This window comes from Bufo gargarizans, chromosome 1, assembly GCF_014858855.1.
Source record: "Bufo gargarizans isolate SCDJY-AF-19 chromosome 1, ASM1485885v1, whole genome shotgun sequence".
Classification (NCBI taxonomy): domain Eukaryota; kingdom Metazoa; phylum Chordata; class Amphibia; order Anura; family Bufonidae; genus Bufo; species Bufo gargarizans.
The window spans coordinates 752,360,344-752,648,701 of NC_058080.1; the positions used below are offsets into that span (position 1 = coordinate 752,360,344).

The 288,358-nt window shown below is 45.8% G+C and overlaps 4 protein-coding genes across 6 annotated transcripts in view; all 4 read left to right on the forward strand.

Annotated features, from left to right (window-relative positions):
- Positions 1-2,792: 2,792 nt before the first annotated feature.
- On the forward strand, positions 2,793-29,627 carry LOC122925111 (zinc finger protein OZF-like). Of its 3 annotated transcripts, XM_044276632.1 has the most exons (6): positions 2,793-2,849; positions 18,608-18,757; positions 21,517-21,696; positions 21,780-21,903; positions 26,132-26,947; positions 28,270-29,627. In XM_044276632.1, exons 2-6 carry the CDS (start codon positions 18,680-18,682, stop codon positions 28,302-28,304), a joined length of 1,233 nt encoding a protein of 410 aa, XP_044132567.1. In that variant the 5' UTR covers positions 2,793-2,849; positions 18,608-18,679; the 3' UTR covers positions 28,305-29,627. The 3 variants fall into 3 exon arrangements, with proteins under 3 accessions (XP_044132567.1, XP_044132565.1, XP_044132566.1); XM_044276630.1 differs by having other exon boundaries at positions 26,132-29,627; XM_044276631.1 differs by lacking the exon at positions 21,517-21,696 and having other exon boundaries at positions 26,132-29,627.
- Positions 29,628-51,420: 21,793 nt separating this feature from the next.
- On the forward strand, positions 51,421-190,187 carry LOC122930643 (zinc finger protein 850-like). Its single transcript, XM_044284156.1, has 17 exons — positions 51,421-51,465; positions 57,552-57,656; positions 65,474-65,653; positions 65,737-65,860; positions 73,293-73,417; positions 73,551-73,727; positions 73,811-73,934; positions 142,083-143,308; positions 145,533-145,573; positions 145,766-145,949; positions 147,283-147,678; positions 176,855-177,034; positions 177,118-177,241; positions 181,145-181,266; positions 181,400-181,579; positions 181,663-181,786; positions 188,050-190,187. Exons 2-17 carry the CDS (start codon positions 57,579-57,581, stop codon positions 189,768-189,770), a joined length of 5,106 nt encoding a protein of 1,701 aa, XP_044140091.1. The 5' UTR covers positions 51,421-51,465; positions 57,552-57,578; the 3' UTR covers positions 189,771-190,187.
- LOC122925140 (gastrula zinc finger protein XlCGF53.1-like) lies at positions 100,892-120,841 on the forward strand. The gene is made up of 6 exons (XM_044276668.1): positions 100,892-103,524; positions 112,523-112,702; positions 112,786-112,897; positions 119,556-119,680; positions 119,811-119,990; positions 120,074-120,841. Exons 1-6 carry the CDS (start codon positions 103,447-103,449, stop codon positions 120,212-120,214), a joined length of 816 nt encoding a protein of 271 aa, XP_044132603.1. The 5' UTR covers positions 100,892-103,446; the 3' UTR covers positions 120,215-120,841.
- Positions 190,188-266,452: 76,265 nt separating the features above from the next.
- The window catches only part of LOC122925110 (gastrula zinc finger protein XlCGF26.1-like), a 213,175-nt gene continuing 191,269 nt past the window's right edge, over positions 266,453-288,358 (forward strand). The window contains exons 1-3 of the mRNA XM_044276629.1: positions 266,453-266,505; positions 287,887-288,066; positions 288,150-288,273. Coding sequence (XP_044132564.1) covers positions 288,043-288,066; positions 288,150-288,273 — 148 coding nt within the window. The 5' untranslated portion in view covers positions 266,453-266,505; positions 287,887-288,042. The remainder of the gene's footprint in view (positions 266,506-287,886; positions 288,067-288,149; positions 288,274-288,358) is intronic.

Below are 288,358 nucleotides of genomic sequence, written 5' to 3' on the forward strand. Positions count from 1 at the left end.
GCGTTTTGACGCGCGTTTGTGGCCATAGGACACTGTAGTCAATCACACAAACGCGTGTCAAACGCGCGTTTACTATTACAAAAAACGCGCATAAAAATGCGCGACAAAAACGCGCGTAAAACGCGCGTTTGCGCAACGCTCAGGTGTGAACCCAGCCTTACCCCCACTGAACAAGCAGCCGACAAACTGCTGCTCCTCTCACCATCTAAGGCCTGTTTCACACTTGCGTTGTTGGTTTCCAGTTTTAGGATCTAGACCAAAAGTGATCCATTTTGTCCCAATTCAGGCCTCTTGCACACCGTTTTTTGCGTTTCGTATACGGAACCATTAATTTCAATGGATCCGCAAAAAAAACTGAAGGTACTCCGTATGTCTTACGTTTCCATATTTCCCTTGCGTTCAAAGATAGAACATGTCCTATTATTGTCCGCATAACGGACAAGGATAGTACTGTCCTATCAGGGGCCAGCTGTGCCGTTTCGCAAAAAACGGCATGCACACGGATGTCATCTGTATTTTTTGCGGATCCATTTTTTGCGGACAACAAAATACTGAAAAAGCCATACGGTCGTGTGCAAGAGGCCTCATTGTCAATGAAGCTGATCAGGATGCATAAGTATGCATCTATTCCATTTTGGAGCGTTTTTTGACCATACACAAAACCGCTGCAAGCTGCGGTTTTGTGTCCGGTCTGAAAAACGGAACAAACTGGGTGCGGCAGCAAAATCAATGTAAGTGCCGGATCTGTTTTTATTTGTTAGCTAAAAAAAAACGGATCTGGCACCCATTGACTTGGGGCTCGTTCACATCAATGTGTAATGGCCGTTGCCGTATTGCAGACCGCATTTGCGGATCCGCAATACACGGGCACCGTTCCGTGGCCATTCCGCATCACGGATGCGGACTCATTCATTTCAATGGGTCTGCAAATCCGGAGATGTGGAACGGAAGAACGGAATGGAACACTACGGGAGCACTACGGAGTGCTTTCTAGGGTTCCGTTCTGTCCTTCCGCACCGCAAAAAGACAGAACTGCCTCTATCTTTTTTGCGGAACAGAAGGATCGCGAACCCATTCAAGTGAATGGGTCTGCGATCTCCATGTGCCTGCCCCACGGACGGTGCCCGTGCTTCACGCGTTTGTGTGAACGAGCCCTTACAATGATTTTCCTGCCAGATCTGGTTTGTTGCATTTTGATTTAATACAACCAGATCCAGCTGAAACTGATTCATCCGGATTTATTAAATGAGATGGATCCGTTTAATTCCGGTTTTGAGATACTCTGCCGGATCTCAAAACGGAATTAACGACGCAAGTGTGAAACAGGCCTAAACCCACTATTCCGCCCCCTTGTGGTCAGACCCATTATCTAATCAGACCACAGCTGTAATCGGGTACATAACTGCACCAATCCGCCATTTCTATCTGGCGCCGGGATTATTATTTTTTTTGTCAATCCGTGTGTACAATCCTCTGCTAGTGGCTGATAACAGAGAACAACAGTTATCGGGAAAACCGGCCGATAATAATGCAGCCTGAGTGACAGGAATAGGCTGGCAGTGTGAGGCCTATGGCTGATCCAATATGGCTGCATACAAGATTTTAGAAACAAGATGGAGGCATCGGCCCAGATTTACCAATCCCGGAGATGGCGTACTCTTAGTCCGTCTGTCTGGACCTGCGCCAGGGGCTCAGGCCGGAGGATAGATCTGCTGTGGGGACAGACACTTTCCGCTGACTCTATACGAAATATTGGTTAGCTTACTTTGAGACAGATTTTTACTCTAGAATTATAGAGCAATTTTGGAGTAAAATGGCGCACTTTAGGCTACTTTCACACTTGCGGCAGTGTGATCCGGCGGGCAGTTCCGTCATGACTGAAAGCATTTGTGAGACGGATCCGGATGCGGATCCGTATCACAAATGCATTGCAAGAACGGATCCGTCTCTCCGCTTGTCATGCGGACCGACGGATCCGTCTTGTATTTTTATTTTCACATTTTTACCGGTCTGCGCATGCACGGATCCGGCATTCCGGTATTTTGAATGCCGGATCCGTCACTAATACATTCCTATGGGGAAAAATGCCGGATCCGGCATTCAGGCAAGTCTTCCGTTTTTTTTCGCCGGAGATAAAACCGTAGCATGCATTTTTAGGTGTAGAAACGTTAGTAAATCTGGGCTGCGATAACTGTGGCCGGAGATGGGAAGCTCCAGGAGACTTTTACAAACACCTTCCCAGACACCCCATTTACCTATGACCATAATATGGGGTGCCTATGAGAAGATATTATTCAAAGGAACGATGGAGACATTTGGGGCCATTAATCAAACTGGTGTAAAGCAGAACTGGCTTAGTTGCCCATAGCAACCAATCAGAATCCTCCTTTCATTTTGTACAGCTCCTTTGCAAAATGAAAGGTGGGATCTGATTGGTTGCTGTGATTAACTAAGCCAGTTCTACTTTACACCAGCAGATAGAGCTGTCCTGTCATTCCAACTGTGGCCAGTGAGGTATAAAGGACAGACAGACACTCACCGTTATCGTATAGATCAGGGATCAGATACCTTCGGCACTCCAGGTGCTGTGAAACTACAACTCCCAGCATGCAAACATGCTGAACTGCTCTTCTAGCTCCCATAGTAGTGACTGGAGCATTCTGGGAGTTGTAGTTTCTGAACAGCTGGAGTGCCGGAGGTTGCTGATCCCTGGTATAGATTATTATATACAGGAATCTCCTCAGATGGCACCGCCTGACTCCGCCCACACATGTCACTGATCACATGACCATGACATCATCACAGGTCCTATAAGCACAGAACAATAGGAAGCTGCTTCACAGATGAAGGTAAGTGTGTGTTCACTAGGATCTATCTGACCCCGACTGGCCTCTATTTGGTCAATCACCTACTTACCTACACCCCTCACTATTTTTCTGCCATTTCCCCCCCCTCCCCAACTGTGAAGTGACCGATAGCAGGTGGCCTCCTCCTAGGTCAGTAGAGAGACAGGCGCCACCTTGTGGAATACAGCGCACATTACACCACATATATATATATATATATATGTATATATAACTATAAACTCCAAAACCTTAGGCCTCAGGCACACGACCGTATTTTACATGTGCCATCTGCGTTTTTTTGCGGGCAGCACCCTTTCCCATTTATTTCTATAGGGCGCATGTAGACGTCAGTGGGGCACATTTGCTAAGACCAGATTTTTTACGCCGGACTTAGTTTCCCCCTCTGCACTGCCGTAAGATGCATCTGATTTATGACAGGGTGAGAGCCTAGTCATAAATTAGGTGCATCTGTGGCAGTCCTTGCGCCTGGAGTAAAAACTTTGCCAGTCCCTGACTGGTGTAGTTTTAGGCTCCATTCACACGTCCGCAACGTGTTTTGCGGATCCACGGAGCCACGGATCTGCAAAACACGGAAAGCGGCAATGTGCGTTCCGCATTTTACGGACCGCACATTGCCGGGACTGTAGAATATGCCTTTTCTTGTCCGCAATTTTTTTCGGGAACGGAATTGCGGACCCGTAAGTGCGGGTCTGCAATTCCGTGTCCAGGCAGCACATCGTGCTGCCCCTTAGGAATGAATGGGTCCGCAATTCCGTTCCGCAAATTCCGGGCGTGTGAATGGAGCCTAAGTCTAACATTTGTGTGAGTTTCCAGGTGCAAATGTTAGTAAATTTGCCCGGGCTGGAGTTCCGGTCCCAGCACAGCCCCCACGTCGCCTCTGTCACACCCAACTGGCAGACATGGCATAAAAATGGGCGTGCGTCGAAATATTGTCGCACGTTCAGACACAAAAGGGGACTTGGGACTAGGGTTGTTTCGGGTATCGAACTTTCGATACCCAATCGATACTTTTAGCCCAGTATCAATACGATACCGGGATTCGTCTTTTATCGATACTAGGCTATGCTACTGCAGTATCAGAGAACATGATCGCGCTGCTCTCAGCAGCACAGGGAAGAAGGAAGCCGATTAAAATCATTGGTGGCAGTGGCCACAGAGTCCCCTCACCTCCTCTCATTGGTGGCAGTGGCCACAGAGTCCCCTCACCTCCTCTCATTGGTGGCAGTGTAATTGCGGGGCTCCGATCAGTTACCATGGCAGCCAGGATGCTACTGAAGCCCTGGCTGCCATGGTAATCTCCCTGCTGCTGTGTGTAAGTGAGAAGTCCTATTCACCCTAATAAAGCTCTATCAGGGTGAATAGGACAAGGGCTTACAATATCCCAGGTTCTAGCCCCTAAGGGGAAAAATAGTTTTTAAATAAACTGTAAAAAAAAAAATAATAATAAATATTAAGTATAAGTCAACCCTTTCCAAATCTTACATATAAAATATGTAAAGAATAAATAAATAAAATATTACATATCGCCACGTCTGAAAAGTCCAAACTATTAAAATATAAAAAAATATCTCCTATGCGGTGAATGCCGTAAAAGAAAAAAAAGAAAAGAAAAAATGCGCGATGCGCGATTCGCCAGTCCTATCCCCCCAAAAAATAGGACAGGACTGTTCGATTATAGGCCAGACGTTCCATAAAATGCAGAATGCACGCAACTTTTTGGGGCATTTTTTTTGCGTGGTACTTTTTTATGGTATCAAAACCGAATTAAAATTTTGGTATCGAAACAACCCTACTTGGGACTATTTTACGCCTAAAATATTTGCTAATCTCTTAATAAATGTGCCCTTGTGTGTTTTGCGGATCCATTATTCAGTTCCGCAAATTATAATAGCACTTTTTATTGATGGAAGTGGGAAAAACATGGAATGAACATAGAAAGTATCCGCATTTTACTATCCATTGTTTGTAGACTGAAATACGGGCACGGTCGTGTGCATGGGGCCTTCGATTGTCAGCTCCTTTGGTCTGGAGGCAGCGCTATTGATCCGCTCCAGGGTCTCATTCACACACACGCTATTTTTAAACATGCCTTGTGCTTCAAACGTTTTTCATGGCTGATTCCAGTGGCAGTAGGATTGCCACCCCGCCAGTAGACTACCATCCCAGAGGCTGGTAAAAGAGGGCACATAAGGGGGTATTACACTCTGTGAGGGGCATCGAGTGTCATACTGTGTGGTGGGCACATAAGGGAGCAGTATGCTGCATGGGAGGCACTTAAAGGGGTTGGGGATAACAAAGCCACACTCCCTTTTTACCATGCATACCTGTCCTGTATTTTTTTGCTGGAAAAGTTGAGAACCCTAAGTTCAGTTATTGCAATGATATGATTGAAGGCATGGATGAAACAAGAATGTATGTCACGTGACCACTGCTGCCGATGATGGTCTAGAGTGGTCAGGAGCCAATCATAGTGACATCACTATTACGGTCAAGGATTGGCTGTTATGGCATCAACTTGAGCTGTAGGCCTGATGCACAGTTAAACTATAGATGTGATGTAGCAGAGCTAAGGCTCAATGTAGCATTTAACTGAAGACTGGAGTAGTGGAGTAGGCATCCAGTGTTCTGGAGTGGAAGTAACTACAATGATCACCATCACCCAAGTCGAGTTTAAATAACCCAGTGGGAGGACATCATCGGTGCACAATGGGTTGCCGCTGGGATGTGAAGGAGAAGAGACGATGGGAGCGAGGCAACACAATGCTGGATCCAGGATAGGTGAGTAACATTTAGGAGCCCTCACAGAAGAGCCTGAGAAGAGCGAAAGTTTGGGTTAAAACTTCTTAAGAAGAATAGAAGCATTAATGTACTTTTGGGAAACCCATCTTCTGTCTTCAACATGCCTTCTTGCAATCCAGATTTTGGTTAATTTCAGTTCAACTCCTGAACAGAGACAGGAGACGGCTTGACTTCAATTTGTTGAGGACCACTGGATAGAGAGAGACATAGGAATTGTTAGGAATCTTGAGAGGAAAAGATAACTTCAAGCAGAAGGTGACTGTGTTTATTTGTTCAAGCACCTTAAAGGAACTGATGAATCACGGGGAAAGTTTGTTGTAGGCAGCTGTGAGATGGATGTTTTTTGTAGAGAGACAATTTTTATTTCCTGGAGATACATTGAGAAAGGACTCCTATGCTCATCAGCACTCTTCTTAGCTTGTCCACAGCTCTGGACAGATTTGTTTGAACTTTGATCCAGATGTCTCAGAGAAACCTTCTCAACTTCTGAAAGCCATGCTTTTGTCCATAGATCATATAGAGTGGAGATTTTTCACTAACTTGCTACGGGCGAGTTCAGGCCAAGAAAGAAGATCAGGCCAATTGTCTTAGTGGGAAAATATGAAGATATTGCTCTATGGATTGGTTGATTCTGTTATCTTGGCTATTACTTTGTAGATGATAAGCAGATTAGAAGTCTAGTAAAATATTCAGCATCTTTTTTGTAGCGCTCAGAGACAAATTGAACTCCTTGGTCAAAAACTACAGTGCTGCCCATAATTATTCATACCCCTGGCAAATTTTGACTTAAAGTTACTTTTATTCAACCAGCAAGTAATTTTTTGACGGGAAATTACATAGGTGTCTCCCAAAAGATAATAAAACGATGTACAAGAGGCATTATTGTGGGAAAAAAACATTTCTCAGCTTTTATTTACATTAAAGCAAAAAAATACAAGATGTTCCGCACTGTGAAAAATCTCAGAGGACTTGGTCGGAAGCCAAAAGTGGCACCTGTGCTGGGGAGACGGATAGTTAGAGAGGTGAAAAAGAATCCGAGGATCACGACCAAGGCCATCCTGGTGAATCTGGGCTCTGCTGGTGGCAATGTCTCAAGGCAGACAATCCAACGGACACTGCACAATGCAGACCAAGGAGGATGCCACTTCTCCAGATAAGGCACACAAAAGCTTGCTTGGCCTTTGCAAAAGCTCATCTGGACAAAGAAGACTTCTGGTCCTCTGTGTTATGGTCAGATGAAACAAAAATGTAATTGGTCACAATAATGTTTACTTCATTTGGCGTAAAAAAGGAGAAGCCTTCAACCCAAAGAACACCATCCCCACTGTCAAACATGGTGGTGGGAACCTAATCCTTTGGGGGTGTTTTTCAGCCAATGGACCAGGGAACCTAATCACAGTAAACGGCACCATGAAAAAAAGAGCAATACATGAGGATTCTCACCTACAACATCAGGCAGTCTGCAGAGAAACTTGGCCTTGGGCATCAGTGGACATTTCAGAATGACAATGACCCAAAACACAGCAAAAGTGGTGAAGAAATGGTTAGCAGACAACAACATTAACGTTTTGGAGTGGCCCAGTCAGAGTCCAGACTTGAATCCAATTGAGAATCTGCGGAGGGAGCTAAAGATCAGGGTGATGGCAAGAAGACCCTCCAACCTGAAACATTTGGAGCTCATTGCTAAAGATGAATGGGCAAAAATAACTGTGGAGACATGCAAAAAGCTGGTCTGCAATTATAGGAAGCGTTTGATTGCAGTAACCCTATAACGTAACCCTATAACGGAATTCCATAATGCAAATGCGAACCCGCCCTTACCTGTGAGATCTGTTAAGGGTGGAAACAACTGGGAGTAATCTGGCTAAACTATTGGTAGTAATTGGCAAAGCCAAGAAATATCTGGAGCGCTGTACAGGTTGTGGTCAGTTTGGAATTGCTTACAACGTTCCAGGATCCATCTGTAATACTCCAAAAGAAATAATATATCTTAGAAATGGCAACTCCTGGCATTCAAATAGGTATTTCTCAGTTTGGCGTACAGGACATTTCCACAGAATAAGCATAGCACTGAGCACACATGGGGTGTCAACTAGGTACACAAATATATACCGGTTTACCATAGTCTGTCTTGGAAGATTTCATTTGCAAAGTGCTGGCATACTGCATGTGCGTTGTAAAGACCGAAATGCAACACCAGATATTTGTATTGACCCCCCTGAGTGTTGAATGCTGTCTTCCAGCCACCCCCCTCCTTAAAGGGGTTTTCCAGTTTGCATTAGGATCCTTTAAAATTATGATTTATGAAGGTAGCTGGAATTTTGTATTGTATTTTTTTTTACCTTCATTGCTCCTATCCTCCATTATGGGCGGTGGTCTTATGACCATGTCCATACAGCTCTTTCTTATTTCCTGTGATGTTATGATGTCCATGGGCGGGGCAGTTATAGGGGAGGGTCTATGTAATTAGTTGGAAGGAGGAGCTACAAACTTGCTGGGTGTGTTGGTAGAGCTGTGGCAGAGAAAGGAGACGTGCATCATGGGATTGGTGGGATACAGAAATAGGAAGTGCTACATACTGTATGGAAACAAACCAGAGGGATTTATTTTCATGGTGAAAACAGGTCAGGAGAGTCCAATTTGAAAAAAAAAGCACGCGGAAGTTGTACATGAGGTAAGCAACTAAACACCATAGTAATCCCAGAAAACTCGTTTAATAATGAATCATATTCTACACCCCACAGAGAACTAATTTGGTGTAGGCATCCATAATCTGGTAAAGAGTTCAAAATTAAGGGGCAGTAGGTAGCGAATTTTGAAACCATTCGCAGTGGTGATTTTAAGCAGTATCTGAAGGAGCAGTAATAGAATAGTCACCTACTGGTTTTTGAAGGGTCCATAAAATTTTCTGCAGCTACGAAATGCTTGGCCAGAGATATTGAGAGTGTGCTGTCCTCCTCATATTTATTCATACACTGTATTAGTAATTCTTCTTTCACCATGTTGTTTCTATGTATTGTTCTTTGCTGCCATCTGCTGGCCAGAAATGCATGCTGCACGCCTCTGCTCTTATTATTAAAGTTTTCCTTTTTTTTTTATTACTGGGCGTGGTTTTGAGCTGCCTCAGTCGATGTCACTTCCTGCAGCCATTTTTCAGTGCTGCATAGCTGTGTGACTGGATATCCAAACACTTTGGGCTTGTGAAGGCATCAGTTTTTGACCAGCAGTTAGGGTACTTTCACACTAGCGGTTTTCTTTTCCGGCATAGAGTTCCGTCCTAGGGGCTCTTTACCGGAAAAAAACTGATCAGTTTTATCCCCATGCATTCTAAATGGAAACATCTACAGGACAGCATCGATACCACTACTACATTACAGTGTTGTATTATCGTATGTCGCTGTTTGGATCAAATAAACCCACGTTGATTGCATTGCCGTGTCTACGTTTGGATCCATCTAACCCGAGCATCTGCCGGTCCGGTCTACTCCACTGCTTGGATACGAAGGTAGCAAAGTGACACAGTCATTATCAGTTATACCTTCATTCGCCTCCATGTGGGGACAGAACAGTCAAAAACTGCCTTAAAGTCTATACCCCGGCTGCAGATTCCCTCAGAGTCCAGTACCACACTCATGAATCTCCCTAGCAGCAAGCCCACTTGCTGCAAATCTGCCCGTGCATGTCCAACAAGCCTAAAGGGAAGCACTGCGCATCCGCAGTATCTATACTCTCTCCTGGAAGTCCTCCACAACTCGCCAAGCCATTTTCTACGTCCTATATTAAAGGGGTATTCCCATCTTAGACAATGGACGCTAGAATATGCCCCCATTGTCTGATAGGTGCGCTAATCCCCGCCTCTCCCATAGAAGTGAATGGTAGCGTGCTGTGCATGCGCGGCCCATGCTACCATTCATTTCTATAGGGCAGACGGCAATAGCCGAGCCAGCGCTCAGCTATTTTCAGCGGCCCCATAGAAATGAATGGAGGGCAGCTGCGCATGCGCAGTGTGCTCTTCTTCACTTTCAGGGCTCCATTCTTGATTAAGGTGCGGGTCCCAGTGGTGGGACCTGGACCTATAAGACAATGGGGGCATATCCTAGCAATATGCCCCCATTGTCTGAGATGAGAAAACCTCTTTAATCTTTGCTCACACAATAGAAGAACTATTAATGCACGCGGGGTCCCCCTCAAACCAAAACCCCGCAATTCATTCAAAACACCTTAGGAACCTCGTCAGGGTGCCTCATCGGAGCCGCGCTGCAATTTTCAACCCCCAATTCCCCAATTCAAACGTTTTTCTTAAAGAGACAGCGCACCTTAAATCAAAATGGCCGAAAAGGACCTTGCATAGTTCCCCAGTGATGAAATAAAGCAAATGCAACTTGATACTGATCATTATGAAGAGCAGAAAGCAGAACCAACACTTCCAGCAGACCAAGTCATGCAACCAAGGATAAAGATCACGGAAAACTATCACACCAGGAAAGATGAACTATGCGACAACTTGGAAGAGCTATGGGAACGAGTTTCCTCCCTCATATCAGGACTTAAAAGTTGCCGTCGGGCGGCTGAACACAACTCATGAAAGATACAAGAGACTGTCCGCAAGGTATATAACCTTTCTAAAATACTCTAATATCTATGAAGCCCTGTCAGAATTGCTGGATGTTAAAGATAAAATGGAACTCTGCATCTCTCATTTGCATGAAACTAAATTACACAGATCAAATTCATCTAAACATTCCTCTCTCAGTCATACAGATCATCGTGCTCAAGAAGCTTAACCTTAAGCGACAGATTACTAGAGGCCCGCATAAACATAGTGCAATCCAAAGCGAGACGTTCCTTTGCAGAGGCCAAGAGGGCAGAAGCAGAGGCACAGGCTAAAAGGGCAGAGGCAGAGGCCAAGAGGGCAGAAGCTGAGGCAGAAGCCAAGAGGGCAGAAGCAGAGGCTCGAATAAAGATTCTTGAATCGGAGATGGAAGAGGAAATTGCGTTAGCTAAAGTAAGACTACTTGAGCAAGCATTGAGCCAAGGTCTTGATCCAGTCTGCTTGATCGCACCAGCGACTATGTACTGAAACCGTTATCTGCACCACCCCCAGTTTGCAGTACTATTCAAGCCGACAACACTGAAACCTCCAAGTCGGCTCTACCTGCGGTGCCAGTGACATCCACAGCACCCCAGCAATCTAATAACCGTTGCCCGGATGTGCCCTCTCAAGGACAGTTATTACAGCAAGATGGCTATCAGGTGTTTCCTGGCCTACCTCCACAGCTCAAGCAGCAGTCATCAGAATTTACAGAGGCTAAACCACAGCTCAACCCTGCAGCAACATCATTCAACCCAGAAGCATCTCACCCTTCCACGCCACGCAGCCTATACACCCCAGGGGCATCACAAGTTGTCATGGCAACAAGCAGTGAGAAATCAGATATTTCTGAGTTTGCCAGGTGTATGGTGAGCAGAGAGCTAATTAACACCAATCTCTCAAAATTTGATGACCGTGCGGAGAGCTACAGAGCTTGGAAGGCAACCTTTAAAGCCGCTATTGCTAACCTTAGCCTAACTGCAGAGCAGGAGCTCAACCTCTTGATCAAATGGCTGGGCCCAGGCTCCACAAATCGTATCAAGAGCCTTAGAACTGTCTACTTGGGACAAGCAGAAGCAGGTCTTGCTGCCACCTGGCAGAAACTAAATTGTACCTTTGATAGTGCAGAAGCAATAAAGAAGGCCCTATTCAAGAGACTGCAGAACGTCCCAAAGATCAATCTCAAAGATGTCCATAAGCTTCAGGATGTAAGTGATCTGCTCATGGAACTGGAGCTTGCCAAAAGAGACCCTCGTCTGTCCGGGCTGTGCTACCTAGATATAGCCAATGGAGTGAACCCAATTGTAGTGAAGCTACCATACAGTCTGCAAGAAAAGTGGGCGGTATCAGTCTTAAGGTACAAAAGAGCGCATGACATCACCTTTCCCCCATTTGTTCATTTCTGTAGGTTCATCGATGGACAGTCCCAGATGAGGAATGACCCCAGCCTCGACTTCCTGGAGTTCAACACTACAGCTTCAGTGACATCACCATCAAGGTATGAAAGTGTCATACATAAACACAGAGATTTTAAGAGCAGCGTGAGTGTTAGAAAGACTAACCTACCATCACCTGCAGTACCCACGGGTAAACAGTACACTACCTCATCAGGAGACAAGTCCTTCAATCGTGAATGTCCCATTCATAAAAAAACACATTCAATGAACAAATGCAGAGGGTTTAGATCCAAAACCATACAGGAGCGCAATAAAGTCCTCACCGAGCTTGGGGTATGTTTCAGATGCTGCGCTTCATTGGAGCACATGGCTAAGGACTGTAAATCCGTCATTAAGTGTGAGGAGTGTCATAGTGAAAGACATGCCTCAGCTATGCACTCAATTCCACTCGCCAGAGATTCACCGGCCGCCGTCACTACCAGTCCTGCTCCAAGTCATGGCAGGGAGCCCCAGAATCACGCTAACACAGCCACCACTGTTTCCTGCTCATGCTTGGACGTATGTGGGGAGGGCCAGAGTGAGAAATGTTGTGCCCGAATATGCCTAATCAAGGTCTACCCAGCGGGACTACCAGAAAAGGCAGTAAAAATGTCATCGATGACCAAAGCAACCAGTCCCTAGGAGCTAAATCTTTGAAGCCTTTGGAATAAAGGGACAATCAGAACCCTACATCTTAAACACCTACTCGGCCGTATATAGACTAGTGGCAGGAGGGCACAAGGATTCATCGCTTCTCCTGTCAGCGGGGATACAGAAATACCCCTACTGACGCTAATCGAATGCGATCAAATATCCAACCATAAGGATAAGAGTCCTACCCCAGAAGCTGCATTTCACTAACCACATCTAAGGCACCTAGCCAACGTTATCACACCTATGGACAAAAACCCAAAGATCCTACTCCTGCTCGGCAGAGACAATCTAAGGGTACACAAGGTGCGTCAACAGTGTAATGGTCCCGACAATGTGCCATACGCCCAGAGACTGGACTTGGGATGGGTAGTCATAAGAAATGTATGCCTGGATCAACCAACAATCGACTCCTTCAAAACATATGTGTGTGGAGATGGACACACAACTTGAATTAAGCCGTGTCCTCATCACTATGAGGTGAAAGAGAAGTCTCCAGACCTCATACAACCTCCTGCCATCATTCCTCCCCTGTCACGGCTGAGGATGGGGAAAATCCTCAGCCGTGCGATGCCAGAAGATGTTTGGTCGCTGCAAGGCCAGGACAGGAATCAGGGAGCAGGTCATCTCCTATCAATCCCTAATTCTGACCCTGTCTCCTAGCCGTATGAGCCGACCATGATGGTAGGAGGGCTCATACTCCGGAACCTAATATTCCTACTAGCCCTCAGGGTGGCCCTGGACTCTGAGCAGGGTAAGACTACCTGTTCCTCCTAGATACGGACGAACAGGAGTCTCACTGGCCAAGCTATAAAGAAAGGGGGACATAAACATGAACAGCCTATGGATATGGCAGGAGGGTGAAAAGCACTTCCACACCTAACTGCCACAGACACACTGACTGGATCCCGTGCTCAACAAGCTGGTGTCCACATCCAAACCTAAATGGACACAGCACACACACATCAACACACAGGGACCCAGATCCACAGGTGCATTAAACATAAAAGAGAAAACAACATCAACTAAACATCATGTATAACATTTACTTATGACCACAAGGGTGGCCCTCACTGGCAGATGGTATATAACCAGGAGACTGACTCCAGCTTACCATGGCTGAAGTACCCCCCAGACTTCTGATCTCAGCAGAAGCTAAATAGCCAGTGGCCACACCCACACAGACACACACTGGAGAGGGAAAGGTAGCCACTTAAAGGGGAAGTGCACACATACATAAACCTCGCGCACAACAAACAGGGAAACTGCACACATACATAAACCCCGTGCACACCAAACAGACACAAGGCACACCTACAAAGACAGGTTGCCAGGTGCAACCGCATGCACTTATAGCAAGCTGCCTAGCACCAGCTCAGGCTGCTATGCTGCCACATAAATTATGTTGCCAGCGTCAACCACAGGTGAGGCAACATACTACAGCCCTCACCTGTGATTGACAAAGAGACCAGACCGCAGGCAACTGCATGCGGTTACAAGAGTCACGACCATGGTTGTGACATCCCCTCTTTGCCGACAACTTGGGGAGATCAGTCTTTCACACAACCAAGGACAAGGATAAAGTAGCCTTGTCAGTAGAGGACAGAATTTGTCAAGATAATGGACAGTGAGTTCTTTAAAGACGAAACCAATCACTGGGTTTCTCCATTACCCTTCTGAGCTACCAGGGTGAGATTCCCAGACTATCGGGAGCAAGCTCTGTCTAGATTTAACTCTCTTCAGCGTACCATGAACAGCAAGCCTGAAATAATAGAACACATCATCGCCTTTATGGATAAAATATTCCGTAACAACCATGCAGAACCAGCTCCATCCTTAAGGAAGAACGACGAGTGCTGGTACTTGCCTTCATTTGGAGTGTATCATCCACAGAAACCTAATCAAATTAGGGTTGTTTTTGACTCAAGCGCCAAACATCAAGGTGTATCTCTTAATGATGTCCTTCTCACAGGTCCTAATCTGACGAGTAACCTAATTGGAGTGCTGATGAGGTTCAGGAAAGAGCTTGTTGCCATCACTGTTGACATTGAACAGATGTTCCACTGTTTCGTAGTCAGAGAGGACCACCGGAATTTCCTCAGGTTTTTGTGGTACAAGAACAGTGACACCAACGCAGAGATGGTGGAGTATGAGGGTACACGTATTTGGAAACAGCGCTTCACCTGCCATGGCAACTTACGGCTTTCGGACAACTGCGTTAGAGGGAGAATTCAACGTAGAATGAAAGCGCTCGTACAACAAAACAGCAGAAAGCCCTTTTGCCAACTTAAATCCAATTATTGACAGTTTTGGCTTGCTCAGAGTTGGTGGTCATTTGAATCAAGCCCCCCTAGGAGTTGCAGAACAAAATCCTCTCGTTATGAACACCAGGGCAGGCAAATCACTGAGGTCAAGTTACGGTCTGCAGGCCTTTGGGTTATAAGTATGAAAAAACGTGTGGCCCAAGTACTCCATGATTGTGTTCACTGTCGCAAAGCCAGAAGAAAACAACTACATCAACAAATGGCTGACTTGCCTGCGGATAGACTATGTACAGAGCTGCCTTTCACCTACATTGGCCTAGACGTCTGTGGGCCATGGATGGTGTCCGCAGTAAGTGTTTGGGCTGTACTATTTATTTGCATAAGTGTGCGAGCTGTTCACATAGAGGTGATAGAATCCATGGACACATCCAGCCTTATTAATGCCTTAAGACATTTCTTTGCAATCAGAGGACCAGAGAAACAGTTGAGGTCTGACCGTGGAAGCAACTTCATTGGAGCCTGTAGAGAACTGAACATCGACACGAAACCCATTCAAGATCAGTTGGCGGAAAAGGGTTGCACCTGGATTTTCAATCCTCCTCATAGTTCCCACATCAGGGGCTTCTGGGAGAGAATGATCGGGATCTCACGCAACATCTTGAATTCTATGTTGATGGATGTAAACTCTTCAAGACTCATAAGACTCTAGTGATTCTCGCTGACGTATCGGCCATAAGCAATTCAAGACCCCTTGTGCCAGTGTCTATGGATCCTGAAACACCAGCCATACTGACTCTGGCTATTCTACTTACCCAAAAAAAACTAGAATTTGCTAATACCTAGTGGAAAGTTTACTCATGCGAATATCTACCAAAAACACTGGAAATGTGTACAATACCTAGCGAATTATTTGTGGAAAGGTGGAAAAATGAGTATCTCAATATTCTTCAAGAAGAAGATGGCAACACCACAAACCAAACTTCAAAAAAGGAGACCTCGTGTTGATGAAAGAGCAACAAACCAAAAGGATTGACTGGCCTATTGGACTAATTACAAAGGTTTTTCCTAGCAAGGATGGCAAGGTCCGGAAGGTGGAGTTGAAGATCTTCATGAAGGGCGAGCTTAAAACGATCGCAAGGCCAATTATTGACTCCTTTTGATATTACCTATCGAGAATGGCCCTGCCGGGTGAACAGGACCGAACTTGAACTTCGTGAATCTCCTCCATTCCAAGTCAGAAAACTGACTGCATTGTTATGTTTATTGTATTCTAACATGTTCTTTGTTACAGGTTTGTTCTATATTTTATGGACATTTGTCATAGTGAAATCCCCAAAGAGAATTTCAGACGGGGAGTGTGCTGTTCTCCTCATATTTATTCATACACTGTATTGGTGATTCTTCTTTCACCGTGTTGTTTCTATGTATTGTTCTTTGCTGCCATCTGCCTTAGTCTATGTCACTTCCTGCAGCCATTTTTCAGTGCTGCATAGCTGTGTGACCGGATAGCCAAACACTATGGGCTTGTGAAGGTATCAGTTTTTGACCAGAAGTTAGCCTCAGGAAAAACATCTACAGTACAGCATCAATACCACTACTACATTACAGTATTGTATCATTGTATGTCGCTGTTTGGATCAAATAAACCCACGTTGATTGCATTGCCATGTCTATGTTTGGATCCATCTAACTTGAGCATCTGCCGGTCCGGTCTACTCCACTGCTTGGATACGAAGGTGGGAAAGTCACACAGTCATTATCAGTTATACCTTCATTCACCTTCATGTGGGGATAGAACAGAGAGACCTGAAGAAGAGAAAAATAGTTGGTGGAGGATAGTGTTAGACCGAAGATGATCCCTCCATTCTTACCTGGGACCTAGAGTTTCCTGCTTCACTCGGTGTCTTGGACAGTCTACACCTACACAGGAATGATTCTTTTTTTCACAGTAAAGACGGAAACCTTCTGAGAGAAGATAGCCTATTTTGGTGGAAGATAAGGGGGTATGACCGAGTTGTGCTTCACTGGCCTCTTAGAAGTAGTATGAGCCTGTGGTAACTGGAAATGTTGATCCTTCTCTTTAGACAGTTCCCTTGCAAATCCACCTTGGTTTCAAGAAAGAACATTTTATTAAAGGAAGTAGAAAGATTACACCTGGCTATCTCGATAGGCCACTGTAGAAAGAAGCCAGCAGGCCTCATTATTCCAAGCAAGTTCAGAGACAAGGGTGTGAAACTGAGTGGCATAGGTGCATGGAAGCTCACCCTTGTCTTAAACATAGGAAGGAGTAAGCCGCAGAATGAACATGACAAGGACCTTCAAATATCCTGTGAAAGGCTGCAAGGAAAGATGCCAAAGAACACATGAAGAAGTCATCCCGTCCCAATAGGAGTGCTTCCCAGGCCAATGCTTCTTCAGAGGGCAGAGAAAATATACACTCAACAATGACAGACACAGATTTCAGGGGTTAAAATCCAAACCACTTTTATTTTCAACACAAGACATTCAAGTTCATTAGTCACTTTCAAACATCCACATGTATGTGACATAAACAAAATAAATAACTTTGTCCTTCTGGGAGCTAACTATACATGTCACCTCACCTGGGTACTCCAAATCCAGTACAGGGGGATCTGGCTTTGCCCAGCCACCACGATTTTTGTAGCTTTCAGGCTCGGACATTAAATGAGCATTTCAGCCATGTATAATAGGCCCTGCATTTACACCTGGGATTATGACAGGCAATGGTAGATGTTATACTGGAGTGGGAGGGAATGACAGGTCACTCTACCAACCTACCCACCATTCTATAAAAATTCAAGCCCCTAATACACAAGAAAAGTGACTTTGCAAACTACACTTTGCTGAAGAAACCCATCTTTCCTGGATTCTTTTTACCTCACCCATCTGAGTATTCTGGGTAAGATATACACCCCTCCAGTACTCTACTAGCCACCACGTTACATACAATAAAATACTTTTGACCTATCAGAGTAGAATTGCTGAGGCAACAGCTCAAGGTGCAAAGTACATTGGTTGATGAAACCCTGCCAAGCTTTTGAGCTCCCATTGAACCGAGCAATTGTTGGCAGATGGGTTGAGGTTCCTCATCTGGTGGATTGAGGCATGGAAAAGGGTTGTGGTTCATGATGCATGGTAGTGGGAATTTCTACAGAAAGGTTCTTTAGCATCCTTATGCGCTGAGAGGTCATGCACACCTTGGACTACCTCCTGTTGACATGAGGCAAGTTGAGCCAGTTGTTCAGCAAACTCATTGAGATCAAATCATAGTGGAGTGAATGCCACTGCACCTTTGGGATCCTATTCTAATGTTATGTTCTCACCTTGTGAGGTGGATTCTCTAGGCCCCTTATCCAGAATAGCACGTCTTGAAGCAGAGAGGATATACTGAAGTAGCAGACAAGGGGGACTGGAGTAGCAGAGCTGGAGAAATAAATTTGCAGAGCTGGCAACCCAGTGTAACAGAGCTATAGGCCCTAGACAGCATAGTTGAACTGTAAGTTGATGTAGCAGAGTTGAACTGAAGGCTGATGCAGAATCGAACAGAAGATGTTGCAAAGTTAACTGAAGACTGAAGTAGCAGAGGTGTGCTCGGGCACAAGTATCTAGACCAAAAAATCAGGAGTTTAAATATTCTGGCAGGATGATGTCATCAGTGCATGTTGTGGCAACCTGACACACAGGAAAAGACAAGTTGCCTGCAGGCAAGGAACGAGGCAGAGCATGGCGCTGGATCCAGGACAGTTGAGTAACATTGACTACAGCAGTCATGTGAAGGAACAACATCTTTATTCTCAAACATTGAGGAACTGCCTCGACAAACTGTTCACCTTATGTTCTCATCCATACAAAGATGAGAGAATACAACATCAACACTGTAATATCTCCTCAGATGTTTCCAATTAATATATTCTTTAAATGTATTTTTACATGATATTTTATGTGATTTTAAAATGGTTTTCTCCTCTTTCTATTCAGATTCCCAGAATATAGAACTGTCTATTGACAACTTCTATGTAAAAGTATTTACTACTAATTCAGCCTTCGAGAATGGATGGGGACAGAGACAAGATGACAGAGAGGATATTCAATCTCACCCTAGAGATACTCTTCCAACTTACTGGAGAGGTGAGAGATTCTGATGATGTCACATTACATCATTCTTATCTATGGTAATAACAGATGATATGACCGGAGAGGTGGGAGATTCTGATGATGTCACATTATATCATTCTTATCTATGGTAATAACAGATGATATGACCGGAGAGGTGGGAGATTCTGATGATGTCACATTACACCATTGTTATCTATAGTAATAACAGATGATATGACCGGAGAGGTGGGAGATTCTGATGATATCACATTAGATCATTCTTATCTATGGTAATAACAGGTGATTTGACTGGAGAGGTGAGAGACTCTGATGATGTCACATTACATCATTCTTATCTATAGTAATAACAGATGATATGACCGGAGAGTTGGGAGATTCTGATGATGTCACATTAGATCATTCTTATCTATGGTAATAACAGGTGATATGACTGGAGAGGTGAGAGATTCTGATGATGTCACATTACATCATTCTTATCTATGGTAATAACAGATGATATGACTGGAGAGGTGAGAGGTTCTGATGATGTCACATTGCATCATTCTTATCTATGGTAATAACAGATGATATGACTGGAGAGGTGAGAGGTTCTGATGATGTCACATTGCATCATTCTTATCTATGGTAATAACAGATGATATGACTGGAGAGGTAAGAGATTCTGATGATGTCACATAACACCATTCTTATCTATGGTAATAACAGATGATATGACTGAAGAGGTGAGAGACTCTGATGATGTCACATTGTATCATTCTTATCTATGGTAATAACAGGTGATATGACTGGAGAGGTGAGAGATTGTGATGATGTCACATTAGATCATTCGTATCTATGGTAATAACAGATGATATGACTGGAGAGATTCTGATGATGTCACATTACATTATTCTTATCTATGGTAATAACAGATGATATGACTGGAGAAGTGAGAGATTGTGATGATGTCACATTAGATCATTTGTGTCTATGGTAATAACAGATGATATAACTGGAGAGGTAAGAGGTTCTGATGATGTCACATTACATCATTCTTATCTATGGTAATAACATGATATGACTGGAGAGGTGAGAGATTGTGATGATGTCACATTAGATCATTCGTGTCTATGGTAATAACAGATGATATGACTGGAGAGGTAAGAGATTCTGATGATGTCACATTACATCATTCTTATCTATGGTAATAACAGATGATATGACTGGAGAGGTGAGAGATTCTGATGATGTCACATTACATCATTCTTATCTATGGTAATAACAGATGATATGACTGGAGAGGTGATGGACGCTGGAAATGTCTTTAGTCACATTTACAGGACCTTGAAAAAGCATTCATACCCCTTAGAACGTTTCTACCTTTTTTCGCTTTACACCCACAACTTTAAAGATATTTTGGGGGATTTTATGTGATAGACCAACACAAAGTAGCAAGTGTGTGAAGTGAAAAGCAAATGATACCTGGTTTTCAAAGTGTTTAATAAATTAAAATGTAGAAAGTGTGGTGTGCATTTGTATTCAGCCCCCCTGAGTCAATACTTTGTAGGACCACCTTTCGCTGCAATTACAGCTTTAAGTCTTTTGGGTGATGTCTCTACCAGCTTTGCACATTGAAAGGGCTGAAATATTTGTCCATTCTTCTTTGTAAATAGCTCACACTCATTGGATGGAGAGTGTCTGTGAACAGCAATTTTCAAGTCTTTCCGCAGATTCTTAATGAGATTTAGGTCTGAACTGTGAGTGGGCCATTCTATCATATGAATATGATTTGATCTATACCCTTCCATTGTAGCTCTGGCTGTATGTTTAGGGTCGTTGTCCTGCTGCAAGGTGAACCTCCGCTCAAGTCTTTTGCAGCCTCTACCAGGTTTCCCTGCCCTGTATTTAGCGCCATCTATCTTCCTATCAACTCTGACCAGTGTGTTCAGGGTGAGGTGCAGTTTTTCACCACACATAGCGTTCTGCATCTAGTCAAAAAACTTTTGTCTCATGTGACCAGAGCACCTTCTTCCACATGTTTGCTGTGTCCTCTACATGGCTTTCTACTTGCCACTCTTCCATAAAGGCTAGATTTGTGGAGTACACGACTAATAGTTGTCCTGTGGACAAATTATCCCACCTGACTGTAGATCTCTGCAGCTCCTCCAGAGTGACCATGACCCTCTTGGCTGCTTCTATGATTAGTACTCTCCTTGTCTGGGCTGTCAGTTTATGTGGATGCCCATGTCTTGGTAGGTTTGTAGTTGTGCCATACTACTTTTATTTTCATATGATGGATTGAACAGTGCTCCGTGAGATGTTCAGAGCTTGGGATATTTTTTTTATAACCTAACCCTGCTTTACACTTCTCTACAACTTTATCCCTGACCTGTCTGGTGTGTTCCTTGGTTTTTATGTAGCTGTTTGATCACTAATGTTCTCTAAAAAAACTCTGAGGCCTTCACAGAACAGCTGTAATTATACTGAGAATACATTACACACAGGTAGTCTCTACTTACTAATTAGGTGACTTCTGAAGGCAATTAGTCATACTGGTTTTTATTTAATGGTATCAGAGGATAGGTGGCTCAATACAAATGCACGCCAGATTTGTATGGAAAAAAAAAACTAGTATTTTCTTTTCACTTCACACATACTTGTTACTTTGCGTTGGTCTATCACATAAAAACATTTAAGTTTGTGGGTGTAACGTGAATTTTTTTTAAAAAAGTTCAAAGGGGTATGAATACGTTTTCAAGGTGCTGTGTATTAATCTGTCTTCCCATAAACAGGATTACACAGTGGTGAAGAAGATCTCTAATGAGAACTGTCAGGCCCCTGTGTCTAAAGGATGGGGAATAACCCTGAGCCCAATCACAGGGCCTCCACCTCACTCTCTGATACATAAGGAAATCAATGACCAGAAGATCCTAGAACTTACCCACAAGATGATTGAGCTGCTGACTGGAGAGGTGACACTGCTGGCAATGCTGGGACATTATACAGTAACAGCACTGGAGGGGTCTGGGTGATGACAGTGTCATTGTGTTGTCAGGTTCCTATAAGGTGTCAGGATGTCACTGTCTATTTCTCCATGGAGGAGTGGGAGTATTTAGAAGGACACAAGGATACTTACAAGGAAGTCATGATGGAGGACCACCAGCCCCTCACATCATCAGGTAATGGAAATAAATATCATTCAACTCTTTAAAGATTGATTTCTCTGTGAGTGGCAAATGTTTGTGAACTTTTTCTTTCAGTATCTTATGTAACCTCCTTGTGCAGCAATAACTGCAACTAAATGTTTCTGGTAAATATTGCTTAGTCCTGCATGTCAGCTTGGAGGAATTTAATCTCATTCCTCCATGCAAAACAGCTTCAACCCTGTTATGTTGGTGGGTTTCCTTCCATGAACAACTCACTTCAGGTCCTGCGACTTGGTCATTGCAAAGCTTTAACTTTATTGTTCTTTAACTGTTCTTTGGTAGAATGACTTGTGTTCTTAGTGTTGCTTTTTCGTGTGAACCACATTTTCTTGACATTTAGCTCATGGACAGATGTCCTGAAATTTTACTCTAGAATTTGCCAATATAATTCGGAATTCATTGTTCCATATACTATAGCAAGCCATCCTGGCCTAGATGTAGCCAAACAAGCCCAAACCATGATACTACCACCACTGTGTTTCACAGATTGGATGGGGTTTTTATGCTGCAATGTCGTTTTTTACTTTCTCCAAACTTAACCCTTTAAACCTATTTTGGTTTCATCCGTCCTTAAAACTTTATTCCAATAACCTTCAGGCTTGTCCAGGTGACCTTTGGCTGTAGACAGGCAGCAATGTTCTATTTGGAGGGCAAAAGCTTTCTCCTTGCCATTCTACCATGCATACCATTGATGTTTAGTGCCCAAGGTTTTTATGCTGGAATGTAGTGTTTTCCTTTCTCCAAACATAACCCTTTAAACCTATTTTGGTTTCATCCATCCTTAAAACTTTATTCCAATAGCCTTCAGGCTTGTCCAGGTGACTTTTGGCTGCAGACAGGCAGCAATGTTCTATTTGTAGGGCAAAAGCTTTCTCCTTGCAATGCTGTCATGTACACCATTGTTGTTCAGTGTTCTTATGATGGTGGACTCATGGACATTAATGTTAGCTAATGTAAGAAAAGTTTTTAGTTGCTTAGAGGTTACCTTAGGTTCCCTTATGACCTCACAGACTACAACACTCCTTGTTCTTGACATGATCTTTGATGGTTGACCACTTCTGGGGAGGGTAATAGTGGTCTTCAACTTCCACCATTTGTACACAATGAGTCTGACTGTGGATTGGTGGACTCAAAACTCTTTAGAGATGGTTTTGTAACCTTTTCCATCCTGATGAGCATCAACAACTCCTCGTCTGAGGGTGGCTCTGCACTGGAGCCTAGACTCTAAAAGACCCTAGAAGCTCATATGATAAGAAAAACAAGGATAGCCTGTAATAATTCCTATATTCTAGTAGTTCTGTCTTACCCATAATACACCGAGAGTTCTGCTGCTTATTTGAGTGTGGCAGCTATTCAGCTCGAGATTTCACCTTTTGTGTGTGGCTTAAAGGCTATGTACACTTTGAGGGCATTTCTTAAATTATTGCATTGTACTCATTTTGAGCTAAAAATCTTTTTTTAATTTGGTCTTTATTAAAAATGTTGAACCACTGTCTTTGTGCAGCCGTGAGATTCTCTAGTAGCAGAATTAGAATTTTCACTCTGTTCTGTCAGGCAGCTCAGCTGACGGCTCCTTATCTCTGCTCCCTAACCTCCTAAACACTCATTATAGCTCAATTTTTATCATACGGGTAAGAATATGGCTTAAATAAGTGTTTATAACCATTTAGTAATTTAAAGATCAGGTTTATTAGATGACCAGCTCAAAGTGAATGTAAAATGTATGAATCTCACAGCTAGAAAAACAGATAACCATTTGTGACAGAACGGCTTAAATTTTTTTCAATAAAGACCAATTGAAAAAAAGATTTTTAGCCCAAAATTGGTAAAATGCAACCATAACATATTGCTCCCAGAAGTATACATAGCCTTTAAATAGGTGCTCACCAAAAAGAGTGCTGGAGCTCTTTCTGGTGAGTGAGCGCTCAAGTATTTTCGGCACTCCCATAGCGGTGAATACAGAATGGTGGCGTTTGTGTAGTGCACTCTCCTTTACTTCGGGCCCCTTCGGGGATAGATGTAGATCTCAGGGGTGGGACCCGCACATATCTGACTTTGATGGCATATACTAGCCATATGCAATCAATGTTTGAGATGAGATAACCACTTTAAAATGCAGACGAATGTGACCTCTTCTGTATATTTCAGTCCCTAATACATTCCCCTGTGCCCTTATAATTATAATAGTAACCACAATTAGTTACTTACAGTATCATATCTTACCAGATCTGCTCCTACAGTTAGTTAGTGTTTTAATAGCTACATGCATTTCCCATGTAATAACGATTCTGGAGCATCTATTCTTATGTCTCTATGATGTGCCATTCCTCTGTTATTTCTACTAGAAGTTTTGAATGACTTGCTATTAGCTTTCAGTAAGGGTACAGAGGGGAGGTAACAAGTTGGGGGTGTGTACCTGCACAGTCTGACTCTATCCAATCAGTGCTCCCATTTTCAGACTGTGCAGGTACACCCCCCCAACTAGTTACCTCCCATCTGTACCCTTAGTGCAGACAGCTAGCAATTATTCATAACTTCTAGTAGAAATAATAGAGGAATGGGACAACATACAGATATAAGAATAGAGGCTCCAGAATTGTTAGTACGCGGGGAATGCATTAAGCTACTAAAACAGACAGTCAGGAGTGGTGAAAGGTCCTCTTTAAGGTCTACTGTTTAGATTGTAATCTGCTTTGCCATCATATCATCATGTCGGAAGAGCCTTTTACACAGGGCGATAATTGCCATCACAAAAACTGCCCAGCTTGTTTGTTAATCACATTTTTTATGGTGTTGGTTGGCAGTAAAAGTAAATCGAAATGTTTAAACAGCCTTGCCACTTGTGAACTGTATGAGGGAGAACAAATGATCGCACAAATGTCTGAATTTAAGTATAAAAAAAGAAAGATTTTTCTAACATATATCTGAAATTCAGAGGTGTAGCTAGGGGTTAAGCATGGGGAGGGCAAAACACATCTGAGTAGGCCCCCAACTCAGTGGGCCACTCTATATACATGTTTACAACTGCAGTGACGCATCCTATGTTAGTGTTGATGGGGACACAGCCGGGAGCTGCAGAGTCGGCAGCAGAACGATGGAGCCAGAACCCAACAGCGGGGACCAGGTAAGTATGATCACCATCTGGGGTCTGAGAAAAACTGGTGAGAAGTGAACAGACCCTTTAAGGCTGTTTCTGGAATGGAGCTGCTCCTGGTAGGTCCTCCCTGCAGCACCTCCACTTTAGATAATCTACTAGTGAGTTTGCTAGAATTGAGTTTCTGGAGGTAAGATCTGCCAGCAGCAACTCAAGTCTAGACAGTTGAGTAGCGAGGTTGCTAGAATGGAGGAGCTGCCGGGAGCAATTACATTCTAGAAACTTCATTGCTGAAATGACTAGATTGGAGTTGCTTGGAGGAGTTGCTCATTCTAGTGGACTCCCTACAGAAGAGGCTCCAGCCCCCCACCAACATACAGTCCCGTGTAAATACCATCCCTCCCCTCCCTTCAGCCCACTATAACATACAAGCCCCATGTAAATAACATCACCCCCCCTCCATATACACCACTAACCTGCTACTATCCAATCCTCAATCTTCACCACAATGTACACTGTTTCTTCCTCTAATCTGGGAAGCCCCGCCCATTAGTTCACATGACTCAGCCTCTTCCTGTGACATCATGCATACCAGGAAGTCCATTCAACCTAGAAATTTTCTGTATCTATCCTGCCACCAGGTTTCAAAGGACTTGACAGCAGGTGGCCTATTGTTAGAAGCAAGGCTGACAGCATGTATAGTGCAGCGAGAGCACTGGGCCACGGTCGACCCTGCTACGATGTCATGATGTTTAAAGTGAAAAGTGCCGCCATCCCACAGCATGGTGGAGACAATTAGCCCACCTATCTGTGTCCTTGTTGGGGCCACCCTCTTCAATGGGCTCAGAGCAGCCACCCCCTTGCCCACCCTTTAGCTACACCTCCAATGAAAGTAAATACTGTAAGCATCTTTAGACATATTAAATTGTTGATTGTGCTTGTTATGGGCAATTTATTTGCCTATGTAAGAGAACCTTAAGTCAGATGATTGAATTTTGTTACACACGCCTCAATTTCTATTAAAATTTTTATATAGTAATGTTATATCAAAATAGTTTTTTAGACGAAATTATTCAAAAAAAATTAAATCAGTTTTATTGTTGACAGATGACTTTACTAACGACTCAGAGGAACATCTGATACCTTCAGATTTTAAAGCAGAAGATTTTGGTATTACACAAGATACATATGAAGAGTGTGCCATCTTCTCAGATGTACCCTCAGACCTTCACAGCAAAGATCCATCATCTGATCTCCTTCCTTCTGACTCATCACAGACTGTAAAGCAAAACACAAGTCACAGAAGGGGTTTTCTACGTCAAGGTGCTCACAGAAAAAAGAAGACATATTTATGTTTAGAATGCGGCAAATGTTTTAAAGGAAAATCAGAACTTGTTAAACATCAGAGAATTCACACAGGAGAGAAGCCATTTTCATGTTTAATATGTGGAAAATGTTTCACTCAGAAACCAACTCTTGTTGTACATCAGAGAACCCACACAGGAGAGAGGACATTTTCATGTTCACAATGTGGCAAATGTTTTACCCGGAAATCAACTCTTGTTGTACATCAAAGAACTCACACAGGGGTGAAGCCATTCTCATGTTTAGAATGTGGCAAACGCTTTAACCAAAAATCCGATCTTGTTAAACATCAGAGAATTCACACAGGGGAAAAGCCATTTCCATGTTTACAATGTGGGAAATGCTTTAACCAAAAAGCAGATCTTGTAGAACATCAAAAATATCACACAGGGCAGAAACCATTTTCATGTTCAGAATGTGGAAAAAGTTATAAAGCTAAATCATCTTTGGTTGCACATAAGAGAATTCACACAGGGGAGAAGCCATTTTCATGTTCAGAATGTGGCAAAAGTTTTCCACAGAAACCAACTCTTGTTGTACATCAAAGAAGTCACACAGGTGAGAAGACAATTTCATGTAAAGAGTGTGGCAAATGTTTTACCCGGAAATCAACTCTTGTGGTACATCAAAGAAGTCACACAGGGGAGAAGCCCTTTAAATGTTTAGAATGTGGGAAATGTTTCAACCAAAAATCTGATCTTGTTAAGCACCACAGAATTCACACAGGGGAGAAGCCATTTTCATGTTCGGAATGTGGGAAATGTTTTAACCAAAAAGCAGATCTTGTTAAGCATCAGAGAATTCACACAGGAGAGAAGCCATTTTCATGTTTAGAATGTGGGAAATGCTTTAAACAAAAATCAGATCTTATTAAGCATAAGAGAACTCATACAGGGGAGAAGCCATTTTCGTGCTTAGTATGTGGAAAATGTTTTAATCAAAAATCAGACCTTGTTAAACATCAGAGAATTCACACAGGGGAGAAGCCATTTTCATGTTCAGAATGTGGGAAACGGTTTAACCTCAACTCGAATCTTGTTAAACATCAGAGAATTCACACATATCATTCAAGAGAATGGGAAAGCAACTTAGAGCACTAAAAGACCATTCAGAAATGCATGCAATCAACAGTAAATGTCTGGTGTTCAAAAAGCAAATAGAACCCAGATATATCAACCAGGTGCAGAGAGTATTTCACTGTAATATATCTGTGTCTCCATATTTATTGTTACTGAACAATAAAACATGTTTGCTTCTGTGCTTGTGTTTTGCCCTAGTTGAAAGGGAGCCACTAGGAATCTTGTATATAAGTAGTTAGGGGTAAACTTCACCATGTATGTCAGAGTTTGTGGAATGTTTTACGACATTTAGGAAAATTATCCTTATTATATGAACCACATTAGACCACTGAGCCTGGCAAGGGTGTGATTGATTACATCCCACAATTAGAAGCCTTTGCAGCATATAAAGTGTTTGACAGAGAGAGCAGACTTTGCTTGTCTGCCCATCCACATCCTGGCAGGTGCTGAAGGTGTTCGGTGGCACCCAGAGTGTAATACAGTCTCCCGGGTCTGCCAGAGGCATGGCCTAATGGTCTGCCTGTCAGTTTTAGATTGACAGGCAATAATGTTATGTTATACTGCAGCAGCTGTGGACGCAGGCCACCAATATAACAGTAGCCCCCCTTTGAATCCTTTCTTCTTTAGTCCAGACACCAGAATTTTTTTCAGCAGAACAGGAGTATCAATTTTCTCAAAGGGCTTCCAAGACCTGTCCTCCAGACCAAAATCCTTTCTAATCCACTACAAAGAAGGTTTTACCTCTAATCGTCTTAATGTCTAGAATAATCTTAACTTTATATAAATTTTCTATGCCAACAGGAGAAGAAGCATCAACTGAACCTCTGGAGTACTGATTAAAGATAGCTGGTTTGAGAAGTGTAAGAGAAATATCTCTTTTAGGTCTGTAGAACAACCTTTTCATCTAGTGAAACGGGGAGCCAACTTGAACATGGGTACCTTGAGTTTTATGTTTTTTGAGGAAAGCCAGATGTTGTCTCCGGAAGAAAACTGAGGTAGAACCCTGTGCTTCCAGTCAGCAAACCTCTTCATGCGAGCAGAGGGCTGTAGAAGAGAGGCTTTAGTTTCTTGCCAGATCTGAGTTGTTGACGGAAAAGTCAGATTTGACGGCAGCAAAGAAGATAACAGAAGATAGTTACAGTGAGAGGAATCCATAATTCGTGACCATACACAATGAAAAGGAAAGTCTTACCAGTAGATTCACTGGGATGTTACTGTAAGAAAATTTCATGCAAGGAAGCAAAAAAGCCCAATTGTCATGATGTGCAGTATTGTAGTGTCTCAAATAATTGACCAGAACTTGATTGATTTGTTCCACCTGTCTGCGGATGGTAAGCAGAAGAAAAGTCCAATTTAATGTCGAGTAGTTTACAGATAGCTCTACACAGGGGAGAATAATGGCCTATGGGCCCTGGTGCAAGAGTTCAGCTTGGCCCCCTTCCCTCAGTGCTTTGTAGCAGGGAACAGGAGTGCACCTAGCCTTTTTGTTGCCTGAGACAAAAATTTAAAAGGCACCCCCATTTCAAATTCTCAATCTAAACTCATCCCCCAGCCCTACTGATAAAGAGATACTTAGAAAACATTACATACAGCTCTACAAAACAAACAGGGTCAGATAGCACTACATACCTCTTACATCCAGTGACATCTCCTCTGATGTACATATTCTCTTTCCTCATCTTCTCCTTTCAGACCAGACCACCATGATGATTTCTTTCAGCCATCTCTTGTATCTGCAGTTTGACATCTTAGTTTTCTACTTTTCCATCATCCTCCTACCTTCCTGAACACCCCATCCTGCCACCCCGATACTGTGCCCACATTACTCCCCAGTACTACACTGCAGAAATAGTTCATCTGAAAATACTAGTACCACACAGATAGTGCCCCCTTCAATAATTATTGCCACACAGTACCCTAAAAAATAACTGCACCCAGCAAATAGTGTCCCTGACACTAATAGTTCTGTAAACATAGGGCCAGATTTATCATTAGCTAAAGTCAAATTTATGGCGTGAAAAAGTTGCAATATTTTGCGCAATCGGTAAAACTGCGCAAAAATTAGCGCTATGCTTGCGTTTTCTGAAAGTGGGCGTGTTTTCTTATGTAAATCAATCTCTAGACAGATTTACTATTGCGACAATTCAAAAAAGTCACAAAAAATTGCGCAATTTCACTCCAGTGTGGACCATGCTTATGTCGCTTTATACACTCACCTAAAGAATTATTAGGAACACCATACTAATACGGTGTTGGACCCCTTTTGCCTTCAGAACTGCCTTAATTGTACGTGGCATTGATTCAACAAGGTGCTGATAGCATTCTTTAGAAATGTTGGCCCATTTTGATAGGATAGCATCTTGCAGTTGATGGAGATTTGAGGGATGCATATCCAGGGCACGAAGCTCCCGTTCCACCACATCCCAAAGATGCTCTATTGGGTTGAGATCTGGTGACTTTGGTGGCCATTTTAGTACAGTGAACTCATTGTCATGTTCAAGAAACCAATTTGAAATGATTCGAGCTTTGTGACATGGTGCATTATCCTGCTGGAAGTAGCCATCAGAGGATGGGTACATGGTGGTCATGAAGGGACGGACATGGTCAGAAACAATGCTCAGGTAGCCTGTGGCATTTAAACGATGGCCAATTGGCACTAAGGGGCCTAAAGTGTGCCCAGAAAACATCCCCCACACCATTACACCACCACCACCAGCCTGCACAGTGGTAACAAGGCATGATGGATACATGTTCTCATTCTGTTTACACCAAATTTGGACTCTACCATTTGAATGTCTCATCAGACCAGGCAACATTTTTCCAGTCTTCAACAGTCCAATTTTGGTGAGCTTGTGCAAATTGTAGACTCTTTTTCCTATTTGTAGTGGAGATGAGTGGTACCCGGTGGGGTCTTCTGATGTTTTAGCTCATCTGCCTCAAGGTTGTGCGTGTTGTGGCTTCACAAATGCTTTGCTGCAGACCTCGGTTGTAACGAGTGGTTATTTCAGTCAATGTTGCTCTTCTATCAGCTTGAATCAGTCGGCCCATTCTCCTCTGACCTCTAGCATCAACAAGGCATTTTCGCCCACAGGACTGCCGCATACTGGATGTTTTTTCCTTTTCACACCATTCTTTGTAAACCCTAGAAATGGTTGTGCGTGAAAATCCCAGTAACTGAGCAGATTGTGAAATACTCAGACCGGCCCGTCTGGCACCAACAACCGTGCCACGCTCAAAATTGCTTAAATCACCTTTCTTTCCCATTCTGACATTCAGTTTGGAGTTCAGGAGATTGTCTTGACCAGGACCACAACCCTACATGCATTGAAGCAACTGCCATGGGATTGGTTGACTAGATAATCGTATTAATGAGAAATAGAACAGGTGTTCCTAATAATTCTTTAGGTGAGTGTATATATGTCCTGCGCTTATTACATTGGCATCAAACAGAAGACTCTTTTTACCTTTAAAAATGTTGAATTTTATTCAAAATGTTCAACAAAATAAATTTATTTGTTTTCATTATTTTACTTAAATTAATAATGTTTTATTAATGTATTTATGGTTAAATATATTGTAAAGTATAACTTTTTAAGTTTTTTTAAAATGCACATTTTTTTTGTTTCATAAAAATAAAATATATTCCAAAATCTTATTTTTAGTTTGGCATTTAAAAAAAAAAAAGAAGTATTTTCTGTAAATGTTACTAAATTGAAATATACTGACAATTACTGTTGTGCTTTAGTGTGAGTCATTACAATATGTGAAGTGGATGGAAAACCAAATAATTACCCGCTGCAAAATGTGAATATTTAAATAGTTTATTTTTTTAAAACAAAAACAACATAAAAAACAACATTCTCTGTAATGTTTACATGGTAACCACTGTAATTTCAGTGGTGAGCTGTGGAATGTAAAGGGCCTTGCTCCTTCTTATGCACCTGAACAGACATCAGCGTACCTTAGAATTGAATGAGGAAACCACATTATTTTTTATGTAATGACTCATCTCTCCACAATAACTGCAGATTTAAAGGGGTTATCCAGTATCTACAACAGCCAACAGCCTCCCATGTGCTGGGCCCTTTAGTGGAAGTCTAATTACCCTACTCCCCTCGGCGCTCCTGGTTCCGCTGCTGCTGCTTCTCCCAGTACACAGATGAAAATGGGGGGAGCAGCCAATGGCAGGTGGGGACGTGGACGAGCCTCCCTAGCATCACGGGTGACGCTACAGAAGCTACTTCGCCTGCCATTGGCTGCTCCACCCCAACACTAGTATTTTTATCCGTGTACTGGGAGAAGCAGCAGGAGCGCCACAGGGAACAGGGTAAGTATATTCCCACTCAGGTGCCCAGCACATATGGGGGGAGCTGTTGTAGATACTGGATAACCCCTTTAAACATTTAAATCAGAATAATTCAATTATATGGATATATCCAGTGAAATTAGCATCTATTTTAAAGTGTTTGACATAGACAATGGGGGCATATCGTAGCTAGGATATACCGCTGGCACCCACACCTATAACCCGAAAGGAGCCCTGAAAGTAAAGGAGGACGCACTGTGCATGCGTAGCCGCACTCTATTTCTTTTCTATGGGGCCGAACGCTGGCTCGGCTATTTCCGCTGGCCCCACAGAAATGAATGGGAGCGGGGGACGTGCATGCGCGGTGCGATCCCTTTTACTTCTATGAGGAGCCGAGTGGGTGTTGGCGGGGCCGGAGTCCTCCATCGACCACCTTGTGCGCCGTTCTGGATATAGGTGCGTGTCGTTCTGGATATAGGTGCAGTGGGACCCATACCTATAAGACAATGGGGGCATATCCTAGCTTAGATATGCCCCCATTGTCCTTGAAGACAATTGTCTACTATCAAAGGAGTGACACATTGCTTTGTCTGTAAAATACGGGGATTATCTTAGTCTTCCAAGTTAAGGATGCTAATTGTATTTATAAGTGACCATTCACATGACTGCATCAGGTTAAAAGGTTTTTATTTTAAATATCTAAAAACAAAAGTATGTGTTTGATACCAATTTTTAATAAAGTAACAAGAGATCAATTATAGATTTGCTAACAATTGTAAAAGAAAGGGTAGCTTTATTAAAATGGATAAAAAGAAAACTTTCGTTGTTGCCCATATAAATCAATCAGATTCCACCTTTTAGTTTCTAAAGGAGATTAGAAAATCGAAAGGTGGAATCTGATTGGTTGCTATGGTCAACTGAGACATTCTTCTTTTACATCTGTTTTGATAAATATACCCTTATAAAAAAAAAATCTAAATAATAAAAGGTACATATATGTAGTTATACAAATAAGTAATGTTATTATATATACATCAGTTTAAAAGTCTTACTTGAGCAAGGCCCGGTACTGTTAAAAGTGCTTCAGGCATCTGCTTTTGCGTTTGTGAACGGTCATATTTTCCCGTTGCAAAAACCAGCAGTAGTCCCCCATCATGTTGGGATTCCAGCGGCCTTGATACCTGCTCTCCATTGTAGAAATATCTTTATGGAACTGCTCTCCATGTTCGTCACTTACATGTCCCAAATTGGGTGGGAAAAAGTCAAGATGGGAGTGTAAGAAATGCACTTTCAATGACATTCGGCAGCCAAGTTGTTCATATGCTGTAAGCATGTTGTCTACTAATTCAGCATAGTCTGCAGCTCGTCTGTTCCCAAGGAAGTTCTGCACTACGAGCACAAATGCATCCCAAGCTGCAAGACGCACTCGCAGTGTCAGATTCTTGCACTGATCATAAGTAGTGTATTTGCCACATATGTAGCAGAAATTGTCTGGATCGTTAACTCATTTGCGTTCATCCATCTTAAGTTTCAAAACTGATAGCACTATAACAGATTACTTTATCAAAATCTATCCAGCTTGCCTTATATACTTACTGCTGACATCAGCCTGAGTGCGTCCGGACAGGTCTGAACAGGTCCATTAGAATATCTCCAATATAATGCATTAATATTATAACTGAATAGGCTTTGCATGTAACTTAAAATCTAGACATGTCAGGCAAATTCCGAGTTCATATTCGGAATCAGCGCGCTCATTTTAGTATAAATCACGTTTTTCTCTCAGTAGCAAAATCATTGTTGCGCGGTGTAATAATTACTATCTATTTAACCTTATTTTTATGATACAATCAACTCCTGCTTTCTGATTCTTGCCTGTCTCATGTGACCAAATATCAGAATTTGCATTAGACACAGCATCATATAAGTGGATATATTTTATTCAAGGTGATATCCAAAAACTGAAAGGCTTCCCCTACTGCCTGGGCCCTTAAAGGGGTTGTCTCACTTCAGTAAGGCCTCTTTCACACTTGCGTTGTCCGGATCCGGCGTGTACTCCACTTGCCGGAATTACACGCCGGATCCGGAAAAACGCAAGTGAACTGAAAGCATTTGAAGACGGATCCGTCTTCAAAATGCGTTTAGTGTTACTATGGCAGCCAGGACGCTATTAAAGTCCTGGTTGCCATAGTAGTAGTGGGGAGCAGTATACTTACAGTCCGTGCTGCTCCCGGGGCGCTCCAGAATGACGTCAGAGCGCCCCATGCGCATGCGATCACGTCATCCATGCGCGTGGGGCGCCCTGACGTCACTCTGGAGCGCCCCGGGAGCCGCATGGACGGTAAGTATACTGCTCCCCACTACACTTTACCATGGCTGCCAGGACTTTAGCGTCCCGGCAGCCATGGTAACCATTCATAAAAAGCTAAACGTCGGATCCGGCAATGCGCCGAAACGACGTTTAGCTTAAGGCCGGATCCGGATCAATGCCTTTCAATGGGCATTAATTCCGGATCCGGCCTTGCGGCAAGTGTTCAGGATTTTTGGCCGGAGCAAAAAGCGCAGCATGCTGCGGTATTTTCTCCGGCCAAAAAACGTTCCGGTCCTGAACTGAAGACATCCTGATGCATCCTGAACGGATTTCTCTCCATTCAGAATGCATTAGGATAAAACTGATCAGGATTCTTCCGGCATAGAGCCCCGACGACGGAACTCTATGCCGGAAGAAAAGAACGCAGGTGTGAAAGAGCCCTAAGTAGCATTTTTTTATTTTTTTTATAATTGTATATTTATTAAAGAGTGAAGAAATGACAAAGCATATCCACAACAGATCTATGCACATTAGTACAAAGTATGAGGTATAACATGTGAAGCACCGAATTCACAGTAACTTAGGCAGTAATAACATTCAGTAATATTCTACAACAGAAAGAGGAATGTCAAGCATTAATATGACAATAAAGTGCACAGAAGAAAAATAAACTGTGTCTGTCTTTAATTAGTCCATTATAGGACAACTGAATAACAACGAAACAAGACAAACGACAAGAACAAAGACACAAAAGGGAGGAGGGGGGATACACTATTCTCAACAGCTCTCTAAGGATGTCTCGTAGCCCAGTAAACGTCCCAGGGATCCCATATGGCATTGAAGAGAGCAATTTTGTCCTGAAACATAGCTGTGGAGTATTCCAGGGTTCGGACTTCCGTCACCCTAGCATACAAATCAGAAACCCCTGGTGGTTCGGGGCTTTTCCAACATCAAGGTATTAGACAACGGGCTGCTGTAAGTATCATTAGTAGCAACTTAAGTGAGTGTTTTTTAACTTGACGAGGTACCACATTGAGCAGGAAGGACATAGGGTCAGGCTGGATCTCCACTGCAAAATTGTCACTTAGAAGGGCGCCCACTCCAGTCCAGTAGGGGCGTATCTTGGGACAGTCCCAATAGATATGAGGCAGTGTACCCCTATGTAACCCGCACCTCCAGCACTCACTCTGAACTACCGGATTCATTCTATGAAGGAGGTCAGGAGTGTGGTACCAATGCATCCAGTAAGTGGCATTTATCATGTAGAGAATGTTAATACAAGCCACTTACTAATATAATGTTATTATCCAAATTGCTTCCTTTGCTGCCTGGATTTATTTTTCTGTCACATTATACACTGCTCTTTTCCATGGTTACAGACCACCCTGTAATCCATCAGTGGTGGTCTTGCTTGCACAATATAGGAAAAAGCACATGTAAATGACTTCATGATGTGTGTAATTTGTTGATCAGATAATCGTTCTCATTACAAGCTTGAAATTAAATGGGATGATAAACTTCTCTATTGTATTACATGAGAAGAAGATAACAGATTATCAAACGGACCTAATATATTAAATCTGAAACTTTTTTTAAAAACAAAGTAACTGTGTAATTCACATAATTTAAAACATAAATTTACAAACTTTTAAGTTTGTAAAATGCTTTTTTTTTTTTTTACTAAATCAACAATGTGTATCTTCAAATCATTTATGGGATCCATTACAGATTTAAATTGCTCCTGAAAAAGTTGAGCCAGCTTCTGATGTTCATTTTTTATTTTTTTTTCAAACATAGCAATGATGTTGGCCAAATCACTATCGTTAGTAACTGTAGGCTGCTTTTCTATCTCAACAGGTTCCAAATTTAGAGTAATAATATCTTCAGGGTTATATTCCGATTCCTATTTAAAAAAATAAAATAAAAAATTAGTCTAATATAGAATTATATAAAATCAAACCTCAAATGACATTTTACTTTACCTGTAATTGATCATCTCCTTAATTTGATTTCTTTTTAACTGTATGTATTTTTCGACCAGTGTTTCCATCTATATTTGAAAATATGTTATTATTAGAAACAAAAAACAAATAAATATATATATATATATATATATATATATATATATATATATATATATATATATTTATTGTAAGAAGGTACCTGGAATCATCGTGAATTTGAAGGTATGTGTCACCGAGGTTCCAGGTCTCGGTGAAGTAAGAGCCGGTATTTTATGTGTCAGCAGCAGCTATTGCTAAGTGACACCGTGAGATTTAGCATGGTTGTCATAGCTGATCTGGGACGGCTCTTACTGGGAGTAGTCAAAGTGCTGGGTGGGTGACTACTCCCCATGTTTCAGGCCGGGTTTTGCCAGGCATAATAACCAGCCAGCACTGCCAGGTGTGGTGGATTTTCCACCCTCTGACAGTGGAGCTCAGGAGTCTGTGTGCTGTGAACTGAGAGCTATTCTGGGATTTGAGGTTTGAGCCGGGCTGGAGGACTCAGGCCCTTCTAAAGGCGAACAGGCCGCTTATGGACTTGATATGGCTGAACTGCTAACAGGGTGTGAATTAACACCCAGGAGAAAAAGTGACTTTTATTGTTTATGGACTTTCCTTGTGTGTGAACAAACACCAAGCCACCTGCGTTTTGTGATAAACCTTATCTGCATTTTGTTATACACCAATGTGTGAATGAACACCGCTGTTTGATTCAAGAACTGTGTACTTTGCCTCTGTACTGCATCCCCCAGTCCTAACTACCAGAGCGAATCCCCACAATAAATATATATATATATACAGTACAGACCAAAAGTTTGGACACACCTTCTCATTCAAAGAGTTTTCTTTATTTTCATGACTATGAAAATTGTAGATTCACACTGAAGGCATCAAAACTATGAATTAACACATGTGGAATTATATACATAACAAAAAAGTGTGAAACAACTGAAAATATGTCATATTCTAGGTTCTTCAAAGTAGACACCTTTTGCTTTGATTACTGCTTTGCACACTCTTGGCATTCTCTTGATGAGCTTCAAGAGGTAGTCACCTGAAATGGTCTTCCAACAGTCTTGAAGGAGTTCCCAGAGATGCTTAGCACTTGTTGGCCCTTTTGCCTTCACTCTGAGGTCCAGCTCACTCCAAACCATCTCGATTGGGTTCAGGTCCGGTGACTATGGAGGCCAGGTCATCTGGCGCAGCACCCCATCACTCTTTCATGGTCAAATAGCCCTTACACAGCCTGGAGGTGTGTTTGGGGTCATTGTCCTGTTGAAAAATAAATGATGGTCCAACTAAACGCAAACCGGATGGAATAGCATGCCGCTGCAAGATGCTGTGGTCACCAGCAAAGCACCCCCACACCATCACACCTCCTCCTCCATGCTTCACGGTGGGAACCAGGCATGTAGAGTCCATCCGTTCACCTTTTCTGCGTCGCACAAAGACGCGGTGGTTGGAACCAAAGATCTCAAATTTGCACTCATCAGACCAAAGCACAGATTTCCACTGGTCTAATGTCCATTCCTTGTGTACTTTAGCCCAAACAAGTCTCTTCTGCTTGTTGCCTGTCCTTAGCAGTGGTTTCCTAGCAGATATTCTACCATGAAGGCCTGATTCACACAGTCTCCTCTTAACAGTTGTTCTAGAGATGTGTCTGCTGCTAGAACTCTGTGTGGCATTGACCTGGTCTCTAATCTGAGCTGCTGTTAACCTGCGATTTCTGAGGCTGGTGACTCGGATGAACTTATCCTCCGCAGCAGAGGTGACTCTTGGTATTCCTTTCCTGGGGCGGTCCGCATGTGAGCCAGTTTCTTTGTAGCGCTTGATGGTTTTTGTGACTGCACTTGGGGACACTTTCAAAGTTTTCCCAATTTTTCGGACTGACTGACTTTCATTTCTTAAAGTAATTATGGCCACTCGTTTTTCTTTACTTAGCTGCTTTTTTCTTGCCATAATACAAATTCTAACAGTCTATTCAGTAGGACTATCAGCTGTGTATCCACCTGACTTCTCCACAACGCAACTGATGGTCCCAACCCCATTTATAAGGCAAGAAATCCCACTTATTAAACCTGACAGGGCACACCTGTGAAGTGAAAACCATTTCAGGTGACTACCTCTTGAAGCTCATCAAGAGAATGCCAAGAGTGTGCAAAGCAGTAATCAAAGCAAAAGGTGGCTACTTTGAAGAACCTAGAATATGAGATATTTTCAGTTGTTTCACACTTTTTTGTTATGTATATAATTCCACATGTGTTAATTCATAGTTTTGATGCCTTCAGTGTGAATCTACAAATTTTCATAGTCATGAAAATAAAGAAAACTATTTGAATGAGAAGGTGTGTCCAAACTTTTGGTCTGTACTGTATATAACAGTGTTACAAGATATTTTATGTTATTTATTAATTTATCTATTTCCAGTTTTTGAAAAGCTTTTAGGGAAAAGCCTGCCGGATCTGTGGTACTACTTTTCCTACAAGCCACCTGAAGTCCGATCCTGCACCATTCACAATAATGCGGGTGGTCCACTGGTATATCCGCAGCACAGCAAACATGCCAAAAGGCGGCAGGAATAAAACTACTGGATGCTGCCTTTTTTGTTCAGCCACCTCTCGCCATGTTTGCTGTGCTGAAGCCATACCTATGAGCGATCTCCCACTATAGTGAATGGGGAAGGAGCATACTTCCGGTGGCACTGTGGACTTGCAGCTGCAGGGATCAAGAAGGCTGTTCTCCTGTTGGAAAAGAAAACCTGAAAATGATACCACAAGTATTAAGGCTACTTTCACACTGGTGTTTTGGTTTCCGTTTGTGAGATTCGTTCAGGGCTCTCACACGCGGTCCAAAACGGATCAGTTTTGCCCTTAATGCATTCTGAATGGATAAGGATCCGCTCAGAATGCATGTTTGGCTCTGTTCCGCCTCCATTCGCGAGAACTTGAGCTCCTTATCCCTGGCTAAGAGAAGGGCGCTCTGATTGGATGCGCTCACAGCCAGGGAGAAGATAACTACTCCAAGGGAAAATACAAGTCTCCGCCTAGTATAACTGGGTCGCCTCATAATTTAATGAGCTAAAATATACGGGGCCAAAAGCGGATGAATGGGCGGGGGGGGGTCTTTAGAAGAGAAAAAAGTGCCATGGCATCAGTGGGTGGGCCGCCCTATGAGGTAGGATAATAATTAGACTAGAGCTAGCCTGATGAGGTCCTCTTTAAAAAGAGGAACAATGAGATCCAAATTTGAAGAATGTGGTGTACTGTGTTCTCTTGAAAATGACTCTTGAGAAACACAGAGATTTTTAGAGGTTCTTTTGTAAGATTGGTAACATCATATACACTGGAAGTAGATGGACTTGAACTACCTGTTCTTGGATTTAATGGAGACTTACAATTTTGTTCTATTATGTTAGACATTTTAGAAACTTCTCTAAAAATACCATGAAGTGCAACATTCAAATCTGATCTTATATTTTGCAATGACATTGCTATGTCTCTTTGTGTCTGAAAGAGATCATTATAAAACGTTTGTGTGGCATTCATATACCGTATTTTTCGCCCTATAAGACACACCGGCCCATAAGACGCACCTAGGTTCTTTAGAAGGAAAATAAGAAGAAAAAAAAAATTTAACCAAAAGGTGTGCTTTTGGTGGGCTTTGAACTGATGGTAGCCTGTGAATGACACTATTATGGGGGTCTGTGGATGGCACTGTTATGGGGGTCTGTGGATGGCACTGTTATGGGGGTCTGTGGATGGCACTGTTATGGGGGTCTGTATGGGGGTCTGTGGATGGCACTGTTATGGGGGTCTGTGAATGGCACTGTTATGGGGGTCTGTGGATGGCACTGTTATGGGGGTCTGTGGATGGCACTGTTATGGGGGTCTGTGGATGGCACTGTTATGGGGGTCTGTGGATGGCACTGTTATGGGGGTCTGTGGATGGCACTGTTATGGGGGTCTGTGGATGGCACTGTTATGGGGGTCTGTGGATGGCACTGTTATGGGGGCATCTGTGGATGGCATGATACTGCTATGGGGGGGGATCTGTGGATGACAGATAAATAGCATCTTATGCTATTTGACATCCACAGATCCCCCCCATAACAGTGTCAGCCACTGTGAATGACCCCCAATACAGGGGGTGGGGGCTGGCATCTACACTAGTTTTTAAAATGGCAGCGGGGGCCCAGTGCAGTCATTGTATTCTATTGCACCGGGCCCCGCTCACTGTACTAATGGTATCTACTGGAACTGCAGGCAGGCAATGTTTAACTATAAATATGTTCGATCCAGCAGCCTGTACTTACGATCATAGCAGGCAGGAGGCTGGGCATTGGCAGCGTAACTTCCTACGTCACGTGCCTGCGCCGCCTGCTTCATTCATAAAGTGGGCGGAGCAGGCACGTGACGTAGGAAGTTACGCTGCCAGTGCCCGCCCGCCCAGCCTCCTGCCTGCTATGATCGTAAGTACAGGCGGCTGGATCGAACATATTTATAGTTAAACATTGCCTGCCTGCAGTTCCAGTAGATACCTTCTTTTTCCTTCAGATTTGTCTGGTAACGTATTTTCAAGTGAATCTATATTTTCTAATTCTTCTAAATCAGGTAATGATCTAGAATTGTTTGCAGGTGGATTACTTTGGCTGGAAGATGCTGGTATTTCTTGAGATGAATCAGTATTTAAATGCCTGCATTGATGAGGACCATCATTTTGTTGAAGAAATTTGGCAAAAAGATCTGTCATCAAAGATGGGTCCATGTTTGCCATGTTCTCTTAGGTACAACTGATAATAAAGTAAATCTTGCAAATTTTCAGTCAGAAACCTATAAACATGCGACTTTTTATCTGTAACATATGCAAACGTTCGACTATTTAACTGCGACTATTTAATAGAACGTGCAACTTTTTCGTAAAGGACCATTAATAAATCTGACTTAGCCAAAAGTGACTTTGGACATATGTAAAAGTGGAGCAAGAAACAGGGCCGGTGCAAGGATTTTTGCCAACACAAGCGAAGCTACATTTTGGAGCCCCCTCCCCCTCCCCAGAAGTTGAACTCTATGGTTCAGTTGACCCACTGTTGTCCGTTTGTTGCAGCCGTAATACAGACGCTAAAATGCTCCAATAGTTCGGCCATGTGAAAGCAGAGAGGTTTTCATGTGTTATGTAAATCTGGCTTGAAAATAAGCAAGATAAAAGGCACAATTAAAAAACAAACAAACCAAAATCAATGTAAAGAACCATAAGAAAGCAAATAGCGCACGCACACAACCGCCATTTTCTGACCCCATTCCATGGGGCTGAATTTTTGCAACTGTTCTGCAAATTACAGAGCAAGTCCTATTCTTGTTCATACTTTCAGACGATAACAGCCCTTGCAATTGATGGGTGTGAGAAAAATACAGAACGCATGCAGAAGGACCCCCCATCCCCCTCGCAGCTCACCTGGTCCCGTCTACAGCAGCTGGCTTCTCCTCTGTGTGGTCATTGTATCTTCTCTCTGCTTCAGACAATCGCTGGTTTGAGGACCGTATTTTTCGCCCTATAAGACGCACCTAGGATTTAGAGCAGGATAATAAGATCTTTTTTTTTTTCCATTACACCTCAGGTCAGACCAGCAATCAGACCCCCAATGTTGATCAGACCCCCAATGCCTCAGATCAGACCCCCATGTCAGACATCAGCCCCCATCCATCAGCGCCCCATGTCAGCCATCATGCCCCCATGTCAGCCATTAGCCCCCTATGTCACATTTCTTCCCCCCATGTCACATCTCTCCCCCTCCATGTAAACTTTCTCCCCCTCCATGTCACATTTCCAAATTTCACCCCCTCAATGTCAAATCACCTATGTCACATCAGCCCTCCATGTCACATTTCACCCCCTCAGTGTCACATTTCTCCCCCTCCATCCATGTCACATTTTTCCTCCTCCAAACCATGTCACATCACCCCCTTCGTGTCACATCATGATCACATCATTACCCCCTATTGTGTCACATCCCCCCCCCCCCCATGGCACATCATCCCCCCCCCGGGCCAGCCCTGGCCCCATCCCCATGTCACAAACTACAGACATTGTCCCTCCTCCCATCATGTCACGGTCACCCTCCCCCCCCCTCCATTTATGATTGTTGTTTGTGTAATAATTTCTTTAAAACACATTGATGCCGTGCACTCTGGCGCTAGTGCGCTCATCAGTGATCACCTACCCACCTGTCCTGCTGCTACGGCAATCTGGTTGTGTGTGAGTCAGACTCACAGACACAGTCAGCTCCAGTCCCTGCTGCCACCCGCCGTGCCACTCGCCAGTCACCCCCCCGGCCTGACCCTGTGTCCGTGTTGCCGGGCCCGTGCCACTCTGTGAGTGAGGGCCGGGGCCGCACGGCACACGCAGGCTGGGGCGGGCGGGCGTCCGGTGCTCTGTGACTGGCGAGTGGCACGGCGGGTGACAGCAGGGACTGGAGCTGACTGTGTCTGTGAGTCTGACTCACACACAGCCAGATTGCAGTAGCAGCAGGACAGGTGGGTAGGTGATCACTGATGAGCGCACTAGCGCCAGAGTGCACGGCATCAATGTGTTTTAAAGAAATTATTACACAAACAACAATCATAAATGGAGGGGGGGGATGGTGACCATGATGGGAGGGGGGACAATGTCTGTAGTCTGACATGGGGATGGGGCCAAGGCCGGCCGGGGGGGATGATGTGCCATGGGTGGGGAGAAATGTGACACAATAGGGGGTAATGTGATCATGATGCGACACGAAAGGGGTGATGTGACAAGGTTTGGAGTAGGAGAAATGTGACATGGATAGAGGGGGAGAAATGTGACATTGAGGGGGTGAAATGTGGAAATGTGACATGAAGGGGGAGAAATGTGACATGGGGGTGATGTGACACAGGGGATTATGTAAAAAGCATGGTGAGAAATGTGACATGGAGGAGGGGAAATGTGACATGGAGGGGGAGAAATGTGACATGGGGGCTGATGGCTGACATGGGGGCATGATGGCTTACGTGGGGCGGTTAATGGCTGACCTGGGGGCATGATGGCTGACATGAGGGGCATGATGGCTGACATGAGGGGCATGATGGCTGACATGAGGGGCATGATGGCTGACATGAGGGGCATGAAGGCTGACATGAGGGGCATGATGGCTGACATGAGGGGCATGATGGCTGACATGAGGGGCATGATGGCTGACATGAGGGGCATGATGGCTGACATGAGGGGCATGATGGCTGACATGGGGGTCTGATATGAGGTATTGGGGGGTCTGATCTGAGGACTGATTAACATTGGGGGTCTGATTGCTGGTCTGACCTGAGGTGTAATGGTAAATATTTTTTTCTTATTATCCTCTAAATCCTAGGTGCGTCTTAGAGGGCGAAAAATACGGTGCTCAAACCAGCAAGTGTCTGAAGCAGAGAGAAGATACCAGGACCACACAGAGGAGAAGCCAGCTGCTCCTCAGTCAGACTAAACTCCCTCCTCCGTCAGCCCAAACTCCATCAGTCCTCTTCCCTCAGATCAAACTCCCTCCTCCGTCAGCCAAAACTCCCTCCTCCGTCAGCCAAAACTCCCTCCTCCGTCAGCCAAAACTCCCTCCTCCGTCAGCCAAAACTCCCTCCTCCGTCAGCCAAAACTCCCTCCTCCGTCAGCCAAAACTCCCTCCTCCGTCAGCCAAAACTCCCTCCTCCGTCAGCCAAAACTCCCTCCTCCGTCAGCCAAAACTCCCTCCTCCGTCAGCCAAAACTCCCTCCTCCGTCAGCCAAAACTCCCTCCTCCGTCAGCCAAAACTCCCTCCTCCGTCAGCCAAAACTCCCTCCTCCGTCAGCCAAAACTCCCTCCTCCGTCAGCCAAAACTCCCTCCTCCGTCAGCCCAAACTCCCTCCTCCGTCAGCCCAAACTCCCTCCTCCGTCAGCCCAAACTCCCTCCTCCGTCAGCCCAAACTCCATCAGTCCTCTTCCCTCAGACCAAACTCCCTCCTCCGTCAGCCCAAACTCTATCAGTCCTCTTCCCTCAGACCAAACTCCCTCTTCCGTCAGCCAAAACTCCCTCCTCCGTCAGCCAAAACTCCCTCCTCCGTCAGCCAAAACTCCCTCCTCCTTCAGACGTCAGCCAAAAATCCCTCCCCCCTAACTCAAAACTCCCTTGTCCCTCAGACGTCAGTCAAAAAATACCTCCTCCATCAGCCGTCGGGGGTCAGACATCAGGTGTCCGTCCTCAGCCTAAACTCCATCAGCCGTAGTAATAGAATGTAAAATATGTTTACAGCAAGCGCTGGCACCACAGACCATTGTCTTCATACATTATATATATATATTATGGACACTAATACCAGGCACCAGTACTGGATACAAGTTTCCTTGGTGTATAATGGAGGCACGCCGTGTTCAGCTGCTGACATACACGGGCTGAGGGATGACAACTGATGTCTGACCCCTGACGGCTGAGAGCTGACACCTGAAGGCTGATGGAGTTTAGGCTGAGGGCAGATGGAGGAGGTATTTTTTGACTGATGTCTGAGGGACAAGGGAGTTTTGGATGAGGGAGGAGGGAGTGTTGGCTGACGTCTGAGGTAGGAGGGAGTTAGGGCTGACGGAGGAGTGAGTTTAGCCTGACGGAGGAGGGAGTTTGGTCTGAGGGAGTTGTGGATGATGTCTGAGGATGTCCTAATATGTATGCCGTACAGGTGAGTTGTGAGGGGGGGGCCTTCTGCGTGCGTTCTGTATTTTTCTCACACCCATCAATTGCAAGGGCTGTTATCGTCTAAAAGTATGAACAAGAATAGGACTTGCTTTGTAATTTGCAGAACAGTTGCAAAAATTCAGCCCCATAGAAATGAATGGGTCAGTAAATGGCGGTTGTGTGCACGCGCTATTTGCCTTCTTATAGTTCTTTACATGGATTTTGGTTTGTTTCTTTTTTAATTGTGCCTTTATCTTGCTCTTTTTTAAGCCATATTTACATAACACATGAAAACCTCTCTGCTTTCACATGGCCGAACTATTGGAGCATTTTAGCGTCTGTATTAATGCTGCAACAAACGGACTACAATAGATCAACTGAACCATAGAGTTCAACTTCTGGGGGGGGGGGGGGGGGTGGCCAAAATGTAGCTTTGCTTGTGTTTGCAAAAATCCTTGCCCTGAATATACAAACCGGATTCCAAAAAAGTTGGGACACTATACAAATCGTGAATAAAAACTGAATGCAATGATGTGGAGGTGCCAACTTCTAATATTTTATTCAGAATAGAACATAAATAACGGAACAAAAGTTTAAACTGAGAAAATGTACCATTTTAAGGGAAAAATATGTTGAATCAGAATTTCATGGTGTCAACAAATCCCCAAAAAGTTGGGACAAGGCCATTTTCACCACTGTTTGGCATCTCCCCTTCTTCTTACAACACTCAACAGACGTCTGGGGACCGAGGAGACCAGTTTCTCCAGTTTAGAAATAGGAATGCTCTCCCATTCTTGTCTAATACAGGCCTCTAACTGTTCAATCGTCTTGGGCCTTCTTTGTTGCACCTTCCTCTTTATGATGCACCAAATGTTCTCTATAGGTGAAAGATCTGGACTGCAGACTGGCCATTTCAGTACCCGGATCCTTCTCCTACGCAGCCATGATGTTGTGATTGATGCAGAATGTGGTCTGGCATTATCTTGTTGAAAAATGCAGGGTCTTCCCTGAAAGAGATGACGTCTGGATGGAGCAGATATTGTTCTAGAACCTGAATATATTTTTCTGCATTGATGGTGCCTTTCCAGACATGCAAGCTGCCCATGCCACACGCACTCATGCAACCCCATACCATCAGAGATGCAGGCTTCTGAACTGAGTGTTGATAACAACTTGGGTTGTCCTTGTCCTCTTTGGTCCGGATGACATGGCGTCCCAGATTTCCAAAAATAACTTTGAATCGTGACTCGTCTGACTACAGAACAGTCTTCCATTTTGCCACACTCCATTTTAAATTATCCCTGGCCCAGTGAAAACGCCTGAGCTTGTGGATCTTGCTTAGAAATGGCTTCTTCTTTGCACTGTAGAGTTTCAGCTGGCAACGGCGGATGGCACGGTGGATTGTGTTCACTGACAATGGTTTCTGGAAGTATTCCTGAGCCCATTCTGTGATTTCCTTTACAGTAGCATTCCTGTTTGTGGTGCAGTGTTGTTTAAGGGCCCGGAGATCACGGGCACCCAGTATGGTTTTACCGCCTTGACCCTTACGCACAGAGATTGTTCCAGATTCTCTGAATCTTCGGATGATGTTATGCACAGTTGATGATGATAGATGCAAAGTCTTTGCAATTTTTCGCTGGGTAACACCTTTCTGATATTGCTCCACTATCTTTCTGCGCAACATTGTGGGAATTGGTGATCCTCTACCCATCTTGGCTTCTGAGAGACACTGCCGCTCTGAGAAGCTCTTTTTATACCCAATCATGTTGCCAATTGACCTATTTGGTGTTAATTGGTCTTCCAGCTCTTCGTTATGCTCAAATTTACTTTTTCCAGCCTCTTATTGCTACTTGTCCCAACTTTTTGGGGATTTGTTGACACCGTGAAAATTTGAATCAACGTATTTTTCCTTTAAAATGATACATTTACTCGGATTAAACGTTTGATCTGTCATCTACGTTCTATTACAAATAAAATATTGACATTTGCCATCTCCACATCATTGCATTCAGTTTTTATTCACAATTTGTTTAGTGTCCCAACTTTTTTGGAATCCAGTTTGTATATTGACACTCAAGTTTACTAAGTGACTATTATTCTTAGGCCACTTTCACACTAGCGTTTCTATTTTCCGGTATTGAGATCCGTCATAGGGTCTCAATACCAGAAAAAAACTCTTCCGTTTTGTCCTCATTCATTGTCAATGGGGACAAAACATAACTGAACAAAACGGAGCGCTCCAAAATGCATTCTGTTCTCATACCGGAGAGCAAACTGCAGAATGCTGCGTCCTGGGATCCGGAGCAAAACTGATCCGTCATGACCCACAATATAAGTCAATGGGGACCGGTTTTCTCTGATACAATAGAAAACGGATCCGTCCCCCATTGACTTTCAATGGTGATCATGACGGATCCGTCTTGGCTATGTTAAAGATAATACAACCGGATCCGTTCATAACGGATGCAGATGGTTGTATCATCAGTAACGGAAGAGTTTTTGCTGAGCCCTGCCCGATCCAGCAAAAACGCTAGTGTGAAAGTAGCCTTAGACTTTAACTCTTGGGAGGCATGGGTAAGCCTTGACCGCCTGTTACATTACTCCTGTATAGACAAAACATGAAAGCTTTACTATAAAGTACAGTTGCAAGAAAAAGTATGTGAACCCTTTGGAATGATATGGATTTCTGCACAAATTGGTCATAAAATGTGATCTGATCTTCATCGAAGTCACAACAATAGACAATCACAGTCTGCTTAACTAATAACACACAAAGAATTACATGTTACCATGTTTTTATTGAACACACCATGTAAGCATTCACAGTGCAGGTGGAAAAAGTATGTGAACCCTTGGATTTAATAACTGGTTGAACCTCCTTTGGCAGCAATAACTTCAACCAAACGTTTCCTGTAGTTGCAGATCAGACGTGCACAACGGTCAGGAGTAATTCTTGGCCATTCCTCTTTACAGAACTGTTTCAGGTCAGCAATATTCTTGGGATGTCTGGTGTGAATCGCTTTCTTGAGGTCCTGCCACAGCATCTCAATCGGTTGAGGTCACGACTCTGACTGGGCCACTCCAGAAGGCGTATTTTCTTCTGTTTAAGCCATTTACTTCTATGCTTTGGGTCGTTGTCCTGTTGCAACACCCATCTTCTGTTGAGCTTCAGCTGGTGGACAGATGGCCTTAAGTTCTCCTGCAAAATGTCTTGATAAACTTGGGAATTCATTTTTCCTTCGATGATAGCAATCCGTCCAGGCCCTGATGCAGCAAAGCAGCCCCAAACCATGATGCCCCCACCACCATACTTCACAGTTGGGATGAGGTTTTGATGTTAGTGTGCTGTGCCTCTTTTTCTCCACACATAGTGTTGTGTGTTTCTTCCAAACAACTCAACTTTGGTTTTATCTGTCCACAGAATATTTTGCCAGTACTGCTGTGGAACATCCAGGTGCTCTTGTGCAAACTGTAAACGTGCAGCAATGTTTTTTTTGGACAGCAGTGGCTTCCTCTGTGGTATCCTCCCATGAAATTCATTCTTGTTTAGTGTTTTACATATCGTAGATTCGCTAACAGGGATGTTAGCATATGCCAGAGACTTTTGTAAGTCTTTAGCTGACACTCTAGGATTCTTCCTCACCTCATTGAGCAGTCTGCGCTGTGCTCTTGCAGTCATCTTTACATGACGGCCACTCCTAGGGAGAGTAGCAGCAGTGCTGAACTTTCTCCATTTATAGACAATTTGTCTTACCGTGGACTGATGAACAGCAAGGCTTTTGGAGATACTTTTATAACCCTTTCCAGCTTTATGCAAGTCAACAATTCTTAATCGTAGGTCTTCTGAGAGCTCTTTTGTGCGAGGCATCATTCACATCAGGCAATGCTTCTTGTGAAAAGCAAACCCAGAACTGGTGTGTGTTTTCTATAGGGCAGGGCAGCTGTAACCAACACCTCCAATCTCATCTAATTGATTGGACTCCAGTTGGCTGACACCTCACTCCAATTAGCTCTTGGAGAGGTCATTAGTCTAGGGGTTCACATACTTTTTCCACCTGCACTGTGAGTGTTTACATGGTGTGTTCAATATAAACATGGTAACATGTAATTCTTTGTGTGTTATTAGTTTCAGCAGATTGTGATTGTCTATTGTTGTGACTTAGATGAAGATCAGATCACATTTTATGACTAATTTGTACAGAAATCCATATAATTCCAAAGGGTTCACATACTTTTTCTTGCAACTGTAACTTAAAGGGAACCTGTCACCAGGATTTTGTGTATAGAGCTGAGGACATGGGCTGCTAGAAGGCCGCTAGCACATCCGCAATACCCAGCCCCCGTAGCTCTGTGTGCTTTTATTGTGTAAAAAAAACGATTTGATACATATGAAAATTACCCTGAGAGAAGTCCTGTCTCTGATGAGTCCAGCGTGAAGGAGCCCAGCACCGCCCCGCATCCTCAGAATCTCATCCTTGCTCCCCGAGGTCAGAAAGCTAGAGCGCCGTAATATCGCGATGCGCGAGCTGGCATATGCGCAGTGTCGTCATGGTGTTCCTTCCCGATGCTGGCATCAGCCTCAGGGAACGAACTGCGCATGAGCTAGCTCGCGCATCGCGAGATTACGGATCTCTAAATCTGATCCTTATCCAGTCCAAAACCATTACCAATATGTCCGTCCTCAGCAGATCTATTTCTAGCCAATGTTTAAAGAGGACCTTTCACCTGTAAAAACAATGTGAACTAAGTATACAGACATGTAGAGCGGCGCCCGGGGATCTCACTGCACTTACTATTATTCCCGGGCGCCGCTCCGTTCTCCCCTCCGGTATCTTCGCTCTCTAAGTTATAGTAGGCGGAGTCTGCCCTTGTCCTGTGGGCGTCTCCTTCTCCTAGGCTGCAGCGCTGGCCAATCGCAGTGCAGAGCTCACAGCCTGGGAGAAGGAGACGCCCACAGGACAAGGGCAGACTCCACCTACTATAACTTACAGAGCGAAGATACCGGAGGGCCTAACGGGAGAATGGAGCGGCGCCCGGGGATGATAGTAAGTGCAGTGAGATCCCCGGGCGCCGCTCTACATGTCAGCATACTTAGTTCACATTGTTTTTACAGGTGAAAGGTCCTCTTTAACCCTCTTATATCTTCTCTGTTGATGAGATCCGGAATGTCCTGCTCAGTCTGACCGGTTTAGACATTTCTAAATCTCTTAGTTCATTTAAGAAATCCATTGACTGCAGAAGTTAATCACAGTTAAAGCTCATCTGGTTCTGAATATCTTTACCTTTGGTCTCTAGACTGGAATCTACCTTAGAAATCTGACCTTGTTTCATCTGTGGATCCTGCTCTGGAGGGACATCGCTCCAAAGTCATTAATCACCCGGGTCTTTATGAGGCCACCAACCTGATAACCCAATGTATACGGTGCAGAGCTGTGCGTGTAATGTATACGGTGCAGAGCTGTGCGTGTAATGTATACGGTGCAGAGCTGTGTGTGTAATGTATACGGTGCAGGGCTGTGTGTATAATGTATACGGTGCAGAGCTGTGTGTATAATGTATACGGTGCAGAGCTGTGTGTGTAATGTATATGGTGCAGAGCTGTGTGTGTGTAATGTATACGGTGCAGAGCTGTGTGTGTGTAATGTATACGGTGCAGAGCTGTGTGTGTAATGTATATTGTGCAGAGCTGTGTGTGTAATGTATATTGTGCAGAGCTGTGTGTGTAATGTATATTGTGCAGAGCTGTGTGTGTAATGTATACGGTGCAGAGCTGTGTGTGTAATGTATATTGTGCAGAGCTGTGTGTGTAATGTATATTGTGCGGAGCTGTGTGTGTAATGTATATTGTGCAGAGCTGTGTGTGTAATGTATACGGTGCAGAGCTGTGTGTGTAATGTATACAGTGCGGAGCTGTGTGTGTAATGTATACAGTGCGGAGCTGTGTGTGTAATGTATACGGTGCAGAGCTGTGTGTGTAATGTATACAGTGCGGAGCTGTGTGTGTAATGTATACGGTGCAGAGCCGTGTGTGTAATGTATATTGTGCAGAGCCGTGCGTGTAATGTATACGGTGCAGAGCCGTGCGTGTAATGTATACGGTGCAGAGCCGTGCGTGTAATGTATACGGTGCAGAGCTGTGTGTGTAATGTATACGGTGCAGAGCTGTGTGTGTAATGTATACGGTGCAGAGCCGTGTGTGTAATGTATACGGTGCAGAGCCGTGTGTGTAATGTATACGGTGCAGAGCAGTGTGTGTAATGTATATTGTGCAGAGCTGTGTGTGTAATGTATACGGTGCAGAGCTGTGTGTATTATTTCGCTGTACGTCACTCTACCAGCTGTGAAGCTACAATTCACATTCAGCTTTGCTGCGGTATTTTCTTGTCCTCCTGTGAATCCTCTCCAGAAATCCATGACCTCCTCACACACACAACTGCTCTGATCTCCACAGCCTGCAGCCTGGCCCCGCCCACATGCGTCACTGATCACATGACCGTGACATCATCACAGGTCCTTCAGCTCACTAAAATGTACTATTTATCTCCCTCCAAAGGGAATCTGAACAGCAGCACCTAGTCATGTGACTCATGACTCCTCCCACACATGTGACTGATCACATGAATATGACATCATCACAGGCCTTTGGAAGAGGCAGACGTCTGCTCTACAGGTGGAGGTAAGTGTGTGGCTGCCAGGATCTGTGTGATATAGGGCAAATATTTATGACCAGTCCTTGGGGACTCCACCACCTGTTTACTGGGAGGGGGCGTGGCTTTACATGAGGCGTTACTTGGCACCAATGGTTCAATGGGATTTTGGATTTTGCTCCTTTTCTTTAACCCCTTTGTGGCCGACCTATTTTGCGCCTTACTGACTAAGAGAATTTATTTTTCTCCTTCCAGGAGCCATAGCTTTTTATTGTTCTGTCTATGTAGTTGTACAGGGGCTTGTTTTTTGCAGGACAAGTTGTAGTTTTTACTGGTTTAACTTTTATTAACTCTTTCTGGAAGGGGTTGGGAAAAAACTGCAATACTGCCACTGAGTTTTTACCTGATAAATGTCACGGCGTTCATTTGTTACTGGGGCCGGACGGCATTCATGTAGCCTCCGGTAACGATGGATCCGCAGAGCTTGGGCACGCCGTTCCCTGCTAGAGCAGCCTGCCGGATCTCACGCGCTAGAAAATAGCCAGAGGGAAGCAACAGGATTTAGGGCTCATTCACATGACCATATGTGTTTTTGCAATCCACAAAATACGGATACCGGCTGCGTGCATTCCGCATTTTGCTTATTGGATCGTCTTTCTCCGGTGTAGAAATGCCTACTGCCCACAAGTACGGACTAGAATAGGACATCTTCTATTCTTTTTTTTGCAGGGCCACGGAATGGAAGTGCGGATGTGGACAGCACACGGTGTGTTGTCCGCCTCTTTTGCAGCCACATTGAAATGAATGGACCTGCATCTGTTCCGCAATATACGGTTGTGTAAATATGCCCTCAGACTGACTCAGCATCAGCCTGGGCCCCCAAAGTTACCATTAGCACTGCTTGTTTTATTTGGAGCACCATCTATCCCAAGGTAACACGATTCAGCATGCTCCAGGAGAACCACCTATATAGATACATGTGCAACTCAACTCTCACCTGGCAAAGTCGCTGCCATACCACTTAGTGGATTCCACTTCCCTTAGGATATCTAGCCATTATTTCTGCCAGGGCTACTACTACAACAAGTAGCGGAAGCAGCAGACAATACAGCTGAATATGATGGACCAGTTTTTTCAAGTGCTGCCACACACCTCAGGAAACTGAAGCACACGCCTAAACAATTATGTTCAGTTATACCTGGACTATGCCCTTTTTCCAGCACATACCCTGAGACCGGACTCCCTTATAGACTTCTGGGTCAGCACATGGGACCATAAATCCATCACAAAAATGTGGCTGATGCCACCAAACAGATTCAATTGCTGACAGTGGGGCCTGGCTATTTATTACGGGACCAATGATGCCACTGCTGCTGTCGGCCTGTCCATCATGTCCCATTCAGCTCTGCTGCTGCCACTACTACTACTACCCCTACACAGCCACACATTTCCTTTTCTTTTAGGTTCCATACTGTACTGCTCAAAAGAGAGCATTTTTTTTCAAGATCATTGCCATTGCTTCTTCACTTTACCAGAACTTGGGAACAGTCACTGGCACATGTATTTGTGGCAGTAGGATTGGTATGTGTGTGTGTGTATATTGTGAGGCAGAGACAGACCTAATATTTGAAGAGAGAAGATATGTTTCTCCTAGAATGGTGCAGAAAGCTATTAGAGGAGATGTATGGTATGATTTGCTGTGTTTTCGCCACAATCACCAGGCCTGAGGTAAGGCCAGATGCGATAATCACTTGGGGATAAAGCAGTCCTCAGAGCATGAGAGGAGGAGTTAGGCCCCAGGGAACAGACCTGCAGAGGGCATGTGTGGTCCCAGCCAGAAGGCCACAAGGCTGAGGAAGCCTGAGTTTGGGGGGACCTAGCAACGCCTGAAGAAGAGAGGTGTCGCACGGTCAGAGTCAGGAGGACTGCTGGAACATATCCCTCCAAGTTATTTCGCTGCTTCCACCAGAAGGACTGGTGGGTTGCACTGGTCACAGCTGAATACCTGTCAAGGTGCGGTGTGGGTGGTAAACTCCACACCGAAGGAACAAACAACTTCCCCCGGAGGACAAGAATCCAGTGCATCTCCCTGGGCCCCCAAAACCTCTGGAGTTTAAATAGAGGAGTTGGAATGACCACTAAGCTACACCTGAGACAAGAGGTGTGGTCATAACCAGCAACAACACAGAAACAAGTGAAACCAAAGAGGCTGTCAGATCACATCACGTGCAACCAGTCTCTTAGATCTGTGAACACTGACCTAGAGGGGAGTTAGAGAGACCTCTGTATAGTGAGCGCCTAGCCGGTGTAACAGTCGCGTACACACACACAGGGGGGAGGGAAGTGACCACTGCGCTCCACCCTTACCCCTGGCCCTGCCTACTTGCCTCGCGAGTCCTAATGACAGGGGACAACTGGACTGCAATCCCTAGCTTGGACTAAGTGCAGGGATGACAGACAGACAAACAGAACGTGAACGGACCGAGTCAATACCAGGAAAGCTACAAAGTACAAATGGAGCAAGCAGAGAATTGTCCGGAGTAGCCAGGGTCATAAATACCAGGAGAGTAGTGAAGTACCAAGGAGTCAGCAGAGGATCGTCAGGAGGAGGCCGGGGTCAGAATACCAGGAGAGCAGCAAAGTACACAAGGAGCAAGCAGAGGATCGTCAGGAATTCAGCAGGAGGTAAGTACGCCAGGAAAGACAAAATCACAGGAGGAACCTAAATTAACAGGCAACCTGTGGCCAGCGGGCTGCCTGTATTTATAGTGGGGAGTGAGGGTCATGTGACGTAGCCAGCGTCACATGACCGACAGACAAACCAGTCGAGCACCGAGTAATCAGCTCGGCGCTCAAGGCAGACTTAGGAGCAGGGAACCTCCCAGCTAGCAAAGCCGCCCTGGGAACGAGGTCAAACACAGATCCTCGCTCCCGAAGCTAAGCAGCAGGTCTGCGGCTGATGGGAGACCGAGTGCACCTTCGGAACCCCATTACAGCCGGGCAAGGTTTTATTGTTTTGTGTTGATGTAACACATTATGAGGTGAAGCTGCGACTTCATGAACCGAGTGATGCCAAACTTGGAAGTGTGATGTGCTGTGTGACAAATAAAGCACCGTTTGAGCTTGAAAACCCCCTGTTTGATGTGAAGTCTGTCATTGCCGACCCCTGAGAGAGAGCGATCCCTTACAATATATATACAGTACAGACCAAAAGTTTGGACTCACCTTCTCATTCAAAGAGTTTTCTTTATTTTCATGACTGAAAATTGTAGATTCACACTGAAGGCATCAAAACTATGAATTAACACATGTGGAATTATATACATAACAAAAACGTGTGAAACAACTGAAAATATGTCATATTCTAGGTTCTTCAAAGTAGCCACCTTTTGATTACTGCTTTGCACACTCTTGGCATTCTCTTGATGAGCTTCAAGAGGTAGTCACCTGAAATGGTCTTCACTTCACAGGTGTGTCCTGTCAGGATTATTAAGTGGGATTTCTTGCCTTATAAATGGGGTTGGGACCATCAGTTGCGTTGTGGAGAAGTCAGGTGAATACACAGCTGATAGTCCTACTGAATAGACTGTTAGCTGCTTTTTTTTCTTGCCACAATACAAAGTCTAAGTAAAGAAAAACGAGTGGCCATCATTACTTTAAGAAATGAAGGTCGGTCAGTCAGTCCGAAAAATTGGGAAAACTTTGAAAGTGTCCCCAAGTGCAGTCACAAAAACCATCAAGCGCTACAAAGAAACTGGCTCACATGCGGACCGCCCCAGGAAAGGAAGACCAAGAGTCGCCTCTGCTGCGGAGGATAAGTTCATCCGAGTCACCAGCCTCAGAAATCGCAGGTTACCAGCAGCTCAGATTAGAGACCAGGTCAATGCCACACAGAGTTCTAGCAGCAGACACATCTCTAGAACAACTGTTAAGAGGAGACTGTGTGAATCAGGCCTTCATGGTAGAATATCTGCAGGGAAACCACTGCTAAGGACAGGCAACAAGCAGAAGAGACTTGTTGGGCTAAAGAGCACAAGGAATGGACATTAGACCAGTGGAAATCTGTGCTTTGGTCTGATGAGTCCAAATTTGAGATTTTTGGTTCCAACCACCGTGTCTTTGTGCGACGCAGAAAAGGTGAACGGATGGACTCTACATGCCTGGCTCCCACCGTGAAGCATGGAGGAGGAGGTGTGATGGTGTGGGGGGGCTTTGCTGGTGACACTGTTGGGGATTTATTCAAAATTGAAGGCATACTGAACCAGCATGGCTACCACAGCATCTTGCAGCGGCATGCTATTCCACCCGGTTTGCGTTTAGTTGGACCATCATTTATTTTTCAACAGGACAATGACCCCAAACACACCTCCAGGCTGTGTAAGGGCTATTTGACCATGAAGGAGAGTGATGGGGTGCTGCGCCAGATGACCTGGCCTCCACAGTCACCGGACCTGAACCCAATCGAGATGGTTTGGGGTGAGCTGGACCGCAGAGTGAAGGCAAAAGGGCCAACAAGTGCTAAGCATCTTTGGGAACTCCTTCAAGACTGTTGGAAGACCATTTCAGGTGACTACCTCTTGAAGCTCATCAAGAGAATGCCAAGAGTGTTCAAAGCAGTAATCAAAGCAAAAGGTGGCTACTTTGAAGAACCTAGAATATGACATATTTTCAGTTGTTTCACACTTTTTTGTTATGTATATAATTCCACATGTGTTAATTCATAGTTTTGCTACTCCCCAAAAAAGGATAATTTTTGGATGGCTTGTTCAAAGAAAGCCGTTGTCTCTTCCAATCCCACCGCATGTGTATAAGAACTGCCCCCCCCAAAAGCATAATGTTTGCGCAATCTTTCAGTTTTAAAAAGCATAAATCCAAGTCGGATAGGAAGTACACAGATGATGAACCTCAAGATAGGACCTATCCGATCATCTATTTCAGATTGGTGGAGGTCTGACTCTCGGCACCCCCGTCAGCTGTTTGAATGGGCTGCCAGAGCTGCATTCTCTAGTGTATTCTTGCGACTGCGCCTCACCACCACTACAACGTAGACGGCACGCTGATAAACATTGAAAAGGACACAGTGCTTGCATGAGTGCCATGGTCCCTTCAAACAGCAGAACAGGGGAATTGCGGAAAGTCAGACCCCCATTGATTCTATATTGATGACTTCTCCTGAGGATAGGTCGTCTATATCGTGAAACCAGAATGCCCATTTAAAGAGCTTGATATGGGATTGGATGCTGTCCTAGGAGACCCTACAATGTCATACATTACTTTTCCGGTGGAATCTTAGCACTTTTCATATTAGTTGAATTTATTTTGTATTTGTACTCAAATCAAATCTGCCTCGTGATTTCTTCAAATCGGACAACAGGTCCTCGAGCATCTGCCCATGCTGAGAGATCACGTACAGCCCGGACGACCTTCTATTGAAATGAAACAAGTTGATCTACTTGTTCGGCTAGCTTGTTGAGACCAAATAGTAGTGCTATGGAGGAAGCTGCATCTTTGGGATCCATGTCTAGGGCTAGAGAAGCAGAGTTGGGTGATCAATATAAAAGAACTGTAGCAGAGCCGAAGGCCTGATGCAGCAGAGTTGAACTGCAGACTGATGTGAGAGAATTAGGCTGAAGACTGGAGTAGCAGAGGAGTCGGCCGGTGTGCTGGGACCGGAGTAACTACCCTGAATAATCAGGTGTTGTGCTGTCACTCCAGCCGAATATGGGGTCATGTCGTGGTAGGGTGATGCCATTGATGTGCACCGCGACAACCTGATGCATAGGAGAAGCCGGCAAGAAGAAGGGGGAGAGGCAGCGCAAGTCACAGGATCCAGTACAGGTGAGTAACAATGGCTACAGCTTGTCACAGTCATGTGAAGATGCCACATCCTTTCACACTTTGTTGCATTGTCAGACTATTCCCCTCATAGCCCAATCCATACAGACAGAGAAAATACAACATCTGCTCTATAATAACTCCTCACATATTTCCCCTTTCACTATCTTTAGTAGTTGTGTTTTTTGTGGTATCGTATCTGGTTATAACATTGTTTCCTCCTCTTTCCATCCAGGTTCCTGCAATATAAAGTAATATATTGATATTTTCTCTTTATCAGAGAATTTCCCTGACTGACCCATAAAGGATGGATAGGGACAAAGACAAGATGGTTGAGAGGGTATTACATCTCACCCTAGAGATACTCTGCCAACTTACAGGAGAGGTGAGAGATTCTGATGATGTCACATTACATCATTCTCAACTACACTGACGAGCAAAACGGTAACTATGTTTTGAACTTTTGACTTTCAGGCTCCATATCTCACCATCCACTACAGCTTTCAATATCAGACTATCATTTCTCATCCGTATCATTGGGGGACACAGGCTTGACCATATGTATAGCTGTTGCCACTAGGAGGTGGACACTAAGCACAAATGTGTGAGCTCCTCCCTTCAGCTATACCCTTCATACAGGGACTAAGTTAAATCAGTTTTAGCTTAGTGTCTGTAGGAGGCAGACCTCCCTGCTTTGCAGGTCTGCTAATTTTTTTCCTTTTTTTTTGATTCTTCTTTTTTTTCTTTTCTTCTAGCTGGATTTCAGGCAGTCCTAGCTGCCTGCACTCCCACCCAGGAGACGGGAGACCGGGGAGTCCCCAAGCCCGCTGCTCCTCTCGGTCCCCAGAAGTCAAGGAGGACCAGAGGTTCCTAAAGCCTCTGCATCTCACCAGCCTTCCAATCACCACCGCCGCCCACTGAAAAGTCCCCTCTGTTTCCAGTGTAGCGACCTTCCCCCAAGGGGCTGCAAACCGAAGGTGGTGATCCGGCTGGAGCCAGGGCCGCAAAAGACGCCAGACGCGTGAGTATTTCTGGCCCCCAAAGTACTCCCCTCCTTTCTCCTACCTCCCCTTCGTAGGTTACCTTTAGTGATTTCCCCCACGGAGGCCTTGTCTCCTCCATGCGTCTTTCGCCTGTCGGGAGTGGGGGGCGCTGGAGAAGCCTCCGGTGCGCAATGCCCCCTATCCCAGGGGCTCTTTTTCCTTCTCGTCATTTCTAGTCTTGTGCTCCACCAGGGCCGCAGCTAATTGAATCCCCGACTTCTCTGCGGCCTACTCCCGCATCTACTCCCGGCCGGCATCTCCGTTTGGCCGGGGCTTTAGCGATAGCACTGTTATCCAGCAAGCGGTGGGCTGAGGCCTCTTTAGCAGGGACGGCAGAAGAGTCGGGCCTGCGCTTCCCTTCAGTTTCGCCGGGGACGACTCCATTTTGGGGGCGGGGCATGAAGTTCTCCCCATCCTTCAGCTGTATCCTAGGGCAAATCTTGGCACCTTTTTCTGCCTCCGCCCACATCCTCCGGACAAGCTTCTTTGAGGGACACAGGCCAGGTAAGCTCTATCTCCCCTTCCTACAGGTTTAACCTACCCCCCTCATGCTCATTCCTGTCGCTACAGGGTTCTCATTATGTCCGAGCCCAGGCCCCAAAGCAGGCGGTCACTTCGGTGCGCCATTTTGCTTGTGCCTCTTCTCGCTCAAAATTTCCATCCGGTCAGTTAAATCCCCTTTGCTCTTCGTGCTCTACTCTGCTCCTGACCCAGTCGCCCCCTACTGCCCAGCCTATGGTAGAGCCGGAGTGGGCGCACTCCCGGTCAAGGATGGTACAGGATGTCTCCCATACCAACAAAGCCATTGTGGAAATACTGGGGCATTTGTCCCCAATGCTGCCCTGTGACCAGTCCGACTGGTCCTGGGGCTCATTCCCTTTATGGCCATCCCGCTAAAAGGGCCATACCATCCTCCCCCAAAAGGGTGTCTGCGTCTCCCGTTTCCTCTGCCTCTCCGCCACCTCCCAGAGAGACTCACTCCGTTGTGTCCTCCGTGGAAGAGGCATGTTCTGAGTAGAGGTTTTCAGATGAGGATTTTGTCTCTACTGAGGGTCAGTCTTCAAAGCTGTCCTCCATGGTGGACAATCTCATTACAGTGGTTATAGAGACCTTACAGGTTGAGGACCCCGCACCCTCATCGGCTAGCTTGGGTTTTTGCTTTAGGAGGTCCCGTCGCTCGCCCAAATGTTTCCCAAACCAAGGAGTGGAATTTTCCTGATAGACGTTTTGTCTTGGCAAAACGCTTAGATGTCCTTTTATCCATTTCCGGAGGGTTTGACTAAGGCTCCTTTCACACTAGCGTTCGTCGGTCCGCTCGTGAGCTCCGTTTGAAGGAGCTCACGAGCGGACCCGAACGCCTCCGTCCAGCCCTGATGCAGTCTGAATGGAGCGGATCCGCTCAGACTGCATCAGTCTGGCGGCGTTCAGCCTCCGCTCCGCTCGCCTCCGCGCGGCCAGGCGGACAGCTGAACGCTGCTTGCAGCGTTCAGCTGTCCGCCTGGCCATGCGGAGGCGAGCGGATCCGTTCAGACTTACAATGTAAGTCAATGGGAACGGATCCGCTTGAAGATGACACCATATGGCTCAATCTTCAAGCGGATCCGTCCCCCTTTGACTTTACATTGAAAGTCTGGACGGATCCGCTCAGGCATCTTGCGCACTTAGAAATTTTTCTAAGTTATTAATGCAGACGGATCCGTACTGAACGGAGCCTCCGTCTGCATTAATATGATCGGATCCGTTCAGAACGGATCCGATCAAGCGCAAGTGTGAAAGTAGCCTAAGAAGTGTTCGTCCTCACCTCTAGTTGACCCACCAGTATCCCGCTTGGCAAAACATACCACTTTGCCGATGGCGGATGGGGCTTCTTTCTCTGATATCAGCAATAAAAAATTGGATTCTTTGGCAAAATCTTCCTTTGAAGCAGTGGGCACAGCACTGCGACCGGTTTTTGCCTCTACATGGGTGAGCAAAGCTATGGGTGGTTGGGCAAATAATTTACGTCCGGGTCTCTCCTCGGGGGAACTTTCCGATATTGCCCTGAAGCATTCCCATGCCAGTGCATATATTTGTGAAGCCTCTCTGGACGCGGCCAGGCTTATGGAACGCTCGTCAGCCCTTTTGGTGGCTATTCGCCGCACCATATGGCTCCGTCCCGATTTCTTCGCTCGTCTCCACCGACCTCTGCCGCAAATTCCTTTTTTCAGGCTATTCACACACTTCTGCGGCAGGGAGTAATTGTCCCGGTTCCTGCGCAAGACCGTTTTCGCGGGTTCTACTCCAAAAAGGACGGGACGTTCTGTTCCGTTCTGGACCTCCAGGCACTCAACCACTTCCTTTTGGCTCCATCGCTTCCGGAGGGAGTCCCTGAGATTGGTCGTTGCGTCCATGGAACCGGGGAAGTACCTGTCCTCGATAGACATCAAGGACACTTATCTTCATGTTTCCATCTGCGTCAGTCATCAAAAATGTAGGTGGTTCGCAGTGGGTCCCTTCCACTACCGGTTTGTGGCCCTCCGGTTTGGCCTGGCCACAGCTCCCAGAATCTTTACGAAGGTTCTGGCAGCGGTCATGGCCCTGCTCCATGCCAGGGGTTTAGTGGCAATCCCTTACTTTGTCAAGCTCTGACACATGAGCCTTAAAAGAGAACAGCAAGGAGGGAACCTACTGATGGGTAGCAGCCAGTAAACAAGGCACCAAGGATACTTCAACAAAAATAGTCAGGTAAATCCCAGTTGAGGCAGGAAGCCAGATAGAAAAGGCCAGGAAGGTATCTATGGAGCTTGATAGGTCTCACCAAGAGGTGGAATAACTCCGCACTGAGCCAGGGCTCTGATCAGGTTTATATAGCCAGAGGGTGTGTGTGTCCGCCCCTGGTCTCCAAGGTGACCAGGAAGCTTCCTCTCCTGTAGCCCAATAGCAGGTGAAGGCGTTTGTGTGTGTGTGTGTGTGTGTGTGGGCTGGGAAACCTCCTCCAGCAAGGTCCACAGCTGAGGACTAAATGAGCACATTAGTGGCTGGGACGCCTGTGGATCTGCCAGGCTGATGGGAGGTTCGCACCCTACGCCGTACCCTCTGACCCCAGGGAATAATGACATCCCTGTCTTCCTGACATACTTAGACGATATGCTGATAAAGGGTCCGTCATTCCAAGGAACGGCAGACAGCCTGCGCATAGTCCTGGACACCCTAGAACGCTTTGGATGGATCCAGAACCGCCAGAAGTGATGTCTTTATCCATCTCAGCGGCTAACCTTTCTGGGCATGTTACTCGACACCTTTTAGGCCAATATACTCTTGCCCCCGGAGAAGCTGTGCACTCTGTCTTCAGATTCTCCCCTTTGTGCTGCCTCATCCTCTTCCCATTCATCACTGCATGCGGGCTCAGGGTCACATGGTCTCTGCCTACGAAGCAATTCCCAATGCTCCGTTCCATACCAGGACTCAGCGAGCCATTCTAACCAATTGGGACCGTTCCCCAGCCTCCCTGGATCGGCCCATACATCTCTCTGCCCCGACCCGCCGAGCCCTCAGGTGGTGGTTGGTTTCACCGATGCTGACGTTGGGCCGCTCTCTCCTTCCTCTCCGTTGGATGGTGCTGACAACAGACGCAAGCCTCCGGGGTTGCAGGGGAGTGTTGGGAAATCTATCCTCCCCAATCAACATTCTGGAATTGAGAGCGGTTCGTCTCTCTCTGCTGCACTGGGCCGACCATCTCCGGGGACGTCCGGTTCGAGTTCAGTCAGACAACTCCACGGCTTTAGCATACCTCAATCACCAGGGCAGCACCCGGAGCCCGGCAGCTATGGCGGAAACTGCTCTGATTGTCAACTGGGCAGATAGACCTATTCAGGCGCTGTTGGCAGATCACATCCTCAGCGTCAACAACTGGATGGCCGACTTCCTTAGCCGGGAGCGTCTCGATCCTGGTGAATGGGCTCTTCACCCGCAAGTTTTTCTAGCTGTCTGTGAGCGATGGGGTCAGCTGGACGTGGATCTCGTGGCCTCACGCTTCAACCACAAGGTCGAGAACTTTGTTGCGTGGTCCAGGGATCCTATGGCACTGCGTGCAACGCCCTAGTGATTCTGTGGAGTCAGTTCACGTTTCCTTACATGTTCCCTCCTCTTCCTCTCATTCCGCGTCTCCCCCGGAAGATCAGGCCTGAAGGTCTGCCCATCATTCTTGTGTCCCCCCCCCCCCCCCCCCCCCCTCGCCGACAAACCCTGGCGTCTTCCTCTTTGGGAGGACCTCTTGTCGCAAAGACCGATCTTCCACCCTAATTTATGGTCGCTACATTTAACGGCATGGCTGTTAAAGCCTCCGTACTAAGGGCACTGGGTTTCTCGGAGGCTGTTGTCCAGACCGTGATTCCTGCCAGAAAGCCGTTGTGTTTTCGAATCTACCAGCAGACCTACAAGTCCTACTTTAGTTGGTGAGAGCGTCACTAGCTGTCTCCCATTTGTTTTCTCGTTGCCGCGACTCTTGTCTTTCCTGCAGTCGGGCATGGACCTTTCTGCAGGGGGTTGCGCATGCTGCGCCCCCTTTCCGTCCTCCGTTGAATCCTTGGGATCTTAACCAAGTGCTAAGCGCTCTCCAGTCTTCACCGTTTGAGCCTTTTCAGCAGGCGTCACTCCGCTTCCTGTCCTACAAGGTGGCCTTTTTGGTGGCAATCACTTCCATCTGTAGGTTGTTGGAACTCGTGGCTCTTTCCTGATCCTCCTTCAGGACAAAGTAGTCCTTCGCCCTGTTCAGTCCTTTCTTCCGAAGGTAGTATCTGCATTCCATCTCAATGAAGAGATCATTCTCCCTTCATTTTGTCCTGACCCGTCTTATCCTTGTGAGCAGTCGCTCCACACTCTAAAACTTCCATTTCCCGATGGATTTGTTTGGCCATTGTGGAAGTGTACCATGTCAGTGACTGGGCCTCACCCTTCCGGGTTACTGCTCATTCTGCTCGGGCAGTGGTGGCCTCTTGGGCAGTGCATCATGGGGCTTCTGCCCTTCAGGTGTGCACGGGCAACAGCTCTGGTAGACATTCCTGCAGTCAGCATGCCAATTGCACGCTCCCTCAAACGTTGCGACATCTGTGGCATTGTGCTGTGTGATCAAACTGCACATTTCAGAGTGGTCTTTTATTGTGGGAAGTGTAAGGCACACCTGTGCAATATTCATGCTGTCTAATCAGCACCTTGATATGCCACACCTGTGAGGTGGAATGGATTATCTTGGCAAAGGAGAAGTGCTCACTAACACAGATTTAGACAGATTTGTGAACAATATTTGAGAGTAATGGGTCTTTTGTGTATGTAGAAAATGTTTCAGGTCTTTGAGTTCAGCTCATGCAAAATGGGAGCAAAACCGAAAGTGTTGCGTTTATATTTTTGTTCAGTGTAGTTTGGTTTTCCTGTTTTTGTCTTGCTTGTCCTACTGTCCTACTGATTTAGCTTAGTCCCTGTAGGAAGGGTATAGCTTAAGGGAAGAGCTCACACCTTTTGTGCTTAGTGTCTGCCTCCTAGTGGCAACAGCTATACCCATGGTCAGGTCTGTATCCCCCAATGAACTGAAGAGAAACAGATTTTACGGTAAGTACAAAAATCTAGTTTATAGACAATCATCTTGGCTGTCTCTTACATATATTGGACTTGCAGCTATTTAGCATATGATTAGTTCTGCACATTCTTGTCATGTAACTGCATTGTTACTGATGCTCCTAAAATTCTAAATTCTATTTTTTTGTATTTTGTTAGTATTTTGTAAATCTAAATTTGGCTTTCACACTGCCTGAATCCTTCTGGGCATGCTCTCGATCAGATTCAAGCATGTCTCGACTGAAATCTGTTCACAGGTCTCTTCTTCATGTTCCCAATGTTGGTGCATACTTGGGTATTAATATAGCTTTTTCTTCAACTCTACTCACAAGTGGTCGATGGGGTTGAGGTTTAGGGACGGTGTGGGCCAATCGAGCACCTCTACTTCATTGTCATTGAACCATTTCTTCGCCAATCTCAACATATGCTTCTGGTCGTTGTTCTGCTGCAACACTATGTCGTCCTTTTCATACCCATAGTACTCGAGTGTACAAAGTAACTCATCTTGTAGGATACTCAAATATATCTCAGCATTGAGACCACCATCCTGGTCAGGTATCCAACCCGTTTGGCTGTGAAACAGCCCCATACCATCAGGCTTCCTCCACCGAACTTGACATTTCCTTCAATTTCTCGATCCATTAGCCCCTTTTCCGTTGTTACTTCTAGACCCATTTGCACTCATCAGAGCCCAGTCTATTGACTTTCGTCTCATCACTCCAAATCACCCGTTTCCAATCTTCTACTGTCCACTGTTTGTACTTTTTTTGGAAACTAAAGCCGATGCTTCTTAGGACGATATCGAAGTGGAGGCTTCTTCACCTTTTTTCAGGCCACCATTCCAGACTTGTGTAATGCATGTCGCATGGTGCTTTGCATGGACGTCTGTTTTCTCACTATTACAAAGCACATGAGCCGCCTCCACTGCCGTGTTTGTTGCACTAGAACTGATAGACCTTGTGATCAGCTGGCTGGATATTTTTCTTGAACGTCCACCTCTTGGGTTTGGAATGGATGGACGGACTACATTTCGGATTCTTCCATCTGTCATGGCACTCACATGATGCAGCTTGGCAATTTTGTTGGTTGAGATACCTATATAGATGAGCTGGATGATGCTGTTTCTCTTCTTGTGAAATCTTCATGACTGGTCCTGGATTCAGACCAGTGACCTTTTCACTTGGGAATCAACCTAATAACACGCTGAGCTAATGTGAGGACAGGTTATAATTTGTAGTAAACAAGAAGAAAAGGATTGTTCCACCACCAGGAGAAAAAACGTTAACAATGCAGTTACATGAAAAGAATCTGCAGAACTAATCATAGGATAAATAGTTGCAAGTCCATTTTATGTATGAGATAGCCAAGATGATTGTCTCTAAAATAATAGGAGTCTCACGTCCGAAGCTGTAGTGGATGGTGAGACATGGATCCTGAAAGTCAAAAGTTCAAAACATTGTTACCCTTTTGCTCATCGGTGTATGGTAATAACAGACGGACATGGCTGTAGAGGTGATGGACTCTGGAAATGTCAGTAATGATATTTATTGCTGTGTCTCTCCATATCTAGGATTACACAGTGGTGAAGATGACCTCTAGCAAGCGCTGTCAGGCTCCTGTGTCTAAAGGATGGGGAAGAACCCTGAGCCTAAGCACAGGGCCTCCACCTCACCCCCTGATACATGAGGAGATCAATGAACAGAAGATCCTAGAACTCGTCCACAAGATGATTGAGCTGCTGACTGGAGAGGTGACGCTGCTGGGAATGCTGGGACATTATACAGTAACAGTACTGGAGGGGTCTGGGTGATGACGATGTCATTGTGTTGTCAGGTTCCTATAAGGTGTCAGGATGTCACTGTCTATTTCTCCATGGAGGAGTGGGAGTATGTAGAAGGACACAAAGATACATACAAGGAAGTCATGATGGATAATCACCAGCTTCTCACATCACCAGGTAATGGAAATAAATATCATTCAACTCTTTAAAGATTGATTTCTCTGTGAGTGGCAAAAGTTTGTGAATCTATACAAGGACATCATGATGAAGAACCACCAGCCCCTCAAGTCACCAGGTAATAGACAGGACTAAATACATCCTTCTTTTACTGCCTTCCTAACCAAGCCTAATTTTCAAATCTGACACGTGTCACTTTATGTGGTAATAACTTTGGAATGCTATTACTTATCCGAGCCTTTCTGAGATTTTTTTTTTTTTTTTTGTGACACATTGTACATCATGTTAATGGTAAATTTGAGTCAATTAAAAATCCCAAATGTTCTTAAAATTTTGAAAAATTAACTATTTTCTAAATGTTAATCTTTCTGCTTTTAAGACCGATTTGATACCTCTTAACATACTTATTAATATTCCCCATATGTCTACTTTATGTTGTCATAATCTTGGTAAAGTTATTTTATTCTTTTTAGGACGTTAGAAAGTTTAGAACTTTAGAAGCAATTTTTTTAATTTTCAAGAAAAAAAAAATATTTAAGGACCAATTCAGTCACTTTGTGGGGCTTACATAATAGAAACCACCAATAAATTACGCTGTTTTAGAAACTATACCCCTCAAACTATTCGATTTTAGAAATGTTATTAACTCCACAGTAATTAAAGCAAAATCGAGGTAAAATTAAATCATTTCCCTGTTTTTACAGATTTTCAATTTGAATCAATTTTTTTCCTGTAAAACTTCAAAGGTTAACGACAAAACAAACTGCAATATTTATTACCCTGATTCTGCAGTTTGCAGAAACACCCCATATGTGGCCGTATACCGCTGTATGGGCACATGGCATTGCTCAGAAGGCATGGAGCGCCATATAGTTTTTGGAGGGCAGATTTTGCTGGAATGATCTTTAGGCTCCATGTTGCATTTGAAGAGACCCTGAGGTACCCCCAAAAAGTGACCAGATTTTGGAAACTACACTGCCCAAGGAATTTCAAAATGGGTGAGCACTTTGACCCAACAAGAATTTCATAGAAATTTTAAGACTTGGCTGTGACAATGAAAAATATGTATATTTTTTCTTTTTTACAAGAAAATTGTACTTTAGGCCCAGACTTCCTTTTTCTCAAGGGATAACAGGAGAATTTGCTTCCCATTTTCTCTTGAATACAGTAACACCCCATTTGTGGCTGTAAGCTGCTTTTTGGGGATACGCCAGAGCTCAGAAGGGGAGGAGCGGCATCTGGATTTTTCTAGCATGGAATTTGCCGAAATGGTTTTTAAGAGCCATAACTTTTTTTTTTTTTTTTATGACTGAGTTGTGTGAGGGCTTATTTTTTACAGGACAAGCTGTCGTTTTTTTATTCGCACCATTTTGGAGTACATTTGGCTTTCTGATCGCTTTTTATCACATTTTGGGAGGTAAGATGGGCAGAAATTGAAATTCTGTCTGTTTTTATTTTTTATGAGGTTCGCCATGTGGTATATATGATGATAACTTTATTCTGTAGGTTGATGTGATAATTTTATAGAGCCGGTTGTTGCGGAGGCGGCAATACAAAATATGTATTTTTTTTTTTTTTGTTTTACACAGTAAGAGCATTCGTGGTGGAAAAAATCATGTTTTTGTATTGCCATTTTCTTAGAGCCATATTTTATTTTTATTTTTCTGGCTATGGTCTTATGTGAGGGCTATGGTGGGCCCTGCTGTCACTGATGGCAGGCCCCCCTCCCGGTCATCAGCTGCACACTTAGAACACTTAGTGCACAGCTGCGCTCTCTTAGGCTGGGTTCAGACCTGAGCGTCCTGACCTGAGCGCTGTGTATGCGCGATTCTCCGGCGTCTCACATACGCGGCTCCGGTAGTATGCGAACGCCCATTGTCGCGCGTTCCCGGAAGTCTATGTACGGGAACGCGAGACAAGACGCCCCAAAGAAGCTCCTGTACTTCTTGGGGCATCGGGCGTTTTACAGTACGCGCTGTAAAACGCTCAGGTGAGAACCATTCCCATAGGGAATCATTGGTTCTTGCCTGTTGAGCGTTTTACAGTGCGTAGGAACGCGCTGTAAAATGCTCAGGTGTGAACCCAGCCTTAATGAACGTTCTAAAACGTTCAGAGAGAAATCCTGACCCCCCCCCCCTCCCAGGAAGTTTATAGTCTATGGGAGGTCAGGAAGTAGTCAATTTTCTGTATGGATAGATTGAATTCACTCACTGAGGGATATTTATCAAGACTGGCGTATCTGACAGTGCTGGGTGTGATGCCATTTTCACTGCCTGGTCTTGTCAATCAAAGTGCAGAGGGCGCAGCAGTTGCAGAGAGAGCTGAGCCCCTAAGTGTAAAGGCAACGCTCCCGTTGCTCCTAGAGGCTTATTTGCATTTATTAAAACATTATTTATCTCAGCAATGCGGGCACATATGGACATGGGACCAACACAGATGTCTTCAGCTGCCAAGCGCACATGTAACAGGTCAGCCAGTGTCATGGGTACAAACCTGCCCTTTAACAGTGAAATACAACTCCATATTTATTTTCGCAAACATCTGTCTGATGCAAGTGAATAGATCTGTCATTGCTGATAGTAGGCACTGGCTATCACTGGACCAAAGATGCCACTGCTGCTGTCTACCTATTCATCGTGTCCCATACTGTACTACTATTGCTGCTCCTGCTACTAACCCTATGCAGTTGCACATCTTCTGCCTTGTCAGGTTCCATACTATGCTGCTGACTCTGCAGCTACTACTACCCCTACTGCCAGTACTACTACCCCTACAAGTCACATATCTCCTTTCTTATCCGTTAAGTTCCATACTGTACTGCTGCCCCTGCTACTAACCCTGTGTAGTCACACATACCCTTTCTTATCCATCAGGTTCCAAACTCTACTGCTGACGCTGTAGCCACTACTACCCCTGCTGCCACCACTATTACCCCTACACAGTCACACATCTCATTTTGTTATTCATCAGATAACATATTGTACTGCTACTAATACCATGCAATTGCACATCTCCTGCCTTGCCTGTCAGGTTCCATGCTGTACCGCTGATGCTGCAGCTATTACTGCCGCTACTACTACCCCTACACATTATCCATCAGGTTCCACACTATTCTGCCTTCCCAGTTGCTGCTCCCAAAAAAAGGAGAATTTTCTTCATGGCTTTGTAAAAACGAAAGCCATTGCTTCATTACTTTCCCAGAATTCAGGCACAATGTCACCGGCACATGTATCTGTGGAGGTAGAACTGGTAGAGACTGATATATATTTTCTGTCTCTTTCGTATTACTTGTGCTGTCTTGTGGCTCTGTCCTAAGAAACACTGCCTGAAGAACGTATTTTAAAGAAAATAATAAAGTATTTATTAACATCTGGTTAAAACGGGAAATAACTGTACATCACTTTCGTTGAAAGTCAGGCTCCAGACTAAAGTAATGTAGTACAGGGAATTAAATACACCCACGACATATAGTCTGGACTAAATCCTAATCCTGCTGGCACGTTTGTACTAATAATTGCTGGAGAAGGAGTCCGGACACGGTTCTTATATTTGAACCCGGCACAGGTGCGTTCATTAGCAGTCCTACCTAGCCTAAACAGCAGAGCAGCTGATAGTGAATCAAAGGTTGTAGGCCCTGTTACGAGTGGCAACAATGTTGTCTTCCAGTCTCATAGCCTATTGGTATGTGAAATGCATCACACACCCTATCAGGGCATTCCAACATGAAGCATCCACACAATATTAGGTAATTCTAAAGACGCTCACTCAGCTGCCTACATCTGCCTACCCATTCATGCAAGACAGCACTGGGTCTCAGTATCGGACCGCATTCACTTTACCAGGTCAGCTGGTGCGCTGCCTGACACTTAGGACAAGGCTCCATAGGCAGGGTGCTTACTAAGTGGAGATCACCGGCTCAACGCGTTTCAACGTGACATGGTCTGCCCCGTATCATCAGGAGCAAAAGTCTCTCAGTAAAGTTAGCCTGTAGAGAAAAGAGTGCCCCACACTTTTGCGTGTCAAGGCTCCGGCGCTATGATGGCCGTACGCGGCCGCACGAACGCCGAAAGGATAACAGACAGACCCCGCCTATAGGGGAGGTGTGTGCTAGTACTCCCGCGAATCATGGTAAGGCGCGTCATTTGACATCCGCCCCTTGACCCGCCCAGCACCCTGGTGATCACACACACCTCCTCATTATTAGCGCAACATACGCTACTGTATTGGGGGAACCGAAAATCGCGGCTCATATATCATATAAGCGTCTCGTTCCAATGTGGGTATAATAGAGGACCTGTGCAGGTGACAGATTAGTATCCATCTACATCAAATCTAGAATCATTACATAACAGGCACAAACCAGCAATGTGTAAATATCTCCGCCGCGTATGGATCTATTGATCAAAACAATCCCTTGAACCCGCAAAACATCGGGATTGCCGTCATGTGCTTCACGTACATGACGTGACACAGTTGTGTCCCGTGAATTGCGAATATCTGATAGGTGTTCACCTATTCTCCTCCTAAGCTCACGTTTGGTCTTACCTACATACTGTAGGCCACATTTGCAGGTGAATGAATTTTTACTACCTAAGTTCCCTGTCCTTGCTACATTCTATAGTCTGCCCAAGTTACACAAACAAGGTCCTCAATTGAAGGGTAGACCCATTGTTTCGGGCATTGGCAGCCTCACTGCAAATATTAGTACATACGTGGATACCATCCTGCGTCCATTTGTAGTGAGTCTGCCATCCTATGCCTGTGATACCATGGATGTGTTACAGCGATTGGATGGTATCTATTGTGATGAGGGAGTATGGTTGGCAAGCCTGGATGTAGGAGGCCCTGTACACCTCTATACCCCATGAATTGGGATGTGAGGCTGTAGGGACCTTCCTCCAACAGAGAGGTGAACATTGTCGTCACCATAATACCTTCATCATGCAACTCTTGAATTTTATTCTGACACAAAACATCTTCCTCGTTGACCAACGCATCTACCACCAGCTCAGGGGGGTTGCGATGGTCAGTCCTTGTGCCCCGACGTTCGCAAACCTCTACCTGGGCTGGTGGGAGAAGGAGGTGGTGTTTTCTGACATGATGGAACAATATACATCTTGTATCCAACTATGGATTAGATATATAGATGACGTGCTGATACTATGGAATGGCACCAGAACTAGCTTCACGCACTTTGTGGAAACCCTGAATACTAACCAATTAGGCCTATTTTTTACATCTGAAATGCAAGAGAGCCAGATTACCTTCTTGGATCTTACTATCTTAATAGGTAGGGACAGGAGAATCACCACCAAACTATTCAGAAAACAGACTTCCACCAATAGTCTCCTGCATTGGGAGAGTGGACATCCCCTGGCCTTGAGAAGTTGCATTCCGAAAGGACAGTACCTCAGGGCCAGAAGGAACTGTTCTGAGCTAGGTGAATTCAAGGCAGCGGCCTCTGATCTGAGATCTAGATTTAAAAATCGAGGGTATCCACAGCATACTCTGAAAAAGGCATACCATCATGCCATGAGTGCGAATCGGAGTGAACTATTGGTCCCAAAAAGTAGGACAAATATTGATTCCACCCCTCGTATTTTAGCTACCCTTGATAAGGCCCATTGACAGGTACGTGAGATTTTGCAGAATCATTGGTCTATTCTCCAGTCTGATCCAGACATTGGGTCATCTATACCTGATCGTCCATCTGTCATGTATCGACGTGGCTCCAATTTACACGATCGACTGGTGCACAGCCTCTATACACGTCCTACGCCCGGAACATGGCTCAGAAATACAGTGAAAGGCACCTTCCCCTGTGGTTCTTGTATTATATACAAGCACGTCATGAAAGGAGATTCCTTCACCAGTTTCTCGACTGGGGATAGATATAATATCCGTTCCTTCATTAGATGTACCTCAGTGGGTCTGGTGTACCTGATCACCTGCAAATGTGGCCTACAGTATGTAGGTAAGACCAAACGTGAGCTTAGGAGGAGAATAGGTGAACACCTATCAGATATCCGCAATTCACGGGACACAACTGTGTCACGTCATGTACGTGAAGCACATGACGGCAATCCCGATGTTTTGCGGGTTCAAGGGATTGTTTTGATCAATAGATCCATACGCGGCGGAGATATTGACACATTGCTGGTTTGTGTCTGTTATGTAATGGTTCTAGATTTGATGTAGATGGATACTGATCTGTCACCTGCACAGGTCCTCTATTATACCCACATTGGAACGAGGCGTATATGATATGAGCCGCGATTTTCGGTTCCCCCAATACAGTAGCGTATGTTGCGCAATAATGAGGAGGTGTGTGTGGTCACCAGGGTGCTGGGCTGGTCAAGGGACGGATGTCAGATGAAGCGCCATACCATGATTTGCTTGAGTACTAGCACACACCTCCCCTATAGGCTGTTATCCTTTCGGCGTTTGTGCGGCCGCGTACGGCCATCATAGCGCCGGAGCCTTGACACGCAAAAGTGTGGGGCACTCTTTTCTCTACAGGCTACATACTTTTGACTATATGTCATGTAGTGGGTGTATTTAATTCCCTGTACTACATTACTTTAGTCTGGAGTCTGAAAGTCACGAAAGTGATGTACAGTTATTTCCCGTTTTAACCAGATGTTAATAAATACTTTATTATTTTATTTTAAATACGTTCAGGCAGTGTGACACAAATATATATAGTGACCGTACTAATTAGTATCCTTATCGTGTAAGAACGTACGTCCTAAGAAACCCTAAATTTTCATACACATCTTTTCAGGGGAATCTAGCCACTGATTTATTCAAATCAGACCCGAAACAAATGTCACCAGGTTTGTTCACTCTACAGTAGTTCCTGTTGAACCGAGCAGGCAGTGGCATGTAGACAGGCTGTGGACCATGATGCTGCTTAAGTAGGTATTTGAGCATCCATCCGTGCTGAGATGTCAGGTACAGTCTGGAGCACCTATCATTGCAATGAAGCAAGTTACTTTTCCACTTGGTCGTTGAGATCAAATGGTAGTGCTATGGATGCCGCTGCCTTATTAGGATCCATGGCCTGATTATTCTGTTATGTTCTAACGAGGAGGATCCGCTAAACTACTTATCCACGGAGTACGGATAGATGGTGCTACTTCAGCAGAGCTGGAGTACTACAGAAGTAGAGCTGGAAGACCATTATAAAAGAACTGGCGACTTGGTGTAGCAGAGCTGTAGAACTGATGCGGCAGAGTTGAACTGCAAACCGAGAGTTAGGCTGGAGAATGGAGTAGTAGAGAAGGCGGCCGGTGTGCTGGGACCGGAGAAACCGACCTGAATAATCATGTAAATCTCCCGGTGGGATGACACATTATCTCTTTAAATATTTTTCATGGTATCTTATGTGGTTTTAACATATTTTTTTTTTTTTCCTCCTGTTTTCATTCAGGTTCCTGCAATATAAAACCATCTATTCACCTTACTGACCTATCAAGAATGGATGGGGACAGAGACAAGATGGCAGAGAGGATAATAAATCTCACCCTAGAGATACTCTTCCAATTTACCGGAGAGGTGAGAGATTCTGATGATGTCACATTATATCATTCTTATCTATGGTAATAACAGATGGACATGGCTGTAGAGGTGATGGACTCTGCAAACGTCAGTAGTAGTGATATTTATTGCTGTGTCTCCCCATATCCAGGATTACACAGTGGTGAAGAAGACCTCTAGTCAGCGCTGTCAGGCTCCTGTGTCTAAAGGATGGGGAAGAACCCGGAGCTCAATCACAAGGCCTCCACCTCACCCCCTGATACATGAGGAAATCAAACAGAAGATCCTAGATCTCATCCACAAGATGATGGAGCTGCTGACTGGAGAGGTGACACTGCTGGGAATGCTGGGACATTATACAGTAACCGCACTGGAGGGGTCTGGGTGATGACTGTGTCATTGTGTTGTCAGGTTCCTATAAGGTGTCAGGATGTCACTGTCTATTTCTCCATGGAGGAGTGGGAGTATGTAGAAGGACACAAGGATCTGTACAAGGAGGTCAGAATGAAGAATCAAAAGCCCCTCACATCACCAGGTAATAGACAGGAGTGAATACATTTGTTCTTTAATTTTCATGTAGGTAAAATTTTATTAATTCACTGTATGTGTCTCCTATAGACATTAAAGGGGTTGGCCACCCTAAGTATCAAAAATCCAAAGTGCCCCAGACATCAGTCAATACTATGAAGTATTAATATCTAAAGCTAAATGTACTGGCTATATATAATTTTTCTAACCTGTTCCCCGTGACACACTTCCCTGGAGGAGCGAGCGGTACCGGGAAATGTTTTTTTACAGTAAAAATAAATCTATGAAGTTATTACATGAAGTCACGCGAGACTTCGCAAAGTAATAACTTCGGCTCATCTTAACCAATACATCCTAATACCGTACGGAGTGCTCGCCCTATGCAGAATTGGACCCAGAGCAGGAGAGGAGGGGGCATGGTGGGAGGGGAGGGGGAGCGTGGTGAGAGCAGGATGGGAGGGGAGGGGGAGCGTGGTGAGAGCAGGATGGGAGGGGAGGGGGGCGTGGTGAAAGCGGGAGGGGAGGGGGCATGGTGAGAGCGGAAGAGGAGGGGGCGTGGTGAGAGCGGGAGGGGCGTGGTGAAAGCGGGACAGGAGGGGGCGTGCGGAGGGGCGTGGGTAGGATGGGAGGGGGCGTGGCGAGGGCAGGATGGGAGGGGGCGTGGCGAGGGCAGGACAGGAGGGGCGTGGCTGCCAAAAGCAGGGAAACCAGGCAGATCGGCTTAAAGGGATTCTGTCATGAGAAATTGGTCCTATAAGCTAAACATATGGCGATGTCCCTTGTAAAACACTGAATCCTAAAGTGAGTTTATCTAATCCCCCTGTGGCTCTATATTCATTAAAAAGAGGTTTATATCACCTGCCAATCACTTCAAAATGTGTCCAAGGGGACGTCTCATGGTGAAAGGTGCCCGGCTGCATCCATCTCGTTTAGGTGCCCAGCGCCGCCTTCAATGCTGAAATCGCCGCCCTCCCTTTCTTTCGATCCACCTACCTCAGTTCAACGCTGCCTCTCGTACGTCCGCTCGACTCAGCCAGATCCCGCGCGTGGGCACTAGGTATAACCTGATGCGCCCGTGCGGACTACTGGTAGCGGCCTCGTATAGCGAAGTGCGCATGCGTTGGCCAGCGCACTTCGCTCGAACCTCCACTGACTGCCCTAGTACAGTCTGTAATAGGGCAGTCAGTGGAGGTTCGAGCGAAGTGCGCCGGCCGGCGCATGCGCACTTCGCTAAAAGAGGCTGCTGCCAGTAGTCTGCACGGGCGCATCAGGTTATACCTAGTGCGCACACGCGGGATCTGGCTGAATCGAGCGGACGTACGAGAGGCGGCGTTGAACTGAGGCGGATCGAAAGAAAAGGAGGGCGGCGATTTCAGCATTGAAGGCGGCGCTGGGCACCTAAAAGAGATGGATGCAGCCGGGCACCTTTCACCATGAGACGTCCCCTTGGACACATTTCGAAGTGATTGGCAGGTGATATAAACCTCTTTTTAATGAATATAGAGCCACAGGGGCATTTAATAAACTCACTTTAGGATTCAGTGTTTTACAAGGGACATCGTCATATGTTTAGCTTATAGGACCAATTTCTCATGACAGAATCCCTTTAAGAAGATCTATTAGTAAGTGTCATATTTCCCTACTTTCTTTACAGTTTTAATAAGTGCTAACAGAGTGGCTAACCCCTTTTAAGATTTATGGTAGTGTAAAGTATTATTCCTCTGAGGTGGCCATATGTAAACCAGCCATGGATCCTGTTCTTGTGGCACTGGGCTATGAGAACCTAGTTACACCACATAAATGAGTTAATTGTTAGCATTCACCATATGTCATAAATGTTCTCATGGGGTTCTAGAGTATTTCTTCTCTAGATCCTCAAATGAAAGAAGGCCTGAAGAAGAGAAAAATGTGGTTGGTGCTCTTAAAGCCATTCACCCGCTGCTAAGTAGGAGGAGGACAATTATTTGGACCCGGAAGGAAAGCCGTAATATTCCAAATAGATTGGAGAGCTTGCTAGAATGATGCTTCAAATGACTTGGAGATGATGGCTACAATGCTGGAGGGACCCACAGGAGGTTGATAGATAAGGGCGTTATAAGACGTTTTTGAAGGAGGCGTAGAAAGTATGTGGGAAGAGTAATAGGTAGGTTACGAATCAGGTAAAGAAGTTTGTGGAGTATTTAAATTTTTGTGACCAGCTAGACATAAGGTTAGTGATAGAATGCGATATGGGTGGCTCCTTGTGGTTGCAAAAAAGTCTATATATAGGGGAGTAATACGAAGCCGTAGACAGTCTAGGTTCTTTGTGGACCGTTGGAATGAGTAAGAGGAACACAGGACAGTCAGCATTTTCCTGTATAGAGACTTTAAGGGCATATGGTTTGGAGTCATTGGTGATGAGGCCTGAGATTTCATGGAAAGTTCTTAGTATAGGGAGGAGGTTGAGCGAGAGTTAGCAGTATGTCCTCTGCAAACAGAGTTTATGGGTAAGACCTGCTCCTGCAGCATCTTTAATGCTGGGCAGGCCCTGATGGCTGCTACTAATATTGTTAGGGCAGAAAGGATAGGGGAAATGGCAATGGCTGATATCATAGGATATCGCATCCGGGCTGTGGGTGTTGTAAAGGGCCGAAATCTATCCAAAAAAGGTAACATAAAATCCCCCATTGTGAAGAGAAAAAGGTCAAATAGTCCTAAAATAAGGAGTCGCACCTCACTGATGTGAAGAAGAGGAACAAGGAGGGCAGTTTTTGTGTAGATGGTAGGAGAACTACTCTTCAGATGTTGTCGCTAGCCTGCCTATGGGAATAAATCCTGTTTGATCTTTATGGATGAGGGAGCTAAGGAATTAATTGAGACGAGTGGCCAGGATTTTCTCAGTTTGATATCGATACTCAGGAGTGAGATGGCTCATCTTTGTTGAGTTTGGGAATCATGGCTATATGGGCTGATGTTTAAGTGCGGTGTAGAGAAGTACCAGATTTTATGGCATTAAAGACATAAACACCAACTGATGAAATGAAGGTGGGGATAAACTCCTCAGGAGTTGTACGTTGTTTAGCACCATTAGATTATTTCATGCCTGTGACAACCACCCGCCAATCCCGTTGTACTATGCCGCAGTTGCCATACAGGTCTCATCCACTAGAGACTTCCACTGTGAGCACAGTAGACGTTTGAGATTGGTTGGTGGGCCCATACATGATACAATCGGTAAAATGAAATGATTGATTTCACGCTGGGAATCAAATTAATTTGCTGCCATCACTCTTTGTATTGAATCGGGGAGAAGAGACCCCGGCTAGCTAATCCTAAAGGGAAGAAATGGTTATTTGCAACCTAGCTAACTAATTAATAATGTATAAAAATAAGACAAATGGGGTAGAATGTCACTTCTGAGGACAGAGTTCTTGGCATAGACCAGATAATCAGGTAACAAGGGCAAAACTGGAACAATTAAATTGTTCGCTTTATTTTAAAAACTATTCACAAAACTATACATTAAAGCTGACAGATAAATATACCGGCCAGTTTAACAGATTGGTTGGATAGAAATAGGTAAGAGATGGAAAGGAGTAGAATGTCTGTAAGTTCAGAATTACCATGTTAGTGTCCAGTAAAAGATAAAGTCTGCAAGGAATAATCCAAGATGGCGGTGTCCAGCGGGCGGGCGTGATGTTAATCGACTTCAGATGGTAGGTGAAGGACCAGGACTTGAGTGGGTCACTGTGTTTTACCCACTCTGTAGCTGGGAGTGGCTATGACATGTACAAGCAGGGCCGGCTCCAGGATCATGTGGGCCCTTGGGCGATAAAGTCTCAGTGGGCCCCCTTACACAGTGATAACTCTCTGAGTACAGATAATACAGTAGATAGCACCTGCAGTCCTATGTAACAGCATACATAACAAAGTCATGGCTATCTGAGTACAGAAAATGTAGTAGTGTTACCTGCAGTCCTATGTAAAACCACAGATAACACTAGTGTAGATCTGTAGATCATGTGGTAGTGTTACCTGCGTCCTTAGTGTGCCTCCCTGTGCCTCTACCACAGACTCCATGCTGGAGGTGCTGTCTCCTCTTCCATCTTCATCTTGCCCCGCACAGAATGTCCTGATGCAGCTGCGTCAAGACAAAGGGAACACTGTGGGCATGGTGATGGTGACACACACACGGGGACAGACACACACACGGGGACAGACACACACACGGGGACACACACACACGGGGACAAGGACACACACACACACACACGGGGACAGACACACACACACACACGGGGACAGACACACACACACACGGGGACAGACACACACACACACGGGGACAGACACACACACACACACACGGGGACAGACACACACACACACGGGGACAGACACACACACACGGGGACAGACAGACTGACACACACACACGGGGACAGACAGACTGACACACAGGGACAGACAGACAGACTGACACACAGGGACAGACTGACACACACACAGAGACAGACTGACACACACAGGGACAGACAGACTGACACACACACAGGGACAGACTGACACACACACAGGGACAGACAGACTGACACACACACAGAGACAGACTGACACACACACAGGGACAGACAGACTGACACACACACAGGGACAGACTGACACACAGGGACAGACAGACTGACACACACACACACACACACACAGGGACAGACTGACACACACACACAGGGACAGACTGACACACACACACACAGGGACAGACAGACTGACACACACACACAGACAGACTGACACACACACACAGGGACAGACTGACACACACACACACACACAGGGACAGACTGACTGACACACACACAGACAGACAGAAACACATGGCCCTCATAATACACCTGGATCTGTATGTTAAACCCCCTTAATTGCACCAGATTCCACTCCACTTGAACCCCACTGCCCCTGAGTGCTGCCCCCTCATATATGAGCTGCATATGCTTCCCCCTCATGAAGTTCTGGTTCTCCAGCAGCACATCCTACCTCACTCTGCATCTTCTTGCAGGCACACACAGCCCCTCCTCCTTCCACAAGCTGCTGCTGCCGTAAGGGTTTGTCATGTGACTATGAAGGAGCATGTGACCAGTGATGTCACAGACCTCCTTCTAGCAACTACATTCTAGCATAGGATCGATCTACCGATACTCCATCTACCCTGTTATGAGTTCTGGGGCCGCTTACCCCAGCAGTGCACATGGCGAAAATTGTCTGTATTGCTGGGGTAAGCTGCCCTAGAATTCAAAACAGACAGGATACAGCTGCAGGAGCGAGCAGGCACAGTGGGCCCCCCCAGGAGCAGGGGGCCCCGGCACTTGCCCGGATTTGCCGGGTGGTGGCGCCGGCCCTGTGTACAAGCCCAGCCTTGTGTAATTGGAAGAGGGGCAGTTCTTGCCCTGAGAGGGAGAAAATCTGGCAGAATCTGGGCTTTGCAAGTTTCTCCATACCCGTAGGTCAAATTAAGAAATAAAGTCCATATTTATAATCGGGACAATTTTACGCATCATCAGATACAAAATATGACGAAGATAATACAAGGTGCCTGAGAACCTTATATCTCAGTGCGGGAATTTCCAATTGACTTGTGAATTTCCTGGAAGGAAAGAGATTGTTCATTTCGTATTTTCCGAACCCAGGAGATCTGAAGGAAATATGGGAAAAATATGAAGTCTATGGATTGGAGGTGACCTGTCACAGATGGTGTTGCAGAAAGCTGGAACCTATAAATAAACATCCGACTGGCTTGATCCCAAACTAAGGAGCATATGGGTGAGCCCTATAAAACCCCTAGAGCTCTCCCTGACTGCTATGCCCATGCAAAGGTCTTTATGGTAGACAGTTGCATGTCCACGTACCTCATACTATGTGACATCTGAAAACCCTATAATAGTGAGGGGACACGACCACCGGCTCCCTGCACTTAATATGGACGGAGTCAGGGTCACCTAGAATCAAGCCAGCAAGGAAACACAAATAAAGGAAACAGACTTATCTGAGGAAGCAGCCTCCAGCAGTGAACACAATCCAGAAAGAAGTATAAACCGCAAAGTGAGGCAGTATGGGAGGGAATATAAAGGGAGACAATTAGTGTAAATAGTTGACAGCTGGGAGAAGGAAAGGAGATGACAAAGTGAAACCAAAACAAAGAACTTCATGCAGGTAGAGAAGAACATCTAACAGACCTTCTCACAGAAGTGGCGGTGACATGACCTTAATGTCATCTTCCTTCTTGTACCAACCAGCTGTGTGATAAGTATCTGTCCTTCTCTTTTAAAGGTCTGACTATGAAAACTCATGCTGTGTTGGGGCTGCTCAGACTAGAGAGAAGGCCCGTTTATGAGGTTTTGTCATGATGATATCAGATTGATGGGTGTATAACCTGACAGGGGGTCAGTAGGAATCTTTGGCCAGGGTTTGCTAATTAACCTCTGCTCTGTGAGCTGTAACGGAAAGTTTTAACTCTTTGTGCGCAAGAGAGGGCTCTGGGGATTCTGTGATTTTAGAACATGATGCATTTGCAGTTTCTTCGTATTGCCGAGATTGCAAAGCGTCACACCTTCCCCCTTTGGAGGATTGGGGAAGGAGTGGTCAGCAAGACTGGGACTGAAGCACTCCCCACTCGCTATTTGGGTTCGTTACAGCGGGAAAGCCCGTCAGCATTCTGATAGCGACTTCCTGGGTTATGCTGGATCGTGAAATTGTACTGTTGGAGCGTTAAGCTCCAACGGAGGAGTTTTCCATTGGTACCAGCCGTACGTTTCAGCCAGCTGAGGGGGTTGTGGTCTGTGACGACCGTGAAGGATCGTCTGTATAGGTACGACTGTAACTTCTGTAGGGCCCACACAATCGCTAGGCACTCTTTCTCTGTCGTGGAGTACGCAGCTTCCCGTGGAAGTAGCTTCCTGCTCATGTAGGGGAGAGGATGCTCATTTCCGGTTGCGTCCACCTGACTAAGTACAGCTCCCAGACCATGGTCTGAGGCGTCAGTTTGTACGATGAACTGACGGGAGAAGTCGGGAGCTTGTAGGACAGGAGCGCTAGCCAGCGCTTCCTTCAAGGCCGAAACGCCTCTTCTAGTTCTAGGTTCCACGTGACCTTGTTGGGTTGTTTTTTACCCGTTGCATCGGTCAGTGGTTTAGCCAGAGTACTATAGGATGGAACAAACTTTTTATAGTATCCTGCCTTTCCCAGAAAAGCCTGTATCTGTTTTTTGGTGGTAGGCTGCGGCCATGCCACAATGGCATCGACATTCCCTATCTGAGGTTTCAGGGTCTGGCTGCCTACTCTGTGTCCAAGGAACTGAACCTCTGTCATGGCAATCTGACAATTGTTGGGCTTAACGGTCAGATTGGCAGCGGATAGTCTTCCCAATACCTGTGACAAATGGTCAAGGTGATCTTCCCGGGTTGGACCTTGCGTTCCTTCCAGCAGTTCATTTATTGCCCGCTGAAAGGTGGTGGGCGCATTCTTCATCCCAAAGGGCATACGAGTAAACTCATAGAGGCCAAAAGGGGTGATGAATGCAAACTTCGTTCTCGCCTGTGGCGCAAGTGGAATCTGCCAGTACCCACGACTCAAGTCCATGATTGTCAGATAGCTGGCAGACGCCAGCTGATCCAGCAATTCATCAATTCGAGGCATGGAATACGCATCGGTTGTGGTAATGACATTCAGTCTTCGATAGTCGACACAGAGCCGGGTTGTCTGGTCCTTTTTGGGAACTAAAACAACCGGAGCGGCCCATGGGCTAGCGGATTTCTGGATGACTCCTAACTGCAGCATTTCCTCAATTTCTCGCTTGATCTCAGCCTGCACTACGGGCAAGGTGTGATAGGGGCCCTGCCGTAAGGACTTGTGGGTCCCTGTGTTAACTCGGTGAACTGCTAGGTTGGTTTGGCCAGGAAGTCCTGAGAATGTGGCGCTGTGCGCACTCAGGATTGCATTGAGCTGAAGTTGCTGGGGGTACGAGAGGTGGGGGTTGATGTTCCAATCCTCTGCCACGTCTCGTAGCTCTGTTAGCAGGTCTATTAGTGGATCTGGTTCTAGCTGGCTGCACACTGCCAACACATACTGCTCTCTCTCCTCATGTGCTTTTAACATGTTCACGCGGAACAGTTTCTGTCACTTACCTCCCAGACTCACTAGGTAAGTGACTGGGTTCACCTGTTTCAGAATGGTGTATGGCCCTTCCCAGATGGCCTGCAATTTGTTCTGCCTAACAGGGAGTAGGGCGAATACCTTCTGACCTGCTTGGTATGACCAGTCTCTGGGGTGTTGGTCATACCAGGCCTTTTGCTTGGCCTGTGCCTTTGAGAGGTTTCTCATCATCATGGCCATAAGGGACTCCATCTTTTCCCGAAACTTTAGCACATATTCAACCACGGAGACTTCTGAGGGGTCCCCTTTTTCCCTCCCATGTCTCCCGAATCAGTTTTAAGGGCCCTCAGACGTCTCGTCCATATCTGAGTTTAAAGGGCGAGAACCCAGTGGTCTCCTGCAGCACTTCTCTGTAAGCGAACAGGGGAAGTGCGGCACGCTCCCAGTCCTTCCCCTGCGATTTCTTTAGGGTTGCAATGCCTCATCAACATAATGACATACAATGAAGCTTTTAAGTTGCATTGTTAAAGGGGTTGTTTGGTCTTGCAGCCAACAACCTCTTTGGTCCAGTCCTGTGACCCTGAACCCTCTGAATATAAAAAAAAAAAACCTCACCTGTCCGTGGTTTTGCCTCTGCTTTGTTCCCAAATGCTTCCAGTCCCCACAGGACCAGGAAGCATCTGGGTCCCATGACTGCTGTAATGACAGGCATCAGCACTCCCATTGGCTTGATCAGTACTTAACAGGATGTACCATTCAAGCCAATGTTTGTGGCCTGTGATTGGCCACTGCGGTATTACGGGAACCAGCCACTTCCTGGTCCTACAGGGACCAAAGCGTCCGGGAACAGAGCAGTGGCGGTATGTTCAGGGGCACAGGTCTGGACCAAAAGGGTTGTTGCCTCCAAGGCCGAACAACCCCTTTAAAGTGCGCACCTCCAATGGACAAATACCTGCCTCACCTGTACATTAACATGCATTGTGCAGGGGCAAATAAAAAAGTGTAGGGAAAGAAGACTACGAGAGAAGGAGAGAGAAAAAAAATAAGTAAAGAAGTAAACATGTTGCATAGATATAGTCTAGTGCAAAAATGCTAAAGAAAGTAACCGGTACCATCTGGAGTGAGTTCTTTAGGGAAAACGTTTCCTGAAACAATGGAGAAAGAGAAAAAAGAAAAGAAACATCAAGATTAAATTCTTAATCAAAGCAGATACAAAACATGTTCCAGCTGAGGAAGTAACAGTTGGTCAGCAAAGGTAGTGATGTGGGACAAGATGTCACAACACGGTGTGTCCGTCAAAAACTTGCGCTTCAGCCTGGTTACGTTGGAATAGATGATGCTCTGTTGGAGCGATGCTGTCATGGCTTTTAGGAGGTGACCTCGGTTCGGACAGGGCAGGGTCCAGGTTTTCCAGGCTGAGGAGGCGTTTTGGGTTCAATCAGGAGGTCTGCTCGCTTAGTTTTTCTAGAGGAAGAAATCCTAATTTCTCCACAGTAGTGAACATTATGGTTCTTCCACCATGATTAAAGCTTAGTTCAAAGGGATAGCCCCAGACATACAGGATGGTAGCTTTTCTCAATCCCTCCAAGGTTTTTGCAGAGTAATGGGGGCTAAATCAGTGTAGATCTGGTAGCGATGCCTTGAAAATGAAAGGCCACCCTTTTCACACCCTGCTTTCATGATCACTTCCTTGGTACGGGAGAAATTCATCTTCACAACAGTGTCGTGAGGTTTGCCATTATGTTTGTGAGGGCCCAATGAATGAGTGAGCCAATCCATCTTAAGCCTATCCACTGGAATGGAGGGGCTAATTCCTGGAACAGGAATAGTCATGGCATGAGGTCTTCCATCATTTTCAGCAACCCACGAATGTGCATGTTACTCCTGTATCTTCTAATTTTAAAGAGGACCTGTCACTTCTCCTGACATGCCTGTTTTAATAGCTACATTAATACCCCATGCAATAACAATTCTGGAGCATCTATTTCTATGGCGCTATGTTGTGCCATTCTTCTCTTATTTTTACTAGAAGTTATGAATGAATTGCTAGCAGACACTATCCAGCCAGTGCTGATATTGTCAGAATGTGCAAGGACATCCTCCCCCCCTTAACTGGTTAACACCCATCTGTACTCTTACTGAAGACTGCTAACAATTTATTCATAGCTTCTAATACAAATAAAAAAGAATTGCACAACATAGAGACATAAGAATAGATGCTCCAGAATTGTCATCTGTCATTTTACCAAGAGAGAGAGATGAGAGGCACACTGGAATCATGATTCTATGAAAATACTGGCATCAACACAGAAGTGATAAACTGCAAGGTAACAGCCTGGAGGCCTAACATCATCATCTAATTGCCATTGTTCTGAGGTCTTCTGTTAGGTTGTGATTAGGGTTGAGCGAACCCGAACTTTTCGGGTACCCGGACACGAACCCGGACTTTTTCACTGAAGTCCGGCTTTAGTGTTCGGGTGATTTTATTATTTTCCATTATAACATGGTTATAACGGAAAATAATAGCATTCTTAAGACAGAATGCTTAATAAAATGGCCATTGAGGGGTTAAAAAACAAAAACTCACCTCATCCACTTGATCACACAGGTCTTCTTTCTTCAGAACCTGCAAAAGCCCCTGCGATGACGTCACCTCGCTCACCGCGTGGTGATGTCATTGCAGGTTCTAAAGAAAGAAGACCTGCGCAATCAAGGCTGTGCGATCAAGTGGATGAGGGGAGTTTTTTAAATTATTTTTAACCCCCCAATGGCCATTTTATTTTCGGTATTAAGAATGCTATTATTTTCCGTTATAACCATGTTATAACGGAAAATAATAAAGTGAAGTTCGGGTCCCCATAAACCTTTACAGGTTTTGGGTCAAGTTTGAGTCCCGAACCTGAAGTTTGGCCGAACCCGAACTTCCACAGGTTCGCTCATCCCTAGTTGTGATCTGTTTTGCCACCAGTGTCTAAAGGGCCTTTTACACAGGGTAATAATTGTCCAAAAGATCAATCACAATCGGTGCCCAGCTGTTTCGCTATTGATCCTCGTTTTATTGTGAATTCAAAGATTTAAGACTAAATAGGCTTTGACAGGCTAAGTGATTTAAATACTAAGTGTGATTCAATGTATATAGACACAGAGAAACAACGCTTACATTGTAAAAAAGTTAAGGAAAACAAAAAACAGAATCACTCTAAGGCCTCTTGCCCACAAACGTAAGGGTTCCGTGCCCGTGCTGCGGACCGCAAACTTTAATGGGGTCCGTGATCCGTCCGATTCGCAAAAAGATAGAACTTGCTCTATCTTTTTGCGGTGCAGAGGCATGGAACTGAACCCCAGGGAAGCACTCCGTAGTGCTTCCGTGGGGTTCCGTTCCGTGCTTCCGTTCCACACCGCCTCTCCGGATTTGCGAACCCATTCAAGTGAATGGGTCCGCATCCGTGATGCGGAATGCACACGGCTGTTGACCCGTGTATTGCGGAACCGCCGCATGGTCACGGAGCCCTTACGTTCGTGGGCAAGAGGCCTAACTTGTCGTTCAAACCAGTGAGCACATGAACAACGCCCGAGGTGATACAATAGGTGTAGTGACAGAAATCCCTCTTCACATGATGTCTCCAGGAGCTTGAAGCTGTTTGTTAATGCACAAAGGTATATAAAGGTAAACCCCTCCACCGAAGGATGTCCAGTGTGCAGAACGTGTGTCCCCGAGGTAATCACTCGGGAATGCAGTTTTATAGCACAATGGTGGTCTGGTATATGCTGACTAGGTAAACGGAGTAACTACATTCAAGGTAGAGCGCTACATTAAAAGACTAATATAACACTAATATAAGACTAATATAATAAGTACTTTATAATACCTCACAAAATACTTATTACTTTACATTTCCCATATGTCTACTTTATGTTGGCACCATTTTGTAGATGTAATTTTATTTTTTTAAGACATTAGATGGCTTAGAATTTTACCATCGGAACGCTGCGGCCCGATGGGGAAGGGAGCGCCCTCCCTCTGTTAACCCGTGAAGCATCAGGCCGCTGCCATGGCACAACAGCGGCTCGATGGGAGAGGGAGGGAGCTCCCTTCCTCTGTTAACCCCTTTGATACAGTGGTCCCTATGGACCGCAGCATGGAAGGGGTTAAACGGCTGCCATCGGTGCCAACACCAATGTCTGCCATTTCAAGCTCAGTCATCCTGAAAAAGATCGGGGCGGGGAAAAGGCGGGATGGGGATCAGCAGCGCTGCCATCAGCCATCGCAAAATGGGGGAGGGGTGTCATATATACATTTTGAAAAGGTTCTAATCAGTCCATAACTTTGGGGATCAGAACCTTTCAGCCGGCCTTAGGATCGTCTGATTGGCTAGTCTGTACAGACTAGCCAATCTAAGCGATTTCCGGGCCGGGGACTGCCCTCATTGGTCCCGGGCCAGATAGCTGAGATCCCTGGCTGAATGTAAAGCCGGGGTCTCGGCGCTGTCACCACGTCTTCAGACATGATGACAGTTTAGTGCCATGACAAGTATACTCGTCATGGAGCACTAACTAGCAGTGCTCCATGACGAGTATACACGTCATATAGCACTAAGGGGTTAAGTACTTTGTAATTTATATGGATATTATTATTTATATAAAAATCTTAGAAATTTATGAATCTTATTTTTTATTTTTATTTTTTTTTGTTTTTGTTTTTTACAAATAAAAAGTTTCATTTTTTGCAGATGTCTGTCCCGGGAGCTCAGATCACAGTATCGCACAAGACACATTTAAAGAGCATGCCAATGTTAAGCTGAATAAAGATCATAAAAGGATTAAATGTCAAAGCAATTACAAAAGGAATGAGTCACATTCATGTTCAGAATGTGACAGATGTTTCAGCTGTAAATCAAGTCTTGAATTGCATCAGAGAAATCACACAGGGGAGAAGCCATTTTCATGCTCAGAATGTGATAAAAGTTACATTGTTAAATCACAACTTATTTTACATCAGAGGATTCACACAGACGAGAGGCCATTTTCATGTTCAGAATGTGATAAATCTTTTACCCTCAAGCAGCGTCTTGTTAAACATCAACTAACTCACACAGGGGAGAAGCCATTTTTATGTTCAGAATGTGGCAAACGATTTCCTCAAAAATCAGAACTTGTTGACCACCTGAGGAGAATTCACACAGGAAATAAGCCATTTTGTTGTTCAGAATGTGGAAGATCTTTTACCCGGAAATCAGAACTTGGAAAACATCAGAGAATTCACACAGGGGAGAAGCCATATTCATGTTCAGAATGTGAGAAATGTTATGGGACTCGCTTAAGTCTTGTTATCCATCAGAGAACTCACACAGGGGAGAAGCCATTTTCATGCTCAGAATGTGATAAAAGTTACAGGGTTAAATCGCATCTTATTGCACATCAGAGGACTCACACAGACGAGAGGCCATTTTCATGTTCAGAATGTGATAAATCTTTTACCCTCAAGCAGCGTCTTGTTAAACATCAACTATCTCACACAGGGGAGAAGCCATTTTCATGTACAGAATGTGGGAGATGTTTTAGCCGGAAAGCACATCTAGTTAGACATCAGAGAATTCACACAGGGGAGAAGCCATTTTCATGTTCAGAATGTGGGAAAAGTTTTAACCGTAAATCAACTCTTGTTACACATCAGACCATTCACGTAGGGAAGCCATTTTTATGTACTGTATGTGGAAAGAGTTTTGGCCAAAAATCAGAGCTTACTGTACATCAAAAAATTCACACAGGAGAAACATTTTCATGTCTAGAATGTGGAAAGGTTTTTAGGAAAAATTCAATTCTTAAGGCACATGAAAGAATGCACACAGGAGAAGCATTTTCATGTTCAGAATGTGGGAAATGTTTTAAGCAAAAATGTGAACTTGTTAGCCATCAGAGAATTCACACAGGGGCAAAACCATTTTCGTGTTCGGAATGTGGCAAATGCTATAAACGAAAATCACAAGTTGTTGAACATCAAAAAATTCACACAGGAGAGAAGCCATTTTCTTGTTCAGAATGTGGGAAATGTTTTGTCCTGAAATCAAAACTTAATAGACATCAGAAAATTCATCTACAAATCATTTCTTCTTAATCAGCAAAAAACCCATAGAGGGAAGTAGCTACTTTCTATTTTTAATGTGTTTTCTTGACTCATAATACGGGAAAAAATGCAGCACTCAAGAAGTACAGATGTAGCAAGAAGCAGTGTGGTGCACTATGCTGTTATTGTAGCGCCTACACTATGTACAGTTGAAAGAAAAAGTATGTGAACCCTTTGGAATGATATGGATTTCTGCACAAATTGGTCATAAAATGTGATCTGATCTTCATCTAAGTCATAACAATAGACAATCACAGTCTGCTTAAACTAATAACACGCTAATAATTAAATGTTACCATGTTTTTATTAAACACTCCATGTAAACATTCACAGTGCAGGTGGAAAAAGTATGTGAACCCCTAGACTAATGACATCTCCAAGAGCTAATTGGAGTGAGGTGTCAGCCAACTGGAGTCCAATCAATTAGATGAGATTGGAGGTGTTGGTTATAGCTGCCCTGTCCTATAAAAAAACCACACCAGTTCTGGGTTTGCTTTTCACAAGAAACATTGCCTGATGTGAATGATGCCTCGCACAAAAGAGCTCTCAGAAGACCTACGATTAAGAATTGTTGACTTGCCTAAAGCTGGAAAGGGTTATAAAAGTATCTCCAAAAGCCTTGCTGTTCATCAGTCCACGGTAAGACAAATTGTCTATAAATGGAAAAAGTTCAGCACTGCTGCTACTCTCCCTAGGAGTGGCCGTCCTGTAAAGATGACTACAAGAGCACAGCGTAGACTGCTCAATGAGGTGACGAAGAATCCTAGAGTGTCAGCTAAAGACTTACAAAAGTCTCTGGCATATGCTAACATCCCTGTTACCAAATCTACGATACGTAAAACACTAAACAAGAATGGATTTCATGGGAGGATACCACAGAGGAAGCCACTGCTGTCCAAAAAACACATTGCTGCACGTTTACAGTTTGCACAAGAGCACCTGGATGTTCCACAGCAGTACTGGCAAAATATTCTGTGGACAGATAAAACCAAAGTTGAGTTTTTTGGAAGAAACACACAACACTATGTGTGGAAAAAAAGAGGCACAGCACACCAACATCAAAACCTCATCCCAACTGTGAAGTATGGTGGTGGGGGAATCATGGTTTGGGGCTGCTTTGCTGCGTCAGGGCCTGGACGGATTGCTATCATCGAAGGAAAAATTAATTCCCACGTTTTTCAAGACATTTTGCAGGAGAACTTAAGGCCATCTGTCCACCAGCTGAAGTGCAACAGAAGATGGGTGTTGCAACAGGACAACGACCCAAAGCATAGAAGTAAATCAACAACAGAATGGCTTAAACAGAAGAAAATACGCCTTCTGGAGTGGCCCAGTCAGAGTCCTGACCTCAACCCGATTGAGATGCTGTGGCATGACCTCAAGAAAGCGATTCACACCAGACATCCCAAGAATATTGCTGAACTGAAGCAGTTCTGTAAAGAGGATCGGTCAAGAATTACTCCTGACCGTTGTGCACGTCTGATCTGCAACTACAGGAAACGTTTGGTTGAAGTTATTGCTGCCAAAGGAGGTTCAACCAGTTATTAAATCCAAGGGTTCACATACTTTTTCCACCTGCACTGTGAATGCTTACATGGTGTGTTCAATAAAAACATGGTAACATTTAATTCTTTGTGTGTTATTAGTTTAAACAGACTGTGATTGTCTATTGTTGGGGAATCAACAAGGTAAAAGAGGAGAGAATATTTAAAAGAAGAAAAACTGCTACAAGAGGACACAGTTTTAAATTAGAGGGGCAAAGGTTTAAAAGTAATATCAGGAAGTATTACTTTACTGAGAGAGTAGTGGATGCATGGAATAGCCTTCCTGCAGAAGTGGTAGCTGCAAATACAGTGAACGAGTTTAAGCATGCATGGGATAGGCATAAGGCCATCCTTCATATAAGATAGGGCCAGGGGCTATCCATAGTACTTAGTATATTGGGCAGACTAGATGGGCCAAATGGTTCTTATCTGCCGACACATTCTGTGTTTCTATTGTTGTGACTTAGATGAAGATCAGATCACATTTCATGACCAATTTGTGCAGAAATCCATATCATTCCAAAGGGTTCACATACTTTTTCTTACACTATGTATATAGCACAACGTTCGTTTACATTGCATTAGAGGCACCGCACTATGCAAATAGCACAACGCACCCCGAAGTGGAACGAACATACAATTAATACCTGCTCCATCTATAAAGTCACATAACGCTAAATGATGGTTAAGAAATGTATGCAATCACCAATAGACATCTGTTATCCAAAAAGGAAATGGAACCTAGATAACACACAGTATTTTTACAGTAATCTGTATTACTGCATCTCACAACTTGTTACCGATCATTAATAAACCTTTGCTTTTAGAATGGACATGTTTGTGTTTTGGCCTACTGTACTGTTATACTAGAGATATTCAGATATTGCCTCTGCACGTACTGAGTTGAGGGAGAGATGGTAGAGCATACATGGTGAAAAACAAAGAGATGGAGCTCAAAGGGTAAAAAAGCGTAATGAAAGTATTCCCGGGAAGGGAGGGGGATGACTGTAGCTCAACTTTTCATGTTGTACAAGTTTAGGCACAACACTAATGTGAGTCTTTTGGTGGCTGGATGGCGATCGATGCTGCTGATGTCCTATCTGCCACTGAGGTATGGTGCCAACCATAAAGAGGAGAATTTGGAATAGAAGGTTGCAGGCATGGTATGGTGACCCATCTTGAAGGCATGGAACGGATTCACCCATGATTGGACGTCTTAGGGCAGAAATAACGACCAAGCTGGGGATATCAGAGGAGATAGGTCGGCGCTGCAGTTTGTACATGGTCCGCTCATCCAGGGAAGGCGTCCCACTAGTATATAGTGAAGAAGGACCGGCACTCACTTTCTTGATGATATGAAGAAACTTTTATTCAAAGTATAATACCATCATTAGTGAATAGTTTCGGCTCAAGCCTGAGCCTTTTTCAAACTGCAGTTGTTGTTTTACTTCTAAGACAATTGTTTGCGACAGGCAAAAGCTTTTTTTTGGTTCCTGCTAAGTCAACTTCCGAAATCCAACTGTTTGTGGGTGTTCCTGTGTAGTAAGTAGTTTTTTGGCCTTATTCATCATAGCAGATGAGAACAAGTCCTAACTGCCCTCCACTCCTGACCTGCCACAGCTGGTGTAAATGTGATAGTTTACCTGTGCTAAATTTTACAAGTGCTGTGTGTCACTTTCATAAATTTGACTCTCAGACCATTACTTTTAGGCCTCATGCACACGACCGTTGTGTGCATCCGTGGCCGTTGTGCCGTTTTCAGTTTTTTTTCGCGGACCCATTGACTTTCAATGGGTCCGTGGAAAAATCGGAAAATGCACCGTTTTGCAGCCGAGGCCGTGATCCGTGTATACTGTCCGTCAAAAAAATATGACCTGTCCTATTTTTTTGACGGACAACGGTTCACGGACCCATTAAAGTCAATGGGTCCGTGAAAGAACACGGATGCACACAAGATTGGCATCCGTGTCCGTGATCCGTGGCCGTAGGTTACTTTCATACAGACGGATCCGAAGATCCGTCTGCATAAAAGCTTTTTCAGATCTAAGTTTTCACTTTGTGAAAACTCATATCCGACAGTATATTCTAACACAGAGGCGTTCCCATGGTGATGGGGACGCTTCTAGTTAGAATACACTACAAACTGTGTACAAGACTGCCCCCTGCTGTCTGGCAGCACCCGATCTCTTACAGGGGGCCGTGATCAGCACAATTAACCCCTTCAGGTGCGGTACCTATCATATCCCCCTGTAAGAGATCAGGGCTGCCAGGCAGCAGGGGGCAGACCCCCCCCTCCCCAGTTTGAATATCATTGGTGGCCAGTGCGGCCCCCCCCCTCCCTCTATTGTAATAATAGCTTGGTGGCCAGTGTGCGCCCCCCATCGGGCCCCCCCCCCTTCCTCCCTCTATTGTAATAAATCGTTGGTGGCACAGTGTGCGCCCCCCATCGGGCCCCCCCTCCCTCCCTCTATTGTAATAAATCGTTGGTGGCACAGTGTGCGCCCCCCATCGGCCCCCCTCCCTATATAGCAGTAACAACATTGGTGGCCAGTGTGCGGCCTCCCATCTCCCCCCCCCCCCCCCGATCATTGGTGGCAGCGGAGTTCCGATCGGAGTCCCAGTTTAATCGCTGGGGCTCCGATCGGTAACCATGGCAACTAGGACGCTACTGCAGTCCTGGTTGCCATGGTTACTTAGCAATAGTACAATAGTAGAAGATTCATAGTTACCTGCTTGCTGCTGCGATGTTCGTGTCCGTCCGGGAGCTCCACCTACTGGTAAGTGACAGGTCTGTGCGGCGCATTGCTAAATGAATTGTCACTTACCAGTAGGAGGAGCTCCCGGCCGGTCACAGACATCGCAGCAGCCAGCAGGTAAGTATGAATCTTCTACTATTGTACTATTGCTAAGTAACCATGGCAACCAGGGCTGCAGTAGCTTCCTGGTTGCCATGGTTACCGATCGGAGCCCCAGCGATTAAACTGGGACTCCGATCGGAACTCCGCTGCCACCAATGATGGGGGGGGGGGGAGATGGGAGGCCGCACACTGGCCACCAATGTTGTTACTGCTATAGAGGGAGGGGGGGCCGATGGGGGGTGCACACTGTGCCACCAACGATTTATTACAATAGAGGGAGGAAGGGGGGGCCCGATGGGGGGCGCACACTGTGCCACCAACGATTTATTACACTAGAGGGAGGAAGGGGGACCCGATGGGGGGTGCACACTGTGCCACCAATGATTTATTACACTAGAGGGAGGAAGGGGGGGCCCGATGGGGGCCGCACTGGCCACCAATGATATTCAAACTGGGGAGGGGGGGTCTGCCCCCTGCTGCCTGGCAGTCCCTGATCTCTTACAGGGGGATATAATAGTACAATTAACCCCTTCAGGTGCGGCACCTGAGGAGTTAATTGTGCTGATCACGGCCCCCTGTAAGAGATCGGGTGCTGCCAGGCAGCAGGGGGCAGTCATGTACACAGTTTGTAGTATATTCTAACCTGAGGCGTCCCCATCACCATGGGAACGCCTCTGTGTTAGAATATACTGTCGGATCTGAGTTTCACGAAGTAGCTCATATCCGACAGTATATTCTAACATAGAGGCGTTCCCATGGTGAAGGGGACGCTTCAAGTTAAAATATACCATCGGATTGGAGAAAACTCCAATCCGATGGTATAAAAGAACTCCAGACTTTACATTGAAAGTCAATGGGGACGGATCCGTTTGAAATGGCACCATATTGTGTCAACGTCAAACGGATCCGTCCCCATTGACTTGCATTGTAATTCAGGACGGATCTGTTTGGCTCCGCACGGCCAGACGGACACCAAAACGACTTTTTTTTTTCATGTCCGTGGATCCTCCAAAAATCAAGGAAGACCCATGGACGAAAAAACAGTCACGGATAACGGACCTACGGACCCCGTTTTTGCGGACCGTGAAAAAAATACTGTCGTGTGCATGAGGCCTTACACAAATAGACAAAATTGAAGAAAAACTTCAAATTGTGCCCTGCCATAGCCTAAGCAAATCGTCACAAATTGACCCAAATATTTGCTGGGGCATTGCAGAGCCAAAAAGGCATCACAAGGTATTAATAACCTCTGTCTTTAATTAACCCCCCTTAAAGGGGTTGTTCAGAAATACCCAAATTGTAAGTGATCCCTGCAGCCGGCCTCTTCTTCTGAAACATTCCTACCTACCTGCTCCCCATCACTCCAGTCCTGTGCACTGGCCTCTGCATGTCCATCGTACAATCCTCAGCTTGTTTACTGCCTCCCAAGAATGAGTATGGCTACCTGCTCCGATGCAGCCAACGCTGAGGTGCCTCTTGTGAACACAACACTGCTGAAGCTAGTTATTGGCTACACCAGAGCAGGTGACCATGCCGAGGAGGAAGTAACACGCCTTGGACTAGAAGATGGACACATGGGAGCCAACATACACCATCAGAGTGACGAGGAGCAGGTAAGTATGAATCTTTAAATAGCGGAGGCAGGCTGTGGGCATCAGGACAACAGAGCAGAAGCTGAGGACACTACACAGCTACATAGGAAGCTTGTAGCTCAGTACGTGCTTCATTCAGAAGCACACAGATCAGTTCTTCTCTGTAATAACTTCCTTAGGCTACATGCACATGACCGTTGTGTATTTTGCAGTCCGCAAATTGCGGATCAGCAAAACACGGATGGCATCTGTGCGCGTTCTGCAATTTGCGGAACGGCATGGACAGCCGTTAATTTAACTGCCAAGACAAGAATAGGACAGGTTATACACGGAGTGCATGTTTTGTGGCCCCATTGAAGTGAATGGGTCCGCATCAAAGCCCCAAAAACTGCGTCTCGGATGCGGACCTAAAACAACGTTTGTGTGCATGAGGTCTTATCCTGGAGCTGCTTCTGAGTGACTGTGAGACAGTTAGGAAGGAGACTTTCCTCATCTTTCTGTGTGCAGTGGATGGCAGCTAATCTCCACCCACCATGTTTGAGAGCGCTGCAAACCAGATATTCAGCAAGAACCGAGGAAAACGGCTAAAAAATGCCAGATACAAGTGATATAATGGCCTGAAATGGGGTCATTTGTCATGTACACGTGTATATGGTGCAGAGCTGTGTGTGTAATGTATACGGTGCAGAGCTGTGTGTGTAATGTATATGGTGCAGAGCTGTGTGTGTAATGTATACGGTGCAGAGCTGTGTGTGTAATGTATACAGTGCAGAGCTGTGTGTAATGTATACGGTGCAGCCGTGTGTGTAATGTATACGGTGCAGAGCTGTGTGTGTAATGTATACGGTGCAGAGCTGTGTGTGTAATGTATACGGTGCAGAGCTGTGTGTGTAATGTATACGGTGCAGAGCTGCGTGTAATGTATACGGTGCAGAGCTGTGTGTAATATATACGGTGCAGAGCTGTGTGTGTAATGTATACGGTGCAGAGCTGTGTGTGTAATGTATACGGTGCAGAGCTGTGTGTGTAATCTATACGGTGCAGAGCCGTGTGTGTAATGTATACGGTGCAGAGCTGTGTGTGTAATGTATACGGTGCAGAGCTGTGTGTGTCATGTATACGGTGCAGAGCTGTGTGTGTCATGTATACTGTGCAGAGCTGTGTGTGTAATGTATACGGTGCAGAGCCGTGTGTGTAGTGTATACGGTGCAGGGCTGTGTGTGTAATGTATACGGTGCGGAGCTGTGTGTGTAGTGTATACGGTGCAGAGCCGTGTGTGTAGTGTATACGGTGCAGAGCCGTGTGTGTAATGTATACGGTGAAGAGCTGTGTGTGTAATGTACACGGTGCAGAGCTGTGTGTGTAATGTATACGGTGCAGAGCTGTGCGTGTAATGTATACGGTGCAGAGCTGTGCGTGTAATGTATACGGTGCAGAGCTGTGTGTGTAATGTGTACGGTGCAGAGCTGCTTGTGTAATGTGTACGGTGCAGGGCTGCGTGTGTAATGTGTACGGTGCAGAGCTGTGTGTAATGTGTACGGTGCAGAGCTGTGTGTAATGTATACGGTGCAGAGCCGTGTGTGTAATGTATACGGTGCAGAGCCGTGTGTGTAATGTATACGGTGCAGAGCCGTGTGTGTAATGTATACGGTGCAGAGCCGTGTGTGTAATGTATACGGTGCAGAGCCGTGTGTGTAATGTATACGGTGCAGGGCTGTGTGTGTAATGTATACGGTGCAGAGCTGCGTGTAATGTATACGGTGCAGGGCTGCGTGTAATGTATACGGTGCAGAGCTGCGTGTAATATATACGGTGCAGAGCTGTGTGTGTAATGTATACGGTGCAGAGCTGTGTGTGTAATGTATACGGTGCAGGGCTGTGTGTGTAATGTATACGGTGCAGAGCTGTGTGTGTAATGTATACCGTGCAGGGCTGTGTGTGTAATGTATACGGTGCAGAGCTGTGCGTGTAATGTATACGGTGCAGAGCTGTGCGTGTAATGTATACGGTGCAGAGCTGTGCGTGTAATGTATACGGTGCAGAGCTGTGCGTGTAATGTATACGGTGCAGAGCTGTGCGTGTAATGTATACGCTGCAGAGCTGTGCGTGTAATGTATACTGTGCAGAGCTGTGTAATGTATGTATACGGTGCAGAGCTGTGTGTGTAATGTATACGGTGCAGGGCTGTGTGTAATGTATACTGTGCAGAGCTGTGTGTGTAATGTATACGGTGCAGAGCTGTGTGTGTAATGTATACGGTGCAGGGCTGTGTGTAATGTATACGGGGCAGAGCCGTGTGTGTAATGTATACGGTGCAGAGCCGTGTGTGTAATGTATACGGTGCAGAGCCGTGTGTGTAATGTATACGGTGCAGAGCCGTGTGTGTAATGTATACGGTGCAGAGCCGTGTGTGTAATGTATACGGTGCAGAGCCGTGTGTGTAATGTATACGGTGCAGAGCCGTGCGTGTAATGTATACGGTGCAGGGCCGTGCGTGTAATGTATACGGTGCAGGGCCGTGCGTGTAATGTATACGGTGCAGGGCCGTGCGTGTAATGTATACGGTGCAGGGCCGTGCGTGTAATGTATACGGGGCAGAGCCGTGCGTGTAATGTATACGGGGCAGAGCCGTGCGTGTAATGTATACGGTGCAGGGCTGTGCGTGTAATGTATACGGTGCAGGGCTGTGTGTGTAATGTATACGGTGCAGGGCTGTGTGTGTAATGTATACGGTGCAGGGCCGTGCGTGTAATGTATACGGTGCAGGGCCGTGCGTGTAATGTATACGGTGCAGGGCCGTGCGTGTAATGTATACGGTGCAGAGCCGTGCGTGTAATGTATACGGTGCAGAGCCGTGCGTGTAATGTATACGGTGCAGGGCCGTGCGTGTAATGTATACGGTGCAGGGCTGTGCGTGTAATGTATACGGTGCAGGGCTGTGCGTGTAATGTATACGGTGCAGGGCTGTGCGTGTAATGTATACGGTGCAGGGCTGTGTGTGTAATGTATACGGTGCAGAGCCGTGTGTGTAATGTATACGGTGCAGAGCCGTGCGTGTAATGTATACGGTGCAGAGCCGTGCGTGTAATGTATACGGTGCAGGGCCGTGCGTGTAATGTATACGGTGCAGGGCCGTGTGTGTAATGTATACGGTGCAGAGCCGTGTGTGTAATGTATACGGTGCAGAGCCGTGCGTGTAATGTATACGGGGCAGAGCCGTGTGTGTAATGTATACGGTGCAGGGCTGTGTGTGTAATGTATACGGTGCAGAGCTGTGTGTAATGTATACAGTGTAGGACTGTGTGTGTAATGTATGAGAACTGCACTGATCTCCACAGACTGCACAGCCTGTAGCCTGACCCCGCCCACTTGCGTCACTGATCACATGACAGTGACATCATCACAGGTCCTTCAGCTCAAAAACATTTACTATGTATCTATCTTCAAGGTGTATCAGAACAGCAGCACCTAGTCATGTGATTCCTGACTCCTCCCGCACATGTGACTGATCACATGACTATGACATCATCACAGGCCTTTGGAAGAGGCAGACGGCTGCTCTACAGGTGGAGGTAAGTGTGTGGCTGCCAGGATCTGTGTGATATAGGGCAAATATTTATGACCAGTCCTTGGGGTCTCCACCAGCTGTGTACTGGGAGGGGGCGTGGCTTTACATGAGGCGTTACTTGGCACCAATGGTTCAATTGGAGTTTGCTCCTTTTCTTTAACCCCTTAGTGGCTGACCTATTTTGGGCCTTACTGACTAAGAGATTTTATTTTTCCCCTTCCAAGAGCCATAGCTTTTTATTTTTCTGTCTATGTAGTTGTACAGGGGCTCGTTTTTTGCAGGACAAGTTGTAGTTTTTACTGGTTTAATTTTTATTAACTCTTTCTGGGAGGGGGGTGGGAAAAAACAGCAATACTGCCACTGAGTTTTTTCATGATAAATGTCACGGCGTTCATTTGTTACTGGGGCCGGACGGCATTCATGTGGCCTCCGGTAACGATGGATCCGCAGAGCTTGGGCACGCCGTTCCCTGCTAGAGCAGCCTGCCGGATTTCACGCGCTAGAAAATAGCCAGAGGGAAGCAACAAGATTTAGGGCTCATTCACATGACCATATGTGTTTTTTCAATACACAAAATACGGATACCGGCTGCGTGCATTCCGCATTTTGCTTATTGGATCGTCTTTCTCCGGTGTGGAAATACCTACTGCCCACAGGTACGGACTAGAATAGGACATCTTCTATCTTTTTTTTGCAGGGCCACGGAATGGAAGTGCGGATGTGGACAGCACACGGAAGCAGCAGACAATACAGCTGAATATGATGGACCATTTTTTTCAAGTGCTGCCACACACCTCAGGAAACTGATACACACCCCTAAAGCCTCTTGCACACGACCGTTTTTCGGGTCCGCATCTGAGCCGCAGTTTTTGCTGCTCGGGTGCAGACCCATTCACTTCAATGGGGCCGCAAAAGATGCCGACAGCACTCCGTGTGCTGTCCGCATCCGTTGCTCCGTTCCGAGGCCCAGCAGTCTGTTTTGCGGACAAGAATAGGCATGTCTACAATGGGCCACCCGTTCCGCAAATTGCGGAAGGCACACGGACGGCTTCTCGTTTTTTTTTTTGCGGAGCCGCGTTTTGCGGTCCGCAAAAAAGCAGCAAGGTCGTGTGCATGAGGCCAAACAATCATGTTCAGTTATACCTGGACTCTGCCCTTTTCCCAGCACATACCCTGAGCCCTGACTCCCTTATTGACTTCTGGGTCAGCAGATGGGACCAGTGGCAGGAACTAGCCCAGTCTGCCGTTGGTGTACTGTCTTGTCCCACCTCCGATGTTCTTTTAGACAAGGTAATTGGAGTGACAGATGGTGTCGTCAGACCAAAGTGGACACAATTGTCCTCCACAGTCATGGAAACTACTGCATTCCTGGAAATGATTCCATCACAAAAATGTGGCTGATGCCACCGAACAGATTCAATTGCTGACATTGGGGCCTGGCTATTTATCACTGGACCAATGATGCCACTGCTGCTGTCGGCCTGTCCATTATGTCCCATTCAGCTCTGCTGCTGCCACTGCTGCCACTACTACTACCCCTAAACAGCCACATATTTCCTTTTCTGTCAGGTTCTATACTGTACTGCTCAAAAAAGGGAGATTTTTTTTTTCAAGGCCATTGCTTCTTCACTTTACCAGAACTCGGGCACACGTTCACTGGCACATGTATTTGTGGCAGTAGGATTGGTGTGTTTGTATATTGTGAGGCAGTGACAGGCCTCATATATGAAGAAGGAAGATATGTGTCTCCTAGAATGGTGCAGAAACCTATTAGAGAAGATGTATGGTATGATTTGCTGTGTTTTCGCCACGATCACCAGGCCTGAGGTAAGGCCAGGTGCGATAATCACTTGGGGATAAAGCAGTCCTCATAGCATGAGAGGAGGCGTTAGGCCCCAGGGAACAGACCTGCAGATGGCCTGTGTGGTCCCAGCCACAAGGCTGAGGAAGCCTGAGTTTGGGGGGACCTAGCAACGCCTGAAGAAGAGAGGTGTCGCACGGTCAGAGTCAGGAGGACTGCCGGACCATATCCCTACAAGGTATTTCGCTGCTTCCACCAGGAGGACTGGGGGGGTTGCACTGGTCACAGCTGAATAGCTGTCAAGGTGCGGTGTGGGTGGTAAACTCCACACCGAACACAGAAGGAACAAACAACTTCCCCAGAGAGCAAGAATCCGGTGCATCTCCCTGGGCTTTCAACACCTCTGCCTCAAGGTTGGGATATTGGGCGGATATGACTACCCCTTTAGACAATATCTGACCAGGATCTTCCGAATCACCCCCCCACCCCCAGGAAAGCTACGCAACAAAGCATCAGCCTTGACATTCTTAACCCCAGGGCAATAGGTGACAATGAAATTAAATCTGGTTAAAAACAACGACCATCTGTTCTGCCTTGGGTTAATTCGTTTAACCGACTCCAGGTAAGCCAGATTTTTGTGGTCAGTAAGCACAGTAATAGGATGAATTGCTCCTTCCAACCAATGACGCCATTCCTCAAAAGCCAACTTATTGGCCAACAAATCTCTATTACCCACATCATAATTCCTTTCTGCAGCCGAGAGTTTCTTAGAGAAGAATGCACATTTATTAGATGAAGGACGCTGCGACAAGACTGCTCCTACCCCTACCTCAGATACGTCAACTTCCACAATGAATGGCTGTGACCCATCCGGTTGCACCAGTATAGGAGCAGAAGCAAAGCATTCCTTCACCGCAGAAAAATCTTGTAATGCCGCATCAGACCAGACTGAAACATCCAAACCTTTTCTAGTCATGTCCGTTAAAGGTTTAACCACAGTCGAATAGTTCAAAATGGATTTACGGTAGTAGTTGGTGAACCCCAAAAACTGCATAAGCGTTTTCAGATTTTCGGGTCGATCCCAGTCCAATATAGCACGGACCTTCTCTGGATCCATACGAAAACCTGAAGACGAGAGTAGGTAACCCAGGAATTGCACTTCCTGACCTGCAAATACACACTTCTCCATCTTGGCATACAATTTATTCTCTCATAGGATCTGTAACTCCTGTCTCGCGTGATCCTGATGAGTCTCCATGTCTGGAGAATAAACTAGTATGTCATCCAGATAAACAACAACAAACCTCCCCACCAGATGATGAAAGATATCATTAACAAAATGCTGGAAAACTGCAGGAGCATTAGGTAACCCAAACGGCATGACCAGACTCTCAAAATGACCCTCTGGGGTATTAAACGCCGTCTTCCATTCATCCCCTTCCTTGATCCAGACCATATTATATGCCCCCCTTGGAGAACACCAATCTTGTTAAACAAGTCACAAATCAAAGGAAGGGGATACGGATCACGGACCTTAAACCGATTGAGCTCATGGAAGTCCAGACACGGCCTAAGAGTTCCATCTTTCTTCTTTACAAAGAAAAACCCTGCTTCCACTGAGGACTTGGAAGGTCTAATATGTCCCTTAGCCAAACTCTCGGCAATATACTCTCGCATGGCCGCTCTTTCGGGTTCAGAAAGGTTATATAACCTAGATTTGGGCAACTTCGCTCCGGGAATTTGATTGATAGGACAATCATATTCCCGTCGTAGGGGTAAACCCTGGCAACCACTCTCAGAAAATACATCAGAATAATCTGAAATGAAAGGGGGAACAGCTTTAGAGGTCAAGACAGAAAGAGATGTATTAAGACAGTTGTCCATGCAATAATCACTCCAATCGAAAATCTGTCTCGCTTGCCAGTCACTGGTAGGATTATGTTTGCTTAACCAAGGTAAACCCAGAAACAACGGAGTAGGCAGACCCTCTAGCACAAAACACGAAATGGATTCCTGATGAAAATCACCCACTCTTAAACACTGAAATATTTTTCTCCAATGCACTTGTCGTCAACCCATGCAAACGGATGAACTGACCATCAACTAGGTTAACCCCTGCCCCACTGTTAATAAACACCTCAATTCCCACCGTTTTAAACTCTAGCGCCACCTCGGCAAATAGGAAAAATCGAGTACTACCATAAAATGACAAACGTAAGTTCTCAGACTCCCCACCCACACCATCAAGAGTAATCTGGGAATTCAAATTTTTTTTTTGTTTGTTTTCAGCTTGACGTTGAATGTAAAGACAAACTAACAAAATGTCCCCTTTTTCCACAGAAAAAACATACTCCTTTCTTATGACTAAAATTCTTGCAAACAGGCCCAGGGGTCGCTCCCCCTGATTGCATAGGTTCATCGCCACACATAAACTCAGGAGTCTCTTCACCCAATGTGTCAGAGGAAGCCGCCACGTTATACGATGGTTCGTCCTGAGAGTGAGGGACCTTAGATCATCATAGATAAGATGTAGAGCTTTGAAAAATTCATCTCCCTACCGGAGGGACTGTGACCCGGTCGGTAGAGAAAAAGCCCAAGACTGAGCATCAACTTTAAGCAACGACATGATAATACCCACTCTATGACTCTCACCCCCAGATGAGAGTGGATGTAACTTAAAGTACAATTTACACGACTCTCTGAACCGAATGACATTATCGCTTCCCCCCCCTAAAATCTGTCCGGAATTGCAACCTTAGGTTCAGCGCAGGCCTGGCAACTACTACCGGCACCAGCAGCCTGTGATCCCTGGATCTGTGTGTGGAGGTCAGCTTCCTCTATAGACGGACCCTGCAATTGTCTAGCCAGTGCAGCGATTAGATCCATAGCCTCACTGACACAAACAAAAAATGACGGTTATTGGCGGTTGATAATGTCACAGTGCGGTGTGGGTGGTAAACTCCACACCGAACACAGGAGGGAATGGAAAAGGTACTAGGTCTGGAAACTAGGGAAAGGGGAAACTACAATGTCATACATGACTTTTCCGGTGGAATCTTAGCACTTTTCATATGAGTTGAATTTATTTGTACTTGAATCAAATCTGCCTCGTGATTTCTTCAAATCGGTCCTTGAGCATCTGCCCGTACTGAGAGATCACGTACAGCCCGGACGACCTTCTATTGAAATGAAACAAGTTGATCTACTTGTTCGGCTAGCTTGTTGAGACCAAATAGTAGTGCTATGGATGCCGCTGCATCTTTGGGATCCGTGTCTAGGGCTAGAGAAGCAGAGTTGGGTAATCAATATAAAAGAACTGTAGCAGAGCCGAAGGCCTGATGCAGCAGAGTTGAACTGCAGACTGATGTGAGAGAGTTAGGCTGAAGACTGCAGTAGCAGAGGAGTCGGACGGTGTGCTGGGACCGGAGTAACTACCCTGAATAATCAGGTGTTGTGCTGTCACTCCAGCCGAATATGGGGGCATGTCGTGGTAGGGTGATGCCATTAATGTGCACCGCGACAACCTGATGCATAGGAGAAGCCGGCAAGAAGAAGGGGGAGAGGCAGCGCAAGTCGCAGGATCCGGTACAGGGGAGTAACAATGGCTACAGCGTGTCACAGTCATGTGAAGATGCCACATCCTTTTACACTTTGTTGCAGATAAACTGCATTGTCAGACTATTCCCCTCATAGTCCAATCCATACAGCAGAGAAAATACAACATCTGCTCTATAATAACTCCTCACATATTTCCCCTTTCACTATCTTTAGTAGTTGTGTTTTTTGTGGTATCGTATCTGGTTATAACATTGTTTCCTCCTCTTTCCATTCAGGTTCCTGCAATATAAAGTAATATATTGATATTTTCTCTTTATCAGAGAATTTTCCTGACTGACCCATAAAGGATGAAGAGGGACAAAGACAAGATGGTTGAGAGGGTATTACATCTCACCCTAGAGATACTCTGCCAACTTACTGGAGAGGTGAGAGATTCTGATGATGTCACATTACACCATTCTCATCTACACTGACGAGCAAAAGGGTAACTATGTTTTGAACTTTTGACTTTCAGGCTCCATATCTCACCATCCACTACAGCTTTCAATATCAGACTATCATTTCTTATCCATATCATTGGGGGACACAGGCTTGACCATATGTATAGGTGTTGCCACTAGGAGGCGGACACTAAGCACAAAGGTGGGAGCTCCTCCCTTCAGCTATACCCTTCCGACAGGGACTAAGTTAAATTAGTTTAGCTTAGTGTCTGTAGGAGGCAGACCTCCCTGCTTTGCAGGTCTGCCATTTTTTTTTCCTTTTTTTTATTTATTTATTTTTTTCTAGCGGGATTTTAGGCAGTCCTAGCTGCCTGCACTCCCACCAGGAGACGGGAGACCAGGGGGTCCCCAAGCCCGCTGTTCCTCCCTAAAGCCTCTGCATCCCACCAGCCTTCGGATCACCATGGCCGCCCACTACAAGTCCCCTCAGTTTCCAGTGTCGCGGCCCTCTCCAAGGGGCCGCAAACCAAACGTGGTGATCCGGCTGGAACCATGGGGGCAGAAGACGCCTTACGGGTGATTATTTCTGGCCCCCAAAGTGCTCCCCTCCTTTCTCCTCCCTCCACTTCTCAGGTTACCTTTAGTAATTTCCCCCACGGAGGCCTTGTCTCCTCCATGTGTCATTCTCCTGTTGGGAGTGGGGGCTGGAAGGCGCTGGAGAATCTGACGGTGCGCAATGCCCCCTATCCCAGGGGCTCTTTCTCCTTCTCATCGTTTCCGGTCCTGTGCTCCACCGGGGCGCGGCTAATTGAGGCTCCGGCTTCCCGCATGTTCTTGTCTCCCGGCCGGCATCCGCGTTTGGGCGGAGCTTTAGCTCCGTTATCCTGCAAGCGGGAGGTGGAGGCCTCTTTAGCAGGGACGGCAGAAGAGTCGGGCCTGCGCTTCCCTTCAGTTTTGCTGGGGACGACTCCATTTTGGGGGCGGAGCATGAAGTTCTCCCCCTCCTTCAGCTGTATCCTGGGGTGAATCTTGGTGCCTTTTTCTGCCTCCGCCCACATCCTCGGGGGGACAAGCTTCATTGAGAGACACAGGCTGGGTAAGCTCTATCTCCCCTTCCTACAGGGTTTAACCTACCCCCCTCATGCTCATTTCTGTCGCTACAGGGTTCTCATGTCTGAGCCCAGGCCCCAAAGCAGGCGGTCACTTCGGTGCCCCATTTTGCTTGTGCCTCTTATCGCTCAAAATTTCCATCTGGTCAGTTAGGTCCCCTCTGCTCTTCATGCTCTGCTCCACCACCAAGTGGCTCTGCCCCTGACTCAGTCGCCCCTTCTGCCCAGTCTATGGTAGAGCCAGAGTGGGCACGCTCCCTGTCAAGGATGGTACAGGACGTTTCCCATACCAACAAAGCCGTTGTGCAAATACTAGGGCGTTTGTCCGCAAGGCCGTCCTCTGACCAGTCCGACTCTAGGGATCCTGGAACTCATTCCCTTCGCGGCCATCTCGCTAAACGGGCCAGACCATCCTACCCCGAAAAGGGTGTCTGCGTCTCCTCTTTCCTCTGCCTCTCCGCCACCTCCCAGAGAGACTCACTCTGACGTGTCCTCCGTGGTTTATGCATGTTCTGAGGAGAGGTTTTCAGATGAGGATTTTGAATCTCCTGAGGGTCAGTCGTCAAAGCTGTCCTCCATGGTGGACAATCTCATTACAGCGGTTATAGAGACCTTACATGTTAAGGGACCCCACACCCTCATCGGCCAGCTTGGGTTTTTCCTTTAGGAGGTCCCGTCGCTCGCCCAAATGTTTCCCCAGCCACCAGGATTTTGATTCCTCCCTTTCCAAGGAGTGGAATTTTCATGATAGATGTTTTGTCTTGGTAAAACGCTTAAAAGTCCTTTTATCCATTTCCTGAGGATTTGACTAAAAAGTAGTTGTCCTCACCTATAGTTGACTTGCCAGTATCCCGCTTGGCAAAACATACCACTTTCACACACTTCTGTGGCAGGAAGTAATTGTCCCGGTTCCTGCGCAAGACCGTTTTTGCGGGTTCTACTCCAAAAAGGACGGGACGTTCTGTTCCGTTCTGGACCTCCAGGCACTCAACCACTTCCTTTGACTCCGTAGCTTCCGGATGGAGTCCCTGAGATAGCTCGTTGCGTCCATGGAACCGGGGGAGTACCTGTCCTCGATAGACATCAAGGACGCTTATCTTTATGTTTCCATCTGCGTCAGTCATCAAAAATTTCTCTGGTTCTCCCTTTCGTCCTGGCCACAGCTCCCAGAGTCTTTACGAAGGTTCTGGCGGCGGTCATGGCCCTGCTCCATGCCAGGGGTATAGTGGCGATCCCTTGCTTAGACGATATGCTGATAAAGGATCCATCATTCCGGGGAACGGCGGACAGCCTGCGCATAGTCCTGGACACCCTTGAACGCTTTGGACGGATCCTGAACCGCCAGAAGTGAGGTCTTTATCCATCTCAGCGGCTAACCTTTCTGGGTATGTTACTTGACACCTTTCACACCAATGTACTCTTGCCCCCGGAGAAGCTATCCACTCTACGTCTTCAGATTCTCCCTTTTTTGCTACCCCGTCCTCTTCCCATTCATCACTGGATGCGGGCTCAGGGTCACATGGTCTCTGCCTACGAAGCAATTCCCTATGCTCAGTTCCATACCAGGACTCAGCGAGCCATTCTTGCCAATTGGGACCGTTCCTCAGCCTCCCTGGATCAGCCCATATGTCTCTCTGCCTCGACCCTCCGAGCCCTCAGGTGGTGGTTTGTTTCCCAGATGCTGACGCCGGGCCGCTCTATCCTTCCTCTCCGTTGGACAGTGCTGACAACTGACGCAAGCCTCCGGAGTTACGGGGGAGTGTTGGGAAATCTATCCGTTCAAGGTGGGTGGTTACGCGAGGAGCGCTCCCTCCCAATTAACATTCTGGAATTGAGAGCGATTCATCTCTCTCGGCTGCATTTGGCCGACCATCTCCGGGGACGTCCGGTTCGAGCTCAGTCCGACAACTCCACGGCTTTGGCGTACCCAGGGGCGTAGCGTGGGGGGGGGCCGGAAGGGCCGTTGCCCCGGGCGCCAAATTGCAGGGGGCGCCAGGGAGGCGAAATTTCAATGAGGGCTACGGGAGCCCATAGGCAGTAGAGCAATGCAGGACTTGGTCACGATAACCTCACTGTGACCTCCTGCGTCGGGTCTCGCGTGATGACGCGGCGCAGGAAGGCACAGTGAGGCGTTCGTGACCGCCTGCGCCGGGACGCCACAAGCGGTGATGAAGCGCAATTTTTGGCTTGCCCCGGGTGCTGGCAACCCACGCTACGCCACTGGGCGTACCTCAAATAACCAGGGCAGCACCCGGATGCCTGGCAGCCATGGTGGAAACAGCTCTGATTGTCAACTGGGCAGAGAGACATGTTCAGGCGCTGTCGGCAATTCACATACCCAGCGTCGACAACTGAATCGCCGACTTCCTCAGCGCCTCGATCCCGGTTAATAGCCTCTTCACCCGCAAGTTTTTCTAGCCATCTGTGAGCGATTGGGTCGGCCGGACGTGAATCTCGTGGCCTCCCGCTTCAACCACAAGGTCGAGAACTTTGTGCGGTCCAGGGATCCCATGGCCCTGGCGTGCAACGCCCTAGTGATTCTGTGGAGTCAGTTCATGTTTCCTTACATGTTCCCTCCTCTTCCTCTCATTCTGCGTCTCCTCCGGAAGATCAGGTCCGAAGGTCTGCCCATCATTCTCCTGGCCCCCAATTTGCCACGCCGGGTGTGGCACGCATCTCTAGTCACCATTCTTGCCGACAAACCCTGGCGTCTTCCTCTTCGGTAGGACGACGCCAGTCGCAGGGACCGATCTTTGAGGGTCACTACATTTAACGGCATGGCTGTTGAAGCCGCCATACTAAGGGCTGGGGGTTTCTTGGATGCTGTTGTCCAGACCATGATTCCTGCCAGAAAGCTGTTGTCTTCCCGAATCTACCACCGGACCTGGAAGTCCTACTTTAGTTGGTGCGAGAGTCACTAGCTGTCTCCCATTCGTTTCTCGTTGCCGCGACTCTTGTCTTTCCTGCAGTCGGTCATGGACCTTTCTGCAGGAGGTTGGGCATGCTGCGCCCCCTTTCCGTCATCCGTTGAATCCTTGGGATCTTAATCTAGTGCTCAGTGCTCTCCAGTCTTCACCGTTTGAGCCTTTGCAGCAGGTGTCATTTTGCTTCCTGTCCTACAAGGTGGCCTTTTTGGCGGCAATCGCTTCTATCCGTAGGTTCGTCGGAACTCGTGGCTCTTTCCTGATCCTCCTTCAGGACAAAGTAGTCCTTCGCCCTGTTCAGTCCTTTCTTCCGAAGGTTGTGTCGTCATTCCATCTCAATGAAGAAATCCTTCTCCCTTAATTTTGTCCTGACCCGTCTTATCCTAGTGAGCAGTCACTCCACACTCTAAAACTTCAATTTCCCGATGGATTCGTTTGGCCATGGTGGAAGTGTACCGTGTCAGTGACCAGGCCCCGCCCTTCCGTGTTACTGCTCATTCTGCTCGGGCAGTAGTGGCCTCTTGGGCAGTGCATCATGGTGCTTCAGCCCTTCAGGTATGCAAGGCGGCTAGCTGGTCATCTTTGCACACCTTTTCCAAATTTTACAGAGTACACACCTTTTCGTCTTCTGACACTTCTCTGGGGCGTAGAGTTTTGCAGACGGCCGTTCTGTGGCCGGAGGGTTCTTGTTTATGCCCACCCTTGGGACTGCTCTGCAACATCCCATTGTCAAGCCTGTGTCCCCCTAATGATACGAATGAGAAAACTAGATTTTTGTACTTACCGTAAACTCAGTTTTTCTTCCGTTCATTGGGGGACACAGCTCCCACCCGTTCTCTAGTTTACGGACCTTTTCTGGACTCCGTGGTTCAGGGTTTGTACATGCACTGAACAAAAATATAAATGCAACACTTTCGGTTTTGCTCCCTTTTTGCATGAGCTGAACCCAAAGATCTGAAACATTTTCTACATACACAAAAGACCCATTACTCTCAAATATTGTTCACAAATCTGTCTAAATCTGTGTTAGTGAGCACTTCTCCTTTGCCGACATAATCCATCCCACCTCACAGGTGTGGTATATCAAGGTGCTGATTAGACAGCATGAATATTGCACAGGTGTGCCTTACACTGCCCACAATAAAAGTCCACTCTGAAATGTGCAGTTTCATCACACAGCACAATGCCACAGATGTCGCAACATTTGAGGGAGCGTGCAATTGGCATGCTGACTGCAGGAATGTCTACCAGAGCTGTTTCCCGTGCAATGAACGTTCATTTCTTTACCATAAGCCATCTCCAAAGGCGTTTTAGAGAATTTGGCAGTACATCCAACCGGCCTCACAATCGCAGACCACGTGTAACCACACCTGCCCAGAACCTCCACATCTAGCATGTTCACCTCCATGATTGTCATGAGACCAGCCACTCGGACAGCTGCAGCAACAATCTGTTTGCACTTACACAGAATTTCTGCACAAACTGTAACTATTTCAGGGAAGCTCATCTGCATGCTCGTCGTCCTCATCGGCGTCTGGACCAGACTGCAGTTTGTCATCGTAACCGACTTGAGTGGGCAAATGCTCACATTCCATGGCGTCTGGTACATTGGAAAGGCGTTCTGTTCACGGATGAGTCCCGGTTTTCACTGTTCAGAGCAGATGACAGACAGCGTGTGTGGCGCCGTGTGGGTGATCAACGTTGTGGATCGAGTGGCCCATGGTGGCGGTGGGGTTATGGTATGGGCAGGCATATGTTATGGACAACGAACACAGGTGCATTTTATTGATGGCATTTTGAATGCACAGAGATACCGTGACAAGATCCTGAGGCCCATTGTTGTGCCAGTTCATCCACCACCATCACCTCATGTTGCAGCATGATAATGCACGGCCCAATATTGCGAGGATCTGTACACCATTCCTGGAAGCTGAAAACATCCCAGCTCTTGCATGGCCCGCATACTCACCAGACATGTCGCCCATTGAGCATGTTTGGGATGCTCTAGATCAGCGTATACGACAGCGTGTTCCATTTCCTGCCAATATTCTGCAACTTCGCACAGCTATTGAAGAGGAGTGGACCAACATTCCACAGGCCACAATCAACAACCTGATCAACTCTATGCGAGAGAGATGTGTTGCAATGCGTGAGGTAAATGGTGGCCACACCAGACACTGATGCAAAACTGTGCACATTTCAGAGTGTTCTTTTATTGTGGGCAGTCTAAGGCACACCTGTGCAATATTCATACTGTCTAATCAGCACCTTGATATGCCACACCTGTGAGGTGGGATGGATTATGTCGGCAAAGGAGAAGTGCTCACTAACACAGATTTACAGATTTGTGAACAATATTTGAGAGTAATGGGTCTTTTGTGTATGTAGAAAATGCTTTCAGATCTTTGGGTTCAGCTAATGCAAAATGGGAGCAAAACCAAAAGTGTTGCTTTTATATTTTTGTTCAGTGTAGTTTGGCTTTCCTGTTTTTGTCTTGCTTCTCCTACTGGTTTTGCACTAACTGAGCTTAGTCCCTGTAGGAAGGGTATAGCTGATGGGAAGAGCTCACACCTTTTGTGCTTACTGTCCGCCTTCTAGTGGCAACAGCTATACCCATGGTCAAGTCTGTACCCCCCAATGAACGGAAGAGAAACAGATTTTACGATAAGTACAATACATTGCATACATACATTGGACTTGCAGCTATTTAGCATATGATTTAGTTCAGCAGATTCTTGTCATGTAACTGCATTGTTACTGTTGCTCCTAAAATTCTAAATTTTAGTTTTTAGTATTTTGTTAGTTTTTTGTAAATCCAAATTTGGCTTTCATGCTCTCGATCAGATTCAAGCATGTTTCGACTGAAATCTGTTCACAGGTCTCTTCTAAACTTTCCCAATGTTGGTGCATACTGGTCGACTCCCTTGGGTATTGATATAGCTTTTTCTTCAACTGTACCCACAAGTGTTCGATTGGGATGAGGTCTGGGGACTGTGGGGGCCAATCCAGCACCTCCTACTTCATTGTCATTGAACCATTTCTTTGCCAATCTCAACGTATGCTTCTGGTCGTTGTCCTGCTGGAACACTATGTCATCCTTTTCATACCCATAGTACTCGAGTGTACAAAGTAACTCATCTTGTAGGATATTGAAATATAGCTCAGCATTGAGATCACCATCCATTCTGGTCAAGTATCCAACCCCTTTGGCTGTGAAACAGCCCCATATCATCAGGCTTCCTCCACCGAACTTGACATTTCCTTCAATTTCTTGATCCGTTAGCCCCTTTTCCATTGTTTCTTCCAGACCCATTTGCACCCATCAAAGCCAAGTCTATTGACTTTCGTCTCATTACTCCAAATCACCCGTTTCTAATCTTCTACTGTCCACTGGTTGTACTTTTTTGCAAACTAAAGCCGATGCTTCTTAGGACGATATTGAAGTCGAGGCTTCTTCACCTTTTTTCAGGCCACCATTTCAGACTTGTGTAATGCATGGTGCTTTGCATGGACGTCTGTGATCTCACTATTACGAAGCACATGAGCCACCTCCACTGCCGTGTTTGTTGCACTAGCGCTGATAGACCTTGTGATCAGCCGGCTTGTTGACTCCGATATTTTTCTTGGACATCCACCTCTTGGCTTTGGAATGGATGGACGGACTTCATTTTGGATTCTTCCAGCTATCATGGCGCTCACATGATGCAGTTTGGCAATTTTCTTGGTTGAGATACAGCTATCGATGAGCTGGATGATGCTGTTTCTCTTTTCTTGTGAAATCTTCTTCATGGCTGCTCCTGGATTCAGACCAGTGACCTTTCACTTGGGAATCAACCTAATAACACACTGAGCAATCTTGGAATATGAGGACAGGTTGTAATTTGTAGTATACAAGAGAAAAGGATTGTTCCACCACCAGGAGAAAAACAGTAACAATGCAGTTACATGAGAAGAATCTGCAGAACTAATCATAGAATAAATAGTTGCAAGTCCAATTTTATGTATAAGATAGCCAAGATGATTATCTATACAATAATAGGAGTCTCACGTCCGAAGCTGTAGTGGATGGTGAGACATGGAGCCTGAAAGTCAAAAGTTCAAAACATTGTTACCCTTTTGCTCATCAGTGTATAGTAATAACAGATGGACATTTAGCATACACAGGTTACAAAGCATAAAAGTCAAATAATCACCCAGATATAATACTGGGTATTGTAACAAAACCTCCGCAAGAACCCACTAAGTATACAATGAATACACCAACATAAGGAAAACTGAGACTAAACAGGGTATAAATCAAAAATCTATTTTATTAAATACACAATGTAACATAAGTAAAAAGAGACATGATACATCAAATATAAAGTGCGGTCTACCCCTGAGGAGATATTGTCAAAATTCATATATAAGGGAAGAAGACTGATTCTTATTCATATATTATGATTGTAAAGTCCACCAACATGAAAGAGTATTGAAGTGCAAGTGCTTATATCATGACTGTCGGAGTAGCTGACTACATCACATGAATTTATATATGAAAAAGCCTAAATACAAAATGGTTAGCATAGTAATGTTATTAAAGTGCATGTGCAAAATATAATTAAATTATTCCCTCATATAAACAACATCCAAGTATCACATACCCATTGTAGGGAGATCCACCTCAGGAGAGCCGCACACTCCGACGTGTGTTTAGATGAATCAGTCTTCTTCCCTTATATATGGATTTTGACATCATCTCCTCAGGGGTAGACCACACTTTATATTTGATGTATCATGTCTCTTTTTACTTATGTTACATTGTGTATTTAATAAAAAATATTTTTGATTTATAACCTGTTTAGTCTCAGTTTTTCTTTATGTTGCTGTAACAGATGGACGTGGCTGTAGAGGTGATGGACTCTGGAAATGTCAGTAGTGATATTTATTACTGTGTCTCCCTATATCCAGGATTACACAGTAGTGAAGAAGATCTCTAGTGAACGCTGTCAGGATCCTGTATCTGAAGGATGGGGAAGAACCCGGAGCCCAATCACGGGGCCTCCGCCTCACTCCATGATACATGAGGAGATCAATGACCAGAAGATCCTAGAACTCACCCACACAATGGTGAAGCTTCTAACTGGAGAGGTGACACTGCTGGGAATGATGGGAATTTCTCCAGTAACAGCACTGGAGGGGTCTGGGTGATGATGGTTTCATTGTGTTGTCAGGTTCCTATAAGGTGTCAGGATGTCACTGTCTATTTCTCCATGGAGGAGTGGGAGTATGTAGAAGGACACCAGGATCTGTACAAGGAGACCATGATGCCCCTCACAACACCAGGTAATAGACAGGACTAAATACATCCTTCTTTTACTGCCTTCCTAACCAAGCCTAATTTTGCAAATATGACTTGTCACTTTATGTTGTAATAACTTTTTTTTTAAGGACTTTGTGGGGCTTACATAATTATTATTATTATTTATTATTTAAGCGCCATTCATTCCATAGCGCTGTACATATGATAAGCGGTGCACATACATAACAGACAATTGTACTAATCATAAACAAGATGAGTTGCAAACTGGTACAGAAGGAGAGAGGGCCCTGCCCGTGAGGGCTTACAATCTACATGGTATGGGAGAAGGACACAGTAGGTGCGGGTTGAGTTGGTCATGGCGGTATAGAGGCAGCAGGGTCATTGGTTGTAGGCTTGTCTGAAGAGGTGGGTTTTCAGGTTTCTTTTGTAGGATTCCACTGTAGGTGAGAGTCTGATATGTTGGGGTAGCGAGTTCCAGAGTATGGGGGATGCACGGGAGAAATCTTGGAGTCGATTGTGGGAAGAGGCGATAAGAGGAGAGGAGAGAAGGAGGTCTTGTGAGGATCGGAGAGTGCGTGTGGGGATGTATCGGGAAAGTAGCTCAGAGATGTAGGGAGGGGACAGGTTATGGACGGCCTTGTATGTGTTTGTCAGTACTTTGAAGTGGATTCGTTGGGCAATGGGGAGCCAGTGAAGGGATTGGCAGAGGGGAGAGGCAGAGGAGTAATAAGGTGAGAGGTGGATTAGTCGGGCAGCGGAGTTGAGGATAGATTGGAGGGGTGCGAGGGTGCTAGATGGAAGGCCACAGAGGAGAATGTTGCAGTAGTCTAGGCGGGAGATAATGAGGGCATGTACGAGCATTTTCGCAGATTCAAAGTTAAGGAAAGCACGGATGCGGGAGATGTTTTTGAGTTGGAGGCGGCAGGTGGTGGAAAGGGCTTGGATGTGCGGTCGGAAGGAAAGGGCAGAATCTAAGGTCACTCCAAGGCAGCGGGCTTTTTTGACTGGGGATAATGTGCAGCCATTGATCGTGATAGATAGGTCTGTTGGGGGGGTTGAACAAGATGGGGGAAAGATTATGAATTCTGTCTTATCCATGTTAAGTTTAAGAAAGCGAGAGGCGAAGAAGGATGATATAGAAGATAGACATTGTGGGATTCTTGATAGTAAGGTGGTGATGTCTGGACCAGAAAGGTAGATTTGTGTGTCATCAGCATAGGAGTGATACTGAAAGCCATGGGACTCTATGAGCTGTCCCAGGCCAAAAGTGTAGATTGAGAAGAGCAGGGGTCCTAGGACAGAGCCTTGCGGGACACCAACAGAGAGGGCATGAGACGAGGAGGTGGTGCGGGAGTGGGAGACGCTAAACGTCCGGTCTGTGAGGTATGATGTGATCCAGGAGAGAGCCAGGTCAGTGATGCCAAGAGATGAGAGAGTTTGCAACAGAAGGGTGTGGTCAACAGTGTCGAAGGCAGAGGACAGGTCAAGGAGAAGGAGGACAGAGTATTGTTTCTTGGTTTTGGCTGTCAGTAGGTCATTGGTGACTTTGGTAAGGGCAGTCTCGGTCGAGTGGTGGGTTCGGAAGCCGGATTGTAGGCGGTCAAAGAGGGAGCAAGAGGAGAGGTGGGAGGACAGTTCAGAATGGACATGTTGTTCAAGTAGCTTTGAGGCATACGGAAGAAGTGATATGGGGCGATAACTGGACAAGGAAGATGGGTCAAGTGAAGGCTTTTTGAGGATGGGTGTAATGGTAGCATGTTTAAAAGCAGAGGGGAAGACACCAGAGTTTAGTGATAGATTGAAGAGATGAGTTAGGGCTGGGATAAACACTGGGGTGAGGTTAGGGATGAGGTGGGATGGGATCGGGTCAAGTGCACAGGTGGTGAGATGTGATCTGGAGAGTAGAGTGGAGAGTTTTTCTTCTGTAATGGTGGAGAAGCGGGTTTTAGGGGGAGAGGACCGAGCAGTGTGTAGAGGGTCTGTGGGGACTGTGTAGTAAAGCTTTCTCTGATGTGGACTATCTTTTGTTTGAAATATTTGGCAAAGTCCTCAGCTGAGAAGAGAGGAGAGGGTGGGGGCGCTGGGGGGCGGAGAAGGGAGTTAAAAGTGCTAAAAAGTTGTTTAGGGCTGTGTGACAGGGAAGATATGAGAGATGAGAAGTAGGCCTGTTTTGCATCAGCGAGTGAGGATTTGAATATGAGGAGGGATTGCTTGTATGCGGTGAAATGATCTTTAGAATGGGATTTCTTCCATTGCCGCTCAGCAGCCCTGGAAGCTTGTCTGAGTTTCTTGGTCAGGTTGGTGTGCCAGGGTTGTCTGTTGATTTTCCGGATTTTGTTATGTGTGAGGGGGGCAACAGTGTCCAGAGCTGTACTTATTGTGGTGTTGTATAGGGTGGTAGCAGCTTCTGGGTCTTGGAGGCAACAGATGGTAGAGAGTGGGAGAAGAGAGTCAGAAAGCAAGCGAAGGTCGAGATGTTTAAGGTTCCTGCGGGGGTGTGCTGGTGTGTGGACCGGGGGGGCTACAGAAGAGACCAGTGAAGAGAAGGTGAGTAGATTGTGGTCGGATAGGGGGAGAGGCGAGTTAGAAAGGTTAGATAGGGAGCAAAAGCGGGTAAAGATCAGATCCAGAGTGTGACCATCTCTGTGGGTGGGAGCTGAGGACCACTGTGATAGGCCGAAGGAGGAAGAGAGCGACAGGAGTTTAGAGGCGGCCGAGTGGCAGGTGTCAATAGGGATGTTGAAGTCACCCATGATGATAGTGGGGATGTCGGCAGAAAGAAAGTGTAGTAGCCAGGTGTTGAAGTGGTCAAGAAAGATGGTTGCTGGGCCTGGAGGGCGGTAAATGACAGCTACTTGAAGGTTGGAGGGAGAGTAGATGCGAACAGAGTGTACTTCAAATGAGGTGAGCGTAATGGAGGGTGGCAGTGGAGTTGGGCTGTAGGAGCAGGTGTCTGATAGGAGAATACCAACTCCTCCACCATGTTTGCAGCCGGGGCGGGGGGTGTGAGTGAATTGAAATCCACTATAAGAGAGTGCAGCAGGGGAGGAGGTGTCTGAGGGTGTCAGCCATGTTTCTGTGAGACCCAGAAAGGAAAGGTTTTGAGAGATAAACAGTTCGTGAATGTACGACAGTTTGTTACGGACAGAGCGCGCGTTCCATAATGCTCCTGCAAGAGGAGCCAAAGGGGCAGGGGTCAGAGGAATGGTAATTAGGTTTAAGGGGTTGCATGAATTTGTAGAAAGAGATTTGTAGTGGTACATGGAGGTGATGGTGGGGATTTGCTGAGGGGGTCCTGGATTTGGAGAGATATCACCAGCAGTAAGGAGAAGCAGAGAAAGTGTTAATAGGTGAGAATAAGAGAGGGCATGAGGTGTCTGTGTGTGTTTTGGAAGGAAGTGTTTTATGTTTGCAAACAGGTTTTTGCAAGCGATCAGATGAGAAGGTAAGATGGACGAAGAGATGAATAGTTCCTTGCTGGGTGAATGGATGTGGGGGTATTTCAGGAGGTTGTGGAAAAGTAGGAGGAGTAAGAGGAAAAAGTTAAACATTGTTTGCATTGACTATGTCTAATTACCTGTGGTCCCCTTCTGGTATAATTCAGACTGTGCACTTAAGGAGTTGCACTTGAGAGATGTTGCATGTGGAAAGACCAAGGTCTGGAAGACCATGGATCTTAGATTTATACCACTCAGTGATCAATCAGGTGTGACCAAAAGGGGAGGGGGCTACATATGGACTAATCAAGGGAGGACCAGATACAGGGGTGAAGTAGTGTAAACAAATACTCAATAAATCCAGCAGGAAAAGAGACATTAATAGTTCAATGCGAACATACCAGGGTTTAGAAGGAGAGATGAGAGGGGGTGGACAATATCAGACTGGGAAAGCTGGGTGTAGCAGTAAGCTTCAATGCGAACATACCTGGAGATGAGAGATGAGAGAATTGGGTGATGGTCAGTAAGCAGTGATGACAAAGTGGAATATCCATAATATTACATTCTGGTATAATTCAGACTGTGCACTTAAGGAGTTGCACTTGAGAGATGTCATTTAGGAATATAATAAATCTCATCTATCTCTCATATCCATCTATCTATTATCTATCTATCTCATATCTATCTATCTATCTATCTATCTATCTATTATCTATCTATCTCATATCTATCTATCTATCTATCTATCTATTATCTATCTATCTCATATCAAATCAAATACATAATAGAAACCATCAATAAATTACCCTGTTTTAGAAACTACACCCCTCAAACTGTCGGAATATTTATGTTGTCTCCAATTAACAGTCTATATTATTTATGTAAATAAATTAGAATCTGTAATCTATTATCGTAAATATCAAGCTAAAACGAGCTCGTGATTTGTGCTAAGCTAGACGACAAAAAGAAGGTGGTGGTAAATCAAAATATATATTTATTAAATAGCAATAATACGAAGCAAAATTTTAAGAAAGTCAAAATAATCTAGAGTATATATATCCACTACTATGCCTTATTATGACAATACCCTTCAATGATATTTTAAATCAATTTGATACCTGATTTCTCTCAACCGACAAATGTCTGATTAAATGCAAATGTGGTCTATTTCAGATTTCCTCTTTTATTGATACAAATATATATACATAATTAACCATACCGGCCTAGAACTGAATTCAGTTCTTTGGAGAATATACCGTGTTTCCAACAGTACATATAAATCTCCCTGAATCGGATCAAGTTTTAGGATGATTCTGCAGGTACACCCCAATCTTATTCCAAAACGGATACTATACACAAAGTATGGTTAACTGAAAATGTGTATATAATATACACATATATACATTATCCTTATATACTATACCCAAAATGTCAGCTACCAGAAATGAGTTTCAATGATTCTAAGATGGCTGCCTCCAATGGCTGAAAAGGTGGTCAAGTGGCTGGATTCGATGGATCAAGATGTCTTCAGGTTTCAAGATGTTTTCTTCAAGATGACCATCCCAAGCTGATTCAAGAAGATGATCCCTCTGTCAGCCCATACCATCTTTTTATCCAATCTAAAATGGGACTGGTCTAGTTTAATCAACAACTAGTGACATCACTTTATAACTAATGGGACCTCCCCTAGTGATTTCACAATTTAAACCTTCATTTTATCCTAACATGAGGTGGCACTAAGGCTCCATATAAACGTCTTTGGCAATTATAGCTATTTCCTGTATATATTCTTATTAATTTGAAGAAGGGATAAACTTTAACTAAGGTTTCATACAGACCTTGAAGAGACCGGAAAGAGACAATGAAGTTAATCCTTTGTAAAACATCTAGTCTCTTTCTAAATCTCTGACTAAACCTAATTCATTCCAAACACACAATACAACACTCGTGGTCATTGTTTGTGTGTCCACATTTCTCCATTCAAGAAATCTTCAGGGAAAGAGATTATTAACTTACACTTTTCTCTGGGAGACATTCTGAAATTACATACGAATTTCTACTTCCATTCTAACCTTAAAATAAATATATCTATAATTACCACACGCTTAGTTATATAAAACACACATATTTAAATCGATTATATAAAAATCAAAATCCACTCATACATTGAATATTTTAAAAACCCCAAAGAAAATTAGTCTCTTTCTATCCATTTCAACTAACCTAAAACCCACACATTTCTACTTCAGTGTCTTATCTGGGTAAATACATTTTATTAGACCTGTCTACATTTCTTCTCACACAAGAGCAGACTATGGAAACCCTCCTAAATTTTATAAACAAAAGTCTTTACACAAGTCTAATCTCAAGTTAATGATTCTAAGTTCACAAGGGTTTGAACTTATATTACCCTCTTGAATAAGACAAAATCAGACCAAAATGGCTTCTCTTAATGTTCCTATTCATATACCTGTATAGGCCTTATATGATGGACTCTTCTTTTTTTTTTTATACTCAAAAGTTCTGACAAAACTATTCAAAATTGATTTTAGAAATGTTATTAACTCTTAAGGTATTCCACAGGAATTAAAGCAAATTAAAAAATTAAAGTAAATTAAAAAATTTCCCTGTTTTTTACAGATTTTCAATTTGAATACATTTTTTCCTGTAAAACTTCAAAGGTTAACAACAAAACAAACTGCAATTTTTATTACCCTGCAGAAACGCCCCATATGTGGCCGTATACCGCTGTATGGGCACACGGCATTGCTCGGAAGGCATGGAGCGCCATATAGTTTTTGGAGGGCAGATTTTGCTGGAATGATCTTTAGGCACCATGTTGCATTTGAAGAGACCCTGAGGTACCCCCACAGTGAAAACCCCCCAAAAAGTGACCACATTTTGGAAACTACACTGCCCAAGGAATTTCTAAGGGGTGTAGTGAGCCCTTTGACCCAACAAGAATTTCATAACATTTTTAAAACTTGGCTGTGACAATGGAAAAATTTAATTTTTTTTAATTTTTTACAAGAAAATGGTACTTTAGGCCCAGACTTTCTTTTTCTCAAGGGATAACTAGGAGAATTTGCTTCCCATTTTCTCTTGAATACAGTAACACCCCATTTGTGGCTGTAAGCTGCTATTTGGGGATACGCCAGGGCTCAGAAGGGGAGGAGCGGCATCTGGATTTTCTAGCTTGGAATTTTCTTGTGGTTTTAACATTTTTCATCCTGTTTTCATTCAGGTTCCTGCAATATAAAACCATCTATTCACCTTACTGACCTATCAAGAATGGATGGGGACAGAGACAAGATGGCAGAGAAAATATTACATCTCACCCTAGAGATACTCTTCCAATTTACTGGAGAGGTGAGAGATTCTGATGATGTCACATTACACCATTCTTATCTATGGTAATAACAGATGGACATGGCTGTAGAGGTGACGGACTCTGGAAATGTCAGTAGTGATATTTATTACTGTGTCTCCCCATATCCAGGATTACACAGTGGTGAAGAAGATCTCTAGTGAGCGCTGTCAGGCTCCTGTGTCTGAAGGATGGGGAAGAACCCTGAGCCCAATCACAGGGCCTCCACCTCACTCCCTGATACATGAGGAGATCATTGCACAGAAGATCCTAGAACTCATCCACAAGATGGTGGAGCTGCTGACTGGAGAGGTGACACTACTGGGAATGCTGGGACATTATACAGTAACGGCACTGGAGGGGTCGGGGTGATGACTGTGTCATTGTGTTGTCAGGTTCCTATAAGGTGTCAGGATGTCACTGTCTATTTCTCCATGGAGGAGTGGGAGTATGTAGAAGGACACAAGGATCTGTACAAGGAGGTCAGAATGAAGAATCAAAAGCCCCGCACATCACCAGGTAATAGACGCAAATAAATACATTTGTTCTTTAATTTACATGTCTGTAAAAATTGAATTAATTCACTGTATGTGTCTCCTATAGACATTAAAGGGGTTGGACAAAGTACCCCAGACAATAGCCAATACTATGAAGTATTAATATCTAAAGCTAAATGTACTGGCTATATATCATTTTTCTAACCTGTTTTCCGTGACTCACTTCCCCGGAGGAGCGAGCGGTACCGGGAAATGTTTTTTTTTACAGTAAAAATGAATCTATGAAGTATTACACAAAGTCGCGCGAGACTTTGCGAAGTTTTAACTTTGGCTTATCTGAGCCAATACATCCTAATACCGTACGGAGCGCTCCCTACAGTATTGGACCAAAGTTTTTTGCGATTCGACTTTGGATGTTTTATCCGAAGTTGATTCGCTCATCTCTAATAGCAATAGTAGAAACGCCCCAGTCCCAGCAGTAAAGAGAGGTCACTACCCGTCCCACACGGTACCCTGTTTATAAATTTGCTGTGGGTCTCAGTTATTGCTAGTTGTGCCACTGGATGTAAGCCATGAACAGAAAGTACAGAGGGGGAGATTTATAATTTCCATTGTTTCTGAAAAGTGGCGTTAAAAACTTGCAAACTACAGTATGTGTCTGTGACTTTTTAACTGCGCCTTAAAAAAAAAAAAAAAAAAAAGAGCGTGACAATGGCATGGGGGTATCACATCAATATACACAGTGTACAGGGGGTCCCAGATCTCTATATACAGTGGTGGGGGGTCACACATTAGTATATACAGTGTACAGAGGGTCACACATCAGTATACACAGTGTACAGGGGGTCACACGTCAGTATATACAGTGTACAGGGGGTCACACATCAGTATATACAGTGTACAGGGGGTCACACATCAGTATATACAGTGTACAGGGGGTCACACATCAGTATACACAGTGTACAGGGGGTCACACGTCAGTATATACAGTGTACAGGGGGTCACACGTCAGTATATACAGTGTACAGGGGGTCACACATCAGTATATACAGTGTACAGGGGGTCACACATCAGTATATACAGTGGTGGGGGGTCACACGTCAGTATATACAGTGTACAGTGGGTCACACATCAGTATATACAGTGGTGGGGGGTCACACATCAGTATATACAGTGTACAGGGGGTCACACGTCAGTATATTCAGTGTACAGGGGGTCACACGTCAGTATATACAGTGTACAGGGGGTCACACGTCAGTATATACAGTGTACAGGGGGTCACACGTCAGTATATACAGTGTACAGGGGGTCACACGTCAGTATATACAGTGTCCAGGGGGTCACACGTCAGTATATACAGTGTCCAGGGGGTCACACGTCAGTATATACAGTGTCCAGGGGGTCACACGTCAGTATATACAGTGTCCAGGGGGTCACACGTCAGTATATACAGTGTCCAGGGGGTCACACGTCAGTATATACAGTGTCCAGGGGGTCACACGTCAGTATATACAGTGTCCAGGGGGTCACACGTCAGTATATACAGTGTCCAGGGGGTCACACGTCAGTATATACAGTGTACAGGGGGTCACACGTCAGTATATACAGTGTACAGGGGGTCACACGTCAGTATATACAGTGTACAGGGGGTGCTGCTGCTATCACTGACCTCGGCCATACTGACAGCTCAGAAGGGGTTAAAGCTCCTGCACTGTTGGTATGGCTGGAATAAACCTATCTGTGATAAGAACACAGAGCAGAGGGGCCACAAACAGGACAGACACTTGGATTCCTCACAGTTTGTGGACCTCAGCACCTTCCTGGCTCTGCTACATACAGCAGGATCCTCTCAGTACAGGAGATACAGAGGGGCAGAGCCTGCAGTCAGCGAGCTCCTATCAGCCATCACAGCTTCCCCTCAGTCTCCTTTCCTCCTGCAAAAGTTTCTTTATTTCTGCTTAGAAGAATCTTCCTGCTAAGCCCATCCAGCCCTGCACAGCCAGGAGAGGCAGAGGGCACCTCTGATACAAGCAGGGTGCTTCTAGGACCCAGACAGCAGCACTCCTTCAGGCATGGACGAGGTAGCTCCTCCATGGCACGTGCAGGGATGGACGAGGGAGGCAGCTGCGAGGGCAGGACGGGAGGGGGCGTGGTGAGAGCAGGACAGGAGGGGGCGTGGTGAGAGCAGGAGAGGAGGGGGGGCGTGGCGAGAGGAGGGGGGCGTGGTGAGAGCAGGATGGGAGGGGGGGCCGTGGTGAGAGCAGAATGGACGAGGGAGGCAGCTGCGAGGGCAGGACGGGAGATGGGCGTGGTGAGAGCAGGAGAGGAGGGGGGCGTGGTGAGAGGAGGGGGTGTGGTGAGAGCAGGACGGGAGGGGGCGTGGTGAGGGCAGGACAGGAGGGGGGGCGTGGTGAGGGCAGGACGGGAGGGTGGGCGTGGTGAGGGCAGGACAGGAGGGGGGCGTGGTGAGGGCAGGACAGGAGGGGGAGTGGCGAGGGCAGGACAGGAGGGGCGTGGTGAGAGCAGAACAGGAGGGGCGTGGTGAGAGCAGGAGAGGAGGGGGGCGTGGCGAGAGGAGGGGGTGTGGTGAGAGCAGGACGGGAGGGGGCGTGGTGAGGGCAGGACAGGAGGGGGGGCGTGGTGAGGGCAGGACGGGAGGGTGGGCGTGGTGAGGGCATGACGGGAGGGTGGGCGTGGTGAGGGCATGACGGGAGGGGGGGCGTGGTGAGGGCATGACGGGAGGGGGGGCGTGGTGAGGGCATGACAGGAGGGGGGGCGTGGTGAGGGCATGACAGGAGGGGGGGCGTGGTGAGGGCATGACAGGAGGGGGGGCGTGGTGAGGGCATGACAGGAGGGGGGGCGTGGTGAGGGCAGGACAGGAGGGGCGTGGTGAGAGCAGGACAGGAGGGGCGTGGTGAGAGCAGGACAGGAGGGGCGTGGTGAGAGGTATTATTCCAAATAGATTGGAGAGCTTGCTAGAATGATGCTTCAAAGGACTTAGGGATGATGGCTAAAATGCTGGAGGGACCCACAAGAAGTTGATAGATAAGGCGTTATAAGACGTTTTTGAAGGAGGCGTAGAAAGTATGTGGGAAGAGTAATAGGTAGGTTACGAGTCAGGTAAAGAAGTTTGTGGAGTATGTAAATTTTTGTGACCAGCTAGACATAAGGTTAGTGATAGAATGCGATATGGGTGGCTCCTTGTGGTTGCAAAAAGGTCTATATATAGGGGAGTAATACAAAGCCTTAGACAGTCTAGGTTCTTTGTGGACCATTGAAATGAGTAAGAGGAACACAGGACAGTCAGCATTTTCCTGTATAGAGATTTTAAGGGCATATGGTTTGGAGTCGTTGGTGACGAGGCCTGAGATTTCATGGAAAGTTCTTAGTATAGAGAGGAGGTTGAGCGAGAGTTAGCAGTATGTCCTCTGCAAACAGAGTTTATGGGTAAGACCTGCTCCTGCAGCATCTTTAATGCTGGGCAGGCCCTGATGGCTGCTACTAATATTGTTCGAGCAAAAAGAATAGGGGAAATGGCAATGACTGATGATATAGGATATCGCATCCGGGCTGTGGGTGTTGTAAAGGGCAGAAATCCATCCCAAAAAGTTATCATAAAATCCACATTTGTGAAGAGAAAAAGTTAAATAGTCCCAAGATAAGGAGTCACACGAGATATGTCAAGGAGAGGAACAAGGAGGGCAGTTTTTGTGTAGATGCTAGGAGAACTACTCTTCAGATGTTGTCACTAGCCTGCCTATGGGAATAAATCCTGTTTGATCTTTATGGATGAGGGAGCTAAGGAATGAATTGAGACGAGTGGCCAGGATTTTCTCAGTTTGATATCGATACTCGGGAGTGAGATGGCTCATCTTTGAGTTTGGGAATCATGGCTATATGGGCTGATGTTGAAGTGCGGTGTAGAGGAGTACCAGATTTTATGGCATTAAAGACATAAACACCAACTGATGAAATGAAGGTGGGGATAAACTCCTCAGGAGCTGTACGTTGTTTAGCACCATTAGATTACTTCATGCCTCATCAACATATTGACATGCAATGAATCTGTTAAGTTGCATTGTTAAAGGGGTTGTTGCAGTCAACAACCTCCTTGGTCCAGTCCGATGACCCTAAACCCTCTGAATATATTTAAAAAAAAACTCACCCGTCCGTGGTCCTGCCACTGCTTTGTTCCCAAATGCTTCCAGTCCCCACAGGACCAGGAAGTACTGTATCTGGGTCCCATAACTGCTGCAGCCAATGACAGGCATCAGCACTCACATCGACTTGATCAGTGCTTAACAGGATGTACCATTCAAGATAATGTTTGTGGCCTGTGATTGGCCACTGTGGTGTCACTTCCTGGTCCTACCGGGATTGGAAGCGTCCGGGAACAGAGCAGCAGCGGTATGTTCAGGGGCACAGGTCTTGACTAAAAAGGTTGTCGCCTCCAAGGCCGAACAACCCCTTTAACCACTTCAGCCCCGCTAGGTGAAACCCCCTTCATGACCAGAGCACTTTTTACACTTCGGCACTACACTCCTTTCACCGTTTATCGCTCGGTCATGCAACTTACCACCGAAATGAATTTTACCTCCTTTTCTTCTCACTAATGGAGCTTTCATTTGGTGGTATTTTATTGCTGCTGACATTTTTTACTTTTTTTGTTATTAATCAAAATGTAACGATTTTTTTGCTAAAAAATGACATTTTTCACTTTCAGCTGTAAAGTTTTGAAAAAAAAACGACATCCATATATAAATTTTTCGCCAAATTTATTGTTCTACATGTCTTTGATAAAAAAAAAATGTTTGGGCAAAAAAAAAATGGTTTGGGTAAAAGTTATAGCGTTTACAAACTATGGTACAAAAATGTGAATTTCCGCTTTTTGAAGCAGCTCTGACTTTCTGAGCACCTGTCATGATTCCTGAGGTTCTACAATGCCCAAACAGTAGAAAACCCCCACAAATGACCCCATTTCGGAAAGTAGACACCCTAAGGTATTCGCTGATGGGCATAGTAAGTTCATAGAACTTTTTATTTTTTGTCACAAGTTAGCGGAAAATGATGATGATTTTATTTTTTTTATTTTTTCTTACAAAGTCTCATATTCCACTAACTTGCGACAAAAAATAAAAAATTCTAGGAACTCACCATGCCCCTCACAGAATACCTTGGGGTGTCTTCTTTCCAAAATGGGGTCACTTGTGGGGTAGTTATACTGCCCTGGCAATTTAGGGGCCCAAATGTGTGAGAAGAACTTTGCAATCAAAATGTGTAAAAAATGACCGGTGAAATCCAAAAGGTGCACTTTGGAATATGTGCCCCTTTGCCCACCTTGGCATCAAAAAAGTGTCACACATCTGGTATCGCCGTACTCAGGAGAAGTTGGGGAATGTGTTTTGGGGTGTCATTTTACATATACCCATGCTGGGTGAGAGAAATATCTTGGCAAAAGACAACTTTTCCCATTTTTTTATACAAAGTTGGCATTTGACCAAGATATTTTTCTCACCCAGCATGGGTATATGTAAAATGACACCCCAAAACACATTGCCCAACTTCTCCTGAGTACGGCGATACCAGATGTGTCACACTTTTTTGCTGCCAAGGTGGGCAAAGGGGCACATATTCCAAACTGCACCTTTCGGATTTCACCGGTCATTTTTTACACATTTTGATTGCAAACTACTTCTCACACATTTGGGCCCCTAAATTGCCAGGGCAGTATAACTACCCCACAAGTGACCCCATTTTGGAAAGAAGACACCCTAAGGTATTCCGTGAGGGGCATGGCGAGTTCCTAGAATTTTTTATTTTTTGTCGCATATACACTCCCTGATCACCCGCCTGTCATTGATCACCCCCCTGTAAGGCTCCATTCAGACGTCCGTATGCTTTTTGCGGATCCGATCCATGTATCCGTGGATCCGTAAAAATCATACGGACGTCTGAACGGAGCCTGACAGGGGGGGTGATCAATGACAGGGGGGTGATCAGGGAGTTTATATGGGGTGATCATGGGTTTATAAGGGGTTAATAAGTGACGGGGGGGGGGGGTGTAGTGTAGTGTGGTGTTTGGTGCGACTGTACTGACCTACCTGAGTCCTCTGGTGGTCGATCCTAACAAAAGGGACCACCAGAGGACCAGGTAGGAGGTATATTAGACGCTGTTATGAAAACAGCGTCTAATATACCTGTTAGGGGTTAAAAAATTCGGATCTCCAGCCTGCCAGCGAGCGATCGCCGCTGGCAGGCTGGAGATCCACTCGCTTACCTTCCGTTCCTGTAAGCGCGCGCGCCTGTGTGCGCGCGTTCACAGGAAATCCCGGCCCTCGCGAGATGACGCGTATATGCGTGACTCTGCGCAGGGCTGCCACCTCCGGACCGCACATCTGCGTTAGGCGGTTCGGAGGTGGTTAAAGTGCGCACCACCAATGGACAAATACCTGCCTCACCAGTACATTAACATGCATTGTGCAGGGGCAAATAAAAAAGTGTAAGGAAAGAAAGAGAAAAAAGGAGAGAAGACTACGAGAAAAGGAGAGAAAAAAAAATAAGTAAAGAAGTAAACATGTTGCATAGATATAGTCTAGTGCAAAAATGTATATAAAAGAATAGACCATTATCTAAAGAAAGTAACAGGTACCATCTGGAGTGAGTTCCCTGAAACAATGGAGAAAGAAAAAAGAAAATAAACATCAAGATTAAATTCTTAATCAAAGCAGATACAAAACATGTTCCAGCTGAGGAAGTAACAGTTGGTCAACAAAGGTAGTGATGTGGGGAAAGATGTCACAACACGGCGTGTCCGTCAAAAACTTGTGCTTCAGCCTGGTTACGTTGGAATAGATGATGCTATGTTGGAGCGATGCTGTTATGGCTTTTAGGAGGTGACCTCGGTTCGGATAGGGCAGGGTCCAGGTTTTCCAGGCTGAGGAGGCGTTTTGGGTTCAATCAGGAGGTCTGCTCGCTTAGTTTTTCTAGAGGAAGAAATCCTAATTTCTCCACAGTAGTGAACATTATGGTTCTTCCACCATGATTAAAGCTTAGTTCAAAGGGATAGCCCCAGACATACAGGATGGTAGCTTTTCTCAATCCCTCCAAGGTTTTTGCAGAGTAATGGGAGCTAAATCAGTGTAGATCTGGTAGCGATGCCTTGAAAGGCAAGGCCACCCTTTTCACACCCTGCTTTTATGATCACTTCCTTGGTACGGGAGAAATTCATCTTTACAACAGTGTCGTGAGGTTTGCCATTATGTTTGTGAGGGCCCAATGAACGAGGGAGCCAATCCGTCTTAAGCCTATCCACTGGAATGGAGGGGCTAATTCCTGGAACAGGAATAGTCCTGGCCTGAGGTCTTCCATCATTTCCAGCAACCCACGAATGTGCATGTTACTCCTGCATCTTCTAATTTAATAGAAGACCTGTCACTTCTCCTGACATGCCTGTTTTAATAGCTACTTTAATACCCCATGCAATAACCCCAACTGGTTAACACCCCTCTGTACCCTTACTAAACACTGCTAGTAATTCATTTATAACTTCTAGTACAAATAATAAAAGAATTGCACAACATAGAGACATAAGAATAGATGCTTCAGAATTGTCATCTGTCATTTTACCAAGAAAGAGAGATGAGAGGCACACTGGAATCATGATTCTATGAAAATACTGGCATCAACACAGAAGTGATAAACTGCAAGGTAACAGCCTGGAGGCCTAACATCATCATCTAATTGCCATTGTTCTGAGGCCTTCTGTTAGGTTGTAATTAGGGATGAGCGGATTCGTACTGAACTTTGCGAATTCAGGTACCCGGAACCGAACCCGGACTTTTTCACTGAAGTTCGGGTGATTTTATTATTTTCCGTTAAAACATGGTTATAACGGAAAATAATAGCATTCTTAAGACAGAATGCTAAATAAAATGGCCATTGAGGGGTTAAAAAAATTAATAAAAAATCACCTCATCCACTTGATCGCGCAGGTCTTCTTTCTTCAGAACTTGCAAAAGCACCTGCGATGACGTCAGCTCGCTCACCACGTGGTGAGCACGGTGACGTCACCACAGGTCCTGCTGAATGAAGATAGAAGTTCTATCTTCATTCAGCAAGACCTGCGGTGACGTCATCGCAGGTCCTTTTGCAGGTTCTGAAGAAAGAAGACCTGCGCGATCAAGGCTGTGCGATCAAGTGGATGAGGTGAGTTTTTTTATTATTTTTAACCCAATAGTCATTATATTTAGCATTCTGTATTAAAGGGGTTGTCCGGGATTAGGGACCATTGTTTAATAGCATTGCACATACACCCACGTTACATACACCCATGTCCTACCTTTTGAGCATGTTTCCAAGTACCCTTTTTATCCCAAACCTTTCTGGCAGGAAGTAACTGATTCCTTTCAGTCAGTGACGTACCGGGTCCCTTGCAGGGGAGGAAAGCTTCCTCTTCCTGCTCAGTGAGCCCGGTGACGTCACTGACAGTCTAATTAGTTATGCAAAAGTCTGGGAGGGGCAGTAACTCTCCAGGCCAAGATTGTGCTAAGCTCCGCCCCTCCAGTCCGGTGACGTCACCGGGCGCCGACAAGGGACCAATCAGAGTAGTCCCTTGCCGGCATTCAGTTGCAGTCAGAGTCTAATGTAATTCAAGTAAGTCCCCCCTCGATCCGTCCGCTCCTGCTGGTGTCGCATCCATGTGGTTGCGACATGTGTAAAATGCTCCCCCAATGCACTCCTATATATTACAAATGCCGATCGCCCAACCCCTGCCCCCCCCCCCCTCGATCTGTCCGCTCCTTGTGGAGCTGATATTTATTACTGATGGCAGCAGAAAGCTGTGACAGTGTGACAGCTAACGCTAACACCCTGCTGGTGTCGCAACCACATGGATGCGACATGTGTAAAATGCTCCCCCAACCGCCCCCCCCCCCCCCCCCCCCGATCCGTCCGCTAATTGTGGAAGCTGATATTTATTACAGAGAGCTGTGCGCTGTGCTGAGAGCTGTGCTGACAAATGCCGATTGATCAGCCGGCCCCCCCGACCCCCCCCTCCACCCCCCGCCCGATCCATTCGCTAATTGTGGAAGCTGATATTTATTACAGAGAGCTGTGCGCTGTGCGGAGAGCTGTGCTGACAAATGCCGATTGATCAGCCGGCCCCCCCCCCCCCCCTCCTCGATCCGTCCGCTCCTTGATTGGTAATGGCAGCAGAGAGCGTTAGCTGTAACTATTACAGGTAACACTCTGCTGCTCTGCTGGTGCCGCATCCATGTGAAGCTCCTCTCTACCATCGCGCCCCGGTAGCGGCGCGATCGTTGCCATGGCAACCGGACGCCTAACAAAGGCGTCCTGGTTGCTATGGACCTAAGGCTAATCAGACCCGGGTCTGATTAGCCTTAGTGCAAAAGTAGCACTGACAATACAGTGCATTGAAATAGATGACTATTGCAATGCACTTTATTAAAGTGAAAGTATATTAAAAAAGGTAATGAAAAAAAAGTAAAAGTGACAGTAAAAAAAAGTGAAACTGAAAAAAAAGGGAACGTGCATACAAATTCAAACTGTAACAAATAAATTTGAATTAAAAATAAAAATTGTCTTTTATCCGTTCATTTATTCCTTAAAAAAATTAAATGAATAAAAAAAAAACAAAAAAAAAAAAAACATTATTTGGTATTGCCTTGTCCGTAACAACCGGCCCCATAAGGCTACTTTCACACTAGCGTTCGATCGGATCCGTTCTGAACGGATCCGCTCATAATAATGCAGACGGAGGCTCCGTTCAGAACGGATCCGCCTGCATTATTTTTAGCATATAAAAGCTAAGTGTGAAAATAGCCTCGGACGGATCCGTCCAGACTTTCAATGTAAAGTCAATGGGGGACGGATCCGCTTGAAGATTGAGCCATAGTGTGGCATCTTCAAACGGATCCGTCCCCATTGACTTAGGCTACTTTCCCACTAGCGTTCGGGCGGATCCGTTCTGAACGGATCCGCCCATAATAATGCAGATGGAGGCTCCGTTCAGAACGGATCCGTCTGCATTATTTTTAGCATAGAACAGCTAAGTGCGAAAATAGCCTCGTACGGATCCGTCCAGACTTTCAATGTAAAGTCAATGGGGGACGGATCCGCATGAAGATTGAGCCACATTGTGGCATCTTCAAACGGATCCGTCCCCATTGACTTACATTGTAAGTCTGCACGGATCCGCACGCCTCCGCACGGCCAGGCGGACACCCGAACGCTGCAAGCAGCGTTCAGCTGTCCGCCTGTCCGTGCGGAGGCGAGCAGAGGCTGAACGCCGCCAGACTGATGCAGTCTGAGCGGATCCGCTCCATTCAGACTGCATCAGGGCTGGACGGCTGCGTTCGGGTCCGCTCGTGAGCTCCTTCAAACGGAGCTCACGAGCGGACCAGCGAACGCTAGTGTGAAAGCAGCCTTAATATATCACATTGCACACCATGTCCGAAAAACACCTTAAAAAATATCATAAAAACAGTTAAAAAAAAAAAAAAGGCTTTTTTTTTCTTACCTAACATCACATAAAGTGCTTCAACAAGCGTTCAAAAAGGCGCATGTCCCCCAAAATAGTACTAATTAAACCGTCACCTCAACCCGCAAAAAATTAATACTCTTTCACACTAGCGTTCGATCGGATCTGTTCTGAACGGATCCGATCATATTAATGCAGACGGAGGCTCCGTTCAGAACGGATCCGTCTGCATTAAATTGGCAAAAAAAAGCTAAGTGTGAAAATAGCCTGAGCGGATCCGTCCAGACTTTTACATTGAAAGTCAATGGGGGACGGATCCGCTTGAAGATTGAGCCATATTGTGGCATCTTCAAACGGATCCGTCCCCATTGACTTACATTGAAAGTCTGGACGGATCCGCACGCCTCCGCACGGCCAGGCGGACACCCGAACGCTGCAAGCAGCGTTCAGCTGTCCGCCTGTCCGTGCGGAGGCGAGCGGAGCGGAGGCTGAACGCCGCCAGACTGATGCAGTCTGAGCGGATCCGCCTCCATTCAGACTGCATCAGGGCTGGACGGCTGCGTTCGGGTCCGCTCGTGAGCCCCTTCAAACGGAGCTCATGAGCGGAAACCCGAACGCAAGTGTGAAAGGAGCCTTACATTGTAAGTCTGGACGGATCCGCACGCCTCCGCACGGCCAGACGGACACCCGAACGCTGCAAGCAGCGTTCAGGTATCCGCCTGCTGAGCGGAGCGGAGGCTGAACGCCGCCAGACTGATGCAATCTGAGCGGATCCGCATCCATTCAGACTGCATCAGGGCTGGACGGAAGCGTTCGGGTCCGCTTGTGAGCCCCTTCAAACGGAGCTCACGAGCGGACAGCCGAACGCTAGTGTGAAAGTAGCCACAATCGGTCCAAAAATTAAAAATCGGTGGCTCTCAGACTATGGACACACTAAAACAATATTTTATTGTTTCAAAGCTGCTATAATTCTGTAAGGCTGGTTTAACACAGGCGTTGCGGATTAGGTCCGGATGCGTTCAGAGTGCGTTTAGTGAAACTCGCACTATTTTGCAAGCAAGTTCAGTCAGTTTTGTCTGAGATTGCGTTTAGTTGTTCAGTTTTTTCCGCGCGAGTGCAATGCGTTTTGATGCGTTTTCCACCCGCGTGATAAAAAACTGAATCTTTACAAACAACATCTCTTAGCAACCATCAGTGAAAAACGCATCGCATCCGCACTTGCTTGCGGATGCAATGCATTTTTCACGCAGCCCCATTTACTTCTATGGGGCCAGGGCTGCGTGAAAAACGCAAAATATAGAGCATGCTGCGATTTTCACACAACGCAGAAATGGTGCAGGAAAACCAACGCCCATGTACACAGACCCAGTGAAATGAATGGGTCAGGATTCAGTGCGGGTGCTATGCGTTCACGTCACGCATTGCACCCGTGCGGAAAACTCGCTCGTGTGAAAGGGACCTAAAGCTCTCAGTCATGTTTAGGGATCTATATGGGAGCGTGGCCCTTATAGTGTGACGCTGTCAGCGATGTTTAGGGATAGATGTGGGAGTGTGGCCCTTATAGTGTGACGCTGTCAGCGATGTTTATGGATAGATGTGGGAGCGTGGCCTTTATAGTTTGTTGCAGTCTGCTATCCCTACAGTGGCGCACCTACAGGGGGGGTCCAGTGGGTCTGGATGTTATGCGGGCATTTGTGGCAGCGGTGGGGGGTAGTAGGAGATGAGCGCTTCCATTGTGGAAGCGCTCACTCCATATCTAATCCATCTGTATCGCTGTCCTTAGGACAGCGATACAGATGCCTGTGCTGCGGCAGGGGAGGGAGAGGTGAGTCCCTCCCCTGTTCTTCTGATAGGCCACAAGCACTAATGCCTGCAGCCTATCAGAGGCCGGCTCAGGCGGTGCGAAGACGTCATCATCGCGCCGCCTGAGCCGGGCAGCACACAGCAGGGACACAGTCCGGAAGAGGCCTGCATCGCATCGCTGCTGATGGAGGTAAGTATCAGTGTATTTTTTATTTTTTTTTGGGAGGGGGGAGCTGGCACTATGGGGGCACTAAAGGGGAGAACGGCACTATGGGGCATCTGGTGGTATTTTTATTTTTGGGTGGCACTTCTTACTGGCACATTATGGGGGGGGAACCATGTGGGAGAGGAGCACTATGGGGGCTCTAAAGGGGCTTATTTATTTTTTTACACGTTATGGGGGGCACTATAGGGGAGAACGGCACTATGGGGCATATGGTCGCACTATAGGGGCATTATTTGGGGGCACTATGGGGAAGAGGGGGTTCTAAAGGGACCTTTTTTCTTATTGGCACATAGGGGCATTATGGCATCTGGTGGCACTAAGGGGGCATTTTTTACTGTTACATTATGGGAGGCACTATAGGGGAGGGCGGCACTATGGAGGAGTGGAGCACTATTGGGGCATATGGTGGCACTTTGAAGGGGCATTTTTTACTGGCACATTATGGGGCGGATCCGTTCAGACTTTACATTGAAAGTCAATGGGGGATGGATCCGCTTGAAGATTGAGCCATATGGTGTCATCTTCAAGCGGATTCGTCCCCATTGACTTACATTGTAAGTCGGAACGGATCCGCTCGCCTCCGCACGGCCAGGCTGCTTGCAGCGTTCAGGTGTCCGCTCACTGAGCGGAGCGGAGGCTGAGCGCTGGCAGGCGGATGCATTCTCAGTGGATCCGCCTCCACTGAGAATGCATTAGGGCCAGACGGCTGCGTTCAGGGCCGCTCGTGAGCCCCTTCAAACGGAGCTCACGAGCGGACACCTGAACGCAGGTGTGAAAGGAGCCTTAGGCCTCTTTCACATCATTTTTCTCAGCAATGCGGGCACATATGAACATGGGACCAACAGAGATGTCTACAGCTGCCAAGCGCTCATGTAGGGCTCTTTCACAATTGTGTTGTGTGGATCCGGCGTGCACTTACGTCGCCGGAAATGCCCGCCGGATCTGTCACAGCGCAAGACAACTGAAAGCATTTGAAGACTGATCAGTCTTCAAAATGCTTTCAGTGTTACTATGGCAGCCAGGACGCTATTAAAGTCCTGGTTGCCATAGTATGTAGTGTGGAGCGGGGGAGCGGTATACTTACAGTCCGTGCGGGTCCTGGGGCGCTCCACAATGACATCAGAGCACCCCACTTGCATGGATCACGTGATCCATGCTCATGGGGCTCTCTGACGTCATTGTGGAGCGCCCCGGGACTCGGGAGCCGCACGGACGGCAAGTATACTTGTCCCCTGCCTCCCCACTACACTTTACCATGGCAGCCGGGACTTTAGTGTCCTGGCTACCATGGTAACCATTCATAAAAGGTAAACGTCGGGTCCGGATTAATGCTCTTCAATGGACATTAATTCCGGATCCGGCGTTATGTCATGTCTCCCGGATTTTTGGACGGAGACAAATCTGCAGCATGATACGGTTTTGTCAACGTCCAAAAAACGTTCACATACTAAACGGAAGCCATCCTGATGCATCCTGAAGGGATTTCTCTCCATTCAGAATGCATGGGGATAATCCTGATCAGTATCTTTCCGTCCTGGAGCCCAGAGGACGGAACTCTCGGATGGAAAGCAAAAACGCCAGTGTGTAAGAGCCCTAAGTCAATGAGGACGAATCTCTTTTTTATGACAATCTGGCACCATAGAAAATGGATCCATCTCCCATTGACTTTTAATGGTGTTCAAGATGGATCCATATTGGCTAAGGTAAAGATAATACAAACTGATCTATTCTGAGTGGATGCAGCAGTTTGTATTATCGGTGTGGATCCATCCATGATGGATCCACACCAAACGTGAGCGTGAAAATAGCCTTACTGTGTAGCAGAGCAAAACTATTGAAATTGTAAAACATTAGCAATGCTAAGATATATTACTAATAATTGGTTATTGTAATGATGAATGTACACACACAACTAAAAATGATCTACCATTGTGGAAAGATGGAGCTGCTCCCTGTTAGTTCACTGTCTGCAAACACTGAGCACAAGACATGTGCAAGAGCCAGAGCAAGGAGGAGTTTATGGGGGAGGAATATGAAAGAGGGGGGGGTGGATCTATGGAGGAGGCTGAATATGTATGAGGGGGGTGGATCTATGGAGGAGGCTGAATATGTATGAGGGGGGCGGGTGCAGGGAGGTGATCTTACACTGTAGAAACCAGGAGCTGCTGAGCTGCACTGAGAGCCACAATGCACTGCAGCAGGAAGTGATGGCATACATAAACAGATATGTACACAGTCTGCTGGGGACTGTAGGAGCCATGCAGCAGTGCAAAAGCTACCTAAAAACATCTTAGGAAGATAGATTTGGCTACTAACAGTGAGTAAGCAGTTTAAAAAAAAAAATTTTGATCCCGGACAACCCCTTTAAGAATGCTATTATATTCCGTTATAACGGAAAATAATAAAAGTGAAGTTCGGGTCCCCATTAACTTTTAATGGGGTCCAGGTTCGGGTCCCGAAACCGAACTTTGACCTGAAGTTTGGCCGAACCCGAACCTCCACGGGTTCGCTCATCACTAGTTGTGATCTGTTTTGCCACCAGTGTCTAAAGGGCCTTTTACACAGGGTAATAATTGTCCAAAAGATCAATCACAATCATTGCCCAGCTGTTTTGCTATTGATCATTGTTTTAAACAGAATCACTCTAAGGCCTCTTGCCCACGAACGTAAGGGTTCTGTGCCCGTGCTACGGATTGCAAACTTGAATGGGGTCCGTGATCCGTCCGTTCTGCAAAAAGATAGAGCAAGTTCTATCTTTTTGCGGTGCAGAGGCATGGAACGGAACCCCAGGGAAGCACTCCGTAGTGCTTCCGTGGGGTTCCGTTCCATGCTTCCGTTCCTCACTGCATCTCTAGATTTGCGGACCTATTCAAGTAAATGGGTCCGCATCCGTGACGTGGAATTCATACGCTGGTGACCCATGTATTGCGGAACCGCCGTATGCGGTCCGCAGCATGGCCACGGAGCCCTTACGTTCGTGGGCAAGAGGCCTAACTTGTTCAAACCAGTGAGCACATGAACAACGCCTGTGGTGAAACAATAGGTGTAGTAAAAAGACATCCCTCTTCTCATGATGTCTCCATCAGCTTGAAGCTGTTTGTTAATGCACAATGGTTTATACCTTTCATCAACCCCTCCACCCAAGGATGTCCAGTGTGCAGAACGTGTGTCCTTGAGGTAATCACTCAGGAATGCAGTTTTATAGCACAATGGTGGTCTTGTACATGCTGACTAGGTAAACTGAGTAACTACATTCAAGGTAGAGCGCTACATTAAAAGACTAATATAATAAGTATAATATAAGACTATAATATAAGACTAATATAATAAGTACTTTATAATACCTCCCAAAATACTTATTACTTTACATTTCCCATATGTCTACTTTATGTTGGCACCATTTTGTAGATGTAATTTTATTTTTTTAAGACATTAGATGGCTTAGAATTTTACCATCAGGACGCTGCTCCCTCCCTCTGTTAACCCGTCAAGCATCAGGCCGCTGCCACGGCACAACAGCGGCTCGATGGGAGAGGGAGCTCCCTTCCTCTGTTAACCCCTTCCATACAGTGGCATGGAAGGGGTTAAACGGCTGACATCGGTGCCAACACCAATGTCGGCCATTTCAAGCTCAGTCATCCTGAAAAAGATCGGGGCTGGGGAAGGGCGGGATGGGTATCAGTAGTGCTGTCGTCAGCCATCGCAAAATTGGAAGGGGGGGGCTATATATACATTTTAGAAGGTTCTGATTAGTCCATGACTGTGGGGAAAAACACAGAAATAGTGGCAAATCTGGGGGAGCTGCTCAACCCCTAACACTGTAGCGTGTTTTTCATTGGGGGAGCAGCCCCACCGCATGTGGACCGCAGCAAACGACTATCCCCAGCAAAAAATATTTTGCATACGGTGGAGGATGTCGGCGCGGTCCACATGCACCACAAAGGCATCCTACACAAAATGGAGCATTGTGCGGATGAAAATATAATCATAAATCACAGAAAAAATGCACCACACGGATATGCCACTGACTATACTGGCTAGTCTTAAATGCAGATATTAAAAGCTGAGACTTTTGCCAATATATTCCTGTCAGGAAGATATCGGAGCCCCAAGCACCACGTCACGGTTCTCAGCATGGCAAGGGGTCCTACCACTACGCTACCTATGGTGTGAACAAGGTCTGAAGGTGATGTAATCCAGCTCACAGCCAAGCTTCCACACAACCGCCTAGCAGGACAACTAGTGCAATGCGAACAAAGCCAGACTGTAAGCCACACCCATATCAGACCATGTAATGGAGGCTACCAGGTGCAAAGAGTGTTTGAATGCCAGGTGAAGGCACATACACTACATGTAAAACAAGACAAAAACACAGAAATAGTGGCAAATCTGGGGGAGCTGCTCAACCCCTAACACTGTAGCGTGTTTTTCATTGGGGGAGCAGCCCCACCGCATGTGGACCGCAGCAAACGACTATCCCCAGCAAAAAATATTTTGCATACGGTGGAGGATGTCGGCGCGGTCCACATGCACCACAAAGGCATCCTACACAAAACGGAGCATTGTGCGGATGAAAATATAATCATAAATCACAGAAAAAATGCACCACACGGATATGCCACTGACTATACTGGCTAGTCATAAATGCAGATATTAAAAGCTGAGACTTTTGCCAATATATTCATGACTGTGGGGACCAGAACCTTTCAGCCGGCCTTAGGACTGTCTGATTGGCTAGTCTGTACACACTAGCCAATCAGAGCGATCCCCGGGGCCCGGGTTCGCCCTCATTGGTCCCGGGGTAGATAGCTGAGATCCCTGGCTGAATGTAAAGCCGGCGTCTTGAGACATGGTGACAGTTTAGTGCCATGACAAGTATACTCGTCATGGAGCACTAACTAGCAGCGCTCCATGACTAGTATACACGTCATATAGCACTAAGGGGTTAAGTGCTTTGTAATTTATATGTTGTAATTGCTCTCACCGAGCAAGCACTCTTTGGGGTAGATGAGGGGAAGGGTGACAGAGAGGAGGCTGAGGAAAGTGAGGTAGTTAGCTGGGTAACAGTTAAAAAGCGGGGTAGAGGGAAGAGTGCCAGGGAGGCTAGCCCTGATCTTACACACCCCAACAAGTTTGCACGTTTGGCAGATGAGGGGGATGTCAGTTCAGGGACGGCACTGCCGCAGCCAGACACTTCCTCTGCCAGTCAGGGGATTGTCAGCTCCAGTAAGCAGGGGACCAGGAGAGCAGGGCAGGCCAGACAGGTGCTGGTAGTGGGAGACTCCATTATTAGGAGTACAGATAGGGCGATCTGTCACAAAGACCGTGATCGCCGAACAGTGTGCTGTCTTCCTGGCTCTAGAGTTCGACACATCGCGGATCGGGTTGACAGATTACTGGGAGGGGCTGGAGAAGATCCAGCGGTCATGGTCCATATCGGAACCAATGATTTCAGGGACTTAGGTCAAAAGCTTAGGGCAAGGACCTCAAAGGTAGTATTTTCCGAAATACTGCCTGTACCACAAGCCACACAAGAAAGGCAGCAGGAGATTAGGGAGATTAACAAGTGGCTCAAGAACTGGTGTAGGAAGGAGGGGTTTGGGTTACTGGAGAACTGGGCCGACTTCTCTGTCGGCTACAGGCTCTATCGTAGGGACGGGCTGCACCTCAATGGGGAAGGGGCAGCTGTGTTGGGGAGAAAGATGGCTAGAAGGTTGGAGGAGTGTTTAAAGGGAACCTGTCATGTGGATATTTGATTATAATATAACTAATTATATACAATCATTAACTACTAAAAAGTACCTTAGATGTATTCACTTACTGGTGTGACAGATGGTTACCTCGTAATATACACAAAAAGATGCCAGATGCCGCATGCTAATGAGCTGATTTGAGTCCAGCGTGATGTCATTGAGTCAAGCGTTTATTTAATTCAGAGATATAGCCACTCCCCTGCCCACCTGCTGCTGATTCATATGGAAAATAACTGTCATTCAGCAGCAGGTGGGCGGAGAGAGTCAGGAGCTCATGACTATTCAGGACTCATCATTATGAGCTGGAGCTTTTTAATACAAGATATTGGCAGATTGACTGGGTCAATTAAAGAAAGTGACCCAGCATTTTGCTAAGAGAATCAGTCACTTATTTATGTTGCCCATAGTTAGGACACCATAAAACTGGTGACAGGTTCCCTTTAAACTAGGGACGGCAGGAGGGAAATTACATTATAGGATGGAAAGATAGTGCAGATAGAGAACGGGGGCAAGGTAGTGGGACTGGCGGAGGAATGGAAGGAGGGACTAGAACAGTTCAGAAGGCAAGGTGTAGGGTAAAAAATATACATAAACCTCTCAAATGTATGTATACTAATGCCAGAAGCCTGACTAATAAAACTGGGGAGCTGGAATTAGTGATGTGTGAGGAGAACTATGACATAGTGGGAATAACGGAGACATGGCTGGATGATAGCTATGACTGGGCAGTTAATGTACAGAGTTACAGTCATTTTCAAAAGGATCGTCAAAACCGGAGAGGGGGAGGGGTCTGCCTTTATGTAAAGTCCTGTCTAAAGCCTACACTCCGGGAAGATATAAGTGAGGGACATGAACATGTGGAGTCACTGTGGGTAGAGATACATGGAGCTAAAAACAATAATACATTTCTAATACTATAAACCACCTAATATACCAGAGTCCAAAGAAAATCTACTACTAAACGAGATAGACAAGGCGGCAAATCATAATGAGGTGGTTATTATGGGGGACTTCAACTACCCAGATATAGACTGGGAAACTGAAAGCTGTACATCTCATAAAGGAAACAGGTTCTTGGCAATAACCAAAGACAATTACCTTTCCCAACTGGTTCAGGACCCGACTAGAGGGACGGCCATACTGGACTTAGTATTAACCAATAGACCTGACAGAACAACAGACGTGCAGGTTGGGGGACACCTGGGAAATAGTGACCATAAAGTAATAACCTTCTAATTATCATTCAAAAAAGCGTTTATACAGGGAGGAACAAAAATACCAAACTTCAAAAAAGCTAAATTTAGCCAACTAAGAGAGGCCATAGGCCGAACTAACTGGAACAAAGTCCTCAAAAATAAAAATACAGCCACAAAATGGGATATCTTTAAAAGCATCCTATAATCTCAGATGTACGGTACATAACGTATGGGAATAAAAGGTTAAGGAACAAAAAGAAACTAATGTGGATAAATAGAACTGTAAAGAAAGCAATAGATGACAAAAAGAAAGCATATAAATCACTAAAATAGGAGGGTAGTGACGGAAGCACTGAAAAACTATAAGGAAAAAAATAGAACATGTAAAAAATCAAATAAAAGCGGCCAAACTAGAGACTGAGATATTAATTGCCAAAGAGAGTAAAACTAACCCTAAAATGTTCTTCAATTATATAAATGTTAAAAAGTGTATAAATCTGAAGGTGTCGGCCCTTTAAAGAGTAATGAGGGGGGAGTCGCAGAGAGCGACGAGGAGAAAGCAAAGCTGTTAAATATTTTTTTCTCCAATGTATTCACTGAGGAAAATAAACTGTCAGATGAAATGCTGAATGTAAAAATAAATTCCCCATTAAAAGTGTCCTGTCTGACCCAGGAAGAAGTACAACAGCGACTTAAAAAGATTAAAATAGACAAATTGAAAGGACCGGATGGCAAACACCCCCGTATCCTAAGGGAATTAAATAATGTCATAGCCAGACCCTTATTTCTGATCTTTGCGGACTCTATACTGACAGGATTGGCGCATAGCAAATGTGGTGCAAATATTCAAAAAGGGTCCAAAAACAGAGCCTGGAAACTATAGGCCGGTAAGTTTAACATCTGTTGTGGGTAAACTGTTTGAAGGTTTTCTAAAAGATGCTATCTTAGAGCATCTCAACGGAAATAAGCAAATAATGCCTTATCAGCATGGCTTCATGAGGGATCGGTCATGCCAAACTAATTTAATCCCTTTCTATGAGGAGGTAGGTTCTGGACTTAGCGGCATATCAATGGATGTCGTATATCTAGACTTCTCCAAAGCTTTTGACACTGTACCACATTAAAGGTTAGTATATAAAATGAGAATGCTTGGACTGGGAGAAAATGTCTGTATGTGGGTAAGTAACTGGCTTAGTGATAGAAAACAGAGGGTGGTTATTAACGGTACACACTCAGATTGGGTCACTGTCACTAGTGGAGTACCTCAGGGGTCAGTATTAGGCCCTATTCTCTTCAATATATTTATTAATGATCTTGTAGAAGGCTTGCATAGTAAAATATAAATTTTCGCAGATGACACTAAACTGTGTAAAGTAATTAACACTTAAGAGGACAGTATACTACTACAGAGGAATCTGGATAGATTGGAGGCTTGGGCAGAGAAGTGGCAGATGAGGTTTAACACTGACAAATGTAAGGTTATGCACATGGGAAGGAATAATGCAAGTCACCCATACATACTAAATGGTAAGACACTCGGTAACACTGACATGGAAAAGGATCTAGGAATTTTAATAAACAACAAACTAAGCTGCAAAAACCAGTGTCAGGCAGCTGCTGCCAAGGCCAATAAGATAATGGGTTGCATCAGAAGGGGCATAGATGCCCGTGATAAGAACATAGTCCTACCACTTTACAAATCACTTGTCAGACCACACATGGAGTACTGTGTACAGTTCTGGGCTCCTGTGAACAAGACACATAGCAGAGCTGGCAGACGGTCCAGAGGAGGGCAACTACAGTACCCTACAAGATTATCAAAATTAGGGTTATTCACTTTAGAAAAAAGACGACTGAGGGGAGATCTAATTACTATGTATAAATATATCAGGAGTCAGTACAGAGATCTATCCCATCATCTATTTATCCCCAGGACTGTGACAAGGGGACATCCTCTGCGTCTCGAGGAAAGAAGGTTTGTACACAAACATAGAAGAGGATTCTTTACGGTAAGAGCAGTGAGACTATGGAGCTCTCTCTGCCTGAGGAGGTGGTGATGGGTGAGTACAATAAAGGAATTCAAGAGGGGCCTGGATGTATTTCTGGAGTGTAATAATATTACAGGCTATAGCTACTAGAGAGGGGTCATTGATCCAGGGAGTCATTCTGATTGCCTGATTGGAGTCTGGAAGAAATTTTTTATTCCCCTAAAGTGGGAAAAATTGGCTTCTATTTCAGTTTTTTTTTCTTCCTCTGGATCAACTTGCAGGATGACAGGCCGAACTGGATGGACAAATGTCTTTTTTTGGCCTTATGTACTATGTAACTATGTATATGGATATTATTATTTATATAAAAATCTTATAAATTATGAATCTCATTTTCAAGGTTTCATTTTTTTTTTACAAATAAAAAGTTTCATTGTTTGCAGATGTCTGTTCCGGGAGCTCAGATCACAGTATCGCACAAGACACATTTATAGAGCACGCCAATGTTGAGCAGAATAAAGATCATAAAATAATTAAATGTCAAAGCAATTACAAAAGGAATAAGTCATATTCATGTTCAGAATGTGACAAATGTTTTAGCCGTAAATCAAGTCTTGAATTGCATCAAAGAAATCACACAGGGGAGAAGCCATTTTCATGCTCAGAATGTGATAAAAGTTACACTGTTAAATCGCAACTTATTGTACATCAGAGGACTCACACAGACGAGAGGCCATTTTCATGTTCAGAATGTGGCAAATGCTTTACTCAGAAATCGGAACTTATTGACCACTTGAGGAGAATTCACACAGGAAATAAGCCATTTTGTTGTTCAGAATGTGGAAGATCTTTTACCCGGAAATCAGAACTTCGGAAACATCAGAGAATTCACACAGGGGAGAAGCCATATTCATGTTCTGAATGTGAGAAATGTTATGGGACTCGCTTAAGTCTTGTTATCCATCAGAGAACTCACACAGGGGAGAAGCCATTTTCATGCTCAGAATGTGATAAAAGTTACAGGGTTAAATCGCATCTTATTGCACATCAGAGGACTCACACAGATGAGAGGCCATTTTCATGTTCAGAATGTGATAAATCTTTTACCATCAAGCAGTGTCTTGTTAAACATCAACTAACTCACACAGGGGAGAAGCCATTTTCATGTGCAGAATGTGGGAGATGTTTTAGTCGGAAAACACATCTAGTTAGACATCAGATAACTCACACAGGGGAGAAGCCATTTTCATGTTCAGAGTGTGGGAAAAGTTTTAACAGTAAATCAACTCTTGTTACACATCAGACCATTCACGTAGAGAAGCCATTTTTATGTACTGTATGTGGAAAGAGTTTTGGCCAAAAGTCAGAGCTTAGTGTACATCAAAAAATTCACACAGGAGAAACCTTTTCATGTCCAGAATGTGGAAAGTTTTTTAGGAAATATTCAACTCTTAAGGCACATGAAAGAATGCACACAGGAGAAGCATTTTCATGTTCAGAATGTGGGAAATGTTTTAAGCAAAAAGGTGAACTTGTTAGACATCAGAGAATTCACACAGGGAAAAACCATTTTCGTGTTCGGAATGTGGCAAATGCTATAAACAAAAATCACACGTTGTTGAACATCAAAAAATTCACACAGGAGAGAAGCCATTTTCTTGTTCAGAATGTGGGAAATGTTTTGTCCTGAAATCAAAACTTAATAGACATCAGAAAATTCATCTACAAATCATTTCTTCTTAATCCTCAAAAAACTCGTAGAGGGAAGTAGCTACTTTCTATTTTTAATGTGTTTTCTTGACTCATCATACAGGAAAAATGCAACACTCAAGAAGTACAGATGTAGCAAGAAGCAGTGTGGTGCACTATGCTGTTATTGTAGCGCCTACACTATGTATATAGCACAACGCTCATTTACATTGCATTAGAGCCACCGCACTATGCAAATAGCACAACACACCCCGAAGTGGAACGAACATACAATTAATACCTGCTACATCTATAAAGTCATATAACACTAATGATGGTTAAGAAATGTATGCAATGACCGATAGACATCTGTTATCCAAAAAGTAAATGGAACCTAGATAACACACAGTATTTTTACAGTAATCTGTATTACTGCATCTCACAACTTGTTACCGATCATTAATAAACCTTTGCTTTTTGTGTTTTGGCCTACTGTACTGTTCTACTAGAGATATTCAGATATTGCCTCGGCACGTACTGAGTTGAGGGACAGATGGTAGAGCATACATGGCGAAAAACAAAGAGATGGAGCTCAAAGGGTAAAAAAGCGTAATGAAAGTATTCCCGGGAAGGGAGGGGGATGACTGTAGCTCAACGTTTCATGTTGTGCAAGTTTAGGCACAACACTAATTGAGGCTTTTGGTGGCTGGATGGCGGTCGATGCTGCTGATCTCCTTTCTCCCACTCAGGTGTGGTGCCAACCATAAAGAGGAGAATTTGGAATAGAAGCTTGCAGGCATGGTATGGTGACCCATCTTGAAGGCATGGAACGGATTCACCCATGATTGGACGTCTTAGGGCACAAATAACGACCAAGCTGGGGATATCAGAGGAGATAGATCGGCACTGCAGTTTGTACATGGTCCACTCATCCAGGGAAGGCGTCCCACTAGTATATAGTGAAGAAGGACCAGCACTCAGTTTCTTGATGATATGAAGAAACTTTTATTAAAAGTATAATAGCATCATTAGTGAATAGTTTCGGCTCAAGCCTGAGCCTTTTTCAAACTGCAGTTGTTGTTTTACTTCTAAGACAATTGTTTGCGACAGGCAAAAGCTTTTTTTTGGTTCCTGCTAAGTCAACTTCCGAAATCCAACTGTTTGTGGGTGTTCCTGTGTAGTAAGTTGTTTTTTGGCCTTATTCATCATAGCAGATGAGAACAAGTCCTAACTGCCCTCCACTCCTGACCTGCCACAGCTGGTGTCGAAATGTGATAGTTTACCTGTGCTAAATTTTACAAGTGCTGTGTGTCACTTTCATAAATTTGACCCTCAGACCATTAGGCTGGGTTCACACGGGCGAGATTTCTGCGTGGGTGCAATGCGTGAGGTGAACGCATTGCACCCGCACTGAATCCGGACCCATTCATCTCTATGTCGCTGTGCACATGAGCGGTGATTTTGACGCATCACTTGTGCGTTGCGTGAAAATCGCAGCATGCTCTATATTGTGCGTTTTTCATGTAACGCAGGCCCCATAGAAGTGAATGGGGCTACGTGAAAGTCGCAAGCATCCGCGAGCAAGTGCGGATGCGGTGCGATTTTCACGCATTGTTGCTAAGATGAAAGTCTATTTACTGTATTTTTTTCCCTTATAACATGGTTATAAGGCCGGTCTCCTGTTCTTTCTTCAGGACCTGACAAAGGACCTGTGGTGACATCACTGTGCTCATCACATGATCCATCACCATGCTGATGGACCATGTGATGAGCTCAGTGACGTTTTATTTTTTATTGCTATTATTTTCCCTTATAACATGGAAAATAATTACATCTACACAACCTTGAACCCAAACCTGAACTTCAGTGAAGAAGTTAGGGTCTGGGTACCACATTCAGTTTTTTATCACGCGTGTGCAAAACTTATTGCACCAGCGTGATAAAAACTGAACAACGGAACGCAATCACAGTCAAAACTGACTGAAATTGCGTACCTACTCGCGCGGGTTCGCCGCAATGCACCCGGGATGCATCCTGAGCCAAAACGTGACGCCCGTGTGAACTCAGCCTTACTTTTACACAAATGGACAAAATTGAAAATACACTTTAAATTGTGCCCTGTTGATAAATCAGGGCCATAGCCTAAGCAAAGCATCACAAATTGACCCAAATATTCTCTGAACACATCATTCCTAAAATCCTAGAAAACAGCTGGGGCATTGCAGAGCCAAAAAGGCATCACAAGGTATTAATAATCTCTGTCTTTAATTAACCCCGCTTAAAGGGGTTGTTCAGGAATACCCAAATTGTAAGTGATCCCTGCAGCCGGCCTCTTCTTCTGAAACATTCCTACTTACCTACTCCCCATCACTCCAGTCCTGTGCACTGGCCTCTGCATGTCCATCGTACAATCCTCAGCTTGTTACTGCCTCCCAAGAATGAGTATGGTTACCTGCTCCGATGCAGCCAACGCTGAGGTGCCTCTTGTGAACACAACGCTGCTGAAGCTAGTTATTGGCTACACCAGAGCAGGTGACCATGCCGAGGAGGAAGTAACACGCCTTGGACTGGAAGATGGACACATGGGAGCCAACATACACCATCAGAATGACGAGGAGCAGGTAAGTATGAATCTTTAAATAGCGGAGGCAGGCTGTGGGCATCAGGACAACAGAGCAGAAGCTGAGGAGACTACACAGCTACAAGGGAAGTATTTAGCTCAGTACGTACTTCATTCAGAAACACACAGGTCAGTTCTTCTCTGTAATAACTTCCTTAGGCTACATGCACAGCGGTCCGCAAAACACAGATGGCATCCGTGTGCGTTCCGCAATTTGCGGAACGGCACGGACAGCTGTTAATTTAACTGCCAAGACAAGAATAGGACAGGTTATATATTATTTGCGGTCCACGGAACGGAGCAACGAATGCGGACAGCACACGGAGTGCTGTCCGCATCTTTTGCGGCCCCATTGAAGTGAATGGGTCCGCATCCAAGCCCCAAAAACTGTGTCTCGGATGCGGACCAAAACAATGGTCGTGTGTCATGACCCGGGTTGTATTCGAACCGGGGATCTTCCTGGTCTCTTAAACCATAGCCTTACCTGTTGTGCTACAGAAGAGATCTAGACTTTGGGAATGTCCTTACTGTGTTCAACACTACATCATACTCTCTAGCTCCACCTGCTGCCAGCTGTGGACAATTCTCAATCTGGACAGCCTTTAAATAGGAAGTGAGGTCATCACTCAGTGCCCGTTTATTTGGATTTCTTCCCTGGGTGTTTTGACTTCAGTGATCTTCCTTGCATTGAACTCCTGCCTGATATCCCGACTATTCTACTGCCTGCTGATTTTGTACCTTGCCGCCAGATCGTGAATGACCTTAGCCTGCCTGACTCTTCTCCGGATTTTGATTCTGAACTATTCGCCTGACGACGCTTTGCCTGGATCTCAAGCACACTATTTCCACTTCGGACACTACCTTTTACAGGTACCTTATATAATAAACGGGCCACAATGGCAGTGGACCCTGCTGAAATTGTTAAGGCGATTACACGTCAGGGACAATTGATCGGAGCTCATGAACAGCATCTTGCTTCCCTGGACGCCAAGTTAGATGAACTTTGCACCATGCTCAAATCTTGTTTGCCTGGTTCCTCTGCAACGGTTCAGACTCCGGATCCTACTCCTACTACGGTCCAACCCGCCTCTTCTGTACCACCAAAACTTCCCTTGCCTGACAAGTTTGGTGGCGATACTGAGGACTGCAGAGGCTTTTTAAATGTTTTCCGTTTGCATTTCCGCAACAACCCTGCAACTTTTAGCACTTCGTCTGCCAAAGTGACTTTTGTAATTTCCTTGTTAAAGGGGAAGGCCCTGGCCTGGGTCTCTCCTTATTTGGAACGCAACGATCCTGTACTCCAAGATGCTGAAAAATTTCTGGCCTCTCTCCAGATTGTATTTGACAAGCCAGGTAGAGTTTCTGCAGCTGAGTACTCCCTCTTGGACATACAACAAGACACCAGATCTGTGGCACAGTATGCTATTGAGTTCCATACCCTTGCTGCTGAAACAAATTGGGACTCAAGGGCATTACGTGCAGCCTTCCGAAAAGGTCTTACGGATCGCATCAAGGACGAATTAGTCTATAAGGATCTCCCAGAAGACCTTGAGAAATTCATAGAGCTGTGTGTTCGTCTGGATGTCCGGTACCATGAAAGATGCCAAGAGAGACTTAGAACCCGCAAGTTTCCTAGGCCAGCTTACCGTTTGGCCCCTAACTTCCAAGCACCACCTCAGCCAGAACCTGAAACCTCTGTTGAACCCCAGACACCTGTGGAACCCATGGAGGTGAGCCGTCTCCACCTAACTGAGTCAGAGAAACAAAGGAGGCGTTCATTGGGCCTGTGCCTGTACTGCGGACTTAAAGGACATTTAGTATCTGTCTGCCCCTCCCGTCCAGTAAAAGGCAGGGTCTAACCAGTGTTGGAGGAGCTGGCTTAGACCTTACAGGTAGATCCTCCAACACCAAGATTACTGTTCCGGCTACTATCCATTTATCTTCTAAGCTTGTTTTCTGTGAGGCTTTTGTGGATTCCGGAGCGGCGGGTATATTCTTGGACTACACTTTTGCAAGAAAGAACAACATCCCGTTTGTTCCTAAGTCTAGACCCCTGAACATTACCACCCTGAATGGACAGCCCTTGGGAGATGGTATTGTGAAATTCGAGACTACGACAATCACCCTGCAGGTAGGCCTCCTCCACAAAGAGGAAGTTGTCCTGTCTCTTATTGATTCTCCGCTTCTGCCTATCATCCTTGGTTACCCATGGTTACAACTTCACAACCCCTCTTTTGATTGGGAAAATGGAGAACTAACCTCCTGGGGATCGTCCTGTCGCCTTCGCTGTTTGTCTCAACCCAAAAGACTTTCTGCTTGCATGTTGGCTCCTGTGACTATCCCACCTACCTTGCCTTGTGAATACCATGACTTTGCAGACGTATTTTGCAAACAAAAGGCAGAGGTGTTACCCCCACATCGTCCTTTTGACTGTACAATTAAATTGATTCCCGGAGCACCTCTTCCCAAAGGAAAGACCTACCCCCTGTCTCTGCCCGAACAAAAATCTATGGAGGAATACGTAAGAGACAACTTGGAAAGAGGTTTTATCCGACCCTCTTCTTCTCCAGTAGGAGCAGGTTTCTTCTTCATTGAAAAGAAAGATGGGGGCCTTCGACCATGCATAGACTATCGGGGGTTAAATCAAATCACCATAAAGGACTCCTACCCTTTGCCACTCATTCTTGAACTATTTGATCTACTTAAGGGGGCTGTTATATTCTCCAAGCTAGACCTACGAGGGGCTTATAACCTGATTCGAATTAATGAGGGGGACGAGTGGAAGACAGCATTCAACACTCGTAATGGACACTTTGAATATTTGGTCATGCCATTTGGCTTGTGTAACGCACCTGCTGTCTTTCAACGTTTCATGAATGAAATTTTTCATGATTTCAGCAACCGTTTTGTGATCATCTACTTGGACGACATTTTAATCTTTTCCAAGACTCTTCCAGAGCACATCTCGCATGTGAAACAGGTATTACAACGGCTTAGAGAAAACCATCTTTATGCAAAAATCGAGAAATGCAGTTTCCATCAAAGCTGTATTCCTTTCCTTGGGTACATCATAAGTGCTGACGGTTTCCAAATGGACCCTCAAAAACTTTCCGCTGTCTTGCAATGGCCCCAACCGACCACTTTAAGAGGACTCCAAAGCTTTTTAGGATTTGCAAATTACTACAGACGCTTCATTAAGAGTTTTGCCTCCATTGCGGCACCCCTTACTGCCATGACTAAGAAGGGTACAAATTGCAAGGCGTGGTCTTCAGAAGCAAAATCAGCTTTCCAGCGATTAAAGGACATGTTCAGTAAAGCTCCAATTCTTCTGCATCCAAATCCTGACCTCCAGTACACTGTTGAGGTTGATGCCTCTGAGGTTGGAGCAGGTGCCGTACTCTCCCAGAGACAGCCAAAGTCTGGTAGAATCCATCCAGTAGCTTTTTTCTCTAGAAAGTTTTCTCCGGCAGAGATGAATTATGATGTTGGGAATCGAGAACTACTGGCCATCAAATTGGCATTGTCTGAATGGCGACATCTTCTGGAAGGGGCTTCCAAACCTTTTACTATCCTCACTGACCATAAAAACCTACTGTATCTTCAGACTGCTAGACGTCTGAACTCACGTCAGGCTCGATGGGCTCTGTTTTTCTCCCGTTTTAATTTTGTCCTTTCTTACGTTCCAGGACATAGAAACAAAAAAGCCGACGCTCTTTCCAGACAGTTCGCTTCCTCTGAAGAAGATCAACCAGCCGAGCAGTATATAATCCCACCTCACAAAATTGTCGCACAGATCTCTACGGCCCTTTCCCAACAACTACAAGAAACCCAGAATCGTGTTCCCCAGGGCTTGAAGATACCACCAGGTCGCCTGTACGTAGCCCCTAGTCTCAGAAAACCTATACTCCTCTGGGCACATGATGGCGTGTTATCCGGTCATCCTGGTGTCACCATCACTCTTAAGACCTTGCAGCGTCATGTCTGGTGGCCTCGTATGAAAAAGGATGTTACTGACTATGTGGCTGCCTGCCCAACTTGTGCTGCTAATAAAGTACCCCGCACATTACCTGCTGGACTGTTACATCCACTTCCGGCACCTCGCCAGCCTTGGACCCATTTGACCTTGGACTTCATTGTAGACTTACCCAAGTCCGAGGGCATGACTGCTATATGGGTCACAGTGGATCGCTTTTCCAAAATGTCTCATTTTGTGCCGATTCCGGGATTACCTACAGCGAAAGCACTGTCCACTCTTTTCCTTTCCCATATTGTAAGACATCATGGCATACCTACCAATATCATCTCAGACCGCGGATCCCAGTTCGTTTCCCGATTCTGGAGAGCGTTCTGCAAGAAACTGGGAGTAACGCTCTCACTCTCTACCTCACATCACCCTCAAACTGATGGTCAAACCGAACGCATGAACCAGACCCTAGAAACCTACCTTCGACATTATGTCAATGCCTTACACTCCAACTGGTCTGAGTATTTGCCTTTAGCTGAGTTCGCCCTAAATTCCCGTTGGCACAGTGCTCTTCATACCACACCATTCTACGCAGCCCTAGGCTATCACCCTAAGACTTTTCCCCTACTCCAGCCTTCTTCTGGTGTACCAGCAGCAGATCAGCGGGTGAAAAATATTCTACTACATTGGAAGAAGATTCGTTTATTACTACGGAAGTCAGCAGGCAAGTACAGGCTTTTTTCCAACAGACGAAGACGCCATATACCTCCATATGTGGTGGGGGACAGAGTTTGGCTATCAACCAAGTATGTGAGACTGAAACAACCTTCTACCAAATTGGGCCCTCGATTCATCGGTCCTTACAGGATCATTGCTCGAGTTGGACCAGTTTCCTATCGCTTAAGATTACCTTCTTCTCTCCGGATACATCCCGTCTTCCACGTTTCACTCCTCAAAAAAGCTATTTTCAACCGCTACTCCAGATCACAACAACTACCTCCTCCTGTTCTTGTTGATGGACAAAATGAGTTTGAAGTCTCCAAGATTCTTGATTCCAGAAGACAGGGCCGTGGCCTTCGGTATCTGGTTCATTGGAAGGGGTATCCTGTCACAGACCGCTCCTGGGTTCCAGCCAAAGATCTGCATGCCCCTTCTCTTATACGAGACTTCCATACCTCGTTTCCCACTAAGCCCCGCTAGGCCCCCGGAGGGGTCCATTGGGGAGGGGGCCCTGTCATGACCCGGGTTGTATTCGAACCGGGGATCTTCCTGGTCTCTTAAACCATAGCCTTACCTGTTGTGCTACAGAAGAGATCTAGACTTTGGGAATGTCCTTACTGTGTTCAACACTACATCATACTCTCTAGCTCCACCTGCTGCCAGCTGTGGACAATTCTCAATCTGGACAGCCTTTAAATAGGAAGTGAGGTCATCACTCAGTGCCCGTTTATTTGGATTTCTTCCCTGGGTGTTTTGACTTCAGTGATCTTCCTTGCATTGAACTCCTGCCTGATATCCCGACTATTCTACTGCCTGCTGATTTTGTACCTTGCCGCCAGATCGTGAATGACCTTAGCCTGCCTGACTCTTCTCCGGATTTTGATTCTGAACTATTCGCCTGACGACGCTTTGCCTGGATCTCAAGCACACTATTTCCACTTCGGACACTACCTTTTACAGGTACCTTACATCGTGTGCATGAGGTCTTATCCTGGAGCTGCTTCTGAGTGACTGTGAGACAGTTAGGAAGGAGACTTTCCTCAACTTTCTGTGTGCAGTGGATGGCAGCTAATCTCCACCCACCATGTTTGAGAGCACTGCAAACCAGATATTCAGCAAGAACCGAGGAAAACGGCAAAAAAATGATGGATACAAGTGATATAATGGCCTGAAATGGGGTTATTTGTCATGTACACATGTATATGGTGCAGATCTGTGTGTGTAATGTATACGGTGCAGAGCTGTGCGTAATGTACAGTCGTGGCCAAAAGTTTTGAGAATGACACAAATATTAGTTTTCACAAAGTTTGCTGCTAAACTGCTTTTAGATCTTTGTTTCAGTTGTTTCTGTGATGTGGTGAAATATAATTACACGCACTTTATACGTTTCAAAGGCTTTTATCGACAATTACTTGACATTTATGCAAAGAGTCAGTATTTGCAGTGTTGGCCCTTCTTTTTCAGGACCTCTGCAATTCGACTGGGCATGCTCTCAATCAGCTTCTGGGCCAATTCCTGACTGATAGCAACCCATTCTTTCATAATCACTTCTTGGAGTTGGTCAGAATTAGTGGGTTTTTGTTTGTCCACCCGCCTCTTGAGGATTGACCACAAGTTCTCAATGGGATTAAGATCTGGGGAGTTTCCAGGCCATGGACCCAAAATGTCAATGTTTTGGTCCCCGAGCCACTTAGCTATCACTTTTGCCTTATGGCACGGTGCTCCATCGTTCTGGAAAATGCATTGTTCTTGACCAAACTGTTGTTGGATTGTTGGAAGAAGCTGCTGTTGGAGGGTGTTTTGGTACCATTCTTTATTCATGGCTGTGTTTTTGGGCAAAATTGTGAGTGAGCCCACTCCCTTGGACGAGAAGCAACCCCACACATGAATGGTCTCAGGATGCTTTACTGTTGGCATGACACAGGACTGATGGTAGCGCTCGCCTTTTCTTCTCCGGACAAGCCTTTTTCCTGATGCCCCAAACAATCGGAAAGAGGCTTCATTGGAGAATATGACTTTGCCCCAGTCCTCAGCAGTCCATTCACCATATTTTCTGCAGAAGATCAATCTGTCCCTGATGTTTTTTTTGGAGAGAAGTGGCTTCTTTGCTGCCCTTCTTGACACCAGGCCATCTTCCAAAAGTCTTCGCCTCACTGTGCGTGCAGATGCGCTCACACCTGCCTGCTGCCATTCCTGAGCAAGCTCTGCACTGGTGGCACTCCGATCCCACAGCTGAATCCTCTTTAGGAGACGATCCTGTCGCTTGCTGGACTTTTTTGGACGCCCTGAAGCCTTTCTAAGGCTCTTTCACACTTGCGTTGTCCGGATCCGTCGTGTACTCCACTTGCCGGAATTACACGCCGGATCCGGAAAAACGTAAGTGAACTGAAAGCATTTGAAGACGGATCCGTCTTCAAAATGTGTTCAGTGTTACTATGGCAGCCAGGACGCTATTAAAGTCCTGGTTGCCATAGTAGTAGTGGGGAGCGGGGGAGCAGCATACTTACCGTCCGTGCGGCTCCCGGGGCGCTCCAGAATGACGTCAGAGCGCCCCATGCGCATGGATGACGTGCCATGTGATCACGTCATACATGCGCGTGGGGCGCCCTGACGTCACTCGGGAGCCGCACGGACGGTAAGTATGCTGCTCCCCCGCTCCACACTACACTTTACCATGGCTGCCAGGACTTTAGCGTCCCGGCAGCCATGGTAACCATTCAGAAAAAGCTAAACGTCGGATCCGGTAATGCGCCGAAACGACGTTTAGCTTAAGGCCGGATTAATGCCTTTCAATGGGCATTCATTCCGGATCTGGCCTTGCGGCAAGTGTTCAGGATTTTTGGCCGGAGCAAAAAGCGCAGCATGCTGCAGTATTTTCTCCGGCCAAAAAACGTTCCGGTCCGGAACTGAAGACATCCTGATGCATCCTGAACGGATTTCTCTCCATTCAGAATGCATTAGGATAAAACTGATCAGGATTCTTCCGGCATAGAGCCCCGACGACGGAACTGTATGCCGGAAGACAAGAACGCAGGTGTGAAAGGGCCCTTAATAAGAATTGAACCTCTTTCCTTAAAGTTATTGATGATCCTATAAATTGTTGATTGAGGTGCAATCTTAGTAGCAGAGCTGTGTGTGTAATGTATACGGTGCAGAGCCGTGTGTGTAATGTATACGGTGCAGAGCCGTGTGTGTAATGTATACGGTGCAGAGCCGTGTGTGTAATGTATACGGTGCAGAGCCGTGTGTGTAATGTATACGGTGCAGAGCCGTGTGTGTAATGTATACGGTGCAGAGCCGTGTGTGTAATGTATACGGTGCAGAGCCGTGTGTGTAATGTATACGGTGCAGAGCTGTGTGTAATGTATACGGTGCAGAGCTGTGTGTGTAATGTATACGGTGCAGGGCCGTGCGTGTAATGTATACGGTGCAGGGCTGTGTGTATTATTTCGCTGTACGTCACTCTACCAGCTGTGAAGCTACAATTCACATTCAGCTTTGCTGCGGTATTTTCTTGTCCTCCTGTGAATCCTCCAGAAATCCATGACCTCCTCACACACAGAACTGATCTGATCTCCACAGACTGCACAGCCTGCAGCCTGGCCCCGCCCACATGCGTCACTGATCACATGACCGTGACATCATCACAGGTCCTTCAGCTCACTAAAATGTACTATTTATCTCCCTCCAAAGGGAATCTGAACAGCAGCACCTAGTCATGTGATTCCTGACTCCTCCCACACATGTGACTGATCACATGACTATGACATCACAGGCCTTTGGAAGAGGCAGACGGCTGCTCTACAGGTGGAGGTAAGTGTGTGGCTGCCAGGATCTGTGTGATATAGGGCAAATATTTATGACCAGCTGTTTACTGGGAGGGGGCGTGGCTTTACATGAGGCGTTACTTGACACCAATGGGATTTTGCTCCTGTTCTTTAACCCCTTAGTGGCTGACCTATTTTGGGTCTTACTGACTAAGGGTCCATTCACACGTCCGTAAATGTTCTGCGGATCCGCAAAACACAGACATCCTGCAATTTGCGGACCACACATCGCCGGTGTAACGTTACATTACCCTACTTCGTGAGATTTCCCTACCCCCTAACTTCCTGTCGCCCCGGAAATGACGTGTTGAGGCGTTCCTTAGTTTTGACGATCTGCGCAAAAGGACAGTTTAGGGAAAATCTCACTGCGGAGTTCAGCAGCACAGCGGAACACTGCGCATGCGGCGGAGAGCCGAAGTAGGGAAATATTACGGCCCAGTGCACAAGCGCCGAGGGTAGTATAAATATCCATTTCGCAAGCGCTGCTAACCCTTTGCTGGAGCTATTAGCAGCGCTTGTGAAATGGATATTTATACTACCCTCGGCGCTTGCGCACTGGGACGTAATGCCCCCACACTGCGCAGGCGCGGAGATCGGATGGATTTTCAGGAGTTAACCGCGCTTGCGTGATGGGCCGTAATATTTCCCTAATTCGGCTCTCCGGCGCATGCGCAGTGTCCCTGCTGTGCTGCTGAACTCCGCAGTGAGATTTTCCCTAAACTGTCCTTTTGCGCATATCGTCAAAACTAAGGAACGCCTCCACACGTCATTTCCGGGGCGACAGGAAGTTAGGAGGTAGGGAAATCTCAGGAAGTAGGGTAATGTAACGTTACACTGGCACTATTGCGGACAAGAATAGGATATGTTCTATTTTTTTTGCGGAAATGGAAGTGCGGATCCGCAAATGCAGACTGCACATTCTGGCCCCATTAAAAATTAATGGGTCTGCACCCGTTCCGTGAAATTGCGGAACGGATGTGGACGTGTGAATGGACCCTAAGAGAATTTATTTTTCTCCTTCCAAGAGCCATAGCTTTTTATTGTTCTGTCTATGTAGCTGTACAGGGGCTTGTTTTTTGCAGGACAAGTTGTAGTTTTTACTGGTTTAACTTTTATTAACTCTTTCTGGGAGGGGGATGGGAAAAAACAGCAATACTGCCACTGAGTTTTTACATGATAAATGTCACGGCGTTCATTTGTTACTGGGGCCGGACGGCATTCATGTAGCCTCCGGTAACGATGGATCCGCAGAGCTTGGGCACGCCGTTCCCTGCTAGAGCAGCCTGCCGGATCTTACGCACTAGAAAATAGCCAGAGGGAAGCAACAGGATTTAGGGCTCATTCACATGACCATATGTGTTTTTTCAATCCACAAAATACGGATCCTGGCTGCGTGCATTCCGCATTTTGCTTATCGGATTGTCTTTCTCCGGTGTAGAAATGCCTATTGCCCACGGGTACGGACTAAAATAGGACATCTTCTATCTTTATCAGGGCGCTTTGCGGACAAGAATAGGCATTTATATTTCTGGCGCCCGTTCTGTTCCGCAAATTGCGGAAGGCAACACTGGCGGCTTCCGTTTTTTGCGGACCGCGAAAAATGAGACGGTCGTGTGCATGAGGCCTTAGGCTAAAAAAAATGATAAATTCCCTACCTTGTACTCTTATCAGGCAAAGAACAGAAAGGGAGACAATTATTGTATTACGCTCTGTACGCAGTCTGCCGCAGCTTTCCATCCATGTCCCTGACCAGGAGGCCCCTCTCCAATCTCTAAGTCACCGCTGCACTGCCTCTGCCAGGGCTACTACTACAACAAGTAGCGGAAGCAGCAGACAATACAGCTGAATAGGATGGACCAGTTTTTTCAAGTGCTGCCACACACCTCAGGAAACTGATGCACCCCCCTAAACAACCATGTTCAGTTATACCTGGACTCTGCCCTTGTTCCAGCACATACCCTGAGCCCTGACTCCCTTATAGACTTCTGGGTAAGCAGATGGGACCAGTGGCAGGAACTAGCCCAGTCTGCCGTTGGTGTACGGTCTTGTCCCACCTCCGATGTTCTGTTAGACAAGGTAAACGGAGTGGCAGATGGTGTCATCAGATCAAAGTGGACACGTTTGTCCTCCACAGTCATGGAAACCACTGTATTCCTGGAAATGATTCCATCACAAAAATGTGGCTGATGCCACCAAACAGATTCAATTGCTGACAGTGGGGCCTGGCTATTTATCACTAGACCAATGATGCCACTGCTGCTGTCGGCCTGTCCATCATGTCCCATTCAGCTCTGCTGCTGCCACTACTGCTACCCCTACACAGCCACACATTTCCTTTTCTGTCAGGTTTTATACTGTACTGCTCAAAAAAGGGAGAATTTTTTTTTCAAGGCCGTTGCCAATTCTTCTTTAGTTTACCAGAACTCGGGCACACGGTCACTGGCACATGTAATTGTGACAGTAGGATTGGTGTGTGTGTATATTGTGAGGCAGTGACAGGCCTCCTATATAAAGAGGGAAGATATGTGTCTCCTAGAATGTTGCAGAAACCTATTAGAGGAGATGTATAGTATGATTTGCTGTGTTTTCGCCACGATCACCAGGCCTGAGGTAAGGCCAGGTGCGATAATCACTTGGGCATAAAGCAATCCTCAGAGTGTGAGAGGGGGAGTTAGGCCCCAGGGAACAGACCTGCAGAGGGCCTGTGTGGTCCCAGCCAGGAGGGCTGGGGGGGCCATAAGGCTGAGAAAGGCTGAGTTTGGGGGGACCTAGCAACGCCTGAAGAGGAGGTGTCGCACGGTCAGAGTCAGGAGGACTGCCGCACCATATCCCTCCAAGTTATTTCGCTGCTTCCACCGGAAGGACTGGTGGGTTGCACTGGTCACAGCTGAATACCTGTAAAGGTGCGGTGTGGGTGGTAAACTCCACACCGAACACAGAAGGAACAAACAACTTCCCCAGAGGGCAAGAATCCGGTGCATCTACCTGGGGTTTCAACACCTTTGCCTCAAGTTCAGGATATAAGGCGAATATAACTGCCCCTTCAGAAAATATCGGACCAGAATCTTCCGAATCCCCCCTCCCCAGGAAAGCTACGCGACAAAGCATCAGCCTTGACATAAAATCTGGTAAAAAAAACAACGACCATCTGGCCTACCTTGGGTTAATTCGTTTAGCCGACTCCAGGTAAGCCAGATTTTTGTGATCAGTAATAGGATGAATTGCTCCTTCCAACCAATGACGCCGTTCCTCAAAAGCCAACTTAATGGCCAGCAACTCTCTATTGCCTACGTCATAATTCCTTTCTGCAGCCAAGAGTTTCTTAGAGAAGAATGCACATTTCCTAGATGAAGGACGCTGCGACAAGACTGCTCCTACCCCTACCTCGGATGCGTCAACTTCCACAATGAATGGCTGTGACACATTCGTTTGCACCAGTATAGGAGCAGAAGCAAAAGATTCCTTCACCGCAGAAAAATCTTGTAATGCCGCATCAGACCAGACATGCAAACCTTTCCTAGTCATGTCCATTAAAGGTTTAACCACAGTCAAGTAGTTCAAAATGAATTTACGGTAGTAGTTGGTGAATCCCAAAAACTGCATAAGCGCTTTCAGATTTTCGGGTCGATCGCAGTCCAACACAGCACGGACCTTCTCTGGATCCATACGAAAACCTGAAGATGAGAGTAGGTAACCTAGGAATTGCACTTCCTGACCTGCAAATACACACTTCTCCATCTTAGCATACAATTTATTCTCTCTTAGGATCTGTAACACCTGTCTCACATGATACTGATGAGTCTCCATATCTGGAGAATAAATTAGTATGTCATCCAGATACACAACAACAAACCTCCCTACCAGATGATGAAAGATATCATTAACAAAATGCTGGAAAACTGCAGGAGCATTAGTTAACCCAAACAGCATGACCAAGTTCTCAAAATGACCCTCTGGGGTATTAAACACTGTCTTTTATTCATCCCTTTCCTTGATCCTGACCAGATTATATGCCCCCCCTTAGGTCCAACTTGGAGAACACCTTGGCACCAACAATCTGGTTAAACAAGTCAGAAATCAAAGGAAAGGGGAACGGATCATGGACCGTAAACCGATTGAGCTCACGGAAGTTCAGACATGGCCTAAGAGTTCCATCTTTCTTTGTAAAAAAAAAAAAACCCTGCTGCCACTGAGGACTTGGAAGGTCTAATATGTCCCTTAGCCAAACTGTCGGCAATATACTCTCGCATGGCCGCTCTTTCGGGTTTAGAAAGGTTATATAACCTAGTTTTGGGCAACTTCGCTCTGGGAATAAAATTGATAAGACAATCATATTACTGGTGTGGGGGTAAATCCTGGCAACCACTCTCAGAATGTACATCAGAAATATCGGAAATGAAAGGGGGGACAGCTTTAAAGGTCAAGACAGAAAGAGATGTATTAGGACAGTTGTCCATGCAATAATCACTCCAATCGAGAATCTGTCTCGCTTGCTAGTCAATGGTAAGGTTAATTTTGCTCAACCATATTAAACCCAGAACCAACGGAGCAGGCAGACCCTCCAGCACAAAACACGAAATGGATTCCTGATGAAAATTACCCACTCTTAAACACCGAAATATTTTCTCTAATGCACTTGTCAACCCATGCAAATGGGCGAACTGACCATTAACTAGGTTAACCCCTGCCTCACTGTCAATAAACACCTCAATTCCCACCGTTTTGGACTCTAGCGCCACCTCGGTAGATAGGAGAAATCGGGTACTACCAGTAAATTACAAAAGTGAGTTCTGACTCCCCACCCACACCACCAAGAGTAAAATGGGAATTAAAAGTTTTTTTTTGTTTTCACCTTGACGCTAAACGTAAGGATAAACATTAACAAACTGTCCCCTTTTTACACAGAAAAAACATACTCCCTTCTTATGAGTAAAACTCTTGCAAGCAGGCCCAGGAGTCTCTCCACCTAAGTTGTCAGAGGAAGCCGCCACCTTATATGATGGTTCGTCCTGAGAGTGAAGGACCTTAGATCTCTCTCTCTCAGGCGTCTATCCATACGAACAGCGAGGGACATAGCCGCTTCCAATGACTCAGGATTTTTCGTGAAAGGCCAATGCGTCCTTTAGCCTCTTGGATAATCCCTGATAGAATTAGCTACGGCGAGCTGGATAATTCCACTCCGTATCCATAGCCCATCTCCTAAATTCAGAGCAATAGCTCTCCACAGAACTCCCTCCCTGCTGTAAACCATGTAACTAGGTCTCAGCCAGGGAGATCCGATCCTGGTCATCGTATATAAGACGTAGAGCTCTGAAATCTTAATCTACTGACCGGAGGGACTGTGATCCGGTCGGTAGAGAAAAAGCCCAAGACTGAGCTTCCCCTTTAAGCAACAACATAATACCCACTCTTTGACTCTCATCCCCAGATGAAAAGTGGACGTAACCTAAAGTACAATTTACACGACTCGCTGAACCGAATGAAATTATCGGCGGTTGATAATGTCATGGAGCGGTGTCGGTGGTAAACTGCACACCAAACACAGGAGGGAAGGGAAAAGGTACTAGGCCTGGAAACTAGGGAAAGGGGAAAGGTCACCACCTAGTGAATCCCTAAACCGAGCCCTGACTACTCAGTATGAACAGACCTCGATGGTAGTAATGTTCATACTCGGGAACCTAGAACCCTATCTGACCCTAAATGGCTCTGGAAATAGTGTTAGGACAAAAGATGACCTGTTCCTTCAGACTCCCTCAGGCCTAATACCAAAAGATAGGGGAATACAACAAACAAGAAATAGAAAAAAGACATTTAACTCCGAAGTAAGCGGACGAGCAGGAACTCAGTGGAGAACCAAACACCAGCACTTCCAGAACCAGAAAGGAGCTATCAACTGCATAGCATGATGGGTGAGACCAGACTAAATAGAGGAGTTGGAATGACCACTAAGCTACACCTGAGACAAGAGGTGTGGTCATAACCAGCAACAACACAGAAACAAGTGAAACCAAAGAGGCTGTCAGATCACATCACGTGCAACCAGTCTCTTAAATCTTCTGACCCCTGTCTCAGGAGAGACTGTGACAATACCACAGTGTGAACACTGACCTAGAGGTGAGTTAGGGAGACCTCTGTATAGTGAGCGACTAGCCAGGGCAAGGGTTTATTGTTTTGTGTTGATGTAACACATTATGCAGTGAAGCTGCGACTTCATGTAACGAGTGATGCCAAACTTGGAAGTGTGATGTGCTGTGTGACAAATAAAGCACTGTTTGAGCTTGAAAACCCCCTGTTTGATGTGAAGTCTGTCATTGCCGACCCCTGAGAGAGAGAGAGAGATCTATATATACATATATAAAAAAAGTCGTCACCAAAAATATTTCATTGGACCGCCTTTAGCTTTGATTACGGGACGCATTCGCCGTGGCATTGTTTCGATAAGCTTCTGTAATGTCACAATATTTATTTCCATCCAGTGTTGCATTAATTTTTCACCAAGATCTTGCATTGATGATGGCAGAGTCTGACTGCTGCGCAAAGCCTTCTCCGGCACATCCCAAAGATTCTCAATGGGGTTAAGGTCTGGACTGTGTGGTGGCCAATCCATGGGTAACAATGATGTCTCATGCTCCCTGAACCACTCTTTCACAATTTGAGCCCGATGAATCCTGGCATTATTATCTTGGAATAAGCCCGTGCCATCAGGGAAGAAAAAATCCATTGATGGAATAACCTGGTCATTCAGTATGTTCAGGTAGTCAGCTGACTTCATTCTTGGAGCACATACTGTTGCTGAACCTAGACCTGACCACCTAGAGCAACCCCAGATCATAGCACTGCCCCCACAGGCTGGTACAGTAGGCACTAGGCATGATGGGTGCATCACTTCATCTGCCTCTCTTCTTACCCTGATGCGCCCATCACTCTGGAACAGGGTAAATCTGGACTCATCAGACCACATGACTTCTTCTATTGCTCCAGAGTCCAATCTTTATGCTTCCTAGCAAATTGAAGCCTTTTTTTTCTGGTTTGTGGTTTTCTTACGGCTACACAGCTGTTCAGTCCCAATCCCTTGAGTTCCCTTCGCATTGTGCGTGTGGAAATGCTCTTACTTTCACTATTAAACATAGCCCTAAGTTCTACTGTTGTTTTTCTTCGATTTGATTTCACCAAACGTTTAAGTGATCACGATCATTTAGGATTTCTTTCCCACCACATTTTTTTTCTCAAATACGATGGGTTCCCACTATCCTTCCAGTTTTTTTTGTAAATTAACGTTTTATTAGGGTTTTTCCAGAATAATCAAATCAACATTGAACAGCGTCAACAACAAGAATAATACCAGTGGTGCAGTACAGAAAATAGGCAGAAGAGATCATTTTCAAATACATAAACTGAACAAAAAGGCAAATATATAATCATATAACTACAGACATCCAAACGAACACAAAGAAAAAAGACAATAGACATAGAAGACAAACGAGACAGCGGGGGAGGAAAGGAGGGTGGGGGGCTACAGCATGGCGAGGAGGGCCTAAACCCTGGTGTCTCGAAAAAAGGATGGCCCCAGGTCTTCACGAACCAGGACGTATCTGAGGGCGTTACACTGATGAGGTCTTCCAACTAGGGTTGTTGCAGGTATCGAAATTTCGATACCCAATCGATACTTTTGTCCCGGTATCGATACGATACCGGGATTTCCATTTTTCCGATATTGGGCTGCGCAGCCTAGTATCTCTGAACATGACCACACTGCTCTCGGCGCGCTCATGTTCTCTCAGCAGCACAGGGGAGAAGGAAGCTGTCCTCCTTCCCCCCTATGCTCCCGCTGCCACCAATGAGAAGAGAGGGGTGGAGGAGTGGCGGGCGCACTGTGCCACAAATGATACAACTTTTCCTACACAGAGCGGCGCTCAGCGATGTCCCAGCACTTACAATTATTCCTGGGCGCCGCTCTGTTCGCCTGCTGTGCCCCTATACTGTCTCCTCTCTTGCTCCATATGCTAATTACTATCGTAGCAATGGGGAGGAGACATCAGCTTCTCTAGTGGGCGTTCCTTCTCATTGCGCTGCAATTGGACAGCGCTACAGCCAGGGAGAAGAAACGCCCACTAGAGAAGCTAATGTCTCCTCCCCATCGCTCCGATAGTAAAGAGCATATGGAGCAGGAGTCGGTAACGGGGGCACAGAAGGTGAACGGAGCGGCACCCAGGAATAATAGTAAGTGCAGGGACATCTCTGGACACCGCTATGTGTAGCCTAATACTTAAAGTCTGGACCCAGGAAAAGTAGTCTTTAACACATAATAATACAGGAGGCAGGTGCCGGCAGCAGAATCGCATTGCCGGCACCCAGCCCCTGACAGGGAGCTGCGATCAGCGGCAGTTAACCCCTCAGGTGCGGCACCTGAGGGGTTAACTGCTGCTGATCTGCCAGTACCCACCTCCTGTATTAAGGGGTAATTATCATTCGTGGCGCAGTGCGCCCTCCCCCCCCCCCTCTCAACCCCCCCACCCCAATAAAATCATTGGTGGCACAGTGCGCCGACCCCTCTTAACCCCCCCAGTATTAAAATCATTGGTGGCAGTGGCCACAGGGTCCGCTCCCCCTCATTGGTGGTGCAGTGGCAGCTTCTGATTGGAGCCCCAGTTGTGTAATCCTGGAGCTTTGATCGGTTACCATGGCAGCCAGGATGCTACTGAAGCCCTGGCTGCCATGGTAACATCCCTGATGCTGTGTGCACAGAGCACAGAGCAGCAGGGACAGTGTGAAGTCCTATTCACCCTGATAGAGATCTATCAGGGTGAATAGGACAAGGGATGAAAAAAATCCCAGGTTCTAGCCCCTAAGGGGGGAAATAGTTATTAAAAAAAAAGTTATAAAAACCCCCACCAAAATATTAAGTATGAATCACCCCCTTTCCCAATTTCACATATAAAATGTATGAATAATAAACATATTACATATCGCCACGTCAGAAAAGTCCAAACTATTAAAATAAATCTATGCGGTGAATGCCGGAACAGAAAAAATAAATGTATTTCAATTGAGATTTTTTATAAGCTGGGGCATTCAGAATGCTATAAAACAGCAAAAAGGTCTCTGGGGAGTTCTTCATGGGGACCCCGGTGACCTCAGTGATCGTTTTGTGGACAAAGTCCCAGAAAGGGCGCAGCACACTACACTGCCACCAGACATGGAGCATTGTGCCCTCCTCCGTAAGACCTCTCCAGCAATGATCCGATACTGTCGGGAACCATCGGTGGAGCAGCATCGGCACTCTATACCACCTAGAGACAATTTTATAACTCGTTTCTTGAGCTTTGGTAGAAATCGTGGATTTGTGAGACAACAAGAAACATTTGAGCAGGGGTATACTGCCTCCCTAAGACATGTTCCCATGCCTGGCAAAACGGAGGAGGGCACAAGGACCGCCGGTGTACAAGCAGCTTGTAAACAGAAGATACAGGACGTAGGACCGCAGAGGTTGCGGGATAAATTATGAGTCTTGGCCAAAAGGAGTGGAAACTACAAAGCTGTAAAAACTGAAAAGAGCCATGGGCGGAGGGGTCGGAGTGTCCAGTATATGAGATAGGGGCTTCAATGCAGAACCTCAAAGGACATGACAGAACCGGAGTGGGCGGCTCCGCGTGCCCATAAGGAAGGGTTCAATCGACCAGGCCGGGGAAAAGTTGGGATGGTCAGTTATCGGCAATAAAGGGCCTTTTAGGGTCGATTAATGACGCTGTTTGGTTTATGGAAGACAGAATCAAAATGGTCTGGTGTGCTGTAAAAGATAGATGTGAATGCGAGGGGCATGGTAGTCCCACTAACCAGCGTGGTAGTACAATCGGGTAGGCCCACCCCCATTTTCCTTAGGACGTGTCAAAACTTCCCATTTTAACTGTGGTCTGCCGGGTGCCCAAACAAACTGTGTGAAACACTGACGCAGTTGTGACCAGAATGTGGAGGGAATACGGAGGGTAATCGTCTGCAATAAGTAAAGCAGTTTAGGCAACAGGTTCATTTTCAGAATACTAATCCTACCAAACCAGGAAAAATCACGTCCGCACCAGCCATCTAGATCTTTTTGAAAACGCTGAAGGAGGGGAGTAAAATTCAACGAAAAAAGCCGCAAGAGGTCAGAGGTGATTCTCGTGCCGAGAAGTTATCCCAGCGGAGGGCCAAACAAAACGGAAGGAGCCCTTAAAGAGGACCTTTTCACCGATTATGACAATGTGAACTAAGTATACAGACATGGAGAGCGTCGCCCGGGGATCTCACTCCACTTACTATTATCCCCGGGCGCCGCTCCGTTCTCCCGCTATGCCCTCCGGTATCTTCGCTCACCAAGTTATCAAGGCAGAGATTTCAGTCACTAAGTTATGGTAGGGTTCGGACCACGCGTATCATAAATAGACGGTATACAAACATTTTTTTTTCTCCTTTTTAGAAAGGTACCGAGGTCTGCAGATGTCCTATTTGTGGATATCCTGCAACTTGTAAAAAATTGTAATAGTGTAAATCCGTATGGTTGTGCTATCCTGCAATGCGCAGATTGTACTTACACGGCACTCCTTCTTTTGGTTTAAAAATTTCTGTGGATACAAGTGGCTCCTACCATAGTGAAGCTCCTGGTAGGAGCCACTTGTATCCCCAATTTCTTTTGGTTAAAAAATTTCTGTGAATACTAGCAGACTCATCTGGTGTGTACTGGAATTAAGTCCGTGGTTGAACTCTGTGCGCTGGCGTGTGAACGTGGACCTTCGCTGCGAAGAATAAAACAAGCCGCGGAGGATACCTTTGATACGCCTGTTGTTGGTGCAGTGCCGTGTAAGTACAATCTGCGCATTGCAGGATAGCACAACCATACGGATTTACACTATTACAATTTTTTACAAGTTGCAGGATATCCACAAATAGGACATCTGCAGACCTCGGTACCTTTCTAAAAAGGAGAAGAAAAAAACTGTTTGTATACCGTCTATTTATGATACACGCGGTCCGAACGCTATATATAAATTCCATGAAAGTCTGATCAACCCCACAACACTCCTCGGAACTGCAGCAGAATCTTTTGCGGACTGGTGATTAAATATCTTTCTTTTTTTACTAAGTTATGGTAGGCGGAGTCTGCCCTTGTTCTGCTGTAGTGCTGGCCAATCGCATTGCAGAGCTCACAGCCTGGGAGAAAATAACCTCCCAGGCTGTGAGCTCTGCGCTGCGATTGGCCAGTACTACAGCAGAACAAGGGCAGACTCCGCCTACCATAACTTTGTGACCGAAGATACCGGATTATTGTCATAATCGGTGAAAGGTCCTCTTTAAGGGAGGAAGCCAGGGCTTCCGGCAGAGTGACATTCAAAGCCTCAGACTTGGACATGTTAATTTTAAAATTTGTCTTAACACCAAAGTCAGAGATCTTTGAGCAAGGAGGGCAAGGAAACACGGGGGTTAGTAATATAAAGGAGGAGATCATCTGCATATGCCGCACATTTGTGTTCCCGTTAGCCTATCCTAATCCCTGAGATGTCTGGGTTGGCTCAGATAGAGGCAAGAAGTTGTTCCATAACTAGAACGTACAGGAGGGGAGACAGAGGGCAACCCTGCCACGTCCTGTTGTGAATCGGGAAGGAGGAGGAAAGGGTTCCATTAATCTTAACCCGGGCTGTAGGGTGCTGATATAGAGACAGAACCTTAGACAGAAACATCGGGCCTACACCAATATGGGATAAGGCAGCCTGGATGGCTGGCCACGATATCCTGTCAAAAGCCTTCTCGGCATCTAAGAACAGGATCATAAGGGGAGTGTTTTTCAATTTGGCATAATGGATAATATCAAGGGTCCTAAGGGTGTTATCCCAGGCCTCCCTACCCGGCACAAATCCAACCTGATTATTGCAAATTAAAGAAGGCAAATGAACATTCAATCTATTCGCCAGCAATTTGGCAAAGATCTTAAGATCTACGTTTAAAAGAGAGGACGATAACTGGCACATAGGTGCAGGTCCTTACCCGGTTTTGGGATGACAGTAATATGGGCCTCTGTGGACTGCGTCGGGAAGGGAAGCGTAGGAGACACCACGTTGAAGACCGACAACAGGACCGGGGACAGATCTGTGGAAAAGGTTTTATAAAAACGGGCAGTAAACCCGTCAGAGCCAGGGCTCTTGCTACCAGGTAGGGTCTTGAGCACTAACTGAAGTTCAGCGTCCGTAAATGGGGCCTCTAGACTGGATGAGTCAGTGTCTGACAGTTTAGGGAGCAAATCGGAGGAGTTAGAAGGGATGACCGTCTGCTCTACTGGGGAGATTATAGAGTTGCAAATAAAAGGTGTGGAAAGTGGCAGCTATGTCCGGGGTGGTGTGTACCATGCGATCTCGAGCCGTTTTGAAGGCGGGAATATGGGAAGCAGCCATCTTCCCCCCGGAGAGCTCTTGCCAACATATGACCACTCTTGTTCCCAAACTCGTAGAATTTACTCCTGCTAATTTGCAGTGTGGTCATCTCAGAGCAGACCTGGGCGAACTCCTTTTTTTACATTCTTGTAAAATATCAGCTGCGAAGCCTTAGACGGCAGGGAGCATAGCAGGTTGCATAGATCCGCCATAGTGGGCGGCTGAGAATCCTCGTCCAACGACAGAGCAGAGGCGGGAGGCGTCCGAAAGGGCTGAGGAGATCCCTGCGGGTCCGCAATGGCAGTGGCAGCTGAGGCACGCGGGTTAAGAGGCAACTCCGCCATGGCGCGAGTGGAACCCATCCCATGAGGAGTCCGTAGACCAGTGCGGTGACGCCGCCAAAGATGGTTCAGGGGAGTGAGAGGGAGGGCAGAATGGGTCCCGTGGAGAATGTCGCACCTGAGCCGCTTCAGAGTACGGGGACAATGTGTCCCAAAGATCAGGGTGCGGCAAAGCTGGGCTGGAGGGTACACCCGAAAATAGAGAAGGCGCCCAGGAAGGAGTCTGATGGGTGGATGAGGTACAGGCCCCGGAGGGCCGTATGGAAAGTTCTGTGGCAGGGCAAAATGGGGATGCAGAAGGTCTGAGAGCCCCAATATCCGGACTGGTCACATGAGGAGGAGACTGGGACTGCCGTTGTGGAAGAGGGGCCCCTCCATTACTGACCTGGGTGAGGGCAGGCCGCGGTGACAGCTGCGCCGCCTGGAGAGGCTCCCTCCATGGAAGTTCTGTAGGTCCAGAGCCGGGGTCCGGGCCGGTATCTTCTGTGCCTGAAGATATTGCTGCAGGTCCTGGTATGGAGCCTAGGAGCGGCTCAGAGGCTGACCGGGATCGGGTGCAGCAGTGTGGAGGATCAAGCAGGCCGGAGGCCACTGAGGAGACTGCAGCCAGGCGCTGTATGGTAGAATCGGCGCCATCTTGCAGGCGCATGTCTCGCACTTTCAGGCTGGTACTCAGCACGGCGGGCTGTTTAGCAAATAGCCGAGGAAAGTCACCCTGGGAGGATGGCAGGGGAGCCACAGACCTGGCTCTGCTCTTTTTGAGAGTTTTCCCCATGTGGAACGAGTGGCTGGCACTGAGGAATACCGGGGTAGCAGAGGCACTCACTCCGCACATGTCCTCACTCCTGCATGGCTGGACACGCCCCCCCATCCTTCCAGTTTTTAATAATGCGTTGGACAGTTCTTAGCCCAATTTTAGTAGTTTCTGCAAGTCTCCTAAGAGTACTTTCACACTAGCGTGTTTTTTTTTTCCGGCACCGAGTTCCGTTAAAAGGGCTCAATGCCATGCATTCTGAATGGAGAGCATTTAGTCTTCAGTCTTTTTGACTGATCAGGCAAAAGATAAAACCGCAGCATACTACGGTTTTATCTCCGGCCCAAAAAACTGAAGACTTGCCTGAATGCCATTTTTTTTTTCCAGGAATGTATTCGTGCCGGCAGACCAAAAAGCATGCGCAGACTAAAAAAAGCTGGAAAAAATAAATGCCGGATCCGTTTTGCCAGATGACACCAGAAAGACGGATCCGGCATTTCAATGCATTTTTCTGACTGATCAGGATCCTGATCAGTCTTACAAATGCCATCAGTTGGCATACGTTTTGCCGGATCCGGCAGGCAGTTCCGGCGTTGGAACTGCTTGCCGGATCACTCTGCCGCAAGTTTGAAAGTAGCCTTAGATGTTTTCTCTGCTTGATGCATGCCAATGATTTGACCCTTCTAAAACAGACTAACATCTTTTCCACGACCACGAGATGTGTCTTTCCACATGGTTGTTTAAGAAATGAGAAGCAACTCATCGCACCAGTTGGGGTTAAATAACTTGTTGCAGCTGAAAGATAATCGCCCATGCAGTAATTATCCAATAGGAGACTGTGACATTGCAAGGGGTTTTGTTTGGGAAGGCGGCTGGACTGATTTCCAGCCAGGTGAGATCAAATACCGGACCTGAGTTTAAGTGCCGGTCCGGGTTTTGGCAGCACCTAGCTGTCCTTTAAATAGGCAGCTGGGCTCAGAATCAAGGTCTCTGTTTTGGGATCTGAGGCCTAGTGCCGTGCTAGAGGGCTGAGAGCCGCATGCAGGGAAACAGGCCCCCTAAAGCCAGTTGGGGACAGCTGAAAAAACCTGCTAACAAGGTGACTGTTTTGTGCTTTGGACTTTCCTCCTGTGTGAATAAACACTGAAGTTTTGTTTTACAAACTGTTTCTTTTGCCTCTGTTCTGCGTCTGCTTACATTGCCTACCAGAGCGTAATATATATATTACATTTTTCTTTTCTTTTTTTCTTTAACCAAAACTTTGCTACTCCCAAAAAAGGATCATTTTTGGATCGATTGTTCAAAGAAAGCCGTTGCCTCTTCCAGTCCCACCGCATGTGTATAAACACTGGCAAAGAACTGCCCCCCTCAAAAACATAATGTTTGCACTGTTTTTAAGTTTTAAAAAGCATAAATCCAAGTCGGATAGGGAGTACACAGACAGTGAACCTCAAGATAGGACCTATCCGATCATCTTTTTCAGATTGGTGGAGGTCTGACGTCTGCTGTTTAAAGGGGCTGCCAGAGCTGCATTCTCTAGTGTTTCCTGCAACTGCGCCGCACCACCACTACAACGTAGACGGCACGCTGATAAACATTGAAAAGGACCCAGTGCTTGCATCAGGGGAATTGCGGAAAGTCAGACTCCCGCCGATTCTATATTGATGACTTCTCCTGGGGATAGGTCATCGATATCGTGAAACCAGAATGCCCATTGAAAGAGCTTGATATGGGGTTGGATGCCGTCCTAGGAGACCCTACAATGTCATACATGACTTTTCCGGTGGAATCTTAGCACTTTTCATATGAGTTGAATTTATTTGTACTCGAATCAAATCTGCCTCGTGATTTCTTCAAATTATACAACAGGTCCTTGAGCATCCGCCCGTACTGAGAGATCACGTACAGCCCGGACGACCTTCTATTGAAATTAAACAAGTTAATCTACTTGTTCGGCTAGCTTGTTGAGACCAAATAGTAGTGCTATGGATGCCGCTGCATCTTTGGTATCCATGTCTAGGGCCTACGGCTCTGCTACAGTTCTTGTATATTGAACTGCAGACTGATGTGAGAGAGTTAGGCTGAAGACTGCAGTAGCAGAGGAGTCGGCCGGTGTGCTGGGACCGGAGTAACTACCCTGAATAATCAGGTGTTGTGCTGTCACTCCAGCCGAATATGGGGGCATGTCGGGTGGGGTGATGCCATTGATGTGCACCGCGACAACCTGATGCATAGGAGAAGCCGGCAAGAAGAAGGGGGAGAGGCAGCGCAAGTCGCAGGATCCAGTACAGGTGAGTAACAATGGCTACAGCGTGTCACAGTCATGTGAAGATGCCACATCCTTTCACACTTTGTTGCATTGTCAGACTATTCCCCTCATAGCCCAATCCATACAGACAGAGAAAATACAACATCTGCTCTATAATAACTCCTCACATATTTCCCCTTTCACTATCTTTAGTAGTTGTGTTTTTCGTGGTATCGTATCTGGTTTTAACATTGTTTCCTCCTCTTTCCATTCAGGTTCCTGCAATATAAAGTAATATATTGATATTTTCTCTTTATCAGAGAATTTCCCTGACTGACCCATAAAGGATGAATAGGGACAAAGACAAGATGGTTGAGAGGGTATTACATCTCACCCTAGAGATACTCTGCCAACTTACAGGAGAGGTGAGAGATTCTGATGATGTCACATTACATCATTCTTAACTACACTGACGAGCAAAACGGTAACTATGTTTTGAACTTTTGACTTTCAGGCTCCATATCTCACCATCCACTACAGCTTTCAATATCAGACTATCATTTCTCATCCGTATCCTTGGGGGACACAGGCTTGACCATATGTATAGCTGCTGCCACTAGGAGGTGGACACTAAGCACAAATGTGTGAGCTCCTCCCTTCAGCCTATACCCTTCATACAGGGACTAAGTTAAATCAGTTTTAGCTTAGTGTCTGTAGGAGGCAGACCTCCCTGCTTTGCAAATCTGCAATTTTTTTATCCTTTTTTTTTTTATTTTTTTTCTGATAGCGAGATTTCAGGCAGTCCTAGCTGCCTGCACTTCCACCCAGGATACGGGAGACCAGGAGGTCTCCCAGCACGCTGCTCCTTCCCGGTCTCCAGAAGTCAAGGAGGACCAGAGGTTCCTAAAGCCTCTGCATCCCGCTAGACTTCGGATCACCACGGCCGCCCGCTACAAGTCCCCTCTGTTTTCAGTGTAGCGGCCCTCTCCAAGGGGCCGCAAACCGAAGGTGATGATCCGGCTGGAGCCAGGAGGGCAGGAGATGCCGGATGCGTGAGTACTTCTGGCCCCCAAAGTGCTCCCCTCCTTTCTCCTCCCTCCCCTTCTCAGGTTACCTTTAGAGATTTCCCCCACGGAGGCCTTGTCCCCTCCATGCGTCTTTCTCCTGTCGGGAGTGGGGGGCGCTGGAGAAGCCTCCAGTGCGCAATGCTTTCTATCCCAGGGGCCCTTTCTCCTTCTCGTCGTTTCCGGTACTGTGCTCCACTGAGGCCCCGGCTTCTCTGCCGCCTACTCCCACATCGGCTCCCCGCGGGTCCTTCTCTCCCGTCCAGCATCTCCGTTCGACCGGGGCTTTAGCGATAGCTCTGTTATCCTGCAAGCGGGGGTGCGGAGGCCTTTTTAGCAGGGACGGCAGAAGAGTCGGGCCTGCGCTTCCCTTCAGTTTCGCCAGGGAAGACTCCATTTTGGGGGCGGGACATGAAGTTCTCCCCGATCCACCTCCTTCAGCTGTATCCTGGGGCGAATCTTGGCACCTTTTTCTGCCTCCGCCCACATCCTGGGGGGACTCTGGCAAGGCACTTCTGGACAAGCTTCATTGAGGGACACAAGCCGGGTAAGCTCTATCTCCCCTTCCTACAGGGTTTAACCTACCCCCCTCATGTTCATTCCTGTTGCTACAGGGTTCTCATTATGTCCGAGCCCAGCCCCCAAAGCAGGCGGTCACTTTGGTGCGCCATTTTACTTGTGCCTCTTGTCGCTCAAAATTTCCATTCGGTCAGTTAGATCCCCTCTGCTCTTCGTGCTATGCTGACCGCTAAGTGGCTCTGCCCCTGACCCAGTCGCCCCTACTGCCCAGCTATGGTAGAGCCGGAGTGGGCATGCTCCCTGTTAAGGATGGTACAGGACGTCTTCCATACTAACAAAGCCATTGTGGAAATATTGGGGCGTTTGTCTGCAAGGCCGTCCTCTGACCAGTTAGACTCTAGGGATCTTGGGGCGCATTCCCTTCTCGGCCATCCCGCTAAACGGGCCAGACCATCCTTCCCCAAAAGGGTGTCTGCGTCTCCCGTTTCCTCTTCCTCTCCGCCACATTTCAGAGAGACTCACTCCGACATGTCCTCCACAGAAGAGGCATGTTCTGAGGAGAGGTTTTCAGATGAGGATTTTGTCTCTTCTAAGGGTCAGTCCTCAAAGCTGTCCTCCATGCTGGACAATCTCATTACAGTGGTTATAAAGACCTTACAGGTTGAAGACCCTGCACCCTCATCGGCCGGCTTGGGTTTTTCCTTTAGGAGGTCCCGTCGCTCGCCCAAATGTTTCCCCAACCACCAGGATTTTGATTCCTCCCTTTCCAAGGAGTGGAATTTTCCTGATAGACGTTTTGTCTTGGCAAAACGCTTAGACGTCCTTTATCCATTTCCAGAGGATTTGACTAAGAAGTGGTCGTCCTCACCTATAGTTGACCGCCAGTATCCCGCTTGTCAAAACATACCACTTTGCTGACGGCGGATGGGGCTTCTTTCTCTATCGGGGATAAAAAAATGTTAATCTTTGGCAAAATCTTCCTTTGAAACAGTGGGCACAGCACTGCGACTGGTTTTTGCCTATACATGGGTGAGCAAAGCTGTGGGTGATTGGGCAAATAATTCACGTTAGGGTCTCTCCTTGGGGGTCCCCTCGGGGGAACTTTCCGATATTGCCCTGAAGCATTCCCATGCCAGTGCGTATATTTGTGAAGCCTCTCTGGACGCGGCCAGGCTTATGGCACGCTCATCAGCCCTTTTGGTGGCTATTTGCCGTAGCCTATGGCTCCGTCCCGATTTTTTTCGCTCGTCTCCTCCGACCTGTCCCTCTGCCGTAAATTCCTTTTTTCAGGCTATCCACACACTTCTGCGGCAGGGAGTAATTGTCTTGGTTCCTGCGCAAGACTGTTTTCCCGGGTTCTACTCCAAAAAGGACAGGATGTTCTGTTTCGTTCTGGACCTCCAGGCACTCAACCGCTTCCTTTTGGCTCAGTGGTTTCCGGATGGAGTCCCTGAGATCGGTCGTTGCAGTCCATGGAACTGGGAGAGTACCTGTCCTTGATAGACAACAAGGACACTTATCTTTATGTTTCCATCTGCGTCAGTCATTAAAAATTTCTCCGGTTCACAGTGGGTCCCTTCCACTACCAGTTTGTGGCCCTCCCGTTTGGCCTGGCACAGCTCACATAGTCTTTACGAAGGTTCTGGCGGTGGTCATGGCCCTGCTCCATGCCAGGGGTATAGTGGCGATCCCTTACTTAGACGATATGCTGATATAGGGTCCATCATTCTCGGGAACGGTGGACAGCCTGAGCATAGTCCTGGACACCCTGGAATGCTCTGCATGGATCCTGAACCGCCAGAAGTGATGTCTTTATCCATCTCAGCGGCTAACCTTTCTGTGCATGTTACTCGACACCTTTCAGGCCAATGTACTCTTGCCCCCTGAGAAGCTATGCACTCTCCGTCTTCAGATTCTCCCCTTTTTGCTGCCCCGTCCTCTTCCCATTCATCACTGCATGCGGGCTCATGGTCACATGCTCTCTGCCTACGAAGCAATTCCTTATGCTCAATTCCATACCAGGACTCAGCGAGCCATTCTAACCAATTGGGACCGTTCCCTAGCCTCCCTGGATCGGCCCATACGTCTCTCTGCCCCGACCCGCCGAGCCCTCAGGTGGTGGTTGGTTTCCCCGATGCTGACGTCTAGCTGCTCTTTCCTTCCTCTCCGTTGGACGGTGCTGACAACGGACGCAAGCCTCTGGGGTTGCGGGGGAGTGTTGGGAAATCTATCTGTTCAAGGTGTGTGGTCATGCGAGGAGCGCTCCCTGCCAATCAACATTCTGGAATTGAGAGTGATTCCTCTCTCTCTGCTGCATTGGGCCGACCATCTCCGGGGACGTCCGGTTCGAGTTCAGTCCAACAACTCCCCGGCTGTGGTGTACCTCATTCACCAGGGCAGCACCCAGAGCCCGGCAGCCATGACGGAAACAGCTCTGATTGTCAACTGGGCAGAGAGACATGTTCAGGCGCTGTCAGCAGTTTACATCCCCAGCATCGACAACTGGATCGCCGACTTCCTCAGCCGGGATTGTCTCGATCCCGGTGAATGGGCTCTTCACCCGCAAGTTTTTCTAGCCATCTGTGAGTGATGGGGTCGGCCGGACATGGATCTCATGGCCTCCAGCTTCAACCACAAGGTCGAGAACTTCGTTGCGCAGTCCAGGAATCCCATGGCCCTGGCGTGCAACGCCCTAGTGATACTGCTTTTGCACTAACTGATTTATCTTAGTCCCTGTAGGAAGGGTATAGCTGAAGGGAAGAGCTCACACCTTTGTGCTTACTGTCCGCCTCCTAGTGGAAATATACCTATATACCTATACCTAATATACCTATGGTCAGGTCTGTATCCCCCAATGAACGGAAGAGAAACAGTTTACGATAAGTACAAAAATCTAGTTTTTATAGACAATCATCTTGGCTATCTCATACATACATACATACATAGGACTTGCAGCTATTTAGCATATGATTAGTTCTGCGGATTCTTGTCATGTAACTGCATTGTTACTGTTGCTCCTAAAATTCAAAATTTTTAGTTTTTTGTAAATCCAAATTTGGCTTTCACACTACCTGAATCCTTCTGCCCATGCTCTCGATCAGATTCAAGCATGTCTCGACTGAAATCTGTTCACAGGTCTCTTCTACACATTCCCAATGTTGATGCATACTGGTCGACTCACTGGGTATTAATATAGCTTTTTCTTCAACTCTACTCACAAGTGTTCGATGGGGTTGAGGTCTGAGGACTGTGGGGGCCAATCCAGCACCTGTACTTTATTGTCATTGAACCATTTCTTCGCCAATCTCAACGTATGCTTCTGGTCATTGTCCTGCTGGAACACTATGTTGTCCTTTTCATACCCATAGTACTTGAGTGTACAAAGTAACTCATCTTGTAGGATACTCAAATATAGCTCAGCATTGAGACCACCATCCATCCTGGTCAAATATTCAACCCCTTTGGCTGTGAAACAACCCCATATCATCAGGCTTCCTCCACCGAACTTGACATTTCCTTAAATTTCTCGATCCGTTAGCCACTTTTCCATTGTTTCTTCCAGACCCATTTGCACCCATCAGAGCCCAGTCTATTGACTTTCGTCTCATCACTCCAAATCACCTGTTTCTAATCTTCTACTGTCCACTGTTTGTACTTTTTTTGCAAACCAAAGCCGATGCTCTTAGGACGATATTGATGTCGAGGCTTCTTCACCTTTTTTCAGGCCACCATTCCAGACTTGTGTAATGCATGTTGCATGATGCTTTGCATGGACGTCTGTGATCTCACTAGTTACGAAGCACATGAGCCGTCTCCACTGCCGTGTTTGTTGCACTAGAACTGATAGACATTGTAATGAGCCAGCTTGTTGACTACGATATTTTTCTTGAACGTCCACCTCTTGGCTTTGGAATGGATGGACAGATTTAATTTTGGATTCTTCCAGCTATCATGGCCCTCACATGATGCAGTTTGGCCATTTTCTTGGTTGAGATACCGCTATCGATGAGCTGGATGATGCTGTTTCTCTTTTCTTGTGAAATCTTCTTCATGGCTGCTCCTGGATTCAGACCAGTGACCTTTCACTTGAGAAACAGCCTAATAACACACTGAGCAATCGGGGAATAGTGAGGACAGGTTGTAATTTGTAGTATACAAGAGAAAAGGATTGTTCCACCACCAGGAGAAAAACAGTAACAATGCAGTTACATGAGAAGAATCTGCAGTACTAATCATAGGATAAATTGTTGCAAGTCCATTTTATGTATGAGATAGCCAAGATGATTGTCTATAAAATAATAGAAGTCTCACATCCGAAGCTGTAGTGGATGGTGAGACATGGAGCCTGAAAGTCAAAAGTTCAAACCATTGTTACCCTTTTGCTTATCAGTGTATAGTAATAACAGATGGACATTTAGCATACACAGGTTACAAAGCATAAAAGTCAAATAATCACCCAGATATAATAAGTAAAAAGAGACATGATACATCAAATATAAAGTGCGGTCTACCCCTGAGGAGATATTGTCAAAATTCATATATAAGGGAAGAAGACTGATTCATATGAATACATGATTGTAAAGTCCACCAACATAAGAGTATTGAAGTGCAAGTGCTTATATCATGGCTGTCGGAGTAGCTGACTACATCACATGAATTTATATATGAAAAATCCTGAATACAAAATGGTTAGCATAGTAATGTTATTAAAGTGCATGTGCAAAACATAATTAAATTATTCCCTCATATAAATATAACATCCAAGTATCACATACCCATTGTAGGGAGATCCACCTCAGGAGAGCCGCACACTCCGACGTGTGTTTATATGAATCAGTCTTCTTCCCTTATATATGGATTTTGACATCATCTCCTCAGGGGTAGACCGCACTTTATATTTGATGTATCATGTCTCTTTTTACTTTGTGTATTTAATAAAATATATTTTCGATTTATAACCTGTTTAGACTCAGTTTTTCTTTGTTGGTGTAACAGTTGGACATGGCTGTAGAGGTGATGGACTCTGGAAATGTCAGTAGTGATATTTATTGCTGTGTCTTCCCATATCCAGGATTACACAGTGGTGAAGAAGACCTCTAGTGAGCGCTGTCAGGGTCCTGTGTCTGAAGGATGGGGAAGAACCCTGAGCCCAATCATGGGGCCTCCACCTCACTCCCTGATACATGAGGAGATCAATGAACAGAAGATCCTAGAACTCATCCACAAGATGATTGAGCTGCTGACTGGAGAGGTGACACTGCTGGGAATGCTGGGACATTATACAGTAACAGCACTGGAGGGGTCTGGGTGATGACTGTATCGTTGTGTTGTCAGGTTCCTATAAGGTGTCAGGATGTCACTGTCTATTTCTCCATGGAGGAGTGGGAGTATGTAGAAGGACACAAGGATCTGTACAAGGAGGCCATGATGAAGCAGCACCAGCCCCTCACAACACCAGGTAATAGACAGGACTAAATACATCCTTCTTTTACTGCTTTCCTAACCAAGCCTAATTTTGCAAATATGACGTGTCACTTTATGTGGTAATAACTTTTGAATGCTGTTACTAATCCGAGACGTTCTTTAGATAATCTAAAAACCCCAAAGAAAATTAGAGTCTCTTTCTATCCATTTCAACTAACCTAAAACCCACACATTTCTACTTCAGTGTCTTATCTGGGTAAATACATTTTATTAGAGCTGTCTACATTTCTTCTCACACAAGAGCAGACTATGGAAACCCTCCTAAATTTTATAAACAAAAGTCTTTACACAAGTCTAATCTCGAGTTAATGATTCTAAGTTCACAAGGGTTTGAACTTATATTACCCTTGAATAAGACAAAATCAGACCAAAATGGCTTCTCTTAATGTTCCTATTCATTTACCTGTATAGGCCTCATATGTGGCCATATACCGCTGTATGGGCACACGGCATTGCTCAGAAGGCATGGAGCGCCATTTAGTTTTTGGAGGGCAGATTTTGCTGGAATGATCTTTAGGCACCATGTTGCATTTGAAGAGACCCGGAGGTACCCCCACAGTGAAAACCCCCAAAAAGTCACCACATTTTGGAAACTACACTGCCCAAGGAATTTCTAAGGAGTGTAGTGATGTCACACCGGTGACACAGGTTTTAGAAGGTCTGAAAGATTATCTGCACGTTAGTGATCTGACAGCCTCTTTTGGTTTTGGTTTCACTTTGTCTGTGTGTTGCTTGTATGTCCACACCTCCTGTTCAGGTGTGGATCATGTGACCTTTACCTCCCCCTATTTAGTCTGACTTTACCATCACTCCTTGCTCTGAATAGCTTCATTTGGTTTTGGAAGAGCTGGAGTGTAGTTCTTGTTGAAGTCCTGATCGTCCATCATCCATCATCCTTTGAGGTTAAGTGTTCTGCTTGTTGTGTTTTGTATTCCCCCCCATTTGTTGCTTACTAGGCCTCAGCGAGACGCTGGTTCCTTCACCAGGGAAGGAGCGGGTTGTCTCTGCCCTGTCATTACCTTTAGGGCATTCGAGGGCCACCAGGGTTTTCTAGGTTCCTGTGTATGGGCATCTCTACCATCAAGAGGTGCCCATACTGATAGGAGTTAGGGCCAGGAGCAGGGTTTTATAGGTGGTGACCCTTTTCCTTCCCTAGCGGTGAGGCCTAGTGTCTTTTCCCTTCCTTCTTGTTGTCTTTTGGTGTTCTCCCCTACTACATCCGTGACAAGTGAGCCCTTTGACCCAACAAGAATTTCATAAAATTTTTAACCTTTGGCTGTGACAATGGAATTTTTTATTTATTTTTTTTCGTTTTTACAAGAAAATGGTACTTTAGGCCCAGACTTTCTTTTTCTCAAGGGATAACAGGAGAATTTGCTTCCCATTTTCTCTTGAATACAGTAACACCCCATTTGTGGCTGTAAGCTGCTTTTTGGGGATACGCCAGGGCTTTGAAAGGGAGGAGCGCCATCTGGATTTTCTAGCATGGAATTTGCCGAAATGGTTTTTAAAAGCCATAACTTTTTAGTATTTTTTTATGACTGAGTTGTGTGAGGGCTTATTTTTTACAGGACAAGCTGTAGTTTTTTATTCGCACCATTTTGGAGTACATTTTGGCTTTCTGATCACTTTTTATCTCATTTTGGGAGGTGAGATGGACAGAAATTGAAATTCTGTCTGTTATTTTTATTTTTTATGAAGTTCACCATGTGGTATATATGAAGATAATTTTATAGAGCCGGTCGTTACAGAAGCGGCAATACAAAATATGTCTATTTTTTTTTGTTTTACACAGTAAGAGCATTTGTGAGGAACAAAATAATATTTTTGTATTGCCATTTTCTTAGAGCCATATTTTTTATATTTTTTTGGCTATGGTCTTATGTAAGGGCTCTTTTTTTGCAGGATGAGGTGATGTTTCGGTTGGTACCATTTTGGGGTACATACGACTTTTTGATCGCTTGATATTATTATGTTTTGGGAGGTGAGGTGACTAAAAGCGTTCACCTGATGGGATGGATCATGTTATATTTTTATAGAGCTGATCATTATGGACACGGTGATACTAAATATCTTTTTTTTTTCTTTCTATTTTTAACAATTTTTTTAATGACTTAATTGGGGAAAAGGGCTATTCTTTTTTTTTTTTTAAATGTGAAACTTTTATTGTTTTATTTTTATAAAACACTTTTTTTTATATACTTTTTGGCCCCCATAAAGTCATATAAGACCTCTAGGGGACATTTAACATCACATTTTCTTTTCTTTTTTACACTATTGATTTCTCCTATAACTGGGTATGATATAGTAGCCCCAGTTACAGGGGGAATACAACCCCCAGAGAGGCTGTGCAGTGGTATGATATGCTGTAAAGCCTCACTGCAGACCTGGCAGCTCCTGCAGTCTCCCGACCCGGAGGTCAAATGAACGGGAAGCAACATCACGCTTGCAATCTGTGTATACAGCAATAAAGAAGGCAGCGACACTGAGGACCCTTCCCTCCCTGCTGTAGCCACTACTACCCCTACACAGTCACACATCTCCTTTGTTATTCATCACGTAACATATTGTACTGCTACTAATACCATGCAATTGTACATCTCCTGCCTTGTCTGTCAGATTCCATACTGTACCGCTGATGCTGCAGCTATAACTGCCCCTATTTCCGCTACTATTACCCCTACACAGTCACACATCTCCTTTATCTGTCAGGTTCCATACTGTACTGTTACTATCTGCTGCTAACCCTGTGCAATTGCACATCTCCTGCCTTGCCTGTCAGATTCCATACTGTACCGCTGATGCTGCAGCTACAACTGCCCCTGTTGCCGCTACTATTACCCCTACACAGTCACACATCTCCTTTATCTGTCAGGTTCCATACTGTACTGTTACTGTCTGCTGCTAACCCTGTGCAATTGCACATCTCCTGCCTTGCCTGTTAGGTTCCATGCTGTACCGCTACTACTAGCCCTACACATTAGCCATCAGGTTCCACACTCACTATTCTGCCGTCACAGCTGCGGCTCCCAAAAAAAGGAGAATTTTTCTCATGGCTTTGTAAAAATCAAAGCCATTGCTTCATTACTTTCCCAGAATTCAGGCACACTGTCACCGGCACATGTATCTGTGGAGGTAGAACTGGTAGAGACTGATATATATTTTCTATGTCTCTTTCATATTACTTGTGCTGTCTTGTGGCTCTGTCCTAAGAAACCCTAAAATTTCATACACATGTTTTCAGGGGAATCTAGGCACTGATTTGTTCAAATCAGACCCGAAACAAATGTTGCCAGGTTTGTTCGTCCTGTTGAACCGAGCAGGCAGTGGCATGTAGACAGGCTGTGGACCATGATGCTGCTTAAGTAGGTATTTGAGCATCCATCCGTGCTGAGATGTCAGGTACAGTCTGGAGCACCTATCGTTGCAATGAAGCAAGTTACTTTTCCACTTGGTCGTTGAGATTAAATGGTAGTGCTATGGATGCCGCTGCCTCTTTAGGATCCATGGCCTGATTATTCTGTTATGTTCTAACGAGGAGGATCCGCTAAACTACTTATCCACAGAGTACGGATAGATGGTGCTACTTCAGCAGAGCTGGAGTACTACAGAAGTAGAGCTGGAAGACCATTATAAAAGAACTGGCGACTTGGTGTAGCAGAGCTGTAGAACTGATGCGGCAGAGTTGAACTGCAAACCGTTGTAAGAGATTTAGGCTGGAGAATGGAGTAGTAGAGAAGGCGGCCGGTGTGCTGGGACCGGAGTAACCGACCTGAATAATCGTGTAAATCTCCCGGTGGGATGACACATTATCTCTTTGAATATTTTTCATGGTATCTTATGTGGTTTTAACATTTTTCCTCCTGTTTTAATTCAGGTTCCTGCAATAGAAAATCATTTATTCACCTTACTGACCTATCAAGAATGGATGGGGACAGAGACAAGATGGAGAGGATAATAAATCTCACCCTAGAGATACTCTTCCAACTTACTGGGGAGGTGAGAGATTCTGATGATGTCACATTACATCATTCTTATCTATGGTAATAACAGATGGACATGGCTGTAGAGGTGACGGACTCTGCAAATGTCAGTAGTAGTGATATTTATTGCTGTGTCTTCCCATATCCAGGATTACACAGTAGTGAAGAAGACCTCTAGTGAGCGCTGTCAGGCTCCTAAGTCTGAAGGATGGGAAAGAACCCTGAGCCCAATCACGGGGTCTCCACCTCACCCCCTGATACATGAGGAAATCAATGTACAGAAGATCCTAGAACTCACCCACAAGATGGTGGAGCTGCTGACTGGAGAGGTGACACTGCTGGGAATGCTGGGAATTTCTCCAGTAACAGCACTGGAGGGGTCTGGGTGATGACGGTGTCATTGTGTTGTCAGGTTCCTATAAGGTGTCAGGATGTCGCTGTCTATTTCTCCATGGAGGAGTGGGAGTATGTAGAAGGACACAAGGATCTGTACAAGGAGGTCAGAATGAAGAATCAAAAGCCCCGCACATCACCAGGTAATAGACAGGAGTGAATACATTTGTTCTTTAATTTTCATGTAGGTAAAAATTGAATTCACTGTATGTGTCTCCTATAGACATTAAAGGGGTTGGACACCCTAAGTATCAAAAATCCAAAGTGCCCCAGACATCAGTCAATACTATGAAGTATTAATATCTAAAGCTAAATGTACTGGCTATATATAATTTTTCTAACCTGTTCCCCATGACACACTTCCCTGGAGGAGCGAGCGGTACCGGGAAATGGTTTTTTACAGTAAAAATGAATCTATGAAGTATTACATGAAGTCACGCGAGACTTCGCGAAGTAATAACTTCGGCTTATCTGAGCCAATACATCCTAATACCGTACGGAGCGCTCGCGCCCTACAGTATTGCACCAAAGTCTAATAGCAATAGTAGAAACGCCCCAGTCCCAGCAGTAAGCTGTACAGACATAGCAATAGAAGGAACGCCCCAGTCCCAGCAGTAAGCTGTACAGACATAGTAATAGAAGGAACGCCCCAGTCCCAGCAGTAAAGAGAGGTCACTACCCGTCCCACACATATGTTTCTGGGGGGGAGGGGGGGCGGTTTGGTACCCTGTTCATAAATTTGCTGTGGGTCTCATGTAAGCCATGAACAGAAAGAATAGAGGGGGAGATTTATAATTTGTCTTGTTTCTGAAAAGTGGCATTAAAAACTTGCAAACTACGGTATGTGTTTGTGATTTTTTAACTGCACCTTTAAAAAAAAAAAAAAAAAAAAAAAAGAGCGAGAAAATGGCAAGATCTCTATATACAGTGTACAGGGGGGGTCACACGTCAGTATATACAGTGTACAGGGGGTCACACATCAGTATATACAGTGTACAAGGGGTCACAGATCTCTATATACAGTGTACAGGGGGTCACACATCAGTATATACAGTGTACAGGGGGTCACACATCAGTATATACAGTGTACAGGGGGTCACACATCAGTATATACAGTGTACAGAGGGTCACAGATCTCTATATACAGTGGGGGGTCACACATCAGTATATACAGTGTACAGGGGGTCACACATCAGTATAATACAGTGTACAGGGGGTCACACATCAGTATATACAGTGTACAGGAGGGGAGGGGGCGTGGCGAGGGCAGGACAGGAGGGGGCATGGTGAGGGCAGGACAGGAGGGGGCATAGTGAGGGCAGGACAGGAGGGGGCGTGGCGAGGGCAGGAAGGGCCGTGGCGAGGGCAGGACGGGAAGGGGCGTTGCGAGGGCAGGACGGGAAGGGGCGTTGCGAGGGCAGGACGGGAAGGGGCGTTGCGAGGGCAGGGCAGGGGCGTAGTGATGGCGAGAGGGGGCGTGGCGAGGGCAGGACAGGAGGGGCGTGGCTGCCAATAGCAGGGAAGCCAGGCAGATTGGCTTAAGATCTATTAGTAAGTGTCATATTTCCCTACTTTTTTACAGTTTTAATAAGTGCTAACAGAGTAGCCAACCTCTTTAAGAGCTATGGTAGTGTAAAGTATTATTCCTCTGAGGTGGCCATATGTAAACCAGCCATGGATCCTGTTCTTGTGGCACTGGGCTATGAGAACCTAGTTATACCACATAAATTAGTTAATTGTTAGCATTCACCATATGTCATAAATGTTCTCATGGGGTTCCAGAGTATTTCTTCTTTAGATCCTCAAATGAAAGAAGGCCTGAAGAAGAGAAAAATGTGGTTAGTCTTCTCAAAGCCATTCACCCGCTGCTAAGTAGAAGGACAATTATTTAGACCCGGAAGGAAAGCCGTATTATTCCAAATAGATTGGAGAGCTTGCTAGAATGATGCTTCAAATGACTTGGGGATGATGGCTAAAATGCTGGAGGGACCCACAGGAGGTTGATAGATAAGGGCGTTATAAGACGTTTTTGAAGGAGGTCGTAGAAAGTATGTGGGAACAGTAATAGGTAGGTTGCGAATCAGGTAAAGAAGTTTGTGGAGTATGTACATTTTTGTGACCAGCTAGACATAAGGTTAGTGATAGAATGCGATATGGGTGGCTCCTTGTGGTTGCAAAAAGTAATCGAGTAATACGAAGCCGTAGACAGTCTAGGTTCTTTGTGGACCATTGGAATGAGTAAGAGGAACACAGGATAGTCAGCATTTTCCTGTATAGAGACTTTAAGGGCATATGGTTTGGAGTCGTTGGTGACGAGGCCTGAGATTTCATGGAAAGTTCTTAGTATAGAGAGGAGGTTGAGCGAGTGTTAGCAGTATGTCCTCTGCAAACGGAGTTTATGGGTAAGACCTGCTCCTGCAGCATCTTTAATGGTGATGGCTGCTCCTGATGGCTGCTACTAATATTGTTCGGGCAAAAAGAATAGGGGAAATGGCAATGACTGATATAATAAGATGTGGATCAGAACCTTTCAGCCGGCCTTAGGACTGTCTGATTGGCTAATCTGTACACACTAGCCAATCAGAGCGATCCCCGGGGCCCGGGACCGCCCTCATTGGTCCCGGGGTAGATAGCTGAGATCCCTGGCTGAATGTAAAGCCGGGGTCTCGGCGCTGTCACCACGTCTTCAGACATGATGACAGTTTAGTGCCATGACAAGTATACTCGTCATGGAGCACTAACTAGCAGTGCTCCATGATGAGTATACACGTCATATAGCACTAAGGGGTTAAGTAATTTGTAATTTATATGTTGTAATTGCTCTCACCGAGCAAGCATTCTTTGGGGTAGATGAGGGGGAGGGTGACAGAGAGGAGGCTGAGGAAAGTGAGGTAGCTAGCTGGGTATCAGTTAGAAAGCGGGGTAGAGGAAAGAGTGCCAGGGAGGCTAGCCCTGATCTGACACACCCCAACAAGTTTGCACGTTTGGCAGATGAGGGGGGTGTCAGTTCAGGGACGGCACTGCTGCAGCCGGACACTTCCTCTGCAAGTCAGGGGAATGTCAGCTCCAGTAAGCATGGAACCAGGAGAGCAGGGCAATGCAGACAGGTGCTGGTAGTGGGAGACTCCATTATTAGGAGTACAGATAGGGCGATCTGTCACAAAGACCGTGATCGCCGAACAGTGTGCTGTCTTCCTGGCTCTAGAGTTCGACACATCGCGGATCGGGTTGACAGATTACTGGGAGGGGCTGGAGAAGATCCAGAGATCATGGTCCATATCGGAACCAATGACAAAGTTAGAGGTAGGTGGAGAGTCCTTAAAAATGATTTCAGGGACTTAGGTCAAAAGCTTAGAGCAAGGACCTCAAAGGTAGTATTTTCCGAAATACTGCCTGTACCACGAGCCACACAAGAAAGGCAGCGGGAGATTAGGGAGATTAACAAGTGGCTCAAGAACTGGTGTAGGAAGGAGGGGTTGGGGTTCCTGCAGAACTGGGCCGACTTGTCTGTCGGCTACAGGCTCTATCGTAGGGACGGGCTGCACCTCAATGGGGAAGGGGCAGCTGTGTTGGGGAGGAAGAGGGCTAGAAGGTTGGAGGAGTGTTTAAAGGGAACCTGTCATGTGGATATTTGATTATAATTTAACTAATTATATACAATCATTAACTACTAAAAAGTGCCTTAGATGTATTCACTTACTGGTGTGACAGATTTTTACCTCATAATATACACAAAAAGATGCCGCATGCTAATGAGCTGATTTGAGTGCAGCGTGATGTCATTGAGTCCAGCGTTTATTTAATTCAGAGCTATAGCCACTCCCCTGCCCACCTGCTGCTGATTCATATGGAAAATAACTGTCATTCAGCAGCAGTTGGGCGGGAAGAGTCAGGAGCTCATGACTATTCAGGACTCATCATTATGAGCTGGAGCTTTTTAATACAAGATGTTGGCAGATTGACTGGGTCAATTAAAGAAAGTGACCCAGCATTTTGCTAAAAGAATCAGTCACTTATTTATGTTGCCCTTAGTTAGGACACCATAAAACTGGTGACAGGTTCCCTTTAAACTAGGGACGGCGGGAGGGAAATTACATTATAGGATGGAAAGACAGTGCAGAGAGAGACCGGGGCAAGGTTGTGGGACTGGTGGAGGAATGGAAGGAAGGACTAGAACAGTTCAGAAGGAAAGGTGTAGGGTAAAAAATATACATAAGCCTCTCAAATTCATGTATACTAATGCCAGAAGCCTGACTAATAAAACTGGGGAGCTGGAATTAGTGATGTGTGAGGAGAACTATGACATAGTGGGAATAACGGAGACATGGCTGGATGATAGCTATGACTGGGCAGTTAATGTACAGGGTTACAGTCATTTTCGAAAGGATCGTCAAAACCGGAGAGGGGGAGGGGTCTGCCTTTATGTAAAGTCCTGTCTAAAGCCCACACTCCGGGAAGATATCAGTGAGGGACATGAACATGTGGAGTCACTGTGGGTAGAGATCCATGGAGCTAAAAACAATAATAAATTATCAATAGGAGTTTACTATAAACCACCTAATATACCAGATAAAATGCTGAATGTAAAAATAAATTCCCCATTAAAAGTGTCCTGTCTGACCCAGGAAGAAGTACAACAGCGACTTAAAAAGATTAAAATAGACAAAACGCCAGGGCCGGATGGCATACACCCCCGTATCCTAAGGGAATTAAATAATGTCATAGCCAGACCCTTATTTCTGATATTTGCGGACTCTATACTGACAGGGAATGTTCCGCAGGATTGGCATATAGCAAATGTGGTGCCAATATTCAAAAAGGGTCCAAAAACAGAGCCTGGAAACTATAGGCCGGTAAGTTTAACATCTGTTGTGGGTAAACAGTTTGAAGGTTTTCTAAGAGATGCTATCTTAGAGCATCTTAACGGAAATAAGCAAATAACGCCATATCAGCATGGCTTCATGAGGGATTGGTTATGCCAAACTAATTTAATCAGTTTCTATGAGGAGGTAAGTTCTGGACTTAGCGGCATATCAATGGATGTCGTATATCTGGACTTCTCCAAAGCATTTGACACTGTACCACGTAAAAGGTTAGTATATAAGCTATATATGCTCGGACTGGGAGAAAACGTCTGTATGTGGGTAAGTAACTGGCTGAGTGATAGAAAACAGAGGGTGGTTATTAGTGGTACACACTCAGATTGGGTCACTGTCACTAGTGGGGTACCTCAGGGGTCAGTATTGGGCCCTATTCTCTTCAATATATTTATTAATGATCTTGTAGAAGGCTTGCATAGTAAAATATCAATTTTCGCAGATGACACTAAACTGTGTAAAGTAATTAACACTGAAGAGGACAGTATACTACTACAGAGGGATCTGGATAGATTGGAGGCTTGGGCAGATAAGTGGCAGATGAGGTTTAACACTGACAAATGTAAGGTTATGCACATAGGAAGGAATAATGCAAGTCACCCGTACATACTAAATGGTAAAACACTCGGTAACACTGACATGGAAAAGGATCTAGGAATTTTAATAAACAGCAAACTAAGCTGCTAAAAACTGTGTTAGGCAGCTGCTGCCAAGGCCAATAAGATAATGGGTTGCATCAAAAGGGGCATAGATGCCTGTGATAAGAACATAGTCCTACCACTTTACAAATCACTAGTCAGACCACACATGGAGTACTGTGTACAGTTCTGGGCTCCTGTGAACAAGGCAGACATAGCAGAGCTGGAGAGGGTTCAGAGGAGGGCAACTACAGTACCCTACAAGATTATCAAAATTAGGGTTATTCACTTTAGAAAAAAGATGACTGAGGGGAGATCTAATTACTGTGTATAAATATATCAGGGGTCAGTACAGAGATCTATCCCATCATCTATTTATCCCCAGGACTGTGACGAGGGGACATCCTCTGCGTCTGGAGGAAAGAAGGTTTGTACACAAAAATAGAAGAGGATTCTTTACGGTAAGAGCAGTGAGACTATGGAACTCTCTGCCTGAGGAGGTGGTGATGGTGAGTACAATAAAGGAATTCAAGAGGGGCCTGGATGTATTTCTGGAGTATAATAATATTACAGGCTATAGCTACTAGAGAGGGGTCGTTGATCCAGGCAGTCATTCTGATTGCCTGATTGGAGTCTGGAAGGAATTTTATATTCTCCTAAAGTGGGAAAAATTGGCTTCTATTTCTGTGTTTTTTTATTTTTTTTGCCTTCCTCTGGATCAACTTGCAGGATGACAGGCCGAACTGTATGGACAAATGTCTTTTTTTGGCCTTATGTACTATGTAACTATGTATATGGATATTATTATTTATATAAAAATCCTATAAATTATGAATCTCATTTTCAAGGTTTCATTTTTTTTTTACAAATAAAAAGTTTCATTGTTTGCAGATGTCTGTTCCGGGAGCTCAGATCAAAGTATCGCACAAGACACATTTAAAGAGCATGCCAATGTTAAGCAGAATAAAGATCATAAAATAATTAAATGTCAAAGCAATTACAAAAAGAATAAGTCATATTCATGTTCAGAATGTGACAGATGTTTTAGCCGTAAATCAAGTCTTGAATTGCATCAGAGAAATCACACAGGGGAGAAGCCATTTTCATGCTCAGAATGTGATAAAAGTTACACTGTTAAATCGCAACTTATTGTACATCAGAGGACTCACACAGACGAGAGGCCATTTTCATGTTCAGAATGTGGCAAATGCTTTACTCAGAAATCGGAACTTATTGACCACTTGAGGAGAATTCACACAGGAAATAAGCCATTTTGTTGTTCAGAATGTGGAAGATCTTTTACCCGGAAATCAGAACTTCGAAAACATCAGAGAATTCACACAGGGGAGAAGCCATATTCATGTTCAGAATGTGAGAAATGTTATGGGACTCGCTTAAGTCTTGTTATCCATCAGAGAACTCACACAGGGGAGAAGCCATTTTCATGCTCAGAATGTGATAAAAGTTACAGGGTTAAATCACATCTCATTGCACATCAGAGGACTCACACAGACGAGAGGCCATTTTCATGTTCAGAATGTGATAAATCTTTTACCCTCAAGCAGCGTCTTGTTAAACATCAACGAACTCACACAGGGGAGAAGGCATTTTTATGTTCAGAATGTGGCAAACGTTTTACTCAGAAATCAGAACTTATTGACCACCTGAGAATTCACACAGGAAATAAGCCATTTTGTTGTTCAGAATGTGGAAGATCTTTTACCCGGAAATCAGATCTTCGGAAACATCAGAGAATTCACACAGGGGAGAAGCCATATTCATGTTCAGAATGTGAGAAATGTTATGGGACTCGCTTAAGTCTTGTTATCCATCTGAGAACTCACACAGGGGAGAAGCCATTTTCATGCTCAGAATGTGATAAAAGTTACAGGGTTAAATCGCATCTTATTGCACATCAGAGGACTCACACAGACGAGAGGCCATTTTCATGTTCAGAATGTGATAAATCTTTTACCATCAAGCAGTGTCTTGTTAAACATCAACTAACTCACACAGGGGAGAAACCATTTTCATGTGCAGAATGTGGGAGATGTTTTAGTCGGAAAACACATCTAGTTAGACATCAGATAACTCACACAGGGGAGAAGCCATTTTCATGTTCAGAATGTGGAAAAAGTTTTAACAGTAAATCAACTCTTGTTACACATCAGACCATTCACGTAGAGAAGCCATTTTTATGTACTGTATGTGGAAGGAGTTTTGGCCAAAAGTCAGAGCTTAGTCTACATCAAAAAATTCACACAGGAGAAACATTTTCATGTCCAGAATGTGGAAAGGTTTTTAGGAAATATTCAACTCTTAAGGCACATGAAAGAATGCACACAGGAGAAGCATTTTCATGTTCAGAATGTGGGAAATGTTTTAAGCAAAAAGGTGAACTTGTTAGCCATCAGAGAAGTCACACAGGGGAAAAACCATTTTCGTGTTCGGAATGTGGCAAATGCTATAAACAAAAATCACACGTTGTTGAACATCAAAAGATTCACACGGGAGAGAAGCCATTTTCTTGTTCAGAATGTGGGAAATGTTTTGTCCTGAAATCAAAACTTAATAGACATCAGAAAATTCATCTACAAATCATTTCTTCTTAATCCTCAAAAAACTTGTAGAGGGAAGTAGCTACTTTCTATTTTTAATGTGTTTTCTTGACTCATCATACGGGAAAAATGCAACACTCAAGAAGTACAGATGTAGCAAGAAGCAGTGTGGTGCACTATGCTGTTATTGTAGCGCCTACACGATGTATATAGCACAATGCTCTTTTACATTGCATTAGAGGCACCGCACTATGCAAATAGCACAACGCACCCCGAAGTGGAACGAACATACAATTAATACCTGCTACATCTAAAAAGTCATATAACACTAATGATGGTTAAGAAATGTATGCAATCACCAATAGACATCTGTTATCCAAAAAGGAAATGGAACCTAGATAACACACAGAGTATTTTTACAGTAATCTGTATTACTGCATCTCACAACTTGTTACCGATCATTAATAAACCTTTGCTTTTAGAAATGGACATTTTTGTGTTTTGGCCTACTGTACTGTTATACTAGAGATATTCAGATATTGCCCCGGCACGTACTGAGTTGAGGGAGAGATGGTAGAGCATACATGGTGAAAAACAAAGAGATGGAGCTCAAAGGGTAAAAAAGCGTAATGAAAGTATTCCCGGGAAGGGAGGGGGATGACTCTAGCTCAACGTTTCATGTTGTGCAAGTTTAGGCACAACACTAATGTGAGGCTTTTGGTGGCTGGATGGCGATCGATGCTGCTGATGTCCTATCTGCCACTGAGGTATGGTGCCAACCATAAAGAGGAGAATTTGGAATAGAAGGTTGCAGGCATGGTATGGTGACCCATCTTGAAGGCATGGAATGGATTCACCCATGATTGGACGTCTTAGGGCACAAATAACGACCAAGCTGGGGATATCAGAGGAGATGGGTCGGCGCTGCAGTTTGTACATGGTCTGCGCATCTAGGGAAGGCGTCCCACTAGTATATAGTGAAGAAGGACCAGCACTCACTTTCTTAATGATACGAAGAAACTTTTATTCAAAGTATAATAGCATCATTAGTGAATAGTTTTGGCTCAAGCCTGAGCCTTTTTCAAACTGCAGTTGTTGTTTTACTTCTAAGACAATTGTTTGCGACAGGCAAAAGCTTTTTTTTTGGTTCCTGCTAAGTCAACTTCCGAAATCCAACTGTTTGTGGGTGTTCCTGTGTAGTAAGTTGTTTTTTGGCCTTATTCATCATAGCAGATGAGAACAAGTCCTAACTGCCCTCCACTCCTGACCTGCCACAGCTGGTGTCGAAATGTGATAGTTTACCTGTGCTAAATTTTACAAGTGCTGTGTGTCACTTTCATAAATTTGACTCTTAGACCATTAGGCTAGGTTCACACGGGCGAGATTTCCGCGCGGGTGCAATGCGTGAGGTGAACGCATTGCACCCGCACTGAATCCGGACCCATCATCTCTATGTCGCTGTGCGCACATGAGCAGTGATTTTCACGCATCACTTGTGCATTGCGTGAAAATCGCAGCATGCTCTATATTGTGCGTTTTTCATTCAACGCAGGCCCCATAGAAGTGAATGGGGCTCCGTGAAAGTCGCAAGCATCCGCGAGCAAGTGCGGATGCGGTACGATTTTCACGCATTGTTGCTAAGATGAAAGTCTATTCACTGTATTATTTTCCCTTTAATACAGAATGCTTAGTAGAAGGTCAATTGAGGGTCGTGTATCTGCCGGTCTCCTGTTCTTTCTTCAGGACCTGTCAAAGGACCTGTGGTGACATCACTGTGCTCATCATATGATCCATCACCATGGTGATGGACCATGTGATGAGCTCAGTGACGTTTTATTTTTTATTGCTATTATTTTCCCTTATAACATGGAAAATAATTACATCTACACAACCTTGAACCCAAACCTGAACTTCAGTGAAGAAGTTAGGGTCTGGGTACCACATTCAGTTTTTTATCACGCGTGTGCAAAACGCATTGCACCCGCGTGATAAAAACTGAACAACTGCACGCAATCGCAATCAAAACTGACTGAAATTGCGTACCTACTCACGCGGGTTTGCCGCAATGCACCCGGGATGCATTCTGAGCCAAAACGTGACGCCCGTGTGAACCCAGCCTTACTTTTACACAAATGGACAAAATACACTTTAAATTGTGCCCTGTTGATAAATCAGGGCCATAGCCTAAGCAAACCATTGCAAATATACTCAAATATTCTCTGAACACATCATTCCTAAAAATCCTAGAAAACAGCTGGGGCATTGCAGAGCCAAAAAGGCATCACAAGGTATTAATAACCTCTGTCTTTAATGAACCCCCTTAAAGGGGTTGTTCAGGAATACCCAAGTTGTAAGTGATCCCTGCAGCCGGCCTCTTCTTCTGAAACATTCCTACTTACCTGCTCCCCATCACTCCAGTCCTGTGCACTGGCCTCTGCATGTCCATCGTACAATCCTCAGCTTGTTTACTGCCTCCCAAGAATGAGTATGGTTACCTGCTCCGATGCAGCCAATCTCCGGCTTCAACGCTGAGGTGCCTCTTGTGAACACAACGCTGCTGAAGCTAGTTATTGGCTACACCAGAGCAGGTGACCATGCCGAGGAGGAAGTAACACGCCTTGGACTGGAAGATGGACACATGGGAGCCAACATACACCATCAGAATGACGAGGAGCAGGTAAGTATGAATCTTTAAATAGCAGAGGCAGGCTGTGGGCATCAGGACAACAGAGCGGAAGCTGAGGAGACTACACAGCTACATAGGAAGCTTGTAGCTCAGTACGTGCTTCATTCAGAAGCACACAGGTCAGTTCTTCCCTGTAATAACTTCCTTAGGCTACATGCACATGACCGTTGTGTATTTTGAGGTCCGCAAAACACAGATAGCATCCGTGTGCGTTCCGCAATTTGCGGAACGGCACGGACAGCTGTTAATTTAACTGCCAAGAGAAGTATAGGACAGGTTATATATTATTTGCGGTCCACGGAACGGAGCAACGAATGCGGACAGCACACTGAGTGCTGTCCGCATCTTTTGCGGCCCCATTGAAGTGAATGGGTCCGCATCAAAGCCCCAAAAACTGCATCTCGGATGCGGACCAAAACAACGGTCGTGTGCATGAGGTCTTATCCTGGAGCTGCTTCTGAGTGACTGTGAGACAGTTAGGAAGGAGACTTTCCTCAACTTTCTGTGTGCAGTGGATGGCAGCTAATCTCCACCCACCATGTTTGAGAGCACTGCAAACCAGATATTCAGCAAAAACCGAGGAAAACTGCTAAAAAATGCCAGATACAAGTGATATAATGGCCTGAAATGGGGTTATTTGTCATGTACACATGTATATGGTGCAGATCTGTGTGTGTAATGTACAGTTGTGGCCAAAAGTTTTGAGAATGACACAATTATTAGTTTTCACTAAGTTTGCTGCTAAACTGCTTTTAGGTCTTTGTTTCAGTTGTTTCTGTGATGTAGTGAAATATAATTACACGCACTTCATACGTTTCAAAGGCTTTTATCGACCATTACTTGACATTTATGCAAAGAGTCAGTATTTGCAGTGTTGGCCCTTCTTTTTCAAGACCTCTGCAATTCGACTGGGCATGCTCTCAATCAACTTCTGGGCCAATTCCTGACTGATAGCAACCCATTCTTTCATAATCACTTCTTGGAGTTTGTCAGAATTAGTAGGTTTTTGTTTGTCCGCCCGCCTCTTGAGGATTGACCACAAGTTCTCAATGGGATTAAGATCTGGGGACTTTCCAGGCCATAGACCCAAAATGTCAATGTTTTGGTCCCCGAGCCACTTAGTTATCACTTTTGCCTTATGGCACGGTGCTCCATCGTGCTGGAAAATGCATTGTTCTTCACCAAACTGTTCTTGGATTGTTGGAAGAAGTTGCTGTTGGAGGGTGTTTTGGTGCCATTCTTTATTCATGGCTGTGTTTTTGGGCAAAATTGTGAGTGAGCCCACTCCCTTGGATGAGAAGCAACCCCACACATGAATGGTCTCAGGATGCTTTACTGTTGGCATGACACAGGACTGATGGTAGCGCTCACCTTTTCTTCTCCGGACAAGCCTTTTTCCTGATGCCCCAAACAATCGGAAAGAGGTTTCATCGGAGAATATGACTTTGCCCCAGTCCTCAGCAGTCCATTCACCATATTTTCTGCAGAAGATCAATCTGTCCCTGATGTTTTTTTTGGAGAGAAGTGGCTTCTTTGCTGCCCTTCTTGACACCAGGCCATCTTCCAAAAGTCTTCACCTCACTGTGCGTGCAGATGCGCTCACACCTGCCTGCTGCCATTCCTGAGCAAGCTCTGCACTGGTGGCACTCCGACCCCGCAGCTGAATCCTCTTTAGGAGACGATCCTGGCGCTTGCTGGACTTTCTTGGACGCCCTGAAGCCTTCTTAACAAGAATTGAACCTTTTTCCTTGAAGTTCTTGATGATCCTATAAATTGTTGATTGAGGTGCAATCTTAGTAGCAGAGCTGTGTGTGTAATGTATACGGTGCAGGGATGTGCGTGTAATGTATACGGTGCAGGGCTGTGCGTGTAATGTATACGGTGCAGAGCTGTGTGTGTAATGTATACGGTGCAGAGCCGTGTGTGTAATGTATACGGTGCAGGGCTGTGCGTGTAATGTATACGGTGCAGGGATGTGCGTGTAATGTATACGGTGCAGAGCTGTGTGTGTAATGTATACGGTGCAGGGATGTGCGTGTAATGTATACGGTGCAGGGATGTGCGTGTAATGTATACGGTGCAGAGCCGTGTGTGTAATGTATACGGTGCAGAGCTGTGCGTGTAATGTGTACGGTGCAGGGCTGTGTGTGTAATGTATACGGTGCAGAGCCGTGTGTGTAATGTATACGGTGCAGAGCTGTGTGTGTAATGTATACGGTGCAGAGCTGTGTGTGTAATGTATACAGTGCAGGGCTGTGCGTGTAATGTATACGGTGCAGAGCTGTGTGTGTAATGTATACGGTGCAGAGCTGTGTGTGTAATGTATATGGTGCAGAGCTGTGTGTAATGTATACGGTGCAGAGCTGTGTGTGTGTAATGTATACGGTACAGAGATGTGCGTGTAATGTATACGGTGCAGAGCTGTGTGTGTAATGTATACGGTGCAGGGATGTGCGTGTAATGTATACGGTTCAGAGCTGTGTGTGTAATGTATATGGTGCAGAGCTGTGTGTAATGTATACGGTGCAGAGCTGTGTGTGTGTAATGTATACGGTACAGGGCCGTGTGTGTAATGTATACGGTGCAGAGCTGTGTGTGTAATGTATACGGTGCAGAGCTGTGTGTGTAATGTATATGGTGCAGAGCTGTGTGTAATGTATACGGTGCAGAGCTGTGTGTGTAATGTATACGGTGCAGAGTTGTGTGTGTAATGTATACGGTGCAGAGCCGCGTGTGTAATGTATACGTTGCAGAGCCGCGTGTGTAATGTATACGTTGCAGAGCCGCGCGTGTAATGTATACGGTGCAGAGCCGCGCGTGTAATGTATACGGTGCAGAGCCGCGCGTGTAATGTATACGGTGCAGAGCCGGGTGTGTAATGTATACGGTGCAGGGCTGTGTGTATTATTTTGTTGTACGTCACTCTACCAGCTGTGACGCTACAATTCACATTCAGCTTCTTGTCCTCCTGTGAATCCTCTCTAGAAATCCATGACCTCCTCACACACACAGAACTGCACTGATCTCCACAGACTGCACAGCCTGCAGCCTGGCCCCGCCCACATGCATCACTGATCACATGACAGTGACATCATCACAGGTCCTTCAGCTCACTAAAATGTACTATTTATCGCCCTCCAAAGGGTATACTGAACAGCAGCACCTAGTCATGTGATTCCTGACTCCTCCCACACATGTGACTGATCACATGACTATGACATCATCACAGGCCTTTGGAAGAGGAAGACGGCTGCTCTACAGGTGGAGGTAAGTGTGTGGTTGCCAGGATCTGTGTGATATAGGGCAAATATTTATGACCAGTCCTTGGGGACTCCACCAGCCGTGTACTGGGAGGGGGCATGGCTTTTCATGAGCGTTACTTGACACCAATGGGATTTTGGGTTTTGCTCCTGTTCTTTAACCTCTTAGTGGCCGACCTATTTTGGGCCTTACTGACTAAGGGTCCATTCACACGTCCGTAAATGTTCTGCGGATCTGCAAAACACAGACACTGGCAATGTGCATCCTGCAATTTGCGGACCACACATCGCCGGTGTAGCGTTACATTACCCTACTTCGTGAGATTTCCCTACCTCCTAACTTCCTGTCGCACCGGGAATGACGTGTGGAGGCGTTCCTTAGTTTTGACGATCTGCACAAAAGAACAGTTTAGGGAAAATCTCACTGCGGAGTTCAGCAGCACAGCGGGACACTGCGCATGCGCCGGAGAGCCAAAGTAGTGAAATATTACGGCCCAGTGCACAAGCGCCGAGGGTAGTATAAATATCCATTTCGCTGGAGCTATTAGCAGCGCTTGCAAAATAGATATTTATACTACCCTCGGCGCTTGTGCACTGGGACGTAATGTCCCCACACTGCGCAGGCGCGGAGATCGTATGGATTTTCAGGAGTTAACTGCGCTTGCGCAATGGGCCGTAATATTTCCCTACTTCGGCTCTCCGGCGCATGCGCAGTGTCCCGGTGTGCTGCTAAATTTCGCAGTGAGATTTTCCCTAACCTTTTCCCTTTTGCGCATGCGCAGATCGTCAAAACTAAGGAACGCCTTCACAAGTCATTTCCGGTGCGACAGGAAGTTAGGAGGTTGGGAAATCTCACGAAGTAGGGTAATGTAACGTTACACTGGCACTATTGCGGACAAGAATAGGATATGTTCTATTTTTTTTGCGGAAATGGAAGTGCGGATCCGCAAATGCGGACTGCACATTCTGGCCCCATTGAAAATTAATGGGTCTGCACCCGTTCCGCGAAATTGAGGAACGGATGTGGACGTGTGAATGGACCCTAAGAGAATTTATTTTTCTCCTTCCAAGAGCCATAGCTTTTTTAGTTTTCTGTCTATGTAGCTGTACAGGGGCTTGTTTTTTGCAGGACAAGTTGTAGTTTTTACTGGTTTAACTTTTATTAACTCTTTCTGGAAGGGGGATGGGAAAAAACAGCAATACTGCCACTGAGTTTTTACCTGATAAATGTCACGGCGTTTATTTGTTACTGGGGCCGGACGGCATTCATGTAGCCTCCGGTAACGATGGATCCACAGAGCTTGGGCACGCCGTTCCCTGCTAGAGCAGCCTGCCGGATCTCACGCGCTAGAAAATAGCCAGAGGGAAGCAACAAGATTTAGGGCTCATTCACATGACCATATGTGTTTTTTCAATCCACAAATGGATACCGGCTGCGTGCATTCCCCATTTTGCTTATCGGATTGTCTTTCTCCGGTGTAGAAATGCCTATTGCCCACAGGTACGGAGTAAAATAGGACATCCTCTATCTTTTATCAGGGCGCTTTGCGGACAAGAATAGGCATTTATATTGCCGGCGCCCGGCACATTTCCTAGATGAAGGACGCTGCGACAAGACTGCTCCTACCCCTACCTTGGATGCGTCAACTTCCACAATGAATGGCTGTGACATATCCGGTTGCACCAGTATAGGAGCAGAAGCAAAACATTCCTTCACCGCAGAAAAATCTTGTAAGGCCGCATCAGACCAGACATGCAAACCTTTCCTAGTCATGTCCATTAAAGGTTTAACCACAGTCGAGTAGTTCAAAATGAATTTACGGTAGTAGTTGGTGAATCCCAAAAACTGCATAAGCGCTTTCAGATTTTCGGGTCGATCGCAGTCCAACACAGCACGGACCTTCTCTGGATCCATACGAAAACCTGAAGATGAGAGCAGGTAACCCAGAAATTGCACTTCCTGAACTGCAAATACACACTCCTCCATCTTAGCATACAATTTATTCTCTCTTAGGATCTGTAACACCTGTCTCACATGATCCTGATGAGTCTCCATATCTGGAGAATAAATTAGTATGTCATCCAGATACACAACGACAAACCTCCCCACCAGATGATGAAAGATATCATTAACAAAATGCTGGAAAACTGCAGGAGCATTAGTTAACCCAAACAGCATGACCACGTTCTCAAAATGACCCTCTGGGGTATTAAACACAGTCTTTTATTCATCCCCTTCCTTGATCCTGACCAGATTATGCCCCCCTTAGGTCCAACTTGGAGAACACCTTGGCACCAACAATCTGGTTAAACAAGTCAGAAATCAAAGGAAAGGGGTACGGATCATGGACCGTAAACCGATTGAGCTCATGGAAGTTCAGACATGGCCTAAGAGTTCCATCTTTCTTTGTAAAAAAAAAAAAAACTGCTGCCGCTGAGGACTTGGAAGGTCTAATATGTCCCATAGCCAAACTGTCGGCAATATACTCTCGCATAGCCGCTCTTTGGGGTTCAGAAAGGTTATATAACCTAGATTTGGGCAACTTCGCTCTGGGAATAAAATTGATAGGACAATCATATTCCCGGTGTGGGGGTAAACCCTGGCAACCACTCTCAGAAAAATCGGAAATGAAAGGGGGGACAGCTTTAAAGGTCAAGACAGAAAGAGATGTATTAAGACAGTTGTCCATGCAATAATCACTCCAATCGAGAATCTGTCTCGCTTGCTAGTCAATGGTAAGGTTATGTTTGCTCAACCATGATAAACCCAGAACCAACGGAGCAGGCAGACCCTCCAGCACAAAACACGAAATGGATTCCTGATGAAAATGACCCACTCTTAACCACCGAAATATTTTTCTCTAATGCACTTGTTGTCAACCCATGCAAATGGACGAACTGACCATTAACTAGGTTAACCCCTGCCTCACTGTCAATAAACACCTCAATTCCCACCGTTTTGGACTCTAGCGCCACCTCGGTAGATAGGAAAAATCGGGTACTACCAGTAAATGACAAAAGTGAGTTCTGACTCCCCACCCACACCATCAAGAGTAAAATGTGAATTAAAAGGTTTTTTTTGTTTTCACCTTGACGCTGAACGTAAGGATAAACATTAACAAACTGTCCCCTTTTTACACAGAAAAAACATACTCCCTTCTTATGAGTAAAACTCTTGCAAGCAGGCCCAGGAGTCTCTCCACCTAAGTTGTCAGAGGAAGCCGCCACGTTATATGATGGTTCGTCCTGAGAGTGAAGGACCTTAGATCTCTCTCTCAGGCGTCTATCCATACGAACAGCGAGGGACATAGCCGCTTCCAATGACTCAGGATTTTCGTGAAAGGCCAATGCGTCCTTTAGCCTCTCGGATAATCCCTGATAGAATTAGCTACGGCGAGCTGGATAATTCCACCCCGTATCCATAGCCCATCTCCTAAATTCAGAGCAATAGATCTCAGCAGAACGCCCTCCCTGCTGTAAACCATGTAACTAGGTCTTAGCCAGGGAGATCCGATCCTGGTCATCGTATATAAGATGTAGAGCTCTGAAATCTTCATCTACTGACCGAAGGGACTGTGATCCGGTCGGTAGAGAAAAAGCCCAAGACCGAGCATCCCCTTTAAGCAACAACATAATACCCACTCTTTGACTCTCATCCCCAGATGAAAGTGGACGTAACCTAAAGTACAATTTACACTACTCTCTGAACCGAATGAAATTATTGGCGGTTGATAATGTCATGGAGCGGTGTCAGTGGTAAACTGCACACCAAACACAGGAGGGAAGGGAAAAGGTACTAGGCCTGGAAACTAGGGAAAGGTCACCACCTAGTGAATCCCTAAACCGAGCCCTGACTACTCAGTATGAACAGACCTCGATGATACTAATGTTTATACTCAGGAACCTAGAACCCTATCTGACCCTAAATGGCTCTGGAAATAGTGTTAGGACAAAAGATGACCTGTTCCTTCAGACTCCCTCAGGCCTAATACCAAAAGATAGGGGAATACAACAAACAAGAAATAGGAAAAAGACATTTAACTCTGAAGTACGCGGACGAGCAGGAACTCGGTGGAGAACCAAACACCAGCACTTCCAGAACCAGAAAGGCGCTATCAACCGCATAGCATGATGGGTGAGACCAGACTAAATAGAGGAGTTGGAATGACCACTTAAGCTACACCTGAGACAAGAGGTGTGGTCATAACCAGCAACAACACAGAAACAAGTGAAACCAAAGAGGCTGTCAGATCACATCACGTGCAACCAGTCTTAGATCAGTGTTTCCCAACCAGTGTGCCTCCAGCTGTTGCAAAACTACAACTCCCAGCATGCCCGCACAACCAAAGGCTGTCCGGGCATGCTGGGAGTTTTAGTTTTGCAACAGCTGGAGGCACACTGGTTGGGAAACACTGTCTTAGATCTTCTGACCCCTGTCTCAGGAGAGACTGTGACAATACCACAGTGTGAACACTGACCTAGAGGTGAGTTAGGGAGACCTCTGTATAGTGAGCGCCTAGCCGGGCAAGGGTTTATTGTTTTGTGTTGATGTAACACATTATGAGGGGAAGCTGCGACTTCATGTACCGAGTGATGCCAAACTTGGAAGTGTGATGTGCTGTGGGACAAATAAAGCACTGTTTGAGCTTAAAACCCCCTGTTTGATGTGAAGTCTGTCATTGCCGACCCCTGAGAGAGAGCGATCTATATATACATATATAAAAAAAGTCGCCACCAAAAATATTTAATTGGACCGCCTTTAGCTTTGATTACGGCACGCATTCACTGTGGCATTGTTTCGATAAGCTTCTGCAATGTCACAATATTTATTTCCATCCAGTGTTGTATTAATTTTTCACCAAGATCTTGCGTTGATGATGGTAGAGTCTGACTGCTGCGCAAAGCCTTCTCCAGCACATCCCAAAGATTCTCAATGGGGTTAAGGTCTGGACTCTGTGGTGGCCAATCCATGGGTGAAAATGATGTCTCATGCTCCCTGAACCACTCTTTCACAATTTGAGCCCGATGAATCCTGGCATTGTCATCTTGGAATATGCCCGTGCCATCAGGGAAGAACAAATCCATTGATGGAATAACCTGGTCATTCAGTATGTTCAGGTAGTCAGCTGACCTCATTCTTGGAGCATATACTGTTGCTGAACCTAGACCTGACCACCTGCAGCAACCCCAGATCATAGCACTGCCCCCACAGGCATGTACAGCATGATGGGTGCATCACTTCATCTGCCTCTCTTCTTTCCCTCATGCGCCCATCACTCTGGAACAGGGTAAATCTGGACTCATCAGACCACATCACCTTCTTCCATTGCTCCAGAGTCCAATCTTTATGCTTCCTAGCAAATTGAAGCCTTTTTTTCTGGTTTGTGGTTTTCTTACGGCTACACAGCTGTTCAGTCCCAATCTCCTGAGTTCCCTTTGCATTGTGCGTGTGGAAATGCTCTTACTTTCACTATTAAACATAGCCCTGAGTTCTACTGTTGTTTTTCTTCGATTTGATTTCACCAAACGTTTAAGTGATCACGATCATTTAGGATTTTTTTCCCGCCACATTTTTTTTCTCAAATACAATGGGTTCCCACTATCCTTCTAGTTTTTTTTGTAAATTAACGTTTTATTAGGGTTTTTCCAGAATAATCAAATCAACATTGAACAGCGTCAACAACAAGAATAGAACCAGTGGTGCAGTACAGAAAATAGGCATAAAAGTTTATTTTCAATTACATAAACTGAACAAAAAGGCAAATGTATAATCGTATAACTAACAGACATCCAGATGAACACAAAGAAAAAGACAATAGACATAGAAGACAAACGAGACAGCGGGAGAGGGGGAGGAAAGAAGGGTGGGGGGGGCTACAGCATGGCGAGGAGGGCCTAAACCCTGGTGTCTCGAAACAAGGATGGCCCCAGGTCTTCACGAACCGGGACGTATCTGAGGGCGTTACACTGATAAGGTCTTCCAACTAGGGTTGTTGCAGGTATCGAAATTTCGATACCCAATCTATACTTTTGTCCCGGTATTGATACAATACCAGGATTTCAATTTTTCCGATATTGGGCTGCGCTGCTGCGCAGTCTAGTATCTCTGAACATGACCACACTGCTCTCAGCGCGCTCATGTTCTCTCAGCAGCACAGGGGAGAAGGAAGCTGTCCTCCTTCCCCCCCCCCTCCCTGTGCTGCCGCTGACACCAATGAGAAGGGGCGGGCGCACTGTGCCACCAATGATACAACTTTTCCTACACAGAGCGGCGCTCAGCGATTTCCCAGCACTTTCCATTATTCCTGGGCGCCGCTCCGTTCGCCTGCTGTGCCCCATTACTGTCTCCTCTCCTGCTCCATATGCTAATTACTATCAGAGCAATGGGGAGAAGACATCAGTTTCTCTAGTGGGCGTTCCTTCTCCCTGCGCTGCGACTGGACAGCGGTACAGCCAGGGAGAAGAAACGCCCACTAGAGAAGCTGATGTCTCCTTCCCATCGCTCCGATAGTAAAAAGCATATGGAGCAGGAGACGGTAACGGGGGCACAGAAGGCGAACGGAGCGGCGCCCAGGAATAATAGTAAGTGCAGGGACATCTCTGGACGCCGCTCTGTGTAGCCTAATACTTAAAGTCTGGACCCAGGAAAAGTAGTTTTTAACACATAATAATACAGGAGGCAGGTGCCGGCAGCAGAATCGCATTGCCGGCACCCTGCCCCTGACAGGGAGCTGCGATCAGCGGCAGTTAACCCCTCAGGTGCGGCACCTGAGGGGTTAACTGCTGCTGATCTGCCAGTACCCGCCTCCTGTATTAAGGGGTAATTATCATTGGTGGCGCAGTGCGCCCTCCCCCCCACCCCAATAAAATCATTGGTGGCACAGTGCGCCGACCCCTCTCAACCCCCCCAGTATTAAAATCATTGGTGGCAGTGGCCACAGGGTCCGCTCCCCCTCATTGGTGGTGCTGTGGCAGCTTCTGATTGGAGCCCCAGCTGTGTAATCCTGGAGCTTTGATCGGTACCATGGCAGCCAGGATGCTACTGAAGCCCTGGCTGCCATGGTAACATCCCTGATGCTGTGTGCACAGAGCAGCAGGGACAGTGTGAAGTCCTATTCGCCCTGATAGAGATCTATCAGGGTGAATAGGACAAGGGATGAAAAAAATCCCAGGTTCTAGCCCCTAAAGGGGAAATAGTTATAAAAAAAAAAAGTATAAAAAAAAAGTAAAAAAACCCCCACCAAAATATTAAGTATGAATCACCCCCTTTCCCAATTTCACATATAAAATGTATGAATAATAAACATATTACATATCGCCACATCAGAAAAGTCCAAACTATTAAAATATTTTTAAAAAATCTATGCGGTGAACGCCGGAACAGAAAAAATAAATGTATTTCAATAGAGATTTCTTATAAGCTGGGGCATTCAGAATGCTATAAAACAGCAAAAAGGTCTCTGGGGAGTTCTGCATGGGGACCCCGGGGACCTCAGTGATCGTTTTGTGGACAAAGTCCCAGAAAGGGCGCAGCACACTACACTGTGACCAGACATGGAGCATTGTGCCCTCCTCCGTAAGACATCTCCAGCAACGATCCGATACTGTCGGGAACCATCGGTGGAGCAGCATCGGCACTCTATACCACCTAGAGACAATTTTATAACTCGTTTCTTGAGCTTTGGTAGAAATCGTGGATTTGTGAGACAACAAGAAACATTTGTTCCATTGAGCAGGGGTATACTGCCTGCCTAAGTCATGTTCCCATGCCTGGCAAAACAGAGGAGGGCACAAGGACCGCCGGTGTATAAGCAGCTTGTAAACAGAAGATACAGGACGTAGGACCGCAGAGGTTGGGGGATAAATTATGAGTCTTGGCCAAAAGGAGTGGAAACGACGAAGCTGTAAAAACTCAAAAGAGCCATGGGCGGAGGGGTCGGATTGTCCAGTATATGAGATAGGGGCTTCAATACAGAACCGGAGTGGGCGGCTCCGCGTGCCCATAAGGAAGGGTTCAGTCGACCGGGCCGGGGAAAAGTTAGGATGGTCAGTTATCGGCAATAAAGGGCCTTTAGGGTCGATTAATGACGCCGTTTGTTTTATGGAAGACAGAATCAAAATGGTCTGGTGTGCTGTAAAAGATAGATGTGAATGCGAGGGGCATGGTAGTCCCGCCAACCATGGGAGGGCAGTAATTGAGCCAGGGGCAGAGTCCCGGGCAGCATGAACCCAAGCCTTAGACGTGTCCGTGCGAATCATGTCCAGTAACCGCGCATACGCAGTAGCGTGGTAGTACAATCGGGTAGGCCCACCCCCATTTTCCTTAGGACGTGTCAAAACTTCCAATTTTTACTGTGGTCTGCCGGGTGCCCAAACAAACTGTGTGAAACACTGACGCAGTTGTGACCAGAATGTGGAGGGAATACGGAGGGGAATCGTCTGCAATAAGTAAAGCAGTTTAGGCAACAGGTTCATTTTCAGAATACTAATCCTACCAAACCAGGAAAAATCATGTCCACGCCAGCCATCTAGATCTTTTTGAAACCGCTGAAGGAGGGGAGTAAAATTCAACTAAAAAAGCCGCAAGAGGTCAGAGGTGATTCTCGTGCCGAGAAGTTATCCCAGTGGAGGGCCAAATAAAAGGGAAGGAGCCCTTAAAGAGGACCTTTCACCGATTAGGACAATGTGAACTAAGTATACAGACATGGAGAGCGGCGCCCGGGGATCTCACTGCACTTACTATTATCCCTGGGCGCCGCTCCGTTCTCCCGCTATGCCCTCCGGTATCTTCGCTCACCAAGTTATAGTAGGCGGAGATTTCAGTCACTAAGTTATGGTAGGCGGAGTCTGCCCTTGTTCTGCTGTAGCGCTGGCCAATCGCAGAGCAGAGCTCACAGCCTGGGAGGTTATTTTCTCCCAGGCTGTGAGCTCTGCACTGCGATTGGCCAGCGCTACAGCAGAACAAGGGCAGACTCCGCCTACCATAACTTTGTGACCGAAGATACCGGATTATTGTCATAATCGGTGAAAGGTCCTCTTTAAGGGAGGAAGCCAGGGCTTCCAGCAGAGTGACATTCAAAGCCTCAGACTTGGACATGTTCATTTTAAAATTTGTTTTAACACCAAAGTCAGAGATCTTTGAGCAAGGAGGGCAAGGAAACACGGGGGTTAGTAATATAAAGGAGGAGATCATCGGCATATGCCGCACATTTGTGTTCCCGTGAGCCTATCCTAATCCCTGAGATGTCTGGGTTGGCTCAGATAGAGGCAAGAAGTTGTTCCATAACTAGAACGTACAGGAGGGGAGACAGAGGGCAACCCTGCCACGTCCTGTTGTGAATCGGGAAGGAGGAGGAAAGGGTGCAATTAATCTTAACCCGGGCTGTAGGGCGCTGATATAGAGACAGAACCTTAGACAGAAACATCGGGCCTACACCAATATGGGATAAGGCAGCCTGGATGGCTGGCCACGATATCCTGTCAAAAGCCTTCTCGGCATCTAAGGACAGGATCATAAGGGGAGTCTTTTTCAATTTGGCATAATGGATAATATCAAGGGTCCTAAGGGTGTTATCCCGAGCCTCTCTGCCCGGCACAAATCCGACCTGATTATTGCAAACTAAAGAAGGCAAATGAACATTCAATCTATTCGCCAGCAATTTGGCAAAGATCTTAAGATCTACGTTTAAAAGAGAGGACGATAACTGGTACTTACCCGGTTTTGGGATGACAGTAATATGGGCCTCTGTGGACTGCGCCGGGAAGGGAAGCCTAGGAGACACCACGTTGAAGACCGACAACAGGACCAGGGACAGATCTGTGGAAAAGGTTTTATAAAAACGGGCAGTAAACCCGTCAGAGCCAGGGCTCTTGCCACCAGGTAGGGTCTTGAGCACTAACTGAAGATCAGCGTCTGTAAATGGGGCCTCTAGACTGGATGAGTCAGTGTCTGACAGTTTAGGGAGCAAATCGGAGGAGTTAGAAGGGATGACCGTCTGCTGTACTGGGGTGTGGGGGAGATTAGAGAGTTGCGAATAAAAGGTGTGGAAAGTGGCAGCTATGTCCGGGGTGGTGTGTACCATGCGATCTCGAGCCGTTTTGATGGCGGGAATATGGGAAGCAGCCATCTTCCCCCGGAGAGCTCTCGCCAACATATGACCACTCTTGTTCCCAAACTCTTAGAATTTACTCCTGCAAATTTGCAGCATACGTCTTTAATACAATTCCAAAAGGTGCTTAGCCTCCATGAGTGCATTCTGGAGGTCACGCAGGTTTTGCAGAGAGAGTGCTCACTTGTGGTCAAGTTCCAGCGAGGAGACCCTTTGCAATGCAAGTTTAAGGGAATGGGCTTTCTCTTTTTTGAGGCGGGAACCGTGTCTGATAAGAACACCCCGAAGGACACATTTCATAGCCTCCCACTGCACAGGAAGTGGGGTGGGATCGTCTCTATGGTCCACTAAGAAATGTTTTATGCTATCGGTGAGGTCAGCAACACAGACTGCGTCAAGAAGAAGGGACTCATTAAGGCGCCAAGTCCACTCCTGTTTGGCCAAAAAGGGGAGGGTCAGGAAGCAATACACCGGAGCGTGGTCGGACCACAAAATTTTACAAACATGCATGGCGGTCAGCCAGGACAAGGCCGGTTGTGGGAGAAGGATATAATTAATACGACTATAAGAGTCGTTAGGAGCAGAATAATAGGTATAGTCCCTGTCTGCCGGATGCTAGAGACGCCAGGGGTCTCTCAGCTGCAACTGAAGCAGGGCACTTTGACTTTTTTTATGGTGGAATAAGGGGGTGATGCACGGCCTGCAGAATTATCAAGGGTTGGATCAAGGGTCAGATTACGGTCCCCACACAGAACTAAAGTCCGACGCATCACTGGAGCTATTTTGTCCAGCAGATCCTCCACAAAAGAGGCCTGATTCTGATTGGGGGCATATACATTAAGGAAGGTGAATTCCCTACCCCCTATGAGCAGCATAAGAGCTAAATACCGGGCATCCGGGTCGACCGTACAGTCCAGCACCTGGTGAGGTAAAGACCGATGGATCGCTATGGCGACTCCCTTCGTCTTATTAACCGGGTTATTCGCAAAGTGCCAAGTCGTGTAGTGTCGATGACGGATGGTCGGGGCATGACCCACCTTAAAATGTGTTTCCTGGAAACAAACAACCTGTACCTGCTGACGGTGAAAGTGGTGAAGCAACTGGGCTCTTTTCTCTGGTGTGTTAAAGCCCCTCACGTTGAAGGATGTGATCTTCAAGGATGCAATACCTGCAGGGAGAGGGAAAAACACCAAGGAAGGGGAGGCAAACAATTGACAAAAGACGAGGAGAAACCAAAAGGGAAAGGAACAGGAAACAAAGGGAAAAGGAAAGCAGAAATGGGAATAGAGTGACCAAAGGGTCAAAAGAGGCTATCACTTGGGACCAGGCGCCCCAAGGGAGAGTCTCCGGGTCTTCGGGAGAAGCGTCAACCAGACAGGAGCTACTCGTTACGACCCCGGTAGGTATGAGAAAAACAGAGAAAAAACACAGAATACAACAGCGCCAGCCACAGAATGTTCAAGAAACATCTAAAAAGGGGCAGGCAGAAAACAGAGAAGGGTAAACAGATTCCCCATTAGAGGGAGAGAGATACTAGAATATAGTAACAATCAGCATCCCAAAGAAGGGTCACAGCAAACCCCTCAGGTAGCAGAAAGAGACGGAGAGCTGCGTTTCGGCCCATTCGCACGGGTATGTTGTCCCCCCCGCTGGGTCAAAGGAGAAGCATTGGTCATGCCCCCCAACTGGTGGTGAACGGGGTCGTCCCGGCGGTCCTGGAGCATATGGAAGGATGGATGGCCAGGGACCCAGGTCCACATGAGGTAAGTTCAACTGCTGAAGAAAATGAGGAAGGTCCGACGGGTCTCGGAGGGTAGCTTGTTGTCTCTTTGGGCCCGCGAGGAGAGCAAAGGGGAAACCCCAACGGTAAGGAATGCCACGGTCCTTATGGAGGGACAGAAGTGGACGGAGAGCGGCTCGTTGGCGCCAAGGTGTGGCGAGAAATATTTTGCAGCAGAATGAAAGGAGTGCCCTCGTAGGACAAGGACGACTACTGCCTCGCTTTCAGTAGGATCTGTTCTTTCATGGAGTAGAAGTGAACTCTGCAAATAATCCCTTGGCTTTGAAGGATCCTGATTAGGAGGGCGTAGCGCCATATGAGCCCGGTTAATTTCAATGTTGGCGCTAGGTGGGCGCCCCAAGAGTCTGTTGAAGATCTTCACCAGGGTGAGCATAAGGGACGCTAGCGATACAGATTCCGGGAGGCCACGGATTTGCAAGTTATTGCGACGGTTCATGTTTTCAACATCATCCAAATGATGGTGCAGGATGTGCAATTGAGTATCATAAGATGGCATTTTCTCAGCCAGCGACTGCACAGTAGCTGATAAGGAGACATGGTCCTGTTGAAGAGAGTCCACTCGGACACCCAGTGTGGTCATCTCAGAGCGGACCTGGGCGAACTCCTCCTTTTTTTACATTCTTATAAAATATCAGCTGCAAAGCTGGAGAGATCCGCCTTAGACGGCAGGGAGCATAGCAGGTTGCATAGATCCGCCATAGTGGGCGGCTGAGAATCCTCGTCCAACGACAGAGCAGAGGCGGGAGGCGTCCGAAAGGGCTGAGGAGATCCCTGCGGGTCCGCAATGGCAGCTGAGGCACGCGGGTTAAAAGAGGCAACTCCGCCATGGCGCGAGTGGAACCCATCCCATGAGGAGTCCGTAGACCAGTGCGGTGACGCGGCCAAAGATGGTTCAGGGGAGTGAGATGGAGGGCAGAATGGGTCCCGCGGAGTATGTCGCACCTGAGCCGCTTCAGGGTACGGGGACAATGTGTCCCAAAGATCAGGGTGCGGCAAAGCTGGGCTGGAGGGTACACCCGAAAATAGAGAAGGCGCCCAGGAAGGGGTCTGGGCGGATGAGGTACAGGCCCCGGAGGGCCGTATGGAAAGTTCTGTGGCAGGGCAAAATGGGGATGCAGAAGGTCTGAGAGCCCCAATATCCAGACTGGTCACATGAGGAGGAGACTGGGACTGCCGTTGTGGAAGAGGGGTCCCTCCATTACTGACCTGGGTGAGGGCAGGCCGCGGTGACAGCTGCGCCGCCTGGAGAGGTTCCCGCCATGGAAGTTCTGTAGGTCCAGAGCCGGGGTCCGGACCGGTATCTTCTGTGCCTGAAGATATTGCTGCAGGTCCTGGTATGGAGCCTAGGAGCGGCTCAGAGGCCGACCAGGATCGGGTGCAGCAGTGTGGAGGATCAAGCAGGCCGGAGGCCACTGAGGAGACTGCAGCCAGGCGCTGTATGGGAGAATCGGCGCCATCTTGCAGGCGCATGTCTCGCACTTTCAGGCTGGTACTCAGCGCGGCGTGCTGTTTAGCAAATAGCCGAGGAAAGTCACCCTGGGAGGATGGCAGGGGAGCCACAGACCTGGCTCTGCTCTTTTTGAGAGTTTTCCCCATGTGGAACGAGTGGCTGGCACTGAGGAATACCGGGGTAGCAGAGGCACTCACTCGGCACATGTCCTTACTCCTGCATGGCTGGACACGCCCCCTATCCTTCCAGTTTTTAATAATGCGTTGGACAGTTCTTAGCCCAATTTTAGTAATTTCTGCAATCTCCTAAGAGTTTCCTGCAACTGCGCCGCACCACCACTACAATGTAGACGGCACACTGATAAACATTGAAAAGGACACAGTGCTTGCATCAGGGGAATTGCGGAAAGTCAGACTCCCGCTCATTCTATATTGATGACTTCTCCTGGGGATAGGTCATCGATATTGTGAAACCAGAATGCCCATTTAAAGAGCTTGATATGGGGTTGGATGCCGTCCTAGGAGACCCTACAATGTCATACGTGACTTTTCCAATGGAATCTTAGCACTTTTCATATTAGTTGAATTTATTTGTACTCAAATCAAATCTGCCTCGTGATTTCCTCAAATTATACAACAGGTCCTTGAGCATCTGCCCGTACTGAGAGATCACGTACAGCCCGGATGACCTTCTATTGAAATGAAACAAGTTAATCTACTTGTTCGGCTAGCTTGTTGAGACCAAATAGTAGTGCTATGGATGCCGCTGCATCTTTGGGATCCATGTCTAGGGCCTACGGCTCTGCTACAGTTCTTGTATATTGAACTGCAGACTGATGTGAGAGAGTTAGGCTGAAGACTGGAGTAGCAGAGGAGTCGGCCGGTGTGCTGGGACCGGAGTAACTACCCTGAATAATCAGGTGTTGTGCTGTCACTCCAGCAGAATATGGGGGCATGTCGTGGTGGGGTGATGCCATTAATGTGCACCGGGACAACCTGATGCATAGGAGAAGCCGGCAAGAAGAAGGGGGAGAGGCAGCGCAAGTCACAGGATCCAGTACAGGTGAGTAACAATGGCTACAGCGTGTCACAGTCATGTGAAGATGCCACATTCTTTTACACTTTGTTGCATTGTCAGACTATTCCCCTCATAGCCCAATCCATACAGACAGAGAAAATACAACATCTGCTCTATAATAACTCCTCACATATTTCCCCTTTCACTATCTTTAGTAGTTGTGTTTTTTGTGATATCGTATCTGGTTTTAACATTGTTTCCTCCTCTTTCCATTCAGGTTCCTGCAATATAAAGTAATATATTGATATTTTCTCTTTATCAGAGAATTTCCCTGACTGACCCATAAAGGATGAATAGGGAAAAAGACAACATGGTTGAGAGGGTATTACATCTCACCCTAGAGATACTCTGCCAACTTACAGGAGAGGTGAGAGATTCTGATGATGTCACATTACATCATTCTCAACTACACTGACGAGCAAAAGGGTAACTATGTTTTGAACTTTTGACTTTCAGGCTCCATATCTCACCATCCACTACAGCTTTCAATATCAGACTACTATCATTTCTCATCCGTATCATTGGGGGACACAGACTTGACCATATGTATAGCTGTTGCCACTAGGAGGTGGACACTAAGCACAAATGTGTGAGCTCCTCCCTTCAGCTATACCCTTCCTACAGGGACTAAGTTAAATCAGTTTTAGCTTAGTGTCTGTAGGAGGCAGACCTCCCTGCTTTGCAAATCTGCAATTTTTTAACCTTTTTTTTTTTTCTTTTCTTCTAGCGGGATTTCAGGCAGTCCTAGCTGCCTGCACTTCCACCCAGGAGACGAGAGACCAGGAGGTCTCCCAGCACGCTGCTCCTTCCCCGTCTCCAGAAGTCAAGGAGGACCAGAGGTTCCTAAAGCCTCTGCATCCCGCTAGACTTCGGATCACTACGGCCGCCCACTACAAGTCCCCTCTGTTTTCAGTGTAGCGGCCCTCTCCAAGGGGCCGCAAACCGAAGGTGATGATCCGGCTGGAGCCAGGGGGGCAGAAGACGCCGGATGCGTGAGTACTTCTGGCCCCCAAAGTTCTCCCCTCCTTTCTCCTCCCTCCCCTTCTCAGGTTACCTTTAGTGATTTCCCCCACGGAGGCCTTGTCCCCTCCATGCGTCTTTCTCCTGTCGGGAGTGGGGGGCGCTGGAGAAGCCTCTGGTGCGCAATGCTTTCTATCCCAGGGGCCCTTTCGCCTTCTCGTCGTTTCCGGTACTGTGCTCCACCGGGGCCCCGGCTAATTGAGGCCCCGGATTCTCTGCGGGTCCTTCTCTCCCGTCCAGCATCTCAGTTCGACCGGGGCTTTAGCGATAGCTCCGTTATCCTGCAAGCGAGGGTGCGGAGGCCTCTTTAGCAGGGACGGCAGAAGAGTCGGGCCTGCGCTTCCCTTCAGTTTCGCCAGGGAAGACTCCATTTTGGGGGCGGGACATGAAGTTCTCCCCGATCCACCTCCTTCAGCTGTATCCTGGTGCGAATCTTGGCACCTTTTTCTGCCTCCGCCCACATCCTCGGGGGGACTCTGGCAAGGCACTTCCGGACAAGCTTCATTGAGGGACACAAGCCGGGTAAGCTCTATCTCCCCTTCCTACAGGGTTTAACCTACCCCCCTCATGTTCATTCCTGTTGCTACAGGGTTCTCATTATGTCCGAGCCCAGCCCCCAAAGCAGGCGTTCACTTTGGTGCGCCATTTTACTTGTGCCTCTTGTCGCTCAAAATTTCCATTCGGTCAGTTAGATCCCCTCTGCTCTTCGTGCTGTCCTCACCTATAGTTGACCTGCCAGTATCCCGCTTGTCAAAACATACCACTTTGCTGACGGCGGATGGGGCTTCTTTCTCTATCGGGGATAAAAAATTGGAATCTTTGGCAAAATCTTCCTTTGAAGCAGTGGGCACAGCACCGCGACTGGTTTTTGCCTATACATGGGTGAGCAAAGCTGTGGGTGATTGGGCAAATAATTCACGTCAGGGTCTCTCCTTGGGGGTCCCCTCGGGGGAACTTTCCGATATTGCCCTCAAGCATTCCCATGCCAGTGCGTATATTTGTGAAGCCTCTCTGGACGCGGCCAGGCTTATGGCACGCTCATCAGCCCTTTTGGTGGCTATTTGCCATAGCCTATAGCTCTGTCCCGATTTTTTTCGCTCGTCTCCTCCGACCTGTTCCTCTCCCGTAAATTCCTTTTTTCAGGCTATTCACACACTTCTGCGGCAGGGAGTAATTGTCCCGGTTCCTGCGCAAGACTGTTTTCCCGGGTTCTACTCCAAAAAGGACAGGACGTTCTGTTCCTTTCTGGACCTCCAGGCACTCAACCGCTTCCTTTTGGTTCAGTGGTTTCCGGATGGAGTCCCTGAGATCGGTCGTTGCGTCCATGGAACTGGGACAGTACCTGTCCTTGATAGACAACAAGGACACTTATCTTCATGTTTCCATCTGCGTCAGTCATTAAAAATGTCTCCGGTTCGCAGTGGGTCCCTTCCACTACCAGTTTGTGGCCCTCCCGTTTGGCCTGGCACAGCTCCCAGAGTCTTAACGAAGGTTCTGGCGGCGGTCATGGCCCTGCTCCATGCCAGGGGTATAGTGGCAATCCCTTACTTAGACGATATGCTGATAAAGGGTCCATCATTCTCGGGAATGGTGGACAGCCTGAGCATAGTCCTGGACACCCTGGAATGCTTTGGATGGATCCTGAACCGAAGTGATGTCTTTATCCATCTCAGCGGCTAACCTTTCTGTGCATGTTACTCAACACCTTTCAGGCCAATGTACTCTTTCCCCCAGAGAAGCTATCCACTCTCCGTCTTCAGATTCTCCCCTTTTTGCTGCCCTGTCCTCTTCCCATTCATCACTGCATGCGGGCTCAGGGTCACATGGTCTCTGTCACGGCTGTAAGTGCGCAACAAGAGCCTACACAGTGAATAGCAACTGACCGGACCCAAACTAGGGAGGATAAAGGGGGACCCCTGTCAGACCCTAAAAGCTCTCCCTAAGCTGCTATGCACATATCCAGATGGTGGATCGAGACATGCCCGCGAACCTAAGGCTGATGACCACTGAAACCCCTACAATAGTGAAAGGGGCACGGCCACCGGTGCCCTGCTCAGTATATGGACGGAACCGGGGTCGCCTCGGATCCAGTCAGCAAAGAAACAGAAACACACAATGTCTGAACACTTAACTGAAGGAGCTGCAGCTGCAGTGAAAGCAGATCCAAAGTCAGCAGACAATATCCGAAGTACTTGCTTCAGCAGAACACAGATCCAGTGAAAAGATATCACACAGGTAAAGATACTCAAGCGAGAGATACAGCTCAAATGAAAAGTATAATCCGCACCTCTACAAAGGAGGAGGGGTGATTTAAAGGCAGCGAAATCAAACACAGGAGGGACAGCTGAGAGGAAGGAAACAGAAAGTAAAGACCTCATCACAGGGGCGGAGAAACAGGGCAGAGGGAACTCCTCCAAGCTCTAGTAGTGACATCATCACAGGGGTGGAGAAACAGAGCTGTGAGAACGTCTCAAAGCTCTGGTAGTGACAGCCTCTGCCTACGAAGCAATTCCTTATGCTCAATTCCATACCAGGACTCAGCGAGACATTCTAACCAATTGGGACCGTTCCCTAGCCTCCCTGGATCGGCCCATACGTCTCTCTGCCCCGACCCGCCGAGCCCTCAGGTGGTGGTTGGTTTCCCCGATGCTGACGTCTGGCCGCTCTTTCCTTCCTCTCCGTTGGACGGTGCTGACAACGGACGCAAGCCTCTGGTGTTGCGGGGGAGTGTTCGGAATCTGTTTAAGGTGTATGGTCATGCGAGGAGCGCTCCCTGCCAATCAACATTCTGGAATTGAGAGCGATTCCTCTCTCTCTGCTGCATTGGGCCGACCATCTCCGGGGACGTCCGGTTCGAGTTCAGTCCAACAACTCCACGGCTGTGGCGTACCTCAATCACCAGGGCAGCACCCGGAGCCCTGCAGCCATGGCGGAAACAGCTCTGATTGTCAACTGGGCAGAGAGACATGTTCAGGCGCTGTCAGTAGTTTACATCCCCAGCGTCGACAACTGGATCGCCAACTTCCTCAGCCGGGATTGTCTCGATCCTGGTGAATGGGCTCTTCACCCGCAAGTTTTTCTAGCCATCTGTGAGCGATGGGGTCGGCCGGATGTGGATCTCATGGCCTCCTGCTTCAACCACAAGGTCGAGAACTTCGTTGCGCGGTCCAGGAATCCCATGCGACGCCCTAGTGATTCCGTGGAGTCAGTTCACGTTTCCTTACATGTTCCTCTTCTTCTCATTCCGCGTCTCCCCCGGAAGATCAGGTATGAAGGTCTGCCCATCATTCTTGTGGCCCCCGATTGTTCATGCCAAGTGTGGCACGCATCTCTAGTCACCCTCCTCACCGACAAACCCTGGCGTCTTCCTCTTCGGGAGGACCTCTTGTCGCAGGGGCCGATCTTCCACCCTAATTTAGGGTCGCTACATTTAACGACATGGCTGATGAAGCCGTTGTACTAAAGGCTTGGGGTTTCTCGGATGCTGTTGTCCAGACCATGATTCCTGCCAGAAAGCCGTTGTCTTCCTGAATCTACCACCGAACCTGGAGGTCCTACTTTAGTTGGTGCGAGCGTCACCAGCTGTCTCCTATTCGTCTCTCGTTGCCACTACTCTTATCTGAAGTCGGGCATGGACCTTTCTGCAGAAGTTTGCGCATACTGCACCCCCTTTCCGTCCTTTGTTGAATCCTTGGGATCTTAATCTAGTGCTCAGCGCTCTCCAGTCTTCACCGTTTGAGCCTTTGCAGCAGGTGTCATTTTGCTTCCTGTCCTACAAGGTGGCCTTTTTGGTGGCAATCCTTTCCATCCATAGGTTGTCGGAACTCGTGGCTCTTTCCTGATCCTCCTTCAGGACAAAGTAGTCCTTCGCCCTGTTCAGTCCTTTCTTCCGAAGGTTGTGTCGGCAATCCATCTCAATGAAGATCTAATTCTCCCTTCATTTTGTCCTGACCCTTCTTATCCTCGTGAGCAGTTGCTCCACACTCTAAAACTTCCATTTCCCGATGGATTCGTTTGGCCATTGTGGCAGTGTACAGCGTCAGTGATCAGGCCCCACCCTTCCGGGTTACTGCTCATTCTGCTCTGGCAGTGGTGGCCTCTTGGGCAATGCATCATGGGGCTTCGGCCCTTCAGGTATGCAAGGCGGCTACCTTTTCATCTTTGCACACCTTTTCCAAATTTGACTGACCCTCAGGAGAGACAAAATCCTCATCTGAAAACCTCTCGTTAGAACATGCCTCTTCCACGGAGGACATGTCGGAGTGAGTCTCTCTGGGAGGTGACGGAGAGGCAGAGCAAATGTTAGACGCAGACACCCTTTTGTGGGAGGATGGTCTGGTCCGTTTAGCGGGATGGCCGCTAGGGAAATGAGCCCCAGGATCCCTAAAGTCGAACTGGTCAGAGGACGGCCTTGCGGACAAACGCCCCAATATTTCCACAATGGCTTTGTTGGTATGGGAGCTGTCGTCCTGTACCATTCTTGACAGGGAGCATGCCCACTCCGGCTCTACCATAGGCTGGGCAGTAGGGGCGACTATGTCAGGGGCAGAGCCACTTGGCGGTGAGCAGTGCGCGAAGAGCAGAGGGGATCTAACTGACCGAATGGAAATTTTGAGCGACAAGAGGCACAAGCTAAATGGCGCACCAAAGTGACCGCCTGCTTTTGGGCCTGGGGTCTGGGACTCTTTCCTGATCCTCCTTCAGGACAAAGTAGTCCTTTGCCCTGTTCAGTCCTCTCTTCCGAAGGTTGTGTTGGCATTCCATCTCAATGAAGAGATCATTCTCCCTTCATTTTGTCCTGATCCGTCTTATCCTCGTGAGCAGTCGCTCCACCCTCTAAAACTTCCATTTCCCGATGGGTTTGTTTGGACATTGTGGCAGTGTACCGTGTCAGTGACTGGGCCCCACCCTTCCGGGTACTGCTCATTCTGCTCGGGCAGTGGGGGCCTCTTGAGCAGTGCATCATGGGGCTTTGGCCCTTCAGGTTTTCAAGACTGCTACCTGGTCATCTTTGCACACCTTTTGCAAATTTTACAGCGTACACACCTTTGCATCTTCTGACACTTCTCTGGGGCGTATAGTTTTGCAGATGGCCTTTCTCTGGCCGGAGGGTTCTTGTTTGCTCTGCAACATCCCATGGTCAAGCCTGTGTCCCCTAATGATACGGATGAGAAAACAACTAGATTTTTGTAAAATCCTTTTTTCTTCCGTTAATTGGGGGACACCTGTTCCTAGTTTACGGGCCTTTTCACAAAAGACCCATTACACTAATATATTGTTCACAAATCTGTCTAAATCTGTGTTAGTGAGCACTTCTCCTTTGCTGAGATAATCCATCCCACCTCACAGGTGTGGCATATCAAGGTGCTCATTAGACAACATGAATATTGCACAGGTGTGCCTTACACTTCCCACAATAAAAGGCCACTCTGAAATGTGCAGTTTGATCACAAAGCACAATGCCACAGATGTCGCAACGTTTGAGGGAGCTTGCAATTGGCATGGTGACTGCAGAAATGTCTACCAGAGCTGTTGCCCGTGCAATTAATGTTTATTTCTCTACCATAAGCGGTCTCCAAAGGCATTTCAGAGAATTTGGCAGTACATCCAACCGGCCTCACAACCGCAGACCACGTGTAACCACACCAGCCCAGGACCTCCACTTCCAACATGTTCATCTCCATGATCGTCTGAGATCAGCCACCCGGACAGCTGCAGCAACAATCGGTTTGCATAACCAAAGAATTTCTGAACAAACTGTCAGAAACCGTCTCAGGGAAGCTTATCTGCATGCTCGTCGTCCTCATCGGGGTCTAGACCTAACTGCAGTTTGTCATCGTAACCGACTTGAGTGGGCAAATGCTCACATTCGATGGCGTCTGGGACGTTGGAGAGGTGTTCTGTTCACGGATGAGTCACGTTTTTCACTGTTCTGAGCAGATGGCAGACAGTGTGTGTGGCGTTGTGTGGGTGAGCGGTTTGCTGACGTTAACGTTGTGGATTGAGTGGCCCATGGTGGCGGTGGGGTTATGGTATTGGCAGGCGTATGTTATGGACAACGAACACAGGTGCATTTTATTGATGGCATTTAGAATGCACAGAGATACCGTGACGAGATCCTGAGGCCCATTGTTGTGCCATTCATCCACCACCTCATGTTGCAGCATGATAATGCACGGCCTCATATTTTAAGGATCTGTACACAATTCCTGGAAGCTGAAAACATCCCAGTTCTTGCATACTCACTGGACATGTCACCCAGCATGTTTGGGATGCTCTGGATCGGCACCTTAATATGCCACAGCCACACCTGTGAGGTGGGATGGATTATATCGGCAAAGGAGAAGTGCTCACTAACACAGATTTAGACAGATTTGTGAACAATATTTGAGAGTAATTGGTCTTTTGTGTATGTAGAAAATGTTTCAGATATTTGATTTCAGCTCATGCAAAATGGGAGCAAAACCAAAAGTGTTGTGTTTATATTATTGTTCAGTGTAGTTTGGTTTCCTGTTTTTGTCTTGCTTCTCCTACTGCTTTTGCACTAACTGATTTAGGAAGGGTAGGAAGGGTAGGAAGGGTATAGCTGTGTCACCGCCAGACATCTGAGAAGCTCTGACAGACGTTCTTCAGAACCTCCTGCTTGAGGTTCTTTTGTTTTGCTTTCGTTTTGTCATCTCGTTTCCCTCTCTCAGCTGTCATCCAGTTGCACTGATGATACTCCCTATATATCTCCTCCCCATACTGCCTCACCTTGCGGTTTATACAACTTCCTGGAGTGTGTACATGCTGGATGCTACAACTGATGCTTCTACAGATAAGTCTGTTCATTTATTTGTGTTTTCCTGTTTGCTTGATCCTAGGTGACCCTGACTCCCTCCGTATTAAGTGTAGGGAGCCGGTGGTCGTGTCCCCTCACTATTATAGGGTGTTCAGGTGTCATACAGTCGAGGCACGAGGGCATGCAATTTTCTATCATAGAGATCTTTGCATGGGCTGAGAAGACAGGGAGAGTTTCAGGGCTTAAATAGGGGTCACCCTTTTGTTCCTTAGTTTCGGATCAAGCCAGTCGGATCCTTATTTGTAACTTCTTGTTTTCTGTTACACCATCTGTGACAAGCTGAAGGGAAGAGCTCACACCTTTGTGCTTACTGTCCGCCTCCTAGTGGAAACAGCTATACCCATGGTCAAGTCTGTACCCCCCAATGAACGGAAGAGAAACCGATTTTACGATAAGAACAAAAATCTAGTTTTTATAGACAATCATCTTGCTATCTAATACATACATTGGACTTGCAGCTATTTAGCATATGATTAGTTCTGCGAATTCTTGTCATGTAACTGCATTGTTACTGTTGCTCCTAAAATTCTAAATTAAAATTTTTAGTTTTTTGTAAATCCAAATTTGGCTTTCACACTACCTGAATCCTTCTGCCCATGCTCTCGATCAGATTCAAGCATGTCTCGACTGAAATCTGTTCACAGGTCTCTTCTACACATTCCCAATGTTGGTGCATACTGGTTGACTCACTGGGTATTAATATAGCTTTTTCTTCAACTCTACTCACAAGTGTTCGATGGGGTTGAGGTCTGAGGACTGTGGGGGCCAATCCAGCACCTCTACTTTATTGTCATTGAACCATTTCTTCGCCAATCTCAACGTATGCTTCTGGTCATTGTCCTGCTGGAACACTACGTTATCCTTTTCATACCCATAGTACTCGAGTGTACAAAGTAACTCATCTTGTAGGATACTCAAATATAGCTCAGCATTGAGACCACCATCCATCCTGGTCAAATATTCAACCCCTTTGGCTGTGAAACAACCCCATATCATCAGGCTTCCTCCACCGAACTTGACATTTCCTTAAATTTCTCGATCCGTTAGCCACTTTTCCATTGTTTCTTCCAGACCCATTTGCACCCATCAGAGCCCAGTCTATTGACTTTCGTCTCATCACTCCAAATCACCCGTTTCTAATCTTCTACTGTCCACTGTTTGTACTTTTTTTGCAAACTAAAGCCGATGCTCTTAGGACGATATTGAAGTTGAGGCTTCTTCACCTTTTTTCAGGGCACCATTCCAGACTTGTGTAATGCATGTTGCATGATGCTTTGCATGGACGTCTGTGATCTCACTGTTACGAAGCACATGAGCCGTCTCCACTGCCGTGTTTGTTGCACTAGAACTGATAGACATTGTAATGAGCCAGCTTGTTGACTACGATATTTTTCTTGAACGTCCACCTCTTGGCTTTGGAATGGATGGACAGATTTCATTTTGGATTCTTCCTGCTATCGTGGCCCTCACATGATGCAGTTTGGCCATTTTCTTGGTTGAGATACCGCTATCTATGAGCTGGATAATGCTGTTTCTCTTTTCTTGTGAAATCTTCTTCATGGCTGCTCCTGGATTCAGACCAGTGACCTTTCACTTGAGAAACAACCTAATAACACACTGAGCAATCTTGGAATATGAGGACAGGTTGTAATTTGTAGTATACAAGAGAAAAGGATTGTTCCACTACCAGGAGAAAAACAGTAACAATGCAGTTACATGAGAAGAATCTGCAGAACTAATCATAGAATAAATAGTTGCAAGTCCATTTTATGTATGAGATAGCCAAGATGATTGTCTATAAAATAATAGGAGTCTCACGTCCGAAGCTGTAGTGGATGGTGAGACATGGAGCCTGAAAGTCAAAAGTTCAATTTATTTTTTACCCTTTTGCTTATCAGTGTATAGTAATAACAGATGGACATTTAGCATACACAGGTTACAAAGCATAAAAGTCAAATAATCACCCAGATATAATAAGCAAAAAGAGACATGATACATCAAATATAAAGTGCGGTCTACCCCTGAGGAGATATTGTCAAAATTCATATATAAGGGAAGAAGATTGATTCATATGAATACATGATTGTAAAGTCCACCAACATGATAAGAGTATTGAAGTGCAAGTGCTTATATCATGGCGGAGTAGCTGACTACATCACATGAATTTATATGAAAAATCCTGAATACAAAATGGTTAACATAGTAATGTTATTAAAGTGCATGTGCAAAATGTAATTAAATTATTCCCTCATATAAATATAACATCCAAGTATCACATACCCATTGTAGGGAGATCCACCTCAGGAGAGCCGCACACTCCGACGTGTATTTATATCAATCAGTCTTCTTCCCTTATATTGTCACGACTGTGACTGATCCAGACAGGTCTGGGAGGAGAAGGTCGCAGCGACTTGCTACTCGCGATAGCTTGTGAGTTTGCTCCGTGGTTCAGGGTATGTCATCCGGGTTTTGCCTTGTGAACCTTTTTGTCCTGACTGGGAGTTTGTAGGCATCCTTCTCAGGTGAGTCCTGTCTGCCACTCCCAGCTACTATATTAGTTTCAGTTTCACTTGCAGTCATTGCCAGATATAGTCCTTACTTCCAGTGCTATTGTGGCCTTTGAAGGAGATCGTTTAACGGTATTGCTGTGGAGCTCTTGTCTGGCGTGGACTGTCGTTTGGGATCACCTTCTCTGCTCGTGACTGGATAAGTCTATTTATGTTATAGATTGTTTGTTTGTTGCTGTCTTCCCCTGTTGTTCTCCTAGACCTGAGTGATGGTGACTAGTGCTCCCATCTGCCTTTCCCCAGTCTAGTCTTGTTAGGGTGACTGAGGGTTTAGGCATCCTGCTCGCCGCACGGGTTCACACCCCATCTAGGGTATCAGGGCAGACAGGTGCCAGCTTAGGGTTAGTCAGGGGTGACCGTTCTATTTCCCATCCGTAGATAAGGGTCCCCCTTCCCCTCCGTCTGGTGCGACACGACTGCTGCTGGGATAGCGGTCGTGACATATATGTGAATTTTGACATCATCTTCTCAGGGGCAGACCGCACTTTATATTTGATGTATCATGTCTCTTTTTACTTATGTTACATTGTGTATTTAATAAAATATATTTTCGATTTATAACCTGTTTAGACTCAGTTTTTCTTTGTTGGTGTAACAGATGGACATGGCTGTAGAGGTGACGGACTCTGGAAATGTGAATAGTGATATTTATTGCTGTGTCTTCCCATATCCAGGATTACACAGTGGTGAAGAAGATCTCTAGTGAGCGCTGTCAGGCTCCTGTGTCTGAAGGATGGGGAAGAACCCTGAGCCCAATCATGGGGCCTCCACCTCACTCCCTGATACATGAGGAGATCATTGCACAGAAGATCCTAGAACTCATCCACAAGATGATGGAGCTGCTGACTGGAGAGGTGACACTGCTGGGAATGCTGAGACATTATACAGTAACCGCACTGGAGGGGTCTGGGTGATGATGGTGTCATTGTGTTGTCAGGTTCCTATAAGGTGTCAGGATGTCACTGTCTATTTCTCCATGGAGGAGTGGGAGTATGTAGAAGGACACCAGGATCTGTACAAGGAGACCATGATGCCCCTCACAACACCAGGTAATAGACAGGACTAAATACATCCTTCTTTTACTGCTTTCCTAACCAAGCCTAATTTTGCAAATATGACGTGTCACTTTATGTGGCAATAACTTTTGAATGCTGTTACTAATCCGAGACGTTCTTTAGATAATCTAAAAACCCCAAAGAAAATTAGAGTCTCTTTCTATCCATTTCAACTAACCTAAAACCCACACATTTCTACTTCAATGTCTTATCTGGGTAAATACATTTTATTAGACCTGTCTACATTTTTTCTCACACGAGCAGACTATGGAAACCCTCTTAGGTTTTATAAACAAAAGTCTTTACACAAGTTTAATCTCGAGTTAATGATTCTAAGTTCACAAGGGTTTGAACTTATATTACCTTTGAATAAGACAAAATCAGACCAAAATGGCTTCTCTTAATGTTCCTATTCATATACCTGTATAGGCCTTATATGATGGACTCTTATATTAATACTTGAAATTTCTGACAAAACTATTCAAAATCGATTTTTAGAAATGTTATTAACTCTTATGGTATTTCACAGGAATTAATGCAAAAGCGAGGAAAAATTAAAGTTTCCCTGTTTTTACAGATTTTCAATTTGAATACATTTTTTCCTGTAAAACTTCAAAGGTTAAAACAAAACAAACTGCAATTTATATTACCCTGCAGAAACACCCCATATGTGGCCGTATACCGCTGTATGGGCACATGACATTTCTCAGAAGGCATGGAGCGCCATATAGTTTTTGGAGGGCAGATTTTGCTGAAATGATCTTTAGGCACCATGTTGCATTTGAAAAGACCCTGAGGTACCCCCACAGTGAAAACCCCCAAAAAGTGACCACATTTTGGAAACTACACTGCCCAAGGAATTTCTAAGGGGTGTAGTGATGTCACACCGGTGACAGGTTTTAGAAGGTCTGAAAAATTATCTGCACATTAGTGATCTGACAGCCTCTTTTGGTTTTGGTTTAACTTTGTCTGTGTGTTGCTTGTATGTCCACACCTCCTGTTCAGGTGTGGATCATGTGACCTTTACCTCCCCCTATTTAGTCTGACTTTACCATCACTCCTTGCTCTGGATAGCTTCATTTGGTTTTGGAAGAGCTGGAGTGTGGTTCTTGTTGAAGTCCTGATCGTCCATCATCCTTTAAAGTTCAGTGTTCTGCTTGTTGTGTTTTGTATCCCCCCCTTCGCTGGTTCCTTCACCAGGGAAGGAGCGGGTTGTCTCTGCCCTGTCATTACCTTTAGGGCATTCGAGAGCCACCAGGGTTTTCTAGGTTCCTGTGTATGGGCATCTCTACCATTGAGAGGTGCCCATACGGATAGGAGTTAGGGCCAGGAGCAGGGTTTTATAGGTGGTGACCCTTTTCCTTCCCTAGCGGTGAGGCCTAGTGTCTTTTCCCTTCCTTCTTGTTGTCTTTTGGTGTTCTCCCCTACTACATCCGTGACAAGTGAGCCCTTTGACCCAACAAGAATTTCATAAAATTTTTAACCCTTGGCTGTGACAATGGAAATTTTTTTTTTCTTTTTTACAAGAAAATGGTACTTTAGGCCCAGACTTTCTTTTTCTCAAGGGATAACAGGAGAAATTGCTTCCCATTTTCTCTTGAATACAGTAACAACCCATTTGTGGCTGTAAGCTGCTTTTTGGGGATACGCCAGGGCTTTGAAAGGGAGGAGCGCCATCTGGATTTTCTAGCATCGAATTTGCCGAAATGGTTTTTAAAAGCCATAACTTTTTTGTATTTTTTATGTTGTGTGAGGGCTTATTTTTTACAGGACAATCTGTAGTTTTCTATTCGGACCATTTTGGCTTTCTGATCACTTTTTATCTCATTTTGGGAGGTGAGATGGACAGAAATTGAAATTCTGTCTGTTATTTTTATTTTTTATGAAGTTCACCATGTGGTATATATGAAGATAACTTTATTCCGTAGGTTGATGTGATAATTTTATAGAGCCGGTCGTTACAGAAACGGCAATACAAAATACCGTATTTTTCGCCCTATAGGACGCACCGGCCCATAAGACGCACCTAGGTTTTTGGGGAGGAAAATAAGAAAAAAAAATTTTTTTACCAAAAGGTGTGCTGTGTGTTTGGTGGGTTTGGAACTAATGGTGGTCTGTGGATGGCACTATTACTGGGGATCTGTGGATGACTGACACTGTTATGGTGGGGGATCTGTGGATGACGGACACTGTTATGGGGGAGATCTGTGGATGATGGACACTGTTATGGGGGAGATCTGTGGATGACGGACACTGTTATGGGGGAGATCTGTGGATGACGGACACTGTTATGGGGGAGATCTGTGGATGACGGACACTGTTATGGGGGAGATCTGTGGATGACGGACACTGTTATGGGGGAGATCTGTGGATGACGGACACTGTTATGGGGGGGATCTGTGGATGACGGACACTGTTATGGGGGGGATCTGTGGATGATGGACACTGTTATGGGGGAGATCTGTCGTTGACGGACACTGTTATGGGGGAGATCTGTCGTTGACGGTCACTGTTATGGGGGGGATCTGTGAATTACGGTCACTGTTATGGGGGGGGGGGATCTGTGGCTTGCACTGTTACAGGGGGGGGGGATCTGTGGCTGGCACTGTTACAGGGGGGGATCTGTGGCTGGCACTGTTACAGGGGGGGGATCTGTGGCTGGCACTGTTACAGGGGGGGGGTTCTGTGGCTGGCACTGTTACAGGGGGGGGGATCTGTGGCTGGCACTGTTGTATATGTGCCATCCACAGACCCCCAGCCCATAACAGTGCCATCCACAGACCCTCCCAGCCCATAACTGTGACATCCACAGATCGCCGCCGCAGACCCCCCCCCCCCCTCCGCCGCCGCAACCATACAAATATAAGATGTGATATTCAATTAATAATTATCAAACATGCCCCCTCACTGTCTCCTATTACTACCTTACATCCTAATCGCTGCTGTTTTCAGGCCGGTCGGGCGGCCGGCGCGTCTCACTGACGTCACTTGCCTGCGCCGCCTGCTTCATTCATAAAGTAGGCGGCGCAGGCACGTGACAAGAGTTACGCTGCCGCCCGCCCGGCCTGCATGAATTCAACAGCAAGGATTGGGATGTAAGGTAGTAATAGGAGTGAGGGGGCATGTTTGATAATTATTAATTGAATATGACATTGTATATTAGTATACCAGAGCGGCGGGGCGGTGCTATACTACACTGACTGCACCGCCCCGCCGCTATTGCCAGCCCCCAGACCCTCCTCCCAGTCCCTCCCCGAGTCCCCGCTCTGCTCATACATCGCTGCCAGCGATGTAAAACTGCAAGCATTCGCCCCATTTTGGGGGAAGAAAAAGTGCGTCTTATGGGACGAAAAATACGGTATGTCTATTTTTTTTTTTTCTTTATATCATTTATATCATTTTTATTGAAGTAGATAGACAATATCCAGTTAATACATTGTATGACATTGCATGCAAATAAGTTATCTATATGCGTCGTTACAGATTTACATTTTCTGGTGCGTTACAGCAATAATGCATTTCAACATAAAATGTAAAATCCTCATTTCACAATTGTCACATTTTTTTCGTACTGCGTATATCTGCATTGCAAATTTCATTGTGGACACATGTCTATCTATTTTTATTTTTTTTCCCCTATTTATCCCTTACCCACAATTCAAAAAGGAAACCCCAACTATCCCTCCCCCCTCCCTCCCCCTTCCCTTCCAGGTCTGCTATATATACCTACCTCTCTTCTAATGTGCTAAGTATTAAGTTACCCACTCCTTATTAATCTACCTGCATCTATCCAAGATTATTCATTAACCTTCTTTTCAAATACCACTCTGAGCCTGTGAATGGTTGCATAGTTTCCAACATCTCAGTGTTACTTAGGGCAACTTTTATGAACGGTTCCCATCTGCTAAAGAAGACACTAACCCACTTTCCCTTGAGTTGTTCTGCTTCCGCTCTCTCAAGCAGGAAACATGCCTTTGTTTGTGTGAAAACTTCATCCATTGAGGGTGTTGTAGGCTGAAGCCAATTCTTGAAGAGACATCTTTTAGCTGCCAGCAACAGTAAGTGCACCAATGGGGTTACTTTTTGCCCCTCGGGAGCCTTCTGGAACATCAAGAGCTCCTCCACCATCGGGACTTCCACTTTTAGGTGTTTCTTAATTTGGAGAATGACCCTTGCCCAAAACTTCTTAGTCTCCGTACAGGACCATACACCATGGTATAGGTCTGTACCGATTTCGTGACATTTTGGACACTTAGTGATCCTGTCCATTTGGGACACCCGGGGGGCAAAACGAAAACCATAGATAGCTTTATGTATCATCCTAAAATACGTCTCCCTCCATCCCTCATTTGGTGTAATTTTCCTGACTGTCTCCCATCCCTTTAGAATGATTTGCTTTATGTCCACTACTGGGAATTCCTTTCTCCATTGTGAGAAGATGCCTTCAGCCACTAGCCTCTGCTTCATATCCCTTAGGCCTCCGTATAGCTCCGAGAGTGATTTTTTCCTAAGTCCTTGTCCTATAAGTAGGTCAAAGTCTTTTAGTCCCAGGTTAGATTCCTGACCCTCTTAGTTAAAAAGTCTTTAACTTGCGAAAACGCTAGTGGGTGTTGGTTACGTAGCGTGGGGAATCTCGTAATGAATTCTTCATGTTTGAGGTACCTCCCAGCCTGCGTATCCCATAGATCCCTAATTTTACCTATCCCCAAGTCCTTCCATTTCTGAAAGTGTTTAGTATCACTCCCTGCTGGGAATTCTGGGTGGCCCCACAAGCTCATGTGTTTAGATAAATTGAAAGGCATTGAAAACATTTTGCGAATTGCTTTCCAGCTCGCAACTGTATCTTTGATCAAGAAACTTCCTTTAATCTCAACTGGCATAGCCCATAAATTTAGTGTGCATCAAAGCTGTCAGTGACCAAGGTGTCACCAATTGCTCCTCCAGCTTGGTGTTGGTGTAAAAGTGTGTACCAAATACCCAGTCCAAGCTATGTCTTAGGAGGCCAGCTAGGTTGTATGCTCTTATGTCCGGAAAATTTACCCCCTCTAAACTTTTTGGTAATTGTAATTTCGCCAGCGAGATTCGGCACCTCCTCCCTCTCCAAAGGAATGATCTAAATGCTTTTTCCAGGGCTGCTATGTCTTTGTGCTTTAGTAAAATGGGGATTGTTTGAATGGGATAAAGGAGCTGGGCTATACACATCATTTTTAATAGTTGGCATCTCCCCCCCAGGGACAGGGGAAGAGATGACCATCTCCCTATATCCGCTAGGATTCTTTTGATCAGTGGCGGGTAGTTTAATGAGTATAAAGATTCAGGAGTTTTTCCTACGTGAATACCCAGCTATCTGTAGGGGAAACCCTAGTGCCCTTGACTGGGCCTTTTTTGCTCGGGGTCCTATGAACAGTAATTCTGACTTATCTGTGTTGACCTTGAATCCCGAGAACGAGCCAAACGACTCCAACAGTTTTAACAAATGCCCTATGTGTCATGACCCGGGTTGTATTCGAACCAGGATCTTCCTGGTCTCTTAAACCATAGCCTTACCTGTTGTGCTACAGAAGAGATCTAGACTTTGGGAATGTCCTTACTGTGTTCAACACTACATCATACTCTCTAGCTCCACCTGCTGCCAGCTGTGGACAATTCTCAATCTGGACAGCCTTTAAATAGGAAGTGAGGTCATCACTCAGTGCCCGTTTATTTGGATTTCTTCCCTGGGTGTTTTGACTTCAGTGATCTTCCTTGTATTGAACTCCTGCCTGATATCCCGACTATTCTACAGCCTGCTGATTTTGTACCTTGCCGCCAGATCGTGAATGACCTTAGCCTGCCTGACTCTTCTCCGGATTTTGATTCTGAACTATTCGCCTGACGACGCTTTGCCTGGATCTCAAGCACACTATTTCCACTTCGGACACTACCTTTTACAGGTACCTTACATAATAAACGGGCCACAATGGCAGTGGACCCTGCTGAGATTGTTAAGGCGATTACACGTCAGGGACAATTGATCGGAGCTCATGAACAGCATCTTGCTTCCCTGGACGCCAAGTTAGATGAACTTTGCACCATGCTCAAATCTTGTTTGCCTGGTTCCTCTGCAACGGTTCAGACTCCGGATCCTACTCCTACTACGGTCCAACCCGCCTCTTCTGTACCACCAAAACTTCCCCTGCCTGACAAGTTTGGTGGTGATACTGAGGACTGCAGAGGCTTTTTAAATGTTTGCCGTTTGCATTTCCGCAACAACCCTGCAACTTTTAGCACTTCGTCTGCCAAAGTGACTTTTGTAATTTCCTTGTTAAAGGGGAAGGCCCTGGCCTGGGTCTCTCCTTATTTGGAACGCAACGATCCTGTACTCCAAGATGCTGAAAAATTTCTGGCCTCTCTCCAGATTGTATTTGACAAGCCAGGTAGAGTTTCTGCAGCTGAGTACTCCCTCTTGGACATACAACAAGACACCAGATCTGTGACACAGTATGCTATTGAGTTCCGTACCCTTGCTGCTGAAACAAATTGGGACTCAAGGGCATTACGTGCAGCCTTCCGAAAAGGTCTTACGGATCGCATCAAGGACGAATTAGTCTATAAGGATCTCCCAGAAGACCTTGAGAAATTCATAGAGCTGTGTGTTCGTCTGGATGTCCGGTACCATGAAAGGTGCCAAGAGAGACTTAGAACCCGCAAGTTTCCTAGGCCAGCTTACCGTTTGGCCCCTAACTTCCAAGCACCACCTCAGCCAGAACCTGAAACCTCTGTTGAACCCCAGACACCTGCGGAACCCATGGAGGTGAGCCGTCTCCACCTAACTGAGTCAGAGAAACAAAGGAGGCGTTCATTGGGCCTGTGCCTGTACTGCGGACTTAAAGGACATTTAGTATCTGTCTGCCCCTCCCGTCCAGTAAAAGGCAGGGTCTAACCAGTGTTGGAGGAGCTGGCTTAGACCTTACAGGTAAATCCTCCAAGACCAAGATTACTGTTCCGGCTACTATCCATTTATCTTCTAAGCTTGTTTTCTGTGAGGCTTTTGTGGATTCCGGAGCGGCGGGTATATTCTTGGACTACACTTTTGCAAGAAAGAACAACATCCCGTTTGTTCCTAAGTCTAGACCCCTGAACATTACCACCCTGAATGGACAGCCCTTGGGAGATGGTATTGTGAAATTCGAGACTACGACAATCACCCTGCAGGTAGGCCTCCTCCACAAAGAGGAAGTTGTCTTGTCTCTTATTGATTCTCCGCTTCTGCCTATCATCCTTGGTTACCCATGGTTACAACTTCACAACCCCTCTTTTGATTGGGAAAATGGAGAACTAACCTCCTGGGGATCGTCCTGTCGCCTTCGCTGTTTGTCTCAACCCAAAAGACTTTCTGCTTGCATGTTGGCTCCTGTGACTATCCCACCTACCTTGCCTCGTGAATACCATGACTTTGCAGACGTATTTTGCAAACAAAAGGCAGAGGTGTTACCCCCACATCGTCCTTTTGACTGTACAATTAAATTGATTCCCGGAGCACCTCTTCCCAAAGGAAAGACCTACCCCCTGTCTCTGCCCGAACAAAACTCTATGGAGGAATACGTAAGAGACAACTTGGAAAGAGGTTTTATCCGACCCTCTTCTTCTCCAGTAGGAGCAGGTTTCTTCTTCGTTGAAAAGAAAGATGGGGGCCTTCGACCATGCATAGACTATCGGGGGTTAAATCAAATCACCGTAAAGGACTCCTACCCTTTGCCACTCATTCTTGAACTATTTGATCTACTTAAGGGGGCTGTTATATTCTCCAAGCTAGACCTACGAGGGGCTTATAACCTGATTCGAATTAATGAGGGGGACGAGTGGAAGACAGCATTCAACACTCGTAATGGACACTTTGAATATTTGGTCATGCCATTTGGCTTGTGTAACGCACCTGCTGTCTTTCAACGTTTCATGAATGAAATTTTTCATGATTTCAGCAACCGTTTTGTGATCATCTACTTGGACGACATTTTAATCTTTTCCAAGACTCTTCTAGAGCACATCTCGCATGTGAAACAGGTATTACAACGGCTTAGAGAAAACCATCTTTATGCAAAAATCGAGAAGTGCAGTTTCCATCAAAGCTGTATTCCTTTCCTTGGGTACATCATAAGTGCTGACGGTTTCCAAATGGACCCTCAAAAACTTTCCGCTGTCTTGCAATGGCCCCAACCGACCACTTTAAGAGGACTCCAAAGCTTTTTAGGATTTGCAAATTACTACAGACGCTTCATTAAGAGTTTTGCCTCCATTGCGGCACCCCTTACTGCCATGACTAAGAAGGGTACAAATTGCAAGGCGTGGTCTTCAGAAGCAAAATCAGCTTTCCAGCGATTAAAGGACATGTTCAGTAAAGCTCCAATTCTTCTGCATCCAAATCCTGACCTCCAGTACACTGTTGAGGTTGATGCCTCTGAGGTTGGAGCAGGTGCCGTACTCTCCCAGAGACAGCCAAAGTCTGGTAGAATCCATCCAGTAGCTTTTTTCTCTAGAAAGTTTTCTCCGGCAGAGATGAATTATGATGTTGGGAATCGAGAACTACTGGCCATCAAATTGGCATTGTCTGAATGGCGACATCTTCTGGAAGGGGCTTCCAAACCTTTTACTATCCTCACTGACCATAAAAACCTACTGTATCTTCAGACTGCTAGACGTCTGAACTCACGTCAGGCTCGATGGGCTCTGTTTTTCTCCCGTTTTAATTTTGTCCTTTCTTACGTTCCAGGACATAGAAACAAAAAAGCCGATGCTCTTTCCAGACAGTTTCGCTTCCTCTGAAGAAGATCAACCAGCCGAGCAGTATATAATCCCACCTCACAAAATTGTCGCACAGATCTCTACGGCCCTTTCCCAACAACTACAAGAAACCCAGAATCGTGTTCCCCAGGGCTTGAAGATACCACCAGGTCGCCTGTACGTAGCCCCTAGTCTCAGAAAACCTATACTCCTCTGGGCACATGATGGCGTGTTATCCGGTCATCCTGGTGTCACCATCACTCTTAAGACCTTGCAGCGTCATGTCTGGTGGCCTCGTATGAAAAAGGATGTTACTGACTATGTGGCTGCCTGCCCAACTTGTGCTGCTAATAAAGTACCCCGCACATTACCTGCTGGACTGTTACATCCACTTCCGGCACCTCGCCAGCCTTGGACCCATTTGACCATGGACTTCATTGTAGACTTACCCAAGTCCGAGGGCATGACTGCTATATGGGTCACAGTGGATCGCTTTTCCAAAATGTCTCATTTTGTGCCGATTCCGGGATTACCTACAGCGAAAGCACTGTCCACTCTTTTCCTTTCCCATATTGTAAGACATCATGGCATACCTACCAATATCATCTCAGACCGCGGATCCCAGTTCGTTTCCCGATTCTGGAGAGCGTTCTGCAAGAAACTGGGAGTAACGCTCTCACTCTCTACCTCACATCACCCTCAAACTGATGGTCAAACCGAACGCATGAACCAGACCCTAGAAACCTACCTTCGACATTATGTCAATGCCTTACACTCCAACTGGTCTGAGTATTTGCCTTTAGCTGAGTTCGCCCTAAATTCCCGTTGGCACAGTGCTCTTCATACCACACCATTCTACGCAGCCCTAGGCTATCACCCTCAGACTTTTCCCCTACTCCAGCCTTCTTCTGGTGTACCAGCAGCAGATCAGCGGGTGAAAAATATTCTACTACATTGGAAGAAGATTCGTTTATTACTACGGAAGTCAGCAGGCAAGTACAGGTTTTTTTCCAACAGACGAAGACGCCATATACCTCCATATGTGGTGGGGGACAGAGTTTGGCTATCAACCAAGTATGTGAGACTGAAACAACCTTCTACCAAATTGGGCCCTCGATTCATCGGTCCTTACAGGATCATTGCTCGAGTTGGACCAGTTTCCTATCGCTTAAGATTACCTTCTTCTCTCCGGATACATCCCGTCTTCCACGTTTCACTCCTCAAAAAAGCTATTTTCAACCGCTACTCCAGATCACAACAACTACCTCCTCCTGTTCTTGTTGATGGACAAAATGAGTTTGAAGTCTCCAAGATTCTTGATTCCAGAAGACAGGGCCGTGGCCTTCGGTATCTGGTTCATTGGAAGGGGTATCCTGTCACAGACCGCTCCTGGGTTCCAGCCAAAGATCTGCATGCACCTTCTCTTATACGAGACTTCCATACCTCGTTTCCCACTAAGCCCCGCTAGGCCCCCGGAGGGGTCCATTGGGGAGGGGGCCCTGTCATGACCCGGGTTGTATTCGAACCAGGATCTTCCTGGTCTCTTAAAGCCATAGCCTTACCTGTTGTGCTACAGAAGAGATCTAGACTTTGGGAATGTCCTTACTGTGTTCAACACTACATCATACTCTCTAGCTCCACCTGCTGCCAGCTGTGGACAATTCTCAATCTGGACAGCCTTTAAATAGGAAGTGAGGTCATCACTCAGTGCCCGTTTATTTGGATTTCTTCCCTGGGTGTTTTGACTTCAGTGATCTTCCTTGTATTGAACTCCTGCCTGATATCCCGACTATTCTACAGCCTGCTGATTTTGTACCTTGCCGCCAGATCGTGAATGACCTTAGCCTGCCTGACTCTTCTCCGGATTTTGATTCTGAACTATTCGCCTGACGACGCTTTGCCTGGATCTCAAGCACACTATTTCCACTTCGGACACTACCTTTTACAGGTACCTTACACTATGTCCCTATGTGGCTTTTCCAAAAACACTAAGAGGTCATCAGCAAATAACGCATGCTTAATCACCATTTTCCCGGGCTTGCCAATTTTGATCCCCTCCAATTTATTATCTCTCTCAATTCGTCTAGACAATGGCTCCAGTGCCAGGTTGAAAAGGAGCGGGGAGAGTGGGCATCCCTGTCTCGTGCCCTTGCCTAAATGTATGGGACTAGATAAGAATCCCGGAGTAGCCACTCTAGCCTGAGGGTTAGAATATATTCCCTTCAGGAAACTCCTGAACGGTCCCTCGAAGCCCATTCTGTCCAGCACCTCCCCCATCCATCCCCAGTCCACATTGTCAAACGCTTTCTCTGCATCTATGGATATGATGGCTGGGAATGAATGGGAGGATGGCCTGAGTTTTACGTCATCCAGCGCCAGCAAAACTTTTCTTATATTCATTACTGCTGATCTGCCCTGAACAAAGCCCACCTGGGCAGGTGAGATCAGCCTAGGTAGCAACCCCGAGAGTCTATCCGCTAATATCTTAGAGATGATTTTAAGATCGACGTTGATGAGGGAAATCGGGCGGTATGAGGCTGGGCTTAGGGGGTCTCTCCCAGGCTTCGGAAGAACCTTAATGTGCGCTGTGTTAGTGTCGGTATTGGGTTTCCCTTCATATAACCTGAGTACATCTGAGAGAGGGTCGGCGCTATATCCTGGGCTATAATTTTATAAAATTCCCCACTGTATCCATCAGGTCCCGGCGCTTTCTCTAGGGGTAGATTTTTTATATAGGAGACTACCATTTCTGCGGAGATTGGGGCATTTAACATTTCTCTGTCTTCCGCCGATAACTTGGGCAACTGAACTCCATTTAACCACTTCCTGCCCCCTTGGCTCTGAGACGGGTTTGTCGCATATAAGTCTGTGTAGAAATCTTCCAAAATTTTATTGATCTCCCCCGGGTGTGAGGTTACTATCCCGTTTTTCCCCTTTAGGGAGTGAATTGTAGAGACCATTCTTTGCCCCTTTGCTAGCCTCGCTAATAATCCACCTGCCTTGTTGCCATAGCGGTATAGGTGAGCCTCCCATCTAGTTGTTGCAAAGCTATCCCATTTTTCAAGCCAAGCCTCATATTCTGTTTTGGCACTCTGCCATAGTACTCGAGAATCATTTGTGGGCATGGCTTGAAAAAGGGTGTAGGCGTTTCTGAGTTTACTACTCAGCTGACTTAACATCTCCTTTATCTTCCTACGCTTGCCAAACATGTATGCCATGATTGGCCCCCGAATTACTGCTTTCCCCGCATCCCAGAGTATTTGATGATTGTCTATGTCCCTGTTTTCTTGCTCATACTCTAACCACCAGCCTCTCAGGAAGTTGGTAAATTCCTCATTTTTATATAATGCGGTTGGGAACCGCCATAGGAAGTCAGTTCCTCGGGGGGTCTCCCTCCTCAAGCTGACAGATACTGGGGAATGGTCCGATAATATCATGTCCTCTATGTGGGGGTCTGAGAAGTGTCTCGATTCTAATTTATCACATAGTATATAGTCTAGTCGCGACCACGATTGGTGGGCATGCGAATTCTCGACCCTCAGGATTTCGGGTCCTCCACAAATCCACCATACCTGCGTCGTCTATAAATTGCGCTAGCCTAACATCAGCTGATCCTTTTTTCCCCTCCCTTCCTTGGGCCCCTTCTTCTGTCTTCCCTCTCGTCTAGTACCGCATTCATATCCCCCGCTACTATTTTCAGACTCGTTGGTTCGGCAGAAACGTCTCTGGTGAGCGTACTGAAAAAAAGTCGATCATACTCATTTGGCCCGTAAACATTAAAGATACTGATAGCTTTCTCCCCATCTGTAAGATTTAACCTGGAGACTCTACCCCGCTGGTCGTGTGTGTGACCTGTCACTTTGTATGGCAGTCCCTTCTTTAACAGCGTCAGCACTCCTGCCTTCTTGCCTAGAGCCCCTGAACCGAATACCTCCCCTACCCATGACTTTTTCATTCTTCCTAATTCTTCTACTGGGAGATGGGTTTCTTGCAAAAGGGCAATATCGGCTCCCATTTTTTTTAGATGCTTCAGTATCATCCTACGTTTTTTCAGAGACCGCAGCCCCTTGACATTCCAGGAGACAATTTTGATATGGCTATCCATTAGAATCTCTGCTCTTGATTAAATGTCCCTGCAGACCTGTGGTACTGAACTGGTGCCCTCCCTCCCCCCCCCCCCCCTCCCTTATGTAGAACTACCATCACCAGATGGTTTACCAATGGAACACCCCAGGGTAAACTGTACCCCTTAACTATCCATTGTTTTAAACCTTTCAATAACATTCAAGTTTAGGCTTCACTTTTTTCCAACAATAGAGAAGAAACTCCTTTGTTTCCCAATTCCTTCCGACCTAGATACCTGTGTACATTGAGCATACATCAACAGAAATACGAAAGAACAGTGTTAACATAAACCACCTTTGCCAGTAAAATGCTCTTTTCCCCTCCATCTACTGTAACTTTCCTGATTAATGGCATGGCATATTACTGAAAATAATAGTCCCGGCATTGGCTACAATAGTGTATATCAACGTGACTCAGCAATGTCCATCCATTATGTTAGAAATTCAAATGCGACTGAATACTGTGGTATACTTATCAGTGGCGACAGTCAATCAGTACGCGATCGCTTCTTCCCGAGGTGATTTCCTCACCGATCCGGATCCATACCAGGATTGATCCCTGTTTTCTCGTGGGGATGCTTGATCCTTGGCGTCATAGGTGATTGCTGGCACCCCTCGTCGTTTTGTCAGCACCCCTTGAAGTGCATTTTCCGCCTCCTCCGGATCCGTGTATGTCTCCATCTTGTTATTAGGAAAAAATACCCTCAGCGTTGCAGGATAAAGCAGGGAGAATCTTGTTTGATTCTTGAACAATGCGGAGCATAACGGAGCAAAGGCCCTTTGTCTTTTGGACACTTCCGCCGAGAAATCTCCAAAGATTAGTACCCTGTGGCCCCTTATTTCAATGGCCCTGCCAGCTTGTTTAAACGCTCTTAATATGGCCGCTTTGTCCGCATAATTCAGGTACTTGGCGATTACTTGGCGTGACCTGGCTTTGGCTTTTTAAGTGTTCGCGGTTTTGGCGCTTCTCTCCATCTCCTGCTGTGGGTTATATGAGCCAACCCTATGTGCCCTCTCGACCTTGCAGCTGGTCTCTATGCCCAACGCCTCCGGTATTTCTCTGGCGCATATAGTTTCTAAGTCCTTCGCCATTACCGCTTCAGGGAGACCTACTATCCGCAAATTGCTCCTGCGGGAGCGGTTTTCAAGGTTATCTACTTTGTCCCATAATCTGGCATTCTCCCGTAAGGCCTTCTTGAGTTGTTTGCGTACCTCCTCATAGTCACCCTCCATCTCTGCCATTCTCGCCTCCAACGTCTCCATTCGCGAGTCGTGCTGCGCGACCTCCGCTTTCAGCTCATTACAGGAGACCACCACTGTAGATGCTAAAGCTTCCTGCAGGTCAGGTAGGATTCGTGTCGCCACCTCTATCGCCAGGAATTTGTAGTTAATGACTAGCTTCTCCTCGCGGGCAGTAGTGAGAGCACCTGCATCTTCTCTCTGCTCCGATTGTGACATCTCCGGAGTTTCCTCTTCTGGTGCCTGCGCCATATTGGCATCAGTTGGCGCCTTTCCAGGCTTCGCTGTAGTTTTTTTCGATTTGCTCCCCATTTGCTCCACGTACCGGTCCATCGACCGGATCAGCATTTAAGCAGACACTCGCTCTCCCACTCCGTGCCGCATTCTTTGAACGTTTGCAAGGGATTTATGTGGTAATCGGTGTCTTCTGGTACGGAGCTCTTAGTTCGCGCTTCTCACCATGTTGGCGCCGGAACCGGAAGCCAAAATATGTCTATTTTTTTAGTTTTACACAGTTAGAGCATTTGTGGGGAAAAAAATAATGCTTTTGTATTGCCATTTTCTTAGAGCCATATTTTTTATATTTTTTGGCTATGTTCTTGTGTGAGGGCTCTTTTTTTTTGCAGGATGAGGTGATGTTTCTATTGGTACCATTTTGGGGTACATACGACTTTTTGATCGCTTGATATTATTTTTTTTTGGGAGGAGAGGTGACTAAAAAATTGCTTTTTTGGCATAATATATTTATGTATTTTTTTTACAGCGTTCACCTGATGGGATGGATCATGTTATATTTTTATAGAGCCGATCATTATGGACACGGTGATACTAAATATCATTTTTTTTTTTTCTATTTTTAACAATTTTTTTATGACTTAATTGGGGAAAAGGGCTATTCTTTTTTTTACATGTGAAACTTTTATTGTTTTACTTTTATAAAACGCTTTTTTATATATATACTTTTTGTCCCCCATAAAGTCATATAAAACCTCTGGGGGACATTTAACATCACTTTTTTTTTTTTTTTTACAATTTCTTTTTTTTGATTTCTCCTATAACTGGGTATGACATAGTAGCCCCAGTTACAGGGGGAATACAACCCCCCAGAGAGGCTGTGCAGTGGTATGATATGCTGTAAAGCCTCACTGCAGACCTGGCAGCTCCTGTAGTCTCCCGACCCCGGCGGTCAAATAAACGGGAAGCAACATCATGCTTGCAGTCTGTGTATACAGCAATAAAGAAGGCAGCGACACTGAGGACCCTTCCCTCCCTGCTGACGCTGTAGCCACTACTACCCCTGCTGCCACCACTATTAACCCTACACAGTCACACATCTCCTTTGTTATTCATCAGGTAACATATTGTACTGCTACTAATACCATGCAATTGTACATCTCCTGCCTTGTCTGTCAGATTCCATACTGTACCGCTGATGCTGCAGCTACAACTGCCCCTATTTCCGCTACTATTACCCCTACACAGTCACACATCTCCTTTATCTGTCAGGTTCCATACTGTACTGTTACTATCTGCTGCTAACCCTGTGCAATTGCACATCTCCTGCCTTGCCTGTCAGGTTCCATGCTGTACCGCTGATGCTGCAGCTATTACTGCCGCTACTACTAGCCCTACACATTATCCATCAGGTTCCACACTCACTATTCTGCCGTCGCAGCTGCTGCTCCCAAAAAAAGGAGAATTTTTCTCATGGCTTTGTAAAAATAAAAGCCATTGCTTCATTACTTTCCCAGAATTCAGGCACACTGTCACCGGCACATGTATCTGTGGAGGTAGAACTGGTAGAGACTGATATATATTTTCTACGTCTCTTTCATATTACTTGTGCTGTCTTGTGGCTCTGTCCTAAGAAACCCTAAAATTTCATACACATGTTTTCAGGGGAATCTAGGCACTGATTTATTAAAATCAGACCCGAAACAAATGTTGCCAGGTTTGTTCGTCCTGTTGAACCGAGCAGGCAGTGGCATGTAGACAGGCTGTGGACCATGATGCTGCTTAAGTAGGTATTTGAGCATCCATCTGTGCTGAGATGTCAGGTACAGTCTGGAACACCTATCGTTGCAATGAAGCAAGTTACTTTTCCACTTGGTCGTTGAGATTAAATGGTAGTGCTATGGATGCTGCTGCCTTATTAGGATCCATGGCCTGATTATTCTGTTATGTTCTAACGAGGAGGATCCGCTAAACTACTTATCCACAGAGTACGGATAGGTGGTGCTACTTCAGCAGAGCTGGAGTACTACAGAAGTAGAGCTGGGTGACCATTATAAAAGAATTGGCAACTTGGTGTAGCAGAGCTATAGAACTGATGCGGCAGAGTTGAACTGCAAACCGAGAGTTAGGCTGGAGACTGGAGGAGTAGAGAAGGCGGCCGGTGTGCTGGGACCGGAGAAACCGACCTGAATAATCGTGTAATTCTCCCAGTGGGATCACATTTTCTCTTTAAATATTTTTCATGGTATCTTATGTGGTTTTAACATTTTTCCTCCTGTTTTAATTCAGGTTCCTGCAATAGAAAACCATTTATTCACCTTACTGACCTATCAAGAATGGATGGGGACAGAGACAAGATGGGAAAGAAAATATTACATCTCACCCTAGAGATACTCTTCCAATTTACTGGGGAGGTGAGAGATTCTGATGATGTCACATTACATCATTCTTATCTATGGTAATAACAGATGGACATGGCTGTAGAGGTGACGGACTCTGCAAATGTCAGTAGTGATATTTATTACTGTGTCTTCCCATATCCAGGATTACACAGTGGTGAAGAAGATCTCTAGCGAGCGCTGTCAGGCTCCTGAGTCTGAAGGATGGGGAAGAACCCGGAGCCCAATCACAGGGCCTCCACCTCACCCCCTGATACATGAGGAAATCAATGTACAGAAGATCCTAGAACTCACCCACAAGATGGTGGAGCTGCTGACTGGAGAGGTGACGCTGCTGGGAATGCTGGGAAATTCTCCAGTAACAGCACTGGAGGGGTCTGGGTGATGATGGTGTCATTGTGTTGTCAGGTTTCTATAAGGTGTCAGGATGTCACTGTCTATTTCTCCATGGAGGAGTGGGAGTATGTAGAAGGACACAAGGATCTGTACAAGGAGGTCAGAATGAAGAATCAAAAGCCCCTCACATCACCAGGTAATAGACAGGACTAAATACATTTGTTCTTTAATTTACATGTCGGTAAAAATTGAATTAATTCACTGTATGTGTCTCCTATAGACATTAAAGGGGTTGGACACCCTAAGTATCAAAAATCCAAAGTGCCCCAGACAATAGCCAATACTATGAAGTATTAATATCTAAAGCTAAATGTACTGGCTATATATAATGTTTCTAACCTGTTCCCCATGACACTTCCCTGGAGCAGCGAGCAGTACCGGGAAATGTTTTTTTACAGTAAAAATGAATCTATGAAGTATTACATGAAGTCACGCGAGACTTTGCAAAGTAATAACTTCGGCTTATCTGAGCCAATACATCCTAATACCCTACGGAGCGCTCGCGCTCTACAGTATTGCACCGAAGTCTAATAGCAATAGAAGGAACGCCCCAGTCCCAGCAGTAAGCTGTACAGACATAGCAATAGAAGGAACGCCCCAGTCCCAGCAGTAAGCTGTACAGACATAGTAATAGAAGGAACGCCCCAGTCCCAGCAGTAAAGAGAGGTCACTACCCGTCCCACACATATGTTTCTGGGGGGGGGGCAGTTTGGTACCCTGTTCATAAATTTGCTGTGGGTCTCATGTAAGCCATGAACAGAAAGAATAGAGGGGGAGATTTATAATTTGTCTTGTTTCTGAAAAGTGGCATTAAAAACTTGCAAACTACGGTATGTGTTTGTGATTTTTTAACTGCACCTTTAAAAAAAAAAAAAAAAAGAGCGTGAAAATGCCAAGATCTCTATATACAGTGTACAGGGGGTCACAGATCTCTATATACAGTGGGGGGTCAGACATCAGTATATACAGTGTACAGGGGGTCACACATCAGTATATACAGTGTACAGGGGGTCACACATCAGTGTGTACAGGGGGTCACACACCAGTATATACAGTGTACAGGGGGTCACACACCAGTATATACAGTGTACAGGGGGTCACACACCAGTATATACAGTGGGGGGGGGGTCACACATCAGTATATACAGTGTACAGGGGGTCACACATCAGTGTGTACAGGAGGGGAGGGGGCGTGGCGAGGGCAGGACAGGAGGGGGCTGGTGAGGGCAGGACAGGAGGGGGCGAGCCGAGGGCAGGACAAGAGGGGGGCGAGGGCAGGGTGGGAGGGGGCGTGGTGAGGGTAGGACGGGAAGGGGCGTGGTGAGGGCAGGACGGGAAGGGGTGTTGCGAGGGCAGGACGGGAAGGGGTGTTGCGAGGGAAGGGGCGTTGCGAGGGCAGGATGGGAAGGGGCGTTGCGAGGGCAGGGCGGGAGGGGGCGTGGTGATGGCGAGAGGGGGCGTGGCGAGGGCAGGACAGGAGGGGCGTGGCTGCCAATAGCAGGGAAGCCAGGCAGATCGGCTTAAGATCTATTAGTAAGTGTCATATTTCCCTACTTTTTACAGTTTTAATAAGTGCTAACAGAGTAGCCAACCTCTTTAAGATTTATGGTACTGTAAAGTATTATTCCTCTGAGGTGGCCATATGTAAACCAGCCATGGATCCTGTTCTTGTGGCACTGGGCTATGAGAACCTAGTTACACCACATAAATGAGTTAATTGTTAGCATTCACCATATGTCATAAATGTTCTCATGGGGTTCCAGAGTATTTCTTCTTTAGATCCTCAAATGAAAGAAGGCCTGAAGAAGAGAAAAATGTGGTTAGTCTTCTCAAAGCCATTCACCCGCTGCTAAGTAGAAGGACAATTATTTAGACCCGGAAGGAAAGCCGTATTATTCCAAATAGATTGGAGAGCTTGCTAGAATGATGCTTCAAATGACTTAGGGATGATGGCTAAAATGCTGGAGGGACCCACAGGAGGTTGATAGATAAGGGCGTTATAAGACATTTTTGAAGGAGGTCGTAGAAAGTATGTGGGAACAGTAATAGGTAGGTTGCGAATCAGGTAAAGAAGTTTGTGGAGTATGTACATTTTTGTGACCAGCTAGACATAAGGTTAGTGATAGAATGCGATATGGGTGGCTCCTTGTGGTTGCAAAAAGTAATCGAGTAATACGAAGCCGTAGACAGTCTAGGTTCTTTGTGGACCATTGGAATGAGTAAGAGGAACACAGGACAGTCAGCATTTTCCTGTATAGAGATTTTAAGAGCATATGGTTTGGAGTCGTTGGTGACGAGGCCTGAGATTTCATGGAAAGTTCTTAGTATAGGGAGGAGGTTGAGCGAGTGTTAGCAGTATGTCCTCTGCAAACAGAGTTTATGGGTAAGACCTGCTCCTGCAGCATCTTTAATGCTGGGCAGGCCCTGATGGCTGCTACTAATATTGTTCGGGCAAAAAGAATAGGGGAAATGGCAATGGCTGATATCATAAGATATCGCATCCGGGCTGTGGGTGTTGTAAAGAGAGGAAATCCATCCCAAAAAGTTATCATAAAATCCACATTTGTGAAGAGAAAAAGTCAAATAGTCCCAAGATAAGGAGTCACACGAGATATGTCAAGGAGAGGAACAAGGAGGGCAGTTTTTGTGTAGATGCTAGGAGAACTACTCTTCAGATGTTGTCACTAGCCTGCCTATGGGAATAAATCCTGTTTGATCTTTATGGATGAGAGAGCTAAGGAATGAATTGAGACGAGTGGCCAGGATTTTCTCAGTTTGATATCGATACTCAGGAGTGAGATGGCTCATCTTTGTTGAGTTTGGGAATCATGGCTATATGGGCTGATGTTGAAGTGCGGTGTAGAGAAGTACCAGATTTTATGGCATTAAAGACATAAACACCAACTGATGAAATGAAGGTGGGGATAAACTCCTCAGGAGCTGTACGTTGTTTAGCACCATTAGATTTCATGCCTCATCAAGATAACAACATGCAATGAAGCTGTTAAGTTGCATTGTTAAAGGGGTTGTTTAGTCTTGCAGTCAACAACCTCCTTGGTCCAGCCCGATGACCCTAAACCCTCTGAATATATATAAAAAAAAAAAACTTACCCGTCCGTCGTCCTGCCACTGCTTTGTTCCCAAATGCTTCCAGTCCCCACAGGACCAGGAAGTACCGTATCCAGGTCCCATAACTGCTGCAGCCAATGGAGAAAGAAAAAAGAAAATAAACATTAAGATAAAATTCTTAATCAATGCAGATACAAAACATGTTCCAGCTGAGGCAGTAACAGTTGGTCAACAAAGGTTATGTGGGGAAAGATGTCACAACACTGTGTGTCCGTCAAAAACTTACGATTCAGCCTTGTTAAGTTGGAATAGATGATGCTCTGTTGGAGCGATGCTGTCATGGCTTTTAGAAGGTGACCTCGGTTCGGACAGGGCAGGGTCCAGGTTTTCCAGGCTGAGGAGGCGTTTTGGGTTCAATCAGGAGGTCTGCTCGCTTAGTTTTTCTAGAGGAAGAAATCCTAATTTCTCCACAGTAGTGAACATTATGGTTCTTCTACCATGATTAAAGCTTAGTTCAAAGGGATAGCCCCAGACATACAGGATGGTAGCTTTTCTCAATCCCTCCAAGGTTTTTGCAGAGTAATGGGGGCTAAAGCAGTGTAGATCTGGTAGCGATGCCTTGAAAGGCAAGGCCACCCTTTTCACACCCTGCTTTTATGATCACTTCCTTGGTACGGGAGAAATTCATCTTCACAACAGTGTTGTGAGGTTTGCCATTATGTTTGTGAGGGCCCAATGAATGAGTGAGCCAATCCATCTTAAGCCTATCCACTGGAATGGAGGGGCTAATTCCTGGAACAGGAATAGTCATGGCATGAGGTCTTCCATCATTTCCAGCAACCCACGAATGTGCATGTTACTCCTGCATCTTCTAATTTAATAGAAGACCTGTCACTTCTCCTGACATGCCTGTTTTAATAGCTACATTAATTCTCCATGCAATAATTCTGGAGCATCTATTTTTATGGTGCTATGTTGGACCATTCTTCTCTGTTCTTCTTCTGATATTGTCAGAATGTGCAAGGACATCCTCCCCCCAACTGGTTTATAACTTCTAGTACAAATATTAAAAGAATTGCACAACATAGAGACATGAGAATAGATGTTTCAGAATTGTCATATGTCATTTTACCAAGAGAGAGAGATGAGAGGCACACTGGAATCATGATTCTATGAAAATACTGGCATCAACACAGAAGTGATAAACTGCAAGGTAACAGCCTGGAGGCCTAACATCATCATCTAATTGCCATTGTTCTGAGGTCTTCTGTTAGGTTGTGATTAGGGTTGAGTGAACCTGAACTGCAAAGTTCGGGTTAGTACTGAACTTTGCGAATTCAGGTACCCGTAACTGAACCCGGACTTTTTCACTGAAGTTCGGGTGATTTTATTATTTTACGTTAAAACCTGGTTATAACGGAAAATAATAGCATTCTTAAGACAGAATGCTAAATAAAATGACCATTAAGAGGTTAAAAAAATAAATAAAAAATCACCTTATCCACTTGATCGCGCAGGTCTTCTTTCTTCAGAACCTGCAAAAGCACCTGCGATGACGTCACCTCGCTCACCACGTGGTGAAGTCATCGCAGGTCTTTTTGCAGGTTCTGAAGAAAGAAGACCTGCGCGATCAAGTGGATGAGGTGAGTTTATTTTATTTTATTATTTTTAACCCCCCAATGGCCATTATATTTAACATTCTGTATTAAGAATGCTATTATATTCCGTTATAACGGAAAATAATAAAAGTGAAGTTCGGGTCCCCATTAACTTTATTGGGGTCCAGGTTCGGGTCCCGAAACCGAACTTTGACCTGAAGTTTGGGCGAACCCGAACTTCCACGGGTTCGCTCATCCCTAGTTGTGATCTGTTTTGCCACCAGTGTCTAAAGGGCCTTTTACACAGGGTAATAATTGTCCAAAAGATCAATCACAATCATTGCCCAGCTGTTTTGCTATTGATCATTGTTTTATTGTGAATTCAAAGATTTAAGACTAAATAGGCTTCCACAGGCTGTGATTTAAATATTAAGTGTGATTAAATATATATAGACACAGAGAAACAAAAAAAAAAAAAAAAAAAAAGCTAAGAAAAAAAAAAAACTGAAATCACTCTAAGGCCTTTTGCCCACGAACGTAAGTTTAACATCTGTTGTGGGTAAACTGTTTAAAAGTTTTCTAAGAGATGCTATCTTAGAGCATCTCAACGGAAATAAGCAAATTACGCCATATCAGCATGGCTTCATGAGGGATCGGTCATGCCAAACTAATTTAATCAGTTTCTATGAGGAGGTAAGTTCTAGACTTGACAGCGGCGAATCAATGGATGTCGTATATCTGGACTTCTCCAAAGCATTTGACACTGTACCGCATGAAAGGTTAGTATATAAAATGAGAATGCTCGGACTGGGAGAAAATGTCTGTATGTGGGTAAGTAACTGGCCGAGTGATAGAAAACAGAGGGAGGTTATTAACGGTACACACTCAGATTGGGTCACTGTCACTAGTGGAGTAAATATATATCTGTACCTTGAGAATCAATATTCACGGATATACATATATATATAAAAATATTTTTGTCTGAGGCTGAACTACTATCTTTTTTATGTATACTATATGTATATATATATATATATATATATATATTGTCTTCATATTTTTCTATATATGTGTATACTTGGTATACATAAAATCTTTATAGAAGTCTGTGCACCAAGATCTTAACATCTATATACAACAGGCCAACAAATATATATAAATCCATATATACCTTTTATACGTAAAATTCCTCTGTTTAGAGGGTATATGGCTGTTCATTTACAGATTTACAACTACTGTGTATATACAGTTACCATTTCCATCAAGTATATCTTTCTCCCTTTTACTGTGGACGACACAACCATGCATTATTTAGATATATATGTACACTCACCTAAATAATTATTAGGAACACCATACTAATACGGTGTTGGACCCCCTTTTGCCTTCAGAACTGCCTTAATTCTACGTGGCATTGATTCCACAAGGTGCTGATAGCATTCTTTAGAAATGTTGGCCCATATTGATAGGATAGCATCTTGCAGTTGATGGAGATTTGAGGGATGCACATCCAGGGCATGAAGCTCCCGTTCCACCACATCCCAAAGATGCTTTATTGGGTTGAGATCTGGTGACTGTGGGGGCCATTTTAGTACAGTGAACTCATTGTCATGTTCAAGAAACCAATTTGAAATGATTTGAGCTTTGTGACATGGTGCATTATCCTGCTGGAAGTAGCCATCAGATGATGGATACATGTTCTCATTCTGTTTACGCCAAATTCGGACTCTACCATTTGAATGTCTCAACAGAAATCGAGACTCATCAGATCAGGCAACATTTTTCCAGTCTTCAACAGTCCAATTTTGGTGAGCTCGTGCAAATTGTAGCCTCTTTTTCCTATTTGTAGTGGAGATGAGTGGTACCCGGTGGGGTCTTCTGCTGTTGTAGCCCATCCGCCTCAAGGTTGTGCGTGTTGTGGCTTCACAAATGCTTTGCTGCAGACCTCGGTTGTAACGAGTGGTTATTTCAGTCAACGTTGCTCTTCTATCAGCTTGAATCAGTCGGCCCATTCTCCTCTGACCTCTAGCATCAACAAGGCATTTTCGCCCACAGGAACTGGATGTTTTTCCCTTTTCACACCATTCTTTGTAAACCCTAGAAATGGTTGTGCGTGAAAATCCCAGTAACTGAGTAGATTGTGAAATACTCAGACCGGCCCGTCTGGCACCAACAACCATGCCACGCTCAAAATTGCTTAAATCACCTTTCTTTCCCATTCTGACATTCAGTTTGGAGTTCAGGAGATTGTCTTGACCAGGACCACAACCAGTGTTCCCTCTAAGCTGCGCGGGTGGGCGGCCGCGCAGCAATTATTGTGGCCCCGCTCACAAGTTTATAATGCCCGCTCACTCAGCCTACAGCGCACCGCAAGGTTTGCTATCGCTGCTGGCAAAATGCCAGCACTTGTCGTCAGACTCATCTGCATGACGGCGCCGACGTCCTCCTCGTAGTCCTGTGCGGCTCAGCACAGCGGGGCCCCGTCTACCAACTACCACGTATTGCAGCGCTACTTCTGCCTCCGCCTTCTTTTTGCAGGAAGAGGAGGACTGAGCAGCAGCAGGCAGTAAGGTGTGATAGTGGCGGCGGCGCCATCTTAGAGCCAGGCCAGAGGCACATGCTAGAGTGAGACTGAGTTTCTCCTATGGGCTACCTACAATAAGTAAAATCCTAGAAACCGTCATTGATTGCTGAACTGGTCTCTCCTGGTATTTCTAGAGTGTTAACTTGTGACAAGAAGTGGAGAACAGCGGGGGACAATAGTGGCACTAGTAGACTACTAGTGCCACTATTGTCCCCCGCTGTTCTCCACTTCTTGTCACAAGTTAACACTCTAGAAATACCAGGAGAGACCAGTTCAGCAATCAATGACGGTAGAATGTCAGTAGTAGGGAGAACACTAAACAATCTTAGTTATTTTTAATCCTATAGGCTAGAGTGAGTGAAGTGAATAAGTCTCTCAGGCCGAGCCTGATAGTGATAAGTCCTTCATGTGGGCAGCAGGAGCTGTGTCTGTGTTACCTAAGAAAGCAATGAAAACCGCATGTACTGTGTGGGAGGTTTTATCACAGCAGACTAGCCAATGCAAAACAAGGGAATGCTGGTTGGCGCCGCCATCTTAGAGAGGCTAGAGTCTCCCTGGAACAGCATTGCATTCCCTTCAGGTTTTGCATTGGCAATGTTGCTTGTCTCAGCCAAGGAAAATGGGGGAAAAAGTAACATATATAACTATATACAACAGGAGAGGCCTGGGTTATACCAGCATGTTCCATATCACTGTATACAAGAAGATGTATAACTTATACCAGCTGTACATATACAATTATATACAGGAGATGCCCAGGTTATACCAGCATGCTCCATATCACTATATACAAGAAGATGTATAACTTATACCAGCTGTACATATACAATTATATACAGGAGATGCCCAGGTTATACCAGCTGTACATATATAGTTATATACAGGAGATGCCCAGGTTATACCAGCATGGTCCATATCACTGTATACAAGAAGATGTATTACTTATACCAGCTGTACATATATAATTATATACAGGAGATGCCCAGGTTATACCAGCATGGTCCATATCACTATATACAAGAAGATGTATAACTTATACCAGCTGTACATATATAATTATATAGAGGAGATGCCCAGGTTATACCAGCATGCTCCATATCACTATATATGAGAAGATGTATAACTTATACCAGCTGTACATATATAATTATATACAGGAGATGCCCAGGTTATACCAGCATGCTCAATATCACTGTATACAAGAAGATGTATAACTTATACCAGCTGTACATATATAATTATATACAGGAGATGCCCAGGTTATACCAGCTGTACATATATAATTATATACAGGAGATGCCCAGGTTATACCAGCATGCTCCATATCACTGTATACAAGAAGATGTATAACTTATACCAGCTGTACATATATAATTATATACAGGAGATGCCCAGGTTATACCAGCTGTACATGTATAATTATATACAGGAGATGCCCAGGTTATACCAGCATGCTCCATATCACTATATACAAGAAGATGTATAACTTATACCAGCTGTACATATACAATTATATACAGGAGATACCCAGGTTATACCAGCATGTTGCATATCACTATATACAGGAAGATATATAACTTATACCAGCTGTACATATATAATTATGCACAGGAGATACTCGAGTTATACCAACATGGTCCATATCACTATATACAAGAAGATGTATAAGTTAGACGTCCTAGCCAGTGTCAGGTTAGCACTTAGCAAGGTCTTTCTTCACTGCGCAGGAGACATTTTGTGTGCGGTTCTGTCACACTGTCCGTCCACTCCAGTAACTGTTTTATCTGGTCCTACTTAGTCGGCTAGATTTATTGTTTTGCCAATATGTCGGCGATGATCTCTTGTTTGATTGTCCTATCGCCCAAGTTTGACTAAGCATTGCCCATCTCTAAGCCGACCCCGCTCAGCAACTGCCAAAGCTTAGAGGGAACACTGACCACAACCCTACATGCATTGAAGCAACTGCCATGTGATTGGTTGACTAGATAATCGCATTAATGAGAAATAGAACAGGTGTTCCTAATAATTCTTGAGGTGAGTGTATATTCCATTACACTTTTTAGAAACTTTATTTTTTATATATATATATATTTGTATATATCTTCTCATTATAAATTTTTAGATTTTTTTTTTATCAGTTAGTTTTTTATATTAGATTTTTTTATACATCGGATATTTACACATCAGATATTTATATATAGTTATACATCTATACATGCCACTAATTGGATACAAACTGTATTTATTGTCTATTTAAGTTAGGATAAAGGGTACATAATGTCCTCAGGGTCAACATCCTTATAACCACACAAGGTTGCTTTACATACCCTCTTGCGTTCCATTTGGAACCAGAAGCGCCCTGTAATCAGAGGTGCGCTCCACTGAAACCTGAAGTAGTAACCACCGGCGCCTTACATGACCGGAGGTTGGTGCGCCCGTTTGTTTTTCGAGAGCACCAGAATTAAAGGAGCTTTTCCTCGCTTTTTGATAAAAGCCCTCCCCATGCTGAATGAGTCCACAAAAGGTCCAAATTTTTATCCCCCCAATTTTTTTTAATCCAAACTATATGTTAATTGTAGTTTTTCAAACTACACTTCCGGTGAGAGTCATCCGAATGATATTCCGATCTATGTTGTTTTTATATATGTCATCATTTTTACGTATGTATGTATCATTTTTATGTATATATGTAACATATTTCTTATGCCTACTAATCGCACTCCCCCCTTTTATCTCCTGTTTTCTCATGTTCCTAGATACACGTCACTTCCGGTGCGCTCCACGGCGGAACGCAAACCGGAATCAGCTATCCAGGCTTACCAGTAGTATTAACTTAAACATCCATTTCTGTTTCTTCTGTTTTTAGCAGCACTCCCGATGCGGTCCACGTTGGAACGCAAACCGGAAGTGACGTCACGCATGTCCTTTTGCCGCTCTTTGTAGCTTTAAATACTATACACTATACTGTATGCTCCTGATGAAGGGGATATACTAAACCCTGAAACGCGTTGAGCCACTCCTTACCCTGTGTTGGAACAAAGGATTTTTGACAAGAAGTACCACGTTTAGACTACCGTCAATCCTAAGACCTTTGCAAAGCGACCCGGGCACAGGAGGAAGCGCGGTGGGTGTCTTGAGCTTTATCCCACCCTGCTCCTCCTGGGTGAAGTGAGTCACTTAGATTGTCTTTGATTTTATGGTTTTCTATTTTCTATACGGTATATTTACATCTATTTTGTATTTTTAATTTTATATTTTCATTATCACCTCATCTGAACTTTTCTAGTTCACGGGCTATCACTAAGACGTTTCTACATAGAGGTATACTTTGGCGCCACTGAAAAGGCTTCACATTGTTTTGGACCCCTAGTGGATCCTTCCTTTTTTTCATTTCAATCACTAGTGGAGTACCTCAGGGGTCAGTATTGGGCCCTATTCTCTTCAATATATTTATTAATGATCTTGTAGAAGGCTTGCATAGTAAAATATAAATTTTTCGCAGATGACACTAAACTGTGTAAAGTAATTAACACTTAAGAGGACAGTATACTACTACAGAGGGATCTGGATAGATTGGAGGCTTGGGCAGATAAGTGGCAGATGAGGTTTAACACTAACAAATGTAAGGTTATGCACATGGGAAGAAATAATGCAAGTCACCCATACATACTAGATGGTAAAGCACTCGACATTGAAAAGGATCTAGGAATTTTAATAAAAAGCAAACTAAGCTGCAAAAACGAGTGTCAGGCAGCTGCTGCCAAGGCCAATAAGATAATGGGTTGCATCAAAAGGGGCATAGATGCCCGTGATAAGAACATAGTCCTACCACTTTACAAATCACTAGTCAGACCACACATGGAGTACTGTGTACAGTTCTGGGCTCCTGTGAACAAGACAGACATAGCAGAGCTGTAGAGGGTCCAGAGAAGGGCAACTACAGTACCCTACAAGATTATCAAAATTAGGGTTATTCACTTTAGAAAAAAGATGACTGAGGGGAGATCTAATTACTATGTATAAATATATCAGGGGTCAGTAAAGAGATCTATCAAATCATCTATTTATACATAGGACTGTGACTATGACGAGGGGACATCCTCTGCGTCTGGAGGAAAGAATGTTTGTACACAAACATAGAATAGGATTCTTTACGGTAAGAGCAGTGAGACTATGGAGCTCTCTGCCTGAGGAGGTGGTGATGGTGAGTACAATAAAATAATTCAAGAGGGGCCTGGATGTATTTCTGGAGCGTAATAATATTACAGGCTATAGCTACTAGAGAGCGTTCGTTGATCCAGGGAGGTATTCTGATTGCCTGATTGGAGTCGGAAAGGAATTTTTTATTCCCCTAAAGTGGGAAAAATTTGCTTCTATCTCACATTTATTTATTTTTTTGGCCTTCCTCTGGATCAACTTGCAGGATGACAGGCCGAACTGGATGGACAAATGTCTTTTTTCGGCCTTATGTACTGTGTTACTATGTATATGGATATTATCATTTATATAAAAATCTTATAAATTATGAATCTCATTTTCAAGGTTTCATTTTTTTTTACAAATAAAAAGTTTCATTGTTTGCAGATGTCTGTTCCGGGAGCTCAGATCACAGTATCGCACAAGACACATTTAAAGAACATGCCAATGTTGAGCAGAATAAAGATCATAAAATAATTAAATGTCAAAGCAATTACAAAAGGAATAAGTCATATTCATGTTCAGAATGTGACAGATGTTTCCGCTGTAAATCAAGTCTTGAATTACATCAGAGAAATCACACAGGGGAGAAGCCATTTTCATGCTCAGAATGTGATAAAAGTTACACTGTTAAATCGCAACTTATTGTACATCAGAGGACTCACACAGACGAGAGGCCATTTTCATGTTCAGAATGTGGCAAGTGCTTTACTCAGAAATCAGAACTTATTGACCACCTAAGGAGAATTCACACAGGAAATAAGCCATTTTGTTGCTCAGAATGTGGAAGATCTTATACTCGGAAATCAGAACTTCGAAAACATCAGAGAATTCACACAGGGGAGAAGCCATATTCATGTTCAGAATGTGAGAAAAGTTATGGGACTCGCTTAAGTCTTGTTATCCATCATAGAACTCACACAGGGGAGAAGCCATTTTCATGCTCAGAATGTGATAAAAGTTACAGGGTTAAATCGCATCTTATTGCACATCAGAGGACTCACACAGACGAGAGGCCATTTTCATGTTCAGAATGTGATAAATCTTTTACCATCAAGCAGTGTCTTGTTAAACATCAACTAACTCACACAGGGGAGAAACAATTTTCATGTGCAGAATGTGGGAGATGTTTTAGTCGGAAAACACATCTAGTTAGACATCAGATAACTCACACAGACGAGAGGCCATTTTCATGTTCAGAATGTGGAAAAAGTTTTAACCGTAAATCAACTCTTGTTACACATCAGACCATTCACGTAGAGAAGCCATTTTTATGTACTGTATGTGGAAAGAGTTTTGGCCAAAAGTCAGAGCTTAGTCTACATAAAAAAATTCACACAGGAGAAATATTTTCATGTCCAGAATGTGGAAAGGTTTTTAGGAAATATTCAACTCTTAAGGCACATGAAAGAATGCACACAGGAGAAGCATTTTCATGTTCAGAATGTGGGAAATGTTTTAAGCAAAAAGGTGAACTTGTTAGCCATCAGAGAATTCACACAGGGGAAAAACCATTTTCATGTTCGGAATGTGGCAAATGCTATAAACAAAAATCACACGTTGTTGAACATCAAAAAATTCACACGGGAGAGAAGCCATTTTCTTGTTCAGAATGTGGGAAATGTTTTGTCCGGAAATCAAAACTTAATAGACATCAGAAAATTCATCTACAAATCATTTCTTCTTAACCACTTAAGGACCACAGGTTTATTTTCCCCTAGTGACCAGGCCCTTTTTTACAAATCGGCACTTCACAAATTTAACGGTTTATTGCTCGGTCATGCAACTTGGCACCCAAATGAATTTTACCTCATTTTCTTCTCACAAATACAGCTTTCTTTTGGTGGTATTTGATTGCTGCTAAGATTTTTAGTTTTTCCGATATTAATCAAAATAGGCCGCAATTTTCTCAAACAAAGTGTATTTTTAACTTTATCTGGTTAAATTGTTCAAATATAAATACATTTCTATACAAGTTTGTGTCAGAATTTATTGTGCTACATGTCTTTGATAAAAAAAATCCAATAAGTGTATATTTATTGGTTTGCGCAAAAGTTATAGCGTTTACAAACTATGGTACAAAAATGTGAATTTCCGCATTTTGAAGCAGCATTCTGAGCACCTGTCATGTTTCTTGAGGTTCTAGAATGCCAGGATAGTATAAATACCCCACAAGTGACCCCATTTTGGAAAGAAGACACCCCAAGGTATTCCGTGAGGGGCATGGCGAGTTCCTAGAATTTTTATTTTTTTGGCGCAAGTTAGCGGAAAATTATGTATATATTTTTTTTCTTACAAGGTCTCATATTCCACTAATTTGTGACAAAAAATAAAATTTTACATGAACTTGCCATGCCCCTCACGAAATACCTTGGGGTGTCTTCTTTCCAAAATGGGGTCACTTGTGGGGTATTTATACTGCCCTGGCATTTTAGGGGACCTAAAGCGTGAGAAGTAGTTTGGAATCCAAATGCGTAAAAAATGCCCTGTGAAATCCTAAGGTGCTCTTTAGAATTTGGGCCCCTTTGCGCACCTAGGCTGCAAAAAAGTGTTACACATGTGGTACCGCCGTACTCAGGAGAAGTAGGGCAATGTGTTTTGGGGTGTATTTTTACATATACCCATGCTGGGTGAGAGAAATATCTCTGTAAAAGTCAACTTTTTCCATTTTTTTTTTTATACAAAGTTGTCATTTTAGAGAGATATTTCTCTCACCCAGCATGGGTATATGTTAAAAGACACCCCAAAACACTGTGCCCAACTTCTCCTGAGTACGGTGATACCACATGTGTGAACCTTTTTTGCAGCCTAGGTGCACAAAGGTGCCCAAATTCCAATGAGTATCTTTTAGGAGGGCATTTTTAGACATTTGGATTCCAGACTTCTTCTCACGCTTTAGGGCCCCTAAAATGCCAGGGCAGTATAAATACCCCACATGTGACCTTATTTTGGAAAGAAGACACCCCAAGGTATTCCGTGAGGGGCATGGCGAGTTCATAGTTTTTTTTTTTTTTGGCACAAGTTAGCGGAAATTGATTTATTTTTTTCTCACAAAGTCTCCCGTTCCGCTAACTTGGGACAAAAAGTTCAGTCTTTCATGGACTGTCACCACCAGACATCTGAGAAGCTCTGACAGACGTTCTTCATAACCTCCTCCTTGAGGTTCCTTTTGTTTTGCTTTCGTTTTCTCATCTCGTTAGCCTCTCTCAGCTGTCATGTAGTTGCACTGATTGCATCCCTTTAAATTCCTTCCCATACTGCATCACTTTGCGGTTTATACAACTTCCTGGAGTGTGTGCATGCTGGATGCTACTACTGAGTCTTCTACAGATAAGTTTTGTTCATTCATTTGTGTTTTCCTGTTTGCTGGATCCCAGGTGACCCTGACTCCCTCCGTATCAAGTGTAGGGAGCCGGTGGTCGTGTCCCCTCACTATTATAGGGTGTTCAGGTGTTATACAGTCGAGGTACGAGGATATGCGATCATCTACCATTGAGATTTTTGCATAGGCTGAATAGTTAGGGAGAGAGCCAGGTCTGTTGCAGGGCTCTCCCTTTTGTTCCTTAGTTTTGGATCCAGTCAGTCGGATCTTCATTTGGTGTCTTCTAGTTTTCTGTACACCTTCCGTGACATTATAAACCGCCAAAACCGTCTCAAGCATGGATCCGGTTTCACTTTTGACTGAACACATGCAGGGTCTTTCATTGGAGGTAGCAGATCTCCGTAAAACTGTTTCTCAGTTTCAGGTGACCGGTTCAGCTTGCGTTCATGGAGTTTGTTCTGAGCCTAAGATCTCGCTCCCAGGTACGTTCTCCGGGGGTAGTGAGAATTTTGTTTGTTTTAGAGAGGCTTGCAAACTCCATTTTTGCCTACTTCCCCATTCCTCTGGTGATGAGGAGCAGAGGGTGGGGATCATCATCTCGCTGCTCAGGGATAACGCTCAGTCCTGGGCCTTTTCGCTGCCGGTGGGGGCACGGCCCCTCTGTTTAGTGGATGATTTTTTTTTAGCCCTGGGTCAGATATATGATGATCCGGATCGTATTGCTCTGGCTGAGTCTAGACTACGTCTTTTATGCCAGGGTAAACAGTCCGTAGAGATATACTGTTCAGAATTTCGGAGATGGGCAGCTGATACTGGTTGGAATGATGCTGCACTCCGAAGTCAATTTTGCCATGGTCTTTCAGAGGAATTGAAAGGACTCTGCCATGTCTCGGGCCGTTCGTATTGACAGGCGTCTTAGAGAGAGAGATCACTCCTTCCTGTCATACTCAGTCCAAGGACAGTGTGGCGGTCTCATTCAGTGCACAGGGGTCTCAGTCGCTCTCAATCCTTTCGGAGCAGGGGCCCATGCAGCTGGGTTTGCTTGCCTCTGACAATAGAGGATTCAGCTCTCATAGGTAGGTTTGTTTCTGTTGTGGAGGTATAAATCATTTGGCAAATGTTTGTCCCTCTAGGAGATTCAGGCAGTTTTTTGAGAGTAATAAAGAAACAAAAAGAAAAAAATCCTCTAAAAACGTTCCATCTGTTACTATTGGCAAGGTTGATGCGGAAATTGAAGGTTTTCCGTTTGCTTGTAGTTCCCGTTTTGTCCTACCTGCCAGGGTGGCGCTAGAGAGCAAGAACATTTTTTGTGAGATTTTTGTAGATAGTGGAGCAGCTGTCAATCTCATTGATAATCAATTTGCTATAACTCATGGTTTCCAGGTGTGCACTTTGGGAAAGGATATACCTGTTTTTGCTATTGATTCCGTTCCACTTTCTCAGAAATCGTTAAAGGGCATAGTTCACAATATCCGTTTGATTGTGAGTGACACTCATGATGAGGATGTGTCATGTTTTGTCCTAAGCGGGTTGCCTACTCCTCTAGTGTTGGGGCTACCCTGGCTCACTAAACATAACCCCACTATTGATTGGCAAGCGAGGCAAATAACTGGTTAGAGTGACTTTGGAACGAGAATTGCCTCACGACATCTGTTTCTGAGGTTTCTACTAAGACTGTACCATCTTTTCTCTCAGAATTTTCGGATGTGTTCTCTGAGAGTGGTGTTCAGGACTTGCCTCCTCACAGGGAGTACGATTGCCCTATTAAACTCACCCCAGGCGCCAAGCTGCCTAAATCTCATTTATACAATCTCTCCCAACCTGAAAGGGTCGCTATGCGTGCTTATATCTCTGAGAGTCTGAGAAAGGGACACATACGATTCTCGAAGTCACCTGTTGCCGCTGTTTTTTTCTTTGTTAAGAAAAAAGATGGTTCTTTAAGACCATGTCTGGTTTTCAGGGAGCTGAACAGTATCACAATTCGTGACCCTTATCCGCTTCCTCTGATCCCGGACCTGTTTAACCAGATTGTTGGATCTAAGAGGGGCATACAACCTGGTCAGGGTCAGAGAAGGAGACGAATGGAAGACGGCCTTCAATACTCCTGAGGGCCATTTTGAGAATTTGGTCATGCCTTTTGGTTTGATGAATGCTCCAGCCGTCTTTCAGCATTTTGTGAACAGCATTTTTTATCATTTAATGGGGAAATCTGTATTAGTGTATCTAGATGACATTTAGATTTTTTTCTCCTGATTTCAAAACTGATAAGGAACACTTACGTCAGGTCTTGCTCATCCTGCGGGAGAATAAATTGTACGCTAAACTGGAAAAATGTGTGTTTGCGGTTCCAGAAATTCAATTTCTGGGGTTTCTTCTCTCCGCTTCTGGTTTTCGCATGGACCCCGAGAAGGTCCACGCTGTGCTTGAGTGGGAGCTTCCTGAGAATCAGAAGGCGCTGATGCGTTTTTGGGGTTTTGCCAATTATTACAGGAAGTTTATTTTGAATTATTCCTCTGTTGTTAAACCACTCACTGATATGACTAGAAAGGGGGTAGATTTTTCCTCCTGGTCGGTAGAGGCGCGTAAGGCCTTTTCTAATATCAAGGAGAGTTTTGCTTCCGCTCCCATCTTGGTACAACCTGATATTTCTCTACCCTTCATAGTTGAGGTTGATGCTTCTGCGGTGGGTGTGGGTGCGGTCTTGTCTCAGGGTCCCTCTCCTGCCAAATGGCGACCGTGTGCCTTTTTCTCGAAGTAACACTGGTAAAACACTCGGTAACACTGACATGGAAAAGGATCTCGGAATTTTAATAAACAGCAAACTAAGCTGCAAAAACCAGTGTCAGGCAGCTGCTGCCAAGGCCAACAAGATAATGGGTTGCATCAGAAGGGGCATAGATTTCCGTGATAAGAACATAGTCCTACCACTTTACAAATCGCTAGTCAGACCACACATGGAGTACTGTGTACAGTTCTGGGCTCCTGTAAACAAGGCAGACATAGCAGAGCTGGAGAAGGTCCAGAGGAGGGCATCTAAAGTAATAACTGGAATGGGGCAACTACAGTACCCTGAAAGATTATCAAAATTAGGGTTATTCACTTTAGAAAAAAGACGACTGAGGGGAGATCTAATTAATATGTATAAATATATCAGGGGTCAGTACAGAGATCTATCCCATCAGCTATTTATCCCCAGGACTGTGACGAGGGGACATCCTCTGCGTCTGGAGGAAAGAAGGTTTGTACACAAACATAGAAAAGGATTCTTTACGGTAAGAGCAGTGAGACTCTGGAACTCTCTACCTGAGGAGGTGGTGATGGTGAGTACAATAAAGGAATTCAAGAGGGGCCTGGACGTATTTCTGGAGCTTAATAATATTACAGGCTATAGCTACTAGAGAGGGGTCCTTGATCCAGGGAGTTATTCTGATTGCCTGATTGGAGTCGGGAAGGAATTTTATATTCCCCTAAAGTAGAGAAAATTGGCTTCTACCTCACAGGGTTTTTTTTTTTTGCCTTCCTCTGGATCAACTTGCAGGATAACAGGCCGAACTGGATGGACAAATGTCTTTTTTCAGCCTTATGTACTATGTTACTATGTTACTATGTTAAACTCTCCTCCGCAGAGAGAAATTACGATGTGGGAGATAGGGAGTTGTTGGCCATCAAGTTAGCTTTTGAGGAATGGCGCCATTGGCTAGAGGGAGCCAGACACCCTATTACCATGTTTACTGACCATAAGAATCTGGCCTACTTGGAGTCAGCCAAGCGTCTGAACCCGAGACAGGCCAGATGGTCTTTGTTCTTTTCAAGGTTTAATTTTGTTGTCACGTTCCGCCCTGGGGTTAAGAATGTGAAGGCGGATGCCCTGTCACGTTGTTTTCCGGGAGGTGGGAATTTTGAAGACCCGGGTCCCATTTTGGCTGAAGGTGTGGTGGTCTCTGCTCTTTATCCTGAATTGGAGGCAGAGGTTCAGGTAGCCCAGTCAGAGGCTCCTGATCTTTGTCCTCCTGGGAGGTTGTTTGTGCCTCTCGCTTTAAGACACAAGATTTTTAAGGAGCACCACGATACTGTCCTTGCTGGGCACCCGGGGGCAAGAGCCACAGTGGATCTCATCGCTCGGAGATTCTGGTGGCCGGCGCTTCGTAAGTCGGTTGAGGGTTTTGTGGCAGCCTGCGAGACCTGCGCTCGTGCCAAAGTCCCTCATTCACGGCCATCAGGTCCTCTCCTCCCGTTACCCATTCCTTCCCGTCCTTGGACACATCTGTCCATGGACTTCATTACGGACCTGCCTCGTTCCTTGGGGAAGACTGTGATTCTGGTGGTGGTGGACCGTTTTAGCAAAATGGTGCATTTCATTCCTTTTCCTGGCTTGCCCAATGCTAAGACGCTGGCGCAGGCATTTATTGATCACATTGTCAAATTGCATGGTATTCCTTCAGACATTGTCTCTGATAGGGGCACACCGTTTGTTTCCAGATTCTGGAAGGCTTTCTGTTCTCGCTTGGGGGTTCGGTTGTCATTCTCTTCTGCTTTCCACCCGCAGTCGAATGGCCAGACAGAGCGCGTCAATCAGAATCTGGAGACATATCTGCGCTGTTTTGTGGTGGAGAATCAGGAGGATTGGTGTTCTTTTTTTGTCCCTTGCTGAGTTTGCTTTAAATAACCGTCGTCAGGAGTCCTCTGATAAGTCACAATTTTTTGGTGCATATGGGTTTCATCCGCAGTTTGGGACATTCTCTGGAGAGGGGTCTTCTGGTTTACCTGATGAGGACAGATTCTCCTCGTCTTTTTCATCTATTTGGCAAAAGATTCAGGATAATCTAAAAAGCATGAGTGAGAGATATAAGCGTGTGGCGGATAAGAGACGTGTGCCTGGTCCGGACCTGAATGTTGGTGATCTGGTGTGGTTGTCTACTAAGAATATCAAATTGAAGGTTCCCTCCTGGAAGTTGGGTCCCAAGTTTATTGGGCCTTACAAAATCTTGTCCGTCATCAATCCTGTTGCCTACCGTCTTGATCTTCCTCAGACTTGGAAGATCCATAATGTTTTTCATAAGTCCTTATTAAAACCTTATGTTCAACCCATTGTACCCTCCTCTTTGCCTCCTCCTCCGATTGTGGTTGATGGTAATCTTGAATTTCAGGTCTCTAGGATTGTGGATTCTCGTGTTGTCCGCGGTTCTCTCCAGTACCTCGTTCATTGGGAGGGTTATGGTCCTGAGGAGAGAATGTGGGTCCCAGTGACGGACATTAAGGCCACTCGTCTCATCAGGGCTTTCCATAGGTCCCATCCTGAGAAGGTGGGCTCTGAGTGTCCGGAGTCCACTCGTAGAAGGAGGGGTACTGTCACCACCAGACATCTGAGAAGCTCTGACAGACGTTCTTCAGAACCTCCTCCTTGAGGTTCCTTTTGTTTTGCTTTTGTTTTCTCATCTCGTTAGCCTCTCTCAGCTGTCATGTAGTTGCACTGATTGCATCCCTTTAAATCCCTTCCCATACTGCATCACTTTGCGGTTTATACAACTTCCTGGAGTGTGTGCATGCTGGATGCTACTACTGAGTCTTCTACAGATAAGTTTTGTTCCTTCATTTGTGTTTTCCTGTTTGCTGGATCCCAGGTGACCCTGACTCCCTCCGTATCAAGTGTAGGGAGCCGATGGTCGTGTCCCCTCACTATTATAGGGTGTTCAGGTGTTATACAGTCGAGGTACGAGGATATGCGATCATCTACCATTGAGATTTTTGCATAGGCTGAGCAGTTAGGGAGAGAGCCAGGTCTGTTGCAGTGTTCTCCCTTTTGTTCCTTAGTTTTGAATCCAGTCAGTCGGTTCTTCATTTTGTGTCTTCTAGTTTTCTGTACACCTTCCGTGACATGGACTCAATATGCCCCTCAGCGAATACCTTGGGGTGTCTTCTTTCCAAATGGGGTCATTTGTGGGGTGTTTGTACTGCCCTGGCATTTGAGGGTCTCCGCAATCATTAAATATATGGCCAGCATTAGGAGTTTCTGCTATTCTCCTTATATTTAGCATACGGGTAATGAGATTATTATTTTTTCGTTCAGCCTCTGGGCTGAAAGAAGAAATGAACGAATGTCACGGCTGTTTGAGGGTAACAAGAGCAAACACAGTGAAAAGAGCTACTGACCGGACCCAAACTAGGGAAGATAAGGGGTGACCCCTGTCAGACCCTCAAAGCTCTCCCTATGCTGCTAAAGCACATGCCTGGATCCAAATGGTGGAAGGAGGCATGCCCGCGTACCTCAGACTGATGGCCACTGTAACCCCTACAATAGTGGAAGGGGCACGGCCACCGGTGCCCTACTCAGTATATGGAGGGAACCGTGGCCACCTCAGATCCAGTCAGAAAATAACCAGGTAAACAACAATATCTGCACACTTAGCTGAAGGAGATGCAGCCGCAGAGAAGACGGATCCAAGGACAGCTGGCAATATCCGGAGTGCTTGCTGCAGCAGAAACCAGGTCCAGTGAACTGATAGCTTACAAGTGAAGTTACTCAAGCCAGAGCTACAACTGAAATGAGAAATATAATCCACGCCCTGCAACAGGAGGAGGGGTGATTTAAAGGCAGGAAAATCAACCGCAGGAGAAACAGCTGAGAGTAAAGACCTCATCACAGGGGCGGAGAAACAGAACAGTGAGAACACCTCCAAGCTCTAAGTGACATCATCGCAGGGGTGGAGACAGAGCTGTGAGAACTTCTCAAAGCTCTGGTAGTGACAACGGCACAGATTTCTTCATTCGCATCGATCAATGTGGATGAAAATATCTCTGCCAAAAAATGTGCAAAAAAAAAAAGAGGGGAAAGGCGTCTGCCAGGACATAGGAGCTCCGCCCAACATCCAAACCCACTCAGCTTGTATGCCCTGGCACACCCGATTTCTCCATTCACATCAATCGATGTGGATGAATAAATCATTGCCAGAATTTTTAAACAATTTTTTATTTTTTTTATTTTTTATACAAAGTGTTTTCCAAAGCATATGAACACCGCCCCTCAGCTCATAAGCCTCGGCAAACATATCTTTTTTACTGCAGAGGAGAAATCTCGTCTTGCAGGGCCGCATACACCGACTTTGTGTAATCTGACAGCGCAATGCTTCTGTCAGAATGCACATCAGTGCTGTAGCTGCTTGATCGCTTGGTCCACCTAGAAGGTAAAAAAAAAACTGTCCGCAACGCAATAAATTTATTAATATTAACTTTATATAACATTTGAACAGAACATTAACTTTTATAAACTTTATTGAACTTTTGAAACAGAACATTAACTTTTTTGCTTACCTGTGATATATTTTTTTTTTTTTACCTTTAGAGGACAAACCTCTCCTTCCCCATGGGACAATGTGCAAAGCGCAAATCGCCCAGAGATGTGGCGAAGTACATTATGCACTTTGTCCCAGGAGAAAGGAGAGGTTTGTGGCAGCTCTGTGTGAAAGGGCCCTAAGACCCCTGTGTGCCTGTCCTGTGTCACGCAATCCCTATACTAATAGTGGACCTGTGTGTGGAACTTGTGGAAACACTCCCCTATGCATAGGGCAGGCTGGTCAGGACAAAAAAAGGTGGTGTCACGCCTTATTCCACCCCTGCTACAGACACAACATCTTTTTTTGGGGAACGTTGAGTTGGTGTAGCAGAGAGACAGCTATGTGCGGATGCTGTTCATTGATTACAGCTCGGCCTTTAACACCATCCCTCCCAACAAGTTGGCAATGAAACTGAACAACTTGGGTCTCAGCTCACACCTGTGCAACTGGATACTGGATTTTCTTACAAAAAGACCACAAATCGTACGCATGGGCAAGCACTTTTCTTCATCCTTAACACTGGGGTACCGCAAGGCTGTGTGTTGAGCCCTCTGCTTTACTCCCTCTTCACAAATGACTGTAAACCTATTCACAATACCAATACCATTATAAAATTTGCAGATGACACGACTGTGATAGGCCTAATCTCCAACAATGATGAAACAGCCTATAGGAAAGAGGTTGAGAACCTAGAGAGATGGAGTAAGAACAACAACCTCATAATCAATACCAAGAAAACAAAGGAGCTAATTCTGGATTTTAGTTAGAAGAAACAAAATGGACATTATCCCATTAGCATTAATGGCGGAAACGTGGAGATAGTTCAAAGTTTCAGATACTTGGGAGTTCATATTAGTCAGGACCTGTCATGGATAAAAAACACAACAGAAATTACCAAAAAAGACCTTCAGAGGCTTTATTTTCTGAGGAGTCTGAAGAAAGCACAACTCCCAAAACAGCTGCTTGTCAATTTTTACAGGTGCACCATAGAATCTGTTATCACATACTGCATCACAGTGTGGTACTCCGGCTGCTCTTCTGAGGACAAGAAGACCCTCAAGCGCATCATTAGAATGGCTGGAAGAATCACTGGTACTCAGTTACAATCACTGGATGACATCTTCACTGCTCGCTGCAGCAACAGGGCAAAAATTATCTGCGGGGATCCAACTCACCCCGGCCACAGCCTTTTCATTCCCCTACCCTCTGGTAGACGTCTTAGAGCCCTACATGCCCGCACCACTAGGCTGAAGAACAGCTTTTACCCCAAAGCAATCAGTCTCCTAAATGCTCGGAGATTATTGCCCCTTCCTAGGATAGAAACTTCCACAGACTGAAAGTGACTGCTGCATTCATTAACCCATGATGACCTTTTGTCTGCAGTGGTGTCTGAATCAGTGTATATATACTCACAAGCACTTACTATATATATGCTGTGAACTGTGAATAGTAATGCCTTCTAGTGCAATGCTTTAGACCATTTGTCATCCAGATTTGCAGATGCGTATACCCCTAATCAAAACATCTGCATAGACGAGTCTCTAGTACATTTTACCGGGCGCCTTGGCATCAAACAGTACATCCCCAGCAAGCGCGCCCGGTATGGGATCAAACTGAATAAACTCTGTGAAAGGGCCACAGGCTATACATATAGTTTTAGGGTCTATGAGGGAAAAGACTGGGACTTGGTGTCACCCTTACTCCACAATGGGTACCACTTATACCTGGACAATTTTTACTCAAGCGTGGCCCTCTTTCGGCACTTACATCTAGTCGGAATTTAATGATAAGATAAGATGCCTTTATTGTCACTGTACAATACAATGTAATACAATGTACAATACAATGAAATGTTGTTTGGAGCAATCCTAGATGCCATGGACAGAGGAACAAGAACTGACATTTAAATCCACAGCCTGCCAGCCAATGATCGCGGCCGGCAGGCTGCAGATGAACTTGTGAACTGCGCGATCCTGTGAGCGCGCGTTCACAGGAAATCTCGGGTCTCACGAGATTGATCGGCGTTAGTGTGACCCGAGGGAGCCGCCGCAGTCACGCCTTTCGGCGTTAGCGAGACGGGAGGTGGTTAATCCTCAAAAATCTCGTAGAGGGAAGTAGCTACTTTCTATTTTTAATGTGTTTTCTTGACTCCTAATACGGGAAAAATGCAACACTAAAGAAGTACAGATGTAGCAAGAAGCAGTGTGGTGCACTATGCTGTTATTGTAGCGCCTACACTATGTATATAGCACAACGCTCGTTTACATTGCATTAGAGCCACTGCACTATGCAAATAGCACAACGCACCCCGAAGTGGAACGAACATACAATTAATACCTGCTACATCTATAAAGTCATATAACACTAAATGATGGTTAAGAAATGTATGCAATCACCAATAGACATCTGTTATCCAAAAAGGAAATGGAACCTAGATAACACGCAGAGTATTTTTACAGTAATCTGTATTACTGCATCTCACAACTTGTTACCGATCATTAATAAACCTTTGCTTTTAGAATGGACATGTTTGTGTTTTGGCCTACTGTACTGTTATACTAGAGATATTCAGATATTGCCTCGGCACGTACTGAGTTGAGGGAGAGATGGTAGAGCATACATGGCGAAAAACAAAGAGATGGAGCTCAAAGGGTAAAAAAGCGTAATGAAAGTATTCCCGGGAAGGGAGGGGGATGACTGTAGCTCAACGTTTCATGTTGTGCAAGTTTAGGCACAACACTAATGTGAGGCTTTTGGTGGCTGGATGGCGGTCGATGCTGCTGAAGTCCTTTCTCCCACTCAGGTGTGGTGCCAACCATAAAAAGGAGAACTTGGAATAGAAGGTTGCAGGAATGGTATGGTGACCCATCTTGAAGGCATGGAACGGATTCACCCATGATTGGACGTCTTAGGGCACAAATAACGACCAAGCTGGGGATATCAGAGGAGATGGGTCCGCACTGCAGTTTGTACATGGTCCGCTCATCCAGGGAAGGCGTCCCACTAGTATATAGTGAAGAAGGACCGGCACTCACTTTCTTGATGATATGAAGAAACTTTTATTCAAAGTATAATAGCATCATTAGTGAATAGTTTCGGCTCAAGCCTGAGCCTTTTTCAAACTGCAGTTGTTGTTTTACTTCTAAGACAATTGTCTGTGACAGGCAAAAGCTTTTTTTGGGTTCCTGCTAAGTCAACTTCCGAAATCCAACTGTTTGTGGGTGTCCCTGTGTAGTAAGTTGTTTTTTGGCCTTATTCATCATAGCAGATGAGAACAAGTCCTAACTGCCCTCCACTCCTGACCTGCCACAGCTGGTGTAAATGTGATAGTTTACCTGTGCTAAATTTTACAAGTGCTGTGTGCCACTTTCATAAATTTGACTCTAAGACCATTAGGCTAGGTTCACACGGGCGAGATTTCTGTGCGGGTGCAATGCGTGAGGTGAACGCATTGCACCCGCACTGAATCCGGACCCATTCATCTCTTTGTCGCTGTGCGCACATGAGCGGTGATTTTCACGCATCACTTGTGCGTTGCGTGAAAATCATAGCATGCTCTATATTGTGCGTTTTTTATGCAACGCAGGCCCTATAGAAGTGAATGGGGCTGCGTGAAAGTCGTAAGCATCCGCAAGCAAGTGCGGATGCGGTGCGATTTTCACGCATTGTTGCTAAGATGAAAGTCTATTCACTGTATTATTTTCTCTTATAACATGGTTATTACAGAATGCATAGTAGAAGGTCAATTGAGGGTTAAAAAAATAAAAAAATAACTCGCCTCCTCCAATTGATCGCGTAGCTGCCGGTCTCCTGTTCTTTCTTCAGGACCTGTCAAAGGACCTGTGGTGACATCACTGTGCTCATCACATGATCCCTCACCATGGTGAGGAACCATGTGATGAGCTCAGTGACGTTTTATTTTTTATTGCTATTATTTTCCCTTACAACATGGAAAATAATTACATCTACACAACCTTGAAACCAAACCTGAACTTCAGTGAAGAAGTTCGGGTCTGGGTACCACATTCAGTTTTTTATGAAAACTGAACAACCGAACGCAATCGCAGTCAAAACGGACTGAAATGGGTTCGCATCCAAGCCCCAAAAACTGCTTCTCGGATGCGGACCAAAACAACGGTCGTGTGCATGAGGTCTTATCCTGGAGCTGCTTCTGAGTGACTGTGAGACAGTTAGGAAGGAGACTTTCCTCAACTTTCTGTGTGCAGTGGATGGCAGCTAATCTCCACCCACCATGTTTGAGAGCACTGCAAACCGGATATTCAGCAAGAACCGAGGAAAACTGCTAAAAAATGCCAGATACAAGTGATATAATGGCCTGAAATGGGGTCATTTGTCATGTACACGTGTATATGGTGCAGAGCCGTGCGTGTAATGTATACCGTGCGGAGCCGTGCATGTAATGTATACCGTGCGGAGCCGTGCGTGTAATGTATACCGTGCGTGTAATGTATACGGTGCGGAGCCGTGCGTGTAATGTACACAGTGCAGAGCTGTGTGTGTAATGTATACGGTGCAGAGCTGTGTGTAATGTATACGGTGCAGAGCTGTGCGTGTAATGTATACGGTGCAGAGCTGTGTGTAATGTATACAGTGCAGAGCTGTGTGTGTAATGTATACGGTGCAGAGCTGTGCGTGTAATGTATACGGTGCAGAGCTGTGCGTGTAATGTATACAGTGCAGGGCCGTGCGTGTAATGGATACGGTACAGGGCCGTGCGTGTAATGGATACGGTGCAGAGCCGTGCGTGTAATGGATACGGTGCAGAGCCGTGTGTGTAATGTATACGGTGCAGAGCCGTGTGTGTAATGTATACGGTGCAGAGCCGTGCGTGTAATGTATACGGTGCAGAGCTGTGTGTGTAATGTATACTGTGCAGAGCTGTGTGTAATGTATACGGTGCAGGGCTGTGCGTGTAATGTATACGGTGCAGAGCTGTGTGTAATGTATACGGTGCAGACCTGTGCGTGTAATGTATACGGTGCAGAGCTGTGTGTGTAATGTATACGGTGCAGGGCTGTGCGTGTAATGTATACGGTGCAGAGCTGTGTGTGTAATGTATACGGTGCAGGGATGTGCGTGTAATGTATACGGCGCAGAGCTGTGTGTGTAATGTATACGGCGCAGAGCTGTGTGTGTAATGTATACGGCGCAGAGCTGTGTGTGTAATGTATACGGTGCAGAGCTGTGTGTGTAATGTATACGGTGCAGAGCTGTGTGTGTAATGTATACGGTGCAGAGCTGTGTGTGTAATGTATACGGTGCAGGGCTGTGTGTATTATTTCGCTGTACTTCACTCTACCAGCTGTGAAGCTACAATTCACATTCAGCTTTGCTGCGGTATTTTCTTGTCCTCCTGTGAATCCTCTCTAGAAATCCATGACCTCCTCACACACAGAACTGCTCTGATCTCCACAGACTGCACAGCCTGTAGCCTGACCCCGCCCACATGCGTCACTGATCACATGACCGTGACATCATCACAGGTCCTTCAGCTCACTAAAATGTACTATTTATCTCCCTCCAAAGGGAATCTGAACAGCAGCACCTAGTCATGTGATTCCTGACTCCTCCCACACATGTGACTGATCACATGACTATGACATCATCACAGGCCTTTGGAAGAGGAAGACGGCTGCTCTACAGGTGGAGGTAAGTGTGTGGCTGCCAGGATCTGTGTGATATAGGACAAATATTTATGACCAGTCCTTGGGGACTCCACCAACTGTTTACTGGGAGGGGGCGTGGCTTTACATGAGGCGTTACTTGACACCAATGGTTCAATGGGATTTTGGGTTTTGCTCCTGTTCTTTAACCCCTTAGTGGCTGACCTACAGGTCCTTCTAAAAAAATTAGCATATTGTGATAAAGTTCATTATTTTCTGTAATGTACTGATAAACATTAGACTTTCATATATTTTAGATTCATTACACACAACTGAAGTAGTTCAAGCCTTTTATTGTTTTAATATTGATGATTTTGGCATACAGCTCATGAAAACCCCAAATTCCTATCTAAAAAAATTTGCATATTTAATCCGACCAATAAAAGAAAAGTGTTTTTAATACAAAAGAAGTCAACCTTCAAATAATTATGTTCAGTTATGCACTCAATACTTGGTCGGGAATCCTTTTGCAGAAATGACTGCTTCAATGCGGCGTGGCATGGAGGCAATCAGCCTGTGGCACTGCAGAGGTGTTATGGAGGCCCAGGAGGCTTCGATAGCGGCCTTAAGCTCATCCAGAGTGTTGGGTCTTGCGTCTCTCAACTTTCTCTTCCCAATATCCCACAGATTCTCTATGGGGTTCAGGTCAGGAGAGTTGGCAGGCCAATTGAGCACAGTAATACCATGGTCAGTAAACCATTTCCCAGTGGTGTTGGCGCTGTGAGCAGGTGCCAGGTCGTGCTGAAAAATGACATCTTCATCTCCATAAAGCTTTTCAGCAGATGGAAGCATGAAGTGCTCCAAAATCTCCTGATAGCGGCTGCATTGACCCTGCCCTTGATAAAACACAGTGGACCAACACCAGCAGCTGACATGGCACCCCAGACCATCACTGACTGTGGGGACTTGACACTGGACTTCAGGCATTTTGGCATTTCCCTCTCCCCAGTCTTCCTCCAGACTCTGGCACCTTGATTTCCGAATGACATGCAAAATTTGTTTTCATCCGAAAAAAGTACTTTGGACCACTGAGCAACAGTCCAGTGCTGCTTCTCTGTAGCCCAGGTCAGGCGCTTCTGCCGCTGTTTCTGGGGAATGCGGCACCTGTAGCCCATTTCCTGCACACGCCTGTACACGGTGGCTCTGGATGTTTCTACTCCAGACTCAGTCCACTGCTTCCGCAGGTCCCCCAAGGTCTGGAATCGGTCCTTCTCCACAATCTTCCTCAGGGTCCGGTCCCCTCTTCTCGTTGTGCAGCGTTTTCTGCCACACTTTTTCCTTCCCACAGACTTCCCACTGAGGTGCCTTGATACAGCGCTCTGGGAACAGCCTATTCGTTCAGAAATTTCTTTGTCTTACCCTCTTGCTTGAGGGTGTCAATGATGGCCTTCTGGACAGCAGTCAGGTCGGCAGTCTTACCCATGATTGCGGTTTTGAGTAATGAACCAGGCTGGGAGTTTTTAAAAGCCTCCGGAATCTTTTGCAGGTGTTTAGAGTTAATTAGTTGATTCAGATGATTAGGTTAATAGCTCGTTTAGAGAACCTTTTCATGATATGCTAATTTTTTGAGATAGGAATTTGGGGTTTTCATGAGCTGTATGCCAAAATCATCAATATTAAAACAATAAAAGGCTTGAACTACTTCAGTTGGTGTGTAATGAATCTAAAATATATGAAAGTCTAATGTTTATCAGTACATTACAGAAAATATTGAACTTTATCACAATATGCTAATTTTTTTAGAAGGACCTGTATTTTGGGCCTTACTGACTAAGGGTCCATTCACACGTCCGTAAATATTCTGCAGATCTGCAAAACACAGACACTGGCAATGTGCATCCTGCAATTTGCGGACCACACATCGCGGGTGTAACGTTACATTACCCTACTTCGTGAGATTTCCCTACCTCCTAACTTCCTGTCGCACCGGAAATGACGTGTGGAGGCGTTCCTTAGTTTTGACGATATGCGCATGCGCAAAAGGGAAAAGGTTAGGGAAAATCTCACTGCGAAATTTAGTAGCACACCGGGACACTGCGCATGCGCCGGAGAGCCGAAGTAGGGAAATATTACGGCCCAGTGCACAAGCGCCGAGGGTAGTATAAATATCCATTTCGCAAGCGCTGCTAACCCTTTGCTGGAGCTATTCTCATATTCAGGAGTTAACTGCGATGGGCCGTAATATTTCCCTACTCCGGCGCATGCGCAGTGTCCCGATGTGCTGCTGAACTCTGCAGTGAGATTTTCTCTAAACTGTCCTTTTGCGCATGCGCAGATCGTCAAAACTAAGGACCGCCTCCACATGTCATTTCCGGTGCGACAGGAAGTTAGGAGGTAGGGAAATCTCAGGAAGTAGGGAAATGTAACGTTACACCGGCACTATAATAGAAAATGCCTAATCTTGTCTGCAATTGCGGACAAGAATAGGATATGTTCTTTTTTTTTTGCGGAAATGGAAGTGCGGATCTGCAAATGCGGACTGCACATTCTGGCCCCATTGAAAATTAATCGGTCTGCACCGTTCACACGTCCACCGAGAGATTTTTTTTTTCTCCTTCCAAGAGCCATAGCTTTATATTTTTCTGTCTATGTAGTTGTACAGGGGCTTGTTTTTTGCAGGACAAGTTGTAGTTTTTACTGGTTTAACTTTTATTAACTCTTTCTGGGAGGGGGATGGGGAAAAACAGCAATACTGCCACTGAGTTTTTTCATGATAAATGTCACGGCGATCATTTGTTACTGGGGCCGGACGGCATTCATGTAGCCTCCGGTAATGATGGATCCGCAGAGCTTGGGCACGCCGTTCCCTGCTAGAGCAACCTGCCGGATCTCACGCGCTTGAAAATAGCCAGAGGGAAGCAACAGGATTTAGGGCTCATTCACATGACCATATGTGTTTTTTCAATCCACAAAATACGGATACCGGCTGCGTGCATTCCGCATTTTGCTTATCGAATTGTCTTTCTCCGGTGTAGAAATGCCTATTGCCCACGGGTACGGACTAAAATAGGACATCCTCTATCTTATTTGCACGGCGCTTTGCGGACAAGAATAGGCATTAATATTGCCGGCTTCTGTTCCGCAAATTTCGGAAGGCAACACGGGCGGCTTCCGTTTTTTGCAGACCGCGAAAAATGGGAGGGTCGTGTGCATGAGGCCTTAGGCTAAAAAAAATTATAAATTCCCTACCTTGTACTCTTATCAGGCAAAGAACAGAAAGGGAGACAATTATTGTATTGCGCTCTGTACGCAGTCTGCCGCAGCTTTCCATCCATGTCCCTGACCAGGAGGCCCCTCTCCAATCTCTAAGTCACCGCTGCACGGCCTCTGCCAGGGCTACTACTACAACAAGTAGCGGAAGCAGCAGACAATACAGCTGAATAGGATGGACCAGTTTTTTCAAGTGCTGCCACACACCTCAGGAAACTGATGCACCCCCCTAAACAACCATGTTCAGTTATACCTGGACTCTGCCCTTGTTCCAGCACATACCCTGAGCCATGACTCCCTTATAGACTTCTGAGTCAGCAGATTGGACCAGTGGCAGGAACTAGCCCAGTCTGCCGTTGGTGTACTGTCTTGTCCCACCTCCGATGTTCTGTTAGACAAGGTAATTGGAGTGGCAGATGGTGTCATCACACCAAAGTGGACATATTTGTCCTCCACAGTCATTGAAACCACTGCATTCCTGGAAATGATTCCATCACAAAAATGTGGTTGATGCCACCGAACAGATTCAATTGCTGACAGTGGGGCCTGGCTATTTATCACTGGACCAATGATGCCACTGCTGCTGTCGGCCTGTCCATCATGTCCCATTCAGCTCTGCTGCTGCCACTACTACTACCCCTACACAGCCACACATTTCTTTTTCTGTCAGGTTCTATACTGTACTCCTCAAAAAAGGGAGAATTTTTTTCAAGGCCTTTGCCAATTCTTTAGTTTACCAGAACTCGGGCACACGGTCACTGGCTCATGTAATTGTGACAGTAGGATTGGTGTGTGTGTATATTGTGAGGCAGTGACAGGCCTCCTATATAAAGAGGGAAGATATGTGTCTCCTAGTATGTTGCAGAAACCTATTAGAGGAGATGTATGGTATAATTTGCTGTGTTTTCGCCACGATCACCAGGCCTGAGGTAAGGCCAGGTGCGATAATCACTTGGGGATAAAGCAATCCTCAGAGTGTGAGAAGAGGAGTTAGGCCCCAGGGAACAGACCTGCAGAGGGCCTGTGTGGTCCCAGCCAGGAGGGCTGGGGGGCCATAAGGCTGAGGAAGCCTGAGTTTGGGGGGGACCTAGCAACGCCTGAAGAAGAGAGGTGTCGCACGGTCAGAGTCAGGAGGACTGCCGGACCATATCCCTCTAAGTTATTTCGCTGCTTCCACCAGAAGGACTGGTGGGTTGCACTGGTCACAGCTGAATAGCTGTCAAGGTGCGGTGTGGGTGGTAAACTCCACAACGAACACAGAAGGAACAGACAACTTCCCCAGAGGGCAAGAATCCGGTGCCTACCTGGGGTTTCAACACCTTTGCCTCAAGTTCAGGATATAAGGCGAATATAACTGCCCCTTCAGACAGAATCGGACCAGGATCTTCAGAATCCCCCCCCCCCCCCCCCAGGAAAGCTACGCGACAAAGCATCAGCCTTGACATTACATTCTTAACCCCAGGGCGATAGGTGACGATGAAATAAAATCTGGTTAAAAACAACGACCATCTGGGCTACCTTGGGTTAATTCGTTTAGCCGACTCCAGGTAAGCCCGATTTTTGTGATCAGTAAGCACAGTAATAGGATGAATTGCTCCTTCCAACCAATTACGCCGTTTCTCAAAAGCCAACTTAATGGTTTTTGAGGAACGGATGCGTCAACTTCCACAATGAATGGCTGTGACACATCCGGTTGCACCAGTATAGGAGCAGAAGCAAAACATTCCTTCACCGCTGAAAAATCTTGTAATGCCGTATCAGACCAGACATGCAAACCTTTCCTAGTCATGTCTATTAAAGGTTTAACCACAATCGAGTAGTTCAAAATGAATTTACGGTAGTATTTGGTGAATCCCAAAAACTGCATAAGCGCTTTCAGATTTTCGGGTCGATCGCAGTCCAACACAGCACGGACCTTCTCTGGATCCATATGAAAACCTGAAGATGAGAGTAGGTAACCCAGGAATTGCACTTCCTGAACTGCAAATACACACTTCTCCATCTTAGCATACAATTAATTCTCTCTTAGGATCTGTAACACCTGTCTCTCACATGATACTGATGAGTCTCCATATCTGGAGAATAAATTAGTATGTCATCCAGATACACAACAACAAACCTCCCCACCAGATGATGAAAGATATCATTAACAAAATGCTGGAAAACTGCAGGAGCATTAGTTAACCCAAACAGCATGACCAAGTTCTCAAAATGACCCTCTGGGGTATTAAACACCGTCTTTTATTCATCCCCTCTCTTGATCCTTACCAGATTATATGCCCCCTTAGGTCCAACTTGGAGAACACCTTGGCACTAACAATCTGGTTATATAAGTCAGAAATCAAAGGAAAGGGGAACGGATCATGGACCGTATACTGATTGAGCTCACGGAAGTCCAGACATGGCCTAAGAGTTCCATCTTTCTTTTTTACAAAGAAAAACCCTGCTGCCACTGAGGACTTGGAAGGTCTAATATGTCCCTTAGCCAAACTGTCGGCAATATACTCTCGCATGGCCGTTCTTTGGGGTTCAGAAAGGTTATATAACCTAGATTTGGGCAACTTCGCTCTGGGAATAAAATTGATAGGACAATCATATTCCCGGTGTGGGGGTAAACCCTGGCAACCATTCTCAGAAAATTCATAAGAAATGAAAGAGGGAACAGCTTTAAAGGTCAAGACAGAAAGAGATGTATTAAGACAGTTGTCCATGCAATAATCACTCCAATCGAGAATCTGTCTCGCTTGCCAGTCAATGGTAAGGTTAAGTTTGCTCAACTATGGTAAACCCAGAACCAACGGAGCAAGCAGACCCTCCAGCACAAAACACGAAATGGATTCCTGATGAAAATCACCCACTCTTAACCACCAAAATTTTTCTCCAATGCACTTGTTGTCAACCCATGCAAACGGACAAACTGACCATTAACTAGGTTAACCCCTGCCCCACTGTCAAGAAACACCTCAATTCCCACCGTTTTGGACTCTAGCGCCACCTTGGTAGATAGGAACAATTGGTTACTACCAGTAAATGACAAAAGTGAGTTCTCTGACTCCCCACCCACACCACCAAGAGTAAGATGGGAATTAAAAGTTTTTTTTGTTTTCATCTTGACGCTGAACATAAGGATAAACATTAACAAACTGTCCCCTTTTTACACAGAAAAAACATACTCCCTTCTTATGAGTAAAACTCTTGCAAGCAGGCCCAGGAGTCTCTCCACCTAACTGCATAGGTTCCTCACCACGCATAAATTCAGGAGTCTCTCCACCTAAGTTGTCAGAGGAAGCCTCCACGTTATATGATGGTTCATCCTGAGAGTGAAGGACCTTAGATCTCTCTCTTAGGTGTCTATCCATACGAACAGCAAGGGACATAGCCACTTCCAATGACTCAGGATTTTCGTGAAAGGCCAATGCGTCCTTTAGCCTCTCAGATAATCCCTGATAGAATTTGGTTACGGAGAGCTGGATCATTCCACTCTGTATCCGTAGCCCATCTCCTAAATTCAGAGCAATAGATCTCCGGATAACGCCCTCCCTGCTGTAAACCACATAACTAGGTCTCAGCCAGGGAGATCCGATCCGGGTAATCGTAGATAAGACGTAGAGCTCTGAAAACTTCATCTACTGACCGAAGGGACTGTGATCCGGGTGGTAGAGAAAAAGCCCAAGACTGAGCATCCCCTTTAAGCAACGACATAATAATACACACTCTTTGACTCTCATCCCCAGATGAAAGTGGACGTAACCTAAAGTACAATTTAATCTACTCTCTGAACCGAATGAAATTATTGGCGGTTGATAATGTCATGGCGCGGTGTCGGTGGTAAACTGCACACCAAACACAGGAGGGAAGGGAAAAGGTATTAGGCCTGGAAACTAGGGAAAGGGTAAAGGTCACCACCTAGTGAATCCCTAAACCGAGCCCTGACTACTCAGTATGAACAGACCACGATGGTAGGAATGTTCATACCCAGGAACCTAGAACCCTATCTGACCCTAAATGGCTCTGGAAGGAACAGGAGACTCCCTCAGGCCTAATACCAAAAGATAGGGGAATACAACAAACAAGAATTAGGAAAAAGACATTTAACTCCGAAGTACGCGGACAAGCAGAAACTTAGTGGAGAACCAAACACCAGCACTTCCAGAACCAGAAAGGAGCTATCAACCGCATAGCATGATGGGTGAGACCAGACTAAATAGAGGAGTTGGAATGACCACTTAAGCTACACCTAGACAAGAGGTGTGGTCATAACCAGCAACAACACAGAAACAAGTGAAACCAAAGAGGCTGTCAGATCACATCACGTGCAACCAGTCTCTTAGATCTTCTGACCCCTGTCTCAGGAGAGACTGTGACAATACCACAGTGTGAACAGTGACCTAGAGGTGAGTTAGGGAGACCTCTGTATAGTGAGCGCCTAGCCGGGCAAGGGTTTATTGTTTTGTGTTGATGTAACACATTATGCGGTGAAGCTGCGACTTCATGTACCGAGTGATGCTAAACTTGGAAGTGTGATGTACTGTGTGACAAATAAAGCACTGTTTGAGCTTGAAACCCCCCTGTTTGATGTGAAGTCTGTCATTGCCGACCCCTGAGAGAGAGCGATCCCTATATATATATATATATATATATATTACACTGCCCGTCCCCAAAAAAAGTCGCCACCAAAAATATTTCATTGGACCGCCTTTAGCTTTGATTACGGGACGCATTCGCTGTGGCATTGTTTTGATAAGCTTCTGCAAAGTCACAATATTTATTTCCATCCAGTGTTGCATTAATTTTTCACCAAGATCTTGCATTGATGATGGTTGAGTCTGACTGCTGCACAAAGCCTTCTCCAGCACATCCCAAAGATTCTCAATGGTGTTAAGGTCTGGACTCTGTGGTGGCAAATCCATGGGTGAAAATGATGTCTAGTGCTCCCTGAACCACTCTTTCACAATTTGAGCCCGATGAATCCTGGCATTGTCATCTTGGAATATGCCCATGCCATCAGGGAAGAAAAAATCCATGGAATAACCTGGTCATTCAGTATGTTCAGGTAGTCGGCTGACCTCATTCTTGGAGCACATACTGTTGCTGAACCTAGACCTGACCAACTGCAGCAAACCCAGATCATAGCACTGCCCCCACAGGCTTGTACAGTAGGCACTAGGCATGATGGGGGCATCACTTCATCTGCCTCTCCTTACCCTGATGCGCCCATCACTCTGGAACAGGGTAAATCTGGACTCATCAGACCACATCACCTTCTTCCATTGCTCCAGAGTCCAATCTTTATGCTCCCTAGCAAATTGAAGCCTTTTTTCTGGTTTTCCTCACTGATTAGTGGTTTTCTTACGGGTACACAGCTGTTCAGTCCCAATCCCTTGAGTTCCCTTTGCATTGTGTGTGTGTGGAAATTTTCTTACTGTCCCTATTAAACATAGCCCTGAGTTCTACGGTTGTTTTTCTTCGATTTGAATTCACCAAACGTTTAAGTAATCGCCGATCACGATCATTCAGGATTTTTTTCCCGCCACATTTCTTCCTCGAATACTATGGGTCCCCACTATCCTTCCAGTTTTTAATAATGCGTTGGACAGTTCTTAACCCAATTTTAGTCGTTTCTACAATCTCCTAAGGGTACTTTCACACCTATCGTTTTGTTTTTCCGGCACTGAGTTCCGTCAAAAGGGCTCAATGCCAGAAAAGAACTGATCAGTTATATCCCCATGCATTCTGAAAGGAGAGCAAAAGATAAAACCGTAGCATTCTACGGTTTTATCTCCAGCGAAAAAAACTGAAGACTTGCCTGAATGCCATTTTTTCATAGGAATGTATTAGTGCCGGATCTGGCATGCGCAGGCCGAAAAAAAGCTGAAAAAAAAATTCATGCCGGATCCGTTTTGCCAGATGACACCGGAAAGACGATTCCAGCATTTCAATGCATTTTTCTGACCAGGCATTTTTAAGATTGATCAGTCTTACAAATGCCATCAGTTGGCATACGTTTTGCCGGATCCGGTAGGCAGTTCCGGTGACGGAACTGCTTGCCGGATCACTCTGCCGCAAATGTGAAAGTAGCCTTAGATTTTTTTTTTCTCTGCTTGATGCATGCCAATGATTTGACCCTTCTCAAACAGACTAACATCTTTTTTACGAGACGTGTCTTTCCACATAGTTGTTTAAGAAATGAGAAGCAACTCATTGCACCAGTTAGGGTTAAATAACTTGTTGCCAGCTGAAAGATAATCGCCCATGCAGTAATTATCCAATAGGAGACTGTGACATAGCAAGGGGTTTTGTTTGGGAAGGCAGGTATTTTCCTCCTAACATGGGCGGCTGGGCTGATTTCCAGCCAGGTGAGATCAAATACCGGACCGGAGTTTAAGTGCCGATCCGGGTTTTGGCAGCATCTGGCTGTCTTTTAAATTGGCAGCTGGGCTCAGAATCAAGGTCTCTGTTTTGGGATCTGAGGCCTGGTGCCGCGCTAGAGCAGTGTTTCCCAACCAGTGTGCCTCCAGCTGTTGCAAAACTACAACTCCCAGCATGCCTGGACAGCCTTTGGCTGTGCGGTCATGCTGGGAGTTGTAGTTTTGCAACAGCTGGAGGCACACTGATTGGGAAACACTGCGCTAGAGGACTGAGAGCCGCATGCGGGGAAACCGCCCCCCCTAAAGCCTGTTGTGGACAGCTGAAAAAACCTGCTAACAAGGTGCTTTGGACTTTCCTTTGTGTGAACGAACACTAAGACTGAAAAATTTTGCTTTTGTTTTTTTCCTCCTGTGTGAATAAACACTGATGTTTTGTTTTACAAACTGTTTATTTTGCCTCTGTTCTGCGTCTGCTTACCCTGCCTACCAGAGCGAATCCTCACAGAGACTCATAACTATTTGCTTAGTTAAATCCAGGTGGCGATTTTTTTTTTTTTGGACAGGCAGTATATATATATATTATATATATTTATATATCTTTTTTTTTTTTTTCTTTAACATTATACCAAAACTTTTGCTACTCCCCAAAAAAGGATTCTTTTTGCATCGCTTGTTCAAAGAAAGCGGTTGCCTCTTCAAGTTCCACCGCATGTGTATAAACACCGGCAAAGAACTGCCCCCCTCAAAAACATAATGTTTGCACTGTTTTAAAAAGCATAAATCCAAGTCGGATAGGAAGTACACAGACGGTGAACCTCAAGATAGAACCTATCCGATCATCTTTTTCAGATTGGTGGAGGTCTGACGTCGGCTGTTTAAAGGGGCTGCCAGAGCTGCATTCTCTAGTGTTTCCTGCAACTGCGCCGCACCACCACTACAACGTAGACGGCGCGCTGATAAACATTGAAAAGGACACAGTGCTTGCATCAGGGGAATTGCAGAAAGTCAGACCCCCATCAATTCTATATTGATGACTTCTCCTGGGGATAGGTCGTCGATATCGTGAAACCAGAATGTCTATTAGCATTAATGGAATCTTAGCACTTTTCACATTTATTTGGACTCGAATCAAATCTGCCTCGTTATTTTTTTTCAAATCGGACAACAGGTCCTTGAGCATCCGCCCATGCTGAGAGATCACGTACAGCCCAGACGACCTTCTATTGAAATAAAACAAGTTGATCTACTTGTTCAGCTAGCTTTTTGAGACCAAATAGTAGTGCTATGGATGCCGCTGCATCTTTGGGATCCATGTCTAGGGCTAGAGAAGCAGAGTTGGGTGATCAATATAAAAGAACTGTAGCAGAGCCGTAGGCCTGATGCAGCAGAGTTGAACTGCAGACTGATGAAAGAGAGTTAGGCTGAAGACTGCAGTAGCAGAGGAGTCGGCCGGTGTGCTGGGACTGGAGTAACTACCCTGAATAATCAGGTGTTGTGCTGTCACTCCAGCCGAATATGGGGGCATGTCGTGGTGGGGTGATGCCATTGATGTGCACCGCGACAACCTGATGCATAGGAGAAGCCGGCAAGAAGAAGGGGGAGAGGCAGCGCAAGTCACAGGATCCAGTACAGGTGAGTAACAATGGCTACAGCGTGTCACAGTCATGTGAAGATGCCACATCCTTTCACACTTTGTTGCAGATAAACTGCATTGTCAGACTATTCCCCTCATAGCCCAATCCATACAGACAGAGAAAATGCAACATCTGCTCTATAATAACTCCTCAAATATTTCCCCCCTTCATTATCTTAAGTAGTTTCCTCCTCTTTCCATTCAGGTTCCTGTAATATATTGATATTTTCTCTTTATCAGATAATTTTCCTGACTGACCCATATAGGATGAATAGGGACAAAGACAAGATGGTTGAGAGGGTATTACATCTCACCCTAGAGATACTCTGCCAACTTACAGGAGAGGTGAGAGATTCTGATGATGTCACATTACATCATTCTCATCTACACTGACGAGCAAAAGGGTAACTATGTTTTGAACTTTTGACTTTCAGGCTCCATATCTCACCGTCCACTACAGCAGTTTTTCCCAACCAGTGTGCCTCCAGCTGTTGCAAAACTACAACTCCCAGCATGCCCGCACAGACAAAGGCTGTCCGGGCATGCTGGGAGTTGTAGTTTTGCAACAGCTGTAGGCACACTGGTTGGGAAACACTGCACTACAGCTTACAGTATCATTGGGGGACACAGGCTTGACCATATGTATAGCTGTTGCCACTAGGAGGTGGACACTAACCAGAAAGGTGTGAGCTCCTCCCTTCAGCTTTACCCTTCCTACAGGAACTAAGCTAAATCAGTTTTAGCTTAGTGTCTGTAGGAGGCAGACCTCCCTGCTTTGCAGGTCTGCTAATTTTTTTACTTTTTTTTCTAGCAGGATTTCAGGCAGTCCTAGCTGCCTGCACTTCCACCCAGGAGACGGGAGACCAGGGGGTCCCCCAGCACGCTGCTCCTTCCCGGTGTCCAGAAGTCAAGGAGAACCAGAGGTTCTGCATCCCGCCAGCCTTCGGATCACCACGGCCGCCCACTACAAGTCCCCTCTGTTTCCAGTGTAGCGGCCCTCCCCTAGGGGCCGCAAACCGAAGGTAGTGATCCGGCTGGAGCCAGGGGGGCAGAAGACGCTGCACGCGTGAGTATTTCTGACCCCCCCAAAGTGCTCCCCTTTCTCCTCCCTCCCCTTCTCAGGTTACCTTTAGTTATTTCCCCCACGGAGGCCTTGTCCCCTTCATGCGTCTTTCTCCTGTCGGGAGTGGGGGGCGCAATGCTCCCTATTCCAGGGGCCCTTTGTCGTTTCCGGTACTGTGCTCCACCGGGGCTGGGGCTAATTGAGGCCCCAGCTTCTCTGCCGCCTACTCCTGCACCGGCTCCCCACGGGTCCTTCTCTCCCGGCCAGCATCTCCGTTCGGCCGGGGCTTTAGCAATAGCTCTGTTATCCTGCAAGCGGTGGGGGAAGCCTCTTTAGCAGGGACGGCAGAAGAGTGTCACGACCCTTGGTCAGGGTCGTGACTCCTTGGGTGCCGCATGCTGTTGCCCGCGGTTTTCCGTTGTCAACCGCAGCTGGGAGCACTTCGTTGTTGCCTCAGGTACGGTTGCCGCGGACAATAGGCATGCGTGTGGTTGCCCTTGACAACGTGTTTTTGTGTACACTCCCTTTGTCTGTTTGTTGTGCACGAGGTGGTGTTTGTATGCACTTGGACTCCTCCCTTCACCTGCGGTTGTCCGCGGCAACGTCTGGTGATGTTTGCATGCTGTGGAAGTGTCTCAGCCCGTTGGCTGTTCTTGAGGACACGGTTGCCACGCATGCCGTTGCCGTCGGAGACAGGTGAGTGAGTTTGTGTGCTTTCCCCTTTATGTGTGTTTTCCCTTCTGTGGTGTAGGAAGGGTTAACTCCCTTCCCAGTGTGTCTGTGAGTCACTGGGTGTGTATGACCGTGGGTGTGGCCACCTGGCCTATATAGCCTCAGTCCTTGGCTTGGTTCAGTAGGTTGCTCTCAGCCATGCTGGCTGGAGCAGCCTCCTGTCTCCTCCATCTGCTTGGTGGGGACCATCCTCCTGTTCATAAATCTTCGTTAGTTATATTCATGTTTGGTGTTCAGAAGATGTTTGTGTGGTCTTTTTGTTGGTGCAGCATATGGTTTCCTGGGTTCCCGTTTGATGTCTGGTGTGTGCTGTGTCCTTTATGTTGCTGTGGACATCAGCACTTGTTCATGGGTTCCAGGTTTGTGTGTCTGTGGCAGGTAAGTGCAGGACTAGTCTCACTTACCTGTCATTTCCATATGTCTGTTGATGTTCCCCCTGTGTTGCTTGGCCGTTGAGACTCCTGCTCCTCCGTGCCTAGGAGGAGTAGGGCGTCTGACTCTGTCCCCTAGTTCAGGGCCGACTTGAGGGCTCGTAGGGACTTTTAGGTTCCGGCGTATGAGCCCTCCTACCACCAAGGTCGGCTCATACTGACAGGAGACAGGGTCAGCGTTAGGGACGCAATAGGAGGTGACCTGCTCCCTAACTCTGTGGTTCCGGCCAAGGGGTAACCCTATCATCTCCTGGCACCGCACGGCTGGGGGTTTCCCCCACCGCCAGCCGTGACAAAGAGTCGGGCCTGCGCTTCCCTTCAGTTTTGCTGGGGACGACTGCATTTTGGGGGCGGGACATGAAGTTCTCCCCGATCTCCCTCCTTCAGCTGTATCCTGGGGCGAATCTTGGCACCTTTTTCTGCCACCGCCTACATCCTCAGGGGGACTCTGGCAAGACACCCCCGGACAAGCTTCATTGAGGGACACAGGCCGGGTAAGCTCTATCTCCCCTTCCTACAGGGTTTAACCTACCCCCCTCATGCTCATTTCTGTCGCTACAGGGTTCTCATTATGCCTCTTGTCGCTAAAAATTTCCATTTGGTCAGTTAGATCCCCTCTGCTCTTCGTGCTTTGCTCACCTGACCCAGTCACCCAAATGTTTCCCCAACCACCAGGATTTTGATTCCTCCCTTTCCAAGGAGTGGAATTTTCCTGATAGATGTTTTGTCTTGGCAAAACGCTTAGACGTCCTTTATCCATTTCCGGAGGATTTGACTAAGAAGTGGTCGTATTCACCTATAGTTGACCCACCAGTATCCCGCTTGGCAAAACATACCACTTTGCCGATGGCGGATGGGGCTTCTTTCTCTATCTGGGATAAAAAATTTGAATCTTTGTCAAAATCTTCCTTTGAAGCAGTGGGCACAGCACTGCGACCGGTTTTTGCCTCTACATGGGTGAGCAAAGCTATGGGTGATTGGGCAAATAATTTGTCAGGGTCTCTCCTTGGGGGAACTTTCCGATATTGCCCTGAAGCATTCCCATGCCAGTGCGTTTATTTGTGATGCCTCTCTGGACGCGGCCAGGCTTATGGCACGCTCATCAGCCCTTTTGGTGGCTATTTGCCGTACCCTATGGCTCCGTCCCGATTTTTTTTTTCTCTCGTCTCCTCCGACCTGTCCCTCTGCCGCAAATTCCTTTTTTCAGTCTATTCACACACCTCTGCGGCAGGGAGTAATTGTCTCGGGTTCTACTCCAAAAAGGACGGGACGTTCTGTTCCGTTCTGGACCTCCAGGCACTCAACCGCTTTCTTTGGCTCCGTCGCTTCCGAATGGAGTCACTGAGATCAGTCGTTGCGTCCATGGAACCGGGAGAGTACTTGTTCTCGATAGACATCAAGGACACTTATCTTCATGTTTCCATCTGTGTCAGTCATTAAAAATGTATCCGGTTCGCAGTGGGTCCCTTCCACTACCAGTTTCTGGCCCTCCCGTTAGTCCTGGCCACAGCTTCCAGAGTCTTTACAAAGGTTCTGGCGGCGGTCATGGCCCTGCTCCATGCCAGGCGTATAGTGGCGATCCCTTACTTAGACGATATGCTGATAAAGGGTCCATCATTCTGGGAAACGGCGGACAGCCTGCGCATAGTCCTGGACACCCTGGAATGCTTTGGATGGATCCTGAACCGCCATGTCTTTATCCATCTCAGCGGCTAACCTTTCTGGGCATGTTACTCGAGACCTTTCAGGCCAATGTACTCTTGCCCCCAGGGAAGCTATCCACTCTCCATCTTCAGATTCTCCCCTTTTTGCTGCCTCGTCCTCTTCCCATTTATCACTGCATGCGGGCTCAGGGTCACATGGTCTCTGCCTACGATGCAATTCCCTACTCAGTTCCATACCAGGACTCAGCGAGCCATTCTAACCAATTGGGACCGTTTCCTAGCCTTCTTGGATCGGCCCATACGTCTCTCTGCCTCGACCCGCCGAGCCCTCAGGTGGTGGTTGGTTTCCCCGATGCTGACGTCTGGCCGCTCTTTCCTTCCTCTCCGTTGAATGGTGCTCCAGGGTTGCGGGGGAGTGTTGGGAAATCTGTCTGTTCAAGTTGTGTGGTCATGCGAGGAGCGCTCCCTGCCAATCAACATTCTGGAATTGAGAGCGATTCGTCTCTCTCTGCTGCATTGTGTCGACGTCCGGTTCGAGTTCAGTCCGACAACTCCACGGCTGTTGCATACCTCAATCACCAGGGCAGCACCCGGCAGCAATGGTGGAAACAGATCTGATTGTCAACTGGGCAGAGAGACATGTTCAGGCGCTGTCGGCAGTTCACATCCCCAGCGTCGACAACTGGATCGCCGACTAACTCAGCCGGGAGCATCTCGATCCCGGTGAATGGGCTTTTCAATCACAAGTTTTTCTAGCCATCTATGAGCGATGGGGTCGGCCGGACGTGGATCTCATGGCCTCCCGCTTCAACCACAAGGTTGAGAACTTCGTCCCATGGCCCTGGCGTGCAACGCCCTAGTGATTCCTTGGAGTCAGTTTACATTTCCTTACATGTTCCCTCCTCTTCCTCTCATTCCGCGTCTTCTCCGAAAAATCTGGTCCGAAGGTCTGTCCATCATTCTCGTGGCCCCCGATTGACCACGCTGAGTGGGGCACGCATCTCTAGTCAACCTCCTCGCCAACAAACCCTGGCGTCTTCCTCTTTGGGAGGACCTCTTGTCGCAGGGACCGATCTTCCACCCTAATTTGGGGTCGCTACATTTAACGGCATGGCTGTTGAAGCCGCCGTACTAAGGGCTCAGGGTTTCTTGGATGCTGTTGTCCAGACCATGATTCCTGCCAAAAAGCCGTTGTCTTCCCGAATCTACCACCGGACCTGGAAGTCCTACTTTTGTTAGTGCGATCGTCACCAGTTGTCTCCCATTCGTTTCTCGTTGCCATGACTCTTGTCTTTTCTGCAGTCAGGCATGGACCATTCTGTGCATGCTGCGCCCCCTTTCCATCCTCCGTTGAATCTTTGGGATCTTAATCTAGTGCTCAGCGCTCTCCAGTCTTTACCGTTTTGAGCCTTTTGTAGCAGGTGTCATTTCACTTCCTGTCCTACAAGGTGGCCTTTTTGGTGGCAATCACTTCCATCCGTAGATTGTCGGAACTCGTGGCTCTTTCCTTCAGGACAAAGTAGTCCTTTGGCCTGTTCATTCATTTCTTTCGAAGAGATCATTCTCCCTTAATTTTGTCCTGACCGTCTTATCCTCGTGAGCAGTCGCTCCACACTCTAAAACTTCCATTTCCCGATGGATTAGTTTGGCCATTATGGAAGTGCACCGCGTCAGTGACCGGGTCCCACCCTTCCAGGTTACTGCTCATTCTGCTCGGGCAGTGGGGGCCTCTTGGGCAGTGCATAATGGGGCTTCGCCCTTTAGGTATGCAAGGCGGCTACCTGGTCATCTTTGCACCCCTTTTCCAAATTTGACTGACCCGCAGGAGAGACAAAATCCTCATCTGAAAACCTCTCCTCAGAACATGCCTCTTTCACGGAGAACATGTCCGAGTGAGTCTCTCTGGGAGGTGGCAGAGAGGCAGAGGAAACGGGAGACGCACCCTTTTGGGGGAGGATGGTCTGGCGCGTTTAGCAGGATGGCTGCAAAGGGAATGTGCCCCAGGATCCCTAGAGTCGAACTGGTCAGAGGACGGCCTTGCGGACAAACGCCCCAATATTTCCACAATGGTTTTGTTGGTATGGGAGACAGGGAGCATGCCCACTCCAGCTCTTCCATAGGCTGGGCAGTAGGGGCGACTGGGATAGGGGCAGAGCCACTTGGCGGTGAGCAGAGCACGAAGAGCAGAGGGGATCTAACTGACTGAATGGAAATTTTGAGTGACAAGAGGCACAAGCAAAATGGCGCACCGAAGTGACCGCCTGCTTTGGGGTCTGGGACTCTTTCCTGATCCTCCTTCAGGACAAAGTAGTCCTTTGCCCTGTTCAGTCCTTTCTTCCGAAGGTTGTGTTGGCATTCCATCTCAATGAAGAGATCATTCTCCCTTCATTTTGTCCTGACCCGTCTTATCCTCGTGAGCAGTCGCTCCACACTCTAAAACTTCCAATTCCCGATGGATTCATTTGGCCATTGTGGAAGTGTACCGAGTCAGTGACTTGGCCCCATCCTTCCGGGTTACTACTCATTCTGCTCGGGCAGTGGGGGCCTCTTGGCCAGTGCATCATGGGGCTTTGGCCTTTCAGGTTTGCAAGGCAGTTACCTGGTCATCTTTGCACACCTTTTTCCAAATTTTACAGAGTACACACCTTTGCGTCTTCTGACACGTCTCTGGGGCGTAGAGTTTTGCAGATGGCCATTCTTGTTTATGCCCACCCTTGGGACTGCTCTGCAACATCCCATGGTCAATCCTGTGTCCCCTAATGATACGGATGAGAAAACTAGATTTTTGTAAAATCTGTTTTTCTTCCATTAATTGGGGGACACAGATCCCACCCATTCTCTAGTTTACGGGCCTTTTCTATCCTGTGTGGTTCTGGGTTTGTACATATACTGAGCAAAAATATAAACGTAACACTTGCGGTTTTGCTCCCATTTTGCATGAGCTGAACTCAAAGATCTGAAACCTTTTCTACATACACAAAAGACCCATTACTCTCATATATTGTTCACAAATCTGTCTAAATCTCTGTTAGTGAGCACTTCTCCTTTGCCGAGATAATCCATCCCACCTCACAGGTGTGGCATATGAAGGTGCTGATTAGACAGCATGAATATTGCACGGGTGTGCCTTAGACTTCCCACAATAAAAGACCACTCTGAAATGTGCATTTTGATCACACAGCCACAGATGTCGCAACGTTTGAGGGAGCTTGTAATTGGCATGCTGACTGCAGAAATGTCTACCAGAGCTGTTGCCTGTGCAATGAATGTTCATTTCTCTACCATAAGCCGTCTCCAAAGGTGTTTCAGAGAATTTGTCAGTACATCCAACATGTTCACCTCCATGATCGTCTGAGATCAGCCACCCGGACAGCTGCAGCAACAATCGATTTGCATAACCAAAGAATTTCTGCACAAACGGTCAGAAACCGTCTCAGGGAAGCTCATCTGCATGCTCGTCGTCCTCATCGGGGTCTGGACCCGACTGCAGTTTGTCGTCGTAACCGACTTGAGTGGGCAAATGCTCACATTCGATGGCGTCTGGGACGTTGGAGAGGCATTCTGTTCACGGATGAGTCACGTTTTTCACTCTTCAGGGCAGATGGCAGACAGTGTGTGTGTGTGGCGTTGTGTGGGTGAGCGGTTTGCTGACGTTAACGTTGTGGATCGAGTGGCCCATGGTGGCGGTGGGGTTATGGTATAGGCAGGCGAATGTTATGGACATGAACACAGGTGCATTTTATTGATGGCATTTAGAATGCACAGAGATACCGTGACGAGATCCTGAGGCCCATTGTTGTGCCGTTCATCTACGACAATCACCTCATGTTGCAGCATGATAATGCACAGCCTCATATTGCAAGGATCTGTACACAATTCCTGGAAGCTGAAAACATCCCAGTTCTTGCATGGCCAGCATACTCACCGGACATGTCACCCATTCAGCATGTTTGGAATGCTCTGGATCGGCACCTTGATATGCCACACCTGTGAGGTGGGATGGATTATCTTGACAAAGGAGAAGTGCTCACTAACACAGATTTAGACAGATTTGTGAAAAATATTTGAGAGTAATGGGTCTTTTGTGTATGTAGAAAATGTTTCAGATATTTGAGATCAGCTCATGCAAAATGGGAGCGAAACCAAAAGTGTTGTGTTTATATTATTATTCAGTGTAGTTTGGTTTTCCTGTTTTTGTCTTGCTTCTCCTACAGATTCAAGCATGTCTCGACTGAAATCTATTCACAGGTCTCTTCTACACGTTCCCAATGTTGATGCATACTGGTCGACTCACTTGGGTATTAATATAGCCTTTTCTTCATTTCTACTCACAAGTGTTCGATGGGGTTGAGGTCTGGGGACTGTGGGGGCCAATCCAGCACCTCTACTTCATTGTCATTGAACAATTTCTTCGCCAATCTCAACGTATGCTTCTGGTCATTGTCCTTCTAGAACACTATGTTGTCCTTTTCATACCCATAGTACTCGAGTGTACAAAGTAACTCATCTTGTAGGATACTCAAATATAGCTCAGCATTGAGACCACCATCCATCCTGGTCAAGTATCCAACCCCTTTGGCTGTGAAACAACCCCATATCATCAGGCTTCCTCCACCGAACTTGACATTTCCTTCAATTTCTCAATCCGTTAGCCCCTTTTCCATTGTTTCTTCCAGACCCATTTGCACCCATGAGAGCCCAGTCAATTGACTTTTGTCTCATCACTCCAAATCGCCCGTTTCTAATCTTCTACTGTCCACTGTTTGTACTTTTTTGCAAATTAAAGCCGATGCTTCTTAGGACGATATTGAAGTCGAGGCTTCTTCACCTTTTTTTCAGGCCACCATTCCAGACTTGTGTAATGCATGTTGCTTTGCATGGACGTCTGTGTTCTCACTATTACGAAGCACATGAGCCGCCTCCACTGCCGTGTTTGTTGCACTAGAACTGATAGACCTTGTGATCAGCCGGCTTGTTGACTCCGATATTTTTCTTGGACATCCACCTCTTGGCTTTGGAATGGATGGACAGATTTCATTTCGGATTCTTCCAGCTATCATGGCTCTCACATGATGCAGTTTGGCAATTTTCTTGGTTGAGATACAGCTATCGATGAGCTGGATGATGCTGTTCAGACCAGTGACCTTTCACTTGGGAATCAACCTAATAACACACTGAGCAATCGGGGAATGTAAGGACAGGTTGTAATTTGTAGTATACAAGAAAAAAGGATTGTTCCACCACCAGGAGAAAAACTGTTACATGAGAAGAATCTGCAGCACTAATCATAGGATAAATAGTTGCAAGTCCATTTTATGTATAAGATAGCCAAGATGATTGTCTATAAAATAATAGGAGTCTCACGTCCGAAGCTGTAGTGGATGGTGAGACATGGAGCCCGAAAGTGAAAAGTTCAAAACATTGTTACCCTTTTGCTCATCAGTGTATAGTAATAACAGATGGACATTTAGCATACACAGGTTACAAAGCATAAAAGTCAAATAATCACCCAGATATAATACTGGGTATTGTAACAAACCCTCCACAAGAACCCACTAAGTATACAATGAATACACCAACATAAAGAAAACTGAGACTAAACCGGTTATAAATCAAAAATATTTTTTATTAAATACACAATGTAACATAAGTAAAAAGAGACATGATACATCAAATATAAAGTGTGGCCTATCCCTGAGGAGATAATGTCAAAATTCATGTCAGGCAAGAAGACTGATTCATATAAATACATGATTGTAAAGTCCACCAACATGATAAGAGTATTGAAGTGCAAGTGCTTATATCATGGCTGTCGGAGTAGCTGACTACATCACATTAATTCATATATGAAAAAGCCTGAATACAAAATGGTTAGCATAGTAATGTTATTAAAGTGCATGTGCAAAATATAATTAAATTATTCCCTCATATGACATAACATCCAAGTATCACATACCCATTGTAGGGAGATCCACCTCAGGAGAGCCGCACACTCCGACGTGTGTTTATATCAGTCTTCTTCCCTTATATATGAATTTTGACATCATCTCCTCAGGGGTAGACCGCACTTTATATTTGAGGTATCATGTCTCTTTTTTTTTTTTACTTATGTTACATTGTGTATTTAATAAAAATATATTTTGATTTATAACCAGTTTAGTCTCCGTTTTTCTTTATGTTGGTGTAACAGATGGACATGGCTGTAGAGGTGACGGACTCTGGAAATGTCAGTAGTGATATTTATTACTGTGTCTCCCCATACCCAGGATTACACAGTGGTGAAGAAGATCTCTAGCGAGCGCTGTCAGGCTCCTGTGTCTGAAGGATGGGGAAGAACCCTGAGCCCAATCACGGGGCCTCCACCTCACTCCCTGATACATAAGGAAATCAATGCACAGAAGATCCTAGAACTCGTCCACAAGATGATTGAGCTGCTGACTGGAGAGGTGACACTGCTGGGAATGCTGGGACATTATACAGTAACAGCACTGGAGGGGTCTGGGTAATGACGGTGTAATTGTGTTGTCAGGTTCCTATAAGGTGTCAGGATGTCACTGTCTATTTCTCCATGAAGGAGTGGGAGTATGTAGAAGGACACAAGGATCTGTACAAGGACGTCATGATGGAGGACCACCAGCCCCTCACAACACCAGGTAATAGACAGGACTAAATACATCCTTCTTTTGCTGCCTTCCTAACCAAGCCTAATTTTGCAAACCTGACGTGTCACTTTATGTG

What these genes read in the sequence shown, in the direction of transcription:
- LOC122925140 (XM_044276668.1), top strand. Translation starts at nt 103,447, where the DNA reads ATGAAGAGGGACAAAGACAAGATGGTTGAGAGGGTATTACATCTCACC. An exon ending in TCTGCCAACTTACTGGAGAG is followed by an intron (nt 103,525 to 112,522) that starts GTGAGAGATTCT and finishes CCCTATATCCAG; the next exon opens with GATTACACAGTAGTGAAGAA. An exon ending in TGGAGCTGCTGACTGGAGAG is followed by an intron (nt 119,991 to 120,073) that starts GTGACACTACTG and finishes TTGTGTTGTCAG; the next exon opens with GTTCCTATAAGGTGTCAGGA.
- LOC122930643 (XM_044284156.1), top strand. Translation starts at nt 57,579, where the DNA reads ATGGATAGGGACAAAGACAAGATGGTTGAGAGGGTATTACATCTCACC. An exon ending in TCTTCCAACTTACTGGGGAG is followed by an intron (nt 181,267 to 181,399) that starts GTGAGAGATTCT and finishes TCCCATATCCAG; the next exon opens with GATTACACAGTAGTGAAGAA. An exon ending in AAAGCCCCGCACATCACCAG is followed by an intron (nt 181,787 to 188,049) that starts GTAATAGACAGG and finishes CATTGTTTGCAG; the next exon opens with ATGTCTGTTCCGGGAGCTCA.
- LOC122925111 (XM_044276630.1), top strand. Translation starts at nt 18,680, where the DNA reads ATGGATGGGGACAGAGACAAGATGACAGAGAGGATATTCAATCTCACC. An exon ending in TCTTCCAACTTACTGGAGAG is followed by an intron (nt 18,758 to 21,516) that starts GTGAGAGATTCT and finishes TCCCATAAACAG; the next exon opens with GATTACACAGTGGTGAAGAA. An exon ending in CCAGCCCCTCACATCATCAG is followed by an intron (nt 21,904 to 26,131) that starts GTAATGGAAATA and finishes TATTGTTGACAG; the next exon opens with ATGACTTTACTAACGACTCA.